General features: G+C 37.9%; 4 protein-coding genes across 6 annotated transcripts in view; 1 reads left to right on the top strand and 3 right to left on the bottom strand.

The window, feature by feature from the left end:
• The window catches only part of LOC111157378 (protease, serine 12), a 73,266-nt gene extending 20,492 nt beyond the window's left edge, over positions 1–52,774 (bottom strand). The window contains exons 1-8 of the mRNA XM_022518743.1: positions 52,258–52,774; positions 39,336–39,474; positions 36,183–36,361; positions 31,294–31,444; positions 19,530–19,708; positions 17,418–17,559; positions 13,811–14,007; positions 8,918–9,059 (exon numbers count right to left, since the gene is read on the bottom strand). Of these exons, the coding sequence (XP_022374451.1) occupies positions 8,918–9,059; positions 13,811–14,007; positions 17,418–17,559; positions 19,530–19,708; positions 31,294–31,444; positions 36,183–36,361; positions 39,336–39,474; positions 52,258–52,759 (1,631 nt within the window). The 5' untranslated portion in view covers positions 52,760–52,774. The remainder of the gene's footprint in view (positions 1–8,917; positions 9,060–13,810; positions 14,008–17,417; positions 17,560–19,529; positions 19,709–31,293; positions 31,445–36,182; positions 36,362–39,335; positions 39,475–52,257) is intronic.
• A 65,251-nt stretch (positions 52,775–118,025) lies between these two features.
• On the top strand, positions 118,026–145,342 carry LOC111157349 (methyltransferase like 14). Of its 2 annotated transcripts, none has more exons than XM_022518696.1 (11): positions 118,026–118,229; positions 123,150–123,238; positions 124,106–124,193; positions 125,874–125,954; positions 126,325–126,412; positions 130,307–130,397; positions 131,618–131,759; positions 136,918–137,010; positions 139,388–139,504; positions 140,620–140,830; positions 143,583–145,342. In XM_022518696.1, exons 1-11 carry the CDS (start codon positions 118,164–118,166, stop codon positions 143,885–143,887), a joined length of 1,371 nt encoding a protein of 456 aa, XP_022374404.1. In that variant the 5' UTR covers positions 118,026–118,163; the 3' UTR covers positions 143,888–145,342. The 2 variants fall into 2 exon arrangements, with proteins under 2 accessions (XP_022374404.1, XP_022374395.1); XM_022518687.1 differs by having other exon boundaries at positions 136,897–137,010.
• Positions 145,343–155,123: 9,781 nt separating this feature from the next.
• On the bottom strand, positions 155,124–178,325 carry LOC111156051 (protein transport protein Sec24D-like). Its single transcript, XM_022516635.1, has 12 exons — positions 178,272–178,325; positions 177,385–177,471; positions 175,585–175,701; positions 174,611–174,781; positions 173,491–173,587; positions 173,241–173,386; positions 172,067–172,205; positions 171,138–171,256; positions 166,253–166,432; positions 163,761–163,952; positions 161,347–161,436; positions 155,124–155,952 (listed from the first exon to the last, which is right to left on the bottom strand). Exons 1-12 carry the CDS (start codon positions 178,323–178,325, stop codon positions 155,812–155,814), a joined length of 1,533 nt encoding a protein of 510 aa, XP_022372343.1. The 3' UTR covers positions 155,124–155,811.
• A 747-nt stretch (positions 178,326–179,072) lies between these two features.
• LOC111154050 (SEC24 homolog D, COPII coat complex component) lies at positions 179,073–283,495 on the bottom strand. 2 transcript variants are annotated; one of them, XM_022513408.1, is made up of 23 exons: positions 283,275–283,495; positions 280,938–281,096; positions 272,224–272,353; positions 266,046–266,194; positions 264,341–264,613; positions 263,741–263,871; positions 254,717–254,828; positions 249,052–249,179; positions 224,592–224,730; positions 221,168–221,283; positions 213,950–214,074; positions 209,045–209,236; positions 208,155–208,248; positions 200,009–200,125; positions 199,035–199,205; positions 197,915–198,011; positions 197,665–197,810; positions 196,491–196,629; positions 195,562–195,680; positions 190,677–190,856; positions 188,185–188,376; positions 185,772–185,861; positions 179,073–180,377 (listed from the first exon to the last, which is right to left on the bottom strand). In XM_022513408.1, exons 2-23 carry the CDS (start codon positions 281,053–281,055, stop codon positions 180,237–180,239), a joined length of 3,099 nt encoding a protein of 1,032 aa, XP_022369116.1. In that variant the 5' UTR covers positions 281,056–281,096; positions 283,275–283,495; the 3' UTR covers positions 179,073–180,236. The 2 variants fall into 2 exon arrangements, with proteins under 2 accessions (XP_022369116.1, XP_022369123.1); XM_022513415.1 differs by having other exon boundaries at positions 263,741–263,868.
• Between the last annotated feature and the right edge of the window lie 1,914 nt (positions 283,496–285,409).

Genomic DNA, 285,409 nt, shown 5'->3' with positions numbered 1-285,409 from the left:
AAAAAAAAAAAAAAAAAAAAAAAAAAGAATTCTCAAAATTCATTAATTTTTTTTAGACCTAACAACCCAAGAGAAAAATGGGCAAAAGACAGGTTTTAAATCAAAAGAAACTGATTCATTAAAAATGACAATTTGGACCATATTTCTCTCATCAAAATACATTCTACTTAAAGTTATTATACTTTCCTTATACTTATGCAGGATCTCTAGCAAAGTCATTTATTGATACGGATTCTCTGAGAAATTCATTTGAATTACCTCCTTCAGCAATGAAACCTGAACTCACATGTTTGTGGTTGGCAGCACAGTTACTTCAGAAACTGGTACAGCTAACTAGTTAACTGCTACTCTGACAAAAAGTGCAAATAAAAATAAGATTTAACCCATTATAAACTTTTAGTCATAGAAGACCCCTATACCCGAACAGATGACTCTAACAGTACTCTTAAAGTAAATCTTTTATAATATGAAACTTATTTATTAATTACAGAAGTAATAAATGCTCATTATATCAAATTTACAAAATAAAAGTATAAAAAATCCCAACAACACGCTGCTAGCATTTGGCATATTCCCTTCCTGTACATACTTATGGGGAAAATACTAACCATAATTTTTACTGGTTAAAAAGATTTATTGAACACTTCAGTGCATCTCAAACTTCAGAGTACTTAAAAGGCCACTTGGATTGATTCTGAGTGAGTGTATCACCAATGGGACTTAGCAATCTATTTTTTTTTAATAAGCCCTACATGATTCCTATTCAGGAAGCTCTGCATCAGACTTTAACATAGAGGCTCCTAGGTGGCTCAGTCCGGTAACTCTTGATTTCAGCTCAGGTCATGATCTCAGGGTCCTGAGACTGAGCCCCGCCTCAGGCTCTACACTCAGCATGGAGTCTGCTTGAGATTCTCTCTCCCTCTGCCTCTGCACAAGGCCCCACTGCCCCACCCACATGTGCACACTCCTGTGCTCTCTCTCACACTCAAAATAAATAAAATCTCCTTAGAAGAAAAACCTTAATATAGAAAAATTAAAGTTTTTTTCCCTACTGCTGCACATTTACTTTTAAAATTCAAGACTTTTTAAAATTATAGATATATACTTAAATGTAAGTGTTGGTTGATAGCTTAGATTTCTTCCCAAAAGTAGAATTTTTGTTCAACAGGTATAAAGATTTTTAAGGTTCTGGATATATATTGCTGAATACAGGGCAAGTCTTTGGAAAGGAAGTTATTCATTTGAAATACATACGATTAAAATGTGATTATTTAAAGAACAGTTTTTTTCTGTTTTATTTTGTGTATCATAGTTCTGTCTGGAATTTATTTCTGTTTAATGTTAGTAAGGGATCTAGCTTAATTTTTGTCTCTAAGTTCACTGTCCTAATAACTTTTCCTACTGATTTGAAAGGCTTTTTAATTTAATCATTTATCACAATTACATGTACAGAAGCCATTTCTTGGTCTTTACAGTTCAATAATCCCCAACCTTGGCAACACATTTAGATTACCTTTAGAAGTCTTTAAAATAATAGCAAAACCTGAACCCACCTAATGTCAATTAAAATAGAATCCACAGGAATAGGGCTGGGCATGGATAATATTTTTTTTTTTTAACTCTCAGCGTTATTTTAATTGTACAACCAAGGTTGCTAACCACTGGTGCAGTTAGTGTCATTGACTTCTTGCCTGTTCCTGTACCTATGCCACATGGATATGATTTCAGATGAACCTGGAAATCAAGTCTCTCTCCCCACCACCACCCCACCAAATACACCAAGAAAAATAAAAGATTTTTATGAGAACAGCATTTAATAGTTACATTAATTTCTATTTTGTCTTTCCATTGTGGTGTATCACTTACTAGCTCTTCTACCTCCAGTAAAGATTTTCTTTTTTTCACATAGGTCTCAATTCTTGTGATTATTCCTAGTCATTTCTTTGTTTGTTTTTGTTTGTTTGTTTTTGTACCATCTAAATGACATTGTTTTCTTTTTATTTTTTACCTCACTTATAGGAGCTATTACATTTTTTAAATTTTTGTATTTACATGATTACATTAATAAACACTAGTTCTAGTGCCTTTCCCATTGATTCTCTAGTGTTATTTAGGTGGAATAGCATATTACTCATGTAACAATTCTGACTTTTTTTCCAATACTGATACCTCAATGCTTAGTAAAGACCTTCAGATAGTACTGAGTCAATGCAGTAATAGCAGGCACCCTTGTTTTGTTCCTCTTTGATGACTATGATATAAAGTCAAGGTAGTTTTATTTTATTCTAAGCTTCCTAATAGATATAATGAAGGAATGATGATTCTTAAAATATAACATTTCACCATTACTAACCAATCACATTTATTTTCATTTTTAGATGACACACTGGAATACATTAATTAAATGCCTCACTTGGAACTATTCTTTTATTCTTACAATAGACTCCCATTTGTTTAAATTTATTTAAGTACACCATTGGATTAAATTTGCTAACATTTTATTTAAATTTTTGTATGTAGGCTCATGAGATGGGGTGTAGTTTTCTCTGTGTGTGTGTGTGTGTGTGTGTGTGTGTGTGTACTTAGACTGTCCAGTCTTGAAATCAATTTATATTATCCTCCGTATATGAATGAAAAGAATTTCGTATTTCATATTTTTCTCACTCTGCAACAATTTATATAACTTGGGACTTATCTGAATTGAAGATTAGTCAAAACCCTTTGAGCAAAAAATGATCACTAATTTGGGTTTTCTATCAATTTTCATAATTATATATTTGTTGAAAATGTGGTTTCCCAGAAAATTGTCCATTTCATCTAGATTTCCAAGTTTATTAGCTAAAAGTAATTCACAGTACTCTTTCACAATTTTTTAACCTTCTATATGTCTGTTCTCATATTCCTCTTCTTTCCTCCAATGTTTACTTGTATTCTCTCTCCTTTTTCTGAGTCAGAATTGCCACAAGTTGCTTATTTTAGTAATCATTTTTTTAAAAGATTTTATTTATTTGAGAAAGAGAGCATGAGTAAGGGGTGAGGCAGAAGGAGAGTGAGAAGCAGACTCCCCGCTGAGCAGGGATCCTGACGTGGGACCAGATCCCAGGATCCTGAGATCATGACCTGAGCCCAAGGTAGAAGCCTAACTGACTGAGCCACCCAGGCACCCCTTTAGTAATCATTTTTTTTAAAGATTTTATTTATTTATTTGACAGACAGAGATCACAAGTAGGCAGAGAGGGGAGGACGCAGGCTCCCTGCTGAATAGAGAGCCTGATGCCAGGACCCTGGGATCATGACCTGAGCTGAAGGCAGAGGTTTTAACACACTGAGCCACCCAAGGTGCCCCCATTTTTAAAAAATAGTAATAATTGCAGATAATGTGGGTGTGTAATGTAATGCAATTTGAAATTCAAATAGGCATCAAATAGGCAAAGAAAATAAAAAATTAATAGCATTCTGAAGTTAAAATCCCAGGTGATTCCCATGAGTTTGTAAAGTGAGGATTAGTGGAGGTAAAAGTAAATAATAGTATGCCAAATGTCTTGATATTTTTCAGCAAGGGAAACTTACAGTTAATTATTTTTGAAATTGGTAAGAAAATATGCCAGCGTGTTTGTTAAAAATTTTAAAACAACTTCTAGTAAAACAATAAGAATGCTGGATGTCCAACCACTAGAGAAAGAATGACAATAGAAAATTGGGTTGCTTGCAAATCAAAAAACATAAGGTTACACAAAGAACAGACAAAAAAGCATGATAAATACCATAGAAGTAGATGACAGGTAGAAGTAAACATATAGAAAACAAAATTAGACTCATTAAATAAAACAAAGGATGATCTCTTAGAAATTTATCAATTTACACACTAAAAGAATGTACCATTTTAGATACATCAACAGAAGAAATTAGGGAACATTTAAACTAATAAAAGTACATGATTAAATAAAGACATTCTCAACAATACAGTGAAGTCTAAAAAAAATTTCCTGTGGCTTTTTTTAAAACAGTTAAGGACTGTGTCATCTTTAGAAAAAGGGGAAAAGATTTCCCACTGGGCTATAGGCATGCAGTAATTCCCAGAAGACAACAGACTCCATCCAATACTTTAGTCAGTCTTTAAACTGGGTGTTAAGTGCTCCTGGAAGTAGAAGATGACTTTCCCAGGTATTATGGGCTTTAAGGGAATCAATATTCAGATTCTCGTATTACATCGGTATTCTCTCCTAAAACTGGTTTTGCTGAAATCAAAATCAACTTTTGTTTCAAAACTCTCCTTCTCCTCCTACAAAAAAGAAAGAGGTATTTTTCCACTCATCCCAAATCCTACCACAGGGCATTGCTCCAAGATTTAAAAGCCTCTCAAGTGGACAAAAGAACAGTTCTAAATATATGATAGCAATAAAGCCTCCTTTAACCAAGCACCATAAACCCAACCCATCAATCTAAGTTAGGAATGGGAGCTTTAGTCAGCTTTTATTTCCTATGTTTAATAATTACTTCTCAAACTTCTGTTTTTGTTGTCTTTAATCAGTTGTACACTAGAAATCATAAAATCCAGAGAGGAACCTGTCAGAAGGATTTAATTTCTCTCTTGCTCTCTCCATGTGTGTCCACACACATATACACACACACACACAATTGCTGTATACATACAACATATGTGTATATATACTCATATACACTTTTTTTAAGCATAATAACATTAGGTTTCTGTGGAGAAGGAATACTTTAAATATAACTTCAAGGAGAAAAAGGAACTATGTAAAATTTCTGAAGGTCAAGGAAGAGTTTGTTCCTATATTTTTTAAATAGATGACAGAGAGCATCAAGTCACTATGATACTGATACTCCATTGGATTATAATTAAGAGTGATATAACTGTTCTATTTTTAAGTGTCATATACAAATATGCCAGAAATTAAATCTTTTGCATCAATTTAATTATAAGACAAAAACTAGATATCTAGTTTTAACTTAATTATAAAACAAAAACTAGATATCTAGTTTTAATTTTAGGTCTCTACTAACTTGGGTAGGGACATGCTATTTTGTAGATTCTTTCAAGGGATGCTACAATAAATACACAGTTCAAGAACAATGTCATCTTGAAAACATATGCTAATGGATTCAAACAAAGTTCAAATAGAATAGAATTTCCACTACAGTTATTTAGTCTACCTTAACAAGTGTAACTGATATCAACACACTCTCTCTCAACCCTCTAAAAATAATATGACTTTTTCAGATATTATGTAACATGTAAAACATAATTAAATAATGCCTTTTGCTTTCTGTTTAAGTATATCTACATTAGTTATCATTCATGTTTCCTGGTGTTTTTACTTCATTTTTGTTTCTCCCATTGTGGAAATGCTTTCTAATGCTATTTTGATTCACAGTACTTCCAAGGAGGAAGCGTCACGTATGATATAGCTGTCTGGGGGACAGAGCTCTGGAACTCCTATTAATAAGACCCAACCAAACCTTTGGACAGCTTAGATGTTTTCTGGATTGATTATTACAAACAAATGCCTTATTAAAGATTTTTACCAATTCAAAGTAGACCTCGAGGAAAAAAATCTACTCTAGTCACATACTTGTTTACATTTATATATATGTTCTAACATGAAATCCATTTCCCCTAGTGGGAAATTATAAAAACATTTAAGTATGTTTAGATTGAACAAATATCCAAATGATTCTCATGTAAATATTTTTAGACAGTAAATTACAGATTGTGCACTAGAAGATGATTATCCAATTTGTTATAATAACATTAAATTACCGATTTACTTACTAAGAGAATTTATTTTATTTTTTAAGATTTTATTTATTTATTTGTCAGTTAGAGAAAGCACAAGCAGAGGGAGAAGCAGGCTCCCCATTAAGCAATGAGCCCAATGCAGGACTCGATCCCAGGAACCTGGGATCATGACCCAGGCGTCCCAAGAGACTTTATTTTAAAGAAACAATTGTGGGGCATCTGGGTGGGTCAGTTGGTTAAGCATCTGCCTTTGGCTCAGGTCATGATCCCAGAATCCTGGGGTCGAGCCCCGAATCAGGCTCTCTACTCAGGGTAGAATCTGATTCTCCCTCTCCCCCTCCCTCCACTCATGCGTGCTCTCTCTCTGTCTCTCCCCCTGCCCTCCTGCTCTCTCTGAGATAAATAAATAAGATGTTTGTTTTTTTTAAAGAAACAGTTACAAAGTAAGATCTTCCAATGCTTTTCTCAATAATTCTTACAGAAATATTATTGAAAATTGCTATAGGGGTGCCTGGGTGATTCAGTTGGTTAAGCCTCTGCTTTCAGTTCAGGACATGGTCCCAGGGTCCTGGGATCAAGCCCCACATCAGGCTCTCTGCTCAGCAGGGAGCCTGCTTCCCTGTTGTCTCTCTCTGCCGGCCTCTCTGACTACCTGTGATCTCTCTGTCAAATAAGTAAAATCTTTTCAAAAATAGAAAATTACTACAAATTTGTTCGTTTAATCTATATTCTTTCTTACCTAAATTCACTATTTCAGTTAAATATAAAATGGACTGATGATAAGTAAAAAGCAATGAAAAATGTAGAAAAAAGCCAAAGTGAAAATCCATTGATGGATATGCTTATGAACATTTTCTCTTTAAACTTTACCTAGAACACACAATTCAACAATCAAACTTGATCTTTACCTTCATATTTCCAAAAATAATACTAGGTTTCCTGGATTATTCTAATAAAAATATAAAAGCATGGCAAAGTAACCAGTCTCAAACAGCAATATATTTTAATGGCTGATTTTGGATAAATTCACTGTGAATTAAATGTTAAGAAAAATAATACTTTTTTCAAATAAAGAAACAAGTGTTAGAAATGTAGTGAGCCAAGGAAACTTATATCATTGATGAAATTCACCTAGACATCTAGACAACCAGTTTGAAAACTGAAAATCTGTGTCACAAATAATGGACCCATTTACCATAAGACAATTGGAATTGCAACCAAGTCCAAAACTGAGCAGCAGTAAATTGAAGTAGGGTCTGGGTAACCAAAAGCAAACTTTGAATTAAAAAATTAGAAAAAGCATTTGAATTCTTATTAAATCAAGAAATACTACTTTTTTAAGATTTTATTTTTTGAGAGAGACCGAGAGCACATGCACATGTTGTGGGGGAGGGGCAGAGGAGGAGGGCAGAGTGGGAGGGAGAGGGACAAGCAGACTCCACCAGAACATGGAGCCCAAGGAGGCTTGATCTTATAATTCTGAGACCAGGACCTAAGCCAAAATCAAGAGCCGGACACTTAACCAACTGGACCACCCAGGCATCGCAAATTAGAAATACTTGTAAAAATAAAAATGTATTCTGCATAGGAATAACCAGTTAAATTTATCAATATTTAAGATATACATAGGTGTATAATTAAAGATATATTTTAAAATCCAAACCAGGGGCACCTGGGTGGCTCAGTGGGTTAAGCTTCTGCCTTCAGCTCAGGTCATGATCTCAGGGTGCTGGGATTAAGCTACACATCAGGCTCTCTGCTCAGCGGGGAGCCTGCTTCCCCCTCTCTCTCTGCCTGCCTCTCTGCCTGCTTGTGATCTCTCTCTCTGTCAAATAAATAAATAAAATCTTTAAAAAAATAAAATAATAAAATAAAATCCAAACCAACATTAGTAATCCATTATGAGCTCATCAATTTATGCATATTTGTTTAAATTTCATCACCTCTAAACTGTAACATGTTGCATATATTTGCAGCTGCCAAATTAATACTCATAGAGTTTTCACAGTCATTTGCAGACATGTTCAAAACCCCCACAAATGTGCATTGCCCAGTTGAGGTCTCACAAGAAGATAACCTTCTTATTTATTTCAGCTCTCAAACTGAAACATGTGTCCTTTTCGCAGTCTACTTAGTGCCATGTTTTTCACACTGAAACTCATGCCTCAGTGAAGCCTATTTACCACCTATATTTTCTCCAGAAAGTGCATCACAGCCTTTTTGCTCTCAGGAATGCTGGATAGCTCTTGAGCACCCTACGTTGATGGCATTTTAAACAGTGAAGCCATTGGGGCACCTGGGTGGCTCAGTCGTTAAGCATCTGCCTTCAGCTCAGGTCATGATCCCAGGGTCCTGGGATCAAACCCCGCCTCTGCTCAGGAGGAAGCCTACTTCTCCCTCTCCCACTTCTCCTGCTTTGTGTTCCCTCTATTGCTGTTTCTCTCTGTCAAATAAATAAAATCTTTAAAAAAGCAAAAAAAAAGTGAAATCATCAAAAAATGAAAAAAAATTAATAGACCAAAATTTTGCAAGTTTGAAAGCTAAAATAAGAAGGCAGAGCATCTTCTTGTTCAACCTTAACTCTAGAAGCAATGGCTCAGTATTTGCTGATACTGTGTTCACTGTGACTTTAGAAAGTATAACGGCTGTGAATAAGGAGAACCAACCACAGTTTCAGTAACTCCAGAGTCTCTTAAAAAGGCTACAGGGTTGAAACCTAAATCAAAGAGAAAAGGTTACCAACTTTACCTGATAAAAGCAGTATTATGAATATTCAGAATTATTAGACTATTTGCTATTAGATAAAAGCTCCTTTTTTTTTTTTTTTTTTTTTGAGTAAGCTCTAGGCCCAACACGGGGATTGAATTGGCGACCCTGAGATCAGGAGTTGCATGCTCTCCCAGTTGAGCTAGCCACCTGCCCCCAAAGCTATATTTCTCATGTAACAATGTATCTTGCTTTTGGGAAAATAGAAAAATTTAAGCAGATTCTCCTTAGTATTTCTTAATAATCTGGCATCAAGTCAGTATGCTGCCAGTATTTCCAATTGATTCATAGAAATTATTTTTAGGTAAGAAATAACTCATTAGAACAAACCTAAAAAGTCAGAAATGCTCATCAAGAAACCATGCCAAATGATTCAGTTTTTCTTACTTGTAGCCAAGCTGACGACAGATCACAGTTGCATCCTTATCAGTCCAGCCATCATCACAAATGGTTCCCCACTGGCCATTGATGAACAACTCCACTCGTCCTTCCTTTTTATTTTCTCCATCCACCAGTCTGATAGGAAAACCTAAGTATGATTTGAAAGTATTAGAAAAGCCAAAACAGCAAACTAATGTTAAAGTATGAGAGACTTTATAAAATACAATTCATTTTTTACATCAGCTATAAAATCAGCTGGGTAATATAAGAAAGGGTGAGGAAGAGGTATTAATAAAAAACTGTATCCACTTTTGCAATGTCATTTGAAGCCTTGGGGTCAGAGTACTCACTTGCTCAACTATGAATTCCCAGCACTTGGAACAGTGCCTCACATATAGAGGACATGAGGTAGCTGTTTCTGAGTGAGTGAATGAATGAATGATTACCACTGCAAAATTGTGAATAGTCTTATTTTATTACCATTAACTTCTAAATTGTAAAAGACATTTCCTTAGAGTTGTTTTTGTTTCACGTATGTTCATTTATCCTTGAACATAACTAGAAATTTATACTCCAAAGCTGAGATTTTTAGGGAGATATATATATATGGTGTATATATATTTATACACACACACACACACACACACACACCCTGCATGGGTAACTGGAATGTATAGGGGAAAAAAAGTAAAGAAGGCAGCAGCTACAAGGGCAATTTCCATTTCAGTCTTCCTATTTACTAATGTTTCCAAAAGAAGGGCTTAAGTCATAAAAATTACTAAGATTTCAAAGAGTGCTATGTACAGTATGGTGAATATAGTTAATAATATTATATTTCATATTTGAATATTGCTGCCAGGAGATCTTAAAAGTTCTCAACACAAGAAAAAAAAATTGTAACTATGTTATGTGATGGGTGTTAGGCTTACTGTGGTGATCATTTCACAATGTATACAAGTATTGAATCATTATGTCATATACCTGAAACTAATATAATGTTACATGTTCATCATACCTCAATTTTTTAAATGCTGTAGTAAAAAATAAAAATAAAATTTTTTAAAATCTCATTTTATTTTTTTTTAAAGTTGAGAAACTGATCTCTTTCAAACTGAGGTTTATCTAAGTTATGCAAATGAAGTCATTTGTAGAATTTCACATATCTCTACCAACATCAATAAATATGGTGCTATTTAACCAAAAGCCCTCGCTGCCCTTTGCATACTGTCCTGGGTTGAACTGTGAGGTAATTAGGGTGGGCCCTGATCCACTATGACTATGTAAAAGGGGAAGAGACTATGTGAAGATGCACAGGGTGAAGAGGCCCATCTGTAAGACAAGGAGAGAGGCCTGGAACAGAGCCTTCCCTCTTAGCCCTCAGAGGGAACCAATCCTGATGGCGCCTTGATTTTGGACTCCAGAAATGTAAGACAATATATACCTGTTGTGTAAGCTATCCACTGTGATGCTTTGTTACATCAGCCCAAGCAAATTAATACCCTTCAGATTCTAGAAGGGTCTTCAGCTTCAGGGCCCCCGAGATTTACTGATAAGGATTTAGGGAAAACCATGAAGCAAGCTGAACTCAGCAGAACTAAGGAGGTGAAGTAAGCAGCTAAAGAACAAAATATCAATTCTGTTTAAACCAACATATGAAAGTACTAGACTGGCATTTGTTGACTGACAGAAAATACTGTTGGCAACATGGACATGTCCTACTTTGAGTCTTCTGATCCATTTTTATACTTTTCCAACCTTCTTTGTTATCCTCTGAGTTGCCGGCTCTTTAGTTTCTATCCCTGTCATACTCACTTTGTGGGCCAGGTATCTGTCTACTATTATCTATCTACTAGTTGTCATAGTAGAATCAATAAAGCAAAGTCAAAATCAACAAATGTTTATGGAGTCCCTACTCTATGCACTGCTTACAATAGCTAAAAAACTTGGGGTTTTAGCCATAGCACAAAACACAGTATACTTGAAACTTTACATTTCTTATTAATCTTTCTGAAAGTCTGGAGTTTTTGTGTTTCTTTTAAGGAATAAGATAGAAAAGTGATCTTCAAAGAAAAAAAAACTAAAAAAGGTGAAATTCTTTTCTTAAAGTTCTAAATTTTTACATTTTTGGATGTTTGGTCCAAAATTAAGAAAACACATGCACATGGAATGAGATCTTCATATTTCATTCTAGGCATTTTATGGACAGTTTTTCATAAACCATAAAAATAAAAATGATAAAGTGTTTCTAAAACCTCAATTACATGCTTCATACAAATAATGCATGCAGCATTTCTGATCCTAATTTCAGCACTTCGTTTTACAAAATTGTTGGATTTTCAATGCTTAAAGGGAAAATTGGATGACATTTAGGATGACATTCTATCAATACCATCTTACTGTTTAAGTTCTTTTTGTTATGGTAGCAATAATATACATGTTTTATTTCTAAAATCTTAAATATAAAATGCTCAGGAAAACTAAACAGTACAATGGGTATATGGTATCTTAAATCATATGTAATTTTATATTTCAAATATGGACTTCCAATAGAGTTTTCTTTATTTTAATTCTCCTGTAACATTGATTTAATACATTATTTCTAGAAAATAATATTTTTAGAGAAGATATAATTTAGCTAAGTTAAAAGTCACGATGTTATGCTATAAAATTGGGTAAGAGACCGTCTCACTGTGGACAAAATCTCTCTAGGATTTAATACTCTGAAATTCAGAATTGGTGCAATACTGGGGCACCTGGATGGTTCCAGAAGAGCATGCAGCTCCTGATCTCAGGGCCATAAGTTCGAGTCCCATGCTGGGGGTAGAGATTACTTAAATAAATAAAACTTTAAAAAAAATTGGTGCAATATTCAAATGAGAAATCCACATACTTACCATCCCCAAAATTTCCCCCAGTTCCCACAGGGTATTAACTGCATTCTTACTAGAATTACTTTTATTGAATTAGAATATTGCTTTTGAGCATTCCATCTACCACACACCCAAATATAAAAAGTGTCTATTGATCAATTATTAATTTTGAGGACTTCAATTCACATCTAAAGTTAAGGTCCACAAGTTACCTCTCAAATACTTGAAAACAGTAATAGTCTGACAACTCACTACTACAGTGCCAAAGAAGTAAAAAATCTCAATTGTTTTTAAAATGCTATTTTTTTTATATTACAATCCATGACTTCCTTCTCTAAGCTTGTTTTAAATATGCAGTCCTTTTTGATAAGTGGGAAAATAATGATCTCTTTGGATGAAGAAGTGGTAATATGATTCTATTCCAAAAGTATATTTGGCCCAGACATAATATTCTTCAGACAAATGAATAGTTAATAGATGTATTACTGAAATTAGGACCAAAGACATTTATAATAATGATCATATATCTTATTAATAATTATCATCCTCAGCTTTTTAAATTTTTAAAAATATATCTAGAATCCTAGAATTAAAGATTTTCAGGGGAATTGGAAAAATTAGTTGCCTGACCATATGCATGCATTTAACCACATAGGCTTCCAGGGGACTCTGATTATAATAATTTGTATAGTATTTAGAGTACTTCATCACCTGGAGTACCGATGCAATGTGCCTAAGTAGATCACTTCGTGATCCAAATACCTGCTATCTGGAGCCAAGGGTATCCACGTCTAGCAAACATGTTCTATTTCCCCCAGCCACACACAATCACTCCTCACATAATCCCGGGAGGATCAGAAATCCCGCAGGAGAAAGGAGGACAAATGAAAGGCAAAACTGAAAGTATGACTAAGGGGTGGAGTAAAATGTTCTACTTCTCCTTGGTATCATGTTAGGTTAGAGCAGTGAGTCACCATGATCTCACAGGTTAGAGTACAATGAGATATCAACTACATACTTTGACAAACTTAAGTACACAATAAATACTGTGGGATTCAACAAGTTGTGTTATTTTATAATGTGAAGATTAAAGCTTCATAGTCTCAAAACAGAAGGATGCAAAAGGGGTTGATGCAACTCTGGGGTGAAAAGTAAAGACCACTTGTGATCATTTTAACATCTATTCACCAAAAACCATGTGTTCGATATATAATGGAGCCATGGTAGTCTCGGCAATTCTTTTTAATATCTCCCTCTATATTTTTCATTTATAATTATTCTGCCATCCTCAAAGGATGTTAAGATGTTAAGAACAGTCAGATGTTAAGTTGGTCAAGGACATGTAGTTGCCCTCTGCTTACAGAAAGATTTTTACCCCCAAATATTTCCAGACTGTTAGACGAACCAGTCACATTTTATCTGACTAGAGATATAAAGAAATTTGGAATGGGGGAATAGTAAAGGACACAGATGGGTTTCTAGAACAACAGGATATCTTAGAAAGATGGATGGGTTATTTACTCCAATAATCCTCTTAGGTACCCCTGAGAAACTGGAAAGATCTAGGTGAGTACAGAGCAATGAATGACTGGTGACCAATGACTGACAAGGCCTTGGGACTAAAGAAGAAATAAATCGTGGGGAATGCAAGAGAGAGCTATTGTTTTGTTCTAATTTTTTTTTTTAAATCCCATCCCAAATCATTCATTAGAATTCAAGGTGAATGAGAATCAGAGCAGGTGACCAATCAGGGGAGAAATGGACACCGCAGCTTCTTTATTCCATCTTTCAGATACATGTGATTTTAAAGATTTTTAGTGAGAAACTTAGGCTTCTATGTAAAGAATAATAACTTGAGGAATAGAAATTTTATAACCTTGGTGGAAAGACTCAAAAGTTTTTTCAGAGCATCATAGAAAACTGACTTAAAAAAAGCCAAAGCTGAGAAATGCTTCCCATTCCAGACCAGTGGATAGAGGTGCAGTGGGGGTTGAATTATGGCTACTCCAAAGCTGCGGCCAATCCTCACCCAGAGATAGTCTGTATCCATTGCCACCAGGGTAGCAGGTGATGCCAACATCCTCCCGATGGCTGCAGTCGTGCCTTCCCCACTGCCTCCGGGAACACTGAACCAAACTGGACTCCTTTCCTAAGCAGCTGACGTCATCCAACCATATGGGCCCTGTGCTTTCTTCAAAGTGGTTTGCAGAGGCTTGTTTGCCATATCTGTGGCAATAAAAATAAACATTGTGCGTAGAACTGCTGTCTCTTGTTTCAAGGAACCACAAATCATAAAACAAACAACCTGATTAATCATCATAACTCCAGAGGATAAGTGCTTGTTCTTTCTCTTATCTGGACACAGTTCCAGGGCGCCTGGGTGGCTCAGTCAGTTAAGTGTCTGTCTTCAGCTCAGGTCATGATCTCAAGGTCCTGGGATTGAGCCCGCACTGGGCTCCCTACTCAGCGGGGAGCCTGCTTCTCCCTCTGCCTGCTGCACCCCACCCCCGGCTTGTGCTCTCTTTCACTCTCTTTCTCAATCGAGTATGCACTCAAAATAAATCTAAAAAAAATAATAAAATAAAACTCTGAAAGACACAGTTCAAGAGCAGTGTTCACCCCATCACACATTTTGATCATCTTAACAATTTTTTATTGACTCAACAGGTACCTAATGGATAATTAATCCTTTTCCCCCATTCATTCTTGTGTTTTGGCTACAATTTAACTCACCAACCAGACAGAATGCACAGCAAAGAAATGGAGCTCCCATTCTGTATTGGCCTCTCAAGAGCCGCCTGAGCTCATCTGATTTCATCAGTTCCTCTAGACCTCTTTGGCATCATCTCTTCCAAAATAAAAACTGTGTATAAGTTCAGTGATTCCTCAAGCACTACACCCAATTCATGATAAGACTTGGATTCCAGCTCACCAAAATCAGAATAATGGCAATGCTCTTTGCTTTTCGTTGTTACATAAATCTGATTTTTAAAATTGTATAAATTATATTGAGTTCCAATTGACTTTCTTTGTAACAATGCTCCACAAAAAAATTATAATAAATATATACATTGTGGAAACAGGAAAAAGTTGCAAAATAAAAAGTTGCTAACTAAGTCACAATCTGTACTTTCATTCATCCTCCCCCCAATTTTATTTTCTTTATTCTGCAAAATCCAAACCTCTAGAAATAACTGAGCTAAAAATTATTTAAGGTGTCTTTTGGTTCTAAGAGTCTATGTAATTAAACTCATACTCATAAAATTTTGTCAGTCACTTCCTTTACTGAATGTTTTTATTATTTCTACATAAAGAATATAAAGAAATCTTTCTCACATTAATTTTCCCAGTTTCTTGTAATGCACTTGTATTACATTTAAGAAGATGAACATTTCAATAAATTAAAAACACTGCAACTTTTCATTATCCTAAGATCTCCATTTTGCTAACTAATCAAATCTCAGCGAGAAAAAAAAAATTATCCTAAATCTCATACTGCTACCACTTTGAATTTATACCACTTTTCCACAAAATGCATAAATCTGATTACTCTCTGTCCATATCAACTATATAACAGATAAGAAGTCATTTTACTTTGAGATTTCATTTGTACAAAGAAACCCAGAGTTCACCCCTTCCTTAGTTCAAAATGTACTGTTTTAGAAATTCCTCTGTAAACCAAAAAGTAAATGTGGCCCACGCTTATTCTACCTTCTAACACAATCATTTAGAACTTTTAACAAATATTAGTGAGAACATTTTTGGAACCATTAAGGTGATGTTCTGTATATATAAGAAAAACTGAATGTATTTGTAAAACAAAATTAAAAAAATATGGAGAAAAACTGTCACTCTATTGTTTTTATTAATAAAGCAAAATATAAATATAGTAACTAATAGTATTTATGAATCTTTCTAAATCTGTAAAAATGGAATACAGTTCTCAGGCCTAACAGAAATTCATTCAAAGATGAAATGGCACTTATTAAATAATTCTTATTAATTAAACATTAATATTTATTTGGCTGGTATGTCATATCCCTTGACACAGTAATCACAACCACACTGCCCATGAAAATGCAAAATATTGGGCAATAAAATGTATTTATATCTTCATGGTATCATTGTTTATAATAGAAAAAATTAAACTAACCTAAATATTAAGTAAATTATGGTATGAACATTTAATGGACATTATGTTGTCATTAAAAATTATGACTGTAGTAATATAAAGGTAAGTAATATGGATAGAAAAAGTACATACTCACTATCAGTTGTTATAAAATTATACACATAAATTATTATAATAATGGTATAAGAATGGAAAAATTATGAGTAGTTTTTTAATTTTTATTTTCTAAGCTCTAGTATTTTATACTACTTTTACAAATTTAAAAATATGTTTAAACATGATGATACTTGGCTTGGATGAAAGTATATTTTTAAGGTTTAATGAATATTTGCAATTAGCTCTATCTCAAGCATGAAATGATTTTGTCAATTTTTTCAAGCTTGAGACAATTAATTCAAGCATGACCCAGAAATATGAAAAACAAGAAAGAATGGGCATTCATGGGCTTCATTCAAATAGCAGCTAAAAGGCATCATTTGCGGTTACTCTGGAATGCAGTATGTGTGTGACACGAAATCCACTGCCCAAAGTGTGATACTAGATTTTACGAGTCAGGTCAAGGGTGAGTTGGAAAGGTCATCTCATGACAAGAAGGCCATTTTTCTCAAATAAAAGTAATAATTATCATCACATTTGAGAAAGGGAGTAATGTAATACCAAAGCATGTGACACTGGACTTCCCTGCAATTTCAGACACGATGATGTCAGAACCAACACCATCTAATAGCAGTGATGCGTCCGAATAAAACTGAGCATTCAAAGCATAGAGTCTTACTTGAATAGACACAAAGAAACCTAGGGGCACCTGGGTGGCTCAGTGGGTTAAGCCTCTGCCTTCAGCTCAGGTCATGATCAGGTCCTGGGATCAAGCCCCACATCGTTGGGCTCTCTGCTCAGCAGGAAGTCTGCTTCCCCCCACCCCACCTGCCTCGCTGCCTACTTGTGATCTCTCTCTCTCTGTCAAATAAATAAAAAAAAACTTAAAAAAAAAGAAAGAAATCTAAAAGTTACCCGTGGCTCTAACCAATTACTCAAGAAGGGTGGTGACAGGAAAGGTAATGAGATAAATAACAAGATATGGTTACTCGTCATCACAGAAAATGTTACCGTTTTTTTTTTAAGATTTTTTATTTATTTATTTGACAGATCACAAGTAGGCAGAGAGGCAGGCAGAGAGAGAGGAGGAAGCAGGCTCCCCGCTGAGCAGAGAGCCCGATGCGGGGCTCGATCCCAGGACCCTGGAATCATGACCTGAGCCGAAGGCGGAGGCTTTAACCCACTGAGCCACCCAGGTGCCCCAATGTTACCGTTTTTTACTGAGGTTTTTTGTCCTTCCATATATAGAGAGGGGAATAGGTAGATAGGTGGGTAGATAGATGGACAGGTAGATAGATGACAGAGAACATATATTGTTAGTATGACAGAAATTACAAGTAAGGATTACAAAATGAGAATTTTAAAAATATAATTTGGCATTTAGCCGCCTCACATCTATGGGCCTTACTTAAATCCCAGCTGTCGGCAAACCACGTATGTATTCAGCTCAGTCCAGCCATCATCACAGACAGTCCCCCACCGTCCCCGGTGATACACCTCCAGGCGGCCCTCGTGGCTGCCTTTACCACCTCCAAGTCGGATGACTCCATCTGTGGGAAAGAGGAGACACAGAAACTAAGAAAATCAATGCTCAAAAAAGGGGAGAAAAACATTTTAACTTCACTAGAATTATCACTTCTTCAGGTTTCTCTCAAGGCCTTTTGTTAAACTTATTTTGGGACAGTGCTCAGTGATCTGAGGTCACTGAATTGTTTCTGAAGTATGACATAACCATACCCATCCTAAGAAAATATTCTTCTTACTTGTACTTCTATTTCCTGAGTAGAAAAATATATTCTGATATAATTCCAAAGTAGTTATTTGGATTTCCCCAGATTAAACAAATATTTGGGAAATTTCTTGTAGCTTCAGTCTTGGTAAGTAGGAGAAATATCAGTAACTTACATTTAAAAAATAAGAAAACAGTAACTTGGAAATAGTTCGAAATTGTAGCTGCAAATGAAAAAATTCTGAAATACAAAGACAGAAAAAGCTATTCTGGTTAAAGTGTGATCTATCATGTCAATGCATTTATTATTCCTTAGGCATTCATAAATTATAAAAGCTAGAGTACATGTCTTGCTTTTGCTCTTTTATTGATAATACAGATCTGAATTTGAAGCTTATGAGTTCAATGAATAATTAATTCGCAGAGAACCCTATCAAAAGCTTCTAAGCAGATATATAATAAATTTATCCCCCAACAAGTAGATTTAAAAGCCTTTTCTAGCCAAAATAATACAAATACCCCAAATGAAACATATATATAGTCCTGGGTAAAGGTCATACTTTTCATGAACCTCTGGGATCTTTAAAATAAATGGTCTCTTAGTAACGCAATCACTTTTTCTTGTAACACTTTACAGTCTACGAAACACTGGTACACATTTTACCTCATTTGACCATCATAGTAACACTACAAGACTCTACTCCTTTGAAAGAGGAGGAAAAGGAGACCCAAGAAGATGATGTGCTCTGGCTTAAAATCTGGCATAAATGTTATATTTCTATTGTATTCCATTGTATATAAACATGTTATTCTAATAAAAATATCACATAGAGGGACGCCTGGGTGGCTCAGTTGGTTAGACGACTGCCTTCGGCTCAGGTCATGATCCCAGAGTCCTGGGATCGAGTCCCGCATCGGGCTCCCAGCTCCATGGGGAGTCTGCTTCTCCTTCTGACCTTCTCCTTGCTCATGCTCTCTCTAACTGTCTCTCTCTCAAATAAATAAATAAAAAAAATTTTTAAAAAATCACATAGAGAACTATGTAAATAAAAAGGTGTAACTTAAGCATTTCATGGGCCCTCCAAAGGTTTTATTTTGATTTTTTAAAGAGAGATTAAAACCCCCAACTTTTTTCTTTAAGTTCTTTTTACCATAGAAACAATGGGTTTGCAATGACCCGACTTTCCTTCTACCCTTTTCCCTTTTCTTCCCACAAAACATGTAACTGCATACACACACACTCATTTTACTCAGACATGCCCTTCTTATAACACATGAGACATATCCAGACAAGTGTGCTACAGTCTGGAATAGTCAGAGAATCGAGCACAGCCAAGTTAACCTGTTTCCTTTATTAGTGTGCTTTAACCAAGAATCCCATCAATACAGTTCCACGAGCTATAAACACATTCCGAGAGTCAAGGCAGTTCAATAAATAAATGGACTTAAGTATATGTCTAATAATGTGAAATTTATCATTGCACACTGATTTTGACTGTTAGGCATTATATGTTACAAAAAATTATATTTTCTATCTTTTTAGACTATAAAAAAGTGAAAAATTCAGAAATACTTATGAACAAAGACATACCATGCTGATATACAATTTCTGTCAGTTGTTTGGTTTTTGTTTTTTGTGAGTTGTTTTGCTTTGTTTTTAGTTTCATTTGTAGAATTTACTGGTGTGTTCATGTAGTTATATTATCTAAATTGAGAAGAGAAGGTAAGCCCAGATGGTGCTAGGGGCAAGGGTTGATAGATTAATGGGGTGAAATGGGGTAAAACTCTTACCTGTTAGAGGGGTACAGGACACTCCAGCATCTTCCTTATGGTCACAGTTATGCTCTCCCCAGGAACTCTTTGGACATTGCTCAATAGAAAGCTCATTCCCAGTGCAGCGTACCTCATCCAACATGATTGGACCAGAGCCTTCCCCAAAATACGCCTGATTCCATGCTTTGGCAATGCCACTGAACAAACATAAGAAATTTGGATTAGACACCAAAAAGTCATCTGACATCATTTCTTTTGCCCCAGGAAAGGTACAACTATGATTAATCCATACTGCCCCTGACCAGTTCACTCCACAGATCATATGTGACTTGCTATACTTCTTTCCTGTTCCTTTGTTTGTCACTCTTTCTATTTTTGGCCATCACAAGACTGCTAGTTACCCCTCAATACTCACTCCCTTTTCTTCGTTAGTAACGGAACCTCAGAATTTTAGGAGGGCAATGGCTATCCTGAGTAAAGATTCCATTTCGAGCCTCTTCCCCTTCCAGATGACTATGTTTGTCTTAAAATATACATACTATAATATTGACCATTTTAACCATTTTTTTTTCATTTTAACCATTTTTAAGTGTACAGTTCAGTGGCACTAAGTACCTCCTCATTCTTGTGCAACTATCACCACCACCCACCTCCAGAACTCTTTAGTCATCCCAAACTGAAACTCTGGACCCATTTGAGATGACTAAGTTCTATCCAAAGATATTTAGGTAGAAGTGTTGTTGTGTATCACTTGCAGGAAGTATCCTTGTCCCACTTCTTCCTACCTGCTGATTCTAAGCAGAGATGATGGCCAGAGCTTGAGAGGCTATACTGGTCCATGAGGTGCCATTCTAAGAATGAGAGAACTACAAGCAAGAAAAAACCCAAACCCAGATGACTGTGGAACCACCAGACTAGCCTGGAGCTGACTACCTCTGGTCTCTACAGAGACAAACTCTTATCTTATTAAACCACTATTACTTCCAGTACTCTGTCACTCAGAGCCAAACATATTCCTAATTAAATATCTCTCCACTCAAATTCATGTGCACTAAATTTACTTCTCCCTTAATTCAAAGTGATCTAGAATCTAGTGATTCTAGAACCCCGGATTTCACTACTGACTGTCAAAATGATTAATAACTTCAGAAATTGCCATGTCAACCCCTTCTAGCCTTCTAATTTTTAGAGTAGAGCATTTATATTTTCGTTTTGTTTTTCAGTGATGTTCCCTATTCAATATTCAATAATATTCCCATTATTTTGGTTGCCTTTTTCTCATACCATTATAACTATCTTGAGAATATGCAACCAAAATATATTGAAGGAAAAAAGAAAAGTCTACTAAATGATTATAATACTCCAGCAATGGCCAAGTCTTGGATAGTCAACTTCCTGGCCAAAGAAGAACTTGTTTGACTAATTTTACTAGATATTACAAAAGTTTCTTTTAAGAGAACACATGTTTAAAACAAAGCCCAAAACATCCGAAACTTAAAACCTTTAACCATTAGAGCAAACACTCATTCCTTTATCACCTGAGCCACTTTCTGTTTAAAATTCAGAGTTTGGGGGCGCCTGGGTCGCTCAGTGGGTTAAGCCTCTGCCTTCAGCTCTGGTCATGATCTCAGGGTCCTGGGATCAAGCCCTGCATCGGGCTCTCTGCTCAGCAGGGAGCCTGCTTCCTCCTCTCTCTCTGCCTGCCTCTCTGCCTACTTGTAATCTCTGTCAAATAAATAAATAAAAATCGAAAAAAATATATAAAATTAAAAAAATAAAATTCAGAGTTTGTAAGAGGAAGAATAAAGGAAATGTTTATAAGAAGGTGTGAAGAAGGAAGGAGAAGAAAAATAGGGTAGCTTATGCAGGATATTTTCCTGGAGTTAAAATTTTTACATTTGGAATCCTCACACTTAAATCACTATCTGATATCTGTAATACCGGGGACTCTGAGAAGTCTGCTCAAACAAATATTAAAGATTAATATCTAGTGTAAATCAGACAAATTTGAAAGAAAAAAATCCTAACGTAAATGATATTATCAAATAATTTTGTGAGTGAACTTGTCTTACAAGGGAAAAATGACAGAACAAAAAAGCCATTTCTACTCTTCCAGAAAGAAGGAATCAATGCTCAATTAATAGGATTTTTTAAATGAAGTTTCCAGTTGTTTCAATGTGTATCTGTGTCCCCAAAGAAGAGTGTAGTGGACATATATATAAGTGTTCATATATTACTGGTCATGTCAAAAAGCTTATTCTTTCCAAGGAGAATCTTTGAGGAAGAAAAGATCTGGAAACAGGCCCTCAGGCTCAAATCTGGGCTCTATCTTTAACAAGCGAAACTGCCCTGGGGAAGTTATAAAAACCTTCCAAGCACAAAATGCTTCTTTTGAACACAGGGATGATAATCGCTCCCTCGGAGGGTTATAAGAATTAAACTGATGCAAAGTAAGAACTCAATAAACGTTGGTTCCTTTTCCCTCTGGCACTATCAGGAGCTTCCCCCCACAACTGATGAAGGGCATATTTTTCACTGCTAAGCGACTGATCTAAAACCATTCTGCGTTTAGTTTAAACAGACATCATATAGCTTTTGTTCTCCCCGCTCCCCAAGGTAGAGTCAGTGGAATGATGGGAAAGGGAGAATCAGTGAAAATCTCAACATGTTCTGGATTTAAGGTTGTAAATACGTTTTATTCATTTATTTTTTTTAAATCATTTTTTAAAGAATATACTTATGGGAGTAATGTAGTAGCCTATAAAATACCCAACAGATCTGTGTTGTTTTTTATTAAGGATTATGAGATGATGGGCCAAAAGATCATTAAGCTATGAGTTGCATCACTCAACTTGGGATTCCTGTGGCAGAGACACAGATCCTCGGAGGCCAACAATTTCAAGGGTTTCAGTGCACATAGGCATTTTACCAAAAACAATTGTAGTGGCCAATGCAATTTTTTTTTCTAAAGATAGCACTTACGCTCCCAGAAAAGCATATTCTGTACCAAAATGATCTTGCAAAAGTAGTCTATAAGGCTGTGAATAAATTAACATGTTTTAAGTTGCCCCTAGTAGAATAAATATCCCCTTCCAAAAGACAATATTCTCAATACAACATTCAAACCAAACTGAACAAGGGAACATGATACCCACTGGAAATAAAACTCTGAAGTCATGTGTATATTGGGACTTAGTTCCGGAATTTGGAAGCCTGAAAACTGAAATGTACCGTGTTATTTACTAAGCTCAGTTCAAACCAGAAGTGAAGTGCTTGCAGTTGCGTTCCTGAGACCTGCCACACCTTTGGGAGAAGGGAAAATCCAGGTCAGGAGCAAAGAGCCCTTGTTGGCGGCTCCTGAGTGGAGAAGAGTGAACCACAACCCAAGGGATAAATTCAGCATACCTCCTGTGTTTATACAGCCCATGCTCTAAGAGAGGCTTTTACATTTTCTAAATGGTAGGGGGAAAAGTCAAATCAAGAATGTAATTTTTTTTTTAAGATTTTATTCATTTATTTGACAGACAGAGATCACAAGTAGGCAGAGAGAGAGAGAAGAGGAAGCAGGCTCCCTGCGGAGCAGACAGCCCGATGTGGGGCTTGATCCCAGGACTCTGGGATCATGACCTGAGCCTAAGGCAGAGGCTTTAACCCACTGAGCCACCCAGGCACCCCAAGAATGTAATTTTTGACAAGGGAAAATCCTATGAAATTCAAATTTCACTGTCCAGAAATAAGGCTGGATTGGAACAAAGCCTCACTCATTCCCAGCTTAGGGGCTGTGGCCGCTTTTGCACCACAAAGGCACAGTTAAGTGGTTGCAAAGTCCAAAGTACTTACTATCTGGCCCTTTACAGAAAAAGTTTGGTGACCTTTGCTCTAAAGGAAAGAGATTAATGAAAGCAAGTATGGAAGCTGACTTAGAGAATACTGAAAGTTGCTTAACAGAGGAGAGGGAGACAGAGGCAGGTCATGGGGAAGCCAGAAGGGAAAGCTTTGGAGAAAGGCCGATTAACAGTCTTCTTGGCTCTTTGCCCTGGGATAAATGCCAGGAAAGAAAAAGATCCTATGGAAGAACATTTCAATGGGTACAATTCACTGAGCCAGGATTAAGTGGTATATGGAATATGGGAGAATATAAAATTTGATCCCAAACTCATAACAGAAACAAACAATAAATTCCAGATGGTTTAAAGGTCTAAATACTGGAAGGAAGGAAGGAAAGATGGAAAGAAGGAAGCAAAGAGGGAAGGGGTTGAGAAGGGAGGGTTAAGAAGTTATTGAAATAAAATAAAGAACATAGTACAAGAATAATACCACCTTGGGACAAAGAGGATTTCCTGAGCAAGGTAAGATACGCAGAAGTCAGAAAAAACTAAAAAAGTTTAATTTAACCACATATAAATTTAAGCTCCTGTATAGCAAAATATACCATAATCAGAGTCAAAAGGCAAACCAACAGGCAGGAAGAAATATTTGTAATATGTGACAGCAATAAAAAAAACCTCCTAAAAATTAATAATAATAATGTTATAATTACATTATAATGAAAGACAAAACAACAAAACATTTTTAAAAATTAGGGGCATGGAGACGATGAGGCTATTCATAGAAGAAATATCGATGGCCACTGAGCATATAAGATGCTGAATGTTACAAAGGTCAAATTAACACAGCAAAAATACATTCTTAGCTAACATATTTTTAGAGATTTAAAAGATTAGTATCTTTTTTTTGTACAATATTTAGGTTAAAAGTTTACAAACTAAAGACCTTTTATTACCCAACACCCCCCTCCCCTGCCTTCTCCCCTCAAAAAACACCCTAAAATAATGATTAGCTGGGAGTGACTCAGGATTGGCTGGGCAGAGTAACTGATATATACCATATTCCAAATATGTTAAAGATCATGTGATAGAAATCCTAGGAAAAAGCAAAAGGCCTGATTAATTGCCTCTGAACTGTGTCCCTTCCTTAACGGAGAACACAAGATGGGAGAGCAACAGCCCCATAATCATGATTCTGAGAAAAGTCATCTATGTTAAAATACACTCTTAAGACACTACTTGGGTGTTTTATGATCTTTCTTATAGGTTTCCATATTTCCCACTGTTTATAAACATTTTAATGATCACAAAAGTGTTTAATTGAAACAAACTAATCAGAAAAAAAACATAACTAATCACAACAACAACAACAAAAATGTTAACTAGGAAACTATGATGCAACACAAACTAGGTTTTCTGGCTCACTTTCGAGTTTATTAAAATTAAGAAGATACTTATACACACATTCCTTCAGCCACTAGTATTTCCCGGTGCCCTGGACTGTGCTGGCTTTCAGGGGATACCAAAGAAACTCATGACTCTGCCTTTAAAGAAATTCTGGGATATTAAGGAAAGCAACATAAAACTCAAAGATTGTTGGTGTGCCTGGGTGGCTCAGTTGGTTGAGTGTCTGACTCTTGGTTTCAGCTCAGGTCACGATCTCAAGGTCCTGAAATGGAGTCCCACATCAGGCTCCACGCCCAGCTTAAGGTAATCACTCATCATTTCTCTGCTCTTCCCCACCTCTCAAAAAAACAAAAACAAAAGCCAACCTCATGGATTGTTAAAGTCAAAAAAATGCCATGTGAATTCAACAGTTATGTGTTCATTGTCCCTCATTTATGAAAATCATTCCCCCACCCTCCCTGGCAGTTCGTTTGTAATAAAGTCCCAGTATTGCCCATTTTCTTACTCTCTAGCCACAAAATAAATTTGTGGAATAGGGGTGCTCTGAAATAATACACTGATTTATTAAGTGATTTTCTGTAAGTCTATTTGACCTACATCTATAACAGCAATGCCCAATAAACACTGAATTGATTCTGTCTGATCCTCATCCAAAACATTCTTAAACCTATTTGACGACTCTGATTGTATTTGTATAAAGTTTGTGTTCATGGTAAAAGCCCAAATAAATAGCATCATCTGACTAATTCAAGCACCAGACTAAGTCACTACTTTGAACAGACAAGGAATATAGGAGGCAATGCTATTGTGCAAGGTAATTGTTTGTTAGGTTATAAAGATTGGTCCTTTAACTACAAATATCAGTGTGTGACACAACTTATGAATGAAAAAATTCATTGTTAATGATCAATATCCTAGATTTCTCTCTGGAGAACAATCCCCTGCATTTCCAGTAGTGATACTGGATGCACACGGAATGCTTACTGTAGGCCAGCACTGGTCTACCAGGTTTATGTGTATTAACTCATTTAATCCTCCCTACAACCCCATATTCTGATCCCCAATTTACAGAAGAGGAAACGGAGGCCCAGAAATTAGATAATTTGCCCAGCATTACACCACCACTGCTGGTGAAGCTTGTCTGGCTATACAGCTAACTCTGAAGCACTTTGCTATATAAAGCCTCAGGGGGGCATTTTAAGGCGGGGGGCGGGGAACCTCAAATACAGTCTATCAGCATTTTCTCCCTACAGTGAACTTTTATCTCTTGACTTCTCTATTTCTCCCAGCCCTATATTTGTATTTATTCTTATTAACCCCTGGCTATTTGGCAAATAGTGTAACATGAAAAAAAAAATTCTACACTGGGAAATCTCAAGATTCTGGTTGTTGGGGTGCCTGGGTGGCTCGGTTGGTTGAGCGACCGACTCTTGATCTCATTTTGATATCAGATCAGGTCTCGATCCTCAGGGTTGTGAGTGCAAGCCCCGTGCTGGGCTCCATGCTGGCCATGGAGTCTACTTAAAAAAAAAAAAAAAAAAAAAAGAGGATTTTGGTTCTCACTTAACAGTATGACGTTAGGCCTAATTTCCCCCTTTTACACAAGGTCTCCAGGTTCTCTTTAGGATAAAAATCTATAAAATACAAAAAAAATTAATAAACAGTAAGATAAAAAAGCAAAAGTATTTTTTAAAAAGCAATCTGTATCACATTTTTATTCTAACCACTCAATAAAGTAGTTTTGTATAATTTTATAGCCAAAAAAAAAACCTAAGAAAGATGTGTTTACAATTTTTTAAATTCCTATGTAAGTTATGGCATAGCCACACAATAAAATATGATGTCATAGTTCTAAACTATGTTTTTAAGAGTTTTGAAAGACATGGGAAAAGTCTTTAACTGCACAAAAGGAACTCTGATTAAAATGTCTCTACCTGGAATGCAAGCTGGTACAGCCACTCTGGAAAACAGTATGGAGGTTCTTCAAGAAGCTAAAAATAGAGCTACCCTACAACCCAGTAATTGCACTACTAGGAATTTACCCCAGAGATACAGACGTAGTGATCCAAAGGGGCACATGCACTCCAATGTTCATAGCAACAATGTCCACAATAGCCAAACTGTGGAAAGAGCCTAGATGTCCATCAACAAATGAATGGATAAAAGATGTGGTATACACACACACACACACACACACACACAATGGAAGACTACTCAGCCATCAGAAGAGATGAAATCTTATCCTTTATAATGACATGGTTAGAACATGGTTATTATGCTGAGCAAGAAAGACAATTATCATATGGATTCACTCATACGAGGAATATAAGGGTACAGACGATCATAGCAGAAAGGAGTTAAAAATGGAATGGGAAGAAATCAGAGAGGGAGATAAACCATAAGAGACTCTTAACTATAAGAAAGAAACAGGGTTTTGGAGGGTAGGTGGGTGGAGGGATGGGTAATTGGGTGATGGGCATTAAGGAGGGCACCTGATGTGATGAGCACTGGGTGTTACATGCAACTGATGACTTACTGAACTCTACATCTGAAACTAATGATGTTCTGTATGTTGGCTAATTGAAATTAAATAAAAATAAATAAATAAAATGTTTCTACCTGAAACTTTGCTGTGTACATGCACATTCTCAAGACAATTTTCTAACATCTGGCTGCTTCGTTTCCTGCTCCTAATCTTTCTCCAAGTTCTGGGTTACTCAAATTTAACTATCAAAAATACAGTCATTTCTTTTGTGTTTAGGAAGCTTGCCAGCTACCAAAATCCACAGACACCATTAAAAGATAAAAGCCAACAAAACAGCATCTCACGAAGAAACTGTAACCACCACTCCAGGGAGGCATGATGTCGTTTCCCTTTGGAAATTCAAGAAACAAATAAAGAGATGAAATCTGCTTAGGAAAAAAAATCATAAATCGAGACAAGCAACAAAATTATGCTGTTATCAACCATGTGCCACTAAAAACTATTTCATCTGAAAGTGCTGTGCCACTAAATAAGCAAACAAATTATAAAGGAGGAGCAGGTGCAGAATATTGCTTTAATGCAAACTTAGGAAAGAACTATAAAACCAAGTGAAAGAAAGGCAAAAACAAACAATATCAGCTCAGAGCATCAGAGTGCTGACAATAAAAACAAAGTCTACCAAGCTGAATCATTGGTTGCTGCATAGGCTTGTGGAGGACTTTTGCCGCCTTGTATATCTGCAGGTATTTTTCCTTTCAATTACTTTTCTAAACATGAATTTCCTCACACAAAAGATAGCAATAAGCTAATGCTCGAGAAAGATGTAAATACTTGGCCTTCGCATGTTTTCGACATTAATATAGTCTTCCTGGTGATTCCATCTCTATATCCTTTCTCTGTAATAAACTATTGTTTGTCAACATGGTCCACGTTCAGGGCGCTTGGGTGGCTCAGTGCGTCAAGCCTCTACCTTCGGTTCAGGTCATGATCTCAGGGTCCTGGGATCAAGCCCCGCATCGGGCTCCCTGCTCAGCAGGGAGCCTGCTTCCTCCTCTCTCTCTGCCTGCCTCTCTGCCTACTTGTCATCTCTGCCTGTCAAATAAATAAATAAATAAATAAATAAACCACATGGTCTATGTTTAAGAACTGTTTAAGTGAAAGAAATCTTTGGCTCTCAAGAAAGAATTTCACATTACAACAAATTTTTAGAATCACTTCTATAATTATAAACATAATCAATATTCACAGTGTATCTCCAGGATACTCTAAATTTTCTATGCAAACCTGCGTTTTCCCCCACAGAAATATATTAATATTTAAAAATGCCTTACAGCTTAAGTTTAGAGTAATCCATACAGCAGCTAGTAACGTTAAATACACTATTACTCCACCCTTCAAGTTCTTCACTTGATCTTAGCCAAAAGGCCGAGATGTGATCCACCCTTCAAGTTCTTAATATTTTTGGCAAAGACATAGGTTTCTTAGTAACTAACATGAAAATCAATTAGCACCACATAATTGATCACCAGTAAATATACATATACACACACTAGAATGTTTTAAAAATATGAAATTCATAGATACAGCTAACTAAATGGAAGTTCTGAATAGAGAACTAGTGTTGGATAATTTACCACCAAATACTCAGTTTATTTTGAATGTTAAAAACATCTTTCAACTATAACGGTCCCTCATTTGACTGACCTTGAGAGCCAATGTGTATTATATACTTATTATGTGTGCTAACTGTTCTAGAACCTGGGTTAGACAACAGTCCCTATATGTCAAGAAATACGTTATAGATGGGGGAATTGGATGAAGAGATACTCTGTAACTTTTCTCATCTCCAGAAGTAGGACACAGATCCAGGTTGTTCTGAGTACAGGGCACATGATAACTTTATGCTGTGTTCATTCTAACAGCAACACCTGGAAATTTGAGGAAGATTAGTATTGAAATCGATACCCCCTCAGAACATTTTGAAAATCTAGTCTCAAAATGAATGCTTAATAAGAATTTTTCTCAAAAGGAACTGGTTGGCCTTATTTCTAACCCACCCAAAGAAAACGATCATAATGGTAACTTCACACCACTGATAATTATAAGCTCCAGAGACACAAGATTTGCCACGCAGGTCCTGTCCTATACCTGAACTCTGAGATAGCCATTAGGTTGCAGAATCAGTTACGGAGGAAATGTAACTTGACAGTGAAGGATCAGGCTAATGCCAACTTAACCCAGTGCTCAAGCTTCGCCCCATCAGTGGGAAGACCCCAAGACACATCACCTGTGATAAGTCCTGGCCAAAATACCTGCTTTGATCTAATCAGACATTTGGATCTAGCCTCAAATGTCAGGAATTAAAAGAGCCAGAGGAGTAAACTAAATGACACCAGTAGGAAGAAATGAGACAAATCCAGGAGGAAAGGACATCCTCAAGAACAAATGTCTCTCTCTTCCACAAGTCAGTGTCATGAATAACAAGAGGCTGTTCTAGATTCAAAAGAGACTTCAGGTACACAACATCCAGATGCACTGCATGATCCTGGACTAAATTCTGCTTAAGACAGTCCATCTGCCAAGGACTGTGGGGGCCACTACAGGAAACTCATTGTGTTGGGGTATTAGAAAATGTTAAGAATGATCACCAATGGGACGCCTCGGTGGCTCATTCAATTAAGCATCTGATTTCTGCACAGGTCATGATCTCGAGGTCGTGATATCCAGCTCCAAGTAGGACTCCACACTGGGTGTGACATCTGTTTAAGATTCTCTTTCTCTCCCACTGCCCCTCCCCCACCACTTGCACATACACACACACACACACTAACTCTCTCTCTAAAAAAAGTGGTAATTACCAATGATATTAGTTGTGATAATGTTAATTTGGCCATGTAGCACCATGTTCTTATTTTTAAGAGACACATACTGAAGTATTTAGAGATAGAATGTTAAAATGTCAATATTTTACTTCAAATTGCTTCATTATAAATACAGAGTTTTGAAAGAGGGGGCAGTTGCAAAAACAATCACAAAACAAATAAGTATAAAATGGTGTAAGTTTCAAAAATCATGCTTCAGTGTCAAGGATTATGCTTAATTAAAAAGAAAGTGATACGTGAACAGTAAGCTTTGATCTAAAGAGGCCGCCCCATCACCACCACCTGCAAAAAGCTAAAGGAAGAAATTTACAAATTTAAAGTAAAATATCAACTTCGAAAAGATCCCCTAATTTTATCTTGTTTTTTTAAGATTTATGTATCTATTTTACAGAGAGAGTGTGGGGCCAGAGGGGGGAGGGGCAGAGAGGCAATCTCAAGCAGACTCCACGCTTAGTACAAGGCCCACGGAGGGGCTTCATCTCACGACCCTGAGATCATGACCTGAGCCAAAATCAGGAGTTAGACACTCAACCAACTGAGCCAGCCAGGCACTCCAATCTCCTAATATGATTTTAGAGAAACTTTTAGGTGTGTTATACCAATATTCAGAATCACTAAAGAAAGGGATTAAAAACCAAAATTACAGCATACTATTCCAGAATAGGACTTAGGACAACATGAAATGTTCATTTTCATACCGCTGTTTTTATTACACATGCTTCATTTCCACATCCTACGTGGGAATTATTTCCTTTGCACATTAATAAACATCTTCTCTTCTAAGCACATACCTAACAAATCAGAAAGCAAAGTCAAAAGTTGAGATAATACTTGGAGACAGAAGGTGAACTTCAGTTAAACCCTAACAGCAGATGACTTCAGTAAGTCTTTGCTACCGACAGTGCTGGTGATTACCTGGGAATAATATAAATGCAAATAATGAAAAGAAGTAAAAGGGTGACATTCTCAGAGATATAAAAGCAATTGAATTCAGATACAAACAGGCTAGACCTATAGGTACACATAAATTCTCTTCAGGGAGCCTGCAACCTAGCGCAAAGATCGCAAGGTGGCTTTTTCTATTGTTTGAGGAACTGTACAATTTAAACACACAGCCACCTGCCTCTGGGTGTGGGAAGAAGAGATTCCAAAATTTAAACGAAGTAAGAATAAAAACAAACCTCAGGCCCAGCTGCCTGCAGATCACCTCTGCGTCTGCTTCATCCCACTGGTCATCACAGACAGTCCCCCAATGACCAGCATGGTAGATTTCCACTCGGCCTTCCCGCGCGCTGCTCCCACCCACGAGGCGTATGGCGGGGAATGTCGGGCCTGTGCCGGGTGAAATTAGAAAAAATTACACCTACACATTTGCACTGAATGATGAGATTAGATATATTCTATTTGTTTGCCATTCTCAATAATTAAGTCATATTTATTAAACCACCTCAGGGATTTGCACATACACACACACACACGTCTAGTATGTATTACAGTATTCTTGACCAATTAAAATACTCCAAATTGGGGGTGCCTGGCTGGCTCAGTCAGTAGAGTGTGCAACTCTTGATCTCCGGGTTGTGAGTAGTCAGAGCCTTACGTTGGGGGTAGAGTTTACTTAATAATAAAAAAAAAGTGTTCAATAAAAAATATTTCAAAAAATACTCCAAACTGAATTACATCCATACAAATAGCTCCTAAGAGGAAGTAGTCCAAATTCAATTTTCCTCCCAACAACCTCAGAAGCCAGAAAAGACACACTCAAAACTATAGTTTATTGGAAACGCATTTGATTTTTATGGTATTATAGTGGGGACACTAATTTTTTTATGCACAGTAACTTGAGTATTACCAACATGTAATCCTTAAAAACGGCACTTATGTCTGTAACATCCTTGTCTTCGGTAGAGAAATATTTTTGTATTCGTAGAAACCAAGTTAACATCTAACTCATTATAACAAGGTAGTGAACATCATGGACAATACCTACAAAAAACAAGATTGGAGAATTCACTTGGGTATGAATCGGCTCATATTCATTTTCTAAGAACTACCAAAGGCTTCCTGTTGCAAACTCCTTATTACGGTCCACAGTGCCCTGAGCTAGCCCTTGTTAGTGTCCTGAACATCCCTCTCTACACCTGGCCTCCTTCACTGGGCTATACCTATGACCCCTCTTCCTTCTGTCCCTTAAACAGTCAAGGCTGTTTCCCACCATAGGGTTTGTACGCTTCCGGTTCCTTCTACTTGAAAAGTGTTCCCACAGATACTCCCCTGGCTTCATCACTCTCATCATTCAGTTCTCAACCCTGAATTGCCCTTTGTTTAAGAGGACTCCCCTCTTAAGTTGGTCTTCCTAACCAACACAGCACACAAAGTTACTTTCTACTACATTGTCTTCCAAATATTTATTTTATCTAAGACTGTCATTGATTCATTGATTTCCACGTTGTCTACCTCCTAACAGCTAGAACTCAGGACAGAGACCGTGCCTTTCTCTTTCACCTGTGTATCTTAGGTACCCAGCATACAGAAGGCATGTAATAGATATTTGTTGACTGACTGGACTGATAAGTGACAGCCAGAAGCCTAGAAAGAATATTCCAAACAAGAAAAAATACTTAGCAATATTCATTCACTCAATTCTGTTTAATAGATACTAGGCACCACAGGGGCATTTTTTTTTTTTTTAAGATTTTTTATTTGTTTGACAGAGAGAGATCACAAGTAGGCAGAGAGGCAGGCAGAGAAAGAGAGAGAGAGGGAGGAGGAAGCAGGCTCCCTGCCCAGCAGAGAGCCCGATGCAGGACTCGATCCCAGGACCCTGAGATCATGACCCAAGCTGAAGGCAGAGGCTTAACCCACTGAGCCACCCAGGCAGCCCCATAGGGGCATTTAAAAGAGCACTAGACAGACCCTATCATCAGGAGGTTTGCCACCTAAGGACCTGGTCAAAATGAGCACAGAGAAGATCATCAAGACCCTGCGGGGGCTCAGAAGCAAGGGAGCTTGCTTACCATTGGAGGTAGCCTGGAATCCCTTCTGAAGGAGCTGGTATCTGAAGAGGGCCAAAGTGGATGGATGGGATTTCAGAAGTCAGAGATAGGGTAAGTGCAGTTCAGCAAAATGAACAGTATGAGCAAATGTACAGAAGCACAAAGTTGAATGTGTTTGGGAAATAGCAAGACAGTGTAATTTTTCTGGAATAAAGGATGTAATAGGGTAAAAGTTTCAGAACAGGCTGGGCCCCTATTCAGAAATTTAATTGCAGCTTTTGCCAAATACTAACCATTTATCCACATGAAATACACTTCTAATTCCCCCACAGTGTAAGAAGTTGTCAGTAAATGATATTGGGATATTTATATTTATATTCAAACATCATACCTGAATTTTGAATCAGAAATTCAGGTTAGTGAATATTAACATACACTCATATTCTGATCTTCATAATTTAGCTTATTTACATAAGTCAACTAATATTTACAATTTGTAAAAAGGATAAAGATAGTTTTAATAAACATAAGTGTTCTCAGCATTATATATTAGCTTCTTATAATTAACTGATGCTGAGTGGTCTAAAAACATATTTGCATGTTATGTTTATTTTTCCTTTAAAAAGCTTGGAAAATATAGAAAGAAACAATGGGAAAATGTATTCGTTTCTTAAATTATTATATTCTCCCCTGCCTCTCTTCCCCCTCCCACTATGGTAAGATTGGAGAAAACAGAAAAAAAAAATTTTTTTAAGACTTTATTTATTTGACACATGGAGAGAGAGAGAGAGCACAAGCAGTGGGAGCTGCAGAGGGAGAAGGAGAAGCAGGCTCCCACTTAGCAGGGAGCTCAATCCCAAGGATCATGACCTGAGCCAAAGGCAGACACTTTCTTTTTTAAAGATTTTATTTATTTTTTTGACAGAGAGAGATCACAAGTAGGCAGAGAGGCAGGCGGGGGCGGGGCGGGGGAGCAGGCTCCCCACTGAGCAGAGAGCCTGATGTGGGGCTCAATCCCAGGACCCTGGGATCATGACCTGAGCTGAAGGCAGAGGCTTTAACCCACTGAGCCACCCAGGCGCCCCCCAAAGGCAGATATTTAACCAACTCAACCACTCACATGCCCTGGAAAACAAAAATTTTTAAGAGGAAATTTAAAATCACCTACAACCCAGAACTGTATGGCCTACTACCTTATATTTTTTAGTGTCATGTTTTATTTTAAAACATGTGGGCTTTTTCTAGCTGTATAAGTAATTGTGAAAATACAGAAAATTTCAAAGACAAAATTTCATCAACATCCCACATCTTCCCAACAAGCACACAAAAAATCATTTGAAAGAGCATTTGGTGAGGTAGTTGACTCATGGCTAACTTATGGATAAATAAAACTCCCAGACATGTTCATTTAAATTACTATTTCCTATATCTAGTACTGCTACACAATTTCCTACTTTGTAAGTGTTGGAAAAACAACAAGTACTAAATGACAGGGCACTAAATGTAATTTCCAAACTAAAAAAATGTATTAAAGGTCTATTACTATGCCTTAAAGTAGACTCAGTGTTTGCTGATCTAAGCTGTTTCCTTTCACTTTCTCACTTGGTCTTTTTTCTCCCTCCCTTTTATTTCACCTCAACCTCTCACATTTTCATATATGCTTATGAATGACCTTAAATTTATCTTCACAACTGGAGTATAAACAGGTGAATAGATGATGAGAGCAAAAGGAATTTTTTAAGTGGAAAGATAATCCTGAAAGAAAAATAATTATTGTTTTCAAGATTTTATTTACTTCAGTACTTGAAAAATGTCAAACATTTTACCCAACAGGTGGAGCATGAGTACAAGCAATAATCTACAAAAAGTAATGCACTGTTGAACCCAAATCCCATCATCCTTGAAGCAGCAATGCATAAACATCTACCTCCCAAAGTAGCATTACCCGAAAGTGGGAATCAAAGGAAGAAGAGGAAAAATTTCCAAAACATCAAGATTTAACATGCATTCGGCCCACTCAAAAAAGAACAATGGTTCTCAAAGCCCATACCTGCACCCTATCTTCCAGTTGGTTCTTCCAGCCAATTCACAGCAATTACTCTAAATTGAGGCTCTGTGTGTTTTGTGGTGAGAGAGTTTCCATTCCTCTCCTGATTCTTTTTTTTTTTAAAGATTTTATTTATTTATTTGACAGACAGAGATCACAAGTAGGCAGAGAGGCAGGCAGAGAGAGAGGGGGAAGCAGGCTCCCTGCCGAGCAGAGAGCCTGATGCAGGAGCCCAGGATCACCATCTGAGCCGAAGGCAGAGGCTTTACCCACTGAGCCACCCAGGCGCCCCATCCTCTCCTGATTCTTGCACTCCAGTAGAAACCAATGCCCTGGGCTGGCTGCTAGCTTTTTAAGACCTGGAATATCTGACCACACTGCCATCTCCAAGGAGAATGCAAAAAGGGATACTGTGACAGGGTGCTAGTTTCAGGTTCTGGTCACACATTAAAATACACCATGCTTTCCAGAAAACCCATCAGCCATCATGAAAAGCAGCTGTTCCCTCTGCCACATATGTTCATATGACCGTATGCATATATGTGTACTAAACCATGTTCATCATCTCATGGTTAGCATATAGTGCTCGGAAGGAGCCTTTATCTGAGGCAGTTATCCATATTATGGAATGTGCTATTGACAACTCAAAGGAGAACACTGGTACCACGGTTATAATCTATCCTATAAAGTGAAAATATTTTGTTGTAGTTGCTGGGTTCCAAGACGATTTTCCATCTTGATTCTATCATGACCTTCCATTAGCAAAATAAACGTTTCATGTACAATATGCAATATTTCTGTAAGCAAATTAGATAAAATAGAAAACACGTTGAGTGAGATATCATTTGAAAGTCAAAAGGAATTCAGAATGTTATACGCACTCTTATTGAAGACTATTTGACTATGTAATACGATGATTCAGGCTTATATCTATATTTAAACTCTTTGAGGAAATGATTTAACGAAGACAATTTTATCATCTGGAATCTTGCTGAAAACACAATGAAAGTAAAAGAGAGTTTTTTACCCTGGGAAAAGCTACACGTGACAGCAGCTGCCATCTTCTGAGGACACGCCCCACCCTGCCAGATGTCTTTTTCACAAAGCAGTATATTTTCTTCATCTCCTCGGCAACGGACATTGCTCCAATAAATGGGAATAAGGCCCAGTCCAGAAAATGGGGTTTGTTTTGCGACTCCTTTTCGCCTGGAAACACAATGATCGAGGTTAGGTTTATCGAACATAGGTGAAATTTTTTGTGAAAGTATTTAGATTTTTTTTAAGTGGAAGAAATCAATAAAGATAGATGTAGGGGGAAAAAAAAGATAGATGTGGGAGAAAAAAAAACACAATGGATTACATAAATTTCAAGGAAATCAAAACGTCAGATCAGAACTTGAACTGATTACCTACGGCAATCTTTTTAATCGTCTTAAATAACAGTATGCATGTGCCTTTCCTACCTACAGCTGATTTTAGGGGAAAATACATATATGTGGGCAAATACTACAGATTTAAAAAAGAAGCCTGGTGGTTTTGTGGAAGAAGTGTGTCATGTGGCTCAGTGAGACATGGATTCTAGTCTGGACTCGGCTGCAAATTGCTCTAAGCTGTGAGTTTCTATAAGCTCTGCCTTCTGATGTCTAAAAAGAGGGCTGGTCTGGATGCGTGACAGTTTTCCTACTCCAACATTTTAGGCTAGCATTTTCTTTCTTTTCTTTCTTTCTTTCTTTTTTTTTTTCTTTTTTAAAGATTTTAGTTATTTATTTGAGAGAGAGGGGGAGAGAGAGCAAAGCAGGGGGCGGGGCAGAGGGAGAAGCAGACTTCCCAAGAACAGGGAGCATGACTCAGGGCTCAATCTCCAGACCCTGAGATCATGACCTGAGTCGGAGTTCAAGAGTCAGGCACTTAACTGACTGAGCTGCCCAGGCGCCCCTAGGCTAGCGTTTTCAAAATGATTACTACTACACATAAGTAAGATAATCACAGGAGAGGCAATCCATTCACAAAATTTTTAAAACCTTATATATAGTATTTACTTGCAAGACTTTGCAATCAATTAATGAAATGGTAACATGCAGATGGGCTCTGCTTTTAGCTTCTCTAATCTACATATTTTATAAGTAATCTCTGATACTTATGAATTGATATTAAATTTTTAAAAGATAAAGGCTTATCTAATTAACATAGTAATCTCTAGAATTATTTCCATACAGTAGCTTCTACCATTTCCATACAGTAGCTTCTACCGTCAACCAAACAGTAAACATTTCAGGTATATCAAAATATGAACATGTCTTAACAACAATAATTCTGAGTTGTTCTGATCTAATTATATTTTTTTAATGGACTACTAAAAAATAAAAAATAAATAAAAATGGACTACTAAGGGGTGCCTGGCTGGCTCAGTCAGAGAGCATGGGACTCTTGATCTCTGGATCAGGAGTTTGAGACCCACATTGGGTGTAGAGATTACTTAAAAAAAAAAAAAAAGGAACAACTAAGAGATGATATAAGTAATCAGATCAGTGTATCTGAAGTTTCTGTTTGCAGAATGATAGTTTATATTTCTTCATCAACCAAAAGACTAGTAACCATAAAGCAGTTCACATCTCCACTATAGTGTGTTGGTTTTTTATGTCACTCCTACAGGAAATCATATTGTTCCCTGATTTTCAGGGTTAATAAAAGCACATATAAGTGTGTATTTTAAGGAAGACACTGACACCAGTCTACAAATCTGTTACATATTGAGGCCCTCAAAAGAAAAAGCATCAAGTCAACATGCTCTGTGTCCTGTCCATCTGCCAACCACTATTTGCCAGACAAAATCTTCATCAATCAAATCAATAATTAACATTCCCAAACACCTATCGGCTGTATAGCCTTATTCCTTCTTTCATCCTGACTTATACCAACACCCATTTTTAAAAATTGTTAATTAATTAAGTACATTAAGCCTACTTGCTGCTCTAACAGCATCAAAATCTGAACAAAACTAAAGCCTTCAGAAGGGTTTGTCTTTATTAAATACTCACTGCCCATCTTCCTAACGGGAAGACAGGAGGAAGTGGACAAATTAAAATTCTTACTGACCTGACTGCAGTTGATCGTTTCTATCCTCCTATTAAATATTACCGCTCACTGATTATTAATCCAAAATACTTGTAAACTGCAAAACTTTTTTCAGTCTTTTGGACTTGCCTGTTCACGACAAGATAGTTTCCATACTTTCTAAAGATCTCTAGTGAGAAAGGCCAAGAAAAACATCTGGCAAGTGTATATACAAAAAAAAATAAAATAAAATAAATGAGATACAAAAACAGAATAAGAACCACAAAACAAAACCTTTCATTCCAAAATGGAGCCTTCCGCTCCAGAGGAAGCCCCCTGGCACGCGGCGCAAAGGTGCCCGGGCTGGTGGCAGGCAGTGAGCACCGACGGTGTACAGAGAGCGCTGAGAGCCGAGGAGAAGCAACGGGCCGCTGCGGGCACCGCTGGCGCTGACAGAGGCCGCCCCCTCCTGCAGGACGTCCTGGGCACAGAAACCCTAGGCCTGGACACCACACCCTTCCCACCTCAGGAGAAGAGCGCAGGTGGACTTCCGCCTCCTTCCCGCACAAAAAGATGGAAGCTGGGGCGCCTGGGTGGCTCAGTGGGTTAAGCCTCTGCCTTGGGCTCAGGTCATGATCCTGGGGTCCTAGGATCGAGCCCCGCATTGGGCTCTCTGCTCCGCGGGGAGCCTGCTTCCCCCTCTTTCTCTCTGCCTGCCTCTCTGCCTACTTGTGATTTCTCTCAAATAAATAAATAAAATCTTAAAAAAAAAAAAAAAAGATGGAAGCTGTGGACGGCTACAAGTAGCCAGTGAAATGCAGATGATGCTACTGGGAAATGACAATCCTCAGAATCATGTTCCTGGCTTCCCAGGGCTAAGGGATGATTTTTAAATACATAGACCAAAGGATGCTTTTAACATCTGACCACTCAGCATTTGCTTATTTCCCAGTTAGTATTCCTTCCCCCGTAGGGCCCTTTCTTTATAACTCTAAGGAAAAGTGACAATGAGGGAAATGAGACCAAAGGAAGGAAAACATGCATCATCTTTCCATGGCAGTGATGGGTGCCCTCCATTACTCTCCCACATCAGCATCTTGATGTGGGCAAGGCTGCGAGAACTCACCCCAGCTGCAGCTGGTGACAAATGACGGAGGCATCAGAATCATCCCAGTGGCTGCCACAGACTGTGCCCCAAGCTCCATTTGCATATATTTCCACGGTGCCTTCAAACTCATGTTTGCCACCTCGAAGCCGCACTGACCCTGAAGTAGAAAAGAATCCCAAAACCCTTTAAGAGCAAATAAACATTTGAACATACTGAGCCTGTCCTCAGTTAACATTTTCCACATAAGCGGATCCAGCCAGAACAATTTGGCCTCCATGTTCACAGCCCTGGTTCTTTGTTTAAATGAGGATTTCACAGATTCGATTCAATTTTATTTTATTTTATGTTTTTGGTAGTTAACATCATAGTGTTAATAGTAATTATGCTTTCTTTTTTAGTTAAGCAAACAGAAAGTCCAATTATATTTTAAAAAGAGAAAAGTGGAAGATTATGACTAATGTCTGATATTACATCCCAAATATTAGATGACATCACATATAAAATTCTTATCATGTATGTATCACCTTCCACTTCACCTGAGGTCAGAGATAAGAAGCACAGAAATGAAATTCAGTGCTCTACTTATAAATTAGCTGTTACTGTGTTATATATTCCTTCCATCTGATTTATTCACCACAAAAGAGCAAAATGCTTTTTCCCTTTTTAACCTGAAGCAGTAGTCATGAAATTCTAAATATTATGCCTATAATTTCAAAAAAGTGTTGGTGTTGATGACATTGCCTAATATCAGTCTTAGGAAAATTCCCACCAGGCAGAATCGTTTGGTTTAATTGAGTGTCCCTGGAAATTCCCCTCCCCTTACGTATTATCCTCACTTAGCTGCTCCAGAGTCCATGATTTGAGTCATTCAGTCTTGAAAAGAGTCAAGAGTAAAATGCAAGTACCCCAGTAAAAATTACATCCCTTAAGTGCAGACAGATTGAGGCGCTACATTTCCCTTCTTATTAGCTCTGGTTTGCGGAGTGGCTATTGGGAGACCACAAGTGGGACCCTTAAGCTGAGACCGAAGCAAACTCGGACAGCTGAAGAATTTCACAAAACTCTGTTTAAAGCCACTTATGATGACCTTCATTTCATAGGTAAAGAAATTAAGAAAGTAAGTTCTACCAAAAAATTCCATCAAATTTTGCATATTTCAAACTTATTTCAAAGTATGGCTTTAAAATAATTTTCCAAAATATTAGATTCACAAATTACCCATTCATTTCACTTGCACTGGCCTAGGCACCCATTATTTTCCAAGCCATCATCGTTTAAAAATGTAACTATTTAAGAAACACATATTGTTTGTCTCAAGACAAGTACAAAGTGTCATTTAATTCAAAGAAAAGAATAATAAATGGAGGCAAAACATTACACTGCCAAATCCTGATTATTCAGGAGAGAGCATGGACATGGATCACTCACATGGCAGAGAAATCTCGAAGTCATCATTCATACTTTCCAAACCTCTTCAATTCAGACTAAGCAAGAGGAAGCCCTGTTTAGCTAAAGGAAAAGCATGAACTGCAAAAAAAAATTTTTAAGATTTTATTTATCTATTTTACAGAGAGAGAAAGCACACAAGCAGGGGGAGCAGTAGAGGGAGAGGGAGAAATAGGCTCTCCCCTGAGCAAAGCCTGACATGGGGCTTCATCCCAGGACCCTGGGATCTGAGCCAAACGCAGAAGCCCAACTGACTGAGCCACCCAAGCACCCCTGCAAAACATTTTTTTTTTAAGATTTTATTTATCTATTTGACAGAGAGAGAGAGAGAGATCACAAGTCAGCAGAGTGGCAGGCAGAGGGAGAGAGAGAGAAGCAGGCTCTCTGCTAAACAGGGAGTCCGATGCAGGTCTCCATCCCAGGACCCTGGAATCAGGACTGGCCCGAAGACAGCCGCTTAACCAATGAGCCGCCCACGCGCCCCACCTGCAAAACATTTTTAAAGAAACAGGTCTGAAGAGTTTAACTGAACTTTAATGACTTTTTTAACCACAAAATCTCCTCTATAGAGACCTACATAATATCCTGCATATCGCAAATACCAGAATTTTATTTCAACTCAAAAAATTCATTAGCTCACCTCAAACAATCATTACTTGAAATGATATTTAAATTAATCTATTATCTCTTTATTAACCCCCTTCTCCAAATTACTCATGTCAAGGGTTGGAAGAAAGTTCTGGTAATGAAAACAAACTGGAACGCTACTTACGCATGTTTAAAAAAAATCATAATAAAATGTAAAATACTGCCTACATCACCAAAAAGCTATCAAGAAGAAATGATGTGTGCATATAATTTAAATGATAAAGGCATTTGGAGATAAGACTCAGAAACTCTGCATGAAGTATAATTACTACCCGTGCATCATGATAATGGCAAAGACAGAGCTGGAAATAGCTTCCAGGTGAACTATCACTTCCACCATCTTTTCTCAGATTCTCCAAACATGCTATGAAAGCCTGGATTCATTTAGCTGTATCTGCTATATGGCAAGAAATGTGGAGTGCTCATCCAATTTTCCTTTAACAAATGAATACAAATATTTACAATTCTGGAAAGTCAATTTGCAAGTCAATGACTAATGAATTCTCTGTCAGAATCCATTCCCATCACCAACTTCCCCAGCTCCCACACCCTCCTCGTTTATCTCCACCCTCACCCAGTTTATCCTTCTCCTAAGGTCATAAAAATTTCTAACATATCTGACAAATTATCTACTTTGGACTCAGGTTGAGTAGTTCTTAATGGAAGATAATTCCACATAGTGCATAATTCTTCAAATAATTATTTGAAAGAGCACTTTAAAAAATATCAGAACATGCTCCAAAATAATAAAAGTTTGAATGTACAATTTAGATTACATTTAAGATAAGTAGCAGTTTTAATTTGTTTTTGGTTTTACTTTGCTTTAGTTACGTTTATTTTCTTAGAATGGCCAAGATGGTCAAAATCTCAAGAACTGTAACTCATTTTTCTCAATTTATGGATGAAGAAGATTTGGACCAAATCAACTGCCATGACTACCTGTTTCTGAGTTTCCCACTCTTCCTACTGTTCCTCTGTCTCCTAGTTATCTCTAGTTATCTCTAGATAACTAGGTAACTCTAGTTATCTCCTAGAGTCCTGTCCTTGCTACCCTCCCATCTCTGAACCCTAGCAAAGACCAGGCAATGTCTTTTTCATGTCTAGGCATTCATGTTCTTTGCATAATGTACTTTATGCATTATGTCATGTGGCTTTCACCATTCTATGTGAAATATTCTGTCTGAAATATTGCAACTAATCTATCAAACATTTTATGGGAAGAAATAGCCAGAGAGGAAGGTAAGACAAGACAGCTTGAAGAGGTTTTAACCTCTTCATTGCAAACAGGAGAGAACGGACTACTTTCCAGTGATCTACATTTGAGTCTGACCCCTCAACGGAGGAGTCCCACAGGCTGTATAAATTTGTAGAAACACCATACATTCGCACAAATTTAGAGGTACACAATTACAAAGTGAACGGAGGGAAATATCCTTAACTCAACTAAAAAAAAAAACAAAAAACAGTGAAACAATGAAGCACTCACTCCACAAAGGTCAAAGCCCGGTAAACTCACTTACATTGCTAAAGTAATATAAAGCTCTTTTATTATTAAAAATTGATCCCTCTTCCTTCCCTCACACTCCTACTCCAGAGAAGCACTTTGCAATGCTCCTCACAGTGTCAGCTAATGTCTCTGGAACACATGGGCTGCCCTGGCTTAAAAAGTTTCTCAAGTGCCAGTCTGATGGAAATTATTCTATTCTAAATGTTTCTATTTTTAAAATGTGTTAATAATAAAACTTTAAAATTTGAGGTTCTCAAATAGAGGTTTCAGGACAACTAAAACAGGCATTACAATATTACAAAACAAAACTTTCCAGAAGAATGTCTGGAACTGTAAAGCTATGCGTGATATCATGTCATGGAGAGGACTGCCCAGAGTTCTTGAAAGAGATTGTCGCCCACCGCCCCCACAAACACCAAAAAAGTCAACTGTCTGTTGGTTAATTACAATTACCTAAAAGCAAAAATGTGTCAATGCGCAATAATGCTCAGAGTTCTACCACCTTAATTCCCTGCCCAAACTGTTGAATTTATTGTCATTTTAGTTTACTATTTTCTTCTTTGTAGTTATAACTCTAGTTTTATAAAAGAAAGGGAACATAAAAGATGTATGTTACTCGGGTGCCTGGGTGGCTCAGTGGGTTAAAGCCTCTGCCTTCAGCTCAGGTCATGATCCCAGGGTCCTGGGATCAAGCCCCGAATCGAATCGGGCTCTCTGCTCAGCGGGGAACCTGCTTCCCCCTGTCTCTGCCTGCCTGTCTGCCTACTTGTGATCTCTGTCAAATAAATAAATAAAGTATTAAAAAAAAAAATGTATGTTACTCAAATTAACTTTAAGGGCAATTTTGCTAAAAAACAGGAATTCCCTGTTGCCTAGTTGGCTCCATCAGCACAGCATGTGACTCTTGATCTCAGGGTCATGAGTATGAATCCCATGTGTGGCGGATGGTTTACTTAAAATTTAAAAAATTAAAGAAACAAAAACAAAAAACAGGAATTCCCAAAATGAAAAGACATTAAAAAAGGACTCCCTTTAACCATTTTATCAGTCTCAGTGGAGACAAAGAAATCGTCCAGAAAATAGCTGACTAGATTAAAATTCCTTTCATAAGTCTCATTAGTTTATCAGTTTGTAAGCCTATTACGATGTGAATTCTATTCCTCCTCCCACCAAAATGTTGAAGTGCTAACCCCCACTACCTATACATCTGACCTTATTTGGAAACAAGGTCTTTGCAGATGACCAAGTTAACATGAAGTCATTAGGGTGGGCTCTAATCCAGTATGACTTTGTTCCTATAAAAAGGAGAAATTTAGCTGCAGAGACCCACAAAGGGAGAACACCATCTGAGTATCAGGGTTTCATCCCACAAGCCTTGGAATTATCAGAAGCTAAGAGATCCCATGGACAGATCTTTCCCTGATGTCTTCAGAGGAAGGGCTGCCCTGCTGACACCTTGACCATGGACTTTCAGCCTCCAGAACTGTGAACCTGTATGTTTCTGTTGTTTAAACGGCTCAGTTGTAGCACTTGTTCCAGCAGCCCTAGAAAACTCATCGAGCCATGACAGCATTACCCCCCTCCTTGGACAGCTAGCGAAACCATCCTTTTCATACTCTATACTTCAAGGAGACCTAAAAGAAATACTAGGTAAGGAATCAGGTGAGTCAGCTGTCTTTGTTCTGTGAATCCCGCTCATTCCAAAATAAACCAAATGAAAAGCTATGCCTATTTTGTTAACTAACATGTACTTACAGAATAGCAGTCACTTGTTTGAAAGAAATACCAGCAAAAAGGAAGCAGTAGAGTTTTCTGAACAAATTTAAAAATATATTTTTTAAATCTTTTAATATCATAATTTGATAAATGATTAAAATAAAATTACAGTTACCATACAAATCCTTTCTCATCTATTACTGATTTTCACAGAAGCACAAAATAATTAATTTTAGTCATTGATATTGTTCTGATGGAACCAGAAAGAATGAACGCTGGTGACATCAAGCCATTGTTCAGATCGCGGACAAAATATATACTTAAAAGCTGAAAGTGAAAAAAAAAAAAAAGCTGAAAGTGATAGAAAAATTCCAATGTGTGAACTATTCTGAAGAAAAAAGCCCATTACATGTTGGACAATTTAGTACACATATTACACAAATGAATTAAACATAATCCTATGTCTCATACCAAATGCAACACTGGGAAAATACACTAAATGAGCATGTCCTATCTTAATTATGAAATATAGAAAAAATTCTCATTGCGTAAAAACAACTGAACTGGGAGGTTGTTAGTTGAATTTTTAAAGTTCAGTACAGGAGGCTGCTTTAATTTTGATATTTTTCTATGATTATATTTATCCATAACCAAAACTAGCTTTAGCACTGTGAAATAGATTTTATTCAAATCATACCATGTCAAAATGAAATTAAATCATCTTTTAACATATGAAACATTCCCTCAGATTGAGTTCCAAATGAACTATATATGCCTCCATTAGTTCATATCTATAATTCATATTAGTTGTTCATTTATTATTCATGCAGATACCTTCAGTGTTGAGGAAAAAAAAATCTCAACTGGTCTAAGTCAAAATGAGAGAGTATCTAAACAATGAAAGAGTAGCCTTAAAAGCAATTCTACTCATTTACATTGAGATTATTAGAAATTTATAAATTTTATCAATTATTACTTCTTTTAAAACACTCTACAATATTATGCAAAAGGAGACTCATTCCATGGTTTAATGATGGCATACTAACACACGAGTATAACCCTAGCAGAAAACTTCACCAGTTGTGTGTCTCTGAACTATTCACACACAAGCAAATGGTATGGGCATTAGCATTTCATTGTTCAGCTCTGAGTGATGAAATTAAACTACTCCTGGTAATAATCCTCTTATCTGTCTCCTAGAGTAGGGATCACAGGAAAGGTAATGAAAATGCTTAGTATTCTTCTGACATCTCAATCACAGAATAGGTGTCCTCAACCAGAGGACACAAGTGATTTCTTATTCATCTTTGTAATTGCTGCTCCTAGGGTGAACTCAGAAAATGTTTAATGAAATCTATCCTTGCCTTGTTAATAAGAACCAGCATTTTCCACCCTTTGCGTCCCTCTGGTGATCCTAATAAGAAGTATTGAGATGGTGTCTTGTAGTGTGGGAAAAATCTCATTACTTTAGTGCTTTGCATACAATAAAATTTTTATTAATATTGTTGGGCTGACTTGCAGGATGAAAGGGGAGTGGGTAGGGGGGAGACTGCCCTGGAAAAATAAGATGCAAAAGAGGCAAAAAATAAACATTTCCTGAACAAGGTCCCAACCACAGAGAAGGCAACTAAATGAATTGTTCACATAGTGTACAACCAAATGCTTGTTCACTATGCAGACTCAAGGAAGAGATTTCAGAGGACTGCTTTCTTTACGAGTTACTTCAGGGATGGGAGAAGCTTCAAAATTAGAATTAAAAGTGTCTACCTCACAATTGAGCTAACTTCAGTATCTTAATAACTATGGAATTATTCACTTCAGACATAAATTTGCTAGACCTGCAAATAGCATCCTCAAACAAAGAAATAAGCTTTTTCAATCAAATCAGGGTCTAAATGTGATTCAGTTAGATTCAGATGAAAAATAAATGTAACATTTCACAGAAGTACTTCCTATTATTTTTTAATCGCATTGTTTCCCAAATGCAAGGACAAACTCCAACCATACTTCTTAGCAGACCCTGTTGGTTCTCCCAAAAATTACCTCACTTCCTCCTGCCAGGAAAGTCCCCAGGTGTTCCAGGATTCACCCTGATTAAACTATCCAGTTGCGTTAATTGAATTTTCCTTTCCAGAGAATGCGGGATGAACATGTGATCCAGTCTTGACCAATGAAATCCAAGAGGAAGTCAGTGGTGGGAGTGTGAAATTCTAGGAAGGTTTCCTTGCTCTTTCTATGTGAACTACATGAGGAGGGGCCCCTCCTTTCTTCTGCAGGCTCTCCTATCACAATGGGAAGCCCGGAACAAGCCACACTTAGAGAACAGAGGAGCCAAGAGAATAGCAGAGAAACAGAGTCCTATCATGTTGGAGCCCAACTTCTTGTAATACGAACAACAAATCTCCTGATTGCCTCAATCGTTTTGAATTGGGTTTTCTGGTCTTTGCCATGAAAACCACCCTAACTAATCCAAGCCACACTCATACCCTAGTAATTATAATTTTTTCCTTTTCCTTCCTTTTTCCCAAAGGCATCTTTTTTTCACAGTCATAATGTATATAAACTTGGCATCCATCTTTTCCCCTTACCATTATAAGCATTTTTCCATCTTTTATATATAATCTTTACAATTATCACTTGAGTAGCTGCATAGCAGCCATCAAATGAAGGACCTCTGTGTAGCATCTTATTGCTATATATTTAGGTTTGCCTTCAAGATTATGAACCAAATCACTTTTTTTCTCCTCTCTCTTTTTCTTTTTTTAAAGATTTTATTTATTTGTTTGACAGAGAGAGACACAGCGAGAGAAGAAACACAAGCCGGGGGAGTGAGAGAGGGAGAAGCAGGCTTCCCGCCAAGCAGGGAGCCCAATGCTGGGCTCAATCCCAGGACCCTGGGATCATGACCTGAGCCGGAGGCAGATTCTCAATGACTGAGCCACCCAGGCACCCTTTTTTCCTTTTTAGAAGATTTCATTTATTTATTTGAGAGAGAAAGAGAAAGCAGGAGCAGGGAGAGGGACAAAGAGGGGAAGAAGCAGACTCCCTGCTGAGCAAAGAGCAGGACCTGGGGCTCAAGGCGGGGCTCCATCCCAGGACCTAGAGATCATGACCTGAGCTGAAGGCAGACACTTAACCCAGTGAACCACCCAGGCACCTGTGAACCAAATCACTTTTACGAAGGTTACCTTAACACACACAGACTCACACACAAAGACAATGGCCATATATCTATTTATACTCACAGATAATCACTCACAAAAGACAATAGTATCTAGGGGCACCTGGGTGGTTCAGTCAGTTAAACATTGGACTCCTGCTTGACTTTGGCTCATGTCGTCATGTCAGGGTCACGAGATTGAGCCCTGTATCTGGTGCCAAGTCTGCCTGAGATTCTCTCCTTTCTCCCTCTGCCCCTACCACTCAGTCTCTCTCTCTCTCTCTCTCTCTCTCTCTCTCTCCAAAATAAAACTTTTTTTAAAAAGGCAATAGTAACTAGATATCTCATTTTCTTCTTTCAAAAAAAGAAGTCTTCAGACTAGTAGAGTCCGATAATGCTTCAAATCAAAGTATTTTATATCTGCTTTATCCTGAAAAGCAGATTGAGCTCAAAATTTACAATCCAGCCAGGAAATACATAAAATCTGGTATTGCTAATGTTTCTGAGAATCCGCTACACAGAATCAAGATGCAGCGTTTTTTTAAAAGAGACAGTTTCCAGCCAACTTTTTAATTAACATTCACTTCAAACGCCAGATGGACGTCAAAGAGTACAGCCTGTAAACAACTGTCCCACAAGTCTGCTACCTCTTTGAATCAGGAGACTGCAAAGGGTACATGTCTACGAACAGCTTAGCATGACGACATGACGAAAAGTCAGATCGAGGAGTCATTCCTTCTGGTGAAACCTCCAATATTAGAGCATTATCACCACTTATTGTACCTGTTTTGCCCATCAGTCATCAGTGACCTGTGACTGAGTTCCACTCGGCTGCTTGTAATGGAGAGTAGTTAGCACAGCATCAAGTTGTCCCATCTGCCATGCCAACCAGTGACTGGAAAGTGATTTTCCCTTCCTAGTCAGGAAGCTCTAAATTACTGCAGGGTATTGGGGGGCGGGGGGATCAACTGCATGTTAATTCTTTCTGTAGAAACATAAAAAATAACCTAGCTCACATGCAGTTAATAATCATATTCTGGTGAACTAGGTTATATTATCCCACACCAGTCAAACAAAAAACAGTGGTGCCATTTCCTAGAATGACACAAAAAGGTACCATAGATTGGCATGCCTTCTTCTTGATCCTACACCTGGCAGAATTAAGTCACAGATGGTGGACTCAGTCTACCTAATCATCCACCACTGTACATTCTAGATGGGTTCCGACATCCTCCCATGGTTTTCCCAAGTATGACAAAGGGTCTTCAGCATCCAAATCACCTTGACTGCTCATCAGAAATGCATATTCCTGGGTGGCTCAGTCATTAAGCATCTGCCTTCAGCTCAGGTCATGATCCCAGGGTCCTGGGATGGAGTCCCACATCGGGCTCCCTGCTCTGTGGGAAGCCTGCTGCTTCTCCCTTCTCCCTCTCCCACTGCCCCTGCTTGTGTTCCCTCTCTCGCTGTCTCTCTCTCTGTGTCAAATAAATAAACAAATAATCTTTAAAAAAAAAAAAAAAGAAAGAAAGAAATGCACATTCCTGAGACAGATCTAAAGATTACTTAATCAGGGCTTCTGAAGGCTACAGCCTAGGTATCTGCATTTTAAGAAGTTCCTAGGTGCTTATTATGAGAACAAACTCTCTGGGCTGATTTAGGTATTCCAATCCTCCAAACGACTCTATTACTAATTCACAGTTTCATACAATTGGGGCCCAGGCATCATCTTTCTCACTCTCAGACATTTGAGCCACTGGTGAGTCCACACCTTACCTTAGCTTACCTGAAATCCCCCCAGCACCCCTTCAAACAGGCTTAGACCAAGTCTCTACTTGAAGGCACCGACTCATTTCTCTCAATGCAACTAGATACATAACTCTGGCTTCCAGTTTATTTCTTGATGGAGGGATCTCACTATAAATTTTCTTTCCTTTTGTTCTAGTTGTTTTTTGTAAAGAAAAAAAAAAAACCTCTGGATATCTCTAAATCCTAAGATATGGGAAACTATGTGCATTGGACCAAACATAATTCCTTTCCTCTTTCCTTTAAGACTAGTCTTTAAGCTACAAAAAAGGGGATGGATCATCAGAGAGCACATATATTTCTCCCTGTTTATATAATTAAAGAACTAGAGCAAAATGAGTTGTGACATGAGATTGTACACTGCCTTCTAATGTTGTTATGTGAATTAAATGAGAAAACTAATACATAAAATGCTTAGCTCAGCATCCAAGAGAGAGTGAATGTTCAATGAATCCTAGCTGTTATCAGACCAGGTTATTTTGATACATGCTCGGAGCTGGAAAAGTTCTCTGAATCAATCTATTCAAAAACTGCTTTTCTACAGATAAGGAAACCAAAGCTCTGGGAGTTAAGAGTCTTACCCAACACTATATAGTACTGCCAGAGCCATAACAGACACCGGTGTTTTCTAAAGCATAATTCCATATTCTTTTCACTACTCCATGATAGCTTTGTTTACCCTCCTCAGTGAGATGTAGGACCAAGGCCAGAAAGCCGTAAGTATGTTCAGAACATGCCAGTCATTTCAAAGGAATGGATCATGCCTAATCAGAATGTGAGTAAATGAAAGGATGGGAAGCTCTGGTTATCAAGACTGGGTCTGTGAAAGTAATTAATTATTACATAGCCAGACAATCATTTTCCTGTTCTGGAGGGGGGTGGTGACATTTATCTCCCATCTTGGGTGGTTTCTTTTGTTTCTCTTGTGTTCAATCCCTTTGCCCCAGGAAGTACTGCACATACAAGGAGTATGCAGTGTTTGGGATTCTGTCTGGTGAGAATTAGCTATGAACATAAAAACATCACAAAGAGTCTGTGCTGCTGTTAGATTTACCTTTCTATTCAACACAAGGGAGAAAACAAAGAACAACCTACTCTCCTTGTTTGGAATATAAAGTTGAAGGAGTTATGTGTCAGAAAGAGAGCAATTTATGACTATAGGGTTTTACCTTTGAATTCCATTTTTCTTCAGTATAGCTGCATATATATATATATATATATATATATATATATATACCCTAACATACATTTAAAAATAAGAAGCACCTTATAATAACAGGAAAGTGAAAAAAATTCCAATGTTCGCTGAACATGATATTTTACAACAGATAATCTCTTACAGTAAATAATGAGACAATGCTAGGGCTCTTTGCCTGATATCACCTCAATTTTTTTTATAGCCACATTGGCATTCTGTCCATGAAACATGAGTATAGCAATGACTTCATTCTCCAGACTGAAGGATAATTGATCTTAACCTTCCTATCACTTTCCTTTAACTCAAAGCTAATGCAATTCAGATAAATAAAAATGTCTGTAGGGAAAAAATAGCACTATGAAAGCCAACCTCCAAATTACCTCCAAAAAGTACAACATATTTCAGAATCCCAATTCACAAAACCCCTGCCCCATAGCTTAGATGGAGAGCTGCCAACAAGATGTTTGAAGGAAAATTCAAACTTTGAAGGACATAAAGTTCTTCTTCCCAGCTATGAAAAAAGGGGTGTGGGGGGAGCCCTAATGTTAAACAAAACCCCAGTGACTAAAAGTGAAGCACTGTTCAAAGGCAGATCACTTACTTACATTAAACCTATTATGTTTTCATTGTACCATAAAACCAAAACATGTTACCAACTTTATCTCTTGATGTCACCAACTAATCCCAATTGCCCACAAAGAACATATACAGCTAAAAAAATGCATCCTTGAGAAGTACATCTGAACATATCAAGTTGCTTCTTCCCTAAGATAAATTACTCTTTTCCTTTCTTTTCTCTTCACTCACTAATAATATTTACCAAATTGTGCCCCAGAACGTGAACATCATTTTGACAAGTTGTATTCTGATCAGGAAATTTTGCCATACTTTTTCAAACATAGGTCAATGGTGAGAGTGAAGGCAAAAAATGTATCACATTGTTCCAAATCAGGGTCTATCGGGAGGAGGTAAGGTTATTGGTTGTCATATTAGATTTAATATAGTATTTCCCCTTCCATAACAAGTAATTAGAAACTTTATCTCCTTTACTTTGCCTCTTTGGTATAAATATGGTAACACCCTCAAGGCAAACTGACCTAAAGAACATGCATCCATCCAACGAACACACATCCACCCGACGAGCACGCGTATACACACATACACACACACAGACACACACAACAGTGGCCAGAGACCATATCCAGGAACCCAGGGCGCAGCACCTTGCACAAAAACTATCCTCACGACAACCTTCCCACACAAAGCACGCGTCGCTCATTTAAAGTCACCTAACAATGTACTTTGCTGGTAACTCGGCGGCAGCCAACCATCACACCCGGCAATACAAACCCGAACCTCCACACTCACACCTCCTCTCCTCGAGGCACACTTAAGGTCCTGGGCTAGCCAGGCTGGCTCCCCGCCAGTCCCGAGCTGCCGCCTCTGCCCCGGGAACACTCACCGTGTCTGCAGTCGCAGTAGCCCCAGTCCACCTTGCCGTGGGCGTGCCCATAGAAGCACCAGGGTCGGCCCGCGCCGTCCGGGCTCCGGCAGAAGTTGTGGCGCTGCCCTCGCAGCTGAGCCCAGCTCGCCGGGGGCGACCGCTCGAGGAAGGGCGGCACCTCTGCCCAGCGCAGACAAGGGGCGCCGAAGTCCGTCACGTTGACCCAGGGCTCGCCGACGGGGCAGTCCCGGTGGTGCGGCCCTGGCGTGCGCCCGGCGTGGAGGGCGTGCAGGCGCTGGGCATGCAGCGCGGGCGGGGGGCGCGGGACGCGCGGGACAGGGGGTGGCGGAGGCGTCCTCTGTGGTCGCTGCTGGGTGGGAAGGTAATAAAGGTGCCGGGGACTTGCCGGGGTCGAATGGCGATAGCGGTGGTGGAGGGGATAAGTGACGACTAGATCAAAGCCGATCACTTCGGGGAGCGCCCCTAAAACCAGAGCCACCACAAAGCAGGCGAGCGTCATGGTTCCAGAGCAGCCGGGTTTGGTCCATGCTCCCCGGCTCCTCCGGTTCTGAAGAGGAGGACAAGACGGGGCGGGGGCGGGGCTGCAGCGTCCCTCGAATCCCCCACTCGAGTCTCCTCCCGCTCCCCCCTGCGCGGACAGCCCTCCCCTCTCCATCTCGCCTCCCGCGGCGCGTTGCGCTTTGCGCGCTGCGTCTCGGCTCCTGTCCATCGGAAGCGGCCGCCCGTGGTGAAATCTTGAGCGCTCCGCGGAGACGGCTGGCAGAGACGACTCGCAAAGAGAAGGCGCGGACTCGGCGGGGAGTGGTGGGGACTGAGCCCCAGGTAGCCAGCGGTGGTACGAGCCCGGCAACTCTGCCCCCTGGCTGCGGGCGCGGAGCGCGCAGTCTCCTGCGGAAGAGCTGGACCTGCGCTCGGCCCCTAGCCGGCTCCCGGCTGTCGCGGTCCAGACCAGACCAGCTGTTGGCACCGCCGCAGCCTCGCTGTGCCCCAGCCACGCTCGAGGGTGCCAGTGCGGGGGAAGCTCTTGGCTGCTCCTTGCCAGGAGGCAACACCATCAGAGCTCCGAGTCTGGCGGCTCCCAAGCTTGGCACTAGTCCCTGCAGCCATCTTTCCACCAGCCACCCCCCGCCCCGTGCCGTGTCTCGTTTTCTTGGTTTTGAAAACTTCAGATGTGTGAATGGATTTAGTTACAGTTGTCCCCTGACAAGTCCCCAGGAGAAGAGTTAACAAAGCACAGGAGGAACGTTGAACACATTTTACTGAAGTGTGAGCTCCTCAAGGACCAGACCACGTTTCATTTAGCTTTATATCCCAATGCTTAACACTGTGCCCAACACTTATTAGGCTCCAATAAACATTTGCTGAAATTAAATTCCTGAACTGACCCAGGGAAAGGAGCCTGAGCCTTTCTACTTCCTGCCTCCCACTTGCCACCGGGTGAGCTGGACAACACCAGTTGTTTGGTTATTACTGGGATTCAGCGAGGCCCTGTTAATACCAAATTTCCTTTCTAACCAGAGAAGACTTCATCCGCCTGGGTCTCCATCCTATCCAAAAAGTCCATCCCTCTAACACCTGCTTCGTTTTTGCAGGGCAACGGACTTGAGTTAAGCTTACATATTTGCCTTTCCAAAGTGAACTCACTGCTGGTAATTTTGAAGCTGCCCTGTTGGCTTGACCTTACCTTAGCAGCACCTTTCAACAGCTCCACTCCCCGTACCCAAAAAAGTTGGCTTCGAATTTTTAAAAATTCACTGGAGTTGGGTATTTTAGGATTTCTCCTTTCAGTGGTTCCTGACCATGCCACTGAAGTTAAACATGGAAAAGGAGAGAGCCTGGGTGGCTCCATGGGTTGAGCCTCTGCCTTTGGCCAAGGTCATGATCTCAGGGTCCTGGGATCAAGTCCTGTGTGGGGCTCTCTGCTTGGCAGGGAGCCTGCTTCCTCCTCTCTCTCTCTCTCTGCCTGCCTCTCTGCCTACTTGTGATTTCTCTCTGTCAAATAAACAAATAAAATCTTTGGAAAAAAAAAAAAAAGCACGGAAAAGGAAGGCCAGAAAGATGGTAATATTTACTTTCTGGTAATCACTTTTAAGTATAAGGGAAGACTACTGTCCCATAATTTAATGTATCCCAAAGAAAACCTGAGCATAACTTAAAGATTTACTGTAAAACTAGGTTTCAACTAGAAACTGATTTAATTCTCTAACCTATCTCAAATAATACATTTTAGTTGAATTTTCGTGAATCGTTGTACTGATTTTCCCCACTCCTATTTAATTAAATATTTGATTTTATTTCAGAATGAATTGGGTAAATATATATATATATATATATATATATATATATATATATATATATTAGGAATCCCAAGGTGCATTTGTCAGATCTTTATTCAAGATGTTTTTGTTCAAGATGCTTGTATGCACTATTTTGGTTGGTTGGTTTGTTTTTACTAATATTTTTCTGCCTCCAAAAGCATAATTAAAAGGGTACTCATGCAAGAGAGGTTGATGTACTTATTTTAGAGTTCTGAATTTTTTATAATATATAAATATATATTTGATATAAATTTTTTATATCAAGAATCTGTGATTATGGGGCGCCTGGGTGGCTCCGTGGGTTAAAGCCTCTGCCTTCGGCTCAGGTCATGATCCCAGGGTCCTGGGATCAAGGCCCGCAATTGGGCTCTCTGCTAAGCGGGAAGCCTGTTTCCTCCTCTCTCTCTCTGCCTGCCTCTCTGCCTACTTATGATCTCTATCTGTCAAATAAATAAATAAAATCTTAAAAAAAAAGAATCTGTGATTATATCAAGAATCTGTGTCATAATAGGTCACAGTTCTAATAGGAGTTGTCCACCTGTTTCTTCACCTTCTGCCCTGGGATCCTGGCTGCCTTGCTCAGATCCTGCTGCCCTCCCTCCCCTGCATGGCTTCCTCCATCAATTGTTCTCACACTTGGTGGGGGTCCACCAGCAAACCTAGTTCCCAACCTAGTATCTTGAAGAGAGGGAAATCACGAGAGAGAAGAGAGCAAATCCAAGGTTTACTTACATTTAACAGATTATAAAGGTGACACAGACAAAGTGGAGTTACCCACAGAAAATTCCACATCTGGATTTAATCATGTAGGTTTTAAATCATCTTTCCTAGAAAATAAAATGGCATTTATATAATTGGACTGTGAGTTTACGGGCCTCAACTTGGGTTTTGTCCTTTATTTTACAGGCAAACTATGACCTCAACAGACCCACCCTTTACATATCTCTTCCCTCCTCTGCTGATACTTTCCTTCCCTCTCTTCTTTAATCCCTCCTTGGGGCTACCAACATGCAGACATTTAGGATATCCAACCTGGATTCATTCCTTGAGATGCATTTCTTTCTCCCATCGCTAGCACATCACAGTGTGTGTTTTGTGGGGAGGAGGGGTGTTTGCAAGGAGAAATTCTCTCCTGCTTGGATTAGGTACTCCGTAGCCGCTAGCCGCAGATCCCTCCTCAGATTCTCATCACCCTCTATCACAGATATCAAAGCCAAAGGAAAGGGGAAGGCAATTCCATCTTGTTATAACTGCAAAAACCTCACTGCTGATTTTTTTATTTTATCTGCCCTGCAATCCCTTCAGCAGCAACAAAGGAGCAAGGAAAAGGAACTGAAAGAAACAAGTATTTGACACCTTGCAGGAATTTCCCCACCACAACACTTAGAAGGCCCCAGGAGGTCCCCATTATACCCCTTGTCAGCTCTGCAACCTCCGGATTCCATCCTGCAACCTCATTGATTTCAGTCCCAAAAGTTCAACTACCCACAGCCTCATGGCCTAAAACCTAGAAAAGTGAAGAGGAATGTCACTGGGCTCATATCAGAGCAGGGGGGCTGTCATGGGGGTAGGGGTGGGTTACATACATATCTGCGTATCTGCATTTCCTAGGACAACTATGTTTTATGTATATAAATAGTTGGTTTTATGGTTGTTTAGGAGAATGATTTTACTTCACATCCATGATGGGTTGAAAAGCGCTTCTGTTGTCCTATTTGGAAATACAACCAATATGCCTATCATTTTTACAGAGTTCCAAAAACCAGTATACAAAATAACTGTTGGCAAAGTTCCACTTGCAATTTGGGTACTGCCTGTATTTGGAGAAGCAAAGAGTTTTTGAACATATGGCATAAAATCAGCATTGACTTGTACAATTCCAAGTGCATATAATTCGTTAAAAGAACACTGAGCACTGCTCTTTCACATAAAAGAGGAAAAAATCAAATCCAATGAAAGCCTGTGTGGGGACCATGGGAGATTTGAGATGATAAGACAGTATCAGGCTGTTAGAATGGGGTAATACAATAAAAGAATAATATTTAGCTAAAAGTTTAAGAAAAGAAGAGGTCCAGAATATACATGATGAATTGCTAAATGAATGGTACAGTGATTCAGAAGTGATTCAGAAGTCTGCTGTCAGCAGGAGGTCTCTGGCAGTGGAGGTGAAGTTTATACCTCTGCCTATGTTGGCCACACTCTTCTCTGCCAGCCCTCAGCTATAAAGATGGCTGAGGACCCATGACGGCAACAGCAGCCCTGTAAGTAACCATACATATGGACTGTTGACCTTATATATAGTGTTCAAGAGCAAAAGAAAACTGCTACTTAAGTCATTTATCTCTATTTTTTAATTGAATTTTATAAAACAGAACAAAATATATTTTTAAATGTTTGATTTTTTTTTTAAAGATTTTATTTTTAGGTCATCTCTACACCCAGCTGGGACTTAAACTCACCACCCTGAGATTACAGATCACATGCTCCACCAACTGATCTAGTCAGGCACCCCCCAATTTTTATTTATTTTAAAAATTTACCTAATGTTGGTGTAATCTCTATATGGAAACTAATTCTACAGATTAACTTTCAGTATTACTCAAATAGTACATACAAATGGATGAGGTATATATATGTAACATATATTATATATATATATCGATATATAGATATAGATATATATATCTTTATATATAAAGATATATATATATATATCTTTAAAAAAAATAGTTCCTTCAGCCTTGGAATCAAACCAATGCTCAGTCTGGCTCTAGCTCTTCCTATGGGATCTTAGAGGAGTTCCCTTACTTCCCTAAGCCAACGGCTTGACAAGTAGATCATGGTATGCATAAGTCTCTGTGTGGAGCAATTGAGATAATTCACGTAAACTGTTGAACACAGAACTCAATAAATGCCAACTATGGAACGGCAGCATATTTTCAGTAACTGCCTTTGAACTCTTAACCACTCAAATTAAGTGACCCCACGAAAACCTTCCTGGAAAAGCAGGAAATGTGTTTAGAGCTCCCCTCCCACCAAGCCTGTGCCTCCTACTGCCCCTCAGTAATTCTCTTGAATCAACGACCATCACAAGGCTGCTCTAGCTCTACTCACCTGAGTGTTTGTCCTCTCTAATGTGTTTGCTTTCTCTTCCCCTCAACAAGTGTGTTCCCCAAAAGCCAATGAAACACTGAGTTAAGTATTTACTCAAAATAAATACAAAGTATTTCCTGAGGAGTTTGCTGAAGTATAATGAGTGGTTTTCAAATCCTTCCATTGCAAGAGGGCTGTGGCCACAGATGAAAAGAATAAACAGTTTGGAAGAAAAGCAACACTAGAACTGCTTGCCAGTGATCTAAGGATCACAGAACTAAGGCTAAAAAGATTTCCAATTTTCTGTCAAGCACAGGAATCCTTCCCAAAACTTCCTGACAAGTGGACTTCTAGCTTTTTCTTGAAAACTATTGATGGAACAAATTTCTACATGGGAGCCAGCATACTCCATCTCTAGAAAGTCCAAATCGTTGGAAAAATCTCTCATTCTATTGAGCCAGAAACCTACTTTACCCAGCTGTGGTTCTGTTTTTCTGTCCTCCTATTGATTTAGTATCATTTTAGAATCCAGCTGATCTGAGTTTAAATCCCTGTTGAGTTTTTGGTTTCTTGGCCTCTAGGGGCACTAAAGACTCTCCCCCACTTCTCTCTATGGGCCTTCAAGACCAATTTGCTGGGCAGGCAGGTCCAAGAACAGTAATTAGTCTTCATTACTAGGCTCCTATTGTGAGATATAAAAAAGTCTGTAACCACATAAATAATCAATGCCCTATTTTCCTTTCTTATGCATAGTGTTTTTCCTCACTTAATCATGGGAATCTTATGAACCATAATGAAGAGATTTGATTACAGGTTGAAGTTGAATGGGAGAGATGGAAGCTGGTTAGCTGTTTGGCCCAGCTACAAGGAAACTACTCTGGGGTTTGGGGTCCAACCCCAGCTAATTGTAAAAAGTCTGCATTTATCTGGGCTTGTCCTCAATGCATAAATGTCTTCTGGGGAATTCTTGCCTGGGAGTGGGGGTGGGGGATGGCGAGTATGGCATCAGGTAGAGGTGGAGGTAGGATATACGGATCCTGGCTCCCTAGTCATCCATCAATCACCGCTACCCTCTCTAAATATAGTTTGCCTGCCTGTAATATAGAGAGAACAGGTCCACGTAACAAAGTTGTAAGAATTAGAAATACTATGTTAAGTACTGTGCTGAGAAAATGACTATCATTTGAGTATGTGAAGACAATTATCAGGACTTTTCTGCTTCTTCTAGCAGCCAAAATGGCAGCTGATAAACAGTCATTGAACAAATGAGATCTTCAAATAAAATGTAAATGAGTTAAAAAAAATTTTTTTATAATATGGTAGTATGGTGACTACAAAAGAGATCATAAACTAGCAGACAGCAGGATGGACATGCCATCCAGATATATTTTATTTGATACAGAACCATTTTAAAGTTGATTTTAATGCATTTTAAAAATCAGTTTATCCACAAAATTATGGATTACCAGGCTCCCTTGTGTATCTGTTAGAATGCTTTTGGCTACATGTAAAAGACACCTCAACTCCGACAGCCTTAAAATGAGGTATTTTAACAGACTTTATGACCTCATACAATGGGAAATGCCAATTCTCGGAGGTTGACTGCTTCGGTGCCTAGCCATGTTTATCTCTCTGCTTGGTCATCTTAGTGCTAGCTTCATCTTAGACTCTCAGCAAATAGCAAGGCATTACAACTAGATAGTAAAAGAAAAGGCTATTCCCTCTTTGTCTAAGAATGTTTTCCAGAAGCTTCCTCAGAGATTTCCCCTCACACTTACTTTGTCATTACTGGGTCACATGCCCATTCCTGAACAATTTCACTGCAGAAAGGATAGACTTACTATGGTTAGCTTGGGCTAATTATCTGGAGTGTAATGTGTGCTTGGGAAGACACTGACCTATATATACTTCACCTTGAAAAATGAAAAGATCTGGCAACATCGCAACCCAATACCCACATGGCAACATGCATCTCTAGCTGTTTCCTTCCTCAGACCTAGGGAACAGATTTCAGTTCATCATGGCCACCCCCTGCCTGGACTTTCTAAGCATGTAAGTTTATCACATTTAATTTATACTTTTTTATCTGGCAGGAATTTCTTACTAAACTATGATGTTTCACTGGCATTTCAGCTTACAGATTCTGGTGGCTAATGAATAGGTGGTTTTTCAGTATCTCTAGCAAGGTAACAAATATGTTGACCCCCAAGTTAGCTGCTCAAAAGCAACAAGCACTGGTTATCTCATAGAGTTCCTGAAAATTAGGAGTCTGTGGTTGGGTAAGCTGGGTGTTTCTGGCACAAAGTTTCTCGTGAAGCTGCAGTCAAGATGTAGATGGGACCTTAGTAGTCTGAAGGCTTGAACGCTGCTGAAGGATCTGCTGCTGAGCTAACTTGTGGAGCCGGTGGCTGGAGGCCTCGGTGCCCCACCATGTGCACTTTACCATAGGGCCACTCACAACATGGCATTGGCTTCCCAGTGCCAGTGATGCAAGAGAACAAGAAAATGACCCAGACAGAAGCTGCAAAGACTTTTATAACCTAATCTCAGAAGTGACACATATTCTATCACTCTATCATTCTATTACTCTATCACATAGTAAACTACCCTTGGTACAGTGGAGGAGGGAACTACACCACAGTGTGAATTCCAGGAGGTGGGGGTCATTGGGGACCCTCTCTAAGGCTGGCTACCATAGTTATGTTCTGCAAAATCACTCTATAACAGAAGATTTAAACAGATACTGTATTTGTAGGGTGGCTCTATGTATTTTCCAAATACCAACTATCTTAAGGAGCATATTGTCAATTAAACAATTGTTTTTATGTAAAACACAGAGTCAGCTCTAAACAAAAGTGTCTGAATTACCCAACAATTGCATCTCCCACTCTACTTTATGAGCAGACTCATTCTTTGTCTGGTTTCAAGAAAATAAAAGATTTTATCAATGAATTCAGGTATCCAGACTCCTAGTAAAAGACTCCCAAGTGTACCAGCTACCCGATAAGACTTAATGTGTCAACCAGTCTGGCGTTATTAACATTTTAACTGGACAAAAGAATGCATGGAATGGACAAAGGAATTATGGGATTTCAGACATAGCCTGAACTGAATCCAGGGGAGCAGTGATTGGATAAGGAAGATGCCTCTTGAAATTGTATCATTTATAAGGCTGTCCATATCAGAATATCGCTAATTAGAATACATACAAAGAAGCATAAAGCAAAACAAAAATAGCCATGGCTTAGTGGCTCTTGGGTGGCTCAGTCAGTTAAGATCTGCCTTTGGCTCAAGTCATGATTTCAGGGCCCTGGGATCTAGCCCCGCATGTGGGCTCTCTGTTCAGAGGGAAGCCTGCTTCTTTCTCTCCCTCTGCCTGTCACTCCCCCTGTTTGTGTACTCTCTCTCTCTCCATCAAATGAATAAATAAAATCTTTTTTTTAAATAGCCATGGATTAATTTGATGAGAAAACTACAACCTTTTGCAGTTAAATTGTATTCGCTACCTATAAAACAAACAGATCCCAGCATTTTGTAATGCAAAAAAATCTCTTATTCAAGAAATTAAGTTACGCACATTTCTGTTGCTTTCTACACACCCTCATCTGAACAAAGACCGCGAAGTATCAAAAGGCTTATATGTATGCATAATACTGTTATATCAATAAGAAACAAAGTTTGCTGGTAGAGCTGAAATCAGAAAGAATTTCTTTTTTTTTCTCCCCTTTCATAAAACAGTTACATTGTGAAGGACATAGGCTCTCATTTGGGTACTGAAAGATAGATACAGTTTTGAAACAGAGACTCAATGGCAGTATTTATAGCTAAGTTATGTAATAAACTCAGGGCATTAAAAATATGACGTTACTCTAGACTTGCCTTTATTTTTAGAAGGCTTAGAAACCTCTACCCAATATAAAAAGGCTCTAGATATGACTTAATGTTCTTTGCTATCAAATGGTCATTAGAAAGCTGGACTTGGCCCATCACTCAACAAGGAAAACAATAGTTGGCATGTGGCATCACTTATGCTGGCGCTCACAGCTGAGTAGAAAGCAAAGACAACTTTATGGAAGATGTTGGGTTCCATCTATGAGCCTAAAATAAGAAAAATTAACTAGAAAGGTTTTGTTCTGTGAAAGAATGGCTGTTAATGCAATGCATATGTCTTGTGGAATGCTTGTCTTCAGAAATATTTAAAGTACATTATTTCAAAGAATCAAAAGTAACTTTGGATGACATTAACCTTTGGAACGTAACCAGCTCAACAGGGCATATAATGATTAAAGCAGAAGGAAGAAACCTGTAAGAAAGAGACCTTTTGAAGTGAAGAGTTTAAAATGTTTAAACACTGAAAACCAACAAAAAAACCTGAAGAGTAACATTGTTCAAATTCATCTCAGCAGCCTGCTATCAATTTGACCATTTGGGCAAATTATGTAACCTCCCTAAGCATCCTAAAATTGTTATGAGAATTAAGTGGGATAATTTTTGTAAAACGCTTACTTGGTACCTGGCTTATATGTTTGTTTGTTTGAGGGGGGATCAAAAGAGTATTAACTAAAGAGAAATTGAACAGGGTTTAGTTCATAAATTCTATTATTGAAAATAACAAATGCCTTTGAAAACTTCTGGCCAATAACAGAAACATTCCCAAAGAAATTCTCTATTTATTATGTCATATTATGCAATGTAATTATTAAGGATTAAGCTGTTCAAACCCCAACTCTGTTTCTTGTTACTCAAGTGACATCAGACAAATTGCTTACTTGTAACTCTTAGCTCAGCTTACTCATTTATAAAACGAGGATAATTCTAATACCTATCTCAGAGGTGATCCTTGTTTGATGATTAAATAAAATAACACAATAACCAGCATAGTGCCTGGCACACAGTCAGTTCTGGATAAATGATGGCTATTAATATTGTTATTATTACTAAAAAAAAAAAAAGTACAGCATAAGGAATCTAAAGTTCTGAAAAGAATATTGGCTTTTTTTTTTTTTTTACCACTTTTAATTGAATATGGCTCACACTGGGTCACTAGGCTGTCTTGAGAAAGGGGCAGGTGACGTAAGTTCGGCATGTGGTTTATGAAACTGTAAATTCGGTATCAAGCTTGGCCTGCCTAGGAGCTGGATAAATACTAGGCTCGCTAGTCTTAACTCACTGATGCTTAAGAGTGAGCCTAACAATCTTCTGCCACCAGCAAATACTGATCCATTAACATCCATGTCACCTGAAAGACCTCCTATATACCTGGGCTTTTTTAAGAAAGGAAAAACAAAGATTGCTTGTTTCTAAACATTCTAAGATGCTCATCCTATACTTTTGCATGAATTCCTGAGTGTCAACAGGCCAAAGGAATGAGAAGAAATTCCCTTTGCTCAACCCTGGATGGATAATATTTCCAATGCTTCCTTGCAAGCTATAGTCAGCTGCAAACTATTTTATTCCCCCTCCTTCCCCCAGGCCTCCTCCATCACAAACTTATCTGAAAAATAACCTAAATCCGTGGCAGGTTTCTAGCAGTTAACTTTTCCACCAGAAGCAGGGAGTGTTACCAATTAATGTGCCCATTAACAAGCTGAATTTACTAAATTTTTCTTAACGATAGTAATTAAACTTATTCTTTGTACTGTCACTGTCCCATCTAAATTAGGGGATACTATAATGTCTGGCAGACAGAACACAGACTGATGGCCAATAGTCATCAGTGCCATGTGACATGTGACAGCTCAGAACTTTGCTAGCTCCTCTCTGAGTTGCATCTGTGGGTGACAAAACCATCTCAGAGTGATACTGTGCAGAGATGTGAAACGTGCTGTGTTGACTACTTCACAGTTTAATTTTTTTGAAGATTTGTTATTTATTTGACAGAGAGAAAGAGTGAGTGAGAGCAGGAGCTGGGGGTGGAGAACAGAGGAGCCGCTGAGCCGCCTCCCGCTGAACAGGGAGCCCAATGTGATGTGGGACTCGATTCCAGGACCCCAGAATCATAACCTGAGCCGAAGGCAGACGCTTAACTGACTGAGCCACCCAGGCAGCCCTGTGCTGACTACTTCATTGGCATTCTACAAATGGTGGGTTTTATGCCCCATTTTCCCCCTTTGTATTAGCTCATTGTTTGTTCAACATTATTAGATGGCTAATGGTTTTTTTTTTCTCACCAAAGTATGCATTAAGAAGCAGTTTCATAATCTAGACTGAAGTAGAATCGTTAAGGAAAAGTTGTTGCAGCCCCTTGAGAACATACTAGCCTAAAAACAAAACAAAACAAAACAAAAAACCAACTTCACCCAATGTGTTTTTAAAGTCCCAAAGTCTAGTAAATAATGTGTACTTAATTAAAATCTTAGCTTCTTTGGGAAAGAAGTGAACTTTGTCTTTTAAATTGGTAGACAAAGGAATTTAGACCAAATTAAAAATGTTGCAAAGCCTTTGAAACACAAAACAAATAAAATATTACCTTTAAGGACTAAATTATTCATTTGTATATTTTGGGTTCCCACACAAGAATTTTAGATTTTTTTTAGCTTTATTAAAAATATATTGGGGATGCCTGTGTAGCTCTGTTGGTTCAGTGTCTGCCTCTAGCTCAGGTCATGATCCCCAGCTCCCGGGATGGAGTGCATAGTGGGGCTCCCTGTTGAGCCGGGAATCTGTTTCTTCTCCTCTCCCTCTGCTGCACCCCCACTCGTTCTCTCTCTCTCTTTCTCTCTCTCTCAAATAAATAAAATCTTTTTAAAAAATAAATAAAACATAAAATACTTGGGCCATCAAATCTTATGTCATGTCGCATTTCTGTTCTTTTTTTTACTAAGAAATCAGTGGCCATCATCTCCATTTTCCTCTGGATTTCAAGTGCCAACTGTGGCAGCTAAAATGTTAGAGATGGCACTGACCCCTGGGGTTGCTTACCGACTGGCAACAGTAACACTGAGGGTTTTGCCTTTTTTCTCAGGCAGGAATTTCTAAACCAAAGCTTGCTGACGTAGGGTGTCACCTGGGTTTTAGCTCTTGTTTTCACTATTATGAGGACTCTATATCCAGCCCTCTTTTCTCCATATCCGCATAGAACAATTCTAGTGTAAGGGACTCAAGCTTCTTCTGAGTCTTCTCCAGGTCACAGTTGTCCTCTACTTTAATCTTCCCTTTAAATTTTCTTTGTAGGGGCGCCTGGATCACTCAATGGGTTAAGCCTCTGCCTTCGGCCCAGGTCATGATCTCAGGGTACTGGGATCGAGCCCCACATTGGGCTCTCTGCTCAGCAGGGAGTCTGCTTTCCCCTCTCTCTCTGCCTGCCTCTCTGCCTACTTGTGATCTCTCTCTCTCTCTCTCTCTCTCTCTCTCAAATAAATAAATAAAATTTAAATTCTCTTTGTAATTAAGGGGCACCTGGGTGACTCAGTCGGTCAGGCATCTGACTCTTGATTTCTGCTCAGGTCATGATCTCAGGATCCTGGGATTAAGCCGGGCTTTGGGCTCCCGAGCTCAGTGGGGACCCGCTTGAGGATTCTCTCTCTATCTGCCCCTCCCCCTGAGCACACATGAGCGTGCATGCCTGTTCTCTCTTTCTCTCTCTCTGTCTCTAATAAATAACTTTTTTAAAAAAGATTTTATTTATTTGACACAGAGAGAGAGATCACAAGTAGGCAGAGAGGCAGGCAGAGAGAGAGAGGGGAGGAAGCAGGCTCCCCTCGGAGCAGAGAGCCCTATGCGGGGCTCGATCCCAGGACCCTGGGATCATGACCTGAGCCGAAGGCAGAGGCTTTAACCCACTGAGCCACCCAGGCGCCCCATCTAATAAATAACTTTTTAAAAAATAAATAAATTCTCTTTGCAATTAAAAGAAACTGTTTCTATGTGAATACTTTGTCTTAGACACTTTGTCTTTTGTTTACTTTCATTGGCTATGCTGTGTTTTTATTTTTGCTGCTGTTTTTGATGATTTTTGTCCCTCAAATGCATCTAGTTCATTGCCATTTCAAGCCTCTTATATTTGCTGCTCCCTCTTCTAAGAATGTCCCTTCACAGGGTCAGCGCTTCATCTCTTAGACCTTAATCAACTCTCACCTCTTCAGATAGGTCTCTCCGTTCTTTACCTAAAAGACTCATCATCAAACCTCCCCACCAAGTCACTCTGCCCCACTGGACTTTTCCTTTTTCCTTCATAGCACTTACCACTATCTGAAATAATCTTTGTCTTTTACTATGTGTAATGTCTGACTCCACACTCCCATTAGGGCAGGGATCTTGTCACTTTTGTTCTTTACAGAATTCCTGGTGTTTGGCACAGGCCCATAGATATTTCACAAATATTTTTTTGAGGGAATGAATGAATGAATAACTGTCTTCACCCTCTTCTCCACCTATCTAAATCTTACCAGTTAATCAAAGTCCATAAATATCCTTCCAGAGGACTCTAACCCACAACACTGATTGAAATGGTGGCTCTCATTTTTAAAAAAAAATTTTAATATTTTTTATTAACATATAATGTATTATTAGCCCCAGGGTTACAAGTCTGTGAATCGCCAGATTTACACCCTTCATAGCACTCACCATAGCACATACCCTCCCCAATGTGTGGCTCTCATTTTTAAAAGTACTAGACTACATATTAGAATTCCTCACTGCTCTACCATAAGTTTTAGTTGCTAGTCATCTCTGACGCAAATGATCTCCTTGATTTGGGGCTGGAACCAATAAATTATGATCCCAATCTGTTCTCAGAGACTATTTGGCAAGTGTGAAATCCCTTAAGGCATTTGCGCCAAAACTTAGTTCAGGACTCTCAGGAGGGCCCCAGCCTATCATGCCCAATGACTCAATGACTCTTAGGAAGAAAAGCAGTATAATCTCTAGCTTTTTTTTTTTTTTTTTTTTTCCTTTAGTAATCTCTATATCCAAGGTGGGGCTTGAGCTTACCACCCTGAGATCAAGAGTTGCATGCTTTACCAACTGAGCAACTGAGCCAGCCAGGAGCCCCTAGTCTCTAATTTTTCTTATCATTTCTTTTTAAAAAAGATTTATTTGTGTATTTGAGAGAGAAAAAGAGCATGTGTACACATGCATTATTGAGGTGGGGGGGCAAAGAAGGAGAATCTTAAGCAGACTCCCTACTGACTGGGAAGCCCAGCATGGGGCTGGATCTCATGACTGATGAGATCAGGACCTGAACCAAAACCAAGTGTTAGACATTCCTCAACTGACGGAGCCAACCAGGCACTCCTAATCTCTAACTTTTCATACCAGCCTTCTCAAGACCAGGAAGAACCCCATCCAGGCCCATTCTAGTCTTGGCTATTAACAGGCATCAAACCAAGGTAAGCCCTATGTAAAACAGGTCAGTCTTTTAAAAACTCTGTACTTCTTGCTTTTCTATACTTTTCACTTTGGGTGCCCTCTGAACCCCAGGCCTGCTCTGCTAGGTCTGGTGCTTTCCCGTTACTTAAAAGGTAGCCTCAGGAGTACAACCCTTGGGCTACAAGCTTTCCTCTTCCTGCAATTCCCTAATCTCAAACACTTTCTGATGGACAATATTGAGCTGTTAGTGTTCTCAAGTGGTTAATTTGATAAATTCCTTTGTGCTAGACTAAAAGAACCCTCAGGGCCTCTACTCCATCTCCAGCAGTCTTAATTGTAGCTTTTTAAGATAACCATCCACTTGGTGTGTCACCCAGAGGAATGAGAAAGGAGGTTAAAATTCTAGACCAGGTAAGAGGTGAAAGCGAATAACAGGTTGAGACAGATGCTTTTGTGAGTAGCTTGTTGAGTAGCTCAAATTCTTCTGGGTGTGTGGCCAACAACTTCCACAGATCTCCAGAACTTGATAAAGAATCGACTTGAACATGTCCTCTGGGGAAAAAATAAAATTATCCGCTTGAGGGTTTTGATTTTTATGGTAATTTCTGGACATCTATATTGCCAATTGTTCTCCCCTCATTTCTTCAGCCATTTTCCCCCCTGAATGCTCTCTTTGTCTCTTCCCACGCCCATTTCAGTGATATTTTTTTCTACAGAGCCTACTCAGCCAGAAACTGTTCTCCCTCTGCACCGTTTGTATTTTCTCCTTTCACGTATATGCCCTTCATTTTTAAAAATCCCTCTTTTGAAATCTGTTACTTGTATTCTGCACATACCAGCTCTGAAATTTTCCCCTCAGGAATGAAATAAAGAGAAAAACAGGAGAAATAAAGATGAAAGAAGCAGTGGGTCTGTTTCTCATCTTCCTCTGTGGGGCTAAGGAAAAGATGGGAACAGGCCCTCCCTCGCTATGAAAAACCTACTAGCTTTCTCTTATCCCTCTTGATGGAATGGAACCTTAATTATCTGTCTCCAGTCATTAGGCTGTTAGAGAAATAGCTTGCCTTTTATTTATGCTCTACTCTATTAATATTAACTACTAATATTGATCACATTAACAAAAAACAATGAAATTACCTATATTCTTTGTCTTTTACCTTCTTTAATCTGGTCTTCATTTTTTTTTTTTGCTATCATTAAAACAGGGTAGTATAAAATATCAACAACATATTAAAAGAATCAGAAAACTATTGCCTCTTTTAGTGAGGCCTGCTGTGAATATTTTAACATAGTAGGAAGAAATAAAAGCGTATTGAAGAAAATTATTTATTACAATATAACTTTTCACACAAACTTAAAATGAAATTTACAATTTCAGCATTTTTAAATGAAGTAAAACCACTTGGAGACTTAATTTGTAAAATATGTGTGGAGTGACTGTGAGATTTTATCTCAACTTTTCTAGAAAACATGAAAAATGCAACTGCATTTTTACCATAGTGACATTACAATCACTTGGTCTGCTGAAATTACAATCAAGAAGAGCCTTTTGTCTCTGTCTATAAATGAGCTCTGTATTTACAGAGCAGTGTAGTTCTTCAAGCTGTTGAGGATGGGCTCATTACCAAAGAGATTTAGGTTACTATCTAGTGCGGCTTAGTCAGTGCGATAATGAGGGCACAAGGGAAATTTCAAAACCCAGTTGGTCTTAAATAGACAATGTGAATTTAGCTGGGAAGAGGCATAGACTGCAAACATCAAAAGACAAGAGCTAGTACCATATTCTAACAGCACAGTGGTCAAAGGTAGTTGCAAATGAATAATGAACACAAACGTGAACAAATAAAACCCAGAGTGCCAAAACAGTCCTCAAGATTCTTCATCTGATTAAGAATGGTGTCAAACAAAAAGATAGGAAATCACTTGGTTTTCAGAAAAATACTGATGATAAAATACAGTAAAAAATAAATTCTAGTGGAAAAATAACACAAGCACTATTCTAATAGGACTATTTTTTTTTTTTTAATCTTATTTTCAAGTAATCTCTGCACTCAACATGGGACTTGAACTTACAACCTCAAGATCGAAAGTCACATGTTCTACTGACTGAGCCAGCCAGGAGCCCCTAACAGCACTACTTTGACCGATAAGTCTGCTTTATGTTTTGTGTCATTTCAATAGTAACAGTCCTTGTCGCTTGATTAATTCCTGGCAATGATAAATACATTGACTATATATTATCTCATTTAATCAAACCAGGAACCCTTTCAATACAGACACTTTGCATGAGGATACTGAGGCTTGGTGAGGTAAATAATGTGTTAGACCTTACGAGGTGAAACTGGGACTCAAAGTCAGGCCTTATCAGATGCCAAAGCACTTGCCCTTCACCAAGACCCCGTGCTGCCTTGCCCTGAATGCAAGCAGCTTACAGGCAGTAAGAAGGGCACATGCTTTCTTTTTTCAAGCAGATGTCTGCAGGACTCTGTGAGCTCACCAGTAAAAAACTAAACCAAAAGTATAAAGCACCAAGGTTTAAAAAAAAGCTAAACAAAGCCAATGGATTTCAGAGTCTGAGCTTTGTCTGGTTTCTTTGCTGATTAAATATAGCTGAACTTGGGAGCCTCTTGGAAAAATGGAGGCATTCGAGGGAGAAGATATGCAAAACATGATAATCCTTGGACTGTTGTTCTTATAAAATATAGCTATCTCTTTCAGACAGCAACATTAGTCATGACTTATACATTCTTTTTAAAATATATCACTGAGTCCATTTACAGTTCCAAAATGTGTTACTCAGCACAGAAATAGAGTAACAGTTGCTATAACCAAATTCAGGGCTCCCCTCAGATGTCTTTTATTGACATTATGCTGGTACACAGGAACATTAAAGCCTTTGAATAAAGTGCTGCATTCTCAACCTAGGATTCAGTAGGAAATAATTGACGTTTTAGTTTCAATTATTCCATTCAAATTGATGTTTCAAACAAGTGGCTTTCTAGTTAATGAATACGTTTATAGATACTTTAGTTCTTGCTTAATGCCTTGTTTGTATTCTGTTCGAGAATTTATTATAGTCCTGCAGTTGTTCGTTTCTATATCACTCCCTCATGAAACTGAGCCTTTGGGATTCAGGAGCTGTATATGTGCGATTCCTCTTTGTAAAGCCATGGCCTTGACAATGCCTAGTAAGTACGAGACACTTAAATTTTTACTTTTTGGAATATATACAAAGAACAGAGTTTCACAACCTCAGCTCTATTGACATTTTGGGCCAGACAATTGGGGGGCAGAGGACCAGGGGTGCTGTGATATATGTAGGTGATAAGTATGTAACAGTATCCCTGACATTCATCCACTAGACACCAGTAGTTACCACCCACTCCATTCAAAATCTCTCTAGACATTGCCAAAATATTTCCTGGGGGGCAAACCACCTCTAGTTGCAAACCATTGACATAGAAGGATGTGTACACATACAGATAAAAACACGATGCTTCTAATTTATTAATATATTTTCCAAACTTCTTTGAATAGGTAACAAGTACATGGAATAAAAAAACCAAAAGTACAAAAGAATATACAATAAGGGGTGCCTGAATGGCTCCGTTGGTTAAGGAACTGACTCTTTATTTTAGCTTAGGTCATGATCTCAGGGTTGTGGATTGAACCCGGCATCAGGTTCCATGCTCAGCAGGAAGTCTGCTCAAGATTCTCTCCTTCTGTATCCCCTCCCCCAACTCTATCTCTAAAAATAAATACGTAAAACTTTAAAAAACAAAAAAGAATATATAGTAAAAGGTAAGTCTCTTTCCCTCTCTTGTCTCCCCAATAGTTTCTTGTATTCGTATTTTATTCTAGACCTGAGATGTTCAACACAGATGCCACCAGATATACCTGTGGCTATTGTGCACTTGAGATGCAGTTTGTTCTGAGATGTGCTAAGTATAAAATACACAATGAATTTTGAAGATTTAAATGATTTAAATGAAAAAAAGAGTGTAAAATATGTTATTAATAATTGTTTTACATTTACATGAAAGAACGATATTTTTGTTAATATTTTGGATATGCTAGATAAAATATACAATCAAAATTAATTTCACTTTTATTATCTATTTATTTATTATTTATTTTAAAAGATTTTATGTATTTGTCGGAGAGAGAGCACAAGCAAGGGGAGTGGCAGGCAGAGGGAGAAGCAGGCTCTCTGCAGAGCAAGGAGCCCGATGCAGGATTCCATCCCAGGACCCTGGGATCACGACCTGAGCCAAAGGCAGATAATTAACCAACTGAGCCACCCAAGCATCCTTAATCTCACTTTAAAAAAACAGTTTTACTGTGGCTACTAAGAAATTTAAAGTTACATATATGACTCTCATTATATTTCTATTGTAAAGTACACTTTTGGAGAAATTTTCTTTGGGTTATAAACATTAATATGTGTATTTAATATCGTTAAACTTAATACTTTTATATACATTGTTCTATTTTATACTTAACATAAACATAACATATGATACTTAGTAGATACCTGATAGATGTTTATTGATTGAGTCAGTAAACAATTGAATGGTTATATGTATACCTATATAAATATATACATACCAATCCATATACATATATAGTGTTTTTTCACACAGGACTTTCACATACTTTTATCTGGTTTTCATAACCTTGAATATAGCTATTTTATTATCACCCTGATTATCACCCTGATTTACTTCATGTATAAACTGGGTATGACAATATTTTTGTGAAGATTAAATATATTCATATAACTAAAGAACTTAAAACAGTAGCTATCAGATTACAAGAACTATATATCATCATCCTCTTCTTTGTTATCAGTACTGTTTTTGTGTTAACTATTTTTTTTTAAATGAGGACACCAGATCTCAGAGAGAATAATGCCTCTACGTTACACATTATTACAAATTCATGCACTCATCTCTATCTTATGCTGCCTTATTATGTTCATTTAAAAACACAGGAAGCACAGTTCCCAGATCTTGCTTTTAAAATTTTTTTTTTTAAGATTTTATTTATTTATTTGTCAGAGAGAGAGAGAGATCACAAGTAGGCCGAGAGGCAGGCAGAGGCAGAGGGAGAAGCAGGCTCCCTGCTGAGCAAGGAGCCCGATGCGGGACTCGATCCCGAGACGCTGGGATCATGACCTGAGCTGAAGGCAGCCTCTTAACCAACTGAGCCACCCAGGCGTCCCCAGATCTTGCTTTTAAATTCCATTCCCCTACAAAAGAAACCAGGCACTTTGGAAAACTAACTATTTCCAGGTCTGGATCAGTAAAGTGCAAACCTGACATACTTTGATATGCCAGACAATAAGGAAATGCTTAAAAATTGAGGGCATATGGGAGTTTTATGTAGATTTCTGAAACTTTAAGATAAATTTCCTATAATTCCAATTATTTCAAATTATTAAGTTAAAAAGTACACAAATATTTAGAATGTCAAATCATGCATCTATGTAATTTAAGGGTTAAAGAAGTAAAACTAGAGGGTGGCTGTCTGGCTCAGTCAGTAGAGCATGCAACTCTTGATGTAAATAAAGGTTGTGAGTTTGGGCCCCACTCTCTGGGTAGAGATTACCTAAAAATTAAAAAATAAGTAATTTTTAAAAAGTTTTTATTTACTTATTTGACAGAGAGAGACACAGTGAGAGAGGAAACACAAGCAGGGGGAGTGGGAGAGGGAGAAGCAAGCTTCCCATTGAGCAGGGAGCCCAATGTGGGGCTCGATCCCAGGACCCTGAGATCATGACCTGAGCCAAAGGCAAACGCTTAACAACTGAGCCACCCAGGTGCCCCCAAAATAAATAATTTTAAAATCTTTAAAAAAAGGTATAACCACAATGGAAGTTGATATTTAGAACTGTATGAAAATGAATTTACTTATCCATATTTGTGGGATACAACTGTGATGGCAATTGGAAGAAATTATAAAACTTTGAATACATATATTAGAAAGTAACAAATATAATGGGACAAAGTGACATTATGTGCTTCCTAATGTAATGCATTTGAGGGAGACATATCATCTTTTCAATATTGTTATCAAAAATATTTCAAATGACTCTAATCATGAGGAAACAATCAGACAAATTGAAATTGTGGGACATTCTACAAAACATCTGGCCCGGATGCTTCAAAAATGTCAGTCATGAAAATCAAAGAGAATACCAGAACACTCCTAGAGTAAAAGAGGCTAGAGAAACCCATCATCAAAATGTAATGCCTGATCCTGGTTTGGGTACTGTATAAAAAAAAAAAAAAAGCTGTTAATGTTAGTACATTAACAGTGGCTCAGTGGGTTAAAGCCTCTGCCTTTGGCTCAGGTCATGATCCCAGGACTCTGGGATCAAGCCCCGCATCAGGCTCTCTGCTCCGGGGGGAACCTTCTTCCTCCTCTCTCTCTGCCTGCTTCTCTGCCTACTTGTGATCTCTGTCTGTCAAATAAATAAATAAAATCTTTTTTAAAAAATGTTAGTATTTAGACAACTGGGGAAATTTACAAATAACAATATTGCTATATAGAATTAAATTTCTTGATTGTGATAATGGTATAATGTTTGCGTAGAAGAGTATTTTGCTCTGAGGGGGTGATGCATCATGATATCAACAATGATAGAGATAGAGATATGACAGATATAACAAAAGTGGCCATTGGATTAAAGGATGAGTACTCTGATAGTTGGGTGTTCATTGTTTTTTTTTTTTTTCATTGTTTCTGGAGGTTTGAAATTTAAGAAACATTTGTTAAGCACTATGTGCTAGGAATACAAAAATAAACAAAGCTCTCTTGCCCAGAAAAATCCTAGATTTGCGGAAAAGATGGCATGATTGAATTGCTGTAGTATATGCTGATAGGTGCATGAATATAAGTATAAAAAATTATGCAGTAAATAGGGAGGGAATTTAGTTAATAAAAATTATTATCAGGACACCTGGGTGGCTCAGTTGGTTAAGTGTCTGCCTTCAGCTCAAGTCATGATCTCAGGGTCTTGGGATGGAGCCCCTCACCAAGCTCCATGCTCGGTCAGGAGTCTGCTTCTCCCTCTCTCTCTCCCCACTGCTGGTGCTTACTCTCTCTAATAAATGAATAAAATCTTTAAAAAACTACTATCATTACAGAAAATATAAAAATTAAAGAAAAACTGAGAAAATTAAAATTCTTATATTCTATGGTCCCAGAAAATTATTAACATTTTATTTGTAACAATATGAAATTATAGTTCTTTACATGATTTTTCAATCTCTGGAAAGATTTTTTTTTTTATTTAACAAAGTTTTAATTTCCAAAATGTACAGTATCTCCACCAGCAGCTAGACCATCTCTAAACATCTTGGTGTTTCTGGTGTATATTACTTGAGCTCTGTGCTTTGAAACCAGTTGAATAAGTCCTTTACTAAGGAGCTCCTGAAGGGCTGCCCTGGCTCTGAAAATAAATTTTAATGTAAAAGGCATTTCAGAGAAAACATTTTATTATGCTAAAAATAATTTACCTTATTGAATATCCTTCTTCCTCTAACCTTCCCCCAAATTTCTCTACTATAGTTTCTATCCCTCTAAATGAAAATGTCTTTGGACATCTATATAAGTATATCCAAAAAATAAATCACCCAAAAGACTTAACAGTTAAAGACAATTTCATCGACCATGTTGGGGCAAAAAATACAGTGTTGTTTGTTTCATAATATCAAGCAAAATGGATTGTATAGAAGAAGTCTTTCACAAATGTCTCATAGTAGAAGATGTGCTGCAGTTTCTTTTTAAAAATGTTTTTAAAAGGTTTTATTTATTTATTTCTTTGAGAGAGACAGCACAAATGCATGAGCAGGGGGGAATGGGCAGAGGTAGAAGCAGACTCCCCACTGAGCAAGGAACCTGATGTGGGGCTCCATCCCAGGACCCCAGAATCAGGAACTGAGCTGAAGGCAGACGCTTAACTGACTGAGCCGCTCAGTCGCCCTTGTGCTGCAGTTTCAATGGGAATTCTAAGTGAACTAAATGGTTTAAAAACAGAGGAGAGAAAAAAGATAATTAGAAAGATATTAAACATAGATAATGAAAACATTAAAGAGAGGAAAGTCACTCTTACATACTATTTATGGGGAGTGTCAAAATAGAACTTTCTTGCAGGACAATAGAACACATTAAAATTCTAAATGTGCGAGGGGTAGGGGAAAATGAAAAAAAGAAAAAGAAAAAAATTTTTAAATATGCAACATACAGATGGCAAGGAGACACATGAAAAGAAGCTCAACATCACTAATCATTAAGGAAACAGAAATCAAAACCACAATGAGATATCACTTCATACTGGTCAGAATGCCTAGCATCAAAAAGTAAAGAAATAACCATTGTTGGCCAGGAAGTAGAGAGAAAGGAACCCTTGTGCACTCTTGGTGGGAATGCAAATCGTTGCAGCCATGGTGGAAATCAGTATGGAGGTTCCTCAAAAATTAAAAATAGAAATATCATATGATCTAGTAATTCCACTACTGGGTATTTACCCAAAGAATATAAAAACACTAATTTGAAAAAATATGTGCATTCCTATGTTTACTGTAGCATTATTTACAATAGCCAAGATATGGAAGCAACCAAGTGTCCCTAGATAGATGAATGGAGATACATACACACACACACACACACACACGAAGTATATAATTAATTAATTAATTAATTAGTTTGTCAAAGAGAGAGAAAGATAGCACAAACAGGGAGAAACAGGCTCCCTGCAGAGGAAGGAGCCAGCTGTGGCACTTGATCCCAGGACACTGGGATCATGACCTGAGCTAAAGGCAGATGCTCAACAGACTAAGCCACCCAGGCATCCTTAAAACACATTTCCTTATTCCTATCTTACAGTTTTCAGAACACACATAGGGAATTTGAGGAAGAAAGAAAGGAAGGGAGGGAAGAAACTTTTAACTGTCTTTGGGAGATAGAGAATACATGGATAATGAAAATATTAAGGTCCACTGATTAACAAGATTCAATCCCCTCATTCATTGAGGATTTTATTAAGTCTTCTATGAAATAGCAAAATGATGGACAATGAGGTCCTCTGCTTTACTATGCCCAAAACACTCTTGGCAGACATGCTGATGATTAGTGAAATGGCTGAACAGCCAGCAGAAGTGAGACAGAGTAGAAACAAAATGCTTGTATAATTCCCAAATAGGAGGATCAATGACTAAATAATTAAGGTTTGGCTATGTAATAGATGTAAATTATGTCTAACAAATCCCTTCTGCTCAGCCCTTTCACTATAACATGTAAAATGCATGGTATAGAGCAAGTCTTCCCACAAATGTTTCACAGTTGAGGACATGCTAGGGTTTCAATGGGGATTCTAAATGAATTAAATGGCCTAACTACAGATAAGAGAAAAAAGATAATTTGAAATGTGTGAAATGGTTCACCAGTACTGAGATCTCTAATACCTCTTCAGAGGTCCCCATTATGTTAACATCATTCCTGTAAGGAAATGATAACAAATCAAATGGATTAATTGCATTCACAGAAGGTATTTTACAATTGCACAAGTGTCCCTAAAAGGCAACTTAAGTGAAATAAATCAAAGCTTTTTATCACAGAGAGTCACAACCCACAGTTTTCTTAATGAGCAGAACTGCTTATTGGGTCTTTATAGCTAGTCTTCCCAATTTGAATCTCTGAAGATAATGAATGTGTATTGTTAGCTCCGTAACAATTTCCTAATATATTTCCTAAAATTTTTACTTTTAATACATCCAGGAGTGCCTGGGCAGTTCAGTCAGTTAAGCAACCGACTCTTGGTTTCAGCTCAGGTCATGATCTCAGAGTGATGGGATCAAGCTCCAAGCCAGGCTCCACGTTCAGTGGGGAGTCTGCTGGAGATTCATTCTCTCCTTCTGCCCTCCCCCTCTCACTTGCCTGCATACTCTCTAAAATAAAAAAATCAACAAATAAATAAATAAATTCAAAATATCTGGGGGCACCTGGATGGCTCAGTGGGTTAAGCCTCTGCCTTCGCCTCAGGTCATGATCTCAGGGTCCTGGGATGGAGCCCCGCATCGGGTTCTCTGCTCAGCAGGGAGCCTGTTTTACCCTCTCTCTCTGCCTGCTTCTCTGCCTACTTGTGATCTCTCTGTTAAATAAATAAAAATCTTAAAAAAAAATTTTTTTTTACTTGTGTGTGTTTGTGTGTGTATGTGTGTATGTCTCAAAAGAGATGTGACAGTCCAGAGATGGGTCAGAAGCTGAGAAGATAAAATTATCTTCTAAGATCCATTTCCTCTAATGTGACAGTTTACATTCATGATCCCACAAGTTTATGAGAAGAAGTCAATATTGACCTTTTGATGTTGCTTTTTATATGTGGATCCTTGTCTTGTATGTTTAAATGGAATTACCAGTTTAAATAAAATCTATTTTATAAATATCATAGGGTCTGCAACTATTTTCTCCTTAAGCTATTATGGATTTTATTTTATTTTATTTTTTAAATTATTTATTTATTTATTTGGCAGAGAGATAGATCACAAGTAGGCAGAGAGGCAGGCAGAGAGAGAGAGGAGGAAACAGTCTTCTTGCCGAGCAGAGAGCCCAATGCGGGGCTCGATCCCAGGACCCTGGGACCATGACCTGAGCCGAAGGGAGAGGTTTTAACCCACTGAGGCACCCAGGCGCCCCACATTTCTCATTTCTTAATAATCTTTTAGGAGCAGGATAAACCAATTTTTATTTTCTTCTTCTTCTTTTTTTTTTTTTTTACTTGTTTATTAGACACAGAGAGAGAAAGAGAGAGAGCACAAGCAGGGGGAGCAGCAGGCAGAGGAAGAGGGAGAAGCAGGCTCCCTACAAATTCCACACAAAACCTGTTAGAACTAATAATTAGGAATTCAACAAAATAGGATACAAAATCACATGCAAAAATTAGTTGCATCTCTATTAACAATGAACAATTGAAAAAGAAAGCAATTCCATTTACAATAGCATCAGGAAATACTTAAGGGGTGCCTGGTTGATTCAGTTGGTAAAGTATGCAATTTTTGATCTTAGGGTTGTTGAGTTTGAGCCCCACATTGCATGTAGAGATTACTTAAAAATAAAAAATTTTTTTTAAATATTTAAAAATTAACCACAGAGATTAATTTAGTTAAAGAAAACTACAAAACACTGCTGAAAGAAATTAAAGAAGACATAAATGGAAAGATATCCTATTTCCATCTATTGGAGGACTTAATATTGATGTTGCTATTACCCAACTTATCTATAGATTCAAAGCAATCTTTATCAAAATCCCAAGGACATTCTTTGCAGAAACAGAAAAATCCATCCTAAAATTCATATGGAATCTCAAGGGAGTCCAAATAGTCAAAACAATTTTAACAGATACAAACTAAGTTGGAAGACTCACAATTCCTGATTTCAACTTACTACAATGCTACAGTGATCAAAACAGAATGAAAATCCTCGATATAAATCCTCACATGTATGTACAAATGGTTTTCTTTTCTTTCTTTTTTTTGCAGGGGAGGGGATTTTTAAAATTTATTTGACAGGCAGTGAGAGAGAGAGAGTAAGAGCACAAGCAGGGGGAGCAGCAGACAGAGGAAAAGGGAGAAGCAGGCTCTTCCCTGAGCACAGAGCCTGACATGGGCCTCAATCCCAACCCTGTGATCATGACCTGAGCTGAAGGCAGATTTGTAACTGATTGAGCCACCCAGGTGCCCCTCAAATGATTTTCAATAAGGATGCCAAGACCATACAATAGGGACAGCATAGTCTCTTCAACAAGTGCTATTTGGAAAACTGGATATCCACATGCAAAAGAATGAAATTGGAACCTTACTTAACACTATATACAAAAATTAATTCACAGTAGATCAAAGACCCAAACATGAGAGCTAAAACTATAAATTGTTCGAAGAAAATTTAGGGGGAAATCTTGATGACCTTAGATTTGGCAGTGATTTATTGGATATGACACCAAAAACACAGGCAACAATAGAAAAAATAGACAAGTTAGATTTCATCAAAATCAAAAACTTTCGTGCATCAAAGGACACTATCAACAGAGTAAAAAAGCAACCCACAGAATGGGGGAAAATATTTGGAAATCACATTACCTGGTGAAAGAATTAATAACCAGAATATACAGAGAATTCCTAAAATTCAACAGAAAAAAATTTTTAAATGGATAAAGAACTAGAATAGATATTTCTCCAAGAAGATATACAAATGGCCAATAATCACATGAAAAGATACACAATGTTACCAATCATGAAAGAAATGCAAATCAAAACCACAATGAGATACCATTTCAGGCCCATTAGGATGGTCACTATCAGAAAAACAAAAAATACAAGTGCTGATGGGGATGTGGAAAAACTGAAACCCTTGTGCATAGCTGGGGTTAAGTGGTGCAGCTGCCATGGAAGAGTGTGGTGGTTTCCCCAAAAAGAGATTATGCTGAGTGAAATAAGTCAAGCAGAGAGAGTCAATTATCATATGGCTTCACTTATTTGTGGAGCATAACAAATAGCATGGAGGACAAGGGGAGTTAGAGAGGAGAAGGGAGTTGAGGGAAAATGGAAGGGGAGGTGAACCATGAGAGACTATGAACTCTGAAAAACAATCTGAGGGGTTTGAAGGGGCGAGGGTTGGAGGTTGGGGGAACCAGGTGGTGGGTATTGGAGAGGGCACAGATTGCATGGAGCACTGGGTGTGGTGCAAAAACAATGAATACTGTTACGCTGAAAATTAAAAAAAAATGAATTACTATATGATCCAGCAATTCCACTTCTGGATATATGCTGAAAATAATGGAAGACAGGGTCTTAAATAGGTATTTGTACACCCATGATCAAAGCAGTATTATTCATAACAGCCAACAGATGGAAGTAACCCAAGTGTCCATCGATGAATGAAGGAGTAAACAAAATGCGATATATAGATAAAATGGAATATTATTCAGCCCTGAAATGGGGAAAAAATGACACCTGCTACAATACTGATGAACCCCAATGACATTATGCTAAGTGAAATAAGCTAGTGGCAAAAAGGACAACTAATGTATGATTCCAATTATCTGAGGTACCTAGAGTAGTCAAATTCATTGAGACAGAAAGTAAAATGATGGTTGCCAGGGGCCACATGGAGAGAGGTGAATAGGGTACTGTTGTTTGATGGGTATAGGGTTTTAATTCTACAAGATGAAAAGAGTTTTAGAGATTGGGTGCACAACAATGTGAATGTACCTAATGCCACAGAACTGTACACTTAAAAATGGTTAAGATATAACATTATGTGATATGTCTTTACAATTTTTTTTAAAGATTTTACTTATTTATTTGAGAGAGAGAGAGTGAGAGAGAGCACAAGAGCAGGGTGAGGGGCAGGGGAGAAGCAGACTCCCCATTGAGCAGGGAGCCCAATGTGGGACTCAATTCCAGGACTCCAGGATCATGACCTGAGCCGAAGGCAGACACTTAACAGACTGAGCCACCCAGGCACCTTGTATTTACCAAATTCTTAAAACTTTTTGAGTTTTTCTTAATTAATCTCTGTGCCCAAGGCGGGGCTCAAACTCATGACCCTGAGATCAAGAATCACATGCTCAACCAACTGAGCCAGCCAGGCACCCCACCAATTTTTTTTTAAAGGCTATAAATGCCTTTTTAAAAAAAGAGACACTAGATAAATTTTTTAAATTATTTGCTGTTATTAACAAGCCTGGTAACTTTGTGCATGTTATTTACTCACTTTCCTCTCCATTTCCTCACGTGTAAAATGGGAGTTAGACTGAATTATCTATAAGACCCTAAAATTTGTCTAATTCTGACCCTAGGTGTATGATATGATTCTCTGGTTCATCTTCATTTTCGAATTCAAGAAATAATTATTGAGAAGGTACTGTGGAGAAAACACAGTAGTAGGTAAACAAGAGATATAAAGGTGAATACAAATGGGTTCCTACCTTCATGGAGCTTTCAATCTAGTTTGATTGGAGGAGGTAGGGGCATAAGATAGATATACTTCGCTTCTATTATTAAACATTTGTCTCCTATTCTCCTAAGGTCAGTCTAAAGATAACCACTGGGAGCCTGGGTGGCTCAGTAGGTTAAGCGACTGCCTTTGGCTCAGGTCATGATCCTGGAGAGTTCTGGGATCGAGTCCCGCATTGGGCTCCCAGATCCATGGGGAGTCTGCTTCTCTCTCTGACCTTCTCCCCTGTCATGCTCTTTCTCATTCTCTCAAATAAATAAATAAAATCTTTTTTAAAAATAATAAAAAATAAAGATAACCTCTTTGTCCCCTTGCCTTACACAGTTTCTAAATCCTAATTATCATGCTTTTCTTATGCAGAGCAATTTAGAATCATCCAAGCATGCTCAAAACTAAATCTCAGGGGACTCACAGGTCTGGGAGATGTCATCTCAGGTGAGGTTTATAAAGCATTCAACTATCAGTGGGTAACTTCTTATACGTGGACTCATATGGCATGTTAAAACAAATAAGATTTTTCCAATATTGTTCTACATAAAACATATAAAAATGGAATACAGAATGAGTTAAGTACAAAATAAAGACATAAAAATATACTGTGAAAATGCAGAGAAGAAATATCTAAATCCTGGCTGGGAAATTAAGGAAAGTTAGGTAGAAATATAGCATTACTGGGGCTTGAAAAGCTATAAATTTATTGAAAGAGGTCTTATTTTATCTTTACATATCTGGAACTCAGTATACTGAGTAACTGGTACATTGTACATATGCAAGAAACTGGATAAATAAAAAATGTGTAAGATAGTAATAGTTAGAAAATAGAAAAGACATTGTAGGCAGAGGGTTCAGCATGAAAAGTATCACAATCTTTTATGCATGGCATGTTTGGAGCAGTGAATAAGTGTGCCCTTAGGATAGAGGGATTTGGTGGATCAGGCTAGAAAAGGAAGGAGAGGCATTTGTATTGTAAGCTCTTAGAGGGCAGAGAGAATTTTATCTCCCACCTACGGCGGAGCCTCAAGTGTCATCGTGGAGCCAATGAGTAAAAATTATGGAGGGAAATTTCTGTATCTGGTAACGCGTCACACTATAAACATAAAGCCTTCCTATTACAAGACATTGAGACATCCTGGATAAAATAGAACAAATGTCCATTTTAATACATGGATGAGCTCAGAAGGAAAAAAATCTCCAAGGATCAAAAATTAAAGAAGAAATTGCAAAATAAACACGTGAACTTTTGAAACTGCTATTCTGAAAGTTTTGCTGGATCTAGTAATGAAGGGGCTTGAGTTTTAATACACAACTGGGATTGTAAGACAAGATTTTAGGTAGGTATGGCAATTCCCGTCCTTCATCTCAATAAAAGGATAAATTAGGAAAAGCCACCCCATCATCTCAGAACAAAATCTACCCTGAGAATTCATCAAAGCGCAGGAAAAGGGCATCTGAGGTTGTGTGAAAAAAGCAGAGAAATGGAAGCAACTACTCCTCTTTGCCTTGATAATGGTCAGCATGATTATAGGCTAACTTCATGAGAACAGCTTCAGGGTCATAAATCTTACTCCTAGGAAATGTGGGGTAACTCATTTAAACAACTTATCACTACTCAGATTGTTTCTGCTTTCTTGTTAGGATAAATGATATAGCAAATATCGACTAGCTATTGCTGCCTGATAAACCACACCTAAGTAAATTGGTTAAAAAACCACTTAACAGGGGCACCTGGGTGGTTCAGTGGGTTAAAACCTCTGCCTTCAGCTCAGGTCATGATTCCGGGGTCCTGGGATCAAGCCCCGCATCGGGCTCTCTGCTCATCGGGGAGCCTGCTTTCTCCTCTCTCTCTCTGCCTCCCTCTCTGCCTACTTGTGATCTCTGTCAAATAAATAAATAAAATCTTTAAAAAAAAAAAAAACCACTTAACACAAATCTTCATCAGCTGGGTCCCTCTTCTGGCCTGGGCCAGATTCAACTGATCTTAGCCGGGCATATTCATGAATCCATACTCAGCAGCAGGTTGGGCAGACAGCTTTGCTGATCTCTCTCATATCACACGAGCAATCTTGCCTCTGGTCCATGTGGTCATTCACTTTGTCTCAGGCCAGACCAGTTGATTATATGGTATCTAGGCAGGGTTTCAACAGCCAGCAAAGAAGCCTGCAAACCCTCTTCAGACCTAGGCTCAGAACTGGCTAGCCCAACCTTACTTTCCTTGCATTCTTTTGTTTAAAGCTTATGATGGGGGCACCTGTGTGGCATAATTGGTTGAGCAGCAACTTTTGGCTCAGGTCGTCATCTCTGGATCTAGACCCGTGTCAGGCTCCCTGCTCGGCTGGGAGTCTGCTTCTCCTTCTCCCTCTGCTTCTCCCCTCCGCTTGTGCGTTCTCTCTCTCAAATGAATAAGTAAAAAAAAAAAAAAAAAATCTTTAAAAAAAGAAAAAGCTTATCATAAATGCAACCCTGATTCAAACAGAGGTTAAAACAGACTCCACCTCTTACCAGAGGGAGCTGCAAATTCACATGACAAAGCGTGAGGATACAGGGGCATGAAAAGCTGTGGGAATTTGTCAATATACTACAGCCATCCTCACGTTTGTAAAGAACATTTTTTTTTTAGTCAGCCACCATATGTATATTCATTTTACTTTCACCAATAACATTCTACTTTCTCTTAAGGTAGATATTTCTTACCCAATGTGTATACTTCTGTAGGACTGTAAATTAAGGTGTCCTGTGCTCCCATGTGATCTAACTAGGTATGACGGAGACTACTCTTGTCCCCAGCAGGACCAGAACCAGGCAATGAGGCACTTAGGCTACAAGATGTAAGGAACACCCACATCTGCACTATCCCAAGAGTGAGTGTCTCTTTCATTTTGCACCTAGGGCAACTTACTTGACTCATCCTAGTCTGTACTCTGGTCTCCAGCATTCATTCTCTTCTTCTTCTTTTAGTTAGAGTATTTCCAAGTTTCAGTGTGGCACAGGAGACCACATTTCCTGACCTCACTTCTGGCTCCATGTGTTTGTGGCTAACTTCCAGTAAACGGGAAGTGAACAGAAATAGTATATATAATTTCTGGGTCATATCTTTTAAAAAAGGAAGTTGCTTGTTCCCTAGCCTCTCTATTCACCTTCCTGCAGGCTTGGATGCGAGGGTGTGACCCAGCTATAATCCTGTGGGTAACGTGTCAATACTTCCTAGGGGATGGTGGAATAGTAAAACAAAAGGAACTGGAGTCCTTGACTGACATGGAACAGACAGCTAATCTGCCTTGAAGTGTTACGTGAGAAATAGATTTAATTCTCAACCCACTATATTTTGGCATGTTGGTTGCTCTAGTAGAAAAATTCCCATGAGGTACCCCCTCCAACTCCCCCCACCATGGATTTTGAATCTTAAGTCCCCTGAAACCAAGACAGGAAAAGCAGGTGGAACTGGCTAATTCTAGCAGTAGCCCACTGACAAGAGATTCTAGAAATTCTTATAGCTTAGATCACCTGCTCTAGAGCTGTGTTTTAGTCCGTGTCCATTCCTGAGCCAATTTTACAAATGTCTCATTAATTTTGTGACTTAACTGTTACCTTTAAAACAAATTCTCCTAAAACATAAAAACTAAAGATGGGGTGCCTGGGTGGCTCAGTCGGATAAGCATTTGTCTCTCAGTTCCAGCGTAAGTCATGATCTCGGGGTCCTGGCATAGAGCCCCATGTCGGGCTCTGCGTTCAGCACAGAATCTGCTTGTTCTTCTCCCTCTGCTCCTCCCCCCACTCACCCTCTCTCTCTCTCTCTCAAATAAATTTTAAAAATAAAAAATAATAATAAAATAAATTCTGTTTGCTTAATTTTGCTAGTATTTATTTTGTTATTTGCAGCAGTACTTGCATCCATACTTTTCCATATTTGGAAATATTTTTTAGGAGAGATTTGTTAGCACTAGGATCATTGAGCAAAAAGCCTTGGTGGTTTTCTGGCCTTTGATATAAATAACTTTCCATGTGATTCCAGAGGCCAGACTGAACAGAAAAATTCTTCTACTCCTTCAGTAATATGAATGGTATGATAGTGGCAGAAAATGGCAAAAGCAGTGGCTCTCTATACAAGGTAGGCACTGATAGCAAGAAAAAAGAATTACTTTTTTATTCATATATCTTTCTGTGGTAATGATCAGTTATTGCAATTGTTCTAATGAAATAATTGTGACTAGATCCTTTAGAAAAAATAACCTGTGCCAAGAAGAAACTGAAGACAATAGCTTTATACTGAAGACATACCTGTGCGTGTGCATGATTATGTGATGTGGCTGTGTTGGAGAGGTAAGAAGGGATCTAGAAAGGGAAGGCTAGAGTGCAAAAGAGAGAGAGAAAAGAGATGTAATAGAAACGTGCAGGGCACTGGTGTATTAACTGGTTTCCCTCTGAAGGATGCATAAAATCAAAGGCTTTGGTTATAAGACTGATTGATGTTGATGATTCTTCTTCTATTATTTCCAACCTAATTTGTAGTTCCTTTTGTAAATTAAAATGAAAAGTTATTCCTGTTGCTGTGTATTTAAACTCATTACTTGCTTTGGAGGTCCAGTTACCAACAATGAATACAGCTGTGGATTTTAATAAACATTCGTTTAAAATCTATTCTAATTCCACTCCCTCACTTAACTTCAGGAACTTCTGTGACCAATGCATTCCTATGCCTAACAGTTGCTGGGAAACAAAGCCAGACTAGGTTTGACCCTGGCTATCTTATTTCTTTGTAGCTTTGCCTCTCCAAAAAAACACTAAAGAGTTTATCTTTGAATTGTTGAGAATTCTCACTTTCAGAAGATTTAAGTTACATATTACTCATTCACAAGGGTAATTTTTTATGGTGTTGGAGGCTTAACTTATTTCTTAAGAATATATCAAATGAAGTCTGTATTAAATGAAAACCATATTTGTGACTTTCCATGAAAGTCAGGGAAACCACATTCTAAAACCATTACCATCCTGCTTGGTTTGAAGAGTTATATCCCTGACATTTTTTTTTTTTTTTAAGTAAGCTCTATGCCCAACATGGGGCCTTAAACTTATGACCCCAACATCAAGAGTCGCATGCTCTACCGATGAACTAGCCAGGCGCCCCTCTCTGTCATATTCTTAAGACAAAACTCTTTAATTTACTTAGAAGGAAAAAATATATCTCATATGAGGCTTTGAGATTCACATTTTTCTTGTACAGATTTAGCCAAAGATTTGGCACATTCAATTTTAAAGGGCTATCAAAAATATGACACCTGCAAGTTTTTAAAAAGTTGGGATATTTACAGAATTTTCAATATTTTATTATATGTTATTTCTATTATATCAAATATAAAAACAAAGAATCTTCACTGTTTATTCACTCAATCTTTATTTATTCAAGTAAAACATTCACTGAGCATCTGCTATGTACTAAGTAGTAAATCAAGCAGAGAATGAATGAAATGTCCCATTCTCATGGTATTTAAAGTCTAGTAAAGGATAGCATACAATAAATACAGAACCATAAATTTTTATAAGCCAGATGGTGATATGTTACGAAAAATTAAGAGACAGTAACAACAGAGATGACTCTATTTTATATACTTTGCTCACAATCTTCATTGTTAGGACTTATCATCTCCTTTTGGAGATCAACATAATTTTAGGGTTGTGCTATTGATTCCAGATTAAAAGCTCAGGTCCATCAAAGAATCTGCCCTAATATTTAAGGTACACACACACACACACACACACATACACACACACACACACACACAACACACACACACACACACACACACACACACACACACCTCTTAGAAAGATAGTTTTTATGTTTGACCTGACTATGAACTATTTATCTAAGCACAATGTTTTCTGGTCATACATGAATTACGACATATGAGGTTAAATAAATATAGTTCACTTTTTTAGATATTGGAAGTCCTTTACTTATAAGCAAATTGTGTTGCTAAATATTTATGGATTATAATTTGATACAAGTGGATACAAATATACATTTGTAAATATGCATTTAGATCTTTGAACAGTGTCCCACAGAAATAATATTAAGTATAAGGATATATATCCAAGTTTATTATTTAGCTGAAATGCAATTCATTAAAATTGAAGAAATAATAGAGCATAATATTGTCTATGACACAGTATTACATAAAGTGGAAATCTATACAAAAGAATCATATCTTTTTTTCTTGATGGATGATAGTCAAGAAAACTTGGCTCACTGATACGAAAACAGAAAATGAAGAGAATACTGAGGGACCTAAGGAACATTTTCAAGGTTTTTAGAGGTTGTTAGAATTTATTGTATTTTAATATTATAAAATAATTATATTTGGGGGTTATAAAAAGGGTTTCTTAATGGAATACAAAAGAAAACATCATGTAGTTTAGGTAAATACAGGTCTGTGAATTTTTTTCAATTATATATGTGTGTGTATATTTATTATTTTAAATTCGAGTATAATTAACAGTGTTATATTAGTTTCAGGTGTACATATAGTTATTTAACAATTCTATTTATTTCTCAGTGCTCACCAAGATAAATGTACTCTTAATTCTCTTTATCTATTTCAACCATCCTCCCACACACCTCCCTTCTGGTTTGTTCTCTGTATTTGTCTTTCCTTCTTTGTTTATTCATTTGTTTCTTAAATTCCACACATGAGTAAAATCATATGGTATTTGTCCTTCTATGACTTACTGCACTTAGCATAATGCTCCATCTTTGTCACTGCAAATGGCAAGATTTCACTCATTTCAAACAATTACTTAAAAATTCTAATTTTCCTTTATTTTTAAGATGTCAGGTCATTTAGCACTACTCATACCTATTAAGTCATGATTAGAACTGATTTCCGCCCCCTCACCACTCTAATTAAGAAGAGGCAAACGGGCACCTGGGCGGCTCAGTTGGTTAAACAACTGCGTTTGTCTCGGGTCATGATCCTGGAGTCCTGAGATCAAGTCCCACATCAGACTCCCTGCTCTACAGGGAGTCTGCTTCTCCCTCTGAACTCTCCCCTCTCATGCTCTCTCTCTCTAAAATAAATAAATAAAATCTTTAAAAAAAGAAAAAAAGAAGAAGAAGGAGAGGCAAACAGGGGTTAATTCTTTGCTTAAGTTTGGAAATAATTAAAGAAGCAGAAAAAAGGCTTATTTGTAAGACATTTACGTTATAGCTTTATTTGAAGTTGCAGAATTGAATTGAATTGAATTGAAACTCAATGTCCAGTAGTAGGTAAATGGAAAAGAAATTTAGACTTGGAATACACCGAAGTCACCAAAGGACAGTTTCTGAGGAATATTTAATGAACTAGGAAGAAAACAAAATATGTTTAAAGACAAGAAAAGAAAAAAAAAGCCAGTGACAAGACTGTATGATCTTATACAGGTTTTTCTATAAGCTTCTCAACTAAAAATTTGGAAGTATTATCTCTGGGTGGGAAAATAAGTGGTATTTTAAAGTTTTTTCTTTATTTTTTTAATTTTCTAATTTTTTTTTATTTCTAGAAGGTGCATTGTTGATTTTACCACTTTAAAGGTTTTTCTTTAAAAATACGCCTTGCATAATAAGAAAAGTAAGAAAAGGGTTTTAAAATGGCTCTGTCGGACACATATCCTAAAGAATGTAGGTGGCAAATAATATTCTTAAGAAAGAAGCAACTGCAAAATACCTATTTATTTCATTATGCCTTAAATGAAAGAAACAGCAACAGCTTGATGATAAATACACTATGGACAGGAACTGGTGGTGGCCCCAGATTTCAGGACCTTTGAAACATTTTTTAAAATTTTATTTATTTGAGAGAGAGCCAGGGAGAGAGAGCAGAGAGGGGGAAGGGCAGAGGAAGAAGCAGGTTCCTTGCTGAACAGAGAGCCCCACAGGTTCAGGACTCGATCCCAGGACCACGCGATCATGACCTGAGCTGAAGCCCCAACATTTTCCTATATTAAATTCTCTCTAAAAAAAAAAAAAAAAAATTCCCTCTAGTGAGGTATTGGCCCTATTTTCCTGACTAGATCTTAATAGCATTACTTTTTTTCTAAGAAGCAGTGCTCCCCAAATAACAAAACTCAGATATATAAATTTCACAACTGTATATTGAGCATTTGTATGTCTCTCTCTACCTATGTACTCAAATACACCCCATCATCTGCTTTGTGCAATGTGTCTCCCACATCTGCCACCAGCTATCTGTAGCCAGCAACCAGCGGCCCCGGGCCACTCCAGTGAAATCTGGAGTGGGATCAAAAGGGGTTTGACTCTATCGCAGAAAGAAGATTACATAGAAAAACCCTCACTTAAAAATTGTCCAAAAATTCAAAATAGGAGCAGTTTCCAGAACGCAGTGCTTGTGCCTATGTTCTGCTGCTAATGTAATAGATCATCAGGACCATCTCACCTAGGCTCGTGTTTATGTTTGGCAGCGAATTTTTTTCTGTCACTCTCACCTTAAGTGAGTTCCCCCAAATTTAATCATCAGAAGATGATTTTCATATATTTATTTGTATTCTGAACTTTTAAAAAATGAGCCTTAAGGAGCAACAAACTTTTTTAAAAAAGTTCAGGTGGGTGGTTTCTAAAACATGTCAAAGACTCAATAGATTGCTTTGTTCAGAACAATGAAATAAAAATAGTTTCCTCTGTAATTCTTTTTCCCATTATCTTTCTACACTGAAAAGAAAGCCAATACAATAGTAAAAATTGGTTACATTAAAGATAAAAGTTTTACAGCATTCTCCTTCATTTTGTCCCACCAGTACACAGAGGACTAAATGTTTCATTTGGTGGACTAGTGTAAGAGAGGGGGGATCAAAAGCCACTCTTGCATCTAAAATATTGCTGCCTCAAGGCTATAGACTTCCTTTCATGCCACTGGTGGTGGAATTTGAACAATTACACCAACATTAAAATGGTGTAGAACCTGAAAGAATGATTTCTAGAACCAAACCAAAAAAGAAGCATGCTTGGTGGGCTTGCATCATTGAACTGAAGTGGGACAACTGTAGGCCTTGTCTTTGTGGACACAAACAGTAGAACCTCCACCTTCATAGACTGTTGATCTATGTCAAATGCAGGCAGACTTTAGAAAGAGACTGGACATCCATCATTTCACCAGAGCTGCTATAGATTATTAGGATTTTCACTCTTTAAACTTCTCTTGAAGTTTCCCAAACTTTCATTCATTAAAGATTGATCAGTTGGTGAGGTGATAAAGACAGGATCTGGCCTAGAAATGACTCCAGGACCCTTGGAATCTATAATTTGCTGCCTCACTCTAGATGCTTACAATTTTTCACAATATAATCCAGATTGTAATAAAAATCTTTTTAGGGGCACCTGAGTGGCTCAGTCAGGTCTGCCTTAGGCACAGGTCATGCTCTTGCGGTCCTGGGGTTAAGCACCATGTCAGGCAAAGAGTTTGCTTTTCCCTCTCCCTCCATGCTTTCTCTTTCCCTCTGTTATCTCTTGCACTCTCTCACACTCTCTCTCAAGTAAATAAGTACACTCTTCAAAAAAAAAAAAAATCTTAAAAACACAAATATGATTCAGAGGACTCTCTGTGTACAGCCATACTACCCTGAATAAGCCCAATTTCATCAGAGAGCTCTTATTACACACAGAGACAGATCATTGTAGGGGTTGAAAGCTTGACTTCCAAAGCTTAGCTACCTGCATTTAAAGACTGCCCTGCTATTCACTGGCCGTATGTGCTTAGATGAGCTACTTCATCTCAATAGTCCCCATCTGTATGATAAGCTAAAATTAGTACCTAATTCAGGACCATGAGAGAAGCAAAGGAATTAATTCATTTAAATCTTGGCACATTGTTTGTTATTAGCACATTACCAAATTACTCTTGAAACCGTGTATAGGAATTAACGCTCCTTAGCAGCAAGTATTTTTATCATATTAAAGCTCCTAAACCTTTGGGTTTGAATTTAGTTCCCTGACTTATATATAACTTCATGGGTGTATACCCAATTCCTGACCCATTTCTGGTTCTCAGATTTCTAATTGTCCCAAAGAGCCCCCTCCTTTTAATGTTTTCAGAGCAAATCACCACCCACCTTTCCAAAACTGCCACCTTCACCACAGCATTTTTTTAAGACTTTTTTTTTTTTTTTTTAAAGATCTTATTTATTTGACACAGAGAGAGAGAGAGAGAGATCACATGTAGGCAGACAGGCAGAGAGAGATGGGGAAGCAGGCTCCCTGCTGAGACGAGAGCTGGACGTGGGGCTTGATACCAGGACCCTGAGACCATGACCTGAGCTGAAGGCAGAGGCTTAACCCACTGAGCCACCCAGGCGCCCCAGCATTTTTTTTTTTTTAAAGATTTTATTCATCTATCTTAAAGAGAGAGAGAGAGGGAGAAAGAGAGAGAAAACCGAAGAGAGAGAGAGAGAGCTTAAGCAGGGGAAGGGAAAGGGACAAGTGGACTCTGAACTGAGCTCAGAGCCCTATGGGGGTTCTACCCCATGACCCAAGACGAGGACCAGAGCCAAAATCATCAGTTAGATGCCCAATCAACTGAGCCATCCAAGTGCCCCCCACCAAAGCATTCTACTATAATTGTACAGATTGTTTGTACGAAGGAAAAATGATTAGCAAGCTTTGGATCAGTTCCCACCCTCAGAAGACAGCTCAAAGCAGTCCAGGATCTCTTTAATTTTAGCCTTGTCACAGATAATTCACTGATTTCCCCAAATCAGCAATGCCTTCTGAATGATCCACATGTGACAGCATGTTCCGGCTTCATTTGGCATTTATTTAGCATGTGCTTACTAAGCACCTCCTGTATGCAGCGTTATGCTAAATGCTGGGGATAGAAAATGAGGCAGGCATTGCCCTAGCCTTCCAGAAGCGTGCAGTGCGGTCTTCTAATTATGTTCCCAACACTGTCTTAAATTTATCAATTAATTCTAGGGGGGAAGTTATTTTTGGAGCACATAACAATGCACTAGGATATTATGTTCCTTAATGAGCCTCCAAAATGGACCTAAATTCCTTCAAGCCATTCCAGTCTGGAGGTAAAATGGCAGGTTCCACAATATTTTTCTGTCCTTGAACATGGGGACTGTCATTCCCTTTTCAGAAGCCCCTAAACACTTCTGCACATTCCCAGAGGTCATCTTGTGTGTGCTCAAGAACTTAATCATCACATACCTGGAAACTAATAATATACTATATGTTAATTAGTTGAATATACTATATGTTAATTAATTGAATGTAAATTAAATTAAAAAGCAAAAACGCTTCTATTTCTTGAAAAAAATTTAATCATCACACTGATCATTTCATGCCTTCTACTTATTTCTTCCCTGTGTTACAGCCCTAGGAGGCTGTCCCCAAGCCAAATGTAGGGATCCCACTGCATTCACTGATGAAGTTGTTGAGAATCATTCTGATACCTAGGTCTAAAACAGTAATGAAACTGGGTTTTTATGTGTTTTTGTGGTTGGTTGGTAAGAAAGGTTTTTGATATCTATTTACTGTCCTCGCTCCTTAAAACTCATCTGTGGGTCAGTGGGGCTGGAGGGAATCCCACCTGAGAGTCCCACTTTATGATTCTCTTCCTGGGAGCTTCTGCAGGACCTAGAGATGTGCCCTGACATGTCTGAGTTCTGTTGTAAGCACAGTTTACTCTGAAATTGGAAATTTTGCTCTACATGCTTATAAAAACAACTACACATACAAAACTTTATAGGAATAATTATACCACACTCCTTAAGAAGATTAAATTGGGGTAGTGGTATTGTGTATAAAATGTCATTATTTCCAAAATTTTCTAACGGTCCACCACGTAATTATATAGCTTCCATAATAGGGGGGAAAAACATATAGTTATACTGAGAAAAGGCATGGTCATTCTAGAAAAATCATAGTCTCGGGCTACCTGGGTGGCTCAATCCGTTAAGCGACTGTCTTCTGCTTGGGTCATGATCCCAGGGTGCTGGGATCAAGTCTCCCACTGGGCTCCCTGCTCAGTGGGGAACTTGCTTCTCCCTTTGCCTTCTGCTTCCCCTGTTTGTGCTCTCTCTCTCTCTCTCTCTCTGACAAATAAATAAGTAAAATTTTAAGAAGAAAAAGAACGAAAGAAAATCATACCCTCGATTGCAAGGCTTCGGCTGTCTAGGACATATCTGAATTAGTGTTCTAAGGTTGATGCTGGCATAGTGTTGTTGATGCAGCCCATATATGACAGGTTGAGATTCTGGTTAGAACTGATGATAGTTGGACAAGGAGTGCTAAATAGGAAAAACTGAGGCAGAAAAGCACTTGTCCAGGTGCCAGGCATGCCAAGTACTGGACCAATCCTCAAAAGAACTAATCCAAGTCTCATCAGCCAGTGAGGTACATTTCTTGCTTGGTTAGGAATGGCTCAGGACTTGCAAGTGGGGGCTTTCAGTGACCCTAGCCCATAGGCAGAATCGGAGTGGGGAATCTTGAGAAGCTTTGCTTGGCTCCCATCTCAGCCTGGTACAGAGAGAGGACACAAGGAAGCTTGGTATTTGCTGAGTTTATCCCTGTCCTCTGAATGTATTATAAGCCATTCTTTTCATCAATTTCTTTATCAGAAGAAATAAATCTTATTTACTGGGTCTATTTTTTTAAACCTATTTTGATGTCTCTTTATGACACATTAACCTGTACTAGAAATTCAGAAAAGAAGTAGGCTTGTACTAATAATTTGTGCCAAGTGTAATAGGATGACTAGTTAATTTTCCATATTTTAAAATGTGATCCAGAGTTAAGTGTTGTTAGTGTATTCATTAGTTTACTTATGTTGAGGTTGTGCATTATGTATGTTTATAGCCTTTGTCATTTATGTGAAAGTTATATGTGTCATTTTACTTATTTCTTTTCTGTCTGTAACTTTCACAGTCTATGGAGATTCTTTGGAAATTCTGAAAAATTAAGTATTTTTATTATAAAAGCAAAACCTGTTTATCAAATAAGTGTAACTTAGGAAGTTAGTACAATGTGAAGAAGACAATTTAAATAATTCACAGTCCTACCACAAGGGATAATCACAGTAATATATTCATGCATCTTTCAGTTTAGTGGTATTTTTTTTATTTTTTAATTTTATTTAAGATTTTATTTATTTATTTGACAGACACAGATCACAAGCAGGCAGAGAGAGAGGAGGAAACAGGCTCCCCGTTGAGCAGAGAGCCCGATGTGGGGCTCGATCCCAGGATCATGACCTGAGCTGAAGGCAGAGGCTTTAACCCACTGAGCCACCCAGGCGCCCCAATTTAGTGCTATTTTTAAAAATCACAATGCAATTACTAAGTTTACTGGATAAGCAAGACTCAGCATGCCTGCTGTGTTTGTAATATCCTTCTAAGTGATTTATTTCACCTAAATTATTCTGGTACTACCACATGACTTTGCCCCCTAGCTAGGTCTGACTGGTCAGAATGGGCACTGCACTGAAGGGTGGTATGCTATGCATAACAAGGCCCCCCTCAAATATGTCCACATCCTAATCTCTGGAACCTGCTTGTACATGTTGCATGGCAAGTGGCAATTAAGGCTGCAGACGAATTAGGTTGGCAATCAGCTGACTGATTACCTTACATTATCCAGATGGGCCAGATTTCATGATTTCAAGTATAAATCACACATGCTGCCGCTGCTGCTGCTGCTACTGTTACTGTTACTAGTAAGTTATGCAAAAGTCCCCAGAGCTCTTCCCTGAGTCATCCCTACTCTTTGAAGGGCCATTCTACTTTAACAATTTTTTTAAAAAAATTTTTTGAGAGGGAAAGGAGCATACACATAAATGGGGAATGGGACAGAAAGAGAGTGTGTGAGAGAGAATCTCAAGCTAGTTTCATACCCAGCACAGAGCCTGACTCAGAGCTTCATCCCACAACCCTGATATCATGAACTAAGCTGAAATCAAGAGTTGGTTGCTTAACTGACTGAGCCACCCAGGTGCCCCCTACTTTACCATTCTTTTATTCTTTCTGTATCTTTTATAAAAGAGAAGATTGCACTATGTTCTAGACCCAATCTTACTCTAGAGGCTAGAAAAGTTCTGTCTTTCAAACAATTCCCAAGCATTAATTTAGAGCTTCCCAACTGGGTTGCTGGACATTTAGTTGTCAAAAGTGTGTAGGAGGTAGAACCCTTTTCAGCTGCAGAGTGCTGGGCCAGCTGTCTTTGCTATAGCATTTTCACAGTGTTTTCCCTGGGTGCCTTACAATAGTACCACATTTGGGGGCACCTGGGTGGCTCAGTTGTTGAGTGGATACCTTTGGCTCGGGTCCTGGGGACCTGGGATCGAGCCCCACATTGGGCTCCCCGTTCAGCAGGAAGGCTGCTTCTCCCTCTCCCACTCCCCCTGCTTGTGTTCCCTCTCTTGCTGTGTCTCGCTCTGTCAAATAAATACATAAAATCTTTAAACAACAACAACAACAGTATTATCATATTTTATATTGCTAGGGCATGAAAAATGTTGGAAAGAAGAACATTAACATTCTCAAAATATTGGTATACTGACCCACTTTTCCATGAGATAGAAAAGAACATGAATATTGAGTAAAGAAATCACAAAATTCAGAAACAATAAGAAACATATCTACATAACATTTTTAGAAACATTTTTGACAAGCTCTAAGACATTTTAGTAGAATTATTTAACTATGATTAAAGGATATTGTTTAAAATATTCAAATTGAAAAATCATATTATTCCTAAAATATTAATGGATCATAGAAAAAGGTGATTGAACACTTTCTTTTTAAACCAAGATAACCTTCCATGAAAACTTCTAAATGAGATTGAGCTATTGAAAAGTAATGCCCTTTGAATATTATAGTCCATAGAATTCAATCTCCAATTGACTATGAAGTTCACATTGCTATAATTTATTAAGTACAGGATGGATGGGAATTACATAATATCTAGGAGACATTATTAAAGAGCCTAAGATTAATACCAAGAACACCAAAGCTATTGAATAATGCAGTATGTTAAGCATGACAGAGGAGCATCTACAAGCTATAATTTGTAGCATATTGTTCATACAAGAATTAATGATGGGGAAAATTTTATTGATGAATAAAAGGTTTAGTCAGAGGGCAATGAGGTCATACTGTAAGAACAAAACAAACTGACTTTAAACTACTGCCTGACAGATTACATGAAAACTCAACAAGAAGCAATCTTTTGACAGAATATCTTTGTATTTTCCAGATTTACATAGCAATTCTCTTTGAATATTAAATAACCACATTTAAAAAAAAAGATTTTATTTATTTATTTGACAGAGAGAGAGAGAGAGAGATAGATCACAAGTAGGCAGAGACAGGCAGTGTGTGTGGGGGGAGGGAAGCAGGCTCCCTGCTGAGCAGAGAGCGGGATGTGGGGCTTGATCCCAGGACCCTGAGATCATGACCTGAGCTGAAGGCAGAGTCTTAACCCACTGAGCCACCCAGGCGCCCCAAATAACCACATTTTCAAATTTCCACTCCTTTCTTAGACTGATTACTGGAGGCAAATTTCAGATTAATTTCTAACACTTCTGGTAGAGGAATATATTTAAAGCAAGAATTTATATTAACCAAATATCCATCTGTCTTCTATAAGGCCATCCAAATCCTGCAGAATCTGTTTTAAAACATGTGCATCCTTTTGCTGGGAACATTAATAATTCTTCCTCCAAATTAGGACAAACATGCTATTTATCCAGGAGTCATATGGCTCTCAGATACACAGATTTCATATTGTACTATCATTATAAGCCCATACAATGTCCCTTTCATTTTCTTTTAGTATTTCCCCTCTGTCTCATTCTCATTTACATTGTCCTTCCCATCAAAGATGTTCACATTAGCATATTCAATATATGTCCTTAGGCATCTGAAAATAGTCATGAGAAATAATAGATTGTTTTCTGTGTGTGTTTGAATGTACATAAATTGTTTTTCCTGATAGAATTCATTCTGTATTTCTAAGATCTACCCACTTTGCTATATATAAAAATGGTTAATTACTTTTAATTGCCTTATTGTATCGCATTGCTTGTCCACACAACACATTCTGATTATCCATTTCTCTAGGGACAGAGAGCAAGGCTTCCTGTAATCTCTCGCTAATACAAATAATGTTCTGATATTATCCTCATAAATACCCCATTAACTACTTGTACATAGTATAAACCCCGATGTGGGAATAACACATATATAGAATATACAGGTAATTAATTTCATTAAAATTAAGAGTTTATTCTCTCACCAATGTACATGAGCTTTCTCATTTCTACTCATTCTACTGAGCACTTGGTATTAGCTTTTAATTCTTACTAATTCTATGTTGATTTAATTTGAATTTCTCTGATTTCAAGTGAAGTTAAGCATCTCTTCACATACATATTGGCTATTTAGGATTCCCCTTCCATGAATTGTCTCTTTTTTTTTTTTTTTTTTTTTTTAATTTTTTTTTTTTTTTTTTACAGACAGAGATCACAAGTAGGCAGAGAGGCAGGCAGAGAGAGAGAGAGAGGAAGGGAAGCAGGCTCTCCGCTGAGCAGAGAGCCCGAAGCGGGGCTCGATCCCAGGACCCTGAGACCATGACCCGAGCCGAAGGCAGAGGCTTAACCCACTGAGCCACCCAGGCGCCCCCATGAATTGTCTCTTTCCCTTGTCCAATTTTTGTTTGTTTCCTTGAAGATTTTAATAGCTCCTAGTATATTCTACATGTTAATCACTTTTTAGTTTCACATTTTGAAGACATCTTCTAATTTGCCACCAGTCTTTTAAATCTATCTGTATATCACATATTTTTTGTATAGAGGAACTTAATTTGAATATGTTTACATCCGTTGATCTCCACCACCTACCGTTCAATTTTGTATTTTTTTTTTTAATTTGACAGAGATCACAAGTAGGCAGAGAGGCAGGCAGAGAGAGAGGAGGAAGCAGGCTCCCCGCTAAGCAAAGAGCCCGATGTGGGGCTTGATCCCAGGACCCTGGGATCATGACCTGAGCTGAAGGCAGAGGCTTTAACCCACTGAGCCACCCAGGCACCCCAATTTTGCACTTTTTAAATCTTGTTTAAACATCCTGTCCCACTCTAAGTTCACAAAGATAGCCTCATATATTTTATTAGCTTTATATGTTGCCTTTTATAGTTAGGTTTTTAATCCATTTGGGGTTTATTTTGCATTTGGAGTGATGTAAGAATATACATTTACTTTCCCTATCTACTGAACCATATACTAAATAATCACTTTTTCACCCTGTGATTTGTGATGCTAATTTCTACTACATTCTACCTGCTCATATATAACATGGGCTTTATTTTTTTTTTTACTATTGTTGCATCAATTTTTTATCTGTTCCTACACCAGTAGCATACTTCTTTTATTGCTGTGGTTTTATACAATGTCTTAATATATCCAGTAAGACAAATTCTCTCTCTTTGGTACATTATTCTTCCATGCACATTTTTAAAACTATCTGTCTAGTTCCTCCAAAACAGAAAACACTGCTGAATTTATAGATTTATGGAAAATTATATTTTTAGTGTCAATTTTTCCCATCCTTGAACTTGGTACTTTTATCTTTTTGCCTAGCTCTTGTTTTATGACATTTAACACAATCTGAAAAGTTCTTTGCAAAGGTACATTGGGTTATATCCTATGTACTTGGCAGTTCTTGTTGCTGTTGTGAGTGAAATCACATTTTCCATACTAATTTCTAGGTGGTTACTGCTGACATTGAAGAACGTCTGGACACTTACGTGAAACAAGTGAATATTTATAAAATATTTATAGGATGGAGGAGTCAAGATGGCGGAGGAGTAGCAGGCTGAGATGACATCAGGTAGCGGGAGATCAGCTAGATAGTTTATCAAACCATTCCGAATACCTACAAATCCAACAGGAGATCGAAGAGAAGAAGAGCAGCAATTCTAGAAACAGAATATCGACCACTTTCTGAAAGTAGGATCTGCAGAGAAGTGAATCTGAAGTGAGGGGAAGTTAGACCTCGGTGGGAGGGGCCCGCTTCTGGCAAGGGGCTGACCAACGGAGCACAAAATGAGAACTTTTTAAAAAAATTTTTTTTATTAACATATAATGTAGTATTAGCCCCAGGGGTACAGGTCTGTGAATCTCCAGGTTTACACACTTCACAGCACTCACCATAGCACATACCTTCCCCAATGTCCATAATCCCACCACAGTCTCCCTACACCCCTCCCCCGGCAACCCTCAGTTTGTTTTGTGAGATTAAGAGTCTTTTATGGTTTGTCTCTCTCCTGATCCCATCTTGTTTCATTTATTCTTTTTCTACCCCCCAAACCCCCCACGTTGCATCTCCACTTCCTCATATCAGGGAGATCATATGATAGTTGTCTTTCTCCGATTGACTTATTTCACTAAGCATTAATACCCTCTAGTTCCATCCTCATCATCGCAAACGGCAAAATTTCATTTCTTTTGATAGCTGCATAGTATTCTATTCTATACATATATATAATGGAATAATATATGTGTATATATATATATCTCTCACATCTTCGTTATCCATTCATCTGTTGATGGACATCTAGGTTCTTTCCATAGTCTGGCTATTGTGGACATTGCTGCTATAAACATTCGGGTGCACGTGCCCCTTCGGAGCACCACGTTTGTATCTTTAGGGTAAATACCCAGTAGTGCAATTGCTGGGTCATAGGGTAGCTCTATTTTCAACTTTTTGAGGAACCTCCCTGCTGTTTTCCAGAGTGGTTGCACCAGCTTGCATTCCCACCCCTTTCTCCACATCCTTGCCAACATCTGTCATTTCCCGACTTGTTAATTTTAGCCATTCTGACTGGTGTGAGGTGGTATCTCATTGTGGTTTTGATTTGTATTCTTACCAAACAATCTAGCATTCATTTTCCTTGGTGTTTATTCAAAGGAGTTGAAAACTCCTATCTAGGGGCGCCTGGGTGGGTCAGTGGGTTAAAGCCTCTGCCTTCGGCTCAGATCATGATCCCAGGGTCCCAGGATCGAGCCCGGCATCGGGCTCTCTGCTCAGCGGGGAGCCTGTGTCCCCCTCTCTCTCTGCCTGCCTCTCTGCCTACTTGTGATTGCTCTGTCAAGTAAATAAATAAAATCTTAAAAAAAAATTTCCATGGTATCAAAGTAGAATTTAAAGTTAAAAATAATTTGCAAATAGTAATATACCAATAAACTATAATGATACAAATATATTAACAACAAACAATAAAATCACTCAGTTACTGATCTGGTTCACTGTGAGCAGATGGTGATGGCAATGATTTCTAACCACAGTTTTGGAAACTTGCTTAGGGTTGGTCCCTGTGAAATCAATTCCCACCACCTGGAAAACTATACCCTGGGGAACTTCTTTCAAATTTCCCAGTCACCTTCATCAAAAGAATGTTAAACAGACAACACCGATACACCACTGAGTCATCCTTAATGGAAAACTTAAGCAGGTCAGAAAGCTAGTCAGATGTGATATATCAACTGGAGTTAATAGGAGACTTAAAATCCAGGTCATATGTCCAACATGGGAAGAATTAGGTAGAAGTACTTTCATCTATGTCAGTAATGCTACCCGTGTACACAGTCTTTCTAATGACATTCTTCAGCAGCTCCAAGGATTCCTTATTCCCTAGGATGTTCAGAGAGAAACCCCTTATGCCCCATATTGGTAGCATCTTTCCTTATTCCTCTTGATGACATTCTTTCAATTTCGTTACACCTTGGCTCCAGCGCATGTAGCTTCCTTGAAGTTTACAGCACTGATAGGGAAAAATTATGAAATGCTGCTTAGTGAGCTTGTTGCTGGTGAGGCTGATCCTTGATCATACGGAAAACTGGAACTAGCTAGGTAACATCTGAATGGCCAGATTAGTCAGTTATGAGATGGGAGAAGATGCTAGCTTCCTTTTTAGCAGTTTCAGCTTTGACGGTCATGGGCATACCTTATCTGACAATTATTCTGTTTAAATTCCTTCCCAGTGCCAATCTGTCATCAGTTTGTTAATCTCCTATTCATAACACTGTCTCTTGTTTATCAGGCAGTCCCGTAGTTTTACTGATATGTTCAATAGACCTTAAGGCACTTTTCCCCATGTAAACCATTGTTTCTCAGAGTTTGAGGGCCTTATATAAAAGGACTGAGATGCTACTAGGACTAGGAGCTCTGAAGAGGACTTTTCTGACAGAGCTCAACCTTAATACTGAGGTTTCTAGAAAGCCTTGACAACAGATACAGTGACAGGGTGTAGGTTCTGGATGCTCAGTAAAGGTACAGAGCAATGCTATAGAGATAGCATTGTATCTCTCCGAGGAAAAAAAAAAATCTCTTTCAGGAAATATATTTCGGAAATTAACCCAATCTGGAAATTCTTGTTTTATAAGCTGTGAAATTAACCACTAATTGGATGAAACCACTAACTGAAATTATTGTAGTATTTGGAATCTTCTCTGACACACTTTGAGTTTTGCAATTGCCATATTCTTCCTTTTCTACTTCCCATAAGATAATGCAAATTATCTTCTGCTGATCTGAAAGTTACATATTATGTTATTTTTGTTTTTTAATCTCTTCCTAAAACCCATATGGTTAGACTCAATTTTCTCCATCAATTAATTAAGCTTACCAATAAATATGTCTTGTCCCAAACAAGATAAGGGCCTTAATTAGAATCTGCCTATTTCTTTCTGTTCTGCCTCAGCCCTTCACCTGGCCATGTCGGTGTCATCTAGCATTTTTCTTCAGAACTGATACAAATATATTTTTTATTTTTCTTTCCTGTTCTTTTCCTTGAGTCAATGCTTAATTAATTGCTCACCTTTTAAAAAAATATTTTGTTGTTTTTTCTAGGGGTTCTCTCTTGGTTGACTACTTCTCTCAGGAGTACTTTCATAAAAGGTTTTAGAGTGATGAACTTTTTGTATCCTATTACTGTCAAGTTCTCACATGTAAATGTAGTTTATTTAGATGTAAAAATCTAGGTTACAGGTTATTTTGCTAAAATCCTTTGAAATTAGTACTCCTTGCACCAAGGCCCTGGGCACTACTCTTTCCTGTAGCTGTTTCCTTCAGCTTTAATTATCTGGCCAAAAAGATGGGTGAAGGGAATGGAGGGGAAGAATGAATGCTCAGAGCATGGCCATCTTGCCTGCATTTGTTGTTATATGCTACCATGTCATTACCCTGAGCTGAGCTGATGCCATTGTTTTCCTGTGCTGCAGAGGCAATGGGATGGGAAATGATGGTCCAGAACAACGTGAGAGAGAGAAGAGGGAAACTCTTCCTCCAACCAAACCTAAATTCCTGATGCTTAGTGCTCTTCATCTGTAGGCTGTCATTACCTGCCTTCCTTCCCTCATTCCCTGTCATTTCTTGCTTTCACTCCCTTCTCCTTTCTCCTAGACATACACATAGCTTTTATATGTCAAAACAGGTATATACAGACTTAGAATAAAACTTCTGTAAATATTCTCAAATGATTCTGAGACACTGAGAGGTATTTAAATCCTTGGAACATAGATCCCATTTATCTGCTCATGATTGAGAGGCAATAATTGGATAAGAGAAAATGAAGGAAAGCAGGTATGGGGGTATCTGAAGCTGAGGAAGAATAAAATCAAGAGAGAGAGTAAGGCAGACCAAAAATCTGAGTAGGAAGTTTCCCAGAATGAGGTCCAAAGCATGTAGCTGTTATGCATTCACCATTTACCTTTATTATGAAAGCAGGTGGACTTGTTGGGTCTATTTCTATGAAGAACTGTAAAGTTAATTGGAAGGTCTAGCTACTTTTGATAGCTGTTCCCAGCTCAAGTGTAAGGTCCCTAAATCATCAGAGTACAAGATCCAATATTTAACCTTTAAATCAGAGTGTCAGATTGAAAAGAAAATCTCAAAATAAAATGGAGAATGGAACAGAGTCCATTTTGAGGAGTATGTCTGCCCTAATGGCATAGAAAGATGAGGAGCAAGTTGTGTCTTTAATTCTGGAAAGAAAAGACAATGAGAGGTCTGGTGATACAGGATCCAGGAGGCCATTATTTTCAGCAGAGGAGGGCGACTGCTAAAAGGAGGCTAAGAAGACTTAGATGGTTAACAGATCTACAAGACATCTTGGGTATTTCTTGATCTTGAAAGAAAGATTTGGAAGCTGGGTTCCCATAACTATGCTTATAGAATTGAATCAGAACATTATTCTATTATTACTATTACTGTGGCTGCATCTAACCACTATCATTGCTCTACCCTCTCCCCTCCTCCACCAATCTACTTAAGTATTTCAGTTTGGAGATACTTACAGAATTTCAGACTAAATTAATTATATTAGGTATTCATCATTTTACTGTGATATCTATCTATCCAACTATCTACATAGAAATCATCTTATTATTTTTCTAGTCTTGTGAAAACTCACCAAAAATAAATATTTTTAAAGATTTATTTGAGAGAAAGTGAGAGGGAAAGAGACAGCGAGTATGCGTGTATGCACGTTGGGGAGGGACAGAGGGGAAGGGAGATAGAGAATCTCAAGCAAACTCCCTTCTGAGTACGGAGCTTGACTTGGGGCTTAATGTCATGACCTTGAGATCATGACCTGAGCCAAAACCAAGAGTTGGACACTTAACCAAACTGAGCCACCCAACTGCCTCAAATATAAATATTTTTTTAAAAATAAAAGAATATTCATTGATAAAAAAATAGCTAAATAAAGATAAAGGAAAAAAATCTTATCACAAAACACTGCAATGGAATATTGAAGGTGGCACAATCTAAGTTGTTTTAAGCCACTCCCCATTTTCTTTAATGTGAAAAATTCATTACTATGGTTTTGGATTTCACATAGCAGCTAAGCTTTAAGAAATTACAACATGTCAAGTTTCTATGTAATATAAAGAACATCTATAATTATCTCAAAAGAATATTAAGGGTTCAAAGACTTAAAATCCTTTCTAAATATCTGCATGAGGCCAGATTTTCTTCATATAATTCAACCAAAACAAACATTATCACAGCAAAATGAATACAGAAAAAAAAATGAGAATCCAGCCAACCTTTATGCCAGACATCAAGCAGATTTTAAATGTAAACAATGTCACTCTTTCCAAAAATTTTTTTTTGTTATGGAAAATACAGCTATTTTTAATAAAATATATTATTTATGCTAACAATAAAATGGGATAGTTATTTTCGATGAATAGATAACTTAAATTTTTCTAATCTTCTTAATAATGATTGACATAATCCTCACGAACACAAATTGAGCTCTTTGAGGTCCCCAGTTTTAAGAATGTAAAGGGGTCCTTGACCAAAATGTTTGAGAACGACTTAATTATTTCATTGCTTTTGAACTACAATTCAGGAACCTGTGATATAAAACAGGTAGACGACTTGATCCAAGTCACAGAGCTAGTCATTTCATGGTTTGGGAATTTTAAATATTTTTTTATTTTATATTTTTATTTTGATATTTTTATAACTATTTCATAAAATAAATTACATTTATTTAAGAGAAGTATAAGGATTTTTTGACATTTTAAAATCCTTTCAAAAAACCCATACGCTGCACCTTATGAAACTATGTATTTCAAGTTCTAATTTCTTTGAGAAAGATTAATACTATCATCCTTTCAGAATCAGAGTTACACCTTACATAAGTTGACAATTCTTTTCCCAGTTCTATTATTCTGTTGAGTTCCACAGGATCTCAAGTAAATGAGTACTAATAATATCACAAAGTTTTTTTCATTTCAAAGGAATGTGTCTGCAAAGTTCTATTTATATATTACTATACACACATAAACTTTATAAGTTTATAAGTTTATAAGGTATAGTTCATTGATTTTCTACTAAAGTTTTGAGGCTATCCTGCGATACCTAAGAGTCTTATTCTAGAAACACAATTATAAATTATCTGAGACAATTTTTCAGTCTAGCTAAATTCCAAATTTATCTTTAACTCTGACACAATCCCCAAAATTAATTTGTCACATGCAGTATAATCCCTCTAGTGTCTCCAAGAATGTGGCATCCTTCATGGCATGAAGTCTTTTGATACCATAATATAATAAATGTGTGCTCCACACTAATATAGACACAAAAATCACACAGTACTTAAAATAAATAGAAACTGTTTAACATAACATCTTGATGAGGTAAGCTTGTGTTATGTTATTTTAATAGAACAAGAAACTAAGCTGTAAAGGCCTGTTCAGACTTGCCTAGGGTTAATCACGAATTACTGGTAAAGCTCAAGGATAGGAATTTTTAGTTTTTGAAGCTTATAACAACACAATACCAGGTATCCTCTCTTATGGTTAGGATCAAGATATATTTGAGATTTGTTTTGTTCTACATTATGTCTGAGCATTTTATGCAACTTGAATAAAGGACATACTATGAGGTGGATTGATCAGAAATCAGAACTCACTCTTCTTTGTTCTCCTAAGTAATTAGCAATAGTATATACAGTCCCTTTTGAGGACATTTTGAATTTACCAGCAGTTGAAAACTCAAAAAGAAATGTACTTTTTGAAAAAGAAATGGAAGTATTCAATAGTTAATAAATATTAACTGAGTGACCCCATGTACTAGGTATTTGAGATGTGATGGATAAGCAAGGACACTGCTCTGGTAGATTACCTTTGTGTGGGGGCAAATTAAACATGTAACTCCAGCCAGTGAAGTGTAACAAACAGATAATACAACAGAGTGATGACATAAAATGACACGAGAAAAGCAAGCTTCCTTGAATAGGGCCATCAGTGAAGGCATCTTGTAGCAGTTAACCTCTGAACTGTGGAGTGACCAGAATGAGGAGAAGTTAGGCCTACAAACAGTGGGGGGCAAACACAAGGGCCAAAAGTGTGAAGAAGCTTGCTGTGTTTGAGGGACAAACAGAAGGGTGCATGGCTATAGTTCAGTGCAGCAACATGAGATGAAGGGAGGTCAGGGGTTAGTGCACCAGGGTGAGGTCAGAGAAGCTAGGTAAGCCAGATGTGGCAGGTTCTCACAGGTTGTTGTAGAGTTTAGATTTTGTTCTAAGCCTAATGGAAAACTGCAGGATCTTAAGTTAGAGACAGGTAATATACCTTACAGTTTTAAATTAAGGGGAGAAAGGAGGAGTGAAACCAGTTAAGTGAATGATGATGGTAATTTGAACCTGGGAGATAGCTGTAAAAATGGAGAAAAGTAGACATTTTTAGAATCTGTTTTGAAAGTGTTTCTTATAGGAACTACTGATGGTTTGGATGTGGAAGGTAAAGGAAAGAGAGGATGCATTTATTTCTACACAGAAAATGTTAGCTACTACTTATATCAAAAGTATAATCCATAAAAATAAAACTTAGACTTCATCAAAATTAAAACCTTCATTCTGTAAAAGATTCTGGTAAGAGGGGAAAAAAGACAAGTATAAAATGGGAAAAAATATTTGAAAATCACATATCTAACAAAAGACTAATGCCTAGAATATATAAAGAATTCTCAAAACCCAATGATATAAAACAAACAATCCAGTTAATACATGAGAAAGAGAGATGAAGAGACATTTCACCAAAAAAGATACAGAGATGGCAAATAAACTCATGAAATGATGTTCAACATCATTTGACATGCAGGAAATGCAAATTTAGGGAAATGCAAATAAAAACTACAATGGTTTTAGTAATATTAGAAAGCTACTTCATTTCAAAATAAAGATTGTGTCTGCAATGTTCTATACCTCATCAGGATGCTATATAAACTGCATACACAATATATATAAGAATGGGTAAAATAATAGTGACACTGTCAAATGACAGCAAGGATGTGGAGAAAGTGAATTACTCATACACTTCTGGTGGGAATATAAAATGATATAGATGCTCTGGCAAATATTTTGGCAGTTTCTGTAAAAACTAAATATGCAACTACCATACAACACAGTAATTGCACTCTAGGCATTTATCCCAAAGGAATGAGACTTACATTCACACAAAAACCTCATATGAATGTTTGCAGCAGCTTTAATGCATAGCAACAAAAACTGGAAACTACATGTCCTTCAACAATCATATCGTCAGATATGTTACTACACAGGAATGATTATATAAATTATGGTACATCCACATCGTGGAATACTGCTCAGCAATAAAAATGGAGTAAACTACTGATACAACAATCTGGATGAATCTCCAGAGAATTATGCTGAATATAAAAAGATAATCTCAGGGGCTGCCTGGGTGGCTCAGTGGGTTAAGCCTCTGCCTTCAGCTCAGGTCATGATCTCAGGGTCCTGGGATCGAGTCCCACATCAGGCTCTCTGCTAGGCAGGGAGCCTGCTTCCTCCTCTCTCTCTCTCTCTACTTGTGATCTCTCTCTGTCAAATAAATAAAATCTTAAAAAAAAAAAAAAAAGATAATCTCAGAGGCACCTGGGTGGCTCAGTGGGTTAAAGCCTCTGCCTTCGGCCTAGGTCATGATCCCAGGGTCCTGGGATCGAGCCCCGCATCGGGCTCTCTGCTCAGTGGGGAGCCTGCTTCCTCCTCTCTCTCTCTGCCTGCCTCTCTGCCTACTTGTGGTCTGTCAAATAAATAAATAAAAATCTTTAAAAAAAAAAAAAGATAATCTCAAAAGGTCACATACTGTGCTATTCCATTTAAATAATATTCTTGACATGACAAAATTATAGAAATGGAGAATAGATTAGTGGTTTCCAGGGGTTCAGGAGGAGGTGGGAATGGGAGAGAAGTGGGTATTGCTATAAATATAATTTATTAATCCAATATAATTTAATGATCATAATAATTATTAATAAATTAATATAAATATATAAAAATACAAAGAGGGACCCCATGGAGATGGAAATGCTCTATCAATGTCAATACCCTGGTTGTGATGTTGTATTGTAGTTTTGCAAAATGTTACACACTGGGGGGAAATCGTTAAAGGATCACTGGATCTCTCTGTATTATTTCCTCCAACTATGAGAATCATAGTTGAGAATCAAGCATGAGAATCTATAATTATCTCAAAATAAAATGTTTACTATATATAGAAAATTTAATTTACATACATAAAATGGCATTGAAATGTCATGTTAATGTAAAACAGGACTTGTGAAGTTTTGGCTAGGACCCCAAAAGAGTAAATTCAACATTCCAAAGTGAAGATCATAACCATCCTGTAAGGACTTGTATGAAAAAGTTGAGGGTAATTGGCTGTAATGCTCTGAACAACTTTAACCACTTTAATAGTCTCAAATCATTGAGAATTAGAGATTGGAGGAGGAAAGTTTATGGGAATCGTTGTTAATGTTGTAATAACACCCTTCCCCTTGAGGAACAGAAGTAGACAGTAGGCCCTCTTCACCCTAAGTCACAAGAAGAGACTTTAAGAAGACCACTGGGAAAACTTAAGGTCTAAGGAACACGGGAGTGTTTACTTTCCCTTTGGAAAATCCAAAAAGCTAGAGAATTGCTGGCCAGTTGCTCAGAGGGCCGAGCTAAGAAGGGGTAACGTGGGTGTGTAGAGTGGTCACTCTGTAACAGGATTTCTGCTTTTCCTGAATTCTGGCAGTAAAACACTGCTCCCCAAGTCTCTTGGGGGCAAACAAAATGGTTTTCCCACAAACCAAATGTGGACCACTCCCCTAAGAAAGCCAGCATGGGGTATTTTTTTAGGTTATGCCCAAAAGCATGAGCAAGACTGGTGAACAGTCCTCTGCAGAAAGAAGCTAACTAAATAAATAAAGCCAAGGACCAGCAGGATGAGATGCATTAGCTCTTGTATTGGAACCCACATAGAGAGTGGAGTGGTCTTAGAAAAACCCATGAAAATGCTCACGAGAAAGAGTCCATTTTAAACATCTACCAAGTGCAGAAAGTGCCAATGCTAGATTATGAAGATAGTACTAGTTTAGCCGTAAATTTTCTTGTAAGCCACTTCCATTAAACCCTTCTGTCCCCACATTTTAACCTTGGGAGGGACCATAGGCCTAACCAAGACAGAGTTGGAGTATCCTTGTGGAGAAAGAGAGAAGCAGCAGACTGCCATCTCCTTTCTCTACCTCCTCTCCTGGACTGGTAGCTTTGTCTGCTATGGTCAAGGAGACAAGCCTTTAAACTCAAAAGCCAGATTTAAATTTTGACCTCATATTGTGATGGTTAAACTGAGACTGAAGTTTAAACACATAACTCTTTCTGATATCTAAGAATGACCAGAAAAAACATGAAGACTGCTTGAATTTTCATCTAGGGATCAGGGAAGAAGCAGCCTCACAGAAAGGGTAAAGGAAAAAAATAATTTGATGAATTTTACACTACAAATCTTATTTATTTAGTATGCTAAATATAAGGTAATCTTCCTGTATATTTTAAGCAAACTTCTCCAAACTATACTATTGCATATATACATATGTGCATATATGTATATACACATGTGTACAGAACTATGTACTTTCCCCTCCTACTATGAATATCTGCTTTCAGCAAAAACCAATCTAGACTTAGCTATAGATGTGCGACAGTTGCTTCTTCATAATATGATTTCCAGTTTTTCTGAATTATTTTACTTACTGAGCACGAATATAGTATTACAAATGTGAAATTACACACTTTGGCTTGAGAGAAATGTTTTGCCATATGCAACATTGAGCCTTTAGTAGAATAGCAAAACCATTACAGTTGGAAATTTCCGTTAGAATCTAGCTCCTATCCAGGATGAGAAAGTGTCCAATTTTTTCCCCTGAGTAAAGATTTTCAAATTTGTGTGGCCAATGGCCACAGCTGTTTTCTCTGCTAAATTTCACTGGGATCAACGTGCTTTGATTTATTGTATATAAGACCCATAAATGGATGGAAGAAAAAAAGCAATAGAGCTAATTCAAATCAGAAAGAATTCTGAATAACCAATGACTGGTGAGGAACTACTAATTCTGCACATTCCTAAGTCATCTGACATAAATGCCTAGAGGAGAATGCTGGGGATGGAGAATAAAGGACAACTCCAGTGATTTCTTTTGGATGCACTCATTTATAATATGAAGGAGATTTAGCATGTTAACCATAATTTCATTTTAATATCTTTATTAGGATTGCCTTTTCATATTCATTTGAAATTAATTTTTCAGAATTCAGAAATTTAGGGGCATCTGGGTAGCTCAATTGGTTAAGTGTCTGCCTTCGGCTCAGGTCATGATCTCAGGGTCTTGGGATAGAGCCCTGCATTGGGCTCCATGCTCGGTGGGGAAGCCTGCTTCTCCCTCTCTCTCTGCTCCTTCCCCCTGCTTTTATGCTCTCTCTCTCTTACTTAAAAAAAAAAAAAAAATGGAATTCAGAAATTTAATTCCAAATATTGTAAAAATTACAATACTTGCATTGGCAGCAAAAATGTCACATGCTTTAAAGAATGTATACAGCTAAATCAATCTTCATGGTAGTTTGGTATAAAGTTAGAAAAATAATTTTTAGTATTTTTCTTACCCAAATTCTACAATAGTGCCTTTCTTTATGATAATAATTTTTTTAAAATGGTATAAAGTTCAGTAGTACTTTGTAAATTTTGAGAACAGATCTTCTACATTTTTTTGGTTATAAAATGATATATTTAAAATCCCAAATAGATCATTAATAAAAATCATGACTTAATGATGATATTATACCATTAGTCTCTCTTTAAATGTAGGTTTTATTTATTTTATTTTATATTCATCACAGAATGCACTTTCTTTCCCTAATTATTTTTACCATTTCAAATTCTGGAGAGAGAATATCCAACTACAAAGTAAGAATTAAGTTATAAAAACAAACACATGAAAAAAACAGCATAAAGCATTGAGGCTATTAGTTTGAATAAGCTACATCCCAAAATTTCATATTCTTTTAAAAACCACAGAATACGCTCCATGAAATGTTTGCTTCAGAAACAATTTCATCTATGTAAGTAATTTTATGGTAATCTTCTTAGAGAGAATCCTACATACTCTCATATATATTTCACTTAGGTAAGTTTTTAACTCAACATTTTCTGTAATACATATAGACACAGTGACTCGTTAAAGAAAATAAATTATAAAAGAGATAAATTAGGGATAAATTACTTTCCTTTCAAAGGGATATTTTACTTAGTAAGTTTTTTATCTCACAGATCTTTAAAATAGTTGTAATTTTAGTGTTTTTAAATGGGAGTTGATTTACTGGAAATATGTGAGAAATTGTACAGAAATTATAAAACCTTTTCTAGAAAGTAGTACAATATATGTATTTTCTCCTAATTATAAGTATTTATAAAGCCTCTTTCTTTAATGCTTTAAAATGTTTAAAAGTTTAAGTGCTTTAAACAAGCATTTAAAAAAAAAAACTACTGCAATACCATGTAGAGTAAATTAAAAAGAATTTCTGGGGCACCTAAGTGGCTCAGTCAGTTAAGCATCAGACTCTTGATCTCAGCCCAGGTCTTGATCTCAGGGTCATGAGTTCAAGTCCCACACTGGGTTTGGAGCCTACTTAAAAAACAAACAAAAAGAATTTCTGGGATTAGTCCACTTGTTGAAAGTTCATTTCCTGGGGCATCTAGGTGGCTCAGCCATTTAAACGTCTGCTTTCAGCTCAGGTCATGATCCCAAGGTCCTGGGATTGAGTCCCACATTGGGCTCTCAGCTCAGTGAGGAGCCTGCTTCTCCCTCTACCTCTGACTGCTGTTCTACCTACTTGTGCTCTCTCTCTCTGGCAAATAAATAAATAAAATCAAAAAGAAAGTTCATTTCCCTCCATTTGACCTTTGTTGTATTTACTTTGGCAGTTATTTTGGTCACAGTGATAAAGTATAATTGGTTATCAATGGTCTATATACAATGCTGTCAAAACCTTGAGTCTTTCCTTTTCTTGTCATCTCTTTTCCATTAATCAATTCAGAAAAAAAGAAATCATTCCCACATTTTATCTTTTGATTTGCCTTTTACTTGCCTATTTTTGTCTTTTCATATATAATGGATACAATTCGTGACTGCCTTCCTTTCCCCTTATTATACTACTTTAGCTTATGCTCTGTAACTCCACGTTGTTATTTTTCTAAGTTTACTCTAGATGTCATGGGAAATTACCTTGATGCAATTGTAGCCTCCACGTACACTACAAGCCAAGCTACCCCAGGGGTCATGGAATAGAAGGCTCACAGACTAGAGATTCTCAAATCACACATCCCTTAAAATCAAGAAGTAAGAGGTGGGGTAAGTTACCACACTTAGGATAGGGTACAAATGGGAAGGACCACACTCCATGAATCCCAAGTTATGCAATGTTCATATGTGTGCACTCTCTTTCTCACTCTGTGTGTCTGCTGCATTAGTCTTCCTCACTGATGACCTGGGGACAGACTGACATTCATGCAGGGAGGTCAAGAGAGAGAAGGTACCTGGGACCAATGATAGACACACCGTTAAAGAGAAGCGGTGTCAAATATTCTTTTTTTTTTTTAATTTAATTTATTTATTTGAGAAAGAGAGAGAGATTACAAGTAGGCAGAGAGGCAGGCAAAGAGAGAGGGGGAAGCAGGCTCCCCGCCGAGCAGAGAGCCCAATGTGGGGCTTGATCCCAGGACCCTGAGATCATGACCTGGGCTGAAGGCAGAGGCTTAACCCACTGAGCCACACAGGCGCCCCCAGTGTCAAATATTCTTGGCCATAGCTTTAGTTTGCCAATTAGACAATAGCCAATACCTATAGTTATTATCAGCAGTTCTTAGGTAGAGTACATTTGGGTCCAGAACATGACCATGGTGGCCCATGTAAGGGTGACACTGATGAGGGACAGAAGCAGAAAAATCTTCACCTTTGGCCCAGAAGGCTGACCTACAGCCTGCATAGTCTTAATAAGGATCAAATACATGCTGGTTGCTACATTATTTAAGGGTCTCATGACTGTCTGTAAATCTTGCCAATAGTTAACACTGAACTGAATGATAAGTACTAGGGAAATCTTGAGGTGTAATTTTACGAGTAGAAATTCAAAGACATTCATGATCTAATATGCCCTGCACATCCCCTCCCTGTTGAACACTAAGCATATAACCACCAGCTTTATACAGCAAAAGCACAGCTCATTCTGCCCACAGGTCCTGTCCCAGTGCTACTTAAATAAGAGACCGAAGATGTCTCAAGACTTCTTTCTGGATTGTTGTGTTCAACAGTTCCACAGCATGGTTGTCAGCCTAGATGTGGTATGATCATGGTTTGGTGTTCCCATCACTTTCTATCTATAATCAACATTCTTGCTTACTCCATCATAAATTTCACTTAGTCTATCTTGCTTTATATCTTTCAGGTTACTTAGTATCTATTTTTTAGCACATCTTATGAGCTCTGCCTACTTCTCACAATCTACTTGCTTTCTCATTATTCATACTTTACCATATCCTATGGGATTCATCCATCCCATTCTCTTCTCTCTAGCAGAACTGATTTTCTGTAAGAACACAGCAAATTAGCATTACTTTAACAAACATTTAAATAGTTTTCTTTGGGGCACCTGGGTGGCTCAGTGGGTTAAAGCCTCTGCCTTCGGCTCAGGTCATGATCCCAGGGTCCTGGGATCGGGCCCCACATCGGGCTCTCTGCTCTGCCGGGAGCCTGCTTCCTCCTCTCTCTCTCTCTCTCTCTGCCTGCCTCTCTGCCTACTTGTGATCTCTGTCTGTCAAATAAATAAATAAAATCTTAAAAAAATAAAATAAATTGTTTTCTTCATCTATTCAGTGAAATGTATTGATATTAGGAAGTCTGTATTATTTTACTCTTTTCACCTTGCCTTTTCTTACTTTCAGTTTTGATCATTTTGAAAAGACAAAAGGGATGTTTGAGCAAATTCCCCAAATAATCACACTTATTCAATTTTCTATGCATTTCCATTTGATAATGACATATAGGCTATGAAATATATCTCTTCTTACTTTATATTTAGGAAACCAGTGCTTTAAGATATTTTAATGTAATCACAATACCCTTTAAAAAATCTATTGACAAGTGATAAGAAAAACAATCTTCATCTCTGTTTCTTATGTAGTCCATGTATTTGACACACAGGCTTATTAAATATTCTCTTGTGCCATAGCTATACCACATCTTAGCAACTGAGCACACATACACAAAAAATACAGACTGGGAAACTTTCTGCACCTAATAACCATAAATGAATTTCTAACAAAAATGTAGATGCAGAATTCTAACTGGCAGTCTATTTCTCCCCAACATAGCTACCCACAACCAATCTTTCCAAGAAAGCTCAGATAAGTTAGAGAGAGTTAGCTCTAATCAGTAGGTTCACCAATAAACATCTATTGAGTGTGTTCTTTACAAGGCACTGGCAGACAGCAGAAGTTATCAGCAGATTCTGACATTCATTTTACCTTTAGAGCTTTCCTAAAAAGTTCTACTAACCAAATGTTGTATTTTTTAAAGAGTCATTGGGAGCTTTTTCATCTTAAGAGAATTTTTCTCTTACTTAATTATAAATTCATAAATTCATAAAATGTACAAGAAAGAAGGCATGTTTGGATAAAAGAGACAAAAACATCAATATGCTTGGACAACTGGGTTTATAAAGGAGAGCAGAACGAAGCTGGGCAGGGTGGCAGAGTATTGCTCAGCATATAATGCTAAGTGGTGTAGATTTTTATCCTCTTGAACCTAGTGCTATCCAGCGTGGTAGACACTAGCCAAATATGATTAATTAAATTTAATTAACTAAATCAAATAAAAATTCAGTTTCTTGGGTATGTCAGCCAGGTTTCAAATCCTCGGTGGATACATAATGGCCAGTGGCAACAATATTGGTTAGTGAAGGAGCACATTTCCATTATTCTAGAAAGTTCTGTTGGACAGTGCTGCCCTATAGACATTGAGGAAATGTAAAAATTTTGAGCAGAGTTGGAAATGATAAAATTCTAATTTTCCAAGGATCTTTAGGAAGAAATTAATAAACTGAAAAATGGTAGCGCAATTAGGATATGAACCAGAATGCACATCATACTCAGACTGGGGTTGCAGAAATGAAAACTAGTATGTGTGTTTGTGTTACGGTTGGGGTCAGGGCAAGAACTATAGTAACAAAGTAGATATGGAGGGTGAAGGAAAGACAGAGTGCTTCTTATTTAGGAAAATGGGTGGGTATTAATCCTATTCTCTGAAATAGGAAACTGTAAAGGAGTGGAATATATATATATTTGAGAGGACAGGGGTGGATGATAAATCTAGATTATATCCCTGTTAAGTTTGAGATTGTGAGGGGCATTTTAATAAGATATACAATAGGCAGTTAGATATATAAATTTTGAAATCATTCTCAAGGAGCTTAGGAGGAGATACATAAAATATTACATGGATTTCTCATTACTTCCTTAAAATCAATATCTAGAAGTGAAAATTTTTTTCAAACAGTATGAATTATATGTGGAGACTTTCCAGATTTTTTCTTCCTCCTTTCCCCACAACACACACTCCCTGGTGACTCTTACATTGCCATGATGAACAGATGTTATGCACAGGCATGTACAGTACTCTACAGATGAACTGATGGGGTCTGGTGTTTTATTTTATTTTTTTAAGATTTTATTCATTTATTTGTCAGAGAGGGAGAGAGAGCGAGCACAGGCAGACAGAATGGCAGGCAGAGGCAGAGGGGAGAAGCGGGCCCCCTGCCGAGCAAGGAGCTGATGTGGGACTCGATCCCAGGACGCTGGGATCATGACCTGAGCCGAAGGCAGCTGCTTAACCAACTGTGCCACCCAGGATTCCCTGGGTCTGGTGTTTTATAATGCATTGGTTGGGAGACAGATTTCAGAGTTATAACACTTTCTTTGTAAAAACAACAACCTTCCTCCAGATTCCAATGATTTTGTAAATACTATAAAGTAGAACACATTTGCATCTTTATTAGTTTGGTTGCCAGGCAAGAAAACAGAAATCACTAAAAAAGTTCTAAACAGCATTTGCTATGGGGAAATGTTGACATAGGTGTTGAAGGCTAGAAGAGCAAAACAGGAAGGTAAGATTAAATTAGAAACTCCTAATGCTGGAAGTGGCTACCAGTCCTAGAGCTGGTAGAACAGAGGGTGGGGGCGGTGTTATCAAAGTCTGAGAGCAAACTCAGTGCTGGGGATGCTACATGAGGATAGGAAAAGGGAAGGCAGGACCACTGGAGGGGCTGCTGCAATTGGCTCTGGGACTTTTAAAGGGCACAGATGTCTCCCTGGATACCAGATGCAGAGAGTGAGAGAAAAGAACAACAGCTTTCCCGTGTTCCACCTTACGATTTTCTGCTTGTGTTTCTTCCTGGGAGAATCATACAGAAAGCCATTTGACAAAGAAGGCTGAGAAATGTAGTCTATAGACTCTCAGGCCATCTATCACCAGAGCGGAGTTTAGGAGAGTGTGGGGCTCAAAGACCACAGGCAAATAACCTACACCACGCTTTACCAGAAGGAAAAAAAAAGTAAACTACAGAAAAAACAAAAACAAAAAAACCTTACTTATTTGGTTTCTAGTCTTTGACAGACTTGATAAACTCTAAGGTTCTATCACAGTAACTGTCATTTAAAATGCTCAATAAATATCCATAAATATTTGGATGAACAAATGCCTATCCCTATCCTGATAAATAGTTCAGCTCAGTACTCAACTTACATGATTGGCAGGAGATGCAACTGATTTTTAATGAAACACCTGAATTCATATGTACAAGTTAGTATTATCTTTTAAAATTTTGCCCCTTTGAAAGTTAGCATACTTTCAAACAGTGCTGTCATTACTCAAGGGATATTTAGAACTCCTTTGAAATTGCCTTTCAGAGCTAGTTCTTGAGAAATACATGATAATTAGGAGAATGTATCCCTGCCCACTTTTGGCTAGTCTGAGTCACCTGTTTTTGATCTGGAAGATTTATTTGGTTTCAAAAATGAAATCCACTCTCAAATAAAGACTTGTTACTAATGTTGGTAAGTACTTGCCACAATTTCCAATTAAACTTGAGGCAACATGATGTCTCAGCCTACTTCTGCTACTTTGAATTTGGAATAAGACAACAAACGTGGTGGATAATAATAGTAGTAACTTAAAATTGGTCTTTATTGCCTTTCTATGAAGAGAGGAGAATCATCATTGTGCCCTGCTCACCCCCACCCTCCCTAATTTCAGTAAGTTCTTTCCATATCCCAGGGTTATTTCCAGCTAAGACAAATGTATAAGCACAAATGTATAAAAACAAAAAGTGTCGCTAGGCTCTGACGTCTAGGACATGAACCAAGACCACGTTTTACTATCACCCCCTTCCCTAAAGGGAAAAATCCATATACTTTTCGGCTTGCCATATCCATACAGCATTCTGGTAAAACAGGAAACTTCTCAAGGGCTAGTGAAGTGTGGAGCACAGGCAGATGCAATGTACTCTGCCTGAAGAGAAACGTAAGTAATAATAAGAATCTTAATAAGCACCTCCATGACACTATGTGCCAGGCTCCGTTTATTCTTTGTCTTCACAGTTCTGTGAGGTAGGCACTTCTATAACTCCCACTTTACAAATGAGAAAGCCGGGGCTCACGGAGGTGATTAACTAGCCAAGACTACTCATTCTTGAAGGATAGTCCAGGGTTCAAACCTGACACTGGTTCGAGTTCGTAATTTCAGTGAAGAACTGCTATCTGGCAAATTTTAAACCGTCAGTACCAGCAACTGGAGAACTAATGGAAAAGGGAATCAACAAAACGGTCCACACCTCGTAAACAGTGCTGATACACCAAAGAAGCCTGATGTCCCAAGGGAGGGCAAACGAGAGACCTGGAGGTGGAACCACCCTGGAGCGGCTCTGACAGACGCAGTCGCAGGCGACAGAAGCGCTTCCGAGACCGATCCGCCGCCATAACATCCCTCATCGGGGCCCTTCCTGGCAGCGTCAAATCGCCGGCGTCCAGAAGGAGGTGGGACTTCCGGGCTCGGTGGAGCCAATACCGGCCGCGCCGGAAGTGCCTATTGAGGAAAGGGTGAGGAATACCGGGTGCCTGAAGATCCCGGTGAATCTTGTGTTCCACAGACTCAGAAGAAAAGTCGGGTGGTTTTTCATCCGCTAATTGTCAGGTTTTGTGGGCAGTGGGAAGCAGGAGTTGGGACATGGACAGCCGCTTGCAGGAGATCCGGGAGCGGCAGAAGTTACGGCGACAGCTCCTTGCACAGCAGGTCCGCGGCCCAGGGAGGAATCGAGAATGCGCGTGCGCGGTTCCCTTCTCTTCCTCCTCCCCCTCTTTCTTTTCTGTCTTTGCCTACGCATTTCGGTGCTTACTTCCCTGGTTCCGCAACCCTGATCCCTAGGCCTACCTGCCTTTCTTGCTCTTAACTGCGGCAGAACCCTGAATATTCTTCATCTGTGCCGCGGTCATTATGTTGCTAAACCGAACGCCACGATTGGTCCTCAGCAACCATTATGGAATGCGCGCCAAGTGTCTGGCGCAGGGCTCAATGATGGGGATACAAAGCTTTGGTCTTTGTAAATAAATTACCGTAGTTCGCGCCAGGAAAAGTGATTTGTTATCCCTTAAGTTTCTCTAAACTATTTAAATGGTCGTCTATGTCAGGCCTTTCTTCTTAGTACCTAGTTCTTGAGATTGTGGCTTCCTTGTGAAATAGATTTATAGTGTTTTCTTTGGGATCATATCTAAAGACTGCATTAGAAGTAGCCTGAGTGTAAGTTTTAGTTTGTACATCTTGTGTGTTGCTAAGTACTGTATCTTCGTCATCACCCACCGCTAATATTTGAATTCTCACTCTGTTTAAGCCACAGTAAATACTTGGAATAGATATCATTGACTTCCCTTACCAAATAATGAAACAGGCTAGAGAGGTTAGGTAGTTTTTGCCCCGTGTCACTCACCGCTAGGCCAGAAAATTGAACCCAGGTGAGTCTCTCCAAAGCTCGTGTGTAAATTAACACTTGATCAGGAGAGTACACGTGCAGAAAATGCAGATGTACACCTCTGCTTAGAGTCAGAGTTTGTGTTTCCCATCCTACCATTCATATCACTAAAAGTGATGGAGGAAATACTACGAGGTTTTAATGAGGCATCTTACTGTTATTTTTCAGTAATGAATCTTGGTTTTAGTAAATGAAAATTTGAAACCTATACTCTTATGATCTGATGAAAAGGTTTATGGTGTGTTTATATATATATTAAATGTATATGGTTATAATATATATAACCATATATGGTATAGATATACCATATATGGTTATGGTGTATAAAACCGTATATGGTTATGGTATTTATAGTCATACATGCTTATGGTATATATAGTGTTAAAAATGTGGGAATTTGGAATCAGACCTGTTCTGTCCCTCTAGCATTATGATCTGGGACAAATCAGGTATCTTTTCCAAGCCTTCTTTCTTGTACCTTCTTTTATTGTGTTGGCTTCAGAATATTTAGTAGCTTTGTTACCACCAAGTAAGGTTCTTATTTTTTAGTTTTTTTAGATTTTAGTTTTAGTTTAGTTTTCTTTGACTCAAAATGCATTCATAAATGGTTACTTTGTGTCTTATTATACACGAGGGGATCTAGTAAGCCCCTGGCAATTCAACTATAAATAAAAAGTGGTCCTTACCCTAAAAAAGCTTGCATAGTGCGAAAAATTTAATGATGGGTGCCTTTATTAAGTACCTTTAATGAATCAAGACTCTGCTAAGCTTTTTATATACATTATCTTCAGTCCTGCAAGTCAGATACTATTTGCATCTTATAGATGAAGAAAGTAGAGCTCAAAGAGTTTACGTTACATGCTGAAGTCCACAAAGTTTATAAGGTTGCAAGCTTTTAGTTTTAGGCTTTTCCATGCTCTTTCCAGTACACTAGCTGCTCCCTAGTCTTCTAGTTGGTTAGAAACTATTTCCACTTAAGTAAGAATGTCTGATATAATCAATGACAGACCTCCACTTTAGCAACTAATTTCAGCCTTTCTTTCAATTGTTTCTCTATTTGAACAACACTGATTACTCTCCAGAATGTGGTTGTGCAATTTATACTTTATGATTTTTTAAAAATTGTACTTTTTTTTTTGCTTTTATCATTTATTTATTATTATTATTATTTTTTAAGATTTTGTTTATTTATTTGACAGACAGAGAACACAAGTAGGCAGAGAGGCAGGCAGAGAGAGAGGGGGAAGCAGGCTCCCTGCCAAGCAGAGAGCCTGATGCGGGGCTTGGTCCCAGGACCCTGGGATCATGACCTGAGCCAAAGGCAGAGGCTTTAACCCACTGAGCCACCCAGGTGCCCCTTGTTTATTTTTTTAAAGAAAAATTTTTTTTTTTTCAGTGTTCCAAAATTCATTGTTTATGCACCACACTCAGTGCTCCATGCAATACGTGCCCAGGCTTACCGAACCCCCCACCCCTCCCCTCTAAAACCCTCAGTTTGTTTCTCAGAGTCCACAGTCTCTCATGGTTTGTCTCCCCCTCCGATTTCGCCCAACTCACTTCTCTCCATCTCCCAATGTCCTCCATGTTATTCCTTATGCTCCACAAGTAAGTGAAAACATATGATAATTGACTCTGTCTGTTTGGCTTATTTCACTCAGCATAATCTCTTCCAGTCTCTTCCATGTTGATACAAAAGTTGGGTATTCATCCTTTCTGATGGAGCTATAATACTCCATTGTATATATGGACCACATCTTCTTTATCCATTTGTCTGTTGAAGGGCATCTTGGTTCTTTCCACAGTTTGGCTACTGTGGCCATTGCTGCTATGAACATTGGGATATATATGGCTCTTCTTTTCACTACATCTGTATCTTTGGGGTAAATACCCAGTAGAGCAATTGCAGGGTCATAGGGTAGTCTATTTTTAATTTCTTAAGGAATCTCCACGCTGTTTTCCAAAGTGGCTGCACCAACTTGCATTCTGTCCTCCTTCCTTTCTGATTTCTGTGAATCTACTGTAGCACAGCTCAGGTCAGAACATTGTAATGAAAACTGTCTTGATCTCTCTGGCTAAGGGTCTTCTTCCAGCTGGTTTTCGATGTCCTTACTGTTGCGTACACTACTTAACATTACTTATTGTTATACAGAATATAAATGTCAGCAACTTACACCTGCTTTTTACTTAGCTATAGCTTTGTTCCCCAAAAAATCGTATATGCTTTTAAATGATACCAAATTGTCAAAATTATTAAAATAACCTATTTAGTGCTTCCATAACAGAAAATCTATGATTTACTTATTCCAGTCATTCCACAGTTTTGTTTTTTGTTTTTGGAGCATGTGAGGACAATTATATATGTGAGCAGAATTTTAACTTAAAGCATTTCTATTGTAATACATTGTATTCTAATGTAGTAGGAAATCTGATCGGTTCATTCAAATATTGAGCATCTACTCTGAGTCAGGCATTATACAAGCTGCTGAACATACAGATACCAAGAGGACAGAGTTCATCTGCTTAGAGAACTTAGATGTAACTTGCAGAGCAGTAAACAAAAGTAAAGATAAAATAATTTAAGTGTAAAATCAGAAGTCGTGATAAAGACCTTGAAACAATATAAACAGGAAGTAAACAAAAGTAAGACCTCTAATAATTGAAAGTTGTGTTAAGTACTATGATCCAAATAAGGAAATAAAAAGGAGAAAAGTGGAAGGAGGCTACCTATTCTATGTACTCTTTAAGGAAATCACTTGTCCTCATCTGAGACCTGAAGAGAGAGGAGTCACTCATGGGAAGATTAGAAATCATTTTAACTATGGGAAGTAGATGTGTCTTTTAACTAATGAGAATAGGGTTCAGGAAGATTTTATGGGAGAGTTAAAATGTCAGGAACATTTGATATATAGTAAGAGATCTGTCATTGAGAAACCTTAGAGGAGTCATGAAGTAGGCAGACTACAAAGGCAGTGGTGATTGCTTAAGATCAAGGCTAGGGACTTGTAGCTCTGATATTTTAGTATATTCCCTTTCCTGAGCTAAAGAGACTATTTAATGCAGATTTCCCCATGCCCTGCTTAAAAATATAAAATTGTCCCTTTATATAAAATATAAAATTGTCCCTCATGGCCTCATGTCCCTCAGTTGTTCATTTGGCTTTTATTTATTTATTTTTTTTTAAGATTTTATTTATTTGACAGAGATCACAAGTAGGCAGAAAGATAGGCAGAGAAAGAGGTGGAAGCAGGCTTCCTGCTGAGCAGAGAGCCCGATGTGGGCCTGGATCCCAGGACCCTGAGACCATGACCCAAGTCAAAGGCAGTGGCTTAACCCACTGAGCCACCCAGGTGCCCCTTCATTTGGCTTTTAAAGATGTCCATGAACTGGGTGCCTGGGTGGCTCCGATGGTTAAGCACATGCCTTTGGCTCAGGTCATGATCCCGGGGTCCTGGGATTGAGTACCACATCAGGCTCCCTGCTCAGTGGGGAGCCTGCTTCCCCCCCCATCTATCCCCCCTTCTTGTGCTCTTTCTCTCACTCTCAAATAAATAAATAAAATCTTTAAAAAAAAAAAAGATGTTCATGAACTGATCCCATTTTGTATAGCCAGCTTATCTCAACTAGTTATTTGTTGTATTTTGCAGAATTTCCCTGACTGCCAAACAGAATTTGCATTGCCATTTTTTAGGTATTATTAAAATTCAGTGTTGTACCTATAAATCATTGTATAAAGACTTGGCTTGAATAAAACTGGATAAATATTTATTACAGCACAAGATAAATAAGGTATAATATAGGAGCTGATGGATACAAAGTGTTAATGCCTACCACTCTATATACACTATATGTGAGCTGCTTTTTTTTTGCTACTACTACTAAATTATGTTTTATTATTTACTTGAAAAGTAGAGGATGGCTAAAATTGTCTTAATTTCAAATACAACTGAAGGTATAAAATGCTTGCTAGCTCTCAGATTTGTTCCTAATTAACATGGTTTTGTTCCAAGGTATTTCCTGTTTTTCCTGCAAGGTAATTAATCCACTTACCTGCTGAAGGAGTTAGAGTTTGTTTGTTTGTTTGTTTATTTGTTTGTTTTCAAATACCTGATATATTCAGTGTTGCTACTCAGGCAGGAAAGGCTATCCAGTGCATTATGATCTAATTTTTGGTTTTTGTGTTTTCTCAGTTGGGAGCAGAAAGTGCCGATAGCATTGGTGCTGTGTTAAATAGCAAAGATGAGCAGAGAGAAATTGCTGAAACAAGAGAAACTTGCAGGTCAGTTGAATCATTTTTTTTTTTAAGCGACATGTTAATATTGTGAAAGGGTTATTGTTTGCTTTTTTAAAAAAAATTTATTAGAAGGAGAGCATTAGTGGGCTGGGGGGCAGAGGGAAAGGGACAAGCAGACTCCCCGATGAGCAGGGACCCCCGCCCCCCCATTATGGGGCTTAATCCCAAGACCCCAGATCATGACCTGAGCCGAAGGCAGACGCTTAACTGCTTGAGCCACCAAGGTGCTCTTGGTTATTTTTTTAACAAACAAATAATCCTAGGTATGAAGTGTGTTATGACAAGCATCAAAGTAAAGATTTCAGAAATACTGATTTTTGGTTTTTAGTACTCATGAACTATGAAACACTTTCTGAATATAGTACTCATTCATAAAGTAGTTAGAGTGGAATTTTAGACTAAGAATTAGCTTATACACCATGGATTAAATAGTTATATTTACAAATTCTTTTAAAGAAAAACATACTTTACCCTAAAAGTGGTATTCATTTGGTAGTTCATAAAGCACTTCAGAATTTTTCAGTATTCTGGATATTAATTTGAATATCAATTTTGCTTAAGGCAATTCAGAATGATATATAATATAGAAGTTTCTTTTTGCCATACATCCATTATAAAAGCTTATTTTCTGATTTGGTTGCTTTCTCCTAAAAGTAAAATACAGAATTGACATTCAGGTTGTGTGATTTTTTTTTTTTTTTTAATTTATAAACTAGTTGAATGAATAAATACTGTTTAATCAGAAAAAATGTGCCTTGTTCTGTTTTTATAAACTGTTATTTAATATTATTAATAGCTGCCATTTATACATCTTTCTATATCTGTGTGTGACACTTCAGTTTTAATTTTCAGGGCTTCCTACGACACCTCTGCTCCAAATGCAAAACGTAAGTATCAGGATGAAGGAGAGACAGATGAAGACAAAATGGAAGAATATAAGGCAAGTAGAGAACAGGGCAATTTTCTGATCAAGAAAAATATAAATCCTTACAATAATTCTTTTTCTTTTAAATTTATTTTTATTATTTTTTAAAGATTTTATTTATTTATTTGAAAGAGAGAAAGTGCACAGAGGGAGAGTGCAGACTCCCCGCTGTGCAGGGAGCCCAACATAGGGCTCAGTCCCAGGGGATCATGACCCAAGCCAAAGGCAGACACTGAGCTACCCAGGCGGCCCACAGTAGATTCTTATCCAGGAAAATAAATTTAATGAAAGCTCAATTTTAAGCTTTCTAAAGTAAATGTCAGTAGCCTATGTATGCAGGCATACCTTGAAGATACTGCAGGTTTGGTTCCAGACCATCACAAAGAAGTGAATATCGCAGTAGAGCAAGTCAAGTGAAATTTTTGGTCTCCCATTGCATATAAAAGTTATGTCTACACTATCTTATAGTCTGTGAAATGTGCAGTAGCATTAATATCTAATAAAGCAAGGTATATACCTTAATTTAAATACTTTATTGCTGGGATGCCTGGGTGGCTTAGTCAGTTAAGGATCTGCCTTTGGCTCTGTTCGTGATCTCAGGGTCCTGGGGTCGAGTCCCACATCAGGTTTCTTGCTCAGCTAGGAGCCTGCTTATCCTTCTGCGTGCTCTTCCCCCTGCTTGTGTTCTCTCTCTCTCTCTCTGACAAATAAATAAAAAAAACTTAAAAAAAAATGTTTTATTGCTAAAAAATGCTAGCCATCTTTTGAGCTTTTCAGCGAGTTTTAATCTTTTTTTTTTTTTTTTTTTTTTTTTTGCTGGTGGAGGGTCTTGCCTCAGGGTTGCTACAGCTTCCACATCAGTGCTTGCTGCTTCACCTTACGCTTTTATGTTATGAAGATGGTTTCTTTCCTTAAACCTCATGAACTGACCTTTATTAGCTTCCAGCTTTCCTTCTGTGGTGTCCTTACCTCTCTCAGGCCTCATAGAATTGAAGACAGTGAGGGCCTTGCTCTAGATTAGGTTTTGGCCAAAGGGAATGCTGTGGCTGGTTTGATTTTCTCTCCAGACCAATAAGCTTTTTCCGTATCAGAAATAAAACTGTTTACTTTCTTACCATCTGATAAAAATAGTAGATTCATATGGTTTTTAAGAGAAATAAAATTTTCCCATTGGTGGTCATGTCTTTCATGATTTGAGCTAAATCCCAGTATTCACAGTATGACGAGATAAATAATATTAGACAATTCAGTCAACAAAATCAGTAGTTATAGATAGGTATTTATTGATGAGAATGAAAAGGAAATTTTTATTTATTATAAAAATAACTAGGTAATGAAAAGCATGCAAAGACTTCAGCGTTTGACTTTAATGATAATTTGAAAAATTATATCTTAGGGAAATGAAATATTTATATTAAGTCTTGGGGTGCTTGGGTGACTCACTTGGTTAAGCATCTGCCTTCGGCTCAGGTCATGATCCCAGGGTCCTGGGATTGAGCCCCACATCAGGCTCCTTGCTCAGCAGGGAGCCTGCTCCTTCTCCCTCTGCCTGCTGCTCCTCCTGCTGATGTTCTCTATCAAATAAATAAAAGCTTAAAAAAAGAAGTTATATTGAGTCTTACTACTCAAGATATCATAAATACATAAAATATTCCTTCCATACATAAAATGTCTGTTTAATCTTCCTTTTCCAAGGATGAATTAGAAATGCAACAGGAAGAAGAGAATTTGCCTTATGAAGAAGAGATTTATAAAGATTCTAGTACTTTTCTTAAGGTAAATAAATTTTCATATTATAAGTCTTCACATTTCAGCTCTATGCATGAAAAAATTTTAAATACTTACTATTTTCAATATTTTTCAGTTTATGAGGAATCATCATTATAAAATAAAAATAATTTAAAATTATTCTTGAAATAATCTTCTGATACTTGGCTATTTAGGATGAGATAATGCTATATCAATGTCTGTGGCCACTAAAGAGTATTACTGTCATTTTAGTTGTGTTTCCAAATATTACTGATTTTTTTTAATCTATGTATCAACTTCTATTTTGTATGGCCTCATAATAAAAAATAAAGTACAGAGTTAGTGTATCTGCCATTAGAGTAAAATGCTCTTAATTTAATTTTGACTTTTTCTTTAGGGAACGCAGAGTTTAAATCCCCATAATGATTACTGCCAACATTTTGTAGACACTGGACATAGACCTCAAAATTTCATCAGGGATGTAGGTATGTTAGATTTGTTGGGAATATGCTATTGCTAACTCTTGATTACATGCATGTACTTTATCCATTTTGTGGATTATTTCTAACAAAATCATTTTTCCTGGCTTGGCTTTTCTAATTCCATAATTATTTTTCCTGGCTTCCTATTTTTATTCTCCATACTTCTAGTATACCCTCCTTTCCTTCCAGCAGTGTTCCTCTCTCCCTTCCTTCCTTCCTTCTTCAGTTTGGTTCTGTGATTATCCTTGCATTTTTTATTTTACCTTCATTTTTTCCCTCTTCAGGGCTTTGCCTTTTGTTTGTAGGCCTGATTTTCTCACCTATATTATTTTTTCCCTTGTCTCTAAAGAATTTAACATTTCATGCAAGCCGACTCTGTTGGCAACAAATTTCCTCAATTTTTTTTTTCTAAGAAAGTATTTCTCTTTCACTTTGGAAGAATAATTTCACAGAGTATAGGATTCTTGGCTGGTGTTTTATTCCTTTCAACACTTTAAATATTTCACTCCAATCTTTTCTTGCTTGCATGTTTCTAAGATACTGGATATAACTGTTATCGTTTTGTTTATCTTTCTATTCTTCTGTAGGCATGGTGTTCTTTCCCTCTGGTTTCTTTAGGATTTTTTCTTTATCTTTAACGTTCTGTAGTTTGAAAATGATATGCCATAAGTTTAGGGTTTTTGGCATTATATGGTTCGATATTCTCTCTGCTTTCTGGATTTGGTTTGTTGTCTGATATTAATTTGGAGAAATTCTCAGTCATTTTATTTTAGATATTTCTTCTCTTCTCTCTCTCGTTCTTTTGATATTTCCCTTACACACATTACATCTTTTGTAATTGTCCCATGGTTCTTGGATTTTCTAGCTTTTTTTTTTTGTTTTTTTTGTTTTTTTCAGATTTTGTTCTCTTTGCTTTTCAATTTTTGAGATATCCTCAAGCTCAGAGATTCTTTCCTCAGCCCCTGTCCAGTTTACTAAGTCCCTCAAATGTATTACCCCTGCATTTTTAAAAACAGCTTTATTGAGATTATCATGTACCATATAGGTCACCCATTTTAAAGGGTATAATTCTGGTTTGTTTTGTTTTGTTTTATTTTTAGTAAATCCAGTTTGTACAGTCATTACCACAATCTAATTTTCATCTCCACTAAAGAAACTCAATACCCATTACTAGTTAGTTCCCATGACCTCCTCCTCATCTGCCCCCTAACCTTAAGTAACCATTAATTAACTTTCTATTTCTAGCAATTTGCCTATTCTAAACATTTCACATAAGTGGAATTGTACAATATGTGGTATTTTGTGACTGATTTCTTTGACTTGGCACAATGTTTTCAAGGGTTGTTGATGTTGTGGCATAAACCAGTACTTCATTTATTTTGACTGCCAAATAATATTCCATTGTATGTATATACCACATTTTGTTTATCCATTCATTTGGGTTGTTTCCACCTTTTGACTGTTATAAATTGCTGCATGAATATTCATGTAAAATTCTTGTGTAAACATATGCTTTCATTTCTCCTAGGCATATAGCTAAGAGTAGAATTGTTGGGTCATGTGTTAATTCTCTGTTTAGCTTTTGGGGGAACTGCATAATTACTTTCCAAAGCAGCTGTACCATTTGACATTCCTCCCAGTAGTATATCGGGGTTCCAGTTTCTTCCCATTTACTGTTACCTGTCTTTTTAATGATAGCCATCCTAGTGGGTATGAAGGGATTTTGACTTGCATTTTCCTAGTGATGACTAATGATGTTCGGCATCTTTTCATATTTGTTGGCTATTTAAATACTTTGGAAAAATATCCAAACTCTTTGCCTATTTTTTAAGTGGTTATTTAAAGCCTTTTTATTATTACATTGTAAGAGTTTATATTCTCAGTCCAAGTCTCTTATTAGACATATGATTTGCAAGTATTTTCTCCCATTCTGTGGGTTGCCTTTTTACTTTCTCGATGGCATCATTTGCCACACACGAAAAAATTTAATTTTGATACTATCTGATTTATTATTTCTGTGTTGCTCACAAGCAACTCTTGAAGTTACTCTTGAAGTAGAAACTGATTTTAGTGTTTTCATGAGCAAAATTAGCTGTAGCGTAAAAAGTTATGATAATGTGAAGTGAAATAAGCCAGTCACGGAACAAATATGCAAATACTTAAGTACCTAATAGGGTATATGTAATATAAATACAGTAAAATAGTCAAACTCATGGAATCAGAGAACAGTGGTTATCAAGGACTAGAAGAATGGGTAAATAGGGAGTTGTAACTGAATTGATAAAAAGTTTCGGTTATGCAAGATGAATTAGTTCTAGAGATCTATTGTGTAGCATTGTGCTTGTAGTCAGCAATGCTGTTAACTGTAGTCAATAAAACTTTAAAAATTTGTTAAGGGTAGATCACATCTTAAGCGTTCTTACACACATGCACAGACACACACACACACCCAGAGGAACACAAGAAAACTTCTAGAGGTGATGGATGTGTCTGTTGCCTTGGTTGTGATGATTTCACGGATGGATGCATATGTCTAAACTCATCAAATTATGTATATTAAATATGTGTGTTTGTATACGTTGGTTATACTTCAGTAAAGCTGTTTTTTATGATAGCTGTATAACTGAATTTCAGGATCCACCTTTATGCTTTTAAGATATATATTTTCCCACAGCAAAGATAAAGTACTTAGGAAACTATTACGGATTGAGAAGAACTTAAATTTTCTGTTATAGAAGAGTGAGAGCCGATTCTACTGTGATTAAAACCTGATTATAATAAAATCTTTAAACTTGTTTTATTTGCAATTTGTTTTCTAAGCACTGATTGAAGAGGCTTTACGAAATCTTTCACTTTTTGATATTAAGGTTATTAATGTCTGTACTTTTGGTTTTTAAATTGAGATGCTTATATGTTTTATATTGTTAGGAATATGTTTCTTGGGGTGAGGGGGAAGAAAAACCAAATAAAAGATTTTAGGAATCTTTGATATTCAAAGCCCTACTTATCCCTATAGTTGCTTAAACAGGCATTATGCTGCTTTACTTAAAATCTCTTCTGAGCTCAAAGATCTAAAACATTTTTGAGGACATGGGAACAGTGAGTCTTGTGTTTTTAAGTACGCTTTGTAGGACTTATATATGTTTTTTAAGATCTTAAGCCTCAAAATAAATATGGGGATTTGGTTCATAATGACAAGGAGATGTGAAATCTTTAAAATTATAAATAATGATATAAGAAATACTCATAAAGAAAACAACTTGTCTTGGAGGTGAGAGGTAGTCTACTATTAGGGACTCATTATCTTCTTTACTAGATTTGTTCTAGGGTTGTGTCCATGAGCCATAGCCAATTAATTTAAGGTCATCAGCTGTGTTTCTCTCATCTCTAACTATTCTTTGTTTCTTCCTATATGTAATCATAAGAAAGAAAATAAATACTCATTTTCTCTGCCTTTGATAACTATTTAAGAAGCTGAATACAAACCTCAGTAATCACTAGCTTCTTAAGGAGAAAGAATTCTTTTAGCTAAAAGAAAGGGGGAAGACATGGTAGAGGAAGGCAGTTGTTCTTTTCTTTCCCTCAGAACAGAATGGCTTAACTTAATGCTGTGAGCAGATTTAACTTAAATATGAGAGATTAAATGGCTTATTAATTTGGACTGAGCTTTAGAACATCTGGGTTTTTGCCTCCATCTGGGATTAGGGTTATTAGATATGAAATATATATTTGTGAAATATTTAAAAAATAGTCAAAATTAACTTTTTTAAAAGGACACAAAAATAAAGTGGTGATTGTGTATTGTTGTGTTCTCCTGAGAGGGCTCATAACCTTTGAATTCACTGATACTAATTTCCATTGTATTGAAATTTAGTATTTACTATTTTTTGTCCTCAGGTTTGGCTGACAGATTTGAGGAATACCCCAAACTGAGGGAGCTCATCAGGCTGAAGGATGAGTTAATAGCTAAATCAAACACTCCTCCGATGTAAGTGTGTTTTTTCAGTTTTCATTCCCAACTCGGGCTTAAAATAGCAGGTTTTTTTTTATCCTGTAGCCTTTCTGTTTGAAAAAAATTCAGCACCTATATAATGTTAACAAACTTTTCCTGTGTATGGTAAAATAGATTCCTTTGACATTCCAGTGCTGAGTGCTCTCATTTTATTTTATTTTTTTAGTTTCCTAGATAATTTCTTTAAAGTGTCTCTAAATGTTTTCTTAGAAAAATAATTCATGTTTGTTGTATCTTGAGTTTCTTAAAATGTTTTTGAATGACTTTTCCTTTCAAAAAGCAGTTTATTTGTTGAAGGAAGTTTAGAAAACTTAGATGAAGGAAAAGAAAAAATAAAGGTTATTATAACTCAGCATTCAGGGATACTAGTCTTAACATATGGATTATGAAAGTTCATTTTAACCTTTGCTAAACAGTATAATGTTTTCCTCAAAAATGTGTAAAAAGTCTTTGAAATTGGAAAATCTACTTAATTCACATTTAGCTTACTTTGAACATTTTATACATTTAACAATTTGCTAAAATATATTCTTTTAGGGATTAGAAGAAGCACAAAGAAGTCCGAGTGTATGGAGAAAAATATTAGCAGATTCTAACATTCATCCAATTTAAAAACCTGTTAAAGTATTTTGTATTTAAATTATTTTAATATTATGTATTAAAAAAACCTTTCAATAAAGGCTAGTCGTAATTTATACTAGGTGGCCAGAAAAGGCTATTAATATAAACAATTCTACTAACAAACAAACTGATAAAAGAAAATTATACGCATCTTTAGAAACAATTTTTTAGAAGGAGGCTTTTAAAGCTAACAAATAGTTTTTCTAACTTAACAATTAAGAAAAAATAATGTGGTAGTCCTTAGGAGATTCAGATGATGATGAAATGGGGCTCAGAGATTTACTCACACTCATATGGAATTTTAGTATAAAAATGAGAGAAGTACATTCTTGATGTACATAGGGGAATTTGATTTTATTTTGTAGTGTGATTATAGCCATCTTGTAGAGAAGAGTGTTGGTAGATGGTTTACTGTCTATACTGAGGAAAGATACTCCTGCATAAAAAAGGTATTCAGTAATTAGTTTATGATTACTTTGTAAATAGTGTTTAGTAATATTTAAGAAATTCCTTTCATTATTATCTGTAAGGTATTTGAAAATCTCTTAGTCACTTTTTATGCCTTAATCAAATAGGTACTTACAAGCAGATATAGAAGCCTTTGACATCAGAGAACTGACACCTAAATTTGATGTGATTCTTCTGGAACCCCCTTTAGAAGAATATTACAGAGAAACTGGCATCACTGCTAATGAAAAATGCTGGACTTGGGATGATGTATGATGAAACTTTCTACATTGTAATTATTTCTTTTTCAATGAATATTTATTTGATGAGAAGATTATAAATATTCCCATATTTTTAGGAATCATAAATATATAATATATAAAGTGGCAGAAGATCCAGGGTACATTGACAGTTTTACACTATCTTTGGTCTGATTCTTCTTTTTGGGGCAGAAGTTGAAGAGGTAGTGAGTAAATAGTCTGTGGAAGACTTACAGTTCCAGTCTTAAGAGTCCTTGGATGTATAACTAGGAGAGTCTAAAGCCAGAATGACTGGTAATTCTTTCTGCATTTGCTTAGTTTTTAGTAAACATTAGAGTATAATATATATATATGTAAAACATGATTTCTTTTTGAGGAACTTACAGTATAATGGGTAAAAAAGATACATAATTTTAGTATAATATAATTGTGATAAAATCACATTTTCCTAAATAAAATTAGGCAAGCTGGTAACTTCAGTCAGTTACATAAAGTTATCTGTTTTTACTGATCAATAACAAAAATAAATACTTACTGAGCACTACTCTGTGCTAGGCAATGTGGTAGGTACTGGAGATTCAAAGGTGAATAAACCCTGGTACTTGGACTTAAGGAGAATGTAATTTAATGGGATAAATATTGACCTAAACAGATAATTGCATTATTATTTTGTTAGTTCTATAACAGAGGACTGCATAAGATGATCTGAGAAAAACTGACCAAGCCTTGGAGGATGGGGTACGTGAACAAAGAGGAGGTGACACATTAACAGTATAAATACACTAGTTGTAATTGGCCAGATAAAGAAAGGAATAGGATGGTGATTCCAGATGGAAAGAACAGTAAGAGCAGAAGGGATGGAGACAAAGACTATCTGGTTTGTAGGTTGATGTTAGAACATAGATTGGTCCTTTCTTGCGATGATGTCTTCTTAGAAGCTTAAACTTTTATCCTGAAGACCTTATGGAGTCTTTGAAGGGCTTTAACCGGTTTAGTTCAGTGGTCAGATTAGTGTGTGGAGTATGCACTAGAGGAAAAGTCTGGAAAGGGGAGAGCAGTTAGAAGACTGTTGTAGTAGCCTAGTTAGGAGATGAAGGGACCATAAATAGGGGTAATGGTAGTAAGAATAGAAAGGTGATAAATTCAGTAATGTGTAATAGGTACTGTGATGAGCTCTAGTGATTGGAATGAGGGGGGAGAGTTAAGGATGATTTGAAGGTTTAAGTCTTGGGATAGGTAGGTTGATTTTTCACCAGTTGAGAAAGAGTGAATTTAAGAAGAGCTGGATTAGAGGGATTAGATCATATTGAACATGTTGATTTTGAGGTATATGTGAGACATTGATGTGGAGGTTGTAATAGGAATATGTCATTCAAAGGACAGATCTGTGTCTCAAAATACAGATTCAGAAGATGAGTGCATCAAGCCTATGAGAATAGACAAATTTGTCCTAAGATAGTGTCTTAATTAAGATAACATGTGGATTGACAGTAAAGCTTCAGGAAGCTTTTACATTTAAGAGGCACATGTAAAAGAGAGGTCAAAAGAGTGGGTCAGAGATAAATAAGGAAAACCAAGAGTATAAATGTCATAGGGGCCAAGGGAATAGGGAATTTCAAGGAGAGAGTAGGCAGGAATGTTGAGCACAGAAGGGAGGTTGGGAAAGGAAAGGACTGACATCTGTCAAGACTGGTGTTTCATAGGAAATGGTGCTGAATCCTTGCATGTCCTCCTGTTTAATGATAGTTAACTTCTATTATTTAATCTTCAGGATATACCTCTGGTTTTTCCTCCTTGAAGCTTTTCCTTTCATCTCAATCCCTCAGACACTTTTATTTACATATTTATAGATACTACCACTTGGAAAGGTTTTTCCCATCCTCTGATAATAAATATAATTTGTACTTATTGAAATTCAGAAAGGTAACAGTATATAGTATTCTAAAGGTGACGCAAAAGACATAATACTCTCAATATTTATTGCTGGGAATTTTCCAGATAGGTTGCACAAATTTACGTTCCTTCCAGTTATGTTTAAGAAACATCTGTGTAGGGGCGCCTGGGTGGCTCTGTGGGTTAAGCCTCTGCCTTTGGCTCGGGTCATGGTCTCAGGGTCCTGGGATCGAGCCCCGCATCGGGCTCTCTGCTTGGCGGTGAGCCTGCTTCCTCCTCTCTCTGCCTGCCTCTCTGCCTACTTGTGATCTCTCTCTCTCTCTCTCTGTCAAATGAATAAATAAAAAAATCTTTAAAAAAAAAAAAAAAGAAACATCTGTGTAGCCATATCTTCATCAAAATTGACTAATAATATAAAAACAATCTTTGTGACCTTAATCAAAGGAAAGAAAATTGAAAAAAACATCTCATTATGTCCTTGATTATTGTAGTTGGTCCTTGAACAATGTGGATTTGAACTGCACGATTTCAGTTATACATGGATTTTTTACAGAAAAGTAGTGTAAATATATTTTCTCTTCCTTAGGATTTTCTTAGTAACATTTTTTCTCTAGCTTACTTTAAGTATAGAGTGTAAATACATATAACATATAAAATGTGTTAATTGACTGTTTATGTTATCGGTAGGGCTTCTAGTCAACAGTAGGTATAAGTAGTTAAGCTTTGGGGAGTCAGGAGTTATACTCGCATTTTTATGGGGGGTATGAGTTGGTGCCACTAACCCCTGCATTGTTCATGTGTCACCTGAAACTAGGCTGAACTTTATTTTCTCTGGCCAGTCTCTAAGGTTTGGTGAGTAAAGGCACAAGAGCTTCAATTATATGTGACAGACTAATAGAGTTTTTGAAATAAAGGAACTCTTTTATATGTATATTCTTGATTTCAGTTTAATTTTACTGAACAGCTCTGGCTGGCATGGTTGAAATGTTTTGTCTGGCCCTTGAGCCCTAAGTTCTTAACCTTTATGTGATAATTTCCTAAAGAAAGTGCCAATAGTTAAACCAACATATAAAATGTAAATAAGAAAGGATTTCACAGGTATTCTCTTTCACATTAGAGAGTCAGTAGTGGTCAACACATTTTGGCAAAGAACATGAGGCCTTATTTAAAATACCAACAATTAGCAATAGAACTGCAGTGTCAAGAGAATAATTCGCTTAATGTTCTTCACTAATATGTGGCATCACTTGTTTTTGTCTATTTCATCTGTAAACATGTAGGAATATGTGTGTGTGTTACATAATTACTTATTCATATTCTTAATGACAGTATTAGATGAGAGATTTCAAGATTTTAAAAAGTCAATATAAAACTCATCAGGTTTATACATATTGTAACTTAGGTCCTTTATTACTGTCAAATAATATTTTTCTTTTTAGATTAAGTTAGAAATGGTAAGCTTATAACATAAATGGATCTGTTACTAAAGTTAATATTTTTAGGGGCACCTGGGTGGCTCAGTGGGGTAAAGCCTCTGCCATCAGCTCAGGTCACGATCTCAGGGTCCTGAGATTAAGCCCCGCATCAGGCTCTCTGCTTGGTAGGGAGCCTGCTTCCCCCTCTCTCTCTGCCTGCCTCTCTGCCTACTTGTGATCTCTGCCTGTCAAATAAATAAATAAATCTTAAAAAAAAAAAAAAGTTAAGATTTTTTAAATAAACGAAACATAAATTTTTGCTTAAACTATGGTCTCTGAAACTTAACTGTGGCGGAAAACTGGAAGAAAAAGAATATCATATAAAATGGTTGGTTTTACAGTTTTTTATGTGACTGTGTGGAAATTTACAGATTTAATTATTTGAACTTTTTTTCAATGTGACATACAAGGGAACACATAAAAGAGAACAACACATACAAAGGAAACAAAATTATACATTAATTTTTGTTACAAGTTTTTATTTAAATTCCACTTAGTGAACATATAGTGTAATATTAGTTTCAAGTGTAGCATTTAGTGATTCATCATTTACATACAATACTAGTGCTCATCACAACCAGTGCCCTCCTTAATGCTCATCATCCATTTAGCTTATCCCCCGCCCACCTCCCTTCATCAACTCTGTTTGTTCTATATAGTTGAGTCTATTTTATTTTTGCCTATGTTTGCCTTTCTCTGTTTTTCCCCTCCTATGTTACTTGTTTTGTTTCCTAAATCCCACATATGAGTAAAATCATATATTTATCTTTCTCTGACTGACTCATTTTGCTTAGCATGTTCTGTAGCTCCATCTGTGTCATTGCAAATGGTAAATATTTGCATTTTTTATGGCTGAGTAATATTCCATTGTAAATATATCTCACATCTTTATCTCTTCATCAGTTGATGGACATTTGGGCTCTTTACATAGTTTGGCTATTGCTGATAATGATGCTATAAACTTCGGGTGCATGTGTCCCTTCAAACCAGTATTTTTATATCCTTTGGGTAAATACCCAGTAGTGCAATTGCTGGATCGTAGGGTAGGGTTCTAGGTTTAACTTTTTAAGGAAACTCCGTACTGTTTTCCAGAGTGTCTGCACCAGTTTGCACTCTCACCAACAGTTACTAAGGGTTCCCCTTTCCCCGCATCCTTGCCAACACCTGTTGTTTCTTGTGTTGTTAATTTTAGCCATTCTGACAGGTGTGAGGTGATATCTCATTGTAGTTTTGATTTGTATTTCCCTGATGATGAGTGACTTTGAGCATCTTTTCATGTGGCTGTTGGCCATCTGTATGTCTTCCTTGGAAAAATTAGACTATTTTTTGGCATTTCAGACTTAAAGTGGTCATTATAATGAAATGTGCATATTGATTTATATAGAACTTATGTAAATACTGGAAACCAAATCTTCCCCAAACATTTGTTATATTTCATTTGAATTTTGTTCCTAATTTGGGGGTAATTTAACCTCTTCCTATTTCAGTTTCTTTTTCTATAAATCATGAAGGGCTGCTCTCAAGCTACATCTTATAGAATTCCATTATTCTATGAATATGGTCCCCCTGTAACATTTTTCTGTATGAAATCAAGTGTGTGTGTGTGTGTGTGTGTTGTGTTTGTTTGTTTTCTCAACATAGAATAAGAAAACAGAATAATTTGTAAGGATAAAATTTATTTGCTAATGAAAATTAGTACATTTAAAGAACACATCTGCTTAAAGTCCTGATAAATCTCAGTGGTTGTTCTTTTAGATTTAGGATGATTGGAAAATGCAGTATTGTTTTGGTTTCCCACAGATTATGAAGTTAGAAATTGATGAGATTGCAGCCCCTCGATCATTTATCTTTCTCTGGTGTGGTTCCGGGGAGGGATTGGACCTTGGAAGAGTGGTAAGATGGTTTTTTTAAATTGGATTTTTAATTCATAAGAAAAAATATAAAAAGTTTGAAGATAGATGTTATTCTGTCCTTTGTTTCTTGAACAGTTGCTAAAATACTCAGAAGGAGAAAATATGTTCAGAAAAGAATGCATGAAAGGCGGTACTCTTCAGTTAACTAGCACTAGGGTTCAGTAAGTCCCAATATAATTTGTTACAACTTCAGAACAGTTTAGACATTTGAAACTGCAGCTCAAAAACAGGCTGCTTAGTGTCATTTACTACTCATTATAAGTAGCTAGAAGGTACTCTTCTGAATAATATTAACTTCTGAATTCCACATAGAAACCAAAACAAATTGGAAAAATAACATGGCATCTGGAACACATGGTTTGAATGATCAAATGAGAGTGAGAAAGAAGTTACATAACACCTGTATTTATTTTAAGCATCTTGTATTTCCTGTATTTCAGGACTTTATTTTTCTTACTGCACTTATTTTGTTGGATTTCTAAATGGAAATAAAGTAGCATATGCCTTTTTATCTAAGAATCATGGGAACATGTGGCTACGTATTAGAAGGCTTCATTCAGTTTGCGTCTCAGTTCTGTCTAACAATGAAACTTGGGCAAAGAGATTTTTACTCTGGTGGGTTTCCGTTTCTTCACTTGTTACTAGATGACACCTTCCATTTTTAGGATATATTACTTGTTATACAGCAGATAATCTCATTTAAGCCTAGTAATTTTAGGAAGTGTCCGTTTGACAGGTGAAGAATTTAAGTAGGATTATTTTGAGATAAATTTATGCTAAAATCCTGAAATTCTGCAGTTACTTTGTATTCTTTATATAAATAACAAGTTTGAGACTGTTAGATACATCCTTGCTTGTGTCATTTATTAATTCCAATGTAAGACTATAACTGCATTCCAATTGGGTATCTATTTTTTGCTGGCACCTCTCCAAGAAGCTCTGGAAAAACTAAGAAAATAGAAATATACTGTATGTTTTTATAGGTATGTTGGTATTTACCTTTTATAGCTGCTAATGTCTGGCTTTGGGCTTGCCTTCCACCTCCCAAATTAGGTTGAAAATGATTAGGAGGTTTTATTGTATTTGTTTATGTAGTAGTCTGTCATATTGGTGAAAGCAGATTTTGGCCAAAAATTATTGCAAAAATAATTTAGCATTAGAAATACTTACAGGCTTTTTGTTAAATTGATTAGGGCATGAGGATTTAGACCCTTGTGGTTTATAATGAATATCCAGTGCAAAACAAATAATTGGCGACAGGAACAGATACTGATCTTGATTTTTGAGATTTTAAAATAAAAATCCAAGTGTCATTTTGAGGTGTTTCTTACTTTACACAGTAAGGGCATTCCTGAAATGAACAGTACCAACAATATTCTACTGCACAATTTAGTTATTTTCCCCCTACTTTCCTCTTAGATCATTTGGGGAGGGGGTATATCTTATGTTTTTATTCCCACCAGCTATGCAGCACATGCATTGGGTAGTGGGGCCTCATTATGCCACTCTAAGCAGTGTATTAGCGAGTATTTGTTACATGTTCTTATATAACAGATTCTAGGACACTAAGGGTCAGATCTCTATTTTCTAGATTGTATAAAGATGAAAGTACAGTTTTATCCAGTAATGAGCTATACACAACAGTTTTAAGGCTTTGAATCTTTTGAAGTTGTTAATATTAAATATATAAAGATAACGCAAGACTCTTCGTTTGAAAAGAAGCTATCAATTAAAATACTTTCCGTAGTTTTTAGCTTTGTCAGAGGATAGAAAATTGAGGTGCTAGGAATCAAATTATCTGTTGAATCTGTTGATTAAAGAGGGGCTGAGTGTTTTATGATTTAAAACCCCCTTTCGGGGCGCCTGGGTGGTTCAGTGGGTTAAAGCCTCTGCCTTTGGCTCAGGTCATGATCTCAGGGTCCTGGGATCGAGTCCCGCATCAGGTTCTCTGCTCGGCAGAGATCCTGCTTCCCTCTCTCTCTCTGCCTGCCTCTCCCATCTACTTGTGATCTCTCTCTGTCAAATAAATAAATAAAATCTTAAAACAAAACAAAACAAAAAAAACCCCTTTCTATTGATTCCAGTGGAAGGTAGTATTAAAGAATTTGGAATATTAGTAAAATTCTGTGTTTTCATATTTAACTTTATTATACTAATATCCAGAATATGTCTATGCATTCTGTATATTGGCTGTTTAAAGACTGGTTTTTCTTTTTTTCTATTTCTGAACTAAAAATTACTGTCACATCTTAGAATTTAGTGTCTCAAACCTCTAGGAAGTTTTTTAGTGCAGTTGGTTATTTTAACTTTTGTTTATTTCTTTTAACTAAGGATTTCTTTTTTTTAATTCTTTTTAGTGTTTACGCAAATGGGGTTACAGAAGATGTGAAGATATTTGTTGGATTAAAACCAATAAAAACAATCCTGGAAAGACTAAGACTTTAGATCCAAAGGCTGTCTTCCAGAGAACAAAGGTATTGCCTTTACTGTTTTGTTATCTTTATTTTCATTATTTTCCCTCAGGCTTTTCCAAATGACTGTATACTATTTAATTTTGGTAGAAAGGTTCTTTTCTTAGATTTGTACAAATGGCATTGAACGTTATAGTAGTACTTCGTTTAATTTTAAAATATTCACCTTGTTAGCTCAACCTTCACTGTGTTAGAGAAGGTAATATGTATTCTTGTATGTCCCAAACTGCTGTAATTCTAAGTCATTATGGACTTTTGGTACCTCTGACCCCTCCAGATTTTTTCCCTTTCCCTGGGCCCAGAAAAAAGAGATGGTAGCAAGACTCTCACAGCTGGTTGGCTTAGAGGGATATTTTTTTCCTTCTCTTTTTCCTACAAGAGAATCCTAAGAACCTACACAAGAACCCCTGAGAACCTCTGCTCCATAAAACTGCCCTGTTACTCTCAGGCTTTAAAAGTTTGTCCTCCGTTCTTTCACTCTTTAGGGAGCAACTGGTGGGAGAGTCTTTCTTATTAAATCTTTCCTAGACTGGAAAGTTCTTTTTAAGGAACCTAAGTTACCCTTGCCATAGTTCATGGAGTCAAGTGAGAGATTAAATTTATTTAACCCATATGCCTGCTATTTAGATTAAAGGTCAAAAAAACAAAAAAGTAAATTGATTTTCTCATTTTTTTTATGTTGAGTCATTAGAAGTCTGTATACATAATTAAAGTCCCCTTTCCATATAAAAAGACTTATATCTTGTATATCATTTTGATCTTGGATCATATATGAAGCCCAGTATAACATCATTTTAAGATTCTAAGGTCAAGTGTCATGCTTCCGTAACTGGAGAAAATAAGTTATCTAGTGTTGCAGAGGAAAAGACTCTGTGGTCATTGACACAGTTCTAAAACATCATGACCCCAAATTTGATACTGTCATGTCTAGCTTCCCTGGCAGTCTTCTCACATCTGGAGGTCCAGGTTTTCCTATTGTGTTTTTGCTGATAGAACTCCTTCCCACAGATTTGGAGAAATGAAGTTTGTTTTGGAATTTGGGACATCAGAAATGTAAAATGTTAGGAAATAAGACTGCTGATGAAGAGAATAATTGGTCTACTCTTACTTTTATTTAGGAACACTGTCTTATGGGGATCAAAGGAACTGTTAAGCGTAGCACAGATGGGGACTTCATTCATGCTAATGTTGACATTGACTTGATTATCACAGAAGAACCTGAAATTGGCAATATTGAAAAGCCTGTTGAAATTTTTCATATAATTGAACATTTTTGCCTTGGTAGAAGACGCCTTCATCTTTTTGGAAGAGATAGTACAATTCGACCAGGTAGGACCTTAGAAAATCTTTAAAAAACTTTATCACCCCTGGGGATATAGGTATCAAGAAATAGTACACATTGCTGTGTTAAATAAAATTCTTGTGATGTGTTTGATTCCTCTTGCTGTACTTCAGATATGCCAAACTCATTCTTGTCTCTTCATGGTCCTCTACTTTCATCCAAATACCTGACAACCTTTTCTCACAACTCTTGTCTAAACTGGCCACCTTCCCCTTATACGCCTCCCCCCCCGCACTTTCCTCCTTCCAACACGCTCTTTCCCCTTACTCTGTTTTCTTTTTCTTCATAACACTTACCATTAGATGAACTGCAAGTTCATTTGGGCGTATGTTTTAGTCAGTTTCTTCAGCATACAGTCTCATGGAAGGCAAATATTGTCTTATTTACTAATTTCTACCCACCATTCAGATGATTCAGTAAATAAAATGTTGAAGAAATGCGTAAGTGAATGGTTAAATAATCCCACAGAAAATAACCATACATTTGTGAAGTACAGATCTTGGCTTAATTAGAAACTAAAATACCTAAGCTTGTTTGCTTACATGTATAGTGGTGCTGTCTTTTCAGAGTTTTAACTTTTTATGAAATCAATATAATGTGAATTTATACTTTGAAAAAAAATGAGTAGAAAATAATTAGACTATTATGGACAAATTTTTTCTTAAAGGGCACAATTTTTATGTGCAGTGTTATTGAAATATCAGTATATTCTGTTTTATTGATTTCTCAGAAAATATAAAAGTAGCATTGCTTTATTCATAATATATAAAAATCAGTCTCTTTGCCTCAGCATGTTAGAAATCCAGTTTAAAGGTGAAAAGAGCCAGAATCTTGTTTTGAAAAGCCTACATTTTATAAAAAGTAAAAAGTTAAAGAACTTACAATAGAATAATTGGCCATAAAAGTACCTAAGAATTTAGAAGAAACTCTGATTTTCATTCTAAAAAAAGTAATCCTTGGGGCACCTGGGTGGCTCAGTTGTTAAGCATCTGCCTTCGGCTCAGGTCTTGATTCCAGGGTCCTTGGATCGAGCCCCGTTGTCAAGCCCCACATCGGGCTCCCTGCTCAACAAGAAGCCTGCTTCTTCCTCTCCCACTCCCCCTGCTTGTGCTCCCTCTCTTGCTGTGTCTCTCTCTATCAAATAAAATCTTTTAAAAAAAGGTATATCCTTTAAAAAAAAAATGTTAAAAAAAAATCCTTAATGTTGCCTTAACTTATGTGTATGACATAATCCACCCCTCTTCTCTCTCCCTGCCCATCAGCTACCTCTGTGTGCTTTGATGAGCAGAGTAACTTGAAGATATTTCAGCTGTAGAAACTCATGGCCTCAACTTTCATGAAATTATGTAAAATAGTAAACAAAGTAAATAGTTGAAAGATCAGTCTTTATTGAACATTTATAGTTAATATGTGGTTTTTCCCATTCCAGATACAATTTAATCAGAAATCATCCTTCTTATAAGCTAAGTTGTATAGCAATGTAGCTGACAAAATTACTTTTGAATACCTATAGAGGTACAACATGTAATGCAAATTCTGAGAAATTGTTTTTATTTACTTCATTTAAGATGTATATTTGAATTAGATGTTGAAGGATGTAATTTTTAGCAGGTTGAAAGGATAGAATGGGCACAGAGGTGGGGTTTTGTGTTTTGTTTTCTTTTACATTATGATGTGTTTTGTTATTTTTTAAGATTTTATTTATTTATTATTAGAGAGAGAGAGAGAGAGAGAGAGAGAGAGGACGAGAGAGGGAGAGGGTCCGAGGGAGAAGCAGACTCCCTGCAGATCAGGGAGCCTGATGCAAGAGACAGTCCTGGGACTCCGGGATCATGACCCAAGCCGAAGGCAGTCAGTTGCTCAACCAGCTGAACTACCCAGGCACCCCACATTATGATGTGTTTTTATTTTTATTTTCAGAGGTGGAGATTTGTATGGAAAGTTATATCTATAGTGATTTTCTTACTCAAATGAAGTCATGAAAAGCATTAATGAAAAATGTGACTGGAAATTTAATTCAGGTTTCATCCTAAAAGACATTAGATACCATATATACGAATCTGCTTTGTGGAGAGTCCTAGAAGATTAGGCAGAGAAGTGACATATTTTAGTTTGTTTTAGGCTTTCTGCTTTCAGAGGGAGGAGAGGCTGGGAGAGCATTACAATATACATGTGTGTTTGTGACATGTGTAGGGGGCTGGCCTAAAAGAAAAATAAAGGCTCATGTTTGAGGGTTGACAGTAGGCATGGAAAATGGAAATGAACAGGAGCAACATGGTAGCGGTTGCGTTTCGGGTGCCTGTCAGCTGGATTAGTGTTGTGGTTGGGAAGAGTAGAGGCAAAAGTTGATTCCAGGATTTTAATCAGAAAACAATGGTATCATTTCTACAAGTAGGAAGGTTAATAAAATTTATTAAATTTTCACTGAACCCAAACTCAGTGTAGTGTGTAATTTTTTTTCTAAGTGCTGCTCTCACAGAATGTGAAATGTGGGTGGAGACAGTAAGGGAGATATTTTATAAAAGTTAACAGTCATGAAGATGAAATAAGATGAAATCTGCATAATGACTAAATGCTGTGCGTTATGTTAAAAAAAAATACTGGATGAGTGATAGGGGCATCTTTATTTTTAATTTTAATGCATCTTTAAAAATACATTTGAAGATTTGAAGTAGCTCCTAAAGAATTAGTAAGAGAAATGGAAAAAAAAAAAAAAGATAATCTTTCCCTCTATTTCAGGCTGGCTTACAGTTGGACCAACTCTTACAAATAGCAACTATAATGCAGAAACCTATGCATCCTACTTTAGTGCTCCTAATTCCTACTTGACTGGATGTACAGAGGAAATTGAGAGACTTCGACCAAAATCACCTCCTCCCAAATCGAAGTCTGATCGGGGAGGCGGAGCTCCCAGGGGCGGAGGAAGAGGTGGAACTTCTGCTGGCCGCGGCCGAGAAAGGAATCGATCTAACTTCCGAGGCGAAAGAGGTGGTTTTAGGGGGGGCCGTGGAGGAGCACACAGAGGTGGCTTTCCACCTCGGTAACTTTTTAAGACACTGATCTGTTAATGCCTCTATATCTTCTTCACTGTAGTTTGATTTCCAACTGGGGGACTTTGTTTAGCATTCAGTTCTGGCTTGCATTTTTCTTTAATTTCTCTAAACTGCAGGAATATTTTAGCCAATCTCTCTCGCAGTTGTTATACACATTGTGTAGTTTTATCCAGGAAAAACAGGTCATCCTGCCTTCGGTCATGTGCATGTAACTTAACAGTGCAACAAACACCTTCCTTTCCGAGACTAATTTATTCTGATAGATTCCAACTAATTACAAAGGCTTTTGCCTTTTAGAAATAGTTTTAAGAGAACAGTGAAAAAGACCCAATCTGTAGCGTCATACTAGTGCCAAGAGCAGTTGATAATGGGCATCCTACCACTGTTGTTGTGGCAAATGGAAAGCTGTTTGGGAGCCTTGATAGAACGGAGTTGGGACAGATGGTTAACTTCTGTCAAAGTTTTAACATTTTCTTGATGAAACAAAGACTTTTTTTTCATTTTAAAAAATCTTATACTCAGATATAATTTGACTACTAGTGAAAAATTGAGAGAATTTGAACAAAATCAGCTCCTCCTAAACCCAAATCCCAATCTGATAGGGGAGGTTGGTGCTCCCAGCGGTGGGCAGAGGAAGAGGTCGAATTTAATAGGCAGACTTAAAAAGAGAGAAAAAGTTCATCATAATTTCAGTTGCAGGTGACTGTTAATCACTTGCTAAGAGGCGAAGGAGGACAAATATCCAAGTGCTAGAACTTTGGTGTAGACTTGGATTGACCTTCAAAGCAGCTTCATATATTCCTTAGCAAAGTAAAAGAAACGAGGCAACAACAGAGAGAACTGGTTAATCAGGTGTTTTGAGAATAAAGTATTTGGTGATGAGGAAATGACATCTTTAAACTTGTTATGGAGAAAACAGTATTAAAAACCAATTACAGAAGACCCTCAACTTAAGACAGCTTAGAAAATGGAATTGCAGTTGCCTTTTATTAAAACCATATGGTGTGTTGTTTTTAAGAGCCTGGTTTTGTAGATCGGTTGGTTGTATAAAGCTTTCTTCTGTCATTTCTCTTTTTATACTGTAACTCATGTTTTAAATGAATTTGATGAATGAAATAACCATTATTGTTCTTGAAAAATATATTTTTTATTTGTGTATGATTTTTCTAATGAAACTTTAAACCCTTGAAATGTGGGAGTCTGTTTTCTGTAAGTGGAATTGCCTTTGTTACCAAATGAAAAAGGACTGACTTAAGATTAGACTTTTTTTTGGTCTTTGATGCATTTTAGTAGCCATTCTCAGCTTTTCATTGGCTCAGTTATACCTCAAGTGATGTTATATTACACACACTAACAACTCAGTTTGAAGATAAGGGCTGAATTACAGAAATAGGGTTGAGATCCTTAAAAGCCTGGTGAATTTAATGTACTCAACCTGTTGGTACTTTGTATTTGACTAATGCCTTTTTTGATGTAGATACGTAGATATGAATCACAGTTGGTTAGAATTTTTACTGAAATGATCCTTTATTTTCAACTTCAGTAATTATAAAGTATCTAGGTAGAACTGCATTTGTCAAAGTTGACATGAGAATAAAGAAGATAAATGTTCTAATTGCCCAGTGTGGGTCTTTAGAAATTCCAGTTAGGAAGTGACCCCATCTTATAAACAAGACTCTCTAGTGTGGTCCATACCTGGGCCTAGCCAAGAGAAGGCAGAGTTCTTAGTGCTTACCTGGCCTAGTTACCTGTGAGATGTACATCATAATGTCATCTTACAGAGAATTAGGAATGGCGTTTTTGTAGGTTGAAAGTTAAATATGCCCACCATATTTAGAATACAGCAAATAAGAAAGGAGGAGGTCATGGGGGAAATGCAAGGCCTAGAATTATCTCTTTGACAATGTAATGTGGAATTTTTATAGCACAGGATGGCATTGACTCACTAGTTTTGCTACCCTTCACTTTCAATAAAGGTTGGGGTTATCATTTTTATGACAGAATCTGTATTCATTGAGGAAACATTTCCAATGAAAACTCAATAATCTGACCTCTTCTGGCTTTTGATCATCTTTATATTCATTTACATGCCTTACATTTTTAAAAAATTATCTAGGAATTACCCAAAATAAGTAATAGTTATTTCACTTACAGATTCCTTATTGGGTAGAAGCTAGTAATTGTGAAATAATCTTACATTTTTCAGTTTAAAAGTTCTAAGATCAGCATATCTGTTATACATAATTACAGTCCTAAGTATTCCAGTCCAAATGTTGATGTTTATTTTCATTGGTAATAGTTCTTTCCTTGTTACATATTTCCCTTCAAAGGATGGAGATTAGGAGGCCTAAAGGACTACAGTTCTTTTGTGGAGGAGTTGATGATGTCATGTAGAACAAATTTTGTGGTGGGGAATATCATACCCAAATACTACTGGACCAGATTAGACCAAGGGATTATGGAGAGATCAGTCCAAGATTAAAATGGCACCATGACACAGCACAATGTGAGAGATGTCAGACTGGGAAGTGGGGATCAAGTGTGGAGAGTCTCATTATGGCAGCCGGTCACATGTCCAAAGTTGGAATGGATCAGCATGCAGCAGCAGTATACTGTTCTGATGCTCAGGTAAGTCAAGAGCCTCCTGAGACCTTAGCCCATAAATCTGGAAGCTTAAACTGTGTGTCTCTGTTCTGAAGCTGCGTAAGAGTCATGCTAAGTTTGATTTTAAGTTGATGGTGTTTTAATGGCAAGATGCCTGCATGTTAGTGTGTTATCCAAAGCTGAGTTCCTGTGTCATGGCTGTTAACTAGGAATGATTCCTTTTTATGTCTTACAGAATACTTCCTACTCATTTTAATTGTTCAATTACAACTTTCTGATTAGTTTCAGCAGCTTATTTTAAAACCTGTACTGCTTTCATCCTGAATTTAACTACAGAAGATTTGGTCTTTGAAGTATAGTTCCAAATTTTTTTCTGATTTGTTTAATCTTTACTACCTTGACAGAATTATGGCCTAGTGGGACTCATTCAAAATAGTAGTTTTTGATCTAAAAGTGTCTTATGTTTTTGTGAGCTATTAAAAACAAATTTTTGCTTGTAAGAAGGGCCTTTCTTCGAACATCCTTGTGGTCCACATAAGATTTTTAGCATTATTCTGTCTTTGATATTTGGTGATAGGAACTGAACTTTGACTTGGGGCTCATATGGAGTCCGTCAGTTCTAAAGCTGTAAATCTAGCACTTTGTAGCCATGGAAGACTCCATTTCTGGAAAAGCCACATTGTTCCTGCTCACAAGGCCTCTACTCAAATAGAAATAGTGCTAGTTGTAGTGCACAGAGAAAAGTACCTCATTTAATCTAGAAAATTATTTTCCAGCAAACCCCCTTTCCACTATTAGGCAGAATGTTAAAATGATCAGTTTGTGTGTGTATGTTACACTTCTTGTCTCTGTGACTGGAGGTGCTAATAAATAGTGAAATTGGTTAAGGTAGGTTTTTTCCAAAAATAATTCTAACTAATGGAGACTCCAGAGGTCAAGAGTATAAAATGCATACAGTAACCAAGTATATAATACAAATTGGTGAAACAAACCATGAATTTGTTTTATAGTGGAGTAATTATCTTTTTTGACATATTTTGTTCGCATATTAAACATGGGAATATTTACTTTCATTTATCTCGCCTGTTTTCCCAGTTTGGTGGGTTTTTTCAAGTCCTAAGAAAAGCAGAGCAGCACAGAGCACTTAATCTCAGGCCCATGGAGTCTAGAGAGAAATGTAGGGGACAGGAGAGCTCACACCCCAGGTAAGGTGGACATCACTACTCAGCTCCACCTCGTTGTCACCACACAGGGAAGACAGTAAGTTTGAGCTATTCATGTGAAATCTCTGTGATTTTTAGATGTTGGCAATTAAATTTGTGTCCTTTGCTACATTTCCTTTTGTTAAAATTAGTTTGGCTAGCTAAATCCCGCATGTGTATTTTAAATTCTGGTCTCTAACCACCAGTGACCAAATTTATTTAAAGAAGAACAAAGGAGCGCATGGGTGGCTCAGTGGGTTAAGCCTCTGCCTTCAGCTCAGGTCATGATCTCAGGGTCCTGGGATCGAGCCCCGCATTGGGCTCTCTGCTCAACAGGGAGCCTGCTTCCCTCTCTCTCTCTGCCTGTCTCTCTGCCTACTTGTGATCCCTCTCTGTCAAATAAATAAAATCTTTAAAAAAAAAATAAGAGCAAAAAAGTTTACTCAATTGGAGCAGGAAGCCATCAGCTTTGGAAGCGTGTGATGTAGTTGATGTACTTTGGAACATTCATAGAAGATCGCAGATGTAGACTAATAACTTTAAAGTGGCATACAGGGGCGCCTCGGTGGCTCAGTCATTAAGCGGCTGCCTTCGGCTCAGGTCATGATCCCAGCATCCTGGGATTGAGCCCCACATCGGGTTCCCTGCTCCACGGGAAGCCTGCTTTTCCCTCTCCTGCTTCCCCTGCTTGTGTTCCCAAACTCACTATCTCTCTCTCTCTGTCAAATAAGTAAATAAAATCTTAAAAAAAAAAAAAAGTGGCATACAGTGACAGGACTGCAAGCCATTTGTCCAGTGGGAGAATATGTAGAGGTCTAGGCCTGTGTTGTCACAAAACATACCTTTTATAGAATCCCATACCTATATTTACAGTTAATATCATAAAAGAGTAACTACTTTTTTTTTTAATAAGTAAAGCCTTTTTAAAAAATTTTTTAAAGATTTTTAAAATTTATTTGACAGAGACAGAGAGAGAGATCACAATAGGCAGAGAGGCAGGCAGAGAGAGATGGGGAAGCAGGCTCCCTGCTGAGGAGAGAGCCTGATGTGGGTCTCTATCCCAGGACCTTGATTCCAGGATCATGACCTGAGCTGAAGGCAGAGGCTTTAACCCACTGAGCCACCCAGGTGCCCCAAGGAGTAGCTACATTATTCTGTTTTGTCTTCTTAAAGCAGAGGACAAAAAATCAGTTTTGTTCAGAGATAGCCAGTCTAGTAGTTTATGCTGGTTAAGTTACTAAGGTAATTGCCTAAATGTCTTACAGAATTTGCTGTCATTTTATAGTTTAATGCTTCTCAAGACAAATTCTGGATAGACACATACTTTAATATTTAGTAAAGGAGAGGCTTTTAATGTAAAAATATTGGTTATAATTCATATGAACTACACTGGTGGATGGATTATTTGGCCTTGTACAAAAAGCTAGGCTTATAAGCATGGTAAATAGGAGCTCCATATTATAGCATACTTTTATACTGTTATATTTTATTGAAAAAAAATTTTTTAAGCATATAGTAGTACTCCCTTATCCATGGGGGATATGTCCTAAGACATCACTGGATGCCAGAAACCAGGGATAATACCAAACCATATATATATATATATATATATATATATATATATATATATATATATATATATATATACACACACACACACACTAAGTTTTTTCCTGTAAATACATACCTAAGATAAAGTTCAGTTTATAAATTCGTTCTACTAAGAGATGAACGACAATAATAATAGAACAATTATAATATACTCTAATAAATGTTAAGTGAATATGGTCTTTTTCAAAATATCTTATTGAACCATACTGCTCCTTCTCGTGATGATGTGAATGTTAAAGTGCCTATGTGATGAGATGAAGTGGGGTGAGGGATACAGGTGTTGTGATGTAAATTAGGCTACTCCTGACCTGACAGTGTGTCAGAGGAGGATCATCTGCTTCTGGACCATGACTGACCTCAAGTAACTGAACCATGGAAGGCAAAACAACAGTTAAAGGGGGACTGCAGGATCATCATAATTAAGAGTATCGTATCTATAAAAATTCCAAAGCAAAATTTAAGCAAATATAATCACAAATGTAAGTTTATCAGCCAACTAAGTTCCTGAATCTTAAATCCCATCTCCTCCATGAGATGAGGCTAACAAGATACTGGATCAATATGGCATTAGAACCTCTTTGGGGAACATTCCTGCTTCTGATTGCTTTCACTTGTCCCAAGTCAAGTGTAAGACTGCCGGAGGTACCTGTCTTTGTCTACTCATTTAGTCCTGACTTATAACCCTGCTGCTTGTGCTCTCAGAAATGAGTCTTTGTCATTTATAAAAAGGCAGCAATATGCTTTCTCAGCTTTTCATGTACGGCACATAGTAAGTGGCTAATAAATAGTCCCTTACTCCTTTGCTTGCTTAGTAACTGGAAAAAATGCCAGAGGATTTTTAATATCCTTCTCTTTCCATTTCTTTTCCCTTCTGCTTTCTTGGCTTCATAAGAGGACTGTTTTTCTAATAAGGATTTTTTTTTCCTCTCAAGAGAACATTATTTTTGAGGCTGAGGCAACAAAGTAATTTCCACTGACTTACCACCTATCAGCAGATTTATAGAATGAATTTTCTCTCATCTGAGTTCAAAGACAGACCTGATTCTTTCCTCAGGTTATACATTTTTTTTCTACCAAATGTAACCTGTAAGGTAAGGAAAACAGTTTAACTACATTTGTATCACCTTGTTAATAACAGGTTAAGTAAAAAGACTACATCCCTCCTATAAGGAATAGTGGACCTAGTAACAGGTTGCTTGAGAGGACAGGGTAGCTGAGGATTGGCTTAGGGGGGCACTCAGGAGTTCTGGGACACTGCTGCTGAGCAGTAACACTGTCAGGGAGAGGTGGCCTCATTCAGAAATAGCTGCATGGCTAGGAAAGTATCCCCAGACATTCATCTAGGCTAGGAATGTCCCTAGACATTCATCTCCCACAAGCACACTGTGGAAGCAGAGAAGCACTGGAATTGAGGAGACTGCGGGTGGGCCTTGACACTAGTCGTCAGTGTGAGCCAAAGAGAGTAGAGCTTCCTTGCCAGTCCTGTGAAATAGACATTCACATTCAATTAGTTTGATTTTTAAAATGTGACCTTTTTTTTTTCCTTTCTCACTAGAGGTTGTACATTCATATCTGCTAAATCTGCTTTGCCCTAATTGATAATGTAATAACCTTTTTCCCAAATAGCATATTGAGCCCTTAAAACATTAATTGAGTAACATTAATCTAAACCCCATGGTATATCCAAAAACTATTTTTCAAACAAGAATAATACATATTTAAAGAGTTTTTCATGACTCAAGAAATGTTCGAAAAATAGGGACTTAGGAAGCTAGTCTTCTATAAAATATCTTAAAATTGAAAATCCTTATTGCAAAAGAGTTTTAGATGTAGGACAGGTAACAATTTTTTAATGTTATTAAAAAAGTACACCCTGAAAGATTTTGCAAAATCCATGTACTCTTGAAACCACCTATAGTCACTATTGTTGTAATGATTATTTCCTTAACTAGACACTAGTCATTTTGCTTCCCTAAATTTATTTTGTTCTTTATGTGAGTTAAAACTGGATTTTCAGGAGCACCTAGGTGGCTCTGTCTATTGAGTCTGCCTTCGGCTCAGGTCATGATCTCAGGGTCCTGGGATTGATTCCCATGTTGGGCTCCCTACTCAGAGGGGAGTCTGCTTCTCCCTCTCCATCTGCCCCTTCTCCTGCTTGTGCTCTCTCTCTCTCAAATAAACAAAATCTTACAAAAACCCCTGGATATTCATGTATTAAGTCTGGATAACAGTGGCTCTGGAAATCATGTTTACAAGGACATGCTTTGAGAATTGGAAGGGTTTGGCCTGGAAGGGACACAATAGCAGTATGTGGTAGCTCTAAACTCTGAAAACTGCTATCCAGTGAACGAAGACTTCACCTATGGCCTCAAGAGAGAGAGTCAGCCGGCACCAAAAGGGAAACATTTCAGGAAAACAATGTGCTAAATACAATTTTCTCACAGACGGAACTCTTCTTAAGTGGCTGCTTAGGGAAGGAGCAAGCTTCTTATCCGTGTCTCAAGAAGAGGCCAAGAAATAGCTGTAAGAGATGATCATGACTAAGGGATTTTTATTGCCTTTTCCCACTGAGATTGTTTTTCTTTTTACCCAGTTTAGTCAGGATTACACCTGTGTTTTCAGCAGTTAAAATTTACAAAGTCAGTTCTCCCCAGAGAATTGCCTTTTCTGAAAGACTATTGACCAACCATTCTGAAAGGTTTCAGACACTTTAGAGTATAATGCCTCCTAGTGGAGCCGAAGTTAAATTTCATGTATCTTTCCATATTCCAAAACATGATCTGAAAATTTGGTCCTTACTCTTACTGTTTTATTAAGAAGCATGTTCCCATCTGACTGAACATTAAAAAAAAATTAACATACCATTCCTAATTATTCTCAGTCTCCTGTCATTAGGTTAGATTTGCAGAAGTGAAGGTAGAGCCATTTAGTAACTTCCTCAAAGATGTGTCTTCTTTTAAGTAAACTCTTCTTCATAATGGCTCCTCCAAATGCAAATATAAATTCTTGTCTTTGGCTTATATTTTACTGGAGTTTTGGTTTTTAACACTTTAAAGCAGTTTAGGCTATAGTTTCCTCATACTGATACATTTATTTTAATATCTGAAACCATCTTTTAATTGGACATTTCTATAGCATTGAAAGATAGCTTGGTTTTGAGGCTATTGGTTAAGATACTCATGGCATAAAAGCAAATACAACTAGGAGTCAGATTAGTCCTAGTTTTCATGATCTTTAGCATGTTTAATAAAAAAAAATACCAATAAAATAACAGCAATGAACACTTAAATAGCACTATGTGTCAGGGATTAGTCTAAGCCCTTTACACTTATTAACCTAATGCTTCAAACAAATGAGTAGGAAACCAAGGCACAGAAAGGTTTCTAACTTGCCCTGAAGTTCCATTTCACATGGAGCTGGTATAGAAATCCAACTCAGTGGTTCCATAGCCCATGAGGATCTACTGTTCTCAAGGTTTAGGAAAGGGAATGTACTATTTCCAAACACCGTGGAATAACACTCACCATTTTTGGCAAGTGGTCCTTCAGGATTCATTGGAGCATTTCCATTATGTATTAGATTTCTTTTCCCATTGAAAGCTAATCTCCATTTGTACTCCACATTATATTACCTTCTGTCTTCCAAGAATCTTACTCTTCCAAATATTTTTTCTCTGTCCAGTCTTCAACATTTTTTTTTGGAGTTGATGTAACAGTACTGCTACTATTTATTTTTCCAATATAATACTGGCTTCTTTCCATCAGCGTTTAAATGTCAAATCCCTGACAGTCTTAAAATAAATCCTGTCCTTCCTCTGTGACTCTCTGATCCCCTTCTTGAGTTGCCTCCCCTCTGACTCCTGTTGTTCAACATATTCCAATCTAGCATTCAAGTTCATTGAGCCTGTAAAAGTGTTGTCACCAAACTCACCCATGACCATTTTACTAATTCCAACATACCTTTTAGTCTTTAACTTCCTTTTCCCAAAGGGAAAGGCTGTAACTTGGCTGCTCACTCTTTCCATGCCCCCCTCTTACCTTGGTTTTGTGATGTCCTCTTGCCAGGTTTTCCTTCTTAACCTCTCTGACCCTTCTCCCAGTCTCCTCAGGTTTCCACTTCATTATCTGTCTCAGGGATTTGCTGCCTTCTCACTACAGAATTCCCCTGGGTTTTTTCATCTATTTTGTACTATTTCTTTTTCTCTGTATGTAGATGACTTGCAAATTTCCAGCCCAGAGCTCTCTCCTGAGACTCAGGCCCATATTTTTAGGTGCTATAGTATATCTCACTTGCATAGTTCACAGGCTACCTTGCGAATTCTCTCAATTATCTGGCTCATGTCTACTAATTCTTTCAGGTCTCAGCTTCAGTGTAATTAATCGGAAATCTTTATGGACTAGACCTTGCTGCCTAGCTAGACTAGGTCACATATCCCTGATTTCATTTATATATTATATATAAATATATAATATATAAATATATTATATATAAATATATAATAAATATTATACATAAATATATATAAATGTATACATATAAAATTTATATATACAAAAAATAAAATGTAATGGCATGTTACACCATTTATGAAAACTGCTGAAATTGTAAAGATGGCAGGGGTTTTGTTTGTGCTGCTTACTATTTGTCTCTCCCATAAAGGGCAGAGTGCTTGGCATATAGAAGAGGTGCGATATTTAAGTTAGAACATACTACTTCATAGAACGGCACATTCTTTGAGCACCTAATTACTTAGAAGGTTCTTCTTTCAATTGAGCTGCACCTTGTCACTTCTTTGTATTGGTTCTGATTTTATACTGTAGGCAAATACGGAACAATCCTTAGATTATCTTCAAATGAATAAAGGAATGTGCTGCTCTGGCCTTCTAGTTTACATAGAGCATGGTGCCTTGAACTGAACAACTCATGTAGGTGTAGTCTGGTCTCACCTCAGAGGAGGGCCATTGCTATACTCATCTCACAGCCTATCCCTGTAAGAGAGTAACCTGATTGCATCTGCTTTTCTCCCACTACAGATTCATGCTGATTCCCTCAGTTCTTTTTTAAGTACTCTTGTTTCCAAGGAGCATCTGCATGTGCATTTTTTTTGGACACTGGTTCAGGATCATACATTTCTTCGTAAACTCATCCAAGTCAATCTGAAACATCATGCCAGTTGCTGACATGGGAATAGAGTTTAATCTTGTTAGTGTATTTGCTGTTCTACTCAATTTCATGACATCTATTAATTTATGAATAAACCTTCCTAGCTGTGTAATCGTAGACAGGTCCTGATTTAATCACTTCAAGTCTATTTCTTCACCCGTGAATGGGGCTGGTAATAAAATTGGAGTTACCATGAGGAATAAATGTTCGCAAAAACACCCAGTGCGGTTCTTAGGACATTGTATGTACTCAATATACTTAACTCTTCTTATTTATTCATATCACTGATACCAAAGTTGAACAGGGCAGATACAGGTCAGATGCCTGTGTCAGACCACACAAAACCACTCTCCTAGGTTTATATATATTCATTAATAATGGTCTCATATAGGCCATTTCTATTATTCTGTCCACAAGGACAGATCAGAGAATTTTTAAAAATGCATTTCTCAAGTACACTGTCTCTGATATTTCCTAGGTTGATTTATTCACCTAACACTTCCCAACCCTCAAAAAAAATTTTTAGTTTTCCACATTTTTTCTTAGTAAACCATTTAAACAGCTTTTTCCCAAGACATGAATACCACCCTTATTTCTTTTTAAAATCTCAAAATACCTAAAAAAATTTCTACCTGTTGAGTAAGACCATATGAAGTAATTTATTGGTACTGGTTAATATCCATTATATACAGGTAGAAACCCTCAAAATTGTACAGAGAACCATTAAGAATATAGATAAAGACAGTTTTATAGACAAAACAACAACTGGAAAACAGTTTTAACATACACAACATATAATTATGAAAAAAAAAGTAGAACACAAATTGTTCTACCAAATAGATTCCAAGGTTATTAAAAGTCTGCTATGCAAACCTTAAGTTGAAAAACATGTTCAATGGGTGTTACATGGTTTAAAAAAATTAGGTATAATGTAAAAATTTTATTTTTTCCCTCACTGCAAATGGGAGAGCCAAGACAACTTTTTACCTCAAATCTATACATTTTGAAAAATAATTTATATGTCTAGCACAAAGAAAGAAAATTGAGAATGTTTACAGTTCTGTAAACTAAGCCTTTCATGAAATGCAAACTGTATCACTTTTAACAGTTAGAAATTGTGCAATCAGAAATAGACTGTTCCCTTTATAAAGGTACAATTGTATCTTCACTGACTTTATACCTGAGCACCAAAGCTTAAGTCCTAAATGTCATCCTGGAAAGCTATTTTGAAAATGAGCAAGAAATCAAAACTAGCCTGTTATCATCTGGAGAATTAGGCACCAAGAAGGAGATTATCTCCTTAGAAATGCAACATTAACAATAGAGAAGATTCAATTAATTAAGCAGCTGGCAGATCTCTTTGTGAACGCAACAAAGGAAATCCACATAAGATGATCCTCCATAAAGTCCTTTGTCTTCTACCAGGAACTGTCGGAAAACCATTTCTGGCTGCTCCCGCTGCTTTACTATTGTCAGCTAGGAAAAAATAATAAGGCTGGTGGTTATAAACATTCTCTGAATGTGGCTCAATTTTATATGCCTGTATTTCACCAAAATTATTTAACGTACATTGTGTGTGAGGCCTTGGAGGATGATGGGAAAGTGCCCATTATCCAGAGTGGAGGGAGGCACTGACCCCCAAACCATAAAAACCCAAGACATACAACACTAAGTGGCAACGATGAAACATAAGAAAAGCACCATGGGAAAGGCTTCACAATGGTAATAATGGTCATTTGAGCCTTAAAGGATAATGTAGGATTTCCTTAAGGATAGGGGTGGGTTTAGTGAGCATTCCATAATGGGGTGCCATACACCATGTACCAAAGACAGACATGGCTAGCAAAATGAATTAATAGTCTTAAAGTCAGTGGAAAGTTAGGGACAAACCACCTCAAGGTTAGGGAAAACTACCTAAATGAGTCTGAGCTTTTGTAGGAATTGTGATCTAGTGAAAGTGCTTCAGGACAAAATGAGTTAACTGGTCGCACTATGAGATGAGGGAAACTCAACAGGAAGCAGAGGCATTGAGGTGGGAGGCGATCGGGATTTGAACTACAGGGCAGTGAAGATGGAAAGGGAAGAGATTTGAGAGGTGCTACATGGGTAGAGCACGTGACCCTTGATCTCAATGTCATGACTTCAAGCCCCACATTAGGCATGGAACCTACTGGAAAAAAAAAAAAAGGAAGAAAAAGAAACAATTGAGAGGCGCTACAGAGGTGGACTGCACAGGGGACCCTTGTTCCCTGCACATAACAATGATCTAGGGCTGTGCAGTCCAGTACTGTAGCCACCAGCAACACGTGATTATCAAACACTTGAAACATGGCTAGTCTGAATTGGGTTGTGCTGTAAATGTAAAATACACAATGGATTTCTAAGACTTTGAGAAAAAGAAAACGTAAAACTCACTAACTGCATATCCATGTGGAAATGCTATTTTGGATACACTGGGTTAATAATATATTACTAAAATGACTCTTCTACATTTCTAACATGACTACTAAGAAATTACATTTGCAGCTTGCATTATTGGACAATGCTGCCCTAGGGGAAGAGGTGCATGGGGAAAAAGCCCAGAAGGGGGCAGCCTTGGCATGAACACTTGGAGCCCTTCCTAGTCCTTACTCACTCACTCACTCCTGTTTTCAGGTAGTCAGAGATGACAATCTGAACGGTCAGAATTTGTTATCTACTGAGCCATGAGTGGAGTTAACAGAGCACACACACAAAACAAGGTCTCCCTGCCTGCTTCATGGCATCCCCTCACTTCCTCTCACCTAGTGAAACCACCAGAAAGGTCTGCAGTTACCGGCTGTAGGGAGAAAGGTACATTGCATTTCGGCCAGGAGGGACTGGCCCTCCCTACTTTTGCTTTAGTTATCAAGTAGAATGATACTGTCAACACAATTTGCCTTCTTTCCTTTATGCTCTTTTGGCCTGGCCCCTAGGCTGATAAGCTTTAAACCACCCCTGGCCTGATAGAAATACAACAGCTGCTGCCACCGCTACAGCTCAGCGAACTTATGTGGATACGGACGGGTGTGGTGTCTTGGCTTTCAGGTGTCATTGCCAGGCACGGGGATGCCGCACTGGAACAGCAGTGTGGACGGGCACACCTCCACCCCAACACAGGGAAGCACAACTAACCTTCAATGGAAACTTCTCCAAAGGAGATTAAAACTTGCATCCTGGTGAGCCTGAAGCCAAGGCCATTTTCTTTTTACTGGTTATTACTGTCCCTGACAGGCAAGAGCAATGTGGGTCTGGCCTCAGTGAAACAGCCCAGGCTGACACTGGGCAGAATGAGACATTGTGAAGGGAAGGATTTGAGACTCTAATTTCTTTAGAATTTAATTTGTCTATGGGAATTAATGGGAGGAAGTCCATATTATACATATGCTGTTGCTGCCATTCACTTGGGTTATTTATTTTCTTTTTTTCTTTTTTTAAAGATTTTATTTATTTATTTGACAGAGAGAGATCACAAGTAGAGAGGCAGGCAGAGAGAGAGGGGGAAGCAGGCTCCCTGCTGAGCAGAGAGAACCTGATGCGGGGCTCGATCCCAGGACCCTGAGACCATGACCTGAGCTGAAGGCAGAGGCTTTAACCCACTGAGCCACCCAGGAGCCCCGGGTTATTTATTTTCGTATGGTGCTCATTGTAAAACTTCCTTCGATGAAGGGTGTCTGGCTATGATCTGAGGTGGAAATCGAATAGGAAATGAATTTCACCTTAGGGAGAAACTTAGCTTTAAGGTAAAAAAAAAAAAAAAAAAACAAACACAAATACCCTGATTCAGGACACCTGGGTGGTTCTGTTGCTTAAACATCTGACTTCGACTCAAGTCATGATCTTCGGGTCCTGGGATGGAGCCCCACATTAGGCTCCCCTACACAGCAGGGAGTCTGCTTCTGCCTCCCCCTCTACCCTTCCCTCTGCTCATGCTGTTTCTGTCTCTCAAATAAATCAATAAATTCTTTAAAAAAAAAAATTCTGGCTCTACCATTTGAGTTTCTATAGACAAAGTTGAACCTCCCACTACTAGTTCCAGAATGACACAGAAAGTATGGTGGAAGGTCTCAGGAAGCAGATTCATGGAAGTGGTGGCAAGCCATCTTAGTTGTCTTGACATGCTGGTGATCTTCTTAAGGAGTAAACCATACAACTAAGGGGAAAAAATACTGGGATGGACTGGGGAATCCATATTTTATCAGCCCCCTTCCATTACCTTTCTATAGGGAGGGAAATAGCCTTGCAGAGTGAGAAGAGAATATTAAAATGATCGTTGCTGGTGTCCCTCCCAGCCTCATGTGTACCCTCTTCATGGAAGAACCGACTATCTCGAGTAGTCCCAGTTTATATTCTCTAGGTCACAGTACCAGGCACCTTAAAGAATCATAGTACTTCAAGAGCCATTCTCATTTCTCATGGCCTGCCTCATAAGAAACAAATAATGAGAGTGATTAGGATCACCCCAAAGAATGAGCTGAATCAGAAGAGAGCAGCAGACACAACTTAGGGGAATGCCAACTCTTCTTAAGGGGCAGATAAACGAAAAGAATCTAAAGAAAAAGTTCAGTTGAGAAAGAAGCATCATGAAAATATGACATTTTGAAAACTGACAGAAGAGAAAATTTGAGGAAAAAGGTAATATTCAATTTTGCAATTGTTGTAAAGGGATTAAGAATCAATTTCTTTAGCTCTTTGGCCACTTCAGATAGCTGGAGACATGGGAGTAAGGGAATGTAAGCAGCTAACAGATAGCTTTTTCAAGAAGCATGGTGATAAAATGCCCGGTACCTTGCTGGTACTTAATACAAGTTTGTAGAATGAAACCAAAGAAAAGGGAAGCAGAATCTTGGAGAATCAGGAGCTTCAATAAAGGTAGATGTGAACAGCTTATAAACTGAAAGGAGCCAATGGGAAGGGACTAATCTAGAAAACACACAGGGAAGAAGAGAATGGCAAACACTGGGAACACAGAGAACTTGGAGCAGGGCAGGACTAGAATTTATCAGTGAGACGTCTGATTTCGGTAGTCTTCCCAGATATCCTGTGATACCAATCTTTCTGTCCCCCACAAATGCAAGACCATGCAGACAATGATAAGGGGATTGTTTAAAAAGCTAATGAGCATAACCCAGAAGGCAGCAGGGCCTTCTGGATTTGATTTTGCTGTTCTTGACCCTTCCATTCCAGTTTTTTAATTCTCCTCTTCAATCTTGACTCTTTAAAAGAGATCTAAAGACTCTATAAATGTGTTTTTATTTCCTTTGTGTGGTCTATTTTCCAAAAGTGAGGACCAAAGGTATAATGCTACGTGCATTGGACTAAGCACCGGGGGCTAGACTTCATCTGTCCTGATCCAGCTGTGAGACAGAAACCCAGAGATTTCCATATCTGTTAGATGGTGCTGGAGGGTGCTGAAAGGCAGCAGTGAGACTAGCTGTCTTCTAGAGTCCTTTCAATTCTAATCTCTATAGATTTTAGAGTTTCAAATTTGTGATACAGATAGTACCCTGAAAAGGCCGAAGAAGTCTTATTAACAACAGATACATTTGCAAGTGGCACATAAGAAAATTTGATTTAAGTAGTCAAGCCAAAATTATTTAACATGGAACTGCTTGTATCTTATTCACATGGGTCCAGAGCTTATCGCAGATATTTTTATAATTAAAGCCAACATGACTTATTAAAGCTAACATGCACTATTAGAGCAGGTGGGAGAAAGCAGAGAGACAGGTTTTATTTTCCCTGGAAGGAGAGGTTCCTGAGCACAAGGATGGTCTCCATGGTTAGCCTCTTCTCTGCAAACGGGGCAGGTGGTGGGGCTGCCGCTCCTGCAGCTGGGATGAAGGTCGAGGGACCATCACTGCTCTGCACTCAATACCACTGGTTCTCATTTTTCGTTTCATGAAACCATAGGTTTAATTACATGCCTCCAAGGCCTTCAGAGAGTGTCCTATGAAAAATGTTTTTACTGTGAGCCTTCTCTGCCATCTCTAGGTCCTACCCTAAAATTGAAGCCAAGTAGATGCCATGTGGTATGAGAACAGTTCTAGAAATGTTCTGTGTTCACCCAGTCATCCTCGAGATTACAAAGCTCTGCATTAATTCGGTTTACCTCAGCACTGCCTAAAGTTGATGTGTGCAAGCATGGATATCTTTCACGGCTAAGGATGTTGACTTACATTAATATCATGTGTATATTTCGGGGAAAAATGACCCCTAAGTCCCTGACCGTTGCAGAGGCCTGCCTCCAGGTGAGGGTCCTATACCGCTGCAGGGAGCAGTACAGTAATAAACCATCACCATTCGTACATCTCAAACTCCAGGAGACTCTCACCTTGAGCTTGAGAAGGAAGACAGATGAGTAGCTGGGACTCGGTAACAAGGCATAATCTTCCCGAGTTATAGACAGTTTATATTCTTTTATTCAACCTGAAGGCTTGAAGGGCTTAGAAAGGCTAAGATAACAAACTTCTCAGAGATCAAAAATCTAAAGTTGTAAAAATAAAATTTTAAAGGTGTTCTGAATGATAGTTCTATATAACTAATTAACTTTAAGCCCTGAAGGCAGTCATTTCATAGTCTGTTAATGATATCAACTGCTACTAAGCCATAAAGAAGTTCTTGATTACTAAGTTAATAATTACTAAAATAACCCATGAGCAACCTGTGGTGATACCTATTTACTTATTTTTTTTTTTATGTTTGCATCTGTTGAGTAGGTAGATATATTAGAGGTTAGTGTGAGTTTTCTACCAAAGATCATGTTATAAAAATACAGGACATGCATTTACAAAGTCTGTAATGAAATATAAATAAACACTTAAAGAAAGGGGAAAAAAATCTCATTCTTACCTTCATTGAATATGGCCTCTTTTGTTGGATAATACTCATTATCATTCTGAGTGTTTGAGAGTATGGGTTTCCAACTTCAGGCAGTGTTTTCTAAATTTAAGAAAACCAAAGGTAAAGTTTCAATGTAATTGATAGCATTTAGATAGAAGCTGCAATGAAATTATTAGAATGTTGAAGTTAGAAAACACCCTTCTACACCATATATTTGATTATTGGCTTAGTTCATTTACCTAAAAACCAAAAATGTGAAAATGCACTAAAAATTGTTCATTCTTATTGGGATACATTTCCACCAACTAACTCTCTATTGAAAATAAACATCCTTCTCTAGAATTTGACACATGTACACCACTGGAAATGACACAACAGGTATATGTTTTATGCAAAGGATATCTTTGGATCAACCACCATGATGTTTAATCCCTTTGTAAGATGGCTACTTCAAGGCTTTGTCATGGGAGAAAAGCTGAACTTTATTCCTTCAGTGGATCCACTGCAGGACCATGAATCGTTACCATATTTAGAAAATGCCATCCAAATACCACTGTTTCAAAATTAAGACAAACCATCAAATGCTGATTTCTCAAGAGGAATATGGTCCCTGAGATACCCTTGAAATCCGGCTAATGGTTTATAAGAGATAACCATCCCACTGCCCCTGGCCTCTGGGGGACATGAAGGATCTGGACTTCACTTCTTCCAATAAGACAAGAGTAAAATGCTTATGATTACTTCTCAAAAAAAAAAAAAAAAAGGTATCAAGAGCTAATATATCATCTGTGACTTAGCCACTGAAAAAGCGAGGTAGAACATTTTACCACAAAGTCACAAGTCTCAGGAAAAGACCATGGCCAATATTTTTCACAGAAGTTTTGGGGGAAAAAAAAAAAAAGGCAGAATATTCATTATTTATATTCACATTTTTGGTGGGTATTTTTTGACACTAAGGCAGATCTTTTTCTGTAACAAATAACATATACACTTCACATACATGTTTTAAAGTGCCAACTGTCTCTAAAATGAAAGTGACATTTGGTTTTTTCTTTTTCTTTTTTGAAGAAGGCTGAGAGGAGGCACATGATATAAGCACAAACCTACCAATCTGCTGCTTTGTGGCGATTTCATATGTAACATTCAATTCAGCAAATATGCATTTAACATTTACTCCAACAATACACTGTGACAGATGAGGAGGCTTCCTTAAATTTTATATAAACATTCTTGAGATTCATAGCTCTTTCCCTACTGAATTTTCATTTTTTTATTTTTTAAAAATTAATTCTAATTTTTAAATTTTTTTTATTTTTAATTTTTTATTTTTAATTCTAATTTTCTAATCATTCCTTAATTTTAACCTATGCAAACATCTTGCTGTTTCTGAATTTTCATCTTAAAACTGTTTTCTTAATGGGATATGGACACCTTTAATTCTTTTAAAAATATTTTCTTAACATTCGTAATGGATATGCATCTCTCTAAACTGACCACCTACCTAGCCTGGAATTTTGACCCTGTCCCTTCTTCCAAGATATTATGTCTCTACCTTCATAAGAGAAATTGGGGAATTCATCTTACCATCATACAAGTGAGGCCTTGGGGAACAAACTATCTGCTGAGTTCTACATGTGTGTTCATAAGAAATCCACCACCAAGCAGAGTAAGACAATAACCATCATAGTAACGATGCTCATGCAAAAATGGTCTATAATTAATTTGCAATTAATGTCGATTTTTAAACAAATGATAATCGCTGGTTTTTCCTAAAGTACTTTAAAAATAAAGTCATTTGTATTTATTTTATATCAAATCCACAATCTCTTTTGTAATGAGGAGAGTATATAACTTATTTATAACAAAGGGGTATATAACCTGTTTTCGTAAGATTATTATTTTGCAACCCATTAATCTGACACAGTCTTGGACTACAGCTGAACATGTATGGAAGATTTCTGCATTCTTTTGAATATGCAGTTCCACACCAGGAAGAGCAGTACAGAGTATGAGAACTGGATTCACTTTCCATCTCTGCTACTGACTACCCGAAAGAACTTGTCTCCAAACCTCAATCGATTCATCTATACAATGTTGACAACAATATCCATCTCATTGATTTGTTGTGACAGTTAAATGGGATGATGTGTTTAAAGTATTTAGAGCAGTGATTAACACACAGTAAATGCTTTGGAAGTGCTGGGCAATCTCTTTTTAAAGTCTGTTTTGGTTGTCTCATAATACTTTATACAAATAACTTTATACCAGCTAATTGTTATTCATTAACACATAAAACTCTCTTTCTTATAAAGAACTACATCCTTTATTGTTTTTTCTACTTTGTAATATGTGGTTGCACATGAACACAAAACATTTAAGAATCTGTACATTACCACAAAAACAATGAAAAAAAAAATACTCACCATATCTGTGTTGATATGCGCAAAAGATGGCACATTAAATATTCCTTGGATCAGTTCTGGAGGGCTACTAACTCCTAACCATAAGAACATGTTGAGACCATTAGCCAATAAGAATATTCCTTCTTCTGAAAGACGGGACTCAGAGCAACGAATAGCAGTGGGTAGGGCTGTACTTTTGACATCTAACGTGTGCTGTGCAGGCAAAGGCAGGAGAGTTAGTAAGTTTGCCATCCTTCCTGTCCCTTCTTCCTCTCTCCCCCTTTTCCTATCACCTCCCTCCTCCCTTCTTTCCTTCTAATGAGTATTTAATGAATGGCTACTGTGTGCCAGGCATTATTCTAGTCATTAGACAGTAACTATTCAAGCACACTAATCATTTTTTGGAAGGAGTAAGAGGCAACAAATAAAATAAGTAAAATACATTGAATTTTAAATGGTGTCAAGTGCTATGAAGAAAAGAAGCAGGAAAGTGGGATAGGGCATGTTAGTGCTGGTAGTACAACTTCAAATAGGGTAGTCTAAGAAGGCTACTTGGGAAGGTAATTTTGCCCAAAGAGATGAGAGACAGGGCCATGGGGATATCTGTGGAAGAGCATTCAGGATGGAGGAAATAGTTGGTGCAAAGATCCTAAGGCAAGAGTCTGTCTCAGATGTTTCAGGATCAGCAAGGAGGCCAGGGTGCCTGGAGTAGAGTGAGGAAGTGGACGAGGTCAGACAGAAAAGGAGAGAGGTTAGTACAGATGGCACTGGGCCAAGGCAGTAGGAAATTTGGTGTTTCCTGAAATGGAAAATCCTAGAGTGTTCTAAGTAGTGTAGGGACATGAGCTCATAATTATTTTAACAGGACCACTCTAACTTTCATGCTGAACACAGACCAGAGAAGCAAATGTGCAAGCCTCAAGGGTTGTTAAGAGGGTCCTGCCATAGTCCACGGGAGAGATGATTATGCCCAAATCTGAGCTGTGACAGATAAGGAGGAGAGAAAGTGGTCAGGACCCAGATATTCTTGGAAAGGAGAGCTGGCATGTTTACTGGTGGATGAGATGTGATGGATAAGAGAACAAGCTTTGGCCTAAAGAACTGGCAAGAGAGAATAGAGGTAAATGGGGATAGAGAAGATTGTAGGAGAGCAGGTGTGGAGAGGAGCTCAGGGCTCAGTTTAAGGTGCCCATTACACATCCACAGAGGGATGCTCAGTAGGCTACAGGATAGACACATCTAGAGTTCCGGACAGTGTTCCGGCTGGAGATACAAATGTGGGAATCAGTATATAAATGGATCTGAAAGGAGAGATGAGCCCCCAACAGGGTTGAGCGCAGATAGACAAGAGAAGCTTCCCAAGGACTGAGCCCCAGGGTACTCTGACAGTAAGAAGAGGACAAGCTAGCAAAGGCAGCAGGAGAAGTGTCCAGGGAAGCAAAGAAACCAGAAGTCAAGTGAAGAAGGTGCTCCTAGAGAGAGAAATAAACTGTGTCAGATGCTGTTGATGGTAAGAGGAGGACCAAGAACTGCCCTTTGGATTTAGCAGCATGCTGGCCACTGGTGACCTTGGCAAGAGGATTTTAGTGGAGTGGTGATGCTCTTATCCCATAAAGTTCTAGTCTGTCTGGCATATAGATTCTTGCTAATTCATTTTTATCTGAAAACCAATCATTTTATAAGAATTCTAGTGTTCATAGTGATCGAAAGAATTAATAGCTTTTAATTTCCAACCTAATTTAACTCTAATACTGACTGAACTGTTCCTGAGAGTCGGAGTATGACTTTCAATATAGGGATTAGAAATAAGTCACCAGCCTTCCCCTCTTTTATCCCTCAATTGTAACTTGAACTTGTTAGGACTCAGGGGAAAAGAGCTTAGCTGCAGAGCACAGGGGCATTCAAGACATTAAGGACTGACTTCAAATAAATGAAATACATGCGAAGTAAATTCTCCAAGGCAAGGGCAAGTGAAGTTGGCCTCTTGTACAGTGTAGACAGCCTCAAATATATCTGATTTGTAAATCCTTGGTTGTATCTAGTCAAGGCGAATCATAGCCATTCTAGTTAAATGCGGTGACTTCTGGACATTCATACATTGTACAGAAACAAATACATGTGTGCACATAAGATCCCATACACACATGTATCCGTTGCCTTTGATGCTATAAGGTAGATTTCTTGAGCAACTGAAGGTTGGCTGGCTCCAACTTGGTTACTAACTCTTCAATCTGCCAGTTTGGGCATGAGGAAAGAAAAGCAATTATCTGAGCAATTCACTGGAAAGGGAACACCCCAAACTCCCACCATCAACATCACCATACCGAACACTTGTTGATGCAAAATACTTGCTTAAAGAGCCTCTGCTCTCGGTCCCACATGACACATTCTAAAGTCACTGGTGACTTTAAATTTCTTAAGAACAAAATGTTCCAGATAGAACATATGGAAAAAGACAAAATATGATTCCCTTCCAGACTCCTCTAGAAAATGCACCACTGCCTTGTACTCACTATTGGCAGAAGCTGTGGGTAGAAGAAAAGCTGAGAGTCGGCCACACCCATGGTCATAACCAGCTGTCTCTGGTACGCCCGCTCATCTGTTGAGATCTCTGGTCTGCTAAGCAGCACACAGTTTTTTAACAAACAATTCATGTACACTGGTAATACTTTCATGGAATCTGGTAAAATAAGCTGAAAGAAGACAGACATTTGTTTCAGACGCTTGACTTTTATGAGAAAGAACCCCTGAGCTTTACCTCTAAGACAAAAAACATCATTTGTTTTTGAGGTAATTGTGAGGATTAAATGAGAACACATACAAGCACACAGAGCACAGAAATTGACACCCATGAGGTATTCAAATAACGGCAGTTAGTCTTCTCTAGGTGCTTTGGCAGAACACAATTCCGTCTCTGCCTCTTAACAGGTGTGTGACCCTGGGCAAACCACTCTCTCTTGTCCTACATTTTCTCATTTAAAACTGGAACAGCCCATCTCCTGCATGATCATGGAATTGTTAGGAGGATTAAATGATTATTAATCTGTGAAGCACTTATAAGGGTACCTAGCACACAGTATTACACACGTTTATTAATAAATGATTTCCTGGGGCACCTGGGTGGCTCAGTTGTTAAGCATCTGCCTTTGGCTCAGGTCATGATCCCAGGGTCCCGGGATCAAGCCCCACATCAGCCTCCCTGCTCAGCAGGAGGCTGGCTTCTCTCTCTTGCACTCCCCCTGTTTGTGTTCCCTCTCTCACTATCTTGTCAAATAAATAAAATCTTTCACAAGATTTTTAATCTTTAAAAAGATCCTAATCTGTGTTACCAATCTCTACCTCTTGAGTTCAAGAAGAGTGTCTTTTTCCACTGTCCATGAGGTATCTCTTCCTTTACGTGCTTCATGTACCTCAAACTCACACAGTTAGCCATAAACTCATCAAACATATATTAAATGCCACCGTGTCATAGGTTCTGTGCAAAGTGTCAATGATAGGTGAGGGGAATAAGGGACAGTTGATGTCCCAAGATGCCAAAGTCCATCAGAGATGGCAGACACATGAATCAATAAAACATAATAAGGAGGTTGTGACACTATAGATATAAACTAAAAAAGGAAACGCTTCCTGGATTTAGGTGTGTCACTACTGAATGGTAACAGGCAAAATCAAACTCCTACAGTTCCAAAAACATACTGTATACAGTTCCAAAAACAAAATCAAACTCCTACAGTTCCAAAAACATACAGTTCCAAAAACATACTGCAAATAACAACACAATGCAGGACTTCTGGATATCTGGTCTACGAATTCATGATTGTTTTCTTAGTGTTCTCACTTAATGAGGAAAAAGAATATATGCTTACTAGACTCCACACTGAAAAGAAACTTTCCCTCAAGGATCTTTAGGATTTATTCCTCCATTTAAATCCTTTCATATTGCAAGTTTCTTCTCATGGTCTACTAAGTAAAGAATGTGCAAGACAGTTTTCTAACTGGTTCAGGCAAACATATTTCAGGACAATTCTATTTTGTGGTTTATTTCCTCTCTCCTTCTATAATCCCCTTTCAGAGAATCAAAGACAGTCAAATGCATGTATCCTCATCAGAGTAGAATACTCTTCTTTTTTTCCTCTAGCATAAAACCTTTTTATTTGACAACATATGCTTCTGCATTACTTTTTCAACCAAGGAAAAATATGATCAAAAGATGTAAGAACTATATCATAATCCGATTCCAGAGCTATGTGGTCTTAATGCTGTTTCTGGGCCAGTTACCAGTTAGGCGTCTTACATATTATGAATGAAGAATAGTCTTAGATTCTCATACTGAAGCATGTACACACAGTTTTTCAAATATTATCTTGTAATTTTACTGGTTGCTTCGCATTAACCAGGTTACATTAAGACAGTTTAGAAATATGTTGTCCTAAATGCCACCAAGGGGTGAGCCTCCTGACCTATAATGACCCTACAAGACTAAAAGTCCAATCAGAGGAGATTGGATGAGAGGTGGCAGATGGAAGAAAACAGAGGAGGTAAATAAGGAGAAAAACTGACGATGAAGAAGAAAAATGGAGTTAGGGTGAAAAAAACCAAGGAGACAGTCTTTGCCCATGTTTTTGTGGTGGGGAAGAAAATGTGGCAACAGATGGACCCTATAAACCTTTCCCCACCTCCTTGGATCTCCTCCACGAGTAACAATCATTCTTGTGGATAAAAGGTACAGGTGAGGAAGGTGTATAAATTCACATGAGTCCAGTTTGATTGAATTTAGAGAATTTTTCTCTGAGTTTTGAAATGACAGAACGGCAGTGAATTAAAAAAACAATTACTTTGCAGTTAAGTGCATTTGACTTGCCTTTTGAAGTCATTGTACTCCCATACGATGTAATACATTTAAGTTTGGAAGAGTGAGTTACTAGATTCAATAAAAAAAAATCTACCTTGCTCATGTAAGCTTAACAAATTGATTTCATGTTGTTTGCAGTTTTAGGTCTTAACCCAGCATCAAAATATGACGTCCACAATAGATGCCTCCTTAAATTTTGCATCCTAAATGCCTCACTTGCTTCAAGCTAGTCCTGGCCCTGGGAGTCAGTAAAAGCAGATCTTCTGAGGTCCAGTGTCATGTAATCCAAGTATACAGCAACTTAAGTCCTACTTAGATGAAGGAAACTTTGGGCTCTACAGTAAAAGAGGGAATTCCTTTAGGAATTATAGGTATTATTTCTTAAAAGTGAAAGATGATGGGCGCCTGGGTGGCTCAGTAGGTTAAAGTCTCTGCCTTCAGCTCAGGTCATGATCTCAGGGTCCTGGGATCAAGCCCTGCATCAGGCTCTCTGCTTAGCGGGGAGCCTGCTTCCCCTTGTTTCTGTCTGCTTCTCTGTCTATTTGTGATCTCTGTCAAATAAATAAATAAAATCTTAAAAAAAAAAAGTGAACGATGAGAGGGCAGCACATCTGAAGTTATATTCTCTGAAGACAACCCCAGGTTCAGCCATTTCATGTGTCTAAGTAATGGTATATTTTAATATACTACTGTCACTAAGTCTTATGAGCCCTACATTTTCCCCACTCCATGCTGGATAATCACAAGGTATCTAAATTATGTCATTTCTTAAAGCGCATCAATGGTTGAAATGCACACTTGAAATGTGTTCATGGAGAAAGTAAAATCTCATCATAAGAACAGGAATAATCTCTATCAACTTTTTCAGAGAAAATGTGGCATCATCATGTTTTTCCTCCAGAAATAATTAAACTGCATAACCAGATGATCTAGTAGTAGAGACAAAGCTTTTAACTTTTAAACCAGAAGGAATGAACAGATTTTATTTCTTTCCTTAAATAGGCAACAGATTTGTTTTTAACTTAAGGTCTTTGAGTCCAATTGCTTTAACGTTAGCAAATAAACTTTCTGAGAGGACACTAACTGTACCTGTTCTCCTTCAACCTCCTTCTGAAGTATGAGATACTCCAGACACAGAATAATGTTTCCAGAGCTCTAAAACAGACAGTAAAACTGGGGTATAAAATGCTCGTGGTTAGACTTGATCCAGGTGCACCTGATGGGCTTTGTATAAATTAAACAAATACACTGTGAAATCATACTTATATTGGAATTCAGTTACTGAAGTGTCACATCTTCTGGCTAATAAAGAGGACAGACACTTACACAGAGATTCAAGAGCTGCTTATGTGATTTTCAACACAGGAGACCAAAGAATCGGTGGCTAATTTAATCAGAACAGCGGAGAAAGGAATTTTTGTAAAAAGTCCAAGCTAATAACTGCATTTCATTTTCCTTTACCCAGATTATGAAATTTGGTCCCCTGATTTTATCTGCATTATCTCTGCTGCTAAAGGCTTTTTTAAAAAAGATTTTATTTACTTATTTGAGAGACAGAAAGCTCAAGCAATTGTATGTGCAGGGTGGGGAGGCAGAGGGAGAGGGAGAAGCAAACTCCCTACTGAGCAGGAGTCCAATGCAGGGCTTGATCCCAGGACCCTGAGATCATGACTTGAGCCAAAGGTAGGCTCTCAACCAAGTGAACCACCCAGGTACCCAAGGCTTATTTCTGAGTGGGGTTTCAGACATCCTCACAGCACCCACTAACTTTTGACAATGAATTAGCCAGAAAAATTTCCCATCTGTTGCTGTTTTCCCTTTCAATCCAAATTCTATATTCAGATATTCAACACAAAACTACGAAAAGTTGCATCTAGCTTTGACTGACATAGGGAAAAATGTGAATAAGAGAACAGATATAAAAATAAATGTGAACATGAGGTTCTACTTTTTCTTTTACCCAAGAGAGTCTAAATGAGATTTATTTAAAGAAGGATCTAAAATTTTCAACTTAGTAGATGATACACAGAAATATTTCCTTCAAAATCCCTTATACCTATTAACTTCTAAATATAAAGAATTCCAATATTTAGAAATTATATTTATGTTTATAAAATACAAAGAAATCATTCTTGCCATTGGTGCTCTTATCAACTGTGATTATTAATGTGCCTGAAAAGATATTTAAGCACACACAATTTTCAACCATATACTCATCTTTATAAGCAAAAGAGAATCCCATTTATATTATGACATTTCTTACATATAACATTCTGTTATTTATACATAATGTAGTGACTGCCAACCCAATGTGCACACACATTTTTTTGGTTCAAGCATCTTGTAAAGCCACTAAGTTTTTTAATGTCAGCTGTAAAAAGACCATAGCCTCCCCAAATGGCATTCTCAATCTTGGTTGTATAGCTTATTATGCACAGCATCTAAGTGATTGGAACATCATAAGCCTTCCATAGCCAAATGCTGAAAGAATGCACATTTAGTATCACTTGTAACGCTTTAGGATCTAACTAGAATAGGTGGCTCACCTGGCTTGCTGCAGATGGACTTGCACAATTCTTTCGGTAACATGCCAACATATGGGCAGTCTGATTAACCAGGATTTCCCGGATGACCTTCAAGGGCTGGTGAAGAACTGCTTTAAATGCTAGTTGCACAAAACAATGAAAATGGCATCAAAGCCTTAGCTCAGAAATCAATCCCTTCAAATGATAATAGTAATAAACAACAAATTGCTATTATCTTCAGACCACCCAGCAAGGAGTAACAGTGTTAAAATGTTACAGTCATTTTTTAATGTTCTCCATTTTACTAAGTATGCCAACATACCCAATGGAAACAATGGCCTACCTCTAACAAAAGACAGGTAATTGGTCCATATTTTTCCACAGAATATTATAAACAGACTCTACACACAGAGAAAGGAAAGACCAATATGCCATCTTCTGGTGTTCTGAATTCCTATGGGCTGGATTACTCTTTCCTCTAAACCTACAGAATCTCAAATGGGGGTTGTGGAGGGGAGAAGGAACCAAAGAAAATTCCAACTCTGGCCCCTCCCATTTCATAATTATCATGGTATGGATAGGCAAGTTCAGCCCAACATTAGGGAGAGTCCCTTTCCATTATCCCCAAGTGCTAGAGGGCATCCTCGCATACCATAATGACAATCTAGGTATTACCTTCCTAAATTTCAACTCAGAGCCCACCCCCACCCCATGAAAGAAACTTTGAATAAAACTATATAGAGTGGGCCTGAATTGAGTTATCTCATTCTTAATCTGGAATTAGAGATGCTGACTATTGTCCCTGGCACTCTGCTTTTATAAATTCTGAATCTGCCCACCAAAAGGCTGTGCTACCACAGTAGTTGACAGTTACTAATTCAATTAACCAACAAGTCTTGACTGACTTACTAGGCAAGACACACAGCACTACAGGATTAGCGGAGTGTTACCTGACTTGGCGAAGAAGTTGAGAAGAGCATCTGTCTCACAGCTCTTATAGAGATCAGCCAACTGGGAGCTGCAGTTCAAGCTCAGATTGTGAATCCGAAGTCTTCTCTGACCTCCAATGGTTGTGTAAAGCACAGCACACTGCAGAGGCAATATCAAGGACACATGTTTTTCTGATCAACATGTCCACCCAAGCTAGCCTGATCTTATTTACACTTAGAGAACAGTGTGTACAGCTCAGGGACCTCTAAATTCTTCCACAGATCTTTTTTTTATTATTGCTAATGGCTGAACAATAACAAATAAGGGAGGTATAATGATAATTCATACATTGGGTTTCTATGTAACTCTCCACTGGGTTAAATTTAAATTTTAGTCAGGCTTTCACACATAAGTACCTATTTGCATCTACTGCTACTCTACTTTCACATATCTCAGATTTCAGTACCAGGGGTTCAGGTCCAGAAGCAAGACTTTCATGTTGATGATTATAGCCCTATTCAAGCCTCACTTCCCTTAAAAACATGCAGCTAATTTTGATGATGTACTTAAGTCTCACACTGATGATATACGCATTTCAAGAATGCAAACAAGTATACACTTCTTCAAATTTCTGTGATCAAAAAATAAACATTAGTTAGAGTTCTTCCTCAACTTACTTCCAACCCCTCTCCATTCTTTAAGGGTGATGCTAGTATCTGAAAACTATGCCCATTAGATATAGTTGTTCTTATTTTAATTCAAGACCTCCATGGTGTCTATGTAAATTTATTTACTACAAAACCAAATTCTATTTATATTTGCGTGTAACATAATAATGCACTTAACATGGTATCTACCATATGGTAGAAATGCAACAAATGAATGAATGGGAGCTAAAGCCTAAAAGAAATGAATATGGCTGGCAGTCAGTTTGCTAATGCCTACCACACTGGTCACAGTTTGCTGGGCTCTCACGTCATGACATATGATTGTGACTTCATACAAATAGCATGTGTAAATGAGGGTGTAGAGACTACACAACTGAGTGCTGTAATCTAATGACTTTTGCCTTGGGAAAAACAGAGTCGAATTTCTTTACAGAGGGATGACTCAGTTGATGGTATTTTAGTCTCCCCACTGACTGTTGTCAGTAACAAACTAAAACACCAAAAATGGGAATACGTTTTGAATCACCTGGATTAAGGCTCCACTGTCTTCAGCAAGTTTGTCATCATGCTTGAACTCCACAGTCACTGCCTTGTCACAATCAATGGCCGCCATTTCTACATCAGTGGTATTGTTCATAAAAATTCCACCAAAGAAATCAGTGGCTCTGAAACCTAATGATGAGGAAAAAGGGAAATTTTGTTCCTGGTCCGTTATTAATTTGAAGAGAAAACAATCACACAGCAGAGACCTGAAAAACAGTATAACTGAAAATTACCTGTGCTGGTACGAATCCTCATAATAGCATCGAATCCTATTTTCTTTTCAATATCATTTCTGAGATCATTCAAAAATTGTTGGCTATCCATGTGCATCTAAAAAATAAAGTAGGATCAGTGTCCACCAGATGGCAGTAAAATACTTAAAATAATTCTTATTTTTAAAAATCTTGATTAAAACCCACTTTATCCAGACATCTTAGAAAGGATTCTTAAAGCTTTTTCAATTTTACTTCATTTGCTATCTTTGGTTTTACCAAATCCCTTAAAGTAGTTTACAATATAAATATGTAGCTAGGTGATTAAAAATAATTTTACTGATACTAAATAAAAATAGATGATTAACATTTGTCATTTATGTGGGGAAACACTCATTCGCACTCCATGTTGCCATGTATAGGTACGTAAGTCAGAGGCACTCCCCTAACCCCTTCCTCTCAGGTGAGAGCAGGTGACTTATCTGATTAGTAAGTCTAGTAAAGGAATTGTGTAGGCCTAGCTTACTCTATTCTGGACCTTCTTTCTGGGGAGGCAGCCTGCCTATAGGAGGCACACATTTCTTGCCCCTCAATATGTTAAGTTGTAAAGGTACAGTTGTCCACGAGGAAGCTTGTAACTGTGCCTACCCTGGGCCTTGCTTTAATTAAGTTACACTGAAAGGTAAAGCAATAGCAAGCCCACTTGCCACAGACCTGAGTCTGTGTGCTCCTCACATTTTTACTATCTCGTGACTCTGTCTCTTAATTGAGGCTTGGAAGAGAGGGGTATCATGAATTGACCCCCCAAATCCCAACAATTTAAAACAAATACATAGTCACTTTTAAAAACAGTATCTTAAATATATTTAAAATACTAAAATTTTATATAGAATATACTTTTCCCCATCAAGGAAGCTTACATTGAAATTCACCTCTGAGGATAAATGAGCTCAATCTGTTGTCAAACACTAAGGGAGTGGGAAAGCAATTGCTTAATCACATATACATCATCTCCATTGGTTCTAGCATTTACAATTTGTCAGTTGCCCACAAGGGGGCATAGGTTTCTTAACCAATGATTGAAGCACCTAAAGTCAAACAGCAGTAGAAAACCTGAGGTGAACAAGTTGCTGGCTTTTACCTGGAAATTGTTGTATTTGTAAAGGGTTCCTCCGGTAAGCTGAGGCACGAGACCCAAAGAGGCCACATCCACATACTGGCTGGGAAAGAGGAAGAGGGTCACACAGCATCCGTGAGCCACACAGTCTTTGGCCAGAGAGTCGTACACATTGGTTTGGGGCTGGAAAAGTATCTGAAGAAAAAGATGCACAAAGGGAAAAAGAAAACCACAAAATGTTTTTGGTTTCAATTTTTAATTTCTATTGAATTCTTTTAAAATTAAAGAGAAATTGTTTCCAGTTAAGTGAACTGGCCTGAAGGAATGAATTATGGTCATCATTAGAGCAGCAGCTGTTCACTGAGCACTCACAGTGTGCTGGGCTCCTGTTGCATGAAACATGTGTGTGCAGGCAATGTTATCTGATCCTCCAACAATGCTAATGAGACGGACACTCCTGTCTTACCTTTATAGACCTACACGGGGCAACTTGTCTGGTGTCATGTGGTTAGTATGCCTACATCATGGTCTTAACCTTCCCACTGACCTGAGCCCCCCAGCAACAGCTATACTTCAGAGGATTTGAGCAAAGCACACTCTGAGCACTGGGTACCTCTACTTCCTGTCTCAGCGATGTTGTTATATGGTGCAGTCTACATTTTCCTTCTACCTTTATCTTCTTCCCGTATCTCCTCCCATTTCTCCCATTTCTATAACGGTCTTACACCTAGTCTCTTACACAGATCACACATGAAAAAAGTTTGAGGCCTTATTTTATTAGGAATATTAGGAATATTTCAGAAATTAGCTTTTCTAAGAATATAAATTTTCTTAAATTATGTGCGATTCAAAATATTCCTATGATATACAATGTCCTGGATTTATGCATTACATTTAGCTACTCTCCCTTTCTTACACAAAGGACACCTTCACTCTTTCATTACTGCCCTTTAAAAACTGACACAGAGACACTTCAAAGAGCCATTGTTTACAAATACCTTCTCTTTGTCTGTATTAATCAGCTTCTTGTCATCTCTGTTTTTGAGCTTTCCTGGTGCTTCTGCAGTCGGCAAGGAGGAATGGAAGATGAACAGCTTCCCAGGACAGTCTGCTGCCTGAAAGAAAAAAAAAATGATAGAAAATATCTTGGGTGGAGAAGTTTTACTTTAAGGGAATCAGAAAATAAATCAAATTAATTTTATTAATATTAATATTTAATAAACATTAATATTTAATAAATTAAAATACAGGTATTTTCTATGAGCCAAGCAGTATAATTTATTTTTTTTTAAAGATTTTATTTATTTATTTGACAGACAGAGATCACAAGTAGGCAGAGAGGCAGGCGGAGAGAGAGGAAGGGAAGCAGGCTCCCTGCTGAGCAGAGAGCCCGATGCAGGACTCGATCCCAGGACCCCGGGATCATGACCTGAGCCGAAGGCAGCGGCTCAACCCACCGAGCCACCCAGGCGCCCCCAAGCAGTATAATTTAATCCTCTTAATAACTTTTGTGTCCTTGGGCAAGTACTATTCTCTCCATTTTATAGACTGGGAAACTGAGGCTTAGATTTGCCCAAAGTCATACAAGTTGTAAATGAAACAATCAATATTTGAACGTAGGTCCCTATACCATGATGCTTTGAAAAACTAGTAAGAGGATGTATTACAGGGAAAATACTTTCTTGTTTAGCCTACAGAACACTCTTTCAGGACCAAGTGAATCCCATGATGCAGAAGTAAACAGAAGTCTGAGAATCGTGGTGCAACAGAAGCCCCTCTTTGAAAACTTTAGTAAACATAAATTACACCAAACATGGTATTTCAAGGAAGAATGCACAAGAATGTATCAGTGCTAGCACGCCTGGGTGGCTCAGTGGGTTAGGCCTCTGCCTTCAGCTTGGGTCATGATCTCAGGGTCCTGGGATCAAGCCCTGCATTGGGCTCCCTGCTCAGCAGGGAGCCTGCTTCCCCCCTCTCTGCCTGTCTCTCTGCCTACTTGTGATCTCTGTATGTCAAATAAATAGAATCTTAAAAAAAAATAAAAGAAAAGAATGTAGCAGTGTTGTGGAGACAATAGACACACGACGCCAGTTATCAGACAAGATGACAAAAGGAAAAATACATGATCGAGATTATATATCTGTAGTCCCTGGGAAGCAATAAAAAGATGACTTAGGCTCCACAAAAGTCTATCCAGCATTAAAAATATTTAAAATCATATTTAAGGACCTAAGAAGTAATCTACCAAGCAAAATTTACTGAAATTAAATGATTCAGTATATTGAGCCCTGCAATCCCGCCTTTCTCCAAACGATCCCGGCATACTGCTGCCAGAGCACTCCCTTCACTAAAGGTAACTGCTTGGATCGTGCACGGGGCATTTCTCCTTAAGAATCCTGGAGACTTTCTACTACATGATAAAGTCCATATTCCTTGTGGGAGCAGTGAGGGTAACAATGAGATGAGTTGCTGCCAACAGTCGCTGTGTGCAGCTCCATGCCAGGTCCTTCACACACATTATTTATTTAATACAACCTCATGGAGAAGATAATGTTATCTGCATTTTAAGGTTCGGAAAACTGAGGCTCATCCAGTTTGCCTCAAGTCACAGAGTCAGTGACCCTCTGGCCCTTCAAGGTCCCCTGGAGTTCGAAGACTATCTTTCCAGTTGAATCTCCACCATTTCCTAACCCCTGCCATCCTTTGCATTGGAAGTTTCCACCCTACAAGCTTTGCTTTCCTGGAATACATCATGTATTTTACACACCTCCATATCTTTACACATTTTGTTCCTTTACCCTGGAATCCGTTTCTCCCTCTTCTTGGTCTGGAGCTGTTGTTCGCAAAGACCGGTTTAGTGGCACACCTTGGTGTGCCCGGGTCAGCTGGTAAGAGGCGTTTAAAGTTATCTCCTACGACTATTAAGGTACGTGGGTTTGTGAATAACATTAAAGAACAAATGGAGAGGCGCACCTGGGTGGCTCAGTCCTTAAGCGTCTCCCTTTGGCTCAGGTCATGATCCCAGGGTCCTGGGATTGAGCCCTGTGTCAGGCTCCCTGCTCAGCGGGAACCCGCTTCTACCTCTCCCACTCCCCCTGCTTGTGTTCCCTCTCTTGTTATCTCTCTGTCAAATAAATAAATAAATAAATAAATAAATAAACAAAATCTAAAAAAAAAAAAAAACAACCAAACACAAATGGAGAGAATTCCAGGTTAGCCTTGTCCTAATGTGTCTCCCTAAGTGACATTGGGGAGGGGCGCATAACCTGTGCCCTGTCTCATCTTTGTTGTGGTCAGCAGTGAGCAGTGATCTTACTGCTGCACTAGCCTTCCACCAAAAATTACTGATATAGCCTAAGTAAGAAAGAAGGCAAGGATGAGTGAAGAAGCACAGGAAACACTGTGGTTCTTGCACTTTCCTGTGCAAACACTAAACAGGGAAAAGACACTATCAACACTTGGGCCAATTAAGACACATGAGTTCTTATGATTAAATCTGAGTAAAATTTATAGTAATACTGATAATGACATGTTAATAATTTTGAAATTCTATGACTGACTTTTTATTTCTATCACATTCATCGTTATAAAAGTACTTTCTGTTTATTTTAATTCGAGTAGCAGAAAAGGCATGGAACCTTTTTTAAAAGTCCATCTTCTCCCCAACTTTTCTTGCCTGGCCTACCCGTTCCCCTAAATAATTCACTGTCAACCCATCCAGATATTCATTCACCTTCATCCACCTAGATATTCTCTGCTCATTCAAGTATGGTTATTGTATACCACAGTAGGTAAGAGCATGGGTCCTAATTCCTATCTACATGAATAAGAGTCCAAGCCATTTTTTAGCTGAATGATACTGGGCAAATTATTTAACTTCTCTAAGCTTTAGTTACCTAATACGTGACTTAGCTGAATGATACTGGGCAAATTATTTAACTTCTCTAAGCTTTAGTTACCTAATACTTGTAGGCAAATACGGAACAATCCTTAGATTATCTTCAAATGAATAAAGGAATGTGCTGCTCTGGCCTTCTAGTTTACATAGAGCATGGTGCCTTGAACTGAACAACTCATGTAGGTGTAGTCTGGTCTCACCTCAGAGGAGGGCCATTGCTATACTCATCTCACAGCCTATCCCTGTAAGAGAGTAACCTGATTGCATCTGCTTTTCTCCCACTACAGATTCATGCTGATTCCCTCAGTTCTTTTTTAAGTACTCTTGTTTCCAAGGAGCATCTGCATGTGCATTTTTTTTGGACACTGGTTCAGGATCATACATTTCTTCGTAAACTCATCCAAGTCAATCTGAAACATCATGCCAGTTGCTGACATGGGAATAGAGTTTAATCTTGTTAGTGTATTTGCTGTTCTACTCAATTTCATGACATCTATTAATTTATGAATAAACCTTCCTAGCTGTGTAATCGTAGACAGGTCCTGATTTAATCACTTCAAGTCTATTTCTTCACCCGTGAATGGGGCTGGTAATAAAATTGGAGTTACCATGAGGAATAAATGTTCGCAAAAACACCCAGTGCGGTTCTTAGGACATTGTATGTACTCAATATACTTAACTCTTCTTATTTATTCATATCACTGATACCAAAGTTGAACAGGGCAGATACAGGTCAGATGCCTGTGTCAGACCACTCAAAACCACTCTCCTAGGTTTATATATATTCATTAATAATGGTCTCATATAGGCCATTTCTATTATTCTGTCCACAAGGACAGATCAGAGAATTTTTAAAAATGCATTTCTCAAGTACACTGTCTCTGATATTTCCTAGGTTGATTTATTCACCTAACACTTCCCAACCCTCAAAAAAAATTTTTAGTTTTCCACATTTTTTCTTAGTAAACCATTTAAACAGCTTTTTCCCAAGACATGAATACCACCCTTATTTCTTTTTAAAATCTCAAAATACCTAAAAAAATTTCTACCTGTTGAGTAAGACCATATGAAGTAATTTATTGGTACTGGTTAATATCCATTATATACAGGTAGAAACCCTCAAAATTGTACAGAGAACCATTAAGAATATAGATAAAGACAGTTTTATAGACAAAACAACAACTGGAAAACAGTTTTAACATACACAACATATAATTATGAAAAAAAAAGTAGAACACAAATTGTTCTACCAAATAGATTCCAAGGTTATTAAAAGTCTGCTATGCAAACCTTAAGTTGAAAAACATGTTCAATGGGTGTTACATGGTTTAAAAAAATTAGGTATAATGTAAAAATTTTATTTTTTCCCTCACTGCAAATGGGAGAGCCAAGACAACTTTTTACCTCAAATCTATACATTTTGAAAAATAATTTATATGTCTAGCACAAAGAAAGAAAATTGAGAATGTTTACAGTTCTGTAAACTAAGCCTTTCATGAAATGCAAACTGTATCACTTTTAACAGTTAGAAATTGTGCAATCAGAAATAGACTGTTCCCTTTATAAAGGTACAATTGTATCTTCACTGACTTTATACCTGAGCACCAAAGCTTAAGTCCTAAATGTCATCCTGGAAAGCTATTTTGAAAATGAGCAAGAAATCAAAACTAGCCTGTTATCATCTGGAGAATTAGGCACCAAGAAGGAGATTATCTCCTTAGAAATGCAACATTAACAATAGAGAAGATTCAATTAATTAAGCAGCTGGCAGATCTCTTTGTGAACGCAACAAAGGAAATCCACATAAGATGATCCTCCATAAAGTCCTTTGTCTTCTACCAGGAACTGTCGGAAAACCATTTCTGGCTGCTCCCGCTGCTTTACTATTGTCAGCTAGGAAAAAATAATAAGGCTGGTGGTTATAAACATTCTCTGAATGTGGCTCAATTTTATATGCCTGTATTTCACCAAAATTATTTAACGTACATTGTGTGTGAGGCCTTGGAGGATGATGGGAAAGTGCCCATTATCCAGAGTGGAGGGAGGCACTGACCCCCAAACCATAAAAACCCAAGACATACAACACTAAGTGGCAACGATGAAACATAAGAAAAGCACCATGGGAAAGGCTTCACAATGGTAATAATGGTCATTTGAGCCTTAAAGGATAATGTAGGATTTCCTTAAGGATAGGGGTGGGTTTAGTGAGCATTCCATAATGGGGTGCCATACACCATGTACCAAAGACAGACATGGCTAGCAAAATGAATTAATAGTCTTAAAGTCAGTGGAAAGTTAGGGACAAACCACCTCAAGGTTAGGGAAAACTACCTAAATGAGTCTGAGCTTTTGTAGGAATTGTGATCTAGTGAAAGTGCTTCAGGACAAAATGAGTTAACTGGTCGCACTATGAGATGAGGGAAACTCAACAGGAAGCAGAGGCATTGAGGTGGGAGGCGATCGGGATTTGAACTACAGGGCAGTGAAGATGGAAAGGGAAGAGATTTGAGAGGTGCTACATGGGTAGAGCACGTGACCCTTGATCTCAATGTCATGACTTCAAGCCCCACATTAGGCATGGAACCTACTGGAAAAAAAAAAAAAGGAAGAAAAAGAAACAATTGAGAGGCGCTACAGAGGTGGACTGCACAGGGGACCCTTGTTCCCTGCACATAACAATGATCTAGGGCTGTGCAGTCCAGTACTGTAGCCACCAGCAACACGTGATTATCAAACACTTGAAACATGGCTAGTCTGAATTGGGTTGTGCTGTAAATGTAAAATACACAATGGATTTCTAAGACTTTGAGAAAAAGAAAACGTAAAACTCACTAACTGCATATCCATGTGGAAATGCTATTTTGGATACACTGGGTTAATAATATATTACTAAAATGACTCTTCTACATTTCTAACATGACTACTAAGAAATTACATTTGCAGCTTGCATTATTGGACAATGCTGCCCTAGGGGAAGAGGTGCATGGGGAAAAAGCCCAGAAGGGGGCAGCCTTGGCATGAACACTTGGAGCCCTTCCTAGTCCTTACTCACTCACTCACTCCTGTTTTCAGGTAGTCAGAGATGACAATCTGAACGGTCAGAATTTGTTATCTACTGAGCCATGAGTGGAGTTAACAGAGCACACACACAAAACAAGGTCTCCCTGCCTGCTTCATGGCATCCCCTCACTTCCTCTCACCTAGTGAAACCACCAGAAAGGTCTGCAGTTACCGGCTGTAGGGAGAAAGGTACATTGCATTTCGGCCAGGAGGGACTGGCCCTCCCTACTTTTGCTTTAGTTATCAAGTAGAATGATACTGTCAACACAATTTGCCTTCTTTCCTTTATGCTCTTTTGGCCTGGCCCCTAGGCTGATAAGCTTTAAACCACCCCTGGCCTGATAGAAATACAACAGCTGCTGCCACCGCTACAGCTCAGCGAACTTATGTGGATACGGACGGGTGTGGTGTCTTGGCTTTCAGGTGTCATTGCCAGGCACGGGGATGCCGCACTGGAACAGCAGTGTGGACGGGCACACCTCCACCCCAACACAGGGAAGCACAACTAACCTTCAATGGAAACTTCTCCAAAGGAGATTAAAACTTGCATCCTGGTGAGCCTGAAGCCAAGGCCATTTTCTTTTTACTGGTTATTACTGTCCCTGACAGGCAAGAGCAATGTGGGTCTGGCCTCAGTGAAACAGCCCAGGCTGACACTGGGCAGAATGAGACATTGTGAAGGGAAGGATTTGAGACTCTAATTTCTTTAGAATTTAATTTGTCTATGGGAATTAATGGGAGGAAGTCCATATTATACATATGCTGTTGCTGCCATTCACTTGGGTTATTTATTTTCTTTTTTTCTTTTTTTAAAGATTTTATTTATTTATTTGACAGAGAGAGATCACAAGTAGAGAGGCAGGCAGAGAGAGAGGGGGAAGCAGGCTCCCTGCTGAGCAGAGAGAACCTGATGCGGGGCTCGATCCCAGGACCCTGAGACCATGACCTGAGCTGAAGGCAGAGGCTTTAACCCACTGAGCCACCCAGGAGCCCCGGGTTATTTATTTTCGTATGGTGCTCATTGTAAAACTTCCTTCGATGAAGGGTGTCTGGCTATGATCTGAGGTGGAAATCGAATAGGAAATGAATTTCACCTTAGGGAGAAACTTAGCTTTAAGGTAAAAAAAAAAAAAAAAAAACAAACACAAATACCCTGATTCAGGACACCTGGGTGGTTCTGTTGCTTAAACATCTGACTTCGACTCAAGTCATGATCTTCGGGTCCTGGGATGGAGCCCCACATTAGGCTCCCCTACACAGCAGGGAGTCTGCTTCTGCCTCCCCCTCTACCCTTCCCTCTGCTCATGCTGTTTCTGTCTCTCAAATAAATCAATAAATTCTTTAAAAAAAAAAATTCTGGCTCTACCATTTGAGTTTCTATAGACAAAGTTGAACCTCCCACTACTAGTTCCAGAATGACACAGAAAGTATGGTGGAAGGTCTCAGGAAGCAGATTCATGGAAGTGGTGGCAAGCCATCTTAGTTGTCTTGACATGCTGGTGATCTTCTTAAGGAGTAAACCATACAACTAAGGGGAAAAAATACTGGGATGGACTGGGGAATCCATATTTTATCAGCCCCCTTCCATTACCTTTCTATAGGGAGGGAAATAGCCTTGCAGAGTGAGAAGAGAATATTAAAATGATCGTTGCTGGTGTCCCTCCCAGCCTCATGTGTACCCTCTTCATGGAAGAACCGACTATCTCGAGTAGTCCCAGTTTATATTCTCTAGGTCACAGTACCAGGCACCTTAAAGAATCATAGTACTTCAAGAGCCATTCTCATTTCTCATGGCCTGCCTCATAAGAAACAAATAATGAGAGTGATTAGGATCACCCCAAAGAATGAGCTGAATCAGAAGAGAGCAGCAGACACAACTTAGGGGAATGCCAACTCTTCTTAAGGGGCAGATAAACGAAAAGAATCTAAAGAAAAAGTTCAGTTGAGAAAGAAGCATCATGAAAATATGACATTTTGAAAACTGACAGAAGAGAAAATTTGAGGAAAAAGGTAATATTCAATTTTGCAATTGTTGTAAAGGGATTAAGAATCAATTTCTTTAGCTCTTTGGCCACTTCAGATAGCTGGAGACATGGGAGTAAGGGAATGTAAGCAGCTAACAGATAGCTTTTTCAAGAAGCATGGTGATAAAATGCCCGGTACCTTGCTGGTACTTAATACAAGTTTGTAGAATGAAACCAAAGAAAAGGGAAGCAGAATCTTGGAGAATCAGGAGCTTCAATAAAGGTAGATGTGAACAGCTTATAAACTGAAAGGAGCCAATGGGAAGGGACTAATCTAGAAAACACACAGGGAAGAAGAGAATGGCAAACACTGGGAACACAGAGAACTTGGAGCAGGGCAGGACTAGAATTTATCAGTGAGACGTCTGATTTCGGTAGTCTTCCCAGATATCCTGTGATACCAATCTTTCTGTCCCCCACAAATGCAAGACCATGCAGACAATGATAAGGGGATTGTTTAAAAAGCTAATGAGCATAACCCAGAAGGCAGCAGGGCCTTCTGGATTTGATTTTGCTGTTCTTGACCCTTCCATTCCAGTTTTTTAATTCTCCTCTTCAATCTTGACTCTTTAAAAGAGATCTAAAGACTCTATAAATGTGTTTTTATTTCCTTTGTGTGGTCTATTTTCCAAAAGTGAGGACCAAAGGTATAATGCTACGTGCATTGGACTAAGCACCGGGGGCTAGACTTCATCTGTCCTGATCCAGCTGTGAGACAGAAACCCAGAGATTTCCATATCTGTTAGATGGTGCTGGAGGGTGCTGAAAGGCAGCAGTGAGACTAGCTGTCTTCTAGAGTCCTTTCAATTCTAATCTCTATAGATTTTAGAGTTTCAAATTTGTGATACAGATAGTACCCTGAAAAGGCCGAAGAAGTCTTATTAACAACAGATACATTTGCAAGTGGCACATAAGAAAATTTGATTTAAGTAGTCAAGCCAAAATTATTTAACATGGAACTGCTTGTATCTTATTCACATGGGTCCAGAGCTTATCGCAGATATTTTTATAATTAAAGCCAACATGACTTATTAAAGCTAACATGCACTATTAGAGCAGGTGGGAGAAAGCAGAGAGACAGGTTTTATTTTCCCTGGAAGGAGAGGTTCCTGAGCACAAGGATGGTCTCCATGGTTAGCCTCTTCTCTGCAAACGGGGCAGGTGGTGGGGCTGCCGCTCCTGCAGCTGGGATGAAGGTCGAGGGACCATCACTGCTCTGCACTCAATACCACTGGTTCTCATTTTTCGTTTCATGAAACCATAGGTTTAATTACATGCCTCCAAGGCCTTCAGAGAGTGTCCTATGAAAAATGTTTTTACTGTGAGCCTTCTCTGCCATCTCTAGGTCCTACCCTAAAATTGAAGCCAAGTAGATGCCATGTGGTATGAGAACAGTTCTAGAAATGTTCTGTGTTCACCCAGTCATCCTCGAGATTACAAAGCTCTGCATTAATTCGGTTTACCTCAGCACTGCCTAAAGTTGATGTGTGCAAGCATGGATATCTTTCACGGCTAAGGATGTTGACTTACATTAATATCATGTGTATATTTCGGGGAAAAATGACCCCTAAGTCCCTGACCGTTGCAGAGGCCTGCCTCCAGGTGAGGGTCCTATACCGCTGCAGGGAGCAGTACAGTAATAAACCATCACCATTCGTACATCTCAAACTCCAGGAGACTCTCACCTTGAGCTTGAGAAGGAAGACAGATGAGTAGCTGGGACTCGGTAACAAGGCATAATCTTCCCGAGTTATAGACAGTTTATATTCTTTTATTCAACCTGAAGGCTTGAAGGGCTTAGAAAGGCTAAGATAACAAACTTCTCAGAGATCAAAAATCTAAAGTTGTAAAAATAAAATTTTAAAGGTGTTCTGAATGATAGTTCTATATAACTAATTAACTTTAAGCCCTGAAGGCAGTCATTTCATAGTCTGTTAATGATATCAACTGCTACTAAGCCATAAAGAAGTTCTTGATTACTAAGTTAATAATTACTAAAATAACCCATGAGCAACCTGTGGTGATACCTATTTACTTATTTTTTTTTTTATGTTTGCATCTGTTGAGTAGGTAGATATATTAGAGGTTAGTGTGAGTTTTCTACCAAAGATCATGTTATAAAAATACAGGACATGCATTTACAAAGTCTGTAATGAAATATAAATAAACACTTAAAGAAAGGGGAAAAAAATCTCATTCTTACCTTCATTGAATATGGCCTCTTTTGTTGGATAATACTCATTATCATTCTGAGTGTTTGAGAGTATGGGTTTCCAACTTCAGGCAGTGTTTTCTAAATTTAAGAAAACCAAAGGTAAAGTTTCAATGTAATTGATAGCATTTAGATAGAAGCTGCAATGAAATTATTAGAATGTTGAAGTTAGAAAACACCCTTCTACACCATATATTTGATTATTGGCTTAGTTCATTTACCTAAAAACCAAAAATGTGAAAATGCACTAAAAATTGTTCATTCTTATTGGGATACATTTCCACCAACTAACTCTCTATTGAAAATAAACATCCTTCTCTAGAATTTGACACATGTACACCACTGGAAATGACACAACAGGTATATGTTTTATGCAAAGGATATCTTTGGATCAACCACCATGATGTTTAATCCCTTTGTAAGATGGCTACTTCAAGGCTTTGTCATGGGAGAAAAGCTGAACTTTATTCCTTCAGTGGATCCACTGCAGGACCATGAATCGTTACCATATTTAGAAAATGCCATCCAAATACCACTGTTTCAAAATTAAGACAAACCATCAAATGCTGATTTCTCAAGAGGAATATGGTCCCTGAGATACCCTTGAAATCCGGCTAATGGTTTATAAGAGATAACCATCCCACTGCCCCTGGCCTCTGGGGGACATGAAGGATCTGGACTTCACTTCTTCCAATAAGACAAGAGTAAAATGCTTATGATTACTTCTCAAAAAAAAAAAAAAAAAGGTATCAAGAGCTAATATATCATCTGTGACTTAGCCACTGAAAAAGCGAGGTAGAACATTTTACCACAAAGTCACAAGTCTCAGGAAAAGACCATGGCCAATATTTTTCACAGAAGTTTTGGGGGAAAAAAAAAAAAGGCAGAATATTCATTATTTATATTCACATTTTTGGTGGGTATTTTTTGACACTAAGGCAGATCTTTTTCTGTAACAAATAACATATACACTTCACATACATGTTTTAAAGTGCCAACTGTCTCTAAAATGAAAGTGACATTTGGTTTTTTCTTTTTCTTTTTTGAAGAAGGCTGAGAGGAGGCACATGATATAAGCACAAACCTACCAATCTGCTGCTTTGTGGCGATTTCATATGTAACATTCAATTCAGCAAATATGCATTTAACATTTACTCCAACAATACACTGTGACAGATGAGGAGGCTTCCTTAAATTTTATATAAACATTCTTGAGATTCATAGCTCTTTCCCTACTGAATTTTCATTTTTTTATTTTTTAAAAATTAATTCTAATTTTTAAATTTTTTTTATTTTTAATTTTTTATTTTTAATTCTAATTTTCTAATCATTCCTTAATTTTAACCTATGCAAACATCTTGCTGTTTCTGAATTTTCATCTTAAAACTGTTTTCTTAATGGGATATGGACACCTTTAATTCTTTTAAAAATATTTTCTTAACATTCGTAATGGATATGCATCTCTCTAAACTGACCACCTACCTAGCCTGGAATTTTGACCCTGTCCCTTCTTCCAAGATATTATGTCTCTACCTTCATAAGAGAAATTGGGGAATTCATCTTACCATCATACAAGTGAGGCCTTGGGGAACAAACTATCTGCTGAGTTCTACATGTGTGTTCATAAGAAATCCACCACCAAGCAGAGTAAGACAATAACCATCATAGTAACGATGCTCATGCAAAAATGGTCTATAATTAATTTGCAATTAATGTCGATTTTTAAACAAATGATAATCGCTGGTTTTTCCTAAAGTACTTTAAAAATAAAGTCATTTGTATTTATTTTATATCAAATCCACAATCTCTTTTGTAATGAGGAGAGTATATAACTTATTTATAACAAAGGGGTATATAACCTGTTTTCGTAAGATTATTATTTTGCAACCCATTAATCTGACACAGTCTTGGACTACAGCTGAACATGTATGGAAGATTTCTGCATTCTTTTGAATATGCAGTTCCACACCAGGAAGAGCAGTACAGAGTATGAGAACTGGATTCACTTTCCATCTCTGCTACTGACTACCCGAAAGAACTTGTCTCCAAACCTCAATCGATTCATCTATACAATGTTGACAACAATATCCATCTCATTGATTTGTTGTGACAGTTAAATGGGATGATGTGTTTAAAGTATTTAGAGCAGTGATTAACACACAGTAAATGCTTTGGAAGTGCTGGGCAATCTCTTTTTAAAGTCTGTTTTGGTTGTCTCATAATACTTTATACAAATAACTTTATACCAGCTAATTGTTATTCATTAACACATAAAACTCTCTTTCTTATAAAGAACTACATCCTTTATTGTTTTTTCTACTTTGTAATATGTGGTTGCACATGAACACAAAACATTTAAGAATCTGTACATTACCACAAAAACAATGAAAAAAAAAATACTCACCATATCTGTGTTGATATGCGCAAAAGATGGCACATTAAATATTCCTTGGATCAGTTCTGGAGGGCTACTAACTCCTAACCATAAGAACATGTTGAGACCATTAGCCAATAAGAATATTCCTTCTTCTGAAAGACGGGACTCAGAGCAACGAATAGCAGTGGGTAGGGCTGTACTTTTGACATCTAACGTGTGCTGTGCAGGCAAAGGCAGGAGAGTTAGTAAGTTTGCCATCCTTCCTGTCCCTTCTTCCTCTCTCCCCCTTTTCCTATCACCTCCCTCCTCCCTTCTTTCCTTCTAATGAGTATTTAATGAATGGCTACTGTGTGCCAGGCATTATTCTAGTCATTAGACAGTAACTATTCAAGCACACTAATCATTTTTTGGAAGGAGTAAGAGGCAACAAATAAAATAAGTAAAATACATTGAATTTTAAATGGTGTCAAGTGCTATGAAGAAAAGAAGCAGGAAAGTGGGATAGGGCATGTTAGTGCTGGTAGTACAACTTCAAATAGGGTAGTCTAAGAAGGCTACTTGGGAAGGTAATTTTGCCCAAAGAGATGAGAGACAGGGCCATGGGGATATCTGTGGAAGAGCATTCAGGATGGAGGAAATAGTTGGTGCAAAGATCCTAAGGCAAGAGTCTGTCTCAGATGTTTCAGGATCAGCAAGGAGGCCAGGGTGCCTGGAGTAGAGTGAGGAAGTGGACGAGGTCAGACAGAAAAGGAGAGAGGTTAGTACAGATGGCACTGGGCCAAGGCAGTAGGAAATTTGGTGTTTCCTGAAATGGAAAATCCTAGAGTGTTCTAAGTAGTGTAGGGACATGAGCTCATAATTATTTTAACAGGACCACTCTAACTTTCATGCTGAACACAGACCAGAGAAGCAAATGTGCAAGCCTCAAGGGTTGTTAAGAGGGTCCTGCCATAGTCCACGGGAGAGATGATTATGCCCAAATCTGAGCTGTGACAGATAAGGAGGAGAGAAAGTGGTCAGGACCCAGATATTCTTGGAAAGGAGAGCTGGCATGTTTACTGGTGGATGAGATGTGATGGATAAGAGAACAAGCTTTGGCCTAAAGAACTGGCAAGAGAGAATAGAGGTAAATGGGGATAGAGAAGATTGTAGGAGAGCAGGTGTGGAGAGGAGCTCAGGGCTCAGTTTAAGGTGCCCATTACACATCCACAGAGGGATGCTCAGTAGGCTACAGGATAGACACATCTAGAGTTCCGGACAGTGTTCCGGCTGGAGATACAAATGTGGGAATCAGTATATAAATGGATCTGAAAGGAGAGATGAGCCCCCAACAGGGTTGAGCGCAGATAGACAAGAGAAGCTTCCCAAGGACTGAGCCCCAGGGTACTCTGACAGTAAGAAGAGGACAAGCTAGCAAAGGCAGCAGGAGAAGTGTCCAGGGAAGCAAAGAAACCAGAAGTCAAGTGAAGAAGGTGCTCCTAGAGAGAGAAATAAACTGTGTCAGATGCTGTTGATGGTAAGAGGAGGACCAAGAACTGCCCTTTGGATTTAGCAGCATGCTGGCCACTGGTGACCTTGGCAAGAGGATTTTAGTGGAGTGGTGATGCTCTTATCCCATAAAGTTCTAGTCTGTCTGGCATATAGATTCTTGCTAATTCATTTTTATCTGAAAACCAATCATTTTATAAGAATTCTAGTGTTCATAGTGATCGAAAGAATTAATAGCTTTTAATTTCCAACCTAATTTAACTCTAATACTGACTGAACTGTTCCTGAGAGTCGGAGTATGACTTTCAATATAGGGATTAGAAATAAGTCACCAGCCTTCCCCTCTTTTATCCCTCAATTGTAACTTGAACTTGTTAGGACTCAGGGGAAAAGAGCTTAGCTGCAGAGCACAGGGGCATTCAAGACATTAAGGACTGACTTCAAATAAATGAAATACATGCGAAGTAAATTCTCCAAGGCAAGGGCAAGTGAAGTTGGCCTCTTGTACAGTGTAGACAGCCTCAAATATATCTGATTTGTAAATCCTTGGTTGTATCTAGTCAAGGCGAATCATAGCCATTCTAGTTAAATGCGGTGACTTCTGGACATTCATACATTGTACAGAAACAAATACATGTGTGCACATAAGATCCCATACACACATGTATCCGTTGCCTTTGATGCTATAAGGTAGATTTCTTGAGCAACTGAAGGTTGGCTGGCTCCAACTTGGTTACTAACTCTTCAATCTGCCAGTTTGGGCATGAGGAAAGAAAAGCAATTATCTGAGCAATTCACTGGAAAGGGAACACCCCAAACTCCCACCATCAACATCACCATACCGAACACTTGTTGATGCAAAATACTTGCTTAAAGAGCCTCTGCTCTCGGTCCCACATGACACATTCTAAAGTCACTGGTGACTTTAAATTTCTTAAGAACAAAATGTTCCAGATAGAACATATGGAAAAAGACAAAATATGATTCCCTTCCAGACTCCTCTAGAAAATGCACCACTGCCTTGTACTCACTATTGGCAGAAGCTGTGGGTAGAAGAAAAGCTGAGAGTCGGCCACACCCATGGTCATAACCAGCTGTCTCTGGTACGCCCGCTCATCTGTTGAGATCTCTGGTCTGCTAAGCAGCACACAGTTTTTTAACAAACAATTCATGTACACTGGTAATACTTTCATGGAATCTGGTAAAATAAGCTGAAAGAAGACAGACATTTGTTTCAGACGCTTGACTTTTATGAGAAAGAACCCCTGAGCTTTACCTCTAAGACAAAAAACATCATTTGTTTTTGAGGTAATTGTGAGGATTAAATGAGAACACATACAAGCACACAGAGCACAGAAATTGACACCCATGAGGTATTCAAATAACGGCAGTTAGTCTTCTCTAGGTGCTTTGGCAGAACACAATTCCGTCTCTGCCTCTTAACAGGTGTGTGACCCTGGGCAAACCACTCTCTCTTGTCCTACATTTTCTCATTTAAAACTGGAACAGCCCATCTCCTGCATGATCATGGAATTGTTAGGAGGATTAAATGATTATTAATCTGTGAAGCACTTATAAGGGTACCTAGCACACAGTATTACACACGTTTATTAATAAATGATTTCCTGGGGCACCTGGGTGGCTCAGTTGTTAAGCATCTGCCTTTGGCTCAGGTCATGATCCCAGGGTCCCGGGATCAAGCCCCACATCAGCCTCCCTGCTCAGCAGGAGGCTGGCTTCTCTCTCTTGCACTCCCCCTGTTTGTGTTCCCTCTCTCACTATCTTGTCAAATAAATAAAATCTTTCACAAGATTTTTAATCTTTAAAAAGATCCTAATCTGTGTTACCAATCTCTACCTCTTGAGTTCAAGAAGAGTGTCTTTTTCCACTGTCCATGAGGTATCTCTTCCTTTACGTGCTTCATGTACCTCAAACTCACACAGTTAGCCATAAACTCATCAAACATATATTAAATGCCACCGTGTCATAGGTTCTGTGCAAAGTGTCAATGATAGGTGAGGGGAATAAGGGACAGTTGATGTCCCAAGATGCCAAAGTCCATCAGAGATGGCAGACACATGAATCAATAAAACATAATAAGGAGGTTGTGACACTATAGATATAAACTAAAAAAGGAAACGCTTCCTGGATTTAGGTGTGTCACTACTGAATGGTAACAGGCAAAATCAAACTCCTACAGTTCCAAAAACATACTGTATACAGTTCCAAAAACAAAATCAAACTCCTACAGTTCCAAAAACATACAGTTCCAAAAACATACTGCAAATAACAACACAATGCAGGACTTCTGGATATCTGGTCTACGAATTCATGATTGTTTTCTTAGTGTTCTCACTTAATGAGGAAAAAGAATATATGCTTACTAGACTCCACACTGAAAAGAAACTTTCCCTCAAGGATCTTTAGGATTTATTCCTCCATTTAAATCCTTTCATATTGCAAGTTTCTTCTCATGGTCTACTAAGTAAAGAATGTGCAAGACAGTTTTCTAACTGGTTCAGGCAAACATATTTCAGGACAATTCTATTTTGTGGTTTATTTCCTCTCTCCTTCTATAATCCCCTTTCAGAGAATCAAAGACAGTCAAATGCATGTATCCTCATCAGAGTAGAATACTCTTCTTTTTTTCCTCTAGCATAAAACCTTTTTATTTGACAACATATGCTTCTGCATTACTTTTTCAACCAAGGAAAAATATGATCAAAAGATGTAAGAACTATATCATAATCCGATTCCAGAGCTATGTGGTCTTAATGCTGTTTCTGGGCCAGTTACCAGTTAGGCGTCTTACATATTATGAATGAAGAATAGTCTTAGATTCTCATACTGAAGCATGTACACACAGTTTTTCAAATATTATCTTGTAATTTTACTGGTTGCTTCGCATTAACCAGGTTACATTAAGACAGTTTAGAAATATGTTGTCCTAAATGCCACCAAGGGGTGAGCCTCCTGACCTATAATGACCCTACAAGACTAAAAGTCCAATCAGAGGAGATTGGATGAGAGGTGGCAGATGGAAGAAAACAGAGGAGGTAAATAAGGAGAAAAACTGACGATGAAGAAGAAAAATGGAGTTAGGGTGAAAAAAACCAAGGAGACAGTCTTTGCCCATGTTTTTGTGGTGGGGAAGAAAATGTGGCAACAGATGGACCCTATAAACCTTTCCCCACCTCCTTGGATCTCCTCCACGAGTAACAATCATTCTTGTGGATAAAAGGTACAGGTGAGGAAGGTGTATAAATTCACATGAGTCCAGTTTGATTGAATTTAGAGAATTTTTCTCTGAGTTTTGAAATGACAGAACGGCAGTGAATTAAAAAAACAATTACTTTGCAGTTAAGTGCATTTGACTTGCCTTTTGAAGTCATTGTACTCCCATACGATGTAATACATTTAAGTTTGGAAGAGTGAGTTACTAGATTCAATAAAAAAAAATCTACCTTGCTCATGTAAGCTTAACAAATTGATTTCATGTTGTTTGCAGTTTTAGGTCTTAACCCAGCATCAAAATATGACGTCCACAATAGATGCCTCCTTAAATTTTGCATCCTAAATGCCTCACTTGCTTCAAGCTAGTCCTGGCCCTGGGAGTCAGTAAAAGCAGATCTTCTGAGGTCCAGTGTCATGTAATCCAAGTATACAGCAACTTAAGTCCTACTTAGATGAAGGAAACTTTGGGCTCTACAGTAAAAGAGGGAATTCCTTTAGGAATTATAGGTATTATTTCTTAAAAGTGAAAGATGATGGGCGCCTGGGTGGCTCAGTAGGTTAAAGTCTCTGCCTTCAGCTCAGGTCATGATCTCAGGGTCCTGGGATCAAGCCCTGCATCAGGCTCTCTGCTTAGCGGGGAGCCTGCTTCCCCTTGTTTCTGTCTGCTTCTCTGTCTATTTGTGATCTCTGTCAAATAAATAAATAAAATCTTAAAAAAAAAAAGTGAACGATGAGAGGGCAGCACATCTGAAGTTATATTCTCTGAAGACAACCCCAGGTTCAGCCATTTCATGTGTCTAAGTAATGGTATATTTTAATATACTACTGTCACTAAGTCTTATGAGCCCTACATTTTCCCCACTCCATGCTGGATAATCACAAGGTATCTAAATTATGTCATTTCTTAAAGCGCATCAATGGTTGAAATGCACACTTGAAATGTGTTCATGGAGAAAGTAAAATCTCATCATAAGAACAGGAATAATCTCTATCAACTTTTTCAGAGAAAATGTGGCATCATCATGTTTTTCCTCCAGAAATAATTAAACTGCATAACCAGATGATCTAGTAGTAGAGACAAAGCTTTTAACTTTTAAACCAGAAGGAATGAACAGATTTTATTTCTTTCCTTAAATAGGCAACAGATTTGTTTTTAACTTAAGGTCTTTGAGTCCAATTGCTTTAACGTTAGCAAATAAACTTTCTGAGAGGACACTAACTGTACCTGTTCTCCTTCAACCTCCTTCTGAAGTATGAGATACTCCAGACACAGAATAATGTTTCCAGAGCTCTAAAACAGACAGTAAAACTGGGGTATAAAATGCTCGTGGTTAGACTTGATCCAGGTGCACCTGATGGGCTTTGTATAAATTAAACAAATACACTGTGAAATCATACTTATATTGGAATTCAGTTACTGAAGTGTCACATCTTCTGGCTAATAAAGAGGACAGACACTTACACAGAGATTCAAGAGCTGCTTATGTGATTTTCAACACAGGAGACCAAAGAATCGGTGGCTAATTTAATCAGAACAGCGGAGAAAGGAATTTTTGTAAAAAGTCCAAGCTAATAACTGCATTTCATTTTCCTTTACCCAGATTATGAAATTTGGTCCCCTGATTTTATCTGCATTATCTCTGCTGCTAAAGGCTTTTTTAAAAAAGATTTTATTTACTTATTTGAGAGACAGAAAGCTCAAGCAATTGTATGTGCAGGGTGGGGAGGCAGAGGGAGAGGGAGAAGCAAACTCCCTACTGAGCAGGAGTCCAATGCAGGGCTTGATCCCAGGACCCTGAGATCATGACTTGAGCCAAAGGTAGGCTCTCAACCAAGTGAACCACCCAGGTACCCAAGGCTTATTTCTGAGTGGGGTTTCAGACATCCTCACAGCACCCACTAACTTTTGACAATGAATTAGCCAGAAAAATTTCCCATCTGTTGCTGTTTTCCCTTTCAATCCAAATTCTATATTCAGATATTCAACACAAAACTACGAAAAGTTGCATCTAGCTTTGACTGACATAGGGAAAAATGTGAATAAGAGAACAGATATAAAAATAAATGTGAACATGAGGTTCTACTTTTTCTTTTACCCAAGAGAGTCTAAATGAGATTTATTTAAAGAAGGATCTAAAATTTTCAACTTAGTAGATGATACACAGAAATATTTCCTTCAAAATCCCTTATACCTATTAACTTCTAAATATAAAGAATTCCAATATTTAGAAATTATATTTATGTTTATAAAATACAAAGAAATCATTCTTGCCATTGGTGCTCTTATCAACTGTGATTATTAATGTGCCTGAAAAGATATTTAAGCACACACAATTTTCAACCATATACTCATCTTTATAAGCAAAAGAGAATCCCATTTATATTATGACATTTCTTACATATAACATTCTGTTATTTATACATAATGTAGTGACTGCCAACCCAATGTGCACACACATTTTTTTGGTTCAAGCATCTTGTAAAGCCACTAAGTTTTTTAATGTCAGCTGTAAAAAGACCATAGCCTCCCCAAATGGCATTCTCAATCTTGGTTGTATAGCTTATTATGCACAGCATCTAAGTGATTGGAACATCATAAGCCTTCCATAGCCAAATGCTGAAAGAATGCACATTTAGTATCACTTGTAACGCTTTAGGATCTAACTAGAATAGGTGGCTCACCTGGCTTGCTGCAGATGGACTTGCACAATTCTTTCGGTAACATGCCAACATATGGGCAGTCTGATTAACCAGGATTTCCCGGATGACCTTCAAGGGCTGGTGAAGAACTGCTTTAAATGCTAGTTGCACAAAACAATGAAAATGGCATCAAAGCCTTAGCTCAGAAATCAATCCCTTCAAATGATAATAGTAATAAACAACAAATTGCTATTATCTTCAGACCACCCAGCAAGGAGTAACAGTGTTAAAATGTTACAGTCATTTTTTAATGTTCTCCATTTTACTAAGTATGCCAACATACCCAATGGAAACAATGGCCTACCTCTAACAAAAGACAGGTAATTGGTCCATATTTTTCCACAGAATATTATAAACAGACTCTACACACAGAGAAAGGAAAGACCAATATGCCATCTTCTGGTGTTCTGAATTCCTATGGGCTGGATTACTCTTTCCTCTAAACCTACAGAATCTCAAATGGGGGTTGTGGAGGGGAGAAGGAACCAAAGAAAATTCCAACTCTGGCCCCTCCCATTTCATAATTATCATGGTATGGATAGGCAAGTTCAGCCCAACATTAGGGAGAGTCCCTTTCCATTATCCCCAAGTGCTAGAGGGCATCCTCGCATACCATAATGACAATCTAGGTATTACCTTCCTAAATTTCAACTCAGAGCCCACCCCCACCCCATGAAAGAAACTTTGAATAAAACTATATAGAGTGGGCCTGAATTGAGTTATCTCATTCTTAATCTGGAATTAGAGATGCTGACTATTGTCCCTGGCACTCTGCTTTTATAAATTCTGAATCTGCCCACCAAAAGGCTGTGCTACCACAGTAGTTGACAGTTACTAATTCAATTAACCAACAAGTCTTGACTGACTTACTAGGCAAGACACACAGCACTACAGGATTAGCGGAGTGTTACCTGACTTGGCGAAGAAGTTGAGAAGAGCATCTGTCTCACAGCTCTTATAGAGATCAGCCAACTGGGAGCTGCAGTTCAAGCTCAGATTGTGAATCCGAAGTCTTCTCTGACCTCCAATGGTTGTGTAAAGCACAGCACACTGCAGAGGCAATATCAAGGACACATGTTTTTCTGATCAACATGTCCACCCAAGCTAGCCTGATCTTATTTACACTTAGAGAACAGTGTGTACAGCTCAGGGACCTCTAAATTCTTCCACAGATCTTTTTTTTATTATTGCTAATGGCTGAACAATAACAAATAAGGGAGGTATAATGATAATTCATACATTGGGTTTCTATGTAACTCTCCACTGGGTTAAATTTAAATTTTAGTCAGGCTTTCACACATAAGTACCTATTTGCATCTACTGCTACTCTACTTTCACATATCTCAGATTTCAGTACCAGGGGTTCAGGTCCAGAAGCAAGACTTTCATGTTGATGATTATAGCCCTATTCAAGCCTCACTTCCCTTAAAAACATGCAGCTAATTTTGATGATGTACTTAAGTCTCACACTGATGATATACGCATTTCAAGAATGCAAACAAGTATACACTTCTTCAAATTTCTGTGATCAAAAAATAAACATTAGTTAGAGTTCTTCCTCAACTTACTTCCAACCCCTCTCCATTCTTTAAGGGTGATGCTAGTATCTGAAAACTATGCCCATTAGATATAGTTGTTCTTATTTTAATTCAAGACCTCCATGGTGTCTATGTAAATTTATTTACTACAAAACCAAATTCTATTTATATTTGCGTGTAACATAATAATGCACTTAACATGGTATCTACCATATGGTAGAAATGCAACAAATGAATGAATGGGAGCTAAAGCCTAAAAGAAATGAATATGGCTGGCAGTCAGTTTGCTAATGCCTACCACACTGGTCACAGTTTGCTGGGCTCTCACGTCATGACATATGATTGTGACTTCATACAAATAGCATGTGTAAATGAGGGTGTAGAGACTACACAACTGAGTGCTGTAATCTAATGACTTTTGCCTTGGGAAAAACAGAGTCGAATTTCTTTACAGAGGGATGACTCAGTTGATGGTATTTTAGTCTCCCCACTGACTGTTGTCAGTAACAAACTAAAACACCAAAAATGGGAATACGTTTTGAATCACCTGGATTAAGGCTCCACTGTCTTCAGCAAGTTTGTCATCATGCTTGAACTCCACAGTCACTGCCTTGTCACAATCAATGGCCGCCATTTCTACATCAGTGGTATTGTTCATAAAAATTCCACCAAAGAAATCAGTGGCTCTGAAACCTAATGATGAGGAAAAAGGGAAATTTTGTTCCTGGTCCGTTATTAATTTGAAGAGAAAACAATCACACAGCAGAGACCTGAAAAACAGTATAACTGAAAATTACCTGTGCTGGTACGAATCCTCATAATAGCATCGAATCCTATTTTCTTTTCAATATCATTTCTGAGATCATTCAAAAATTGTTGGCTATCCATGTGCATCTAAAAAATAAAGTAGGATCAGTGTCCACCAGATGGCAGTAAAATACTTAAAATAATTCTTATTTTTAAAAATCTTGATTAAAACCCACTTTATCCAGACATCTTAGAAAGGATTCTTAAAGCTTTTTCAATTTTACTTCATTTGCTATCTTTGGTTTTACCAAATCCCTTAAAGTAGTTTACAATATAAATATGTAGCTAGGTGATTAAAAATAATTTTACTGATACTAAATAAAAATAGATGATTAACATTTGTCATTTATGTGGGGAAACACTCATTCGCACTCCATGTTGCCATGTATAGGTACGTAAGTCAGAGGCACTCCCCTAACCCCTTCCTCTCAGGTGAGAGCAGGTGACTTATCTGATTAGTAAGTCTAGTAAAGGAATTGTGTAGGCCTAGCTTACTCTATTCTGGACCTTCTTTCTGGGGAGGCAGCCTGCCTATAGGAGGCACACATTTCTTGCCCCTCAATATGTTAAGTTGTAAAGGTACAGTTGTCCACGAGGAAGCTTGTAACTGTGCCTACCCTGGGCCTTGCTTTAATTAAGTTACACTGAAAGGTAAAGCAATAGCAAGCCCACTTGCCACAGACCTGAGTCTGTGTGCTCCTCACATTTTTACTATCTCGTGACTCTGTCTCTTAATTGAGGCTTGGAAGAGAGGGGTATCATGAATTGACCCCCCAAATCCCAACAATTTAAAACAAATACATAGTCACTTTTAAAAACAGTATCTTAAATATATTTAAAATACTAAAATTTTATATAGAATATACTTTTCCCCATCAAGGAAGCTTACATTGAAATTCACCTCTGAGGATAAATGAGCTCAATCTGTTGTCAAACACTAAGGGAGTGGGAAAGCAATTGCTTAATCACATATACATCATCTCCATTGGTTCTAGCATTTACAATTTGTCAGTTGCCCACAAGGGGGCATAGGTTTCTTAACCAATGATTGAAGCACCTAAAGTCAAACAGCAGTAGAAAACCTGAGGTGAACAAGTTGCTGGCTTTTACCTGGAAATTGTTGTATTTGTAAAGGGTTCCTCCGGTAAGCTGAGGCACGAGACCCAAAGAGGCCACATCCACATACTGGCTGGGAAAGAGGAAGAGGGTCACACAGCATCCGTGAGCCACACAGTCTTTGGCCAGAGAGTCGTACACATTGGTTTGGGGCTGGAAAAGTATCTGAAGAAAAAGATGCACAAAGGGAAAAAGAAAACCACAAAATGTTTTTGGTTTCAATTTTTAATTTCTATTGAATTCTTTTAAAATTAAAGAGAAATTGTTTCCAGTTAAGTGAACTGGCCTGAAGGAATGAATTATGGTCATCATTAGAGCAGCAGCTGTTCACTGAGCACTCACAGTGTGCTGGGCTCCTGTTGCATGAAACATGTGTGTGCAGGCAATGTTATCTGATCCTCCAACAATGCTAATGAGACGGACACTCCTGTCTTACCTTTATAGACCTACACGGGGCAACTTGTCTGGTGTCATGTGGTTAGTATGCCTACATCATGGTCTTAACCTTCCCACTGACCTGAGCCCCCCAGCAACAGCTATACTTCAGAGGATTTGAGCAAAGCACACTCTGAGCACTGGGTACCTCTACTTCCTGTCTCAGCGATGTTGTTATATGGTGCAGTCTACATTTTCCTTCTACCTTTATCTTCTTCCCGTATCTCCTCCCATTTCTCCCATTTCTATAACGGTCTTACACCTAGTCTCTTACACAGATCACACATGAAAAAAGTTTGAGGCCTTATTTTATTAGGAATATTAGGAATATTTCAGAAATTAGCTTTTCTAAGAATATAAATTTTCTTAAATTATGTGCGATTCAAAATATTCCTATGATATACAATGTCCTGGATTTATGCATTACATTTAGCTACTCTCCCTTTCTTACACAAAGGACACCTTCACTCTTTCATTACTGCCCTTTAAAAACTGACACAGAGACACTTCAAAGAGCCATTGTTTACAAATACCTTCTCTTTGTCTGTATTAATCAGCTTCTTGTCATCTCTGTTTTTGAGCTTTCCTGGTGCTTCTGCAGTCGGCAAGGAGGAATGGAAGATGAACAGCTTCCCAGGACAGTCTGCTGCCTGAAAGAAAAAAAAAATGATAGAAAATATCTTGGGTGGAGAAGTTTTACTTTAAGGGAATCAGAAAATAAATCAAATTAATTTTATTAATATTAATATTTAATAAACATTAATATTTAATAAATTAAAATACAGGTATTTTCTATGAGCCAAGCAGTATAATTTATTTTTTTTTAAAGATTTTATTTATTTATTTGACAGACAGAGATCACAAGTAGGCAGAGAGGCAGGCGGAGAGAGAGGAAGGGAAGCAGGCTCCCTGCTGAGCAGAGAGCCCGATGCAGGACTCGATCCCAGGACCCCGGGATCATGACCTGAGCCGAAGGCAGCGGCTCAACCCACCGAGCCACCCAGGCGCCCCCAAGCAGTATAATTTAATCCTCTTAATAACTTTTGTGTCCTTGGGCAAGTACTATTCTCTCCATTTTATAGACTGGGAAACTGAGGCTTAGATTTGCCCAAAGTCATACAAGTTGTAAATGAAACAATCAATATTTGAACGTAGGTCCCTATACCATGATGCTTTGAAAAACTAGTAAGAGGATGTATTACAGGGAAAATACTTTCTTGTTTAGCCTACAGAACACTCTTTCAGGACCAAGTGAATCCCATGATGCAGAAGTAAACAGAAGTCTGAGAATCGTGGTGCAACAGAAGCCCCTCTTTGAAAACTTTAGTAAACATAAATTACACCAAACATGGTATTTCAAGGAAGAATGCACAAGAATGTATCAGTGCTAGCACGCCTGGGTGGCTCAGTGGGTTAGGCCTCTGCCTTCAGCTTGGGTCATGATCTCAGGGTCCTGGGATCAAGCCCTGCATTGGGCTCCCTGCTCAGCAGGGAGCCTGCTTCCCCCCTCTCTGCCTGTCTCTCTGCCTACTTGTGATCTCTGTATGTCAAATAAATAGAATCTTAAAAAAAAATAAAAGAAAAGAATGTAGCAGTGTTGTGGAGACAATAGACACACGACGCCAGTTATCAGACAAGATGACAAAAGGAAAAATACATGATCGAGATTATATATCTGTAGTCCCTGGGAAGCAATAAAAAGATGACTTAGGCTCCACAAAAGTCTATCCAGCATTAAAAATATTTAAAATCATATTTAAGGACCTAAGAAGTAATCTACCAAGCAAAATTTACTGAAATTAAATGATTCAGTATATTGAGCCCTGCAATCCCGCCTTTCTCCAAACGATCCCGGCATACTGCTGCCAGAGCACTCCCTTCACTAAAGGTAACTGCTTGGATCGTGCACGGGGCATTTCTCCTTAAGAATCCTGGAGACTTTCTACTACATGATAAAGTCCATATTCCTTGTGGGAGCAGTGAGGGTAACAATGAGATGAGTTGCTGCCAACAGTCGCTGTGTGCAGCTCCATGCCAGGTCCTTCACACACATTATTTATTTAATACAACCTCATGGAGAAGATAATGTTATCTGCATTTTAAGGTTCGGAAAACTGAGGCTCATCCAGTTTGCCTCAAGTCACAGAGTCAGTGACCCTCTGGCCCTTCAAGGTCCCCTGGAGTTCGAAGACTATCTTTCCAGTTGAATCTCCACCATTTCCTAACCCCTGCCATCCTTTGCATTGGAAGTTTCCACCCTACAAGCTTTGCTTTCCTGGAATACATCATGTATTTTACACACCTCCATATCTTTACACATTTTGTTCCTTTACCCTGGAATCCGTTTCTCCCTCTTCTTGGTCTGGAGCTGTTGTTCGCAAAGACCGGTTTAGTGGCACACCTTGGTGTGCCCGGGTCAGCTGGTAAGAGGCGTTTAAAGTTATCTCCTACGACTATTAAGGTACGTGGGTTTGTGAATAACATTAAAGAACAAATGGAGAGGCGCACCTGGGTGGCTCAGTCCTTAAGCGTCTCCCTTTGGCTCAGGTCATGATCCCAGGGTCCTGGGATTGAGCCCTGTGTCAGGCTCCCTGCTCAGCGGGAACCCGCTTCTACCTCTCCCACTCCCCCTGCTTGTGTTCCCTCTCTTGTTATCTCTCTGTCAAATAAATAAATAAATAAATAAATAAATAAACAAAATCTAAAAAAAAAAAAAAACAACCAAACACAAATGGAGAGAATTCCAGGTTAGCCTTGTCCTAATGTGTCTCCCTAAGTGACATTGGGGAGGGGCGCATAACCTGTGCCCTGTCTCATCTTTGTTGTGGTCAGCAGTGAGCAGTGATCTTACTGCTGCACTAGCCTTCCACCAAAAATTACTGATATAGCCTAAGTAAGAAAGAAGGCAAGGATGAGTGAAGAAGCACAGGAAACACTGTGGTTCTTGCACTTTCCTGTGCAAACACTAAACAGGGAAAAGACACTATCAACACTTGGGCCAATTAAGACACATGAGTTCTTATGATTAAATCTGAGTAAAATTTATAGTAATACTGATAATGACATGTTAATAATTTTGAAATTCTATGACTGACTTTTTATTTCTATCACATTCATCGTTATAAAAGTACTTTCTGTTTATTTTAATTCGAGTAGCAGAAAAGGCATGGAACCTTTTTTAAAAGTCCATCTTCTCCCCAACTTTTCTTGCCTGGCCTACCCGTTCCCCTAAATAATTCACTGTCAACCCATCCAGATATTCATTCACCTTCATCCACCTAGATATTCTCTGCTCATTCAAGTATGGTTATTGTATACCACAGTAGGTAAGAGCATGGGTCCTAATTCCTATCTACATGAATAAGAGTCCAAGCCATTTTTTAGCTGAATGATACTGGGCAAATTATTTAACTTCTCTAAGCTTTAGTTACCTAATACGTGACTTAGCTGAATGATACTGGGCAAATTATTTAACTTCTCTAAGCTTTAGTTACCTAATACAATGACACAGGAAAAACAGCAGCTACATGAAAATATTGTTGAGAGAATTCAATGAACCAGTATATGGTGTTAATCATAAAAAAACATACACGATTGCCTTGTTACTATTACCCATGGAGCAAAACTCTAAAGGAAAAATTCAGGACCTACTGGAAAAATAAAGTTCACTGTTGAGAAAAACAAAATAGTCATATTTCTTTCTAATTCATTAGCCAATTAAAATGGCACAATTTTAGATTTATAATTTCATTAGTCATATACTTATAAAACCGTTTGTAAGAAGCAATAAAAGAAAAAGCTCCTAGGGCATTCTATGCTTTAAATCCTGATAAATCTGTGATGTTTTTACCAAAACCTGACTGTGTCCACATTAACGTACCATATAGAATTGATAAATGACAATGACATATGTCATTTTTATTATGACAGAAAACAGGTTGAGAAAGGCTGGCCTAGAGAACCTATTACTCAAAATTTAATTCCAATGTCCATTCCTCTGAGATACACGTTAATATCACCCTTGACAGCGCTGGTTGCCTTCCACCTCCCTCTATCTCCATTCTACTTTGCAGACAAAATTTAATGACAACGAATCACAACTTTATGTATCCTATGGTCTACAGGTCGCGGACTTATGAAGAAAGAAGGTCCCTGATTTCTCTACAGTGTGTTTCTCCAAGCCCTACTGGGTCTAGATAGTGCTTTCACTCTATAGGTGCTCCATAAATTTTAGAAGGAATGTTGTGATGTATCACAACAATTCTACATTTGAAATCAAATGTAGAAATACATTAAGATAACTTAAAGATAAATTTCCCCAACTTGTGATATATTTGAAGCATAACCATTAAAGGCCACTTCTTTCTAATTTGTCACCTAATTCTACTTATCTAGTTTTCTGGTGGAAGTTAATAGCTAACTCAGAAAACTATTGTTTGGCCAAGTTAATAGACAACACCAGAAATTCACATGCAGTTGAGTTATGAGTGTCAGACTTTGAGAAGAGATGCAGATTTTGAAAGACTACATGGAAAAAAAGGCACTAAGAGAACAAGAAAAGTGTATTGAAGCCTGCAGTTGAATAGTTCAGGGACTTTTGAGAACTTTCCAAACTTTCCCTTCTTTATCTTTGTGACAAATTAGCACGTGTTGTTAGTTTTTGTTGACTCTCTATGCTTCAAGAGGTTTATTACAACTAATTATACACAGATTTTCCTTGGCGTCTAGCTGATAAAGCTATAATTCAAATGGAGGAGTCCAGTTTTCAAATGTCTTCACATGGATACACAAAAAACACTGCCCTTCGATGTTCTTTCAGTTTCTATGCCCTGTCCACAGAAGATGAGACTCTCATCTCTGGCCTCCTGTGCATAATCCCCTGAGCACTCCAGCTGGCCAGCCACAGTCCTGGTCTTTCCAAAGTTACTCTTTGCTCTCCCCCCCTCCCCCTCTTTTGGGCAATACAAGCAATAAATATGCCTTGTATTACAGAGTTAATGTTTTTTCTACCACACTGTAAGCAACTTAGAACTAGGAACAGTAGTCTTCACATTGCCTAACAAAACATTTAATAGATCTTTCTTGATTGAAAGAACAAGAGAATGAACGATGTGGTCTCGGTATTTAGATATTATCCTGCAAATTCTCAAAAATGTTAGCTCTTTGCCTAATAATGACTTCAGGCAAGCATCGTAGGGCCCTTGTATGCAAGTTACCCACACGTAAGCCTGACTGCTTTTTAGCCACAGGGGGCCTGAAGAGATGATGAGATACTCTCATTGTGAGAGGCAGAGAACAACCACACACACACACACACACACACACACACACACACACACACATTTTTATCCTATTTGGAAAAATTGTTTTCTTCATCCAAACCTAATCAGGTTTCTCTAAGGCAGAAAGCATAAGCTGCACACAAGTTCCAACTGTACTACAGTGGTCTCTGCTCTCATACAGTGAATTATAACCACCCAGAATCTTTCTAGCAAATGAAGGAGAAACTTCTCATTAAGTTGGTGTTTTTTTTTTTTTTTATATCAACTACCTACTTATAAATAAGTTTGGAAGAAACTGATGGCTAAAGATATACATACAAAAGAATCACCAAGGTAAATGGAAAGAACTAGAAAACAGCAAGAAGGTCATGGAAAGGAAGTAATTAAATTGGAAAATCTACCCCAAGTATTATTGGTATCTTTCTTGGTAGTTAAAGCTAGAAGGAATATTAGGAGTTATAATGCTTGTAAAAACTGACTCTAGGGAACTAGCTAGTGAATCTTTCTACACGTAAGAAATTGATTAATGTGCAATAATATCTTCATTTAATGTTGCACACAAGAAAGAAACTTTCCTCATAGTGTTTTCTCTTAATCTAATCGCTAATGAAAAGCTTAGAGCAAGATGTTAAATCATGGTTAAGTGAAAGCATTCCTAGTGCAAAAGTAACATGCGAAGTCATACAGGTCAGGTACTGAATTTCCTGGTGAGTTACCGTAATATAAGGCTGTTCTCAGGGATTGCACAATGAATAATAATTCCTTTTGCTGGTGGTTCCCAAATATGGGTGATCAGTAGAACAAATGGGGAGCTGATGAATCAGCATCTCTGGGAGAGGGGCCAGAAATCTGCATTTTTAAAAAGTAGGCGCCCTTTCACACGTGACCCCATGACTCCTTAATCAAGGAGTGATTGTCTTGCTTCTTTTTCCACAGCGTGGAGCACCACTCCACCTCTGCACGAAGACAGGGGCCAGCAGGCACAGGACAGTAACTGCCACCAACTTATGTCCAGCAGTGTCACTTAATAAAAGGCAGTTCCCTATCTTTGTTAAAAGACAGTTCTTCCACTTCTATAAAGGTAGTTCTTTTACTTTTAAAAGATTCTATTTTTAAGGAATCTCCACACTCAACTTGGTGCTCAAACTCAAAATCCTGAGATCAAGGGTCACATGTTCCACCAACCAAGCCAGCCAGGCACCTCGATAGTTCTTACACTTTGTAAGAATTCCACTACTTACTAACTTTGATATTTGTGAAGTTATTCTGAGTTGTTATATTTAGATATTGGTTCTCATTTTTAAACTTCAGTGTAAAAGAGTACATTAATTACTCTAAAAATAAAATTGCAAATATAACAAAAAATAATATGCAAAAGATACAAAAATACACTGGATGAAATGAACTGGCCTCTGGTAAATGAGCACAGAGGATGCTGACTGCTCCAGCTATTACTGCATGAGTAACTATGAAGAACATTACAGTTATTACCAAACACAGTGGTTTCCCAGTAATCTATCCTAGGTAACACCACATTTCAGACACATGGAATGCATGTGGACAAATCTCATTTATCGATTTTGTCTTTCAAAGCTGCTTTTTAAAAAGCCTCTAGATCTCTCGTGGACTGGCAGTAGGAACCCATCATTGCTCCCTTTCAGAAATGAAATTAGGGTTGGGCTGGGATGCTGTAGAAACTATGCCCATGCTCCTCTTTCCACTCTACTGTCTTAACTGATGATGTGCTGGCTTACGAATATCCACTCATCTTTCTTCTCAGGCAAGAGCTCATGAATACAGTTCTATACCCAATACTAATTTCTTAGAGTAGAAAGACTCATAGGTTCATATATTGATGATCATATATCAGGAAATTTACCTAGCATTTCTAGACACCTTACTGGAAGAGAGAACAATAATATAATTCTTCCAAATAGAAATGGAAAATATTTGTTTTCTTCAATGTGGAATAAAATAGGAATTTCCATGTCTTTCTGTAGCCCAACCAATGATTAGTATTGGTTTCCACTAGATGGACCCTAACTTGTCCATATCACTTTATGATGTAAAATTTATTTTTAATTTTATGTTAAATTGACAGTATTCTGAAGATTTTTAAGGGACATCTGTAATTTTTTTATTCAATGAGTAAATACTCTGAATATCAGAAAACCCAAGCAAGACTCACTGTACTAAAACCAAACTACAGGGGCACCTGGGTGGCTCAGTCGGTTAAGTATCTGCCTTTGGGGGCGCCTGGGTGGCTCAGTGGATTAAGCCACTGCCTTCGGCTCGGGTCGTGATCTCGGGGTTCTGGGATCGAGCCCCACGTCGGGCTCTCTGCTCAGCGGGGAGCCTGCTTCCCCCTGACTCTCTGCCTGCTTGTGATCTCTCTCTGTCAAATAAATAAATAAAATCTAAAAAAAAAAAAAAAAGTATCTGCCTTTGGCTTAGGTCATGATCCCAGGTTCCTGGGATCAGGTCCCACATTGGGCTCCCTCCTTAGCAGGGGAGTCTGATTCTCCCTCTGCCCCTCCCTCTGTCAAATAAATAAATGAAATCCTAAAACAAAACAAAACTACAATGTTTAGACACAAAATTTCTGTAGAATATTTCATAAATTTGGTTCTTTAGCAATATTCTTGCTGTTTGTTATTATCACTACTGTTATTGTTATTATTACCAGTCATTTTATTTTAAAAGTTAATTTCAATTTAACTTTAATAATCAAACTTGAAAATCAATTTTTTAGGCACTAAGCTGTGCAGGTCAAAGTGGTTTTACTCTTGGTGCTAAGGTAACAATGATCAACAGTCAGAACTTTTCAATCATTTTGTCTTTTTCAGAGTTCTGTCTTTATTACTATGAAAATGACCAGAGTCATTAAGGCTCAGCTTCCCAACTGAAGCCATGGCCAACCTTGCATCTGCTCTGGCATTCAGTAAGGCCCTGCATGGCATGCACATCTGTCACTGCCTGTCACAGGCCTTGCCCTTGCATGTTTGAAAACCCCAAGGAAGGAGAGGGTGATATGGGTATTCTTCCCTCCCTATCTGGGTCGGATATTGCTGAAGTAATTTTAAAATAGATCATATAAAGTTCATATAAAAGCCGAAGGGAGGAGTTAAACTGGAAACCCTGAGAAAATCAGTGGCTCTGATGCTAATAGTTCTGGAATGTAAATGCTGGGAGCAATCCATGATTTAGGCCATTTCCTTCTAAGATTTGTAGGGAAGTTTGGAACAGCCTCTAGCAAACTACATGTTTTAAAGAAGGCTTTAAAGAAAAGGTATTTTCTTTCATAGATGAAACTACCTGTGCATGTGTATGTGTGTTTGTGTGTGTGTGTGTGTGTGTTTTAAAATTTATTTACTAGTAATTAAAAAAGACTTCTCACCTTTAATGCTTCCATGCCAGCCTGGATGACAGGAGCAAAGACAGTCTCATTTTCATTAGAGTCTGCAAACATCTCTGGAATCTGGTCCAATAAACTATAAGAAATGAATGAGTAAAAGTTTTTAAATGTTTGGCATATTTGTAATAAACTTCAAGAAATAAATCACTAGCATTTCAAGCCTAAACACATCTGGTATTTATTTCACACTAAACACCTATGGGTGACTTTCATAGGCTATTCTGTAGGGAATGATAACCTGGCATGTTTTGGAACCAAAATTTATGATTTGTTTGGAACATTTACAAAAGCATACCTTTTGTAAATATTTTTTCACCATTTACATTTTTGATTTCTTAAACTATAAATTCTTAGAACAGTGGCTATATCTTCAGTATTACCATCATCATTGAATACACTCATCTATATGCAGGAAATATCTCTCTCCAGCAAAGAGAAGGTACCAGTCTGGTTGAGCATGAGTATTAAAAAAAAAAGAAGTCCTCCTTGGGGCACCTGGGGGGCTTAGTTGGTTAAGTATCTGACTCTTGATTTCAGCTCAAGTCATGATCTCAGGGTCATGAGATCAAGCCCCACACTGGGCTCCATGCTGGGCATGGAGCCTGCTTAAGACTCTCTCTCTCCCCCTCTGCCCCTCCCCATTGCTGTCTCTCTCTCTCTCTCTAAAAAAAAAAAAAAAAACAAAAACAGAACAAAACGCCTACTTTTAGATATTGGCATACATTTAAAATAGAACAGAAACGATGGAGTTTTATAACCCATGTGTTAAAAGCCCCTTGTCAATGACAAAACAAAACAATGCGTGATTGAGTCAAAACAATTAAAAACAGATACCTCATTCGTATCTAAATTATAAAACACTTGATATTTACTTGTGAATCACAGATTGGGATTCTTGATAGTTGACAAGGAAACCATCCAACAGAGGAACAAAGACTTCTCCAACGTCGGTTACCACCATCATCTGAGGCTGGGCCAAGTTACTCTTTACATTAAAGAAATGCAGCACTTTGTTATATGTGATAAAACCAACTCGGATTGCAGAAGTTTCTTCTTGCTCTTCCCTATGAGGAAAACACCGTGTTTGAAGTTCTTTCACATACTTATGAGAGGTTTCCATCAGAAATTCAGTAAGTACACCTTCTATTAAATATATGAAAGACATGTTAAAAGTTTTGCTCTTAATTATTGTTTACTGGTATGAAAAATACTGAGTCGCAGTAAGTGATAGGAAATATTACAAAAATAAGTAAGTTGATAAAAAATTATCAAAATTCTAGGTTAAAAAAGTCAAACAGATATAAAAATATATTTCTTTAATATATGTATTCTCAGTCCACAGCAATTACAAGGTATGGTTTTTCTTTTCCCAAAAAGGTAGGCATATTATATTCTTTATATAAACAAAGCTCTCTCAGAAGTCACCAGAAGGTCAGAAGAACAAATGGAACATCTGAACCAAGACAAAGGCACACTCAGATTACAAACAGATAGCTATTTTTATCAAGAAAGGACTTGCTCCTTCTGTGTGATTCTTTTCTTACAGATTCTAGAGAATCTCAATAGAAATTGAGAGATTTTTGAAAGCCATACACTATACAAATACATAAAATTAACCATATATACGAATTAATGATGTAATTCTTATTAGATAGTCATTTGTGAGGTCATGGCAAAACAATAAAAGTAACAAAAGCTCTAAAACCATAACAAAAAATAAAATTTTTTTGAGAAATCCAAGATAAGGCTTTAATCTTCCTGAAAGGAGTATAAGGCATAAATGTTCTTATTCAAGTCTATATGAAGTATACTCAGAGCTGAATGGTCTAAACCCCAGTTAATATTTACCCAAGTTTCTCTCTCTTGGTCTCCCTTTCCCTCCCCTCTCCCTCCTAAAATACTACTGAAGCTCTTACTAATTTTCATTAGTGGATATAACAGTGCTCAATGGTTACATGACAGCCACAAAAGATTTTTGCCATTTTCTTTGATCCTTAGATAGCAGTAAAACTTATTTTGCTTAGAGACAACTTTTTAAAAAAAGGAACCTAGTATGCTCAGTTTCTAAACTTTGCACATAGCATAACAAGTTACTTGAGTACAAAAGAAAGGAAAATAAAATATATAGATGAAAGTATCTTAAGTTCAAATTGTTGATCCCACTGCAGACTTCCCAATTTCTTTGATGTTTCAGCAGAGTACAGGCTGACAAAACTACTGACTTTAAACTCTATTTCTTCTTTATTTCCTTTGCTAATTGAGGATATTTATTCTTCACTGTGGCCTTCACAAATGGGTGGGCAGTTTAAATAGGTCCTCACAATCCCTTCCAAAAGCACTTGGTAAATGTTTATATTCTGGACTCTTGCAAAAATTTTTAGAAATGGTATCCTTATTCTTTCTACTGCACATACACTGACTTAAATACCCCCACACCCCCCTCAATATCCTTAACTGTATGATTTCATGCAACTAACCATTATACTATACTGTACCCATGTTCTCCTTCCCCTCACCCCCAACCCACCATTTATTAGAATTTTACTCTTTAAGACCAAGCACTCTTCCTCTCTCAAAGCCCCTGGATGCTACCAACGAGACGTCATTTCTTCTTCTAAATTCCTATAAATCATTCTCATTAGGCTCTTAGTATATAGTGCCTTAGAGTTAATGTATCATGAATCCTTGACTATAAATCAATAAAGACCAAAAGTTTATGCCCTCTGCTCTTGACAGGGTCCAGTCTAACATAGGGAGTTAGAGGTATGTTCAGGAGGATTATCATGATGGTGAAAGACTGTATTTAGGATGGCAAGTTAGAGCCCAAATTGAGAAACTGATTGTATCCATCTCTTCTAAAGTCCTGTTTAGGGATGTCGCCTTCCTAGTTTAAAATCGGCCTGGCTGGAAGTATTTTACACCACAGGAATGAGCAAACACTATAATTAAGGCTTTATTTATTTGAGATGCAGTTTACCAGCACACCACTGGCTAAGCTCCCATTTCCGAGTAAACTTTTTATTACATAAGGTAATAAATGTCTGGCAAACCCTGAGGGCATTTATTCTCTTTTAAGAGTTAATTTAGAGTCAGTTAAGGAAAAAGACACAAAAGAAAAATTGCAGAGAAGAATCTAGATTGCTATTCCACATTGGATTTGGACATTTTCAAGTGATGGGAAAGGCATATCCTGGGATTTACAGGGTTCACTTAAAATCTAAATTAACATTTTAAAAAACATCTAATCAGAACATCTCACATTATTGCAAAATATTAGTGTATGTTTTCATAGGAACATTTTTTTTGAAAATTTGTTTGCGAAACAAAGAATTATCTTAAAATTTTCTTGTTCAACAGTATAACTGCTTTGTTAAATCATAGCCAGAAGGAAATGCAATCTCAACCTTTCCTTCATATTAATTCCATATAAATTTAATAAAGTTACATAAGGGATATCACACAGAACAATATGTGTTTCTTCTTCTGCTTTTCAATTACCACTTCCCTCAACACATGTCCCTATTATTTTAATGGAATGAATCTGACAGAGCAAAACTGAAGATATTAGTAACTAGATGAATCAGAGTATTCCACAATAAAGCATTTTGAACATTTTAGCTACAGCAGCATTAAAAACAACCAGAAAAACTCAACTGCTTGATCTGAACAACAGATGAAATATTTCAAATCTTTTCTTTCCTGTTCCAGAGAAACCAGACAGAAATGTCATCTAGCAAAATCAAAGATGTAAATTCAAAGTTAAATGGTAAAGAATGGGGCCTTTACTTTTCAAAAGATTAGCTAAGAGATGAACATACCTTAGACATTAATCAAGACGACATATTCTGTGCTTAAAAAGGGCTATTTGGCATATTACCTGGTTCAAAGAAGTAAATCAGACTGTTGGCAATTGTAATAAAAATATAAAGTTATACACATACAGAGCCCAAAACAAACTTCAGGGAAGAAGAAAAAGAGCAACTGGATTTGTTGTAAAAGATAAAAGAAGAAAAGGCATTTTGGCTTCAATTAAAACTTTTGAGAGAGATACTTAAATAGTAGCAGGGAATAACTAGCAGTATCCTTTCTCTTCTCCTGCCTTTTGCTAAAGTCACACTCTGCTCCAATGGGATATAAAAGTCATGATGACATCTAAGAAAGGAGGGTGGTTTCATGACTTATATCAACAGGCTATACACTTCATATCACCACTGTGCTGGAAAGGAACAAGGGGTTGGTGAGGTAACTATGAGAAGAGGAGAGCCTAATCTAACCAGTTTGAGAGAAGGTTAAAGAGAGAGACATCACTTCCAGAAATTAGAGTAGTTTTCTTTCATATTATTCAAGCTCCAAGTTCAGATTTAGAATTAAAACAGCCCTGTGAGAGAAGTCTACAAGATATACGATACCCAGGGACACATGGGTGGCTCATCGGTTAAGCGCCTGCCTTTGGCCATGATCCCAGGATCCTGGGATGGAGCCCCACATCAGGCTCTTTGCTCAGCGTGGAGCCTGCGTCTCCCTCTGCCCCATCCCCCACCCATGCTCACACACACACTCTCTGACTAATAAATAAAGAAAATTAAAAAAAAAAAAAAGAAAAAAGATGACTCCTTTAAAAAAGAAAAAAAAGATACACGATATTCATCAGAAAGTCCACACTTCTCAAGTATTGCTAAGAATGAGGTAACAGAAGCTATAGTCACAGTTAGCAGGCATCACATGCCTTTCTTATGCCCCATCCTTGAATTGCTCCCATTTTATTCTTCATTTTAGAATTCAGTTTGAAATCACCTCAATGTTTTTTAAACATCCTCATGGCTTTTCCAAACCATCCTTGAGAATATTATGACTTGGGCTTCGTAGATACAAACAAAGCTACTCCTGGGAGGTCCAGAGTTCATTCCTTGAGGCTCACAGGCACCAATGCAGCAGCCACATGCAGAACGAATCTAGAGGAATGGGCACCCGAGGACTCAGAAAGCCCTAAGGGCTACAGACAACCCATCCCACAAAGCATCCCTTTCCAGAACAGAGATTGCTTGTATTCCGGAGACAGGGAGGGGTGGAAGATGTTGAGCCTGGTGCAGACACTAGGTTTCAGACACTATTCCTTAGCCTTTTTCTTAACCACGTTTCCTCTCATAAAGGATCTTCTTACTAGATGTTACTTCCCACCCTAAACAACTAGCTTGCACACTATAAAAAGTAGCCATGTTTGCTAAAATACCTTTCCACCTTTCCTTTTGTGCATCGCCCCCTGCAGTGGCAAGGAAAGTGATTTGCCTTGTGCTAGTACCTGGAGGCAATAAAGCAGCAAAGGGGTCTGACGGTGTAGAAGGGCAAAGGGACTGTGGCTAAAAAGCACCATCTCTGCCCTAAGACAATAGTTCCATCTCCTGGCATACCTTAGAACTCTACCACAACCCACAACGACCAGTTCCCGCTGGAAAATCAACCTCTTTGAAAGTGAATACCAGATTTCCGAAAGTCTTTCCCATAGCGCTGTTGGGATTCTCCTTATAACTTATAATGCATTTTGAATATTGTTTACCATAGGATTAATTTTTATCAGTTTGTTTCTTTTGCTTTGTACAAAAGATAACTGTGGACTTTTTAAGGATGCAAGAAAAAAATAGTGCTGTTTGATTTATAAATAATTATTCGATGTCCTCATTAGCAAAAGATACCCATGGGTCATTCAGCACTTGTTTTCTGGCCAGTAAACTAAGTCAGTAATACTGTACAAATTCTGGAAATAATGGGAGTTCCCTTACTTTGGAAGTTTTTCCAGCACAGTCTTCAGTTCTTCACATATGAGCTTCACGAGTCCATTCTTGATGTTACTATATGAAACATCAATCATGAAGATAAAAGCTGGTGGGTTGGGAGGCTTATTCTTCTACAGGGAAGCAAACAGATCACGCAAATGTAATTATAAAGTATATACACTGCATAATCTAGTCAAAACATTCAGAAACTTCTGAAGATCATCAAACTTTTCATTTAATATTTTAGGATATAACATCTGTGGAATTAAATCACTTTCTAGAACACAGTCTCTAATGCTATAAAAAAGATAAAAGCTGTTTGCTTTCCAGGGTATGACCTATGGCACACTATTGAGTTAGACAGGATTATGATATCTATTGGAGAAGCTGCACTTTTGTAGTACACCAAAGACCTTATCACTACAATTATCCAAGCGTGAGTATGGTCTGGTGGCCAGCCTTGCTTATAACCTTCTGTCTTCTCGGAAGAAATGTGTCTGGTATCCTTGACAAATTGTGCCCCCAAGGAGTACATACAATAATTAGCATTTGTCTTGAAACTAGTAAAACTGCATTAACTTGATAACACTATTTTCAAATCTTTTCCTTTATAAGTTCTTTCAGTTTTAAAGATATGAAATTATACACTAAAATATAATTGTAGGGTTGCCTGGGTGGCTCAGTTGGTTAAACGCCTGACTTTGGCTCAGGTCAGGTTCTCAGGGACCTAGGATCAAGCCCCAGTCAGACTCCCCGCTCAGCAGGGAATCTGCTTGTCCCTCTGCCCCTCCCCCTGTTCATGCGCTCTCTCGCTCTCACTCTCTCTCAAATAAATAAATAAAATATTTAAAAAAATAATAAAATATAATTGTATACCTTAAAATTATACTATATTGTCAAATACTTACCTATACCTTACATATGTATGGTTAAAAATAGAATACCTTTTCTCTATCTGTTTAAAAAAATCACTGTAACGTAAGGCAGCTGTTATATAAATGTTTTGTATCTGTTGGTCCCTTCACTGGCTGGGGTTCAAAGAGCTCTTAGGAAGTGAATCTTCAGTTGGGTCTTACAAAATATTTAGAAAAAAGAACCTCAGGCAAACTTAGTGACTCAAACTAAAACAAGAGTTCAGGTTAATTCAATTTTTAACTTTATGATTAATCACAAAAATGTTCTACAATAAAATTGTATTTTAATTATAAAATTAGATGATAATGTCTCTAAATTATCTTACTAATTCATTCTATATCCACTATAAGGCTAGATATAACACTGTTCTAAAAAAGTCTGTCATTTGAAATAAAAAAACTGCAGGACTTAAAAATCTTCAACGTAAATGCTTCATTGCTTTGCTACATTCAAAATCAGACCAACAAAGAAAAGAAGGAACCCTACTACTGTCCATCTAGCTTCTTCTTCTTCTTTTTTTTTTTTTTTACAAATCATTCCTGATTCCCACCTAATTTATAACATAGACTTGCATTGATTTATAGCAAATAAAAATAACTATCATTTCCATTAGTTAAGCCAAAGCCTCTTTTTGACCAACCCAAATGTGCCTTATTATTCTTGTGTTCTCTCTCAAGTTCAGCATTACCAGTTCCCCCAGTGAATAGTTTCCATAAATCCAACACGCACATCTCCATGGAATGCTTCCTTCACTGTAACTAGTTTCCTATGCATGAAAACCAATTCCTCATTCCTCTAAATGACATTCTCTTCCAACATCCCTATCAATAACATCACTACACACCAACTCAAAGGCTTAAAAACATGAAATTAGATCTGACTATTGCTTTTCTTTCCATCACTGAGTCCCATTGATTATCCTTTCGAAATGATTCTTTCACATGTTTTATCTGGTTCCTATTCTTAACCATCCAGAAGTTTGTTATCTCATGCCTAGAAGACTCTAATGACTTCATCACTGGCTGCTTGAATTAATTACTCCACTCATTCAACCCAACTTGCTTTGTCCAGCCAAGCCTAACAGGTATGAATTTTACAAAAACCTGGTTTTCCATGACACCTTACCAAAACCACTCTGTTAAGGGTCACAGACCTCCTGACTGCAAATGAGGGACTTTAAGTAAAATCCAGCCCTCATCCTAAATCTTTTTTATCTCTCCAATTTTAGGCATGGCAGACCACCTTCACTTTTTTAGCTGTCAAGGCACTGTGGTGTCATTTCCTCTCCCACTTTTCTGACTGCTGCTTCTGTTTTTCATTTTCTTATCTTTCTCCAAAGGACATCCTCTTCTCTTTTCTTACCACGTGGTCCATCACAGAAATCTCATTTACACATTTTTAACCAGCGCCTCTTTATAGGTGACTCCTCACATTCTTTCTCATCCTGGTGTCTTTCCTGAGCTCCAGACCAGCATTCTATTTAACTATAGCACACCTCCACATAAAGGGCCTTGCCAGGATCTTCACTCCAAATTTTAGCAGGTAAGACAAGATTTATCCCACTGTACTGGCCTACTCTATAAGGAACTTAGAGAAAGCATGATCCTCAAAAATAATCTGAGTTTCAAATCTCATTTTCTCCATGGAATTGTCCACCTTTCTTAACCATCCACCACCAGTTAACTGTGAAGCCCTTATGGTTCCAGCACCCAAATTTAGAACCTCATTTCCAAAATCATTTCTAATTGTGGTAAAATAGACATAAAACTTAACACCTTAACCATTTTTAAGCGCATAGTTCAGTGGTATTAAGTACATTCTCACTGTTGGGCAACCATCACCAGTATCCATCTCCAGAACACTTTCTCTTTTAAGACTAAAACTTTGGGGGCGCCTGGGTGGCTCAGTGGGTTAAGCCTCTGCCTTTGGCTCAGGTCATGGTCTCAGGGTCCTGGGATTGAGCCCCGCATCAGGCTCTCTGCTCAGCAGGGAGCCTGCTTCCCCCTCTCTCTCTGCCTGCCTCTCTGCCTACTTGTGATCTCTCTGTGTCAAATAAATAAATAAAATCTTAAAAAAAAAAAAAAGAAGAAAGAAAAGACTGAAACTTTGTGACCATTAAACAATGACTTGCCATTCCCCTCTCTCTCCCGAGTCTGGCAACCACCATTTCCCATTTCTACATTCTTATCTCCATGAATTCGACAACTCTAGGTACTTCAGAAAAGTAAAATCATTGTATTTGTCTTTTATGCGAGTGGCTTATTTCACTTAGCATAAGTTCATCCATGTTTATCATTGTCTAAATTTCTTTCCTCTTAAGGCTGAATAATATTCCACATATGTATATACCACATTTTGTTTATCCATTTATCCATATGTGGACTCTTGAGTTACTTCCACCTTTTGGCTATTTTGAATAACGCTGCTATGAACATGAGTGTGCAAATACCTCTCTGAGACTCTGCTTTCAATTATTTTGGGTATATATCCAGTCATTCTATTTCTAAATTTTTGAGGAACTGCTATACTCCCTTCAGTTTCTCTTGTTGGACACTGCATTAACTTCTAATATCCCCCTGCCTCCAATCTCTTTCCTCTCATTACACAGACTGCTGTCAGAATAAACGATCCAAAGACACAATACAGATCACAATGCTAATGCCTCTGAAGACAGAATGTTTACTGAGAGTCCTCAGAGTCAAGCACAGAGTGTAGCACAAAAGAGTGCTCAGTTCTGCTGACTGAGTGAATAAATGTGTGGTTGGATGGATGACTGGATTAAGGAAACAACTCCCTCTTTACCTTTAATGGTCTTCATCACCTACTGAATTAACAAATTCTTCAATGGCCTGGCATTTACAACTCCCCATAATACTCATTTAACAAACACGTATAAAAACCAGGGGATCAAAGGTATGATGCCAAATCCAGTGGTTAGTCTATATCTCAAGACAATTTCCCAGCTTTACTTCCCATTATTCCCCAATACACATTCCTTCAACTAATTTAAATGTTTGCCATTTTCAAAACATTTCCTACCCAGAAGTCACAGTTTAGTGGGCCTGGGCCAAGAATTTGGCCAGATTAGTATTATGTTTGGCACAGTGTTTTTTAAAATATATTTGAATATGAATGTGTTTTGGGGGAGAGGGAACATCCTCTCCAATTATCCTAGTTCCCATACTTACTCCATACATGTCACTCATCTACTATACCCGCCTAGTCCCTGAAGAAAGCAAAGTTGCAAATCCTCTGCTTCTACTCACTGTTTTGTTTTCCCTTCCCTTTCCACATGTCCAAACTCTGTTCATGGTATAACCAGCTCAAAAGTCACTTACTCTTTGAAGCCTTTCCTGATCCTCCAAACCATATATCATCATTTGTTGATTTCCTTATGGCACTAGGATTATTGGACTTATATAGCATTTATCATATTTGGGTTTATATCATAATTATATACTTATTGGGTCTGGACATAGGAAGTACCTTGAAATCAGGTTCATTATCTTGCTAGTTTTGATATCCCTCACAGCATATAACCAAGTGTCTTGGGCATTTTAGGTATCCATTAAATGTCACAGTGAATTAAAATTAAGTGGAGAGATGATATTTTTATTTATAAAAAAAAAAGGCTGGCTTGGAATGGGGTTTTACATTTCAGGTACACTTTGTGTGTAGATATAGTCTGTAAACTTCTAAGTGAAAAACTCCCAGTTATATGACAGAGTTGGGGTATTTTTTTCCAGGGGAACCCCATGGTGATTTTCTAAATAACTGCCTACATATCCACAGTATATTGATAAAGAATAGGAGTTCTATGGTCACGCCAACACAGTCTGGCTCCAGCACTTCCTAGGTGTGTGATTTGAGGGTGGGACTTAAGCTCTCTGGGCCTCAGTTTTCCCATGTAATGGTGGTATTGACCACATGGGTTCACTTGAGAACTAAATGATACAACACATAAAAAGCATTTAGCATAGAGCATCACACATAGTAAATATCAATGTTAATTTTATTATATAAAATTGGTATCGAGACAAACTAAAATGAATAGGAGAAAATGTAATTTTGTATTTCTAAATTTGCATGGTGTTAAAAACACATGTACAAATTAAATAAGCTCTTTTTCATTGTCCAAATCCCTAAGGCAACTCATTATTATACTTTATTTACATTTTGAATTATAATTAAATTTGAAGATATTTAAACCATCTTTTATTTTAAATCTTACTTGGAATAATAAAAGGCAGATTAAGCCTCCAAAAAAATCTTTAAAATGTACTTTTTTTCTTTGTATATTTGGTTCGTTGCCTGTTGTGTGAAATTTCCCATCAATTAGACATCTGGAACATTTCCAGATAACAGAGTTTGAAGATACTGAAACTTTTGTTCCCAGAAATAGACTTGACTCTCTGCCTGAGTTTCTACTAAAAAAACAAAAGATCAAGATAATATAGACTTTTTGGCAGAGAACTAGAAACTGAGAGCATAGTTATATTTATCCTATGGTTATAAAGATCAATCAATAAATTTTCCATCACTAGTTATAATGGCTTTATTATATTTAATTAGAACTTGAATATTTATGGTCTACTTAGACCCTCATTTCCAAATTCACCTTCAGCCAAGAGCAATAAAGAACAAATTAACTGCCTAAAAGTAGTTGGTACTTCAGGAATTTTTCATTTGATATAAAGCATTTACACCAAAAATGTTCTTATGTTTCTCAAAATATGTTTAAATGTAACATTTTGAATTAATAAAGCATTAACTTTTCTTGAATAACTAACTCTATGTAATGTGGTAGAAAAATCTTACAAAACACTAAAATAAATGTAAAAGTTACATTAACTAAAAAAAAATTAAATCCAATCAATTGAAAAAAACCTTTTATTTAGGAAACATGTTCTTTGTAATTTATATTCAATAATGTGGACTGGTCCCCTTGCAAACATCTGTGATAGAATTCTGTGGGTCGGAGACTGCTTTCTGAGAACTGGGCATCAGTAAGCATTTGTATTTGGAAGAGGAAGTAAGAAAAGCAGTCAGAATGACTCTGTTCCTTCAGGTCTACATGTAGTACTTCAGATATAAGCTGAAATCTGAACTGATACCCAAGAAAATATTTCTAAATCACCAAAGAATTTTAAAGCCCTGTGAGTTGCCCATAATGATGTCACTCTCACTGTGACATTGGAAAAGGGACATAGCCAGTCCTGGGAATAGTAACAGACCTGCCAATTCATTCATTCATTCATTTACTGATTAACTGTCTTCCCTGTGCTAGACACTGTGGTGGATGCCATAACGACAGCCAGGACAAGATTCTTGTCTCCAAGGATATCAAAATCTATGAAGAGGGAAAACACTTAACAAAATGTAAGTTTCATGGGGATAATTGCTAAAACAAATATACAGACCGAATTCTATGTGAAAAAAACAAACAAACAGGAGATTTAGTAAATATTCACTATGATGAAGCCAAAGAAAGTTGTTCATGTGCACACTTGCACACACACTCACATAAAATAAAATTTCAGCCAGGTATTACAGAACGTACATTACACAGAGATGTAACAGGAGAATGCAAAGATAGTCTGGTCCAACCATCTTACCTAAAAGCATGGAGTTCTAAGAAGGAGTGATGAGTTCAGAGTATGTGGTGAGTGTTTTGTACAATGGAAAAGATGGCTGAGGTGATAGGATAGAGGCCAACAGTTAATGGTCCTTTAAGGAAAGCTACACTTCTTAATTTAATTTTTTAGATTAAGAATATGGGAGGAGTCTCATGCTTACATTTTAAAGCAAGGAAACCAGAGGCCAGAACCCCAGGCTCCCACATAGTCCAAGGGGAATTCTAAGAGCTTTAAATCATTATGGTGACATGTGCAGAAAGGAGGTAGAGAAACCTGTCCTAGTCCTATTGACCATACTGGCTGAGCATATGCCTTGGAAGAGAAAATTTCCTGAGATTGCTGACAAAACAAATAAGGTTGAGGCACTATATGGAACTGTTGCTTTAAGAACTCTGAATATTTTATCTGATAGGGACATAAAAATTAAATTATTGTTTTCTATTTCTGGCACCACTTTTTAGTTTTTAAAAATAATCACTGATCTGAATAGTTTGGCAATTTAATCATGTTAACAGCCTAGAAGCCCTGATCTGTATCTGAGGTATTTCTATATTCCCATGACACCACCAAAATGCTTTGTTTGTGAATCAAGATTCAGTTCTTTACATATGAAAGTTATTCACTTGAATTTGACATCAACGTATAAACACTTGGAAGTCCTGGGAACACTTACTCTGCAGTAATCCAAAGTAGCAACATATTCATAAGATCCTAGAGATAGCTCCGGCTTCTCATAGTGGTCCAGCCTTCTCCCGATGTGGTCCAGATGTTGGAAATAGAATGGTGGAACTAATAAAAACAAAATAAGAAAGGAAACCTTTTGTTTTCATAACACAGACAACTTAATAAGTTTTTAAAATTTATTATGGGAGGAAAAGAAGTAGTTGAGGGGGAAAAAGTATTTTAAAGCTAGAAGACAGTATTTTCTAAATATCCACTATTTAAAAAGCATGTGTGGAAAGTACAAAGGTTTTCTAAAAATCCTCTTGACTCTCCTGCAAGTAACCGATGACATATAGCGTTTATGGTTTAGACCATTGTGAAGAAATGAGATAAAAGTGCTCCTGTTTTTAAATTATCACAAAGAAAATGCAATTCTATTTAATTACCTTCTTTAAAAGGAATTCTGACTTTACTACCTAAATTTTCAATATACCTAACAGAAATATACATTGGTTATTTGGACTCTATAAATATTGTAGTTAATTACAATATTTATTATCCTTTAGATGTCTTCAGCCATGGAAAGTTTGCATGGTAATCTTTTAATGTTTGGACTTCAGAGTGGAGAGGATTACTGTATTAGGGAAAGACTATACCACTAAGATCTCAGCTGAGAACTCTTAATTTGATTCAAATGTCTAAGGAGGTTAGTTCTGGCAACAACCTGGAAGTCATCCAATAGCACAGGAACACTTATGAGTCACACACTGAACACTTGGACAAATATGGCCTGGTATCTCTGTGAAAACAAACTTCTGTTGCCTTGAGATTAATAGGGCTGGCTATTAAACCACTGACAATAGAAGCACTTAGAATAACCAGCAATGCTCTGGTTTTCAGCATTTTATAAAGAGCAACATCTTCATTTGTAAAACCACAGAAGTAATGTGTTCTCTTTTAAAACCAACAACTCAGTATTCTTTCTTTTTAGTTGGGAACCAACATGAATTACAAGACTTTTTTTTTGTAGGCGGGACTTAAAAACAATCACCAAGAATTGATTTTTCTGTTTTCTTACTATAACATGGCCATGTCTTTTACAACAAATTTTATAACATTCATATGTACATATGGATCTCTGAATTCGGAAAATTCAATGTCTTTAAAGATTATGGAAGTGGGAAACTGACAGTCTCGGCAAAGATAAGTAAACTATGAGGGCCTAAACCTGCAATTTTGTTACTTTTAGTCAAGGCAGGTGATGTTATGTTGGCTATTTAGGATAATGGTGTGGTAATTTCTACATAGTATCAACTATAATTCATTTTCATTCACATATATACATGTAACATGTGAAATTTTTCCCTTTAAAATTAATTTCACATTCATTAGCATTTAATATCTGTCATGTTTATAAAACAAAATTCAAGGCACATGGTAAATTATGCACTGCCAAATGACACTTGTCTTCTTGCATGCCTTTTGATCTCACATGCTTCCCACTGTGCAATCTCTGGACACTGTGAAGGGAAATAGAGTGAAACCATGTGACCAGGCTTGCTGAGTTCTGACTTCAATAAACCTCTGTCTTCTTTAAAATTAAATGAAGAATGCAGGTATCAGTGTAAATCTATAGGAGTCTGGCTCCTTTTAGGAACAAATATTTGAGCCTAGTATGAATAACCCTATTGGAAAGTGAACATGGAAGCCTCCTAGGAGTGAATACCCAAGGGAAGGGAATTTATTGTGTAGAGATATAAGAATTCTGAATGGTTTTTTTCTACCAGGAAGTAACTGGCTCTGAGCTGACACTTCAGGTGTGACGCCAGGATGTCACACCAACCTGAGGGTCCTGGATCTAAAAGCTACATAAATTTCTGATCATCTTCCTAAGAAAGGTGAGAGCTTGGCTAAAGACACTGAGGAGCTGGTGACCTTGGTGGTCTCTGCCCCACAAAACTAAAGTATAGGGAAATGAGTTGTCACAGGGCTGTGAAAATCCAGGTGCCAAGACTGAGTGCTGGCTAATGACCTGGTTGCAGACTTCATCCAGGGTGAAAGAAGGAATAAGAACTTCTTTAGAAAGACATGTATGGGTGGAGCCAACAGAATCTGGTCTCACAGGGGTACCCAATTTGCACTGAGTTGATGCCACAGCTGGAACAAGGAGAGAGACATTCCAAGATGACCACAGTTTTTGAGATGAGACTACAAACCAATGATTCCACTCCATAGCAAGGCATTTTTAAGAACTGACCAAAGTTTTGGTGAGAAAGACTCACAATACCAGTGTCTGGCACTCTATGTTGGACAACATCATGGACTATATAATAAGGAGGTAGGGAAACAAGGAGCTCTCCCACCAGAGAACACTCACAGAGTTGAGTTGCCATGAATGCAATGACAGAGGCAGAAAGCTGTGCCTTAGCTCCCTTGTCAGTAGGGAGGAACCAGCAGCCATAGGAAACATGGCTCCTGGGCAGACAGAGTGCTATACATTCTTCAGATTTAATGACTTGCAGAGAAGCATGTCTATGAAGATAAGGAACAGAGGAAAACATGTAGAAAGTTCATGCTCTCATAATCATCATATGGTTCTAGAAAAACTCTAGAAATGTAAATGAATGTGGGAATGTTTCAGGCTGAGTATGTGCTTTATTGAGCACCAAAAAGTTAAAACACAGACGTGTTACGAATATAATGAATGTAAGTTGCTTTGAGCGAGTTTGCAGTATTTTTCAACATCAGTCAATTCACACTGGAATCAAAGTGAAAATATAAAGAATCTGGAAAAGCCCTTCAGAATATTTTTTTTCCTTCTTAAACATTCCAACATTCATACCTGAGGGGCAAAATGATATATACATATGTTAAAGCCCTTAGTTACACTAGAGCTTTTCCTAAATACTGTTGAGCTCACATTCAGTAATAACTCAGAGAAATAAAGACAGAGAAAAAAAACACATCTCCAACTTATCATCTGTAAACACAGATAAAATAAAAGTTCTTCTTTATAAAATCTGTGGAAGGAAACCAACCAGAACATTCTCCGTTTGGGACCTCCACGCCCCTCTCAGCCTCATATAAATGCATAAAGTCATGCATACCACTTCCTACCCAGAAGATGCTATGTTTCTTATAAAACTCCAAAGTAGGTAAGTAGTTTTATTTCTCAATCCCCTTCCACAAAGGCTCATTTGGAGGCAAAATAAAGTTTTATCTCCCATGTTTACAGATGATAAAACTGAGTTTTTGTTTTGTTTGTTTGTGCTATTCCTCTGAGTTACATTCTTGAATGTGATCTCATCAGTATTTAGGAAAAGCTAAGGTATAACTAAGAGCTTTAACATATATATTTTTCCCCTAAGCTAAGAAATACAATATATTTCAACTAATAAAGAGCTTTACTAAGAGCATTTATTGGCACCACTTACCATCGTTCACACAGTTGCAAAATCCACACTGATACCTCCTTCCTCCTTCAATGAACTGCATAAATGGGCACATATAGGCTTTGCACCTGTTGCATCTGACTGGTCCATTCTCTCCATGATTTACCAAATAAAGGGGAGTCTATAAAAAGCAAGTAAAATGAAGAGATAGGTGGGTATAAGATTTCAAGGTATTTCAGAAATACTGCGCAATAATTGTAATTTCAAAAGTCTTCTAATGGCATTCATTAAGGAACTCTTAACTCTTGGTGTTCGTCAGGAGTGTAAAGATGACTCTCTTGGTACCTTCTGAATTCAAAGAAATACCCAAACAAAAACTTGAGTTTTTATCTCATTAATAAGGACATAAGTATATATGTATATTTTTGTATATGTCCATGTATAGATTTATTTGTATGTGAAGACAGAGAGGAAAATATAACAATGCCAATAATATTTAATAAAGCACATATTAAAAATGTCCTGGACACCTTATATCACATATTTTGCTAAGTTTGTAATATTATTGGAAAAAATAAAGAAAGTGTGGGGTGCCTGGGTGGCTCAGTTGGTTAAGTGACTGCCTTCGGCTCAGGTCATGATCCTGGAGTCCTGGGATCGAGTTTCGCATGGGGCTCCATGCTCAGCAGGAAGTCTGCTTCTCCCTCTGACCCTCCCCTTCTCATGCTTTCTCTCTCTCTCTCTCTCTTCCCCCCTCATTCTCTCTCAAATAAATAAATAAAATCTTAAAAAAAAGAAAGAGTGAATTGGGTCTCATTTTAAAAGCTCTAGTCTGGATAGAGCTCTAGTTTGTTTAGATAGTCCCATCAAAAAATACAAAACGTTTCTTCAAAAATGCAACTCTATGAAGAAATATACAATAATGTTCACTTTTCTGCCTTTTCTCGTTTTTTATCCCATGACAAGATGTACTCTCAAAGTCACTGGTCATGCTTTGCCAGAACTGAAGAAATAAATGTTTCAATTGCTTCTTCTTCGTAAACATATACAGAAACCATTTTATAGCTTGAAAGTGAAAAAGCTCAGCATTAGTCTGCCTTGTTTCTCAACTCTTTTGGCTTTCAAAATAAAACCACAAAGATTCTTCTTGCTTATATAAATCTCCCTTAAAGATAATATTTCTAGAAAAGCTTGAGAATTACAGGGTTTGGCACATTAACAAAGTTTTTCTTTAAAAAAAAAAAAAAAGATGTAAATGAAGCAGACTGCTTTTTAATGGAGACCTGCAGAGGAGGAAAGCGGAGGATGAGCCAGGGTCAGAAGGCCATTTTCTACTCAACTTAGAAAACTGAGATTTACTGTTTGTCCCTGTCCAGATGTTCAATGTGAAAACTAATGCACACTGAGGTTTCAGAAATGAGTTGTGAGGTCTCACAGCAGAAAAAATAAGAACAACAACAACAGGTTTGGTATAGGGGCACCTGGGTGGCTCAGTTGGTGAAGCGTCTGCCTTTGGATCAGGTCATGATCCTTGGACCCTGGGATCCAGCCCCGTCAGGCTCCCTGCTCCTCGGGGAGCCTGCTTCTCCCTCTCCCTCAGCCTGGTGCTCCTCCTGCTTGTGCTCTCTCTCTCTCTGTCACATAATTAAGATCTTAAAAACAGAAACCAGGTCTAGTATAATGTATAAAAGAATCGGGAAACGTTAAAAAAAAAAATTCAGGACTACTCCCTAACATTTCTGCACTGCCCTCTCCCCTACACTGTCCTCTCCCCGTCCTCTTGCCTCAAGGAAGCCAGAAAATGAATTGGATTTTTCATATAGGGTCTCTTCTGATTCCTAACATAGGCATAGCTCTGGTGCCCCACTGGTAGGATTGTGACAGGGATTAAATGAGAGATTCATGTGTGGTACCGAGCACTGTGCCTGGCGCAAAATTATTGAATAAAAGGTAATTGTTGTTGTCATACCTATACAGAACCACCTTTCCTCTCTCAAAATCACTGAGCTCAGGAGAGAGTGTATTTAATGGCAGAGTTATAGTTTGATAAGCTTAAGATAGGCTTGAGTTTCTTTTTTTTTTTTTTTAGATTTTTTTTTAATTTATTTGACAGATCACAAGTAGGCAGAGAGGCAGGCAGAGAGAGACAGGAAGAGGAGGCAGGCTCCCTGCTGAGCAGAGAGCCTGATGTGGGACTCGATCCCAGGACCCTGAGATCATGACCTGAGCCGAAGGCAGAGGCTTTAACCACTCAGCCACCCAGGCGCCCCAGATAGGCTTGAGTTTCTAAAGGCATTTGTTTATATAAACATTTTGATTAGCTGACTCGTTACCATAAACTACCACTGTTAAAATGATCTAAAAAGAAGGAAATCTACCTTCCAGGAAATTCTGATATAATCTAATGGATATACTCTAATGGTTAAAGCTGAGAGCCACAGAAGATTTTAAAAACCCTCCCCACGAGTTTGACTTAAATGTACACATACTGAAATATGGACACATACAATACTTTTTAATACGAACTATGTGTTTGAGAGGCAAAAAAATGACAAGTGACTGACTGTTCTCTTTAGCTGGTAATAATAATAACTAATCTGAAGGGACAAAAGGAAAGCAAACAAAAAGATGCAGGTCCCAATCAGAAATTCTCAGGATGGAGAATGGAGAATTAGAGTAAGAAGTGAAAGATAACAAAAATGTAATAATGAGATAGCTTTTTCTAGATCAAAACTCCAATTATCTATCATGCTTTTGTTGCTGTTCTGTTCTACAGCTTTACCTCTGAGATCAGAAGATGCTTTCAAGAATTAAACCAGGAATAAAGTCTTCGATTTGCCTGCACTCCAGCCAACTTTACTACTCTCATCCTTTTGAGAGTTCAAAGACTAAAATCAATTCCCTGAGAGACTTTAGAAATATGATGCCATTATTTTCCAGACAAAGCAGAGCTAATAGGAGGAAAATTAACCTTATTTTTACTGATATGACTTACCCAAAGGCAGGCCCAGCCTAAAATTACCGTGAAACTGTCGGCAACTAACACCTGAGCATTCCAGTCCCAACAGATTCAAACTTGAAGAACCAAAAATGGATGTGTAGTAATAAACTGGACTCTAATAGTGACTGTATCTAGGCTGTTAAATACATTTTTTTCTATTTTCAGTCTTTTCGAAACTGGATGATGGATAGGTAAGTAAGGTCTTCAGACAATTGAGGTGACAGTAAAGAATGTTAAAAGCTTTTTAACTGTTTACATTTCTTTTGGGGCAACAGGACAAGGGTTTCTAAATTACACTGCCTTATTTCATCTCTCTCGGGCCATGCTGAAAACTATCCGAGAATTTCTTTGCTCTCTCCAGATGTCTGCTTATCTGCTCTACAGTAGTCTGCATGAGCTCATAAATAGCTAATCTTACTTTCCTTCTGAGTTCAACTTTAGTGTATACAGCTTTTTTTAAAAAAATCAAATTACTTCCCCCAAAACTCAAAGTTTTTTTTTCCTCACCAAGTATATTATATATTTACTTCACTAACATTTTCAGATATAAAAAAAAAACAAATTATAATTTTGTTTATATAGTATATGTGCTGCCAAAGCGAGCACTATAATTTTGTTTATAAATGTGCTTTAATCTTTTTGCCTCTAGTATATTCCTGCCTGCTCTTTCTTTTCTGTTCTTCTCTTAAACGGAAAAAGCGAAGGGTGGAGAGACTGGCTCTAAAAGCCTCATCTGGCTATTCTTGGTTCTGGTCCTGTGTGGCATGAGTTTATACAACATGGAAGTGATGGGGAAGCTAAGCAAGGAAGAGGAAGGATAATATTTGAATCTTTACTTGTAGTTTTGAATTACCGGGGGTATACTGTCCTTTATTGGTACTAATTTTAATTAAGACGCTTTAACTGAATGAAATGTCTCTCTTTTTTGTGCATGTATAATACCATGCTCCACACAGGACCACAGGAAAGACTATAACTCACTGAGAAATGAGGTGCAGTGTTAAAATGATATCAGTGATTTAAAAACAAAACAAAAAACTTCTGGGTTATTTTTCCAAGTAAAAGGAGTAGACAACAAAATGTATCAATCAATAACTCCTTCATACTACTACTACAATTTTTAAGATTTTCTTATATCAATATATTATCAGTTTTCCAAGTATTCCTGCCATTCTCTCGGGTAACTGTAACATCTGTACAGTAGGTGCTGAGTATATTATGCACCTTGGTGGGGCATTCAGTCTGTCAGGATAGAAAAGACATTAAATAAACAGGCACGCAACTATGCAATTAAAAGAGTAAGGCAGGAATAGAAGGAAAAGTTATGCAATAATCATTAATAAAAGTTCTCTTTAGCATAAAAGGCAATGTTAAACTATTTGGATTGTATCCCTAAAGCAAAAATAGATACTCAAAGAAAATGAAGTACAATGTAGAAAGATCCCTAGTGAAGAGATGTTATGATTTGTAGCGTATGTGCTTTGTTTTGGCATCTGTATAACTAAGAAAAATTTGAATACACAGGTCTTGCTAGATAAGTCTCTCTTTTAAATTAAAGATGAGTATCAGAAAGTACCTCAATATTAAACGTTGATTTTAACCAAACCAGGACAACTGAAGAAAATATGATGGTGTTTTTGTAGCACAGATCCAGTAGATGGCACTGTGCAACTAAAAATTAAAACTATATAATTTACTCAGCAGGTAATAATATGTCACATTCATTTTCTGTAACTCTACTAACATTTAACCAAACTTATGTCAGCTATTACGTCACGAAATTAAGAAGCCTATACTTCGCTTGAAAAAAAAAATTAATGGTTAAAAATATCCTGGATGAAACAAAATTAAACAACATGAAATACAGGCTACCTTAAGCATAAATTGTTTAGAAATTACAGAATTTGGAGCGCCTGCGTGGCTCAGTGGGCCAAAGCCTCTGCCTTCGGCTCGGGTCATGATCCCAGGGTCCTGGGATCAAGCCCCACATGGGGCTCTCTGCTCAGCAGGGAGACTGCTTCCTCCTCTCTCTCTCTCTCTGTCTGCCTCTCTGCCTACTTGTGATCTCTATCTGTCAAATAAATAAAATCTTAAAAAAAAAAGAAATTACAGAATTTGTCAAAATTACTGAATAGGATAGCCAAGAAAAACTTACTCTAAGTTTCTAATCCCTACCAATTTTCCCTTGATGTGGGAAAATATGTAACCCCAAAGTGCAGCTGGCAACCTAAAGATGACCTGGTAAGAGGGGCCAGAGTCCACTTCCTACCTGCCACATTCGCATCAAAGGCCAAAATAACAAAGCAAAGTCATGAAGCTTGCCTCATGGTGCTCAGCAGTACACTGTGATGGAGAAATTATTATTATTATTTTTTAATTTAGACTTTTATTTATTTGAAAGAGAGAGAGAGAGGGAGAGTGTGTGGCGGTGGGAGGGAGGAGAGAGAGATTCCCAAGCAGATTCCTCGCTAAGCATGGCCAACTTGGCCAACTCGGGGCTCGATCTCCTGACCTGATCACAACCTGAGCTGAAACCAAGTGTTGGACACTTAACCAACAGCATTACCCAGGCTCCCCAAGAAATTATTTTCCAAAGCAAACATCTACCTTCCTGTTAGAACATCAAATCACAAACTGTGGTGTGGATGAAGGGAGGAACAGGACAGAGAGGCCAAATACAAGACTTCAGGAACACCTTGACTTAGGAAGGTTACACTTGCCCATATCCAGGATATTGCTGGGCGAAAACTGTCTCACATTGCCCCATACCTGCCTCCTTATTTTTCAGCACCAGAATTCTATGTAAGATTTCTAGAAGTTCTAATACATGCACACAAATTCTGTAACTACCTACTTTCCCCTGTCTTTCAATATTTGTTTACTAATTTTGAAAAAAAAAACATATTTTCCTTTTTAAAATAGAATTTTCCTCCCTTTTTTCTCCCTTTATGTCCTTCAATAGAAAGGTCAAATTAAGTAATCAGTCTCCTGGACTAGACAGTTGTCCCAACATGACCAACAGTCTACTTCACTTAGTGCCTGAAGGAAATACCTGAGCTAAATAGTTACTGGGAAGGGGACAGGAAATTTTTGCTTATGTGGGTCCTAAATCAGATCAAAAGTTTCAAAGTAAGATGATCTGTGGAAATGTAACAAACATGGTCCTCCAGCTTGATAAAGGGTCATATTCAACATCAATTATATTCTCTAATAAATCACTAATAAATAGGTATCTCTAGCAGCAATAGTTTCATACTGTCAAATGCATTTTGTCATGCAGCTACTTCTTGGGATTGGAGTACTGCTCATTTTTTTTTGTTCTATATCAAGAAGAGGTCAGTTGATAACTTGGATTAATTGGGGGGATGTAAGTAGAAGCACAGAAATGGTATGTGAAAAGATAATCCAGAACCTGTGATGAACAACTACCCTTTAAAAATGTTAAACATTCAGACTATTAGGCATGCTGGAAAGCAAGCAGGGCTAGATTCCAGAGGATTATGCCTAGAAGCTAGAATGAAAAAAAGAGTCTGCATCAAGTGCACTTATTAAAGACATTTCCATAGGAAAGAGAAATAAGAAGCAGCTTGTAAGTGTTTTCTATCTTTAGCCTTGCCATATATGACATTTAGTCAGCCTCCATGGAAAGAAAGGGAACAGGGCAATAGGCTACTTACTGTACACAGATTTTCTAAACAGCAGTAGTGTTGTGTTTGACTTTTTAAAATAACAAAAATAGCATGAAAGAATATTTTTGAATGCCTTTAAAAAAATGTTTTATGCATCTCCTGAAAAGAACAGAACCTGATAATAAAAACATTCAATGCATTGTAATAATTCTAAACATATACTTATACTTCCTAAGGATGTTTTTAGTTGGTCTTTGTACATCCAAACCTTTGTGTTTTCATATTCCCAGAAAAGCATCCTCTTGTTAGAGTGCACTTCAAAGATTATTTTCAGCTTTTTTCTCTTCAACATCATTGGTAGCCTATTTATTCTTACAGCTGGCTTAGAGCTTACATTGGATTTGAAGATCTTTTTGATTTGGGTGTGGGTTTTTTTTCATGGGGGGGTGTTTTGTATCATTTTATACATTCAGCACAGAAAATTCTGTAAAATGTTAGTGATTCAAACGTATAGGTAAGATCATAACTATTACCTAGTATTATTTGTAGTTTAAAATGCTTTTAAATACATAAAAATACCATTTTGATGTTGAGATACTAACAACCCTGGGAGTGGGAATTATCATCCGTGGGTTCAGAAAGAATGGAAGGTCAGTGATGAAAAGTGACTTTTCCAGTAAACAGCAGTTTGCATCTTGAATTCTCCTTCATTTACTCCACCTATTGGCCTCCTCTGTACTATAGGTATCAAAACTCCTTTGCAGATTGCTCCTATAGAAAAGCCTATGATTTCAATGAAAGGCGTCATTATTCATGGCCTATGATTTGAACCAAGCCCTCACTGCTCCCTGGTAACTATTAAATGTCTCCTGTCATTTCTCTCTCTCTCTCTATAGGAGCTACTTCATAACTTTCCAACCTCCAAATAAGCTCTCTTTCCACTTCCTTAACAGATCGTTTTGTCTTCCTGTTCAAAACTAGACGACCTCAGAGAGGAACTCCTTGACTTTCTTCCACTAATTTGCCAGCATCTACTTAATATTTTCCTTTCTCTCCCTCTCCTATCACAAGGTAAGGGGTGTCTCTTTCACCACTGATTTGGCAGAGACCTTGTCTAAACTGGAAGCAAGTGTCAAACTGGCCCCTGAGGACTGGCTTTGACATGTCAGCTGTATGTTCCCTTATTATCTTGTGCCTGACGGCACTCACCATTCTGCTTTACTTTTCAGTATCACTAGTAGATTCTCATATCCATGACTCACAAGTCTAACATGTTTATTGTTGTATTTCCTAGAGCACAATGTCTGAGAGAGTGGGCAGTCAACAGTTTTTGAATGAATGAATGAAATATCTATCAGGTACTCACAAATACACTACCGTAATCTCATGGCAGCTCATGATAGGTGCTGAAGCAAAAGGCACTAATAGAAGAGGAAATCACTTATGGTCAACAGGGTGGGGTGGTCAATAAAAGCTATTTTCGGGACGCCTGGGTGGCTCAGTTGGTTAGGCGGCTGCCTTCGGCTCAGGTCATGATCCCGGAGTCCTGGGATCGAGTCCCACATCGGGCTCCTTGCTCAGCGGGGAGCTTGCTTCTCCCTCTGCCTCTGCCTACCACTCTGTCTGCCTGTGCTCATGCTCTCTCTCTCTCTCTCTCTCTCTAATAAATAAATAAAATCTTTAAAAAAAAAAAAGCTATTTTCAAGGAAGAGATGAGCAATTATGAGGAGTTATAATTTCACTGACTGACCAAAAAAGACAATTCTAATCAGAAAGAATAGTGTAACACAGGAGGAAAAGCTTAGGTATGTTGGTAGCTAGCAGGCAAGCAGCCTAAATCAGCTGATATGAAGGGAGATAAAGAAGAAAGCTGGACTGATTCTGTGGTGAGCCTTCAAAGCCAGGTACGTCCCAAATGGCCATGTTTAACACACACACAAACACACAACCACACACACCTCAAATCAGTTGTTATACTACATGGTAACAATTCTGACAGAAGATAGTTAAGAGATTTCCCCATTCAGTAAATAAATGATGCCTTTAGAAAAACAGTACATTTGGCATAGGTTTTGGAACCTTCTTCTAAATTAGTGAATTCTAACATGTTTTACACTTAATATGAGAGATTTCTAGAATTTGTTTCATCTCTTATATTTTATCCAGTTCATAAAACTCTAAAAAATAAACTCAAAAGATGTTTGAATATTTTAGTTCTAATATTTAAAGTAAATTTTTTAGGGTGGGGGAAAGAGTGAGAGGGCGAGACAGAGACTACCAAGCAGGCTCCATGCCCAGCACACAGCCCAATGTGGAGCTCAGTCTTAAGACCCTGAGATCATGACTTGAACCAAAATCAAAAGTTGGACACTTAAATGAGCCACCCAGGCGTCCCAAAGTAAATTTCTAACTTAAAAAAAACAAAACAAAACAAAAAAAAAAAACCTCACGGGACGCCGGGGAGGCTGAGTCAGTTAAGCATCTGTCTTTGGCTCAGGTCATGATCACCAGGATCCTGGGACTGAGTCCCATGTCAGGCTCCTCACTCAGCAGGGAGCCTGCTTCTCCCTCTGCCCCTCCCCCTGCACGTTCTCTCTCTCTCTCTCTCTCTTTCTCTCTCATGCACACACACTCGTGCTCTCTCTCAAATAAATAAATCTTTAAAAAAAATTAATTTCTTATTACTATATGTAAACTTTAGGTTCACCACTGATTCCCCAGGCCTTAATTAGAGTAAATTCTCAAAAAATAGTTGTTTCATGACTGACAAGGAGGGAGAGACAGAAGAGAAAAACTGGTTTGAAAGAAGTCTGAACAACAACAAAATAAAAAATGAAGGAAGTCATGTTTAAACTTGAGGATATGTGCCAGTTCTTCTATCACAAAAGATTACGTCTGGATGTGATAAACCCCAATATGCTAAGTTCATCCCAAAATATGTACAAATAGGAGACTCTTTTCCTGCAATGGCCAAAAGTGTCTTAAAGCCAACACAGCTGTAACCCTTCTCCCCATGGCTTCTAATGCTAGGAGGGCTTTTTAGTGGAAAGGTGAAGTTGGACCATATGCTAAAGTCTAAGGAAGGGCTTGCTCTGGTTAGAGGGTATCCACAGTATCAAAAGAGAAAATAAATATCAGAGAAGAGCCCGTCATAATATCAGTTTTCCTGAACAGCAGTCCTAGTTCATGACTAGATTATAAATGGTAGGTAATGGTTCTAGACCAAAAAAGGTCAGTTTAGACTGGGCATGCTGATGCAGTCTTTCAAGGTATAGGTACACTTGCAAAGATGAGCATCACTTCACTTGCTGGAACAGATACTGGAAACTTTTGCGTAAGACACTTCTTCCGAAAGGAGATATTTTCCCACATTTCCTTTAAACCTTGACCTATTATAGTTTATCTTTTATCCCTAAGGGAGAATTATATTTTGTTGTCTAATTATAGCCCACTTGCAGAAGACATATTTGCTATAAGAATGCACAGAGAATGAAAATATATTTTAGACTTAAAAACCTTCTGAATCGTTTTTTTCTTCCATAACAAAATAATTGGCAGTTTTAAGTTCCTCAAAGGAAAGTTGTAAAATACTACACTTTAAAGATGAAAGTGTTAAAAATAATAAGCCTAGAGGCACACTCCCTTTGTCTTTCTGGCAGAACTGTAAGTTAACCAGAGTCTTCCCTCCATTTATCTCACCTCTTTACATGGCCATGAAAACACCCTCAAAACATTTTCCTCTATGCATGAGTCAATTCTTCCTTTCTTTATTTTCTTTAACTCAAGTTAGTTAACATATAGTGTGGTATTGGTCTCAGGAGTAGAATTTAGTGATTGATCATGTACATTCAACATCCAGTGCTCATCCCAATGAGTGCTCTCCTTAATACCCACCACCCATTTAACCCATCCACCCACCAACCTCCCTCCAGTAACCCTCAGTTTGTTCTCTATAGTTAAGAGCCGCTTACAGTTTGCCTCCCTCTCTGTTTTTATCTCATGTTATTTTTCCTTCCCTTCCCCTATGTTCATCCGTTTTGTTTCTTAAATTCCACATATGAGTGAAATCATGTATTTGTCTTTCTCTGACATATTTCAACTTAGCATAATACATTCTGGTTCTGTTCACGTTGTTGCAAATGGCAAAATTTCATTCTTTTTGATCGCCCGAGTTTCATTATATGAAATTTCATTTCATATCTCATTGTACATATATACCTCATCTTCTTTATCCATTCATCAATCGACATTTGGGCTCTTTCCATAATCTGGCTATTACTGATACCACATATGCCCCTTCGAATCAACATTTTGTATCCTTTGGGTAAATACCTAGTAGTGCAATTACTGGGTCATAGGGTAGTTGTATTTTTAACTTTTCTTTGACAAAGCAGGAAAGAATATCCAATGGGAAAAATGTCTCAAGAAATGGTGTTGGTCATTCTTCTGCATGTCACCATCCAGTTTAATGAAACTGGATCACTTTCTTACACCATACACAAAAGTACATTCAAAATGGACAAAAGACCTAAATATAAGACAGGAAACCATCAAAATCCTAGTGAAGAGCACAGGCAGCAACCTCTTTGACCTTGGCCACAACAACTTCTTGTTAGACATGTCTTCTGAGGCAAGGGAAACAAAAGCAAAAATGAACTATTGCGACCTCATCAAGGTAAAAAGCTTCTGCACAGAGAAGGAACCAGCCAACAAAACTAAAAGGCAGCTGATGGAGTGGAAGAAGATATTTGCAAATGATGTATCATATAAAGGGTTGGCATCCAAAATCTATAAAGAACTGATCAAACTTAACATCCAAAAAAACAAATAATCCAATTAAGAAATGGGCAGAAGATATGAACAGACACTTTTCCAAAGCATCCGGATGGATAACAGACACATGAAAAGAGGCTCAACATCATTCAGCATCAGGGAAATACAAATCAAAACTACACTGAGATACCACCTCATACCTATCAGAATGGTTAAAATTAACACAAGAAAAAAGAGGTGTTGGCGAGGCATGGAGAAAGGGGAACTTCCTTACACCACTGATGGGAATGCAAACAGGAGTAGTCATTCTGGAAAACAGTATGGAGGTTCCTCAAAAAGTTTTTCATTTCCAAAGAAGACAGACAGATGGCCAATAGACACGTGAAAAGATGCTCAACATGACTCATCATTAGGGAAACATAAATCAAAACCACAATAAGATAACCACCTCACACGTGTCAGAATGGCTAAAATCAGCAACACGAGAAACAACAGATGTTGTGAGGATGTGGAGAAAAGGGAACCCTTTTGCACTGTCAGTGGGAATGCAAACTGGTATAGCCACTCTGGAAAACAGTATGGAGGTTTCTCAAAAAGTTAAAAAAAAAAAAAAAGAGTCAAGCCTTCATCTAAATGACACCTGCCATCAGGCTTATCAAACTACCCTACTTAATCTGAAACCTGCCATCTACCTCTCCTCCCAGGCAGCCTTCATCTCCCTAACACTGCTCTGTTTTTTTCCTTCCCCCACATATTACATCATTTGCTCAGTATGAGGTCCATTGTCTTGTCTCTCACCATTAAAATGTAAGCTCCAAGAGGGCAGGCAGAGATCTTTATCTATTTTGTTCACTGACATATCTGAGGTACCAAGAACAGTAAGTGGCACATTTTGGGCGAACAATAAATATCTGTTGAATTAAATCCTTATTGGAGTAAGTTAGAATAAATAAATAAATAGTCATTCATGCAGTCCAATCTGCTCTCAATGTAAATATTGCTTAGGTACCCCACATATAAATGTTTCTGGAGACTGTCCTGCTCCTTGAACGACCTTTCTCCTTGGAGAATTTATCGTGTTTAAGACAGTGGCACTGAAGTCTCCAAGGAATGCAGAGGACCTAATCAGTGACTGGAAAATGAAGCAGTGAAACAATGCTAAAAGTGGAACGTTTCTCCCATGTGACAATAACCAGCCCCCTCTTTAACTCAGAAAGAGTGTCTAGACAGCTCACCCACTAGTACCCACTGCCACTCTTCTAGGAAACTGGTCTCCTTGGACACTTTCTAACACCCTCCAGGAAGCCAAGGCTCTGGATTACAAACTAAATGGCTCTACTGTGTGTGTATGTGGCTTTTAAAATATATATTTATCTTTTTTTTTTTTTTAGATTTTATTTATTTCTCTGACACAGAGAGATCACAAGTAGGGAGAGGCAGGCAGAGAGAGAGAGAGAGAGAGAGAGAGAGAGAAGCAGGCTCCCGGCCGAGCAGAGAGCCCGATGCGAGACTCGATCCCAGGACCCCGGGATCATGACCCAAGCCGAAGGCAAAGGCTTAACCCACTGAGCCACCCAGGCACCCTATATTTATCTTTTAATTGTGATAAAATATATATGACAAAATTCACATTTTAAAATGTACAGTTCAGTGACATTAAGCACCTTAACGTTGTTGTGCAAACATCACCACCATCCATCTAAAGAACTCTTTTCATTTTGCAAAACTGAAATCCTGTACCCCTTCCTAAACCACTTCCATGTGATACGGCAAATCACCATTTGTGAGTTAACTTGATTTGGGCAAATAGCCAAAAGCCATTTGGAGGAAAGACTTAAAAGTAGGGTTAAAAAAAAGTTGAGAAAAGAATTTTCACTTAAAAATGCATGTGACCAATTCAAAAGCATCTGGAGGAAAAAATACATCTATATACTCATTAGACATCATTAATAAACTGGAGGGAGAGGAAACATGGCTTAATTTATCATATAAGCAAAAAATTGATGAATATGAGCTAATATACATTTTCTATCACTTTAAGAAAGGAGAAATGTAAAAAAAAAAAAAAAAAAGGAGAAATGTAGACAAAATTATGTTTGGAGTATTTAGATAAGACTTTTTCAAAATTTTTAAAACTGTACCAGAAAGGGAGTATGGAACATAGTAAACCAAAGAAACTTAGATCTCATTTCCATGTTCAAATACTTCAATTTACCTCAGTAGTTCAGTTTCGGATTAAGAAAAGTGACTTCTGGTGGATGAGCTCCATGATAGCTATACACACCAGATTTTACAATTTTGGCTCTTCTGTTTTACCTGCATTTTGCAAAAATATTTTTCCTGAAAGTCAATGATGCTCTTATTTTCCCAAACAATGGATAACATTTTAAAGATTTTAATCTTCTCTTCACATGTCTCAGATATCCCCCCTCTTTCCACTCTCTCATAAATATATACACACACCAACACAGTATATATCTTCATATTTACAGTGAGATAATTTTGAAAGAAAAAAACATTTGGGGTGGGGGGTGTGGATAAAACTGAAACCTAAGCTAAACTTAGGAAGAATTTAATTGTCCAGGAAATCCTTTAGGCAACTGTTATCCTAGTCAGCACAGGTGTTTTTGTTTGCCAGCAATACTAAAAGCAAGGATAATTTCCAGTAAGTATCCAAATGGTGATTTTTCATAAGAACATATGTGTAAGAAAGAAAATATTTTCTTTGATATAGAACATGGAGATGCAAGTAAATGTCAGATGCCTGGATAGAGGGGATACCAAAATGCCCCTCCAGCTTTAGCTTGGTTCCTAGATGGTCAGTTCCTCTTTTATTTACTTTGTAATTCATTCAGCTACAAAAACAACATTTACACACAAAGCAGATGCTCAATAAATGTTAAAGCATATAGATCTCTATTCTGAAACTTTCATCAAACTACTTGTCTCCAAAATTCTAAATTACTTCCACATATAAATGATTCCGAGTAATGAAAATATCGTATTAAATATTTATTTAGTACAAAAATGTTCCAGGGACTGTTTTAGGTCTTGAGAGTGCAATAGTGAGGAAAAATCAGACAGGATCCCTACTCTCATGGAACTTAACTGGAAGAAAGACATCCAACAAGTACACAAATACAAAACTGCAAACTGTGACACATGATATGAGAGGAGCTACAAGTTTAAACGTGGGATACCCTGGGAGGCTCCCCTGAGGAGGTGACTTCGAAATGAAATCTAAAAGTTGAATAGAAATTAATTAGGCTAAAAAGATAGGATAGTGTGTGAAAGATTAAGGGGAAATTATTCCAGCAAAAGTCCATGAAGAAGCTTATGAAAAACCAAAAGCTATATAAATGTTTATGCAATGGTGAGTGCTTACTACTTGTACAATACAGATAGAAAATTATGATATACTACCAAAAAACAGGTACCATGTAACATTTCTTTTTAAAAATGTAAATGAGCAGCTAACTCTTTCCACTTACATATGAATATAAATGTGAAGGTTATGTCAATTTCCTCCTTCTTAGGTAAGATGTACAGCTAGAATCACTGAAGGTATATGATAACATTCCTCTTAAATGTATACATTTCAAGTAAACTTAAGTTACTGTAGTTCATATTTCTCCTCATTGTATACAGCACATTCTCCAAATCAATGATTGCTGAGTTAAAATTTTCCATGGAGGAATTTAACACTGTATAGCAAATAATCATACTAATAATGACAAAGATGATAACAAGAGTAACTATCATTCCTTATACCAGCTTACTATTTTTAAGCAGATATCAGGTAACTAGAGTTATCATAATTTTATTTAAGAAATGAGGCCCTAAAAGTTAAGTACTTCCAAGGTCACACTACCAGAAGTGGTGGTGTTAATCTGTACACCCAACTGCACCTGACTCCAAAACATTTGCTCACTTTACTCATAATTATGCCCAACTCCTGACAAAGAATCACTTCAAAAATCACTTGTGCTTCAGAGAAACATGGGTGTCATGTTCGGACATGAAAGGTTTGCATAATGTTTTCTTCTCCCTCTCCTTCCTTCCTACTCTCCTTCCCTCCTGCTCTCCTTCCTTTCTTCTCAAAATAGGATTTTATTTTTAAAAAATTTTTTTGGCTTTTTATCAGTGGAATGTCTAGTAAACTTTCAAATATAAAACTTTAAAATTTTTTGTTCTCTCATACTTGATCACTAAGAGAATATCAACTGCATAAATTATAAGCCCTTGTATTATCTAAATATCCATAAATCTGGAGTAAAGTTAGAACCATGAAGCAAAGCATAGTGTATTTTCACTGATTCTAAAATCTCATCAATATTAAGAGATATAAGAACTTCCAACTGAACAGACACAATGTTAAGAAGTCACTGTTAATAAGAGATATTCCTATTTCAGAAATGTCAAAATGTGAGAAAATGTGGGCCTTAGCATTGATGAAAATGGTAGCAAGAGGCTCTAAAATATTTCTTCTCCAGGGTGGGTGTTGTATGTCCAGTGAGACTGGTCCTGGGTCCTATGCTATGGATGCCACACACTCAGTCACCAGGCATGGAAAGTCATAAAACTCACAGTCCCTGAAAATTAAATCAAAGCAGAATATTTTCTTCTTTATTCTTATTTCTCTGGAAGGTATTCTCCATTTAGTAAAAAATGAAGATTTCCATGAATAATTCGGTGATTGAGAAAATAAGCTCGGTGCATTTATCATCTATACTGTAAGTTAAAATAGAATTCTAATAACCTTTGCCCTGACAAATGTGACTCCCCCTGTATGTCTGCAGTAACACCATTCTAAAAAGGGACAACATTCTGTTCTTCAGCTGCCAAACTTTTTCATAGCACTACATAAACAGTGACCAAAATTGTTAAGGGGTAAGATTCAATTTCTAAAGTAACTTTATAAATTAAAGTATTTTAAATGTTATATTCATAGTTCTAGTTCTATTTGAGTACATGTATTTTATTTTTCCAAGTTTTTATGTTAATACCCTCTAAAATATTGCATTAAAGCAGACAACCTCATATTATAATGCACATATTAAAAATAGATCAGGCTCTTGAAGCTTTCATTTCAGAATAACTTAAGTTATAAGTATTCTTAAAGTTTTTCAAAGGACACAACACTGTCATAATCAATTCCATTTCAGGACATGTTTTTCACTAAAGCTGGCTATAATTGGGCCAGCTTTACCTATGTAAAATACAACTTATATATATAAAAGTATATATATATATACATCATATATATATATAAAATACAATTTATAAATTTTTACAATTTATCTATGTAAAAAATGCATAGTCTTACAATCTTCATGTGCTTTTTAAATGAATAATATACTCCAGATTTATTAAAAATATAATATAGACAAAACCACTTTGGGATGGGTTGTGCAATTTGTTCACAAGAATTTCTAATAACATATAGGATGTGTGATAAATTCATGGTAATCCACGCTGAACATACAATAGAGTGGACAAGAAGGGTAAACACTAGCGTCTTTCTAGACCTACAGGACATCAGAGCCAGACTGCTCCTTCTTGGGAATAAAGGCCCAAGGTCACAATACAAGCCACAGCAGAGACCTAAAGTCATTTCCTGGCTTCAAACCCAGTGTTCCACCATTTGGTTACTACCTATTGTACTTTGGAGAAAATAGTCAATTTTTATTGGTTCCTGAAATATTGTTATTATGATCAAAATTTCTTCCTACTTGTTTCACTGTTCTGCTCTTTATGATGAAATATAACTTCATTAATATATGATTGAATACACTGAAATGTATATTCATTAGTATGTGCTAGAATACATCTATAATCTCTCAAACGATTTTTTTCGTTACAGAGTTTGCTAGAGGGGTGAATGGGTTTAGAAGGGAAATCTGTAGTCATTCAAAAGTACAAAATAAAATAGGATAGCCAAAGTAAGATTAAAAACTTTACTTCATTAAGTGACCTATTTGCCAACAAGGAATTTAATAATTAAGACATACTGTGCTGGGGCACCTGGTGGCTCAGGTGGTTAAGCGTCTGCCTTAGGCTCAGGTCATGATCCTAGGTTCCCTCTCCCTCTGACCAACACCACCCCCCACCACTCACGCTTGCTTACTCTCTCAAATAAATAAACTCTTTAAAAAAAAAAAAGACTTAATGAGCTAGAAAAATATTAATTTAGAAGCCTAAATATCTAAAAATCAATCACTGTTCTGTTCTTTGGTTTATCTTTGTCTTCTAAACCTCTATCCAACCCAGAGAGTGCATTTCTTCAACTGGGACCTTTAGGGCATGCCCAACCCAAGGCCGGATTTTGGATGGTCTTTGCCTTTAAGGAATAGTAAGCTGTAGCTTAAAGTCACAAGACTTCAAGAAAAGAGGTTAAGACAGACACTTCAAGATAACTCTCGAGCTTAAAGAAGCAAGAAGCCCATTGCTAAAACCACTGCCAGCAAGAAAAAGCTATTCTATGTGTTTAGTTAAATAAAATCTCAAACAAGATCATTGATAGGCAGATGTAGCCAAAGAAGCTGGAATTTGAAATCTCAAGTTCTAGCAGCATTGCTCTCAGCTCTACAACTTAATAGCCTCAGAACCTGTATAGCTTCTACATCTACAAAACTGGGATAAAACCTACTTCACAAGCTGCTATCTTCCCGAAAGATAATATACAGACATAATACTAGAGTGAGACCATTTTTCCCCCTGATGCATGAAGCCACAGCGTAAACTCCACTGAGACTGTCAATTCACACCAGCAAGACTGGCTGAAAAGTCAGATGTATGAAGACCAAGCAATCACTCCTGCAGGTGATACATATAAAATCCACCCCTGACATAATGTGTTCGTGTTGGGTTTGACCTCTGACAGTCTTTTCCTTTTTTCTTAAGCCCCTTTGTCAGTTTTTTGACATCCATTCCTTTTTCTCTCCAATGGCTTCTTCCTATCTACTGAATCTATCAGAGTATGACTCCTCAATAAGAAAAAATAATTTAAACAGTGTTTAATAATAGGATAAACTTCTTTAAGCCATAAGTAAGGTAAAACTTCCCTGAACCTAAACTCCATAGAACAAAGATGTCCCCATCAGAGTTTTTTCCACACTACCCCAAAAATTAACTGGGTACTTGCAAATTTTCTGTAAGTCATAGACACAAGTAACTGGTCTTGTTCTTCCTCCATATCCCTAAAGTTCACCTTAGTTCCCAGCACAGAGTAATTAGGGGATTATAAATCAAGTGAAATGTAAAGGGTTGGATAAAATTTTATCTGCACTACATTAATTCAACAAGAAAGGAAATTACTTTGACTATTATATCCATTTATAATCTAAAAAAATATAAACAGATATTTCTGAATCTAGTCACAGATGCAGAAAAAGCTTCTGCCATCTGGTTTATAGGTGAAATAACTTAATGTCAAGTATAATCAGATGTATGCACTTGTCAAAAATATAAAGATTTCCTATTTTGAAGAAAATGCAAAATTAAATATAATCTTTAATCCTTTTGCATTGGAAGTCTATATCATGTTTACCTTCGTTCTTAAAATACAGCATCAAAAAAAAAAATCACAAATTACTCAACAGAAGAGCTTAAAAGATAACCAATTACTTCTCCTGAATAAATTCCTCATAGTTAACTTCACTGAATGTGGCAATGGGTTTCACTTGAAACACACACACAAAATTAAAATTTACAGTAAGGAACATCAAATCTTAAACAATGATGACATATATATGCCCTTGAAAATAGCATACAACTCCAAAGCAAATGCTCACAGGGAACATTCTCTAATCATAACTGCTTGGATTAGGTTTATTTTTATAGGCCGTTGCTAACACAATGGCATGCTTTAAAAGGTTCTGTCAAATAGAACCAACTAAAAAAAACCAACTGTATTAAATCCTTTTTAAAAATCTTGCCTCATCCAGCTCACCACCACAGGGTAGCAGTGACAGTCCCCAGGGCCAGCGGCTCACCTCACTGAGGCCCACTTAATCCCCAAAGAGGAGACAAGTCTTCTGAGAGCACAACTTTTAGAAACTTCTTCCTGATGCTTTAGCATCCCTTTCATATTTCTTATTTTTTTTACCTGTAAGCCTATTTCAACAAATAAAAGTAAATATATTTCTTTTTTTTTTTTAAGATTTTTATTTATTTATTTGACAGAGATCACAAGTAGGCAGAGAGGCAGGCAGAGAGAAAGGGAAGCAGACTCCCTGAGCAGGGAGCCTGATGTGGGGCTCGATTCCAGGACCCTGGAATCATGACCTGAGCCGAAGGCAGAGGCTTTACCCAACTGAGCCACCCAGGTACCCCAAAAGTAAATGTATTTCTTTAACCAGAGAATATCTCCATCCAACTCAGAAGACACTGCTACATAAGAAACACTCATCCTTCTTAAATATAGTATATTCATTAAATATCATACAATTTTTTTGTCAATTATACCTCTCTCTTTTTCCACATATATATATATATATATATATATATATATACACATTATTCTCTCTATATATATATATGAGAGAATAAAATATATGTGTATATTATATTCAGGGTAATCCTGTTCTTAAAGGTCTAAGGAAAAAGGAAGAGCTTCTTCTGTACAGAGAGCTGCAATAGGAAAAAACAGTACCGTCAAAATACATTTACCTGGTCAGCATGCAGAGTCTCTTGCAATACAATAAGAATAAAGGACAAGGGGAGATGGAGAGGAGAAGGGAGTTGAGGGAAATTGGAAGGGGAGGTGAACCATGAGAGACTATGGACTCTGAAAAACAATCTAAGGGCTTTGAAGGGGCGGGGGGTGGGAGGTTGGGGGAACCAGGTGGTGGGTATTAGAGAGGGCACGGATTGCATGGAGCACTGGGTGTGGTGCAAAAACAATGAATACTGTTATGCTGAAAAGAAATAAAAAATTAAAAAAAAAAAAAGAATAAAGAATGTTATTTTCTCAAGTAGAGCTTCTCCCTAAGTCAGATTCCAAAAATAAGCCACCACTCTGAACTCACACATTTATTACTTTGGGAAGCACAAAGACTAAAATGCAGCCTAAGTTTTCACCAAAGGGGAAAAAACTTCATGCTGGTCGGGAGACGGTGTTTGGTTAGATCAAACAACCTTGTTAAATAAAAAACATAAACATTTAGTCTGTGTATGAAATGTATATATGCATAGAGGGGGGTGGGGGTGGGCTTGAACTAACATCTGAAAGCTTTTCTCAATATTTTTATTTTCAGGAACATATTACTGAAAAATTTCACTGTTAATAGTAAATGGTGATAACAAGAAGGTGGTTATAGATTCTTGTTTGGGGTATGAATAACTGCTGAATTTTGTTCTGTTCATTGGTGGTTGGTCCCCCAGGCAGCTGTCTCATGGGGAGGAGCAAGGAGGAGAAGTTTCTGCTAGTGTGCAGTTGAAAACTGTGCAAATTCATTGAGGTGAACAAGGTACACTCAAGCTAACACTGCCTAGGGGCAGAAATCCCATGTATCCCATATTGATACAGAGTAAAGTTGCTACCTGGCTTTCTTTCAAGGTAGAAGTGTTACCCTCTGCTTATAAAAGTAACAGATTACTGTAAAATGATTCAGATAGCACAGGAATGAGTAAGGTAGAGAGTGTACATCTGCAGCAAGCCCATCCCCTCCAAGATGTGTCAAGGGTTTGCTATAACCTTCTCTCAGACACACTCATGTTACTATTTTTCCTTCAATTTTAGGATTCATATTTTAAATTTTCACATCTCTGGAATCTTACACATCTTAAAGTGGATACATACAGTTACAATAGTGTTTGTCTTACTAATACATCATGCCACACAGCTGTTGGAAAGAATAAGGCAGCTCTGTAGGTAGTGACATGGTAGGAGTGCCAGACAAGTTAATTGAAAGGAGAGAGTGTATGCTATACTACCATTTATATATTTATTTTTTAAAGGATGTACACTTATATGCTAGTATATGCATTTTCCATTTCTAGAAAGAATCACAAAGAGTAGGTAAAGATTGTCTATAAGGGAGAGGGTAGAAGGGTAGGAAGGGATCTTTTTTTTCATTGTATACCGCTCTCATCTAAGTTTGTATTTTACTTGTTTAAAATTAATTGAGTCATCAAAAAGCAAAATGATACTACATATTACTATGGATTCATGAGCATAAAGCCAATATATAAAGTCACATACAGGGAGGATGCATACCAAATTCGTTACAGTGTCTGCCCCTAAGAGGGAGGGAGGAAGAAGAATGGCCTGATAAAGGAGATATCATATGTAGCTATGAAGTTTTAATTCTCATAAAATTTTTTAAGCAAATATGATAATATGTTAACATTTGTTAGTGATGGGTGGTATGTATGTGAGCGTGATGTTATTCACTGGTACTTCTTTAAATTTTGTTCAAAGTATAAAAATTGAAATAAAAACACATCTCATGGATACTACTCCAGAGCTATCAGAACTTCTAAAATTAGGAGTGCCTGGGTGGCTTACTTAGCTAGCATTATCCTTCCGCTCAGGTGATGATCCCAGAGTCCCAGAAGTCCTAGGTTCCCCACTAATGCAAGCACTCTATCTCAAATAAATAAATAAAACCTTAAAAAAAAACTTCTAAAATTATAAGAAACAACAATACCAAACAGAGGAGATAACAAGCGACTGGCTCTCTAAATACAATGTTAGAAGGACTATGAAGCAGTATAACCATTTAAGAAAATGGTCTGGCAGTTTCTTATAAAACTAAAAAGAAACATGTATTTCATGAACCAGAAAATTACTCACAGTTATTAATCTAAGAGAAATGAATATATGTCCACAGAAAGACTTGTACAAGAATATTTATGGAAGCTTTATTCATAAGAGCCAAAAACTGGAAAGAGCCCTGATGTCCATCAGTAAAAGAACAGATAAACAAACTAGTATGTCCATATAATCAAATACCATTCAGCAATAAAAAAGGGAGAAAACTACTAATACATGCAATTCCATGTTGATGGCACTCTAGAACATGATGATGATGATAGAAACCTTACACAGAAGAGTGTATACTCTGGAAATCTATTTATATGCGGATCTACAACAAGCAAAACAAATCTATGGTGGAAAAAAAAATCAGAACAATGGTTGCCAGGGAAAGAAGGATGTTAGAAGGGGTGGGAGGCTGATAGAAAGGGATGAAATACTTCTAAGGCTGACAGTAATGTTTTTCATCTTGAGAGAGATTAGGGTTGCCCAGGTGTATCCATTTGTCAAAATTCAGTGAGTGGTTACTTAAGATATATGCACTTTATTGTAAATCAATTTTGCCTCAAAAGGAAAAATAATCTGTAAGAAAATAGTGAACTCTCATTAATGATATGCATGCTGGAATATTTAGTGGGCAGTATTACTAATTACTGCCTGCAATTTACTTTGAAATGCATAAAGATGGATTGATGAACAGATGAAATAAAAGGTGATAAAAACAAGTGCAGTTAAATGTTAATGATAGAATCTAGGTGTTCACTATAAAATTCTTTTAAATTTTCTATATGCTTGAAAATTTTCATAATAAAATTGTTGAAAAATAGTTAAAAATTACTTCTAGCTATTATTTAAAACACACATACACATTATATTTAGCATGGATCTCTGTCATTACACATCAGTTTACCTTATCCTTATTAAGTACAGAGATTTTAAAGAGGACTTTATGGAAATTAATATTTCTGGGGCCATCCTATAAGAGACCATACTTAAAATAAGTAAATACTGAGCATACTTCTTGACTTACAAATATGAGACTATACTGCATATAAGACTGGCTTCTAGGAACAGCCTCTTCTCTGCCCCACTCTACCCTGTCACTCTACCCCCAAAGAGAAGGCAGCATTCTGCCACACTATAAGGAGAATGAGTGGACATCTCAAAGGGTATGAAAACCACTGTCCATATGCACACCGTCTCTCTTCTGTTTCCTCCTTCCCTGAGGTGATGTAAAGCAAACCCCTTCATTCCCCGCCCCCGCCCCCCGCCGAGGCCATTGTACCGCTCCTATCGGCTGATGGCCAGCCCATGAAAGGGGACAAATCTGCTCTCTGGTGCAGATGCTCTGCCTTCAGTTCAGGTGCTGTTAGGTATTCATTAGGTCAGCCAACCTCAAAGGGTCATTACAGCCAAGCTGCCATTCTTGGGAAGTTGGGAAGTTGGGAAGAGAATCTGGGTGGAGCAAAAGGAATCCAGGGTTCAGTACAGTTTACTGGAATACTGCAATGGGATTATGCTCAAAGTTCCAGCTAGAATTCAAGCTTTTCTTCACCTATGTGACTAGCTCTACTATAGTACCTTGTGTGTCTGCGTGTATGTGGGTATCCACCATTCAGGGAATGAAATGAAGGAATGACAGCTGTGTTGGGGGGATGTCTCAATCAAAACATCAATTAACACCATCCTAATATCAGAAATTTTAAATAAACACCACTTCTTATCTTTTTTCCCAATGAATCATATATTGAGTACCTCCTTCCAAGTCAAAACAAATGCTTTCTAATCAAACAGACTTAAGGTTAGGGTTAACCCTAACCCTTTGCCCCTATTAAAGCATCTTAGTAAGACCACAGACCTCAGGCTCTGTTAGCTTCTTTCACCAGAACATCTGGATGTTGAATGTTGGAAGCCTGAAACTAGGTATAAAGGTCACATGATAAGTCTTAGTATTTGTCACTATGTGACATTCCATATTTCCTGAATCTGCAGATTGTTACAACAGACCCCAAAGTGACCTTTTCTTCAGTGTTTGTTATATGGGTTGTCAAAAAACACAGCTTGTCAGATTTGGGTTTTCCTAGTGAATTGAATGATTAGATGTTTCTGCATTATATAAATAGTCTGCAGTTTTCCGTTTATAATAATAATGTATAAGAAAACAATAATGAAAGAAGAATTTTAGAACCGCTAAATTACTGAGTTGCTATTTCCTTTAAGATTTTAAGTAATCTCTACACCCAACGTGGGACTCGAACTCATAACCCCGAGATCAAGTCACATGTTCCACCAACTGAGCCAGCCAGGTGCCCCTTGAATTGCTGTTTTTATCATTCTTACCTCATTTGAAGGAATTGTGGCAAAGGGTTTGATGACAGCAGCTAATGGAATCTGAGCTTGCTTGGCCATATCTGACGTGCATGGGAAACAGTATGTTGTGCAACGAATGTATCGAGGACTAGCATTGCCTGAAATGTGTAAAGGAACACACTTAAAATTTGCTGAGAAAGAAAATCTGCCCTATAATATTTAAATATTTGTAATTCTAGATAACACATTGCTTTATTTGTATAACTTTCTTCATGATTTCTAAAAATAGTATTATGCAATGCTACAATCTATGTTTATATTTATATTTATTGAATGTCTACTAAGTTTTAGACACTGTCCTAATTGCTTCCTTGTAGAGCTTATGTTCTTATAGAAGATAGAGACAATAACTATTAAACCCAATAAATGAGTAAATCGCACAGGTCATTATAAGATGAAAGTGCTATGAAAAAAGCATATCTGGTTAAGGGGTAGGAGGAGGCTGACTGCAACTTTAAACAGTTACAGAGTGGGCCTTATTTAAAAGGTAACATTTGAGTAGACTCCCGGGAAGCAAGGCATATTTACTCAGGCAAGTGGCTGGGGGTAGGGCATGTCCGACCTGGTGGAGTCACGAGAGGCCTGTGTGGCTAGAATGGAGCACATGCTGGGTACAGCAGCCAGTGAAGAGTTCAGAGAAGTAACAAACGTTGTGCAGTGACCAGAGGAGAAATGGTGGGGGCAGGGACCAGGGACCAATAACCAGAGTTACTGAAAGTGGCCATATCCTGGACCTATTTCGGAAGTACACTGATTGTAGATGGGAGTGATGTATGGGGTATGAAGATGGGAGGTGGGAAAGAAAGAGAAGATCGAGAATGGCTCCAAGGCTTTTGGCCTGAGATACCAGAAGCGTGAAGTTGCCACTAATTGACAAGAGAAAAGCTGCAAGAAGGGAAGGGGTGTGTTAATGGGATTGTGGGCAGAGATGAGGAATCTGGCTTTGGACATGTCCACCTTGGGAACTCTGTAAACAACTAGATACGTGAGTCTAGGCCCTGGGCTGAAGATACACACTCGGGAATTTTCTATAAAGAGCAAACTAAAGCCATGAAACTACCTTGAAACCACCAACGAAGTAGACCAGAGAGAAAGACCAAGAACTAAGTCCTGGGTCCTCTAACATAAAGAAGTCAGAGGAAAAGAAGAAACCAGTTAAAGGACTGAGAAGGTTAAAACAAGGAGCATCTGGTGTCCAGGAGGTGAAGAAAGTACACAAGGAAAAGCATGATCCTCTGTGCTGTACTGCTAAATCAGCAAGACCACGGGATGTACGTGCCATTTGCAGTGACAAAGATGGAGCTAGAGAGCACTACGCTAAGCAAAATAAATCAATCAGACAAAGACAAACACTGATTTCAGTCAAATGTGGGAGTTAAGAAACAAAATAAATGAGCAAAGGGAAAAAAGAGAGAGGGGCAAACCAAGACAGACTCTTAACTATAGAGAACGACCTGATGGTTGCCAGAGGAGAGGTGGGGGGGACAGCGGGTGAAATAGGTGATGGGGATTAAGGAGGGCCCTTGTCATGAGCACCTGGTGAATGGAAGTGTTGAATCACGATATTGTACACCTGAAACTAATATTACACTGTATGTTAACTAACTGGGCTTTAAATAAAAATGTAAAAAAAAAAAAAAAAACCCAAAAAAGCCACCACTGGATTTAACAATACGGAGGATGCTAGAGACCCAGAAGACAGAGTTTTGGTGGAATAGGGCCTGGGGTGGGAAGCCTGCCTACAGTGAGTTTGAGAGAAAAAGAATTGGCAATAAGCCTTTCAAGTTGTGTTGCACTGGGGAGCAAAGAAAAGAAGGCTAGCTGTAAGGAAAACAGGTCAAAAATTTTTTTTATTATTATTTAAGATAGGAGAGTATAAAAAGAGAGATAATGATGACATAAGAGAAAGAGGGAAGGCTTATTGTAGCAACATACTAGAGCAGTGCACAGCAGGAGAGGCTCGCTTCTGAATGGAGCACAGATCATTCCTTTATGGCCAAAAGCAGAAAGGCAGAGCACAGGTGCACATCAGGGCAGGGGCTGATAGAATGGTGAGAATCTGTGGAAGCTCTCTTCTGACTGCACAATTTTCTTAGAAAGGAGGACATATGAGCAGTTAAAAGAAAGGCTGGGAGAGGTTGCAGGTTTCAGGAAGGAATGTGAAACAGTTACTAAGGAGAGAGGAAAAGTGAAAGGACTCGGGGAAGTACAGTGTGCTGGGAAGCGCGTGGTCCTGAGTTTACGGGGTGGGCAGCAGGCCGGGCTGGGAGCCTTTCTCTGGCCAGGTTTTGCCACATGGGTGGGCCTAGAATGAGAGGAAAGCTGGACCTCAGAAAGCTCAGTTTCTTCTGTTCAGCTTTAACCTATTACTGCCAGATTCTACTTTTTAAGACCAGCTAGAAATCTGCATTTTTACATAAGATATTCCAATTTTATATAACGGCAACTACTTCAAATAGAAACAAAACAAAATACTGTGCACGATAAATTGACATGAATACAGGCTGAATCCAGTTGTTGTTGGTACCATGTTTCTGCTGTTGTCTCTCGGAGCCTCTGCAGCAGAGCCCAAAACTGGATTCATAATTATGACAGTAATTGCCAGCATATTAGGCATCATTTTAAGAGGTTACATGTGAACTCACTTTAGTCTCACAATTGCCCTATGAGACTGATTAAGACTACATTTTACAGAGGAGAAAACTGAAACATCAGGAGGTTAAGTGACATGCCAAAGCTTAAGGGGTTTAGAGTAAATGACAAAAGTGGTATTAGAACCCATTATAATTCTTTGCTATATCCCAGATAAGTTGGGTCCAGGTTCTGAAGGATGAGGAGTTAAGATCAATCCTTTTGCCCATGGGCAATGATGGGACATTTTTTTTTTTTAAGCAAGGGCAATATAATCCCATAAACACTTGAAAAAACTAAACTACCAGACACTGATAGCATCTGGGGGCAGGAAAACATTAGAGACAGGTAGATTGGTCATTACAGTTAGAGTCTAGGTAAATACTAACATGGGGTAAAACAAGAGTCTTGGCAGCAGAAATAAAAGAAAAACAAAAATTAGGCAATAAATGTAAATATGCTTGAGCCCCTGTTATTGTTAAACATTTCACATAACTTAGATAAAAAAAAAACTTAGACAAGATCTTCCTCATTAAATCACACAAGACTATAAAATAAGAACTTTACACAGACTGTGAAATAAGAATTTTTGAATATTTTAAAGTGTATTTTAATTTTTCTTTGTACTCAATTTTTACTAGCCAAAATTACTGACAATATATTGAAACTGAGTGTTTGTTCTTTAAAGGGATTTTAGTCTTGACAGTGAAATATGCATATGGATGAGCTCATAAGGGACAAAACAAACTTCGGTTTCAAGAAGAGAATACACACAAAGATAAGATTTTTTAAAAGCCATTGAGAATTTGTTTGGGGCACCCGACTGGCTCAATCAGTTAAGCGTCTGACTCTTGATTTCAGCTCAGATCATGATCTCAGGGTCCTGGGATCAAGCCCCGAGTTGGGTTCCACGCTCAGTGTGGAGTCTGCTTGTCCCTATTCCTCCCCCCACTCATGCTCTCTCTCTCCCTCTGTCTCAAATAAATAAATGTATACATACATAAAATCTTTTTTTAAAAAGACACCAAGAATTTGTTTTTATAAACAGGTATGCAAAAGTGGGGCATGAAAGATATGGCTACAGTAGATAACTTAGCAATCTCAGTAATTAAGAATCAAAACTCTTTGCAATGCTTAATAAAGAGCTTTATGGGAAATCTGACTGGAAAACATTCAATAAATTAATCATTCAACAAATATCTAGGAAGCTAAGCCCCTGCTAGAGGCTTAGGGACAGAGGCAAGTGAAGCCTCAGGCTTCAAAATCTGGTAGGAGAAAGTGATAATAAAAGCAGATAACTGGAAAATGGCATGGTAAGTATCACAGAGGAGCAAATTCACTAAGTAGCCCAGGGAGGCAATGAGTCCGCCACGTGGATCAGAGGTGACTACACAAAATATATGGTACTTGAACAGGGTCTTGCAGGATAGGGAGAAGTACAGAATCAAGGGACGAACTGAGTCTCAAATTAGATCCTGTAGCCAAAGAAATAATATATATATAATTTCTGTAGGCAACAAAAACATTATTTTTTAAGTAGGTGTTTTTCTTTATTGGAGTCACTCCTAACTAGCTGTGTAGTTTTGGGCAAGTCACTTAAGCTCCTTGGGCCTTAGGGCCCTCACATCTGTAAAGTGGGAGAGATAAACCAATGAAGGCCAAGGTACCTTCTGCCTCTGTGTTCTACTTATGTCTGTGAATTTCTGCACATGTATGAGATTTGGGCTACATCCTGAAAATTTCACTAGTAAGTATCAGCTGATTAGCCAGGCCAGACAAAGGGGCTTCACAGCACAGGGCCAATTTCAGGGCTCCACGGCAGGCAGCTCTCTCTCCTTGCCAAGGGCTGGACTGCAGGAGAAATGATGATGATCTGGACCTTGCCACTTCCCTGGTCCTTCCTTTCTCTTCCTGAGCCTTCCATGTTCTTTCTTTATATCTGCCCGATGATCCAGTAATTCCACTTCTAGGGATACACCCAAAAGAACTGAAAGCAGGGACTCAAACAGATGCATGAGCACCAGTGTTCACAGCAGCCACGTGGCTGCTATGGCTACTCATAATAGCAAAATATCCTTCAACAGATGAATGGATCAACACAATGTCTATATATGTAAAAGTGAATATTATTCAGCCTAAAAGAAGAATGAAATTCTGATACATTCTATACCATAGATGAACCTTGAAAATATTATGGCAGGTGAAATAAGCCAGACACAAAAAGACGAATATTGTATGATTCCCCTTACATAAGGTGCCTAGAATAGGCAACTTCAGAGACAGAAAATAGAAAAGAGGATACAGGGGCTGTGGGGAGTGAAGGAAGAGGGAGTTATTATTCAGTGGGCACAGAGTTTCTGTATAGGATGATAAAAAGTTCAGGAAATAAGTAATAATGATTTCATCAGGTGTGATTTAGCTTGCCATAAAGAATGGAATAATTATATATTCCTGGAAAGAGCAAACCTGCACAAAGACAGATATATTAAACTGGCAGCACACAGAGGATAGCTAGTAGAAATAAAGCTCAGCCTTTCCTCATCCCAGTTCAAAATTGGAAAAACAGAACCCACAAGTTAAAGAATCTGCTGGAAAAAAAAAAAAAAATCACTGGGGCTAGAACCAGGTATGCCAATTTCTCAAGTGTTCAATCCACTACTGCTCTACTCACGCTATCTTGGCTAGGTTTCCAATGTAGTAAATAAGGTAAACCAAAGTAGGGTATGTACTAATTTAACCCCATAAACTAAAATAATTTTCTTAAACTGGTATATTGAGCTCTACCTCACCAGAAACTCTCTAGACTGCTGCGAGCAGGAAACAGAATGCAGTTGATAATATATTCTCAGTGCTTGAGCGATCGGTGGCAAATTGATCCCCATTATCACCTTTAGGGAGGTTCCCCATCAAGGATAGCATTACTGAAGGGTGTCAGTGTATTTACTTTTAAAAAATGGTGAAGACTTTTAAAACCGCAATGAAAAATACTACTGACAATAAATACCTTGGTCTTGTATCACACAATCTGTAGTGACCAGGGGAGGGACCTGGCCTCTGGAATTGGTGGCATAGACTTGTCCTCCTCTAGTGGCTCTGTCATTCTCGATCACCTGTATCTGATATAAGATATCAAGAACAAGTTAAAATAAGTTAAGACTCTTCCAAACATCCCCTCTCTCCCCCTCTTTCATTATTCACATACACACAAATAGGCATTTTCTAAATCCTTTTAGTTCATTTCAGACCAAATTTTCACTGAGAACCTACTTTTGAAACATACAATTTTAGAGCAGCAGCTGCTAAATTCTCTTCTGTAATACTCTGAGTTCTGACCCTTCAGAGAACTTCATTTTTATTCATTTTTTTTATTGGAACCACAGATAAGCATTAAAAAAAAGATTCTGGTAGAAAAAGAAAAATAGCTTTTAAAGAAAATACCTTTTATAGTTAAAGGAAAATATACAAAGCTAAAAATCATTAAATTCAGAAGAAATGATTTACAAGACAGCCTAAAACACCTTAACTTTTTTCTTTAAATCCCTCTTGACCCTCAATTTGCCTTTCAAGTTCTTCCACCTCACCCCTGCTCCATGAGACAGTAAAAAAACAAACAATACAGTGTTCCCATGGGGAAGTTGCCTGTTGTATAGATATCAGAAGAAAAAAGTCCCTAAGAGTTTTGTCATCTAATTTGGAAACACTTCATATGTCTTTACTAAAATATTTATTGGTAAATAATGTAAAGATAACAATTTGTCTTAAAAAAAAAGATAAAAATTTGTCTTTTATGTAGTTGTTTAGGGATGAAAATAACAAAATCTAGTAGCGTGGAGTTAAGAAGAAAATAAGAAGGCATCCTAATAATTATCTTCCTCTTTCCCTTTATCTCCTCCTTGCTCTCACTTCTCTGTCATCAAAAAGAAGAGATCAGAGGTAAGGGGGTTAAAAAAAAAAAGAAGAAGAAGAAGAAGAAAGTAAAAAGAGAAAAAAGAAAGAGAGATAAATGAGCAAGTGCCCAGAATACACTACCCAGCTTTGGAGGATATGTTGTTCTTTATATTCCTAAAGAAACTAGTAATTTGAAAATTGTCTTCCCCCAAACTCTGAAATGTTACCTTCTTCATTTTGCCCTCCCATCTCATCCAATCCAGGCCTAACTGGCACTGATATCATTGGTTTTTTGGCATATCAGAGGTAGATTTAACCTGCCTTTATATCCACACATTTCTGTTATTTCTAATTTCATAGGATTTGAATTTATTAAATTAAAATATACAGAATATGCTCCAACCGTAACTATAAGATGCAGATGAGACCAAAAGCTACCATGGACACACACAAGACACAAACAGAAAAATCAAAACACTACTATTATATCCTATATTTTTATCCTAAGCTTAATCTGGTTCTTTCTAAATTGGAGAACTTTTTTATATAATCAACATTTAGGGTAATCATTTCAATCAATGAAGTGTCAAATATGAAACCAAATTAAAAGCCATAATAATCTGCATATTGAACATAGTTTCCAGACTTCAAATAGGCTATATTTCCTAAAAATTTATTTTTAAATTAGTTGTTTGCAACTTACAAAGCACAGCCTCCAAAGAAACAATGTTGTATGTGGTAATTATATTTCTAAACTAGTTCACATCTTGGCTGTAATACTATAAAGGGAGTAAGAAATATTAAAACACTTCCAGTAATTTTTTAAAATATAGGTTATTAAGTTTTTAAAATTTACCTCAAATGGATGTTCTCAAAAACAGGCTTGGAGATTTAACAATACACAGAAATTTCAATGGAGATTTTTACAATGACTCAGTACATATGGGATTTCGATTTGATGGCAGTGACTCTTGATAATGCGAAAGCTACCTCAAAACATACAGATTATTTTTCCTTCAGAAGACGTGCAACTAGAGTTACTTTTGTACTTGTCTGCTATGAAAAGAGTATTATGGAATCATAAAATAAAATCAGGAAAGAAAAAAAGATTCTCTTGAGATAAAGGAACAAGAAGAGTAAGGGAGGAGCAAGGTCAGGAGATGTGTGCACACATCTGCTTTTTTTTTTTTTTTTTTTAAGACTTTATTTATATACTTGAGAGAGAGAGAGAGAGAATGAGAGAGAGCATGAGAGGAGAAAGGTCAGCAGAAGAAGCAGACTCCCTGCCGAGCAGGGAGCCCGATGTGGGACTTGATCCTGGGACCCCAGGATCGTGACCTGAGCCGAAGGCAGTTGCTTAACCAACTGAGCCATCCAGGTGCCCTGCACACATCTGCTTTAAGACAGGTTGCTTAAAGCAGAATTATCTGAGCTTCAGGGTGGTGAGACTGGGGGGACAGGAAGAGCTCCATTTCTGAATGGTCCTCCTGCAGATATAGAAAGAGAGTGATGGGGGCACCTGGGTGGCTCAGTGGGTTAAAGCCTCTGCCTTCAGTTCATGTCATGATCCCAGGGTCCTGGGATCGAGCCCCACATCGGGCTCTCTGCTCAGCGGGAAGCCTGCTTCCTCCTCTCTCTCTCTCTCTCTCTGCCTACTTGTGATCTCTGTCTGTCACATAAATAAAATCTTTAAAAAAAAAAAAAAAGAAAGAGAGTGAGGAAGAGTTTCAATGGTGATACCAGTTTTATCATTCTCACAATATGGATAATACCACCACCTGAAAGGGTTGGAGCGAGCACTTAACTCAGGTCTGGCATGTAACAGGAATTCAATAAACATGGTTTTACAGCTTTCTTTCCAGAAGGAAGAAATTATTTAGTCAGTTAAAGCATGTCACTTTGATAGAACATAAACAGGCTCCATCTGGCATGGCTATTTAATTACTTTTATTATAAAAATAACACTGGACTGAATCTGTATGTATGCATTTTAAGGGTCTTGGATGAATCACAGCAATACTGCTTGTTGGTTTTGTTGTTAACCCTCACTCATTCATTCATTCAACTAATATATGAATGTATACTATGTACCAGGCTGTGTTGTAGCTGTTGGAGACACAGTAGTGAACAAAACCAAATTCTTGACCTCAAGAAGCTGACATTATAGTATGAAAGACAGGCAATCAATAAATGTATAAATAAGACACATCTATGTCAAGTAATACTAAGTACTGTGGATATGGAGTGATATGTATAAGGGTACCAGGGAGACTGGGATGAATGAGGACAGGAAGGAAATGAGGACATGATCCATGCCCTGCATTTATCAGGCAGAGGAAATATCAACTGGAAAGGTCTTGAGGCAAGAGTACACTTAGCATGTTTAAGGAATAATAAGGAGGCTGGTGTGGCTGAAGCAAAGTGATGGAGAACGAAATCAGAGAGCTTGTGTGTGTGTGTGTGAATGATGAGAGGCATGGCAGAGCCGGGGTGACAAATAATGCAGGCTCTAACAGGCCACTGTAAGAACTGGTGTTTAACTAAAGGAATACTGGAGGGTTTTGTTCTGATTTGTAGCATGAGCTGACTTCTAATTTGAATGGATCATCCTGGCTGCTGGGTGCAGGCTGGAAGATCAGAGAGACAGGAGACTCTAACAATAATCAAGGTGGACAGATGGCTGTGGCTTGGACCAGGATGAGCACAGAAGGCAGGACCAGAACCAACAGAATTAGCTAAAGGACACTGTGCAAGAAAGAAACAAGGATGACTCCAGGATTTGGGGCCTGAGGAACTGGAAGGATGGGGTTGGAATCTAGATTTCAGGGAAACATCTTGAATAGGAATATCTGCATCTTCATTTAAAGCCATGAGAATGGATGGGATCACCTATAGCAGCGTCTCTTAGTGTGCCTATGAATCATCTGGAGAGCTTGTTAAGACACAGATTCCACGGCCCCTCCCCTAAAGATTCTGAGGCTGTACGTCTGGGTGGAACCTGCAAACACGAATTGCTAGGGAGCTCCCAGCTGATGCTGATGGTACCATCCTGGGAGCAGCGCACTTTGTGGAGTGTTGATCTACAGAGTAAATGTCAACAGAGAAAGGGACAGATCCAAAGACTTACACTTTGGGATGCTTCTAACACCTGGAGGTCAGAGAGATGAGGTGAAACCACCAAAGTTAATAAGAAAGAGATAAGCAGAGATGTAAATAAGTGGTGGCATCCCAGAAGCCAAATGAAAAAGTGTTTCGAGGAGGATGGAAGGAACAGATGTATCAAATTGCTGCTGACCTGTTGAGCTACATGAGATCTGAGAACTGACCATTAGATTTGGTAAAGGGAGGTCACTGGTCACCTCGACAAACATAGTGTTGGTGGGATTGTGCTGATGAGATCTAAACTGGGATAGGCACAGCAGGGGAGTGGAGGGGATAAACTGAAGACATCAAGTACAAGGAACTCTGCTGGAGATTTTTTTTTGCTATAAAAGAGCGAATAAATGAGAGGAAACTGGACAGAGAATTTGGGAAGGGCCAGAGGAGGCCTCTTTTAAATTCATGAGGAAAGTTATTACAGGATGTTTCTAGTCTGCTGAAAATGATCTAGACAGTGAAAAAATGAAGGTTATCTTCAAGCAAGTATAGATGATGCAGGAGAAAGGCGATGTGATGGCCAATTAAAATATGTCAACGTGGCTAGGCTGTGGTACTCGGTTTTTGGTCAAACACCAGTATCGATGTTGCTGGGAAAGTATTTTCTTAAGTGTCTGACATTTAATCAGTAGATCTGAGTAAAGTAGACCCTCCATAATAGAAATGGAACTCATCCAATTCAGAGAAAAAGACTGAGGGATCCCGAGGAAGAGGGAATTCTGTGTCCAGATGCCTTCAGACTTGGGCTGCAAAATCCACATTTCTCTATGTCTCCAGCTTGCTGGCCTGCCCTGCAGATTTCAGATCTGCCAACCATCACAACAGAGTGAGTGAATTCTTTTTTTTTTTTTTTAAGATTTTATTTATTTGACAGAGAGAGTGAGAGAGCACAAGCAGGGGGAGCAGCAGAGGGAGAGGGGAAGTAGGCACCCAGCTGAGCAGAGCCCTATGTAGGGCTTGATCCCAGGACCCTGAGATCATGACCTGAGCCGAAGGCAGAGGCTTAACCCACTGAGCCATCTGGACACCATAAGATAACTCTTTTGATAGAAAGACAGATTGAGGGTAGGGAAGGAAAAAATGAAACAAGATGGGATTGGGAGGGAGGCAAACCATAAGAGACTCTTAATCTCACAAAACAAACAGGGCTGCTGGGGGGTGGGGGGGTAGGGATAGGGTTGTTGGGTGATGGACATTGGGGAGGGTGTGTGCTATGGTGAGTGCTGTGAAATGTGGAAGCCTGATGATTCACAGACCTGTACCCTGGGGCAAATAATACATTATATATTAATAAAAGTATTTTTTTTTAAGAAAGATAGATGATAGAGATATATACACATATATCCTGTTGGTTCTGTTTTTGTTTTTGTTTTTGCAGAACTCGAATACTTTAATACAGGGGATATTTGCTGAAGGGTTGTCCTTGAGAGGCCATAAGGGATCTACGAGGTGATAGACTTGGTTGGGAGTATGGAGCAGCTCATCCACAGTTAACAGACGGGAAGGGGGATGAATGGGCATAAATGCAGGGAGATGTGATGGTACAGCATGCAGAGGTTCTCTTTGGATTGCTTCTAATCTCTCCATGAAATAAGAAGCACAATTATCATTAGAGAGTCAGAAAGGGGAAGGCAGTGCGAGGAGTTTGAAGAGAGAAGAAATAATAGTCACCAGGAAAATGGGAGAGATAGTGGAGCTGGGTGAGGGCCTTCAAACTTGCTACACATTAGACTTAGCAGGGAAGTTTTGAAAAATCCCAATGTCCAGTCCACATCCCAGCCTAATTAAATCAAACTGGCTGGTGGGAGCAGGCACCAATATCTGTATAGCTTCAGCAGTGATTCTTTTGTGCAGACGGGTTTTAGAATCACACAACTATAGGTTCACCTTAGTTTAGTGTCATGAATTAAAAGTGAAACCAGTACACATGGTGTGATTGTTCTCAAGTCACAGGTGGCATCTGGGGTATAGGCATGGAGCAGCTAGAGAGCTGGTTTAACAACAAATGGGATTTTTCTTTTCTTTTCTTTTTTTTTTTTTAAGATTTTTTTATTTATTTGACTAAGAGAGAAAGAGATCACAAGTAGGCAGAGAGGCAGGCAGAGAGAGAGGGGGAAGCAGGGTCGCAGCTGAGCAGAGAGCCTGATGTGGGGTTCGATCCCAGGCTCCTGGGATCATGATCTGAGCCAAAGGCAGAGGCTTAACCCACTGAGTCACCCAGGCACCCCCCCAAATGGAATTTTTCTTAGTGAATTCAGTGAAGGGAGTGGGGCAAAGGAATTGAGAATAGAGGATGTAAGGGACAGATTTATTATCACGGATCAAATAATCAAAGCTGCATAAGAGAAGTGAGAAGATGAAGGCAATATAAGAGATAAAGTAGTTAAGTTATAAGTCCTGGTGGGTGAATCATATTCATCTTTGAGTCCTAAAATGAATGAGCTAAAAAGTTAGGAGGCAGTGGTTGGAAAATGAGATGCTTTCAACTGAGATTCTGAAGTGTTCAATAATTGGTAATCTCAGGATCTATGGTTAAGACTACAGATAACTGAGGTGGGTTGGATAAAAAGAACACTGAGGACAAAAAGATCAAGAACTGAAAAAGCAGGGAAATGAAAGCTTCTAAAATAGTACAAAAATAGTACTGGAGAAATTAATGGTGAACCTGGAGTTAAAAACTTCAGAGAATGAAGTGGAATGACCCAGAGGGTCTGTAGATGTTACAGAGAGAAAAAAAACAAGAAATGAAAATGATGGATTCAATGTAAAAATATTATATTCCTTTAACTAGAATAATGACATAATATTAAGCTATAAAAGTAATGGCTGGTAATATAGTTATCAATAAAGGCACTAAGAGTTACTAAAACTTAATTTCTAACATGTTATAGGACGCTCTATGAGAAACCTTCAAGTTTATATTCAAATAAATATAGAATAAGTGGGTAGATCACAAAAATAACTAAAATCCTCTACCCTCACTGTGCTTTTCTTCAAGGACTTTGCAACTCCTCCCATCCAGAGCCAGAGTCTTATCTTTCTACTCCTGGACTCTGGGGAGATCTTGTAACTTGCCTTGGCTCAGAGAATGTCACGGAATTGGCAACGTTTTAGTTCCAAGCCATGGCTCAAGAGGCCTTGCAGATTCCTACTTTCTGTCTTAGATCTCTGCCACAGCCGAGTGAACAAACCCAGGCTAGCATGTTCAGTGACATGACCCAATCATTCCTAGCTAACAGATGGGTAACCAAATAGCAGACATGAATTACACCATCTGTAGTGGGCTTGGTGGTACCCCGCCCCCCACCCAACCAGAGGTATATCCATGTTCTAATCCTTGCAATCTGTGACTACTACCTTACATAGTAAGAAAACTAATTAAATTAAAAGTCTTGAAAGAGGGCCCTCAGCCTGGATTATCTGGGTGGGCCCTGAGTGGAATCACGTATAACTTCATAATAGAAAGACAGAAGGAGTTTTGAGATGGATGCCCAGAGGAGAAGATACAGAGAAGCGGAAGAGGCAATGTGATGACACAGGCGGAGATTAGTCATACAGCCACAAGCCAAAGAGTGCCTGTAGCCACCAGAGGCTGGAAGAGACAAGGAATGGATTCCACTAGAGAGCCTTTCAAGGGAGCACAGCTTCAGACTTTTGGCCCCCAGAACCATAAGAGAATAAACTCCTATTGTTATAAGTCACCCAGTTTGTGGTAAATTTGGCACAGTAGCCACAGAGAATTAATATAACACCCTAGACCATTCAGGCTCCAGGCAAACCTCCAGCTGACCCCAGATGTACAAGCAAACCCAAACCAAATCCATCAAGCCTGGCGCAGATTAGCAGAACTGCGCAGAGAACCCGCTGACTAATGAGGATTAATAAATAGTAGCTACAAATTACTAAGTTTGGTGGTGGTTCGTTAGCAAATACAGTAGCTCTTTGGGCTATCTCTAACTCTTTGTACTCACGTTCATAGAATCACTTCAAAGACCTAGGTTAACGGTATCAATTTCATGATTATTCCAAAAGGACTACAGATCTCTGCTCATTGCTAAAGACTTGCAGCTTCTCCTGAAGCAGGGCTATATATTCCTGTCTGAACAACCCAGGGCTTTATCATGACTTGCTTTGGTGGAGGGCATGTGAGTGGTTGTGACGACAACCACTCAGATGTGCCACATCTGAGTGAAAACTTTAAGAGCTATCGCACCTTTTGGTCAGCTCTCTTTTCTCCCTTTCTCATGATAACAACATGTCCCAAGTACAGGCTGCCCCTTCACGCTGGCTTCTGGAATGATAAGGGCACACACAGCAGCACTTAAAGACAAGTGGCAGCTGCTACAGCCTTCCTGTAATCTGAGGGATAGATAAATCTTCATGGTTGTAAGCAAACTGGGGATTGTGCATTTTGCAGAATAACCTAATAAAAGCTGACTGATAGAGTTACTAAAGAGTAATCTTCCAAAGAAAATAACCTGAATGGAGAATTAAGTTATAGCTCTAATTTATATGCAGTCAAATGCTCTACCACTGAGCTATACCCCCAAGCTCGAATTTATATGAAACAGTTTTTTTTCATAGGCAAAACGTAAAATACTTGTTTTCACTTTCAATGGGTATCTTATTCTTATTGAAAAGCATCCTTTATTTATCTAAACTAGTATGTTTGTATGCTCTGACTACTACTTACTCATTGAACAATCAATAAATACTGCTAATATAAGCTAATATAAATGTCAATAGTATTGCCAAGTTTATGTACTAAAAAAAATCTCCATAGGCTTTCTGTCATGGAGACCCCTACTATGCCATAACCTAGCCTCCCTTCCCCAGACACAGAAAGAAGGAAGCCTCTATGTGATGGGTATAGTGCTCCAACAATAAAGGACAGGAAAAATGCTAACAAACTGAAGTTTCTGAGACAGTGAATGAAGAATGGTCCTTTGTGAGGGGGACGATGGGAGTGAGAGAGAACACTTACTGGGCTGGGGATCGAGTCAGGATCCAGCTTCTTCTGGAGTTGTGGTGGACCAGCCATCTGTGCAGGACCTCCAGGAAAGCCTCCCGGGTAGGAGAGCTGCCCACCTGCCATCTGGGGACCATAGCTGGCTGCTTGGGAAAAAAGTTTAAAAAGAAAACTATGAGAGACTGTGGACTCTGAGAAACAAACAGGGTTTTGGAGGGGAGGGGGATGGGGGGGTTGGGTGATCCTGGTGGTGGGTATTAAGGAGGACACATATTGCGTGGAGCACTGGGTGTGGTGCATAAACAATGAATCCTGGAACATTGGAAAAAAATTTTAATTTAATTAAAAAATTTTAATTTTTAATTTAATTAAAAAAAAAAAAAAGAAATGACTAGAACCCAAGGTCCTAGATGTAGAGCTCACTGACAATATTTCATCTTATTTATGTAAGGCAGAGAGTTAAGTGTGAATATCTATGATTCCCTTTTTCTTTGCACTTGCCACGCTATTCTAAAACTAGATTTCCTTAAGAGTAAGTGATAGATGCCTTGTAACATAGAACAAAGCTGATTTCCTAGGTAACCCAAGACCTTCCCTGAGCCCAGCCTGCCTTACCCTGCTGTGGTGAATATCCCGTGCCCAGCGTCTGTCCTGGAAGAGGCGGAGGCTGGTACTGGGCATTCAGAGGAGCAGGCCCAGGGAGCCCGTCCTGCCTGTGTGTTGATGGAGGCAAGGGCGAGGCACCAGGGCCATTTAGTGCAGTGGGTGGTGGTGGGAGAACCTGAGATCCAGGCTGCATAATGGTTGGCTGCGGAGGTCGGGGAAGACCCTGGAACAAAGGCGCTGGAGGGCCAGGGAGCCCCTGGCCAGGGGGAGCCATGCCTGAACCTGTGCAAGAAAGAAGACCAGACCAATAAATGTTGCACTTCTCAACTCTCTAAATTCTATGAAGTACACACAGGGACACTTTTTGTCCTGACATAAAACAAGAAGGCATCCCTACAAATCAATTTTTTTCCCCCACAAGATGAATCTTCATTCAGAAAGTTACACAAATGCTATTTGGGGCATTTTATAAAACTGGAGAATTTTTAAAGGGTAAAAGCAATATTTATAATTTTGGTGAGAAAATTAATAGGATAAATTTTAACTCAATTGCATTAACTTTACATGATACATGTCACTAGTTAAGAAATTGTATGTGGTACAAAATCTAGAAAATCATATAGAGGAAAATGTTCTGTAACAAGAATTATTCACATAACTTACATATTCAATAAATAAATATTTTGTGTCTTGTGTTTGACTTGATCAACTAGATCTCAGAGCTAGGTAGAAATAACAAGGGTCACTAACGTGCTTTCTAATCATATGGGAAATAGTTATAAAATCAGATTATTCTAACTCTGATTATGTGAAATTTATTTGCTTCCTGGAGACTTACCCATCTTGAAATCAGTAAAAGACAGAAAATAGAGGGTTGGGTTTTTTTAGAGATGTATCTAAAAAACCACTTAAAGTAATGGAAACATTCTTCATCAAGATAAATGGCTGACTATGCTATTATTACAGTGAAGGTTCCTTTGACCCTTAGAATATACAGCATTGATACAAATCTCAGTACTGTAACTGTTTTCTCTCCTATTATTCTCTTTTCTGCCTCAAACATCTAAGCTTCCATTCTTTTCATGATGTAAATACAGAATCAAAGCACACTGTGAAACAATGAGTACTATATTTTTTATTTTAGGGCTCCATTTTAAACAACACAAAGTTAAAACTACCCTCCACATTTCTCAAAATAATTTCACTGTTCTAATGCTTATTTGTGAAGTCAGCATTTTTTGTTTTTTTTTTATCATTCTAATATTGAATGTTAGTTACACTGAGGGTCATTCAATTATTCTGAAATAAATGGCAGTATAATCAGGAAAAAATTAATTACAGCCATACATAATACAGATGATTTATATAAAAATGTCTAAAAAACCACTTCAATATGATATGCCAGAATTATGCCCATTTTTTTTGAGTTATGTCTATTTTATTTTATTTTATTTTATTTTATTTATTTCACAGACAGAGATAGGCAGAGAGGCAGGCAGAGAGAGAGGGAAGCAGGCTCCCTGCCGAGCAGAGAGTCTGATGTGGGGCTCGATCCCAGGAACCTGGGATCATGACCTGAGCCGAAGGCAGAGGCTTTAACCCACTAAGCCACCCAGGCGCTCCTATGTCTATTTTAAAAATGGAAAAAAAACCACCTTCGTTAAAAATACTCGTGAAACATGTGGTCAGTGAACACTAATAATGAAACTGTTACCATAGCTGTTAATGTGCATAGCATTGAGCTGACTGGCCAGTTGGGTGACGGATGCAGTGGATGCAGGACTCGGATAAGATGATTGTGTAGATGGTGAATATGGTGCATAGGAGGGTGCCGCACTGTTGACAGGTGGAGGACCTGGAAATCTAAGAGGGAAAAAGGGATGTTAAACAGTATCACAGTTTCATGTACAAATGATATACAACAAACATTAATAACCTATTAAATTTAATCCCATCTAGTGGGCAGCAGGAAAATGTCTGATATTTTATCCTGTCTTTATTATTAATGTGAGCTCAAAATGAACCATGTAGCATCATCACATAACTATGCTCACAAGCTCAACATGTCAAGATACTTAGTAAAAAATTCCTAATGTAAGCACAGAACCAGCTTTGGAAATCAAGTTTGAAAAGCAGAGTCCACCACAGCTTTATCTATACCAGAGTGAATGTTTAATACAACAGAACCAAGAAAAATAAAATGCTTTGTGGCTCTATCTTTATGATCATTCTCCTTTTTCTTACCCAGCTTTTAAAATAAAACATCACCTGCACTATAATTTCAGTGCCCTGCAAATGGTATTTGAAAGTGAACTCAGTAAAAAGTTTTGAAATTGTTCACTCATTTTAATCTAAAAATTTCATCATGCTTTACCTTTAATTTAGCTTGAACTTATTGTATATTTCTTTTTCCTTGTTTTGAATGAAACAGTGGCCACCATAGAACAGAATAGAAACAGTGTTCCTATTGTAATTAATCTGCAGAATGAAGTTTAGAAGCTTTGCCTTCTAGTTACATTATGACTTCTTACTAATAAAAAATGAAATTTTCCAAGAAGGTATACTCTGAATTAAATTTCTCAATGACCTGGAAACTATGCCCCTAGTGGTGCACACTCTTGCCATCCATCTTCCACGGCCACTTTAGAGGTTAGGAGCAGAGCCTGAGAAAGGCCAGTGGCTGGCGTGAAGTCCCATAACTTATGTGTGACAAAACCAGGACTATCCTCTTTCCAGGTCTTAACCGAACACACTTTCCACAACATTTTCTCTTGTCATTTTTCTCCATGTATCTTAAATTGAATGATTACTGTAAACAAAACTTATAATTAACCTTCGAACTGTTATGCTGTATGGTATTTAAGCATATTTATTTCAGAATGATGATATCCCACACTTTAAGTTAAATGGATGAATGATCAAATGCTTTTTCTTTGTTAAAATTACAAGCTATCCTATAGCAGATACTTGGTTATAAAGGGTTATAAAGTTAGAATGAATAACATTTTAACCCAAAGAATACTGCTTAGCAAAGCTGTTGATTTCCTCTCCTGTCAAAAACTGAAACAAGACCAACACAGTTACACTAAACATCTTTTGATTTAAATAATTTTTGGAATAATTTTTGGAACAAAACTGAATAAAGAGAGAAAATATAAAAGTTAACTTTCACAGAAGTTTTGTTTATATCTCTAATTTATTAATGATACTAGGAAAAAGAAAGGCAAGGCAAAATATAACTCTAGTCTTAATTGGCACATTTAAAATATTGTTGCTCACTTAGAAATGAGTTCAAGAATTATGTCAATGATATGTTTTGTCAATTCATTGTTTCATAAAAATATCATTTCTTTTTTCAAGAAATGATGCTTTTGCCTTTTCTTAAAAAAAGATTTTATTTATTTATTTGAGAGAGAGAGAAAGAGAAAATGAGCATGAGAGGGGAGAGGTCAGTGGTTTCCAGAAAGCAGACTCCCCGCTGAGCGGGGAGCCTGATGCAGGACTCAATCCCAGGACTCCAGGACCATGACCTGAGCTGAAAGCAGTTGCCCAACCAACTGAGCCACCCAGGCACCCTAATTTTGCCTTTTTAAAAAGTTATGAGAGATAGATACATGCAATAATCGCACACAGGCAGAAGGTACATGCTCTATAAGAATACATTAGTGGGTGTAGCATATGGTATTGTTATAGGGTTTGGATCTAATAAGCAGGAACTGGGAACCAGCAGTTAAATTGGGGGAAGGAGAGATTATTCAATTGTTTAAGAAAAAAATTCTCTAAAACATACTCACAGATATTTCACAAATGTTAATAATACTTTTAAAATATAAAATTGTATGAATAATTTATTACATACCACAAATAGGATGAAATATGTTTCAAATGGCAGTTATGACATAAGATGCCTCCAGTATTTTTTTAAACTTAACAAAAGGTTAATTATTTAAAATACAGAATATGAAAATATACAACCATTAGGCCATTACTTTTTGACCCATAAATGCCTACTTATTCTTCATTGCTTAATATATGTCCTGGGAATTAGGCTTTAGAAATTCATAATTTCTTTTCCTAACCAACTTAAATGTTGCAGATCTTAAACAGATTTGAATTTTAAAAGCAATTTTATTAATTTAAGAATAAAGTAGTAGTAAAGAGCTAGCAAAAACTTTCATTTAGATAAAAGAGATTAACAGAACATTTTAAATTTGCAAAGTGACTTAAAATTTTTCAGTTTCATTACTCTACTAAATTAGTTAATCCGAGGTTACACAGCATGTAGGTATCAGAGTTTAGATATGAATCCGGGTCTAAAGGCTCCCAGCCTGGAGACCCTGGTGTGTGACTATGGGCAAACCACTTAATCTCCATAGCTCTCAGCTTTCAAATGAAAAAATGAGCAGACAGAATGGAACGATCCCTTTCTGTGCTATATATACAATGGTTAAAATTAAGAATCAAATGATTTAAATATTTCCCATGTTGATTCCTTCACTTAACAGGTTTCTGGGCAGAGAAAAGATTCAATTTTATATTTTAATTTATTGTTTCACTGAATGTCAGAAAAGGGCAGATCTGCCATAAAACACAACAATCAATAAAGAATTAATACCAGAGGATTAATAAAACATGAAAATTTAGCTTCAGTTTAGTCCTAAACCTCTGGAGAGTTGACTCAATTGTCTGTGGCCTGCTCAACCTCAAATATTTCTTATTTCTAAGTTTGTAACAAATTGGTCAAGTAGTGAGCTGTATGCTGAAGTTTGCTGGAATGTGGAGATATGGTACCAAATTTGTCAAGATTGGACTGAAGTAAAATCTGGATTTTAAATACTCAGTCCATGGAGTAGAGAAAACAAAACCTCTACCCAATATCATTGCTTTCCACAAAAATAAATAAATAAATAAATAAATAATAAAAATAAAAAAATAAAGAGAAAACTATTCCAACTATTCCTCTTATTTTTCTTTTCTTTTCTTTTTTTAAATACCTTTTATTTTTCTCATTCCCTCTTTTTCTTTGCAACCAAGTTCTTAGCAGATTTCACCCCATCAACTTCAATTTGGGAAGATGAATCTCCTCTTTCCACTCTCTTTCCCTCCAATTCATCATTTCTTGATTAAAACAGATAATTTATATAACTTACAATTACAGCTTTTATTTACTAAATTAATCCCACCCAGCAATAACACTTTGTAGATAACTTCAGAACCATCTACAAGTTTAAGACATTCCGCTTCAGCCAAGATCAAAGAGACTAATGGCTAGGTATGATTTTTAAATTTTATGAAACGGTGCCTGGGAAGGAGCAATATTTTAAAAATAAAAATGATAAATTTTAAAATTTCAATCAACATAATGACTCTGAATTATACCTTGTTTTCATTCAACAGTTTAGATATTGTAAAAGTTAAGAGATTTTTTGATGGGTTCTCTAAGTATAAACAGCACCACTGAAGTGCTATAATCATCAAAGAAATTTCATGAGCTACCTATGCTCTCTGACAACCCGTCATCAGACTGTGTAATTCACCTGCACAATCACTGTGCCCTTTGCCCTGGCACTGAACTATATACAAAGAAATACGTCCCAAGAGGGCAAAGTAGTGTGGTAACCATGGACGCTTAGCATGAATACTAGATTTCTCCTTGATGTTTTAATTTTTAAATCCATTTCCAACCTTTAATTCACAGTTCAAGTTGAAGAAAGTCAATGGTAGGGGAGATGGGGCAGAATCTGTCAGGGTTTCCCTGGGAATTAGAATGAAAGCAGATTTCTAGGTTGAGCTGTTGTGAGTAGCTAGACTGAACCAGTAGGGAGGACAAGCTACAGACAGTAGACTCTCTACATGCCCTCAAAATGGTACCGACAACTGTTAACACGTATTTCATGGGCATTATGCAGTATGCAAAATTCTCGGCATGCATTAGTCATCAAAATCCTCACAACCACATCACTATGGTTAAAATTGTGATGAGGGGGGTGTCTGGGTGGCTCAGTGGGTTAAGCCTCTGCCTTCGGCTCAGGTCATGATCTCAGGGTCCTAGGATCGAGCCCTGCATGGGGCTCTCTGCTTAGCAGGGAGCCTGCTTCCCCCCTGTCTCTCTCTCTGCCTGCCTTTCTGTCTACTTGTGATCTCTCTCTCTCTCTCTCTCTCTGTCAAATAAATAAATAAAATATTTAAAAAAACAATTGTGATGAGGGAACTGAGGAACACAGAAGTGAAGTAGCAGCTGCCTGAGCCAAGAGTAGTAAACATGCCTTGACTCTACGGTCTACAATCTTCAGACTTTGCGCTGAGCTCACTCACAACCACACAGCCAAGGTCTATCTGATGATAAAGTCCATGGTTTACTTATTTCTAAGGAACCTAAGTGAAGGGAAAGAAATGGAAAGAAGCAAAAAGATCTATACAATCTAGGCTAACACCAGTGACCAAAAGCTTTCTTAACTTCAAACCAGCTGTTTAATTTTAGCATTTCTTCTTTAAAAAAAAAAAAATCTAAAATGCTTGGCAGTTCACAACAATGAACTTTTCCAGATTTTCTCCCCTGTGCTCTGGACAGAGAGTTCTATTTCCTCATTTTACAAGTGAGCAAAATGAGGAGGCCTAGAGGCCCAGGAACTCCACCAGCACCACATAGTTAATTTTCGAGCCAGAAGAGGCATCTTGGTTTTCAGTCTTTCTACTCTAATCCTTGTACCCCACCGCCAGGCTAATGACACTAGGTAGGGGTCATCAGGTCAGGTCCCCAGTCAGGCCCTTTCTTCAACTTTGTGCTCCTTGTTCAAACCACAACCAGATTACTTAGACTCACTCATCCTCTGTTTCCTTCACTCTGTCTCTCACAGCAACCATGTCAATGGTAAATGTTACCCTGACAAACAAGAGCCAGGAAGTGTCAACTTCACAAATGCCCTATAGGAGCATTAACTCGATGACATTTAAAAGTCCAGAGAGTTTTCCCACTAACAGGGACTACTCACAGGTCCCTTAAAAGGATAACTGAATGGCTTCAGCAACAGCAGGTCGAGATTTCACACCAAGTGGTAAATCCTCCTCTCACCAACCCTACAGCCTAACAGCCTGGAAAAGGAACCTAGGAAATGAAGCCTCCAGGTATTCCTTGGAGAAATTCCAAAGTAAACACTATAAACAGCTTTGGCACTGGGATTCTCAGTGGCAGTAGCTCACCGGAAAAACAATAATGGGACTTCCAGCAGGGCAGGTGTGATGTTGACTCCCTTCCCAGGGGATAGTCCCCAGTGGGATACAGAGCTCTACACATCTCATACAGCTCATACATTGACTTCTCCAGGCCTGCCTCCAACTTTTCCCTTTCTTAATTTATTATAAACATAAACAGAGGATTTATTTCCTGTGTTGTTTTTACTATCGACCTACCTTTCAAAAATCCCTCACTGGCATCTGTGTACCTTTTACATCAAATCCAGTTTTTACCATTAGCCACAATCTGATTTAATTTTTAAAATACTTATTGAGCACCTACTGGCACTGAGCTCAGTCCTGCGAAGGATTCAACACGATAGATGATTTAAAATGTACTGGGGCATACAGGGCATAGACATCTGAACAAATCAGAGATTCATAACGGAACTCTAAAATGAGATGAATATAATGTAAAATTAAAATGTGTGGTATTGACACAAGTAATTTTTTATATACTTTAAAATATGCACTGGTCTTGTTTTTTTCCCTCCTCTAACTTTTCTAAATGTTTGTTTCCTAGGACAATCTAGCAAGTCCTTTTACAAGGGTGTGGGCAGTATCAAGAGGTCAAATCAATAAACATGCTAGTTTAGAAGGCACTTGTGAGACAATTTTAGTAGAATATATAAATGTGGGTTGGAATCTACCTAGCTCACCTTTGGGGAGGATGCCCTTGGGCATGAGCTCCATTCTGGCCAAACTGATGGGGTCCAGGAGGTGAAGGACCCTGAGGCAACATGCCCCCAGGGGCAGCAGCCCCCAAAGGCCCTGCTGGCTTCATCATACCTGCAACAGAAGGGCATGAATTTAGAAGAGTATGAATGTGCAAAGAGAGAGGATGCAATGCCATTGGGTTGAAAATGAAAACTAGCAGGAATGGGAGGGTAAAAAAAGGGTTAAGACAAGTTCTCCTTTAAACTTGCATTAACCACCATAGACCTATCAATGCCAGGCTCCAGCACAGTTATTTGACCATCATGTTGATAGGAGAACAGAAAAGGAAAGAACCATTTCAATATCAAACAGAACAAAAACAGAAGAAACGAACTTGCATTTGGTAGAAGCACCTGATAGAACATACTATCACACAAAGAAAGCTAGAATACACAGTGGAAAATGCCATTCTGGATATCAGAATATAACTGGGAAAAAACAGTATGAACCATCATCAAGATCTTAACTGTAACTATGGAGAGAAAAAAAAAACAACCCTCTGAAAACGTCTTTGATTACAGTATGAGGAAACAAGTGGAAAGTAGCATCTGTTTTTCCAACAAATGCAAAGCAAGTTTCAGTTAATAATTCTTCCAGGATTCCAAATAATTGGGTGATAAACAATCGAGGGACTCCTAAACTCATCATATTCACTCATATAAAATGTGGAATCATGGGGCGCCTGGGTGGCTCAGTGGGTTAAGCCTCTGCTTTTGGCTCAGGCCATGATCTCAGGGTCCTGGGATCGAGCCCTGCATCGGGCTCTCTGCTCAGTGGGGAGCCTGCTTCCCCTCTTTCTCTCTGCCTGGCTCTTTGCCTACTTGTGATCTCTGTCTGTCAAATAAGTAAATAAAATCTTTTTTAAAAATGTGGAATCATGTGATTAGGAGATGCTCCTGGCAATAACTGTTTTCCTTTACAAGAGTTCCTTCTCAAAAGATATTTCAAGGTCTCTCTTTAGAACTGTTTGCAGACATCTTTCTCTTCTGGAGAAACTGCGGTATAAAAGAAAAGTCTCTGAACATGGGTCAGAGGAGTTCAAGGCCCCACCTGGCCATTTACTAGCAGATAGAGGTATGGTGTTGGGCGAAAAGTTTATATTCAAATACCTCAGTTTCCTTCCCCTCGTTGCAAAAGGAAAGGCTTGGACTAGATCACTTGTGACACCCCTTCTAGTCTTTTAAAAGAAAAAAAAAAAAAAAAAGTCTTCTATTTGCTCTCTCTCCACTTCCAATCTGCTTATTTTGTTCCAGCTCATTCAACTTACTTTTGACCCCACCCTCCTCTCTGGCACCATCATCAATGACCTCCTAGTGCCTTGTGTGCACTCCTCCACTTGACCTCATAGTGATATTTCAAACCCAACATCTCTTTTCTTCTTATGTCTTCCTCTAGAGAGTTTATTCTCTCAGGTAACAAGAGATTGACTGGATGACCTTGCAGCTGCCAAACAAAAGTTTCTTATATTATCATCATCATCATACGGCCGAGAGCACACTTTCAGATGCTTGGGTAATATAGAATGTAATACAACCAGGGAAATGGCTGTGTTCGTGAATAATACTGAAACTAATCACAAAGGTTTTTTTTTTTTTTTCCTTAAAACGGGATGCCTCAAACTTAAGAAAAATTTTAACTTTACAGTCACAGTCTTATTTAGCAATTTCTCATATAATAAGAAAAAAAAACAAATATTTTTCTTACAACACTACATTTTTATATGATGTCTAAACTCCAAAGCCAACAAGTTAGAAAAACATGAGACTTGTAGTCACACAGACTTGGGTTTGAATTCTTTCTCCACCATTTAACAGCTATGACTCTGACAAGGATACTTCTATCTTCTGAAAACTTGACTTTTAACACTGTGTCATAGAAGTAATGTCCCCTATCTCTGAGAACAGTTCTGAGAATTAAGGCAATAGATATGAGAGCATACCGAAATGTCTGATATATAAGGCAATCAATCAACAAATCTTGGCTTCCCCTCGACCATATCTCCTGCCCTCCTTTTTTCAAGGATTTATATTCTAACAGTACATATACACAATAATTATATGCACACTTGTATTTTCATTTTTGAAACATTATTTTGGACAAGAATAGAAAATCCACAACACGAGTGCTAAAATAATAATTACACAAACTATAAGAAACTAAAGATGTTTTAATTTCTTAGATAAGTAAATCCCAATTTCATCAACAACCCTCAAAAATATGTCCAGAGAATCAAAAAACAGTTTCTAGAATTACTCTTATCTGGGTATTCCCATGTGTATCCATGGGATGCAAGTTTATAAATTTCCCTATTTTCAAAAACAAAATGGAAAAAAAAACAAAACCCAGTTTATATATACTCAAGCAGAACTGTAATACACCAATTTCACTAAAATGTTCTTTACCTTTTATTTTTGAAAATCAACTCTATGGCAACATTTCAAACTCATTCTTGTTCAAGGTACATTCAATGTGCCTTTGAGACACTGAGAGCTCTTACGGAAGTCACAACCACGTAAACAAACAATGACAGTGCCTTGTGATCAGTACTAGTATATGCAGATGGACAAGCTCTCTCTCCCTAGAGGAATCAAGAAAAAGTTCAAAGAGGAAGGACTGCTTGAGCTGAATCTTGCCAGACAAGCAGGATTCTTAGTATAGAAACAGGATAGAGGATTTCAGGCAGAAGGGAAAACTTGTACAAAGATATAAGAGGACATAACATGATAACAGACTGGTAGAAGGTACAGGGCAGAGAGGTTATGGGGAAAAGGGGCTGGAACAGAAGTTATTGTGGTTGGTCGGGTCAGGCTGCAAAGTCCTGTGTGCCATTTGGACTCTATCCTCAGGGCAAAGAGAAATCGGTATCACTGTTATCTGCAAAGTCATAGTCTTCTCCTCATTACACGTATTTTCAAAAGTGATCAGAGATAAAAAGAAGTTGGGTTCTTTATAGTATGAGATTTTAATAGGAAAGGAAAACCATAGCATGAGAAAGAACTAACAGTATTATGCCAAAAAAAAAATCTCTAAAATCACAAACTGGTCTTCAACACAGTGACAGATATTATAGACTCGCTTACTCAATACTAATTCAATTTCCCTTCTGACTTACCTTTCTGTGGTTCTGAGCTGGAAAGATGGAATCTCCACTGCATAAATTCTCTTACAAATTAGGGTTGCCACGTGCTCTAAATTCAGCAAAACAACACTCCTCTGGGAGACCCTGAATAGGGGGCAGAGATGGTAGTTCTGGGGTAGAAAGGCACTAGCTACTGAAGGAATAGCCCTGTGTGAGGTCTGCATTTCCATGGACCACGGAGTCCCAAGCTTGGTTCTAGCTTTCTCTAGCACTCTCTTGGCTTCTTGATATCCTCTAACAAATCGCTTTTTGCTACAGTGGTTTCTGTGATCTACAAAAACACCCTGCTGAAAACAACATCACTGAAAAGCATATCTTGGATTTGGCCCTGGATCTGACAAACTAAAACTAGAATTAAAAATCATTTGTGGAAAAAAGAAGTTTATCTAAAATGAATAAAGATGGCTTTTACTGCTTTAAGCTGTCTAATTATTGTGGCTAGGACATCCAGTACTACATTGAATAAAAGCAGTGAGAATGGACATCTTTGTCTTATTCCTCACCTTAGGGGAAAAGCTCTCAGTTTTTCACCATTGAGTATGATATTAGCTGTGGGTTTTTCATATAAGGCCTTCATTAGGTTGAGGTATATTCTCTCTAGACCTCTTTTGCAGAGAGTTTTTCTTTTTTATCATGAGGGGATGTTATACTTTGTCAAATGCTTTTTCTGCATCTATTGAAATGATTATACGGTTTTTATCCTTTCTCCTGTTGATGAGATGTATCATACTGATTGTTCTGCGAACACTGCACCACATTTTCGTCCCAAGAATAAATCCTACTTGATTGTGGATGTATGATTTTTTTTTAATGTATTGTTGAATTCAGTTTCCTAACATGTTGCTAAGGATTTTTGCATCTATATTCATGAGAAATAATGGCTTACAGTTCTCCTTTTTGTGCTGTCTTTATTTGGCTTTGGTATCAGGGTAATGCTGGCCTCACAGAATGAATTTGGAAGTTTTCCTTCCTCTTCTATTTTTTTGGTATAGTTTAAGAAGGTATTAAGTCTAGCAAAACAACTCAGTCAGGGAAAGACAAATGCCATATGATCTTTTCATATCGAATTTAAGAAAGAAAACAAATGAGCAAAGGGAGGTGGGGAGAGAGAGGCAAACCAAGAAACACACTCTTAACTATAGAAAACAAACGGATGATTACCAGAGGGGAGGTAGGTGGGAGGATGGGTGAAATAGGTGATGGAGATAATAAATGCACTTATCATGACTCCATAAATAAAATAAAATAAAGACGAGTTCCCTATCATATGGACACAATCATAATGACCACTGTTCCCAAGGCACTGTGCCTGCTGGTGTACCTATATAAGCTGCTATTTATTATGAGCCTCACCTCTTCCACAGCCCTACCCTAGTTCAAGGACATCAACAGTTCTTGCCTCTTAGCTTCCATACCAGTGGTCCTCAATCAGGGCTTATCTTGCCCGTGAAGGGACATTTGGCAATGTATAAGGTTTCTGGTTGCCACAGCTTGGGGATGGAGGGCATGGGCCAGGTAGGTATAGTATGGTTTGTACTCCACTGTGTAGGGGCGAAGAATGCTATTAAACACCCTATACCACACAGCACAGCCTCCCACAAAAAGGATTAACTGGCCCCAAATGTCACCAGTGCTGAGGATGAGAAACCCTGTTCCAGAAACCAGTGTGTCCAGGTCTGATGCCTTCTCTATACTTTCTAATGTGGAGTGTAACTCCTTCTAAAATATACATGGGATCATGACCCTTCCCAGTTTAAAATGCTTCAGTAGTACCCTACTGCCCTTAAAGCCCAAATAAAGTCTTAAGATGATCCCACTTTCCATTCCAGGCATACCTCTCAGTGCTGGCACTCTGTGTTAGCCAGGCTGAACATTTTGCAGGTGGCTCCAAAGTGCCACCCCATCCCCCACCCCAGCAAGCTGCCTCCCTACGTGGCCAACTTTTACTCATCTTCCAGGTCATTTCTTCCAGGAAGATTCCCTTGATCCATAAGTCTTGGTTATGTGCCCTGCCATGTGCTACCATGGCACCCTCTACCTCCTTTATCTTGGTACTACCCCCGTATTGTCACTGTCAATTTACTTAATGCATGTCCCACTAGATAAGTATTAGAAGGGCTGAGATTAGATTTATTTCATTCATTGTCATTTGGCACAAGTACTTTGCTCACTCAATAAATCTGTAAAATTTGTTACTACATAGCACTAGCACCACATGATAGGCACAAACAGAGGTATGGTGTGTGAGAAACGCAAACAAGAGTTAGCACTGCTCAGATCTATATAAGAATAGATACTTCAAGGAATCACAGCCAGGTTGCCTGTGTCCATCACAAAAACAACAAAAGGATCATCAAAAGACTAGAAAAGAAGGCAGAGAAGATTAGGAAACCTAGGGTCACTCAGCACAGAAAAATAAAGGCTAGGGTAATGTAGTGACAGCCTTAAATAATTAAACAAAAACACCATATTTTACAGAAAGGTATATTTACAGAGTCTGATAGCCTAGTATCCATCTAAGAATTAAATAAGGAGAAAGAGGTTTAAAGTGTGAAGGATTTAGTACAACAGAGACAGTTTCCTTGTTGTTGTTTTAATATCAGTAAATACCAGAGTGTTGCTGATGAATGAAGCAGCTTGTCATTCACACACTCATTTATGGAGTAATTTCTCTGCTTTAGGCCCATCCATTAAAATACAGTGTGGTAAATAGTAAAGAAGCCTGCACAGGTGTTAGGAGAACACAAAAAGAAGAAAGTATTTATAGATAGGCTTGAGAGAGAACAGTGGTCAGAAAGGCCTGCAGGCACAACATCTGAATTAAATCTGAAGGAGAAGTGTGGACGTAAACCCTACCGGGATGACAATGTGAAGGCATGGATAGGCCTTCTAGTAGTGTGGGGCGCAAATCAGAGCACAAACCAGCCTCCCAGTGACTAATGGCTTACTGCCACTGTTGGAACAGACATGGTAACACGGCAGACAAGCTGAAAAAAGAAAATGAGTAAATCAATGAAGGTCTAATGAGCTTAAAATATAATCGGTGGCTGTGGGAAGCCATAAAAGATTTTAAGCAAAAGAAGTAAAAAATTAGATTTGTGTGCCATAAAAATCCCTCCAGCACAGAACTGGATGTTTGGAGAATGGCAGTACTGGAGAGAGAGAGAGAATGGGTAAGAGATCACTTTAGTAATCCAAGTGAAGGATGAATGGCTTGAACAAGAAGAGTGACATGAGGATAGAGGGGAGGAAGCAGGTAGGAAAGAGGTTTACAATCACCCCGAAAGAATTTGGGAGGACAACTGCATTGAAGAAGGTAAAAGGAAGAGATTGTTTTTAGGGGCGCCTGGGTGGCTCAGTGGGTTGAGCCGCTGCCTTCGGCTCAGGGTCATGATCTCGGGGTCCTGGGATCGAGCCCCGCATCGGGCTCTCTGCTCAGCAGGGAGCCTGCTTCCTCCTCTCTCTCTGCCTGCCTCTCTGCCTGCTTGTGATCTCTCTCTGTCAAATAAATAAATAAAATCTTTAAAAAAAAAAAGAGATTGTTTTTAATAGTGTAAGTTTCTAATTTGAATAACTGAGTGAATAATGATAACATTGGGTAAGATATGGAATGCCAAAAAAAATAGGTTTCATGAAAAAAATTCTGAATTATTTTGGACATGATGAGTTTAATGTGCCCATGTAAACAGGTGGGCAATTGAAAATATGGGTCTGGAGCTTAGGAGAGACATATGGGCTAGAGAAATAGATCTGAGAGACTAGTATGTCATATGTAATATTACAGCATAGGGGAAAAAATCTATAGAGAGGAAAAGAGGGGTGATGATAGAACAATGAAGAAGAAATAGCAGTGCCTAGGATCACTGAGAATGGGTAGGGGGCTCCTTAGAAAAAAATGTCCAGAAAGCCCTCAAGAAAAATAACAAAAGATAGTGTCACTGGAACCAAAGGAGAAGAGAATTTTGTACAAACAAGAGCTGTAAACAGTGTCAAATTCAAAAGAGAACAGGACGATGTCTACTGCATCTGGTAATAAGGCCACTGGTGACCTTGGTGTGAGAAGGGTGGAAGGGGACCAAGCTATGGAGCAGAGACTATACTGAGCCATGGAGGGACTGAGAGGCAAGGATGGAGGGTCACTGAAGGAAGTGAGTACTTAAGAAGACAGCTGTGAAGAGAGGAAGGAAGAGCAAAGAATACTGACTGTTCTACTTAGGTGTGTATTAGAGTTTGTTGTTTATTTTCTTGAGGGACTTTGGTATGAATCCTGGGACCCTGAATAAGTCACAGTACACTAGTCAGTTTTCTTAGCTGCAAAATAGAGGTAATAATCTATTGCACAGCATTGTGTGAAGATTAGATAATGCATGAACAGCTTTCAGGACCAGTTTTTGATACATTGATACATTTGATACATTTTTGATACATTGCACTCAAAAAGAACAATTTATAATTTTCACCATATACAAATGCAGAGGAGGAATGAGCCACCAGATAGAGAAGACTGGGGAAGACTGGTTTTGGACAAAAGGAGGATGCTTCATCTGAAGGTTTTTTAAAATTAGGGGCCTACTAAATCACAAGGGTGACTTTCCACAGGAAATTCCCAGTCTTAGAGCATCTTCTGCAAAAAAATGTGTGTGTGGTTGCTACAACCCAGCCTCACCACAGGGCTTTCCTCACCCTTCAGTGGCTCCGCACTCCATACATGCTATCCAGCAGAGCCCAGATCCTACATATCTGAGTCAGTCCTCATGAGCCCCCCAAAATACTAATTTATATACAGCCAATTTCCACCAATGATTTGAGTTGAATTCCTCAGCATTCTCTCAGAATTCCCAAGAACTGTCTTACACAAATATTTTTAGGAAATTTGGGACCATTAGACCTGAAACAATCTCTTATTTGCTTCCCTCCAACCCTGAAATGTGGTCCCTCTGAGCAGCCCCTTGATAAATGTGGTCTTATGGTGCCAACAGCAATGGAGTGGTAGTCCTACAATATCGTTCAATAATGATTTCAAGGTAAGGCCATGTTTTTCTTGTTATTATCATGGAGGAATCTTTGGTACATGAATCTAATCGTATTTTTCCAATTTCAAACCTGATTTTTTAATCTTATTGCCAAAACATATAAAAAACACACATATGTATATGTCTATACATATAATGTATAGTATATATATTTATATACATTTAATTTGGTTTTTTATTACATTTTCAAATAACCTTGCACCACTGACTAGTAGCAAGAACAAGTCTAACGGTAAAAACAAAACACTCAGGAAGCTTCTTTTTTTTAATCTATATTTAAAAACCAAACTAGTCATATTCCAAGCAATAGCCAAACTGATGATGTAGGCTTCTTCCATAAGAGACTTCTCCAATAAGCTATGCACTCAAACCACAGCATCACATAATGACCATTCAACACTTCTAAAGCTGCTCTTTCAGAATATCTTATGTCTCTGAGCCTGAGAATCAATAATCACATGCAAGTCAAAATAATGCACTTTACCTGGTGGAGAACCTGCATGAGATGGGTCCCCATAGTGTCCATAATGGGGTGGAGAAAGGCCTATTCCAGGCTGGGACTGAGAATAGGGGGGTGTAGCCACATATCCTTGTTGACTCATTATGAAAATATCATTCCAAGGGATAGCTTTACAAAAGAACTCTGCAACAGAAGGAAAAAAAAATGTCAACAAGAGAGTTTGAGTTACTTAATGCTATTCAAAATATGAACACTGCTAATAAATATTTATAATGGTTTGAGGAAAATATCAGGTGTGAGAGACATCTTCATGTCATACAACATACCATATTATCTTCTAAAAAGGCTCTAATCATAGCTCTATGGAACTCAGTAACTCACTTCTATAGGCAAGTTCTCAGGCACAAAATCTAAATAACAACTGCCAATCACTTTTCCACTGAAAGAATGAACTATTTCCCAGATAGTCTCTCATAATGTATCCACTATTTTTGTGCCTTTGGTTTCCATGGCCCCGTTTCAGAACAAGCATGCCAATAGCAATAATCACAAGTCATTCAATTGACTGACCAGCAGAGCTGCCAGTAGTCTGCAATCAGATGTTTCAGGACTTGGGTCATTTCAGTGCTATCCTAATTAGTAATTTTAGTCAGGCAGCTAGGATAAAGAGAAAATTAAAAGTCCAACAAATATAGCAGAAGATAAAGAAGTTGGTAATGGACTTATTTTATGAGTCATAAAATGTCTAAGCCAGGTTGCAGCCTGCAAACATTTGAGAGTTATCAGTGGTTTCTCATTCAAAGATGACAGACTCTCTTTCTAATTTAAATATCACACCTCTAAGAACATACACATATATTTAAGGAAAGAAGGGGAAAAAAGCAATTTCATATATGTTCAGGCATGCGCACACACCTCACAGTACAACATACCCATCTTGATTCTACTCAGAAGCTAGACATCGATTTGTTTTAAATTTACCATTTCTCCAGGTTTCACAAAATAAGACACATTTCATAGAACTATGCTCAAAGAATTTTTATAATGAAAAAAAAAAAAAAAGCTCTGAATCCTGGTAAAAGAAGTAGTTTTTCACTACAAATCTACCAACACTTAGCTGTCTGACATGGAATAAGGTAAAGAACCTCTTTGGGCCTCAGTTCCCTCTTACAAAACAAAGCTTCTAAAGGCTTTGCAGACATAAAACACTGATCCTACAGTTTCTCTCCAGTTTCTTCATCCGACATAGGAATATTTTCCCTTTGTTGTTTTAGGATGCTACCTTTTAAGGTAAAAGTTGGGTGATACCTGCTAAGACTTGAAACAGAGCTATAGTCAGGAAATCTCATTCTTCATTTTGTTTCATTTTCCTATTAAACGCTTAAGTTTCCAAAATTAAAAGGAAATATTATAAGGTTATCTTCTTCTTGGAAGGAGAGAACTAAAGAGAGGAGAGATAGGCAAAAGCCTGCCGGTCCACTTTGTTCCTGACAACAATTTTACCCTCCTCCCACTTCAGCAGAGAGATACGTGGCAGCCTGAGCTTTGGTCAAGCTCATCCAACCAGGCAGGCACATTTAGGAAGTCAGCAGGAGCACACACCTACGTAGCAGCCTGTTGCTGAGTGAGGGAGAGGAAAGGCAGGGATGTTCACTCCAAAGAGCAGGAAGCAAGCAGTCGGGTCCCTCTTAACTGGTCCTGACAGGAATTTGCTTCCTCATGCAACCCAGTTTGCCACGTCAAACTTCCTCACACAGCACCAAGTTACAGAAACCTGACTCAGCTTCAAGCGGCGACATGGCACAAAGCCACTTGGCAAGAGCAGGCCTAGGATCAAAATCTGGGGAGCTACCATCACAGAACAAGCCCCAGGCCACTGTCACTGGCCAAGGAGAGCCAAGGTGTGCTTCTCACCCTGGACCAAGTTCGGATCTGGACAAATTGGTTTCGCTATCGGATAGGATGTCCCGAAGCTTGAAGATACAGTTGCCATTTTTACTCTATTTCCAATATCGCCTACCTCCGAAGATGAAATTAAGTTGATACAGAGACAAGAAAACCGCTGGCCGTGCCACTGGAATATTGTGGCTGCTGAGGACCCTAACCACGCAGTTCCAGCATCCCAAGACAAAAAGATGGGGGCGGGGGCGGGTAAAAGAATGCCCACGCCCACCCACCCACCCCCATTATTAAACTGCACGAAAAGGCTAAAGGAGCAAAGTATGAGGTTTCCTCCGCCGACCTGCCACAGGTGAGCATCCAGCTCTCGCCAACGCCCATCCTAGGCCGGGCACTGCACCCCACTCTAGCTGTGGCTGGAGAGGGGCTGTCCCGCCAGAGCCAGGCAGGGTGAGGCATTACCTGGTCAGCTCCCGCACGCCGCTGGACTTCCGAGAGCCTGCGCTCAGCTCCTAGCGCCGGGTGCCCCCGGTGACCCAGCTCCCGCTGTGGCCGCTCGTCCCACCGCGCCTTTCCCCCGGCCCTGTGTCCCCACAGTCTGGTCTCGCTCACAGAGTTGCAGCCGGGCTGGGAACTGCCACGTCAAACACTCTCCCGGCTGCGCGCCCCCAGCGCCGGGGCTCAGACCAGCTGCCGCGCTCCCGCCGGCGCACGCGCACAGACCGGACCCGGCGGGGCGGGGTGGGGCGGGGCGGGGCCGGACCGGGGGCGGGCCGGGCCCGGAGCGCCGCGAGCGTATTGGCTGCCCATCCTTCCCTTTTTCCCCCCTCTATTCGCTTCTTCCCGTCTGTTTTGTTTGTTTCCCTACAACAGGTCAAAAAATTTTAACGCTGTTGTTAAATCAGAGCAACGTTTTCACAGTGGATCCCCGCAGGAAGGCGGGAGTGCTTAATGAGGGTTCATTCATTCTTTCATTCAACAGGTTGCGGCTTCAGCTATTCATTCATTACATATTACATAACTGTGATATTCCAGGTGTTGCTTGCGGATACGGGAAGGTACACGATTCAAGACCCCTAGGGGATTAGCATTTAAAGGCGAATATGGAACTTAAAGGCGAATCTGGCACGTGTACACGAACAATTTGATGACGTATTCGTACAATGCTCTACAGAGGAAGGAACGCCCAAGGCAGCCTAGCAACGTGTAAAATAGGAAGGAAAAGATGTCCCAACTGAAAAGTGTGGGAAGGAATGTCTTCACTGAATCTGAAATTGCTAGACGTCTGTGTATTCCTTATAGGAATGCCTACAGATTGATTGTGGAGGAGGATGACTGAACCCATCCCAAACAGGGGTCAATACGTGTATAGAGACCCAGTGTTTAGCTCACTGTATTGTGAGGAACCACTGAGAAAGGCAGCATATGTAACAGCTGGAACTTTACTTCTCTTCTCTATCTAGCCTTAAAAACTAGGACCATCTGGCTGGTTTCTCACAATGCCCCACTCCTGGATAGATAGACCTTCAACCAACTCTAGGTTTGGCATAGCTACCACTTTGCTCCAACTTACAAAAGCAAATCAGGTCAGTGTTTTGTTTCCAAAATACACTTTCTTCTGGAACTCCTGGGTGGCTCAGTCAGTTAAGTGTCTGCCTTTGGCTCAGGTCATGATCCTAGAGTGCTGGGATCAAGCTCCACATCAGTCAGTCTCCTTACTCAGCGCAGAGTCTGCTTTCCCCTCTCCCTCAGCCTGCTTCTCCCCCTGCTTGTGCTGTGTGTGTGTGTGTGTGTGTGTGTGTGTGTCAAATAAAATATTTAAAAATACAGACACACACACATATATATATATACTTTCTTCTGGGGCACAAGAAGATTAAAAAAATACTTGATAAATCCCTTTACTGACAAAATCCCTGGGCAAAAATTGCATGGGGATGATACTATGGTTGAAATGCTACAGTAGTTTTGCAGGTATTTTAAGTTATTCCAGCATGGTGAAGACCTAATGGTCACCTTTCCCCCTTCTCCTTTTTTACAGTTTTAAGTTGTGGTGCCTGGCCTACATCCAGCTTCAACATTGGTCAGATTTCAGAATCCACAGTGAAAAAATTGTTTTAAATTTGTTTCTTGTATTCTCAGTATAATGAAAACGTTTGATGGAGTTTAGGAAGCTCTGGTCTGCATTAAAGCAGCACAGCTTGTAAGAGCAAAAAAAAAAAAAGTTGTTATAGCACAGTTATGTCACAATGTAAGAGAGAGTAGTCACTTGGAGATAGGAACACTATGCAATTAGCTAGTTAGCTTGTTGTCTCTATAAAACCACTGAGTTTGAGTTTGTAAATTCTTTCTTACCTCTTGTTCAGGGGCACCAGGACAAACAATTTGTGATTTCAGTTCTAAGACAGTGTGAATTCCTAAATATTTAAAGTTGGAAGGGATTAGAACTATAGATAACTCAATATTCAGTGAGGATGGAATTCAATTTTATAGATTAAAAAGACGAATTTCAAAATAATGAAAATAACTTACTAGTTTTTTAGTTGGAAGTCATGCCTTCTGATTTTAATTTCAAAGCATTTTTATCTCATTTTTCT

Source organism: Enhydra lutris, unplaced genomic scaffold (genome assembly GCF_002288905.1).
Source record: "Enhydra lutris kenyoni isolate GAN:26980312 unplaced genomic scaffold, ASM228890v2 scaffoldscaffold3, whole genome shotgun sequence".
Lineage (NCBI taxonomy): Eukaryota > Metazoa > Chordata > Mammalia > Carnivora > Mustelidae > Enhydra > Enhydra lutris.
This window is presented reverse-complemented; position numbering and strand designations above follow the sequence as displayed.

Excerpts from the sequence above, each read along its gene's own strand:
- LOC111157349 (XM_022518687.1), top strand. The coding sequence starts at position 118,164 with ATGGACAGCCGCTTGCAGGAGATCCGGGAGCGGCAGAAGTTACGGCGA. Across the intron at positions 131,760-136,896 it reads AATGCTGGACTTGGGATGAT|TATTGTTTTGGTTTCCCACA; the intron begins GTATGATGAAAC and ends TGGAAAATGCAG. Across the intron at positions 137,011-139,387 it reads GATTGGACCTTGGAAGAGTG|TGTTTACGCAAATGGGGTTA; the intron begins GTAAGATGGTTT and ends AATTCTTTTTAG.
- LOC111156051 (XM_022516635.1), bottom strand. The coding sequence starts at position 178,325 with ATGAAGGTGAATGAATATCTGGATGGGTTGACAGTGAATTATTTAGGG. Across the intron at positions 173,588-174,610 it reads ACAAATACAACAATTTCCAG|ATGCACATGGATAGCCAACA; the intron begins GTAAAAGCCAGC and ends TTTATTTTTTAG. Across the intron at positions 172,206-173,240 it reads ACAGTGGAGCCTTAATCCAG|TGTGCTGTGCTTTACACAAC; the intron begins GTGATTCAAAAC and ends TTGCCTCTGCAG.
- LOC111154050 (XM_022513408.1), bottom strand. The coding sequence starts at position 281,055 with ATGAGTCAACAAGGATATGTGGCTACACCCCCCTATTCTCAGTCCCAG. Across the intron at positions 263,872-264,340 it reads GGGATATTCACCACAGCAGG|CAGCCAGCTATGGTCCCCAG; the intron begins GTAAGGCAGGCT and ends TTTTTTCCCAAG. Across the intron at positions 214,075-221,167 it reads CTACTTTGGATTACTGCAGA|AAGAATAAGCCTCCCAACCC; the intron begins GTAAGTGTTCCC and ends GCTTCCCTGTAG.